The sequence below is a fragment of the Bos taurus genome, chromosome 8 (assembly GCF_002263795.3).
Source record: "Bos taurus isolate L1 Dominette 01449 registration number 42190680 breed Hereford chromosome 8, ARS-UCD2.0, whole genome shotgun sequence".
NCBI lineage: Eukaryota > Metazoa > Chordata > Mammalia > Artiodactyla > Bovidae > Bos > Bos taurus.
This window is the reverse complement of record NC_037335.1, coordinates 29,252,593-29,488,091: the sequence shown is the minus strand read 5'-3', so window position 1 is coordinate 29,488,091 and position 235,499 is coordinate 29,252,593. Positions and strand designations below refer to the sequence as shown.

At 39.5% G+C, this 235,499-nt stretch overlaps 2 protein-coding genes across 6 annotated transcripts; both read right to left on the bottom strand.

Moving 5' to 3' along the window:
• Positions 1-12,255: 12,255 nt before the first annotated feature.
• CER1 (cerberus 1, DAN family BMP antagonist) lies at positions 12,256-17,295 on the bottom strand. The gene is made up of 2 exons (XM_002689577.5): positions 16,222-17,295; positions 12,256-14,299 (listed from the first exon to the last, which is right to left on the bottom strand). The coding sequence occupies exons 1-2, from the start codon at positions 16,726-16,728 to the stop codon at positions 13,985-13,987; spliced, it is 822 nt and encodes a 273-aa protein (XP_002689623.1). The 5' UTR covers positions 16,729-17,295; the 3' UTR covers positions 12,256-13,984.
• A 15,197-nt stretch (positions 17,296-32,492) lies between these two features.
• Positions 32,493-213,147, bottom strand: FREM1 (FRAS1 related extracellular matrix 1). Of its 5 annotated transcripts, XM_005209921.5 has the most exons (37): positions 212,301-213,132; positions 184,517-185,022; positions 176,933-177,027; positions 172,914-173,215; positions 171,342-171,538; positions 164,971-165,294; positions 162,208-162,316; positions 153,230-153,361; positions 149,640-149,984; positions 142,657-142,799; positions 132,412-132,608; positions 131,603-131,693; positions 129,938-130,105; positions 125,367-125,575; positions 122,916-123,009; positions 117,474-117,726; positions 110,784-110,978; positions 109,533-109,718; positions 104,545-104,741; positions 99,889-100,111; positions 98,587-98,731; positions 92,994-93,135; positions 90,004-90,199; positions 84,207-84,471; positions 76,040-76,454; positions 67,279-67,480; positions 66,454-66,598; positions 56,733-56,862; positions 53,769-53,841; positions 47,938-48,087; positions 46,228-46,466; positions 45,499-45,546; positions 44,980-45,144; positions 44,667-44,795; positions 44,110-44,225; positions 38,500-38,585; positions 32,493-35,378 (listed from the first exon to the last, which is right to left on the bottom strand). In XM_005209921.5, exons 2-37 carry the CDS (start codon positions 184,751-184,753, stop codon positions 35,179-35,181), a joined length of 6,543 nt encoding a protein of 2,180 aa, XP_005209978.1. In that variant the 5' UTR covers positions 184,754-185,022; positions 212,301-213,132; the 3' UTR covers positions 32,493-35,178. The 5 variants fall into 5 exon arrangements, with proteins under 5 accessions (XP_005209978.1, XP_059744981.1, NP_001179924.1 ...); NM_001192995.2 differs by lacking the exon at positions 212,301-213,132 and having other exon boundaries at positions 35,179-35,378; positions 184,517-184,753; XM_059888996.1 differs by lacking the exons at positions 32,493-35,378; positions 38,500-38,585; positions 44,110-44,225; ... (7 more) ...; positions 66,454-66,598; positions 67,279-67,480 and having other exon boundaries at positions 76,415-76,504; positions 212,301-213,145.
• Between the last annotated feature and the right edge of the window lie 22,352 nt (positions 213,148-235,499).

The window sequence follows — 235,499 nt, the reverse complement described above, 5'->3', positions numbered from 1 at the left end:
ACCCTTATGGCAGAAAGTGAAGAGGAACTCAAAAGCCTCTTGATGAAAGTGAAAGTGGAGAGTGAAAAAGTTGGCTTAAAGCTCAACATTCAGAAAACGAAGATCATGGCATCTGGTCCCATCACTTCATGGCAAATAGATGGGGAAACAGTGGAAACAGTGTCAGACTTTATTTTTTGGGGCTCCAAAATCACTGCAGATGGTGACTGCAGCCATGAAATTAAAAGACGCTTATTCCTTGGAAGGAAAGTTATGACCAACCTAGAAAGCATATTCAAAAGCAGAGACATTACTTTGCCCACAAAGGTCCGTCTAGTCAAGGCTATGGTTTTTCCTGTGGTCATGTATGGATGTGAGAGTTGGACTGTGAAGAAGGCTGAGCGCTGAAGAATTGATGCTTTTGAACTGTGATGTTGGAGAAGACTCTTGAGAGTCCCTTGGACTGCAAGGAGATCCAACCAGTCCATTCTGAAGGAGATCAGCCCTGGGATTTCTTTGGAAGGAATGATGCTAAAGCTGAAACTCCAGTACTTTGGCCACCTCATGCGAAGAGTTGACTCATTGGAAAAGACTCTGATGCTGGGAGGGATTGGGGGCAGGAGGAGAAGGGGACGACAGAAGATGAGATGGCTGGATGGCATCACTGACTCGAAGGACGTGAGTCTGAGTGAATTCCGGGAGCTGGTGATGGACAGGGAGGCCTGGCGTGCTGCGATTCATGGGGTCGCAAAGGGTCGGACACGACTGAGCAACTGAACTGAACTGAACACCTGCTTCTGGAAGAATTATCATTGTTTATCATAATGCTTTTGATGTAGTAAGATTTTTATAACTGGATTTGTTTGAAAAAAAAAGAAGTCATAGTGATAGTCACTTTGAGGAAGAGGAAACATGTGAAGTTTTACCCCCCTTAAACCCTGGTACTGAAGTGCATATTATTTGGCTGTCTCTTAGTATACCCTTGTGAAAGAGAATAATTTGTGGCAAATGATCTCAACAGGTGCCAAAATGTTGAGACTTAGTTGATGAGCGTGTGAATGCCCATGACTATGGAAGTGTACATGCTCTTCATGCATCTTTAAAATATTATTAGGCAAATCAGTTCCACAGAGAATTTTCTAAGGAAGGCAAGGAAGGAGATAAGTGGCAGGAAAAACATTCTCAAAATCATGAGCTTTTTTTTTTTTTTGGCATGGGCAGTTAAGAAGTATCATCAAGGACCTATCCCTTACACTGAAGGTCACGTCATAATTTTATCATTCATGCTAAACATTGACTATATTGTGCTGCAACATATACACTTAGAAACCATGTATAGAGACAGAATAGGAAGATATGACATCCTGTAATCTTTTTGAGGAGCTTTTCTACTTACTGTTAGAGAAGACATATGCCATGCACTATTTTTTCCCCCTCCGGAATTCTAGTTTTCATGGTGCCTGTGACTGACTGAACCGTGATTATTAATCAAACTAATATTTATCTGGGAATAGAAAAAAGTAGAAAGGACAAGTAGCACTTCTGCCACTGCCAATTTGGCTTCTCAACAAAGGCACAGTCGGGGCATTTATGTGGATAAACTCAGCCAACGACTGTGCTTCTGTGCCTTGACTGGGGAGGACAGAATTTTACTGCAATTTCCCAAAGTCAGAACAAGTGCAGTCCAGAGTTTAATCAGTACTGGCTAATAGCCCTTGGCAGCTTGGGATGGATAGCGTTCTCCACCTGCCCAGCTGGGTACCATGCCCTAAGCACCCACATTTGATGCACATTCATGATTTCTTGGTTGCTTATAGTCATCTCCCCCATCTGTTTGAGTGGCAGAGTGCCCATTCCACAACAGTCTAATATTTGAATAGTTGTTCTTAACCTCTTTGGGGTTATGCATCTCTTTGAGCATCTGCAGAAAGTATTAGACTCTCCTCCTAACAAAATACACAAGTATATAAACATGTACATACATGTTTTATACCCTTAGATTTATACCTAGAGTTTCACAAAATGCTCTACCTTCCCATGTTCCCAGAGAACCACAATGAATTAATAAGTTTCACATTAAGAACTTTCCCTAGGAAATAGAGAGTAGGTAAAATAACTCTTTTCCCCCCAAAAATATTAATGATAACTCTAAAAAACACTGCATTCTTAGGAGAAATGCAATGCCAACCAGAGGTATGGACAAGTTACTATGGGAAGTGCTAAAGAAGCAGCTAACAGTGTCAACAAGATGATTCAGGGTGGGTTCACAGAGAAAGTTCTTGCATCAGATAAGTAGAGTAAGATTTTGATTAGACAGAGGATCCCTCCAGGATGTGGGAAAGTGTAAGCAAAGGCATGGAGGTGTGGAATTGTAAGGGTCCCTCTGGTGTGGCTCAAAGGTAAAACACAGAGAAAGACAGAGAAGAGAATGGAAAGGTAGAAAAAAGCCCAATTATGGTGAGCTTCAAAGACAATGAGATTTCCAGTGAGGAGTCATTAAGCTTTCAGAGTAGAGTAATAGACCTGCCAACAAGGGTCCGTATAATCAAAGCTATGATTTTTCCATGATTTTCTACTGGAAAATCATGTATGGATGTGAGAGTTGAACCATAAAGAAGGCTGGGCACCAAAGAATTGATATTTTTGAACTGTGGTGTTGGAGAACACTCTTGAGAGTCCCTTGGACTTCCAAGAGATCAAACTAGTCAATCCTAAAGGAAATCAACCCTGAATATTCATTGGAAGGACTGATGCTGAAGCTGAAGCTCTAATCCTTTAGCCACCTGATGCAAAGAGCCGACTCATTGGAAAAGACCCTGATGCCGGGGAAGATAGAAGGCAGGAAGAGAAGGGAACGACAGAGGGCAAGATGGTTGGATGGCATCACCAACTCAATGGACATGAGTTTGGGCAAGCTCCAGGAGATGGCGAAGGGCAGGGAAGCCTGACATGCTGCAGTCCATGGGGTTACAAAGAGTTGGACACAATTGAGCAACGGAACAACAACAATAGACCTGCTGTACTCTGGAAAGACTTTTTTCGAGGGCAGTAGCATTATCAAAAGTTGTGGGGAGGTCTGGGGCATATGGAAAACTCTAAATATCCTAAAATGGAACCTAGGAGTGAAGCCACATGACTTTGCTTCAAGCTCTTAAGTTGCTTGATGTTTGCTCTAGAAGTTCCTACTAATTTAAACCAAGATGAAGTAAAATGCTTACAACTGTTTAGGTGGGGAAATGTATCCCAGTGAATGATCAGGTGAGTTTAGAGTCTACGAAGCTGAAAGAGTTAAAATCTATTTGGAATTGAAAGAGCGAAAATTAACTTGGACTGAAAAGAGGAAAAAAAAAAAAAAAAAAGCCCTGCCACTAATCAGGCTGGGAGGACAGACACAGATGAAGGCAGCTGCAACGTTAATAGAAAACACTATTTCTGCCAAGGTCATGCAGCAGTTAGAAATTACAATAATGCCCCAGACCACGTGCTCTTTTCATTTCTTACTACGGAGAAGGCAATGGCACCCCACTCCAGTACTCTTGCCTGGAAAATCCCATGGACGGAGGAGCCTGGTAGGCTGCAGTCCATGGGGTCACTATGAGTAGGACATGACTGAGCGACTTCACTTTCACTTTTCACTTTCATGCATTGGAGAAGGAAATGGCAACCCACTCCAGTGTTCTTGCCTGGAGAATCCCAGGGACAGAGGAGCCTGTTGGGCTGCCATCTGTGGGGTCGCACAGAGTCGGACATGACTGAAACAACTTAGCAGCAGCAGCAGGGATACCCAATTGCTCAGTCTTCTTGACACTTTCACTTGGCTGACAACACCCAATTCCTAGTAAATTCCCTCTTTTTCAAATCGCACCTCAGAACAACAACCAGTGGGAAACTGATCCCTGCTTCCCTCAGACCATCTTCAGAGTCCTTCAGTAAAAGCCCAGTTCACAAAGATGCTTTCTTCCACCCACCAGCCTAGTGGCAGGCACTCCTCTGATGTGTCCTCCCTTTTTCCAAGGCAATAAATCTGCTTTTGTTATGCTACAGACTTGTTCCTGGTAGTCCTGGACTGAGTAAGTTTTAAGAGCCCGTTTGATAATGAAAGCCACATGTTGTCAGGACTCAACAGTCAAGATTCTTCAGGAAAGAGGTCTCTCTTTTTGTGTCAAAGGCACAGCAAAGTAGCTGCCACCCTCAGCAGTTTCCCACGTGGATTCTTCCAACATGGGAGGAAGCGATGCTTTGGGCAGAGCCTGCCCCGAGCCTTTGGAGAAACGTGGATTGAAGTAGAAGGCTTTTTATTCCTTTGGAAAGCTATTTTTGTGAGTGGTATTTCAGAAAACAGCTTATTCTAAGTAAACAGGATTAACAGAGTTCCAAGACAGAAATAAAATGGGCCTAGAAAGACAACGGCAAGTTCTGCCCTGATTCAATGCAAAGAACATATTAAAAATAGGGCAGTTTTGATGATGCTGACCTCTTTGCATCATGGGAGAAAGACGGAGTGAGATGTTCTTTGAGAGATGTTATTATGAAGAAAATAGCAAAAAGAGATGGAGAAAACTGACAAGACCATAAAAACAGAGAAGCAGAATATACAAGTCAGAATTGGAAACTTGAACAAAGTGAAGGGCAAAAGCACCAGGAAAATCAAGGGTCCAAAGAGGAGGGCTATCTCTGCTAGAAAAGAAACAGTTGCTTAATTCTCAGTCAGAAGCAAAGAAGAGCCAAAGGATGACCAAGCAGGAAATTTTGATGGGGACAGGAGGAAAACTAAGGGTTAAAACTGAATGTCTCCCATCTTTGTATAAAAACAAGAACAGGAGGTGCTGAAAGTGAAGTCGCTCAGTCGTGTCTGACTCTTTGCAACCCCATGGACTACACAGTCCATGGAATTCTCCAGGCCAGAATACTGGAGTGGGTAGCCTTTCCCTTCTCCACGGGATCTTCCCAACCCAGGGATCAAACCCAGGTCTCCTGCATTGCAGGCGATTCTTTACCAACTGAGCCACAAGGGAAGCCCAGGAGATGCTGGGCTCTCTGAAAGGGAGAGAAAACATGAGCCTGTTTAGCACCAGGAATGGTGATGAGGAGACCGAAAGGGACAGCCCATGTGATTCATGTGGAGAGACTGCTGACTAGGAGAAGAACATCGTTTCTGAGTCCTTCAAAGAAAACCTAGGTGCCAGAGGTAATGAAAATAGTACTTCCGGCTGTTGTGCATAATCGTATTTATGGCTGTAAAACACTTTAGAGACTTAACTTTTGTTGGTTTCCAAGCCTACTAACTCAATGGACCTGATCTGGGTTCATGGAATCTACATCTAATAGATTAAAAAAAAAAAAAAGAGGACACCTGATATCTCACCTTTTGACACCTGCAGTGCCACAGCAGGGAGCCACGGTCTTCAGTGGTAAAAATATAGTTGACATGGGTGGAATAGCAGAGATGCCAGGGAAAATTCCATAGGCAATGAGTGTTACATTCATTGAATGTATGAAGAGCATGAAGCAAGCAAATGCATAATTGAGGAATTCAGTGCAAGAGATGGTGAAAGATTAATGAACAGCTAGAATACACTGACCACATCTTCAGTTTCTTAAATACCTGTGCTGCTTTGGATAGCAACGCCTGCCAAACTGATAGACATGCATACCATAGGCACACATGTCTTTGTTCTTTGCTCTCTTAATCAAGCAGTTAGTTAACTTTCACTGTGGGCTTCCCTGGTGGCTCAGCCGTAAAGGATCTGCCCATCAATGTAGATGAGAATTTGATCCCTGGGTCAGGAAGATCCCCTGGAGAAGGAAATGGCAGCCCACTCCGGTATTCTTGCCTGGAAAATTCCATGGGCACAGGAGCCTGGCAGGCTACAGTCCACAGGGTCACAAAAGAGTCAAACACAACTTAGCAACTAAACAATAACAAGAAAAAAAAAACACTTTCACTGTAACTGCATCACAAAAACAAAAAGTCTGTCCTAAGTTCATACCTATTCTAGCAAGCAACCCCCTTATTCCCTTCACCTTTTCCCAGTCCACTTCTGCTGTTTGGGGAAAACCTAGAGATTTGACCCTATAGAACCATATAGGCAACAAAGAAATGGGTCAGCCTTAGGTTTAGAAAGTCCTGCACCCAGGATTCATCCTGTGGTCTGGTTCTGTGAATACCAGCATTCTGAGAGACTCCTTCCTGAAGCAATCTGATCACCGTGTGCTGTCATTCATTAACTGCACAGAAATCGCCAACTGTCATCATCAAAGTCTTTTACGGGCATGCTGTAGATATTAAAGGAGCATGTTAATATTATATCATGTGCAGCAACAGCTGATGCTATTTTTATGGAGGCAATATTAGAGAGTGTGCAGAAGTATCAAACTCCAACTCCCACCATCTCTGTTTCTTACAGCTCTCCTGAAGCCTGACGCGGGGCCACAATGTCAAGCAGCTTTAATCACAGCAAAGAATCATTCAACTGATCATTTCCACGGAAGCTGATCTTATGCCTTAAACTAGGTGTGTAGTTAATGATTGTAGATGCCTTTCTCTACACTCATCACCGGACTTCTACTGTAAACATGAAGGCAGGAGGATTTTCTTTGAAGTTTCCCAGGGCCAGAGAGAACATTTCTCCTTCCTTCTAGCTCAGGCCAGCATGTGGGAGTGTACCCTAGGCGTCATATGACTGGCTTCTCTTAGGCCTTGTGTCAAGTGGAATGGGCCTTCTGGCCAGACATTACGTTTATATGTGCTCAGTTGTATCTGACCTTTTGCAACCCCATGGACTGTAGCTCACCAGGCTCCTCTGACCTTGGAATTTTCCAGGCAAGAACACTGAAGTGGGTTGCCATTTACTGCTCCAGAGGATCTCTGTCCTGATTTGTGAAATCTACTCAGAGCAAACTCAAGACTTATTGGGGCTGTCTCATAAGTCCCGCTTGCTCCCCTGAGATCTCCTCCCTGAGCCTATCATAAAGTCTGAAATTTCCAGCTCTGTACTTGAGAGAGAGAGAGAGCAAGATCCAGACGGTGACTGTTAAACTGCAAATAACTCGATGACATTTTGGAAATATTGTTAATTTTCTTAGGTGTGATAATGATATTATTGTCCTTAATTGTGTAGGAAAATAACCTCATTCTTGGGCGATGCATATTGGAGAATTAGGGTGAAATGTCATGATATCTGCAATTTATCTTTCTAATGGGCCTACAGTATAAAAATATGTAGTGAACACACATCTACACACATTCACACAAATGGAAAGGAAAAATAAAGTCAATATGGCAAACATAACAGTCGCTTCAACTGAAGTGGAGGCTGTGGACATGTTCTGGGATCTTATTTTTTTCAACTATTTTGTATGTTTGAAAAATCTTCATGATAAAGAAGTGGAAAAAATTTAGATGCCAGAACATATTCCAAACCCAGTGAATCAGATGCCTTGGGTGTAAAACCAAAAAAAAAAAAGCCTTGCTTGTGAGCACCTGATGTAGTTTGAGGCATGATAAAACATGAGAGTTAATGAACTATAGCGTTAAATGCTGATAGAGGAGTACGTGTAATAGGTATATTAGAAAAAGAGGCAATGATTTGGGGGCGAAAGAAAATTCAATTGAACACCTCTATTTCCTCTGGGCAAAAACTGCAGTTTAGCTAACTGAGCAAGGGTACTGCTATTCATAAGCTGCCTGAAAATGAAATTTGAGGAACTTAGAGTTTTGGAGAACAACAAAACTGGAGGATCAAGAAGGACTTAGGGAACAGCATGATGTTCTAATTCAAGAAGGACTGAGAGAACAGCATGATGTTCTAATTCAAGAAGAGACCTGAGCAAGTGTTCAGAATTCCTGTGACCAGAATTCTGCAGTAGCTCCCACCTACTCATTATCTGCCCTGGTGGAAAGATCACCAGCAGAGCTTTAAAAATATATTGACAATTGCCTGATATCCCCAACGCCTACCTCTAATTATTGGAACAGAATTTCTGTATTTTAAATGCTCATGGACCATTCTAACACACAGCCAAGGTGAAGGAGTAGTTACCTGTACATGAAATCTGAACTCTCTAGTTGGTAAATTCGGTATCCTCAAGGGCAGGAAGCTGTCATAGCCATCTTGGTACCACAGTGGGTCAGCTCAGTGCCTGATGTTTAATTCATTCTGAATAGATGTTAACTGGATGAGCTACACAGATGAATGCACATGAATTAGGAGCCCTGGGCAACTGTAGACAATTTGAATATCCTAGAATCAAGGTGAGAGAGGGAAGGGAGCTCAAGGGTGAAGCAGAAAGGAGGAAAAGTAGACACCAAAGAAAATTCCACCTGCTTTGAACTATTTTCCTTAGAGCTATGCCTGGACTCATAGTCACCTTTGCAAATGGCCAGGGGAATTAGGAGGCTTCCCAGGTGGCACTAGTGGTAAAGGCCTCGCCTGCCAATGTAGGACACATAAGAGAAATGGGTTCAATCCCTGGGTCAGGAAGATCCCCTTGTGGAGAGCATGGTAACCCACTCCAGTATTCTTGCCTGGAGAATCCCATGGACAGAGGAGCCTGGAGGGCTACAGTCCATAGGGTTGCACAGAGTTGGACATGACTGAAGTGACTTAGCATAGCCACGGCCATAGCGCAGGGGAATGAAGAGCATAAAACCTCTTTTTTCAATCTCTGCACATGGAGGAGGCCCTTCAGTGATAGTTTCACCCTGTATTCTCATGGTCCTGAGACGCTCCAGGACATTATTTTTTTTAATGTTCAAAGATTACTAAATCCAATGGATCCCAGGGCCGTTGATGGAGGCATCCTTTTAGTGTTTTATTTGAACAGCTGTAAGAGGTAAAATCTGTGCATCCATTTAAATTTTTACCTATTTCTTGTCTAGGGTTTAGGCAGGATGCAGGTTCCCTTGATTACTGGAACTGTGACATAAAGAGTCATGTACTGGAAACTCTTATTCCTGGGATATTGAACATAAATAGGCGTGTTTCCCTTAGCTGGTAGACAAGAGGAAATTGTGACCATTTCCTTGAGAAACATTAACCCAAGTCCACACCCAGAGATGGGTCACTGGTTGTTTCTTTTGGAGGAAAGGACGAGGAATGAAACGAAAACGGAGGGAGCAGGGCAATAAAATGAATATCTGAGCTCTCTCCCGGAAACGTGGGTGGATAAACTAGGGCCTGGCTTTGGAAAACTCGTATTACAGGAAAGTCCATTCCTTTGCTTAAGGTGTGATTACTCACCCATTTCACCATTGCCAGCTCCTGAAAGTGAACATTAAACAAGGTGAAGAGGACCCACTGATGTATATTTAAAACCCCTCCTCTGTTCTTGAAATGGAAACTTGACTTTCTTGAGATTCACTCGGAAGAGGTTTGTGAACATGATTTCTAAGTTTTCTTCCAGCTCTTCTGGCCTCCATGCTTTCTCTCCATTCCAACTGACCGGCTCCAACTGTTAAAATTTTTGGCTCATGGAAATCTTGTAGAAGCTCAGGAAAATTCTAGATGATCTCCCTTTAAGTGTGTCCATAACCACAACAATTATGCACATTTTGGGGGGTCATGAGGCCCTCTGAATCTACTTTGTAAATTGATATCATCTAATCTGCTCAGAAATATTCAAAAACTCCCCACAGTCTATCAAATACATTTTTAAGACTTGTTGGCTGCCATTCCAAGTTCCCCACCCTATGTACCCCACAGACCTTTTTTCAAGAGTAGTTCCCAAAATTCGTTCACTTATCTTTACAAGTATTGAGTTTTTATTCCTTACAAAATATTAAAATTATACATTGTAGGCGTATGTGTATGTTCCTGAATATATACAAATATATAAAAATCTCAAAATATGTAAATATATAATACTATTATATAAGAAATAAAAAGAAATATATCTAATAATATTTTAAAATAATGTAATATATAAAACTTTAGAAATGGGAGACTAACAAAGATGTATAATATACAGGACTTGCTCACTATTATTGCTTTATAATTTGCATATATTATCTCTGCTACTATATTATAAGCTACAAGGTGGGAGGAAATGTGTTTTATCTATGTTTGCTTATCTGAGGGTCCTCAGAATAGTGTCATGTACAGCATAAATTATCAGTGAAAATTCAGAGAACACATAACATTCTTAATTAAGAATCAAACTGACAGGTTAAGGAGACTATACACACCAAAAAAATAAATTTTCAAAGCTAAGTTAACCACTCCCTGTAGGGAATACTTAATGTCCTACTTCCTAACAGAGATAAAATAGTATAGAAAAACGCCTCTAAAAACTGTTGTAAAAACAAGCTGGAATCCTGTATGGAGAAAGGAGTAACCATGGAGCAATTTATATACAATATCATGTTTGTAGTAATTAAAAACTCAGCTTTATTGTCACACTTTCACAGGTTATTCAGTCTAACATAATTAACCTCTGGCACACTTGCCTATTTTATTTTTTATCACTTATAACCATCTGATATTTTTCCATTTCAGTTGATTAATGAATTGATTGATTTTCAAGTTGCTTGTCCCCTGCAGTAGAATATGAACTCTATAGGACCAGGGACCTTGTCTGACTTCTTTCCTTGCTGTGGACACAGCTATAGACTTACAGCTCTATCGTGCACAGAACTGGTGGACAAATACATACTTGCTGAGTAAAGGAACATATACACAAAAATAGTATGCATTATTTATGGATGTGTATGTACCTTTACAAAAATCTAAAAGGTATTGGAAGTGTAAACAAGACTGGGGGTGGGGTAAGTATTGAGTGCTCAGGGACTTGGGGGATACATCAGCAGGGTAGTTAGAGAAGATGTATATGTGAAGTGGTTCATACTTTTAAGAAAATAGACAAGAAGCACAAGACGACAAAATGTTAACTATTCTGGTAGTGGGAAATTGCGGGTCTGTTGTATTGCTTTTTGCACTTTTCTATGTCCTTTAAATGTCTCAAAACAATTTTTTTTTAAGTCTGAATATGAAAATAAATAAATAAATAAAAGTCTGAATAGAAAAGAGTGAATTTATCCTAGCTTTATAGGATCCAAAGCTCTCTGATGTGCTGTTACCTAAACCTGATCATCACGGTAATTCTGAAGTAATTATTACCAGCCTTATTTTATACAGGAGGAAAACGAGACCAAAATTGAGGAAGGGGGCTTGCCATGACCACCTCTTAAGTCAAGGCAATGCTTGGCTGAAAACCTGACCTAGGGATGACTTCTCTTTCAAGAGATAACATCACTGTCCTTCAAACATGAGGGCTAGACCAGAGGTAAAAAGAAATTAGCTTTGAGAGCTATAGGGAAGAGACCTAGAGGAGTTAAGTCTAAATTGACAAACAGCAAATAGGCAAACATTTCAATATAAATAGAAAATATGCCTCACATTATCTTAGTCAAGTTGCTTAAAATTTTTAGGCTTAATTTCCTCTCCTACAAAATAGGGTATTTACATACCTCATCTGATTCTTATTAGCATTGTACTATTTATGTATTTACACATGACTTAAATTATACAATTTATGTAAAAGACTCAGGACAGTATCTGGCACTTAATAGATTGTTCAATATTTGTGTGTTTCCTCTGTTTCTTGTGCTGCCGTGTATTATGTCAAACAGTTAGACTGCCTTTTTTGTAAATAAAAATCATTGAATGTGGGCAATTTCGTGAGTTTCATACTGCTACTCTTTGAATGTGACCTCTGCTACAACCATCAACTAGCTCATCTTGAATTCACACATGAAGAAAGGGCAGAGCAGAATTTGAATAAAGCTGATGATTGTTTGGGGCTTGGGCTGGAGAGTCTATTTGCAAGGGTAGATAAAAGGGATTTGCAAGTGTGTGAGGAGGAGAAAGATAGTCAATTGGCAGAGATGGGTTTACATAATCAGGGTGAGGCAATGGCAAACTAGACAGCTGCTCAATAGCTTTTGGCACCAAAATATATTGACCAGCTGGGATATCGTTAATGCTTAACAGTTTTATCCTTATGACCATATCTTGGCCAATTAGGTTGTCTTTGACCACAGAAGGGTATAATATATTCTAATATAAATGTTGCATGTATATCTCTGTAGCATGTATTCTATTGTGTTGATGTGTTGTAGAGTATACACTAAATATAAATGCATTTGTTTCTTCAGAACACCAGGTTAGATGGTGTGACTAAAGAGGAATAGAATTAAAATAGACATTAATTTCTTTTTTAGAAAAATAATTATTATTCCAAGATATACATTCTTGGGTACACTGAAAGTAAAAGGATTCAAATAATATCATTTTTAAGATTAATTTTTAAAGTATGATTTTAGAAAAAGAAATATGGTTAAGGAAAGTCAGTTCTGCATGCTTTTCATACAAATAAATACACACAGGAGAAATGACTGACAGGCAGTGATTGAAGGACCTTAACAGAAAGCGGTTTGCAGTGTTAAAAGAAACACTTGGACCAGTGTCATTAACCTATGAAGCCATTTCAGAAATACTCTTACTAGATAATTTCCCAATAGTGCCTTTAAATTATGGGAGAGGTAAAACAAATAAGGGCAAAATATAAGACAAATGAATGCTATAATATTTCCCAGAATGCATCATACATGAAAATTTAATACATTAAAATATTTGGAATCTTTTCAGAATTTGCAACTGTGGCATTTACAAAATAAAATTTGTAACAGAGTTTTTTTATGCAGTAGCACAAACACAGTCATATGAACACAGAACCATTACTAAACTACCTAAACCAAAATGCATGAGGAAAAGGATTTCACCTGTAAATTGTTTTTTAAATTTAAATCATTTGTGGTTTATTTGACATCTACAGAAATTCCTTGGTTATTTGCATCAACATCTCTGGATTAACCTTTAAACCTGATACTGATCATATATTTTCCTTCCCCATAATTTAGGCACTAGTTTGTTTACTGATAATTGATTGTTCCTTATCCGTATGTAAACCGCTAAAAGTAATATCTGTGTTCCTTCTTCAAAGCTAGAGACCTGACATTACGAATTTTATATGGGAAGTATAAAAAGTAATGAGGCAACCAAACTCCAAACTCCTTCTACCTATGGACCTACTTAATCATCTGATAAAAGTCAAATAAAACGTGGCCTGAGAGCAAAGACAGCTACAAGGATCAGGAATCTTCTCTACAAATACCACATAGATATGTATGCATACATGCATACATATGTTGCTCAGTTGCCCAGTTGTGCCCAACTCTTTGCAACCCCATGGACTGCAGCCTCCCTGTCCCTGACCATCTGCTGGAGTTTGCCCAAGTTCATGCCTGTTGCATTGGTGATACCATCCAGCCATCTCATCCTCTGATGCCCTTTTTCCCTTCTGCCCTCAATCTTCTCCAGCTTTCCCAAGGCTAACTGAATTCTGCCAAGAGAAAGCACTGGTCATAGCAAATACCCCTTTTCAACAACACAAGAGACGACTTTGCACATGGACATTACCAAATGGTCAATACCAAAATCAAATTGATTACATTCTTTGTTGCTGAAGATGAAGAAACTGTAAACAATCAGCAAAAACAAGACCTGGAGCTGACTGTGGCTCAGATGCATATATATATTTGCTGATGCTTTGACAAGCTATTAAAGAAACCCATTTTATGGTCTAGTTTATTTCTTTTCCATCTTCAGATGGAGGGCTCTTACCAAAACTTGTAGACAATAGATCATGTAATAATAGTAGCAGAAAGGACCTTAGCAATCGTCTGGTTCAAGTCCCTTCTTTATAGATGAAAAACTTGGGGAAAAAGCTTCTGCAGCTCATTAACATGCTATACCCAATTAGTGGCAGAGTCGAGACTAGATCCCAAATGTGCACTGATGAATGGATAAATAAATATGACCTCTAACTCATTTTCACAACTATTTTGTAAACCATCTTTCTCTTAAAATATTATATACCCACTTAACATTTCAGACTGAGTAATCAGTAATTTTCCTGATAATAGTAAAATAGCTTTTCTTTTTTTTTATGTTGAAAATCCTGGGATAAAGGGATCTTGGACATGAAATTCTGCCCGAAAGCCAGCCTGTGCGGGGTAGCCATGCTGATGCTCTGTCTTCACCATGCACTGACATTCCTCCACCAGCATCACCACCTTGATCACCATGGCCAGGTTGGTGCAATTGAGCTGTAAGTGCCTCGTGGTGAACTTGGCAGGCAGGCAGTGGGAGCAGAATGTGTGGGGGTGCTGCGCAGCTTCAGGAAAAGGAAGAGACCCACATTTTCCAAAGCAGAGGTTGTTCTGTACAACCACTTTCTCACAGTCTTCATGGGTGATAGTCTAAAAGGCAAACACATCTCCATTAAATTATCTTGAGTCATTTCTTTAACATACATGATACAGAAGCTCTAGACTATTAAGTCTGAGGATGTTAGTTGCTGAGTCATGTCCGACTCTGTAACCCCACAGACTGTATGTAGCCCACCAGTCTCCTCTGTCCATGGAATTCTCCAGGCAAAATTCTGGAGTGAGTTGGTATTCCTTTCTCCAGGAGATCTTCCCGATCCAGGGAGTGAACTTGGTTCTCCTCTATTACAGGCAGATTCTTTATCATCTGAGCCACCATGGAGGCCCTCCCAAGCCTGAGGATAACTTAGACTAAAATTTAAAAATCTTTCCAATGTTGGATACATTTTAAATATCCAAGTGATGGTATCTTAAGAGCATAGAGCTACCTCAACTAAATTTCTTTTATTGGGTAAATTAATAAATTAACCTGTAGGAAATACCTAAGGTAATATGGAAAATGTTTACACTTGAATGCCAAACTCTAAGTTTGATGTTACTGGTCTGAAAAATTCTAATGGCTCGCTTCTTGTCAATAATGTGTCTTACCCTTCTACTCTTCACAGTGCATTGTGCATAATAAATTCTCAATACATATTTGTTCAAAAGCTCACAGATCAGAACATCAAGAGTTTAATCTGTCCTATTTTGCAGTGTTTATAGTACATTCAAATTTATTAAAGTTGCATGGAGTAAAGTTGCAGCACCTACACCTCTAAATCATGTTGCGTGACATCATCTCTGCCTCTCCCGTAACCCCAGACACCTAGCTTTATGTGCCCTTCAAAATATATGAGCCAAACACCTTACTCTTAATTTGATTAGCAATAGAATTCAAAATAAGGGTTCAAAGGAAATTTGATTGCCCGGTTCTTAGGAGCAATTTTCTAATTATACATGGGCCAACAAAGCAGTCATTATTATTTGATCATTGACTTGTCATTGCTACGTATCCTTGCCTTTTCAGAATATTTAACTGCCTTGCACAGTCAATTACCTTATAATACTGCCTGCTTAATTGGGTAGCTTTACTGGACTGTAAAATTTTACTCTGCCCTGCATTGCTTTTGGTTCAGTATCTCTGTGTTTAAGGACCTGATGCAATTTCTCAATTTTAATCTAACATTTGGAGTGTGGGCTTTGCCAGACCAACTGGAGGAAGCAGATAGTAGAATGCTCCCTGGTCTTAATAGTGTGGAATCAATCATCCTAACCACAAATCAGCCAACACAACATGAACTGGAAGACAGGCATTTCTAAGGGGAGGAAATGTGATTTCACATCAAGATTACTTTTTGAAAGCTTATGAGAAAATCTGTTGTATTAAATCATTTTTGCTATGGTAATGCTAGAAATAATCTGGCAACTTCTGTCTAACAACCTGGACATAGTTGATAGACCTATGAAGTATCTGGGTGTGAAATACAGGGATTAAGACCATCATACATGCAAGTATGGGGAGGAGTCCAATGTATCCCACTTATCTGCAGATGGAACCCACTTGCTCATCCATGTCTAATAGAGTGTAGAGATGCAGCTAGGGAGAAGTTCTGGTGATCACTCTAAGTTCCCAATTTCGTAACTGGAGGGACAGTCAATTAATTCTCCAGATAGACCACACCAGTTTAAAAACAAATAAATAAAACAAACAAAAAAAAAGGCTCTGTGTGATCAATATGAATGATTACTAACATTAGCAGTACCATCATACCATCTTTGCAGCATTTCCAAGGTTAGAAAGAAATTTAGGGAATATGAGCATACTTTGCCAAATCCCATGATGAAGGTCCAGGGACCAAATCTGGAAATTAGGTGAGACTCAGACTCCTGGCACACTCGTCCCCTGCTTTTCACCCATCCCAGCTGTCCACTCCCTCCTGAAAATCTGGATCCCCGCCCCCACCCAGAACAAATACCTGGCTGAAGGGCACTGTCCTACAGGTCTCCTGATGCACTTCATGGCTTTTGATAGGCAGGATGATCCCCTGAGAAGCTGGACTCATTCTGAACATGAAGTGGTGCCAGAATTTCTTGGCTTCTTCCCGGAGAGGAGATTTCTCCGTCGGCATCCTACCCTTGGGCTGAGTGAGGCCCCAAGTCCCAGGGAAGATCTGCTCACTGCCCAAGCCCTGGGATGGGTGCAGCTCTCTCTCAGGCTTCTTCCAGAATCTCCCAAACCTGGACAGCATCTTTTCTCTCTGCCTCTGGCCCTCCTCTGCAGGGCTGGCACCTATCAGGTGTGGCACGGCCACAAACAGATCTGGCTTCTCCTCTGCTTCCTCCTGAGTGCCCATGGAGAGCTCTCTGCGATTCCTTTCTAGGAGCATGAGAGAGATAGAACTCTGCCTCTGGCGACCACCCCCGTGCTGTACAGCCTCCCCTAGAGGCAGGAGCACCAGCAGCTGAAGGAAGAGAACATGCATGCTGTCGGGGCCCGCTTCTTGAAGATTCACAGACTGTGAGGCCCAGAAAGAGGTTCACTCCCTGCAGGACTGTGACCGGGGAGATGCTATATATGGATACCTGCCTTGTGGGATGGGAAGGCAGGTGGTCAGTAGCCAGGCAGAGTAAACACATCTCTTGTTTGCTTGAATTATGGAGTGCTAATAGTGTTCTGTCTTCATTTTGGTTTTGTGTATTTTAGAAGGCTCCACTGAAAGCCAGGGACCCAGGGGGTAATTAGCTGACACTTTATCGTCTGAGATTTAAGGAGCAGTAGTAGTGAAAACAACACGTCTTTGCCTGGATTTCCCATCACTGTTATTAGGGCGAGAGTAAGCTAACATCTGTGGTGCATCTGCTTTGTGCTGAGATAGAACTGACATGTTTTTAAGAGAGAGTTCAGTTGCTCAGTCGTGTCCAACTCTTTGTGACCCCATGGACTGCAGCATGCCAGGCTTCCCTTTCCATCACCAAAACTCCCGAAGCTTGCTCAAACTCATGTCCATCAAGTCAGTGATACCATCCAGCCAACTCATCCTCTGTCGTCCCCTTCTCCTCCTTCTCCTCTTTAAGAGAGAAGTGTATCAGGTAAAAATTAATATATACGTTTAACCAAAGTTCAGGCTATTAGGCTACACACACACACACACACACACACACACACACACACACACACAGGAGCAGCCAAAGAAATACATAAAAGTTGTAAGAAAGAGAAAGGAAGAAATAGAGGAATGTTACGTTCATTGAGAAAAGGACGCTCCTATTACTGAGATATAGTTGGGGTTGTTGATTTTTGCATGGTAACAGTAAAGGGAGTATAGTCTCCTTTTCCACACATGGAAACTCACAATTCCCAAGTAATCCCCTCACCTTAAGAATCAAATACTTGGTGCTAAATTTCACAACTGGTTAATCATCAGATAAACTTTTTCAATTGTTCACACAAATCTCTCAACAGGATTCTAAGTAATAGACTGACAGCTCATTAGCCCTCGGTTAGGAGGGGGAAATGTCTTTCCCTCTAGCCACCCTACTGACATTTTTTTTTTTTTTCTGAAAACAAAGAGCCAGACTTGAAAACGTGGATTCTATGAACCAGGTTTGATAGCTCTGGGGCGTGAAGCTGGCTGGCCCACATCATTTTCTTTATTCTGCAATAATTGATGACCAGGTTAAATAAAGATGGAGGCAAACATGAGTATTCAGGGATCAAAGGAAAATTTGTTAGATGACTATCATTTTAAAACATTATAAATCGACAAAGGTGTAAGAAAGAAACATTTCCACAAAAAAGAACCTCAGAATTTAGTTCCATCAGCCCTCTACAATATTTGAACAGTATTTCCATTGGGAATCAACCTAACACCTGTTTGTCTTTCTCCCCTTTTAATTCAATCATCATATTTCTTGCTTTCAGTAACATACATAATCCTGGAACATAACCTCTTTTTTTTCAGTAATGATTAATCATTTTTTTCTAAGAAGTGACCCATTGGAATATTTTTTCCAGAACTACTGTTCTTCTTAATAGTTATCCCTGATTTCTAAGAGTTCAGTTCAGTTCAGTCGCTCAGTCGTATCCAACTCTTTGCAAGCCCATGAAACGCAGCATGCCAGGCCTCCCTATCCATCACCAACTGCCGGAGTCTACCCAAACCCATGTCCACTGAGTCCATGATGTCATCCAACCATCTCATCCTCTGTCATCCCCTTCTCCTCCTGCCCTCAATCTTTCCCAGCATCAGGGTCCTTTCAAATGAGTCAGCTCTTCACATCAGGTGGCCAAAGGATTGGAGTTTCAGCTTCAACGTCAGTCTTTCCAATGAACACCCAGGACTGATTTCCTTTAGGATAGACTGGTTGGATCTCCTTGCAGTCCAAGGGACTTTCAAGAGTCTTCTCTAACACCACAGTTCAAAAGCATCAATTCTTCGGCACTCAGCTTTCTTTATAGTCCAACTCTCACATCCATACATGACTACTGGAAAAACCACAGCCTCGACTAGATGGACCTTTGTTGACAAAGTAATGTCTCTGCTTTTGAATATGCTATCTAGGTTGGTCATAACATTCCTTCCAAGGAGTAAGCATCTTTTAATTTCATGGCTACAATCACCCTGCAGTGATTTTGGAGCCCCCCAAAATAAAGTCAGCCACTGTTTCCACTGTTTCCCCGTCTATTTGCCATGAAATGATGGGACCAGATGCCATGATCTTCGTTTTCTGAATGTTGAGCTTTAAGCCAACTTTTTCACTCTTCTCTTTTACTTTCATCAAGAGGCTCTTTAGTTCTTCTTCACTCTCTGCCATAAGGGTGGTGTCATCTGCATATCTGAGGTTATTGATATTTCTCCTGGCAATCTTCATTCCAGCTTGTGCTTCCTCCAGCCCAGCGTTTCTCATGATGTACTCTGCATATAAGTTAAATAAGCAGAGTGACAATATCCAGCCTTGACGTACTCCTTTTCCTATTTGGAACCAGTCTGTTGTTCCATGTCCAGTTCTAACTGGTGCTTCCTGACCTGCATATAGGTTTCTCAAGAGGCAGGTCAGGTGGTCTGGTATTCCCATCTCCTTCAGAATTTTCCACAGTTTTCTAACAGACAAAGCTTCAAATAAATCCTTTTACCTACAATAATGAATTTTTTTAAATGAACCATCATTTTTCCAGAAATCTAATCAGAAGAGATGTATTTTACTTGTACCAAATACCCAGAGAACCTATGCTAGTATTAATTAAGGTACAGTTGATCCCTACTAAATAAACATTAGTATTTGTCATTTTTAAGAGTATTTTTAAAAAATTGCCTGCTGCTTGAATTTCTTAATTTCCCTCAGCCATCCAGTGCAATAGACCTCTCAGAACTGGCCACTCTAATTGTATAATTTATATTAGCTGGCCATTTAATTATAAATATGTTGTGGGAGCTATCTATGATATGTTCCTGGTTCCTTTTTTTTTATTTTCAGTTTTTAAAAAAATCTTATTAAACTATAATTGCTTTACAATGGTGCATTAGTTTCTGCTGTACAACAAAGTGAATCAGCCACATGTATACATATATTCCCTCCCTTGCCCTTAAGCATCCTTCCCACTCCTCTAGGCTCCTAATTCCTTTTAGACTTTACTCTTCAGTGCCTGAAGTTCCACTGCCATCAATCACAGTATCCAGCATTTTCCCAGACTAAAGTCTATTCCAGAAATTCTCCTTGGAGTCTCAGGTTGCCTGTCTCTGAACATAGGATACAGTTAAAATAATTTCTTTTGAGTTTAAATTTATAGAAGGGTCACTTGGTGGGCCAGGCATCATATTAGACACTCTGCTAAGTCGCTTCAGTCGTGTCCGACTCTGTGTGACCCCATAGACGGCAACCCACCAGGCTCCCCCGTCCCTGGGATTCTCCAGGCAAAAACACTGGAGTGGGTTGCCATCTCCTTCTCCAGTGCATGAAAGTGAAAAGTGAAAGTGAAGTCGCTCGGTTGTGTCCGACTCTTAGCGACCCCATGGACTGCAGCCTACAGGCTCCTCCATCCATGGGATTTTCCAGGCAAGAGTACTGGAGTAGGGTGCCATTGCCTTAAAAAATGATGAAAACTTAGTTTCTGCCCTCAAGTAGTCTAGTGGTTTCACTCATTTGATAACTTTATTTTTTAGCTGTAGGAATGTCAGTTATCCATATTTAACCTTTATTTAGTCCTAAACTCCTCTTCTTCTGATATTAATTTTGGCGTTTATAAATGCCACTTAAGGACTGCTCAGGGAGCATTTGCTTTTGCTGTTGTTATTCCTGTTGAGAAATGTGTAAGTATCCTGAAAGCAAACCTAGTGAAGTAAAGCCTTCTGTGATGAGTACAATAGTGTGGAAGTTTGTCTTCAACCCTGGCTTTTGCAGCTAAGGGCAGGAGACATTCACCACTGTGTCCTTTCCTCTGTGCTAAAGCTGTGTATGTGATATATTACAGCTTATTCTCCAAAACAGAAACACTGTGGAGTTTTTCAGCAAAAAATATGCTGCCTCTGTGGATCTTTGGTGATATAAGCATGTAGTGATCTCCCAATTTGGATGAAACCAAATGGAGGTAGGTGTGGAGGGGGTCTCCAGACACAGCAGGGAGCTGTGGTGTGGAGACAGCCCCGCAAATTGTTGATGTCCTTAGGAGCAAATGCCAAAGCAGAAGGCAGGCCTGAGATCTCATGAGCCCAAGCCTGCCTAGGTCTGCTTCCTGAGACCACCCTCACGCCTGTGTGTGAGCCAGAGAGTGAAATTGTACTATTTTCCACTGACAACTTGTACTAGGCATGACCTGAACTCTGAGTTCCACTTGGCCTGTTGGTGTGGGCACTAGGCTGTCTTCAGGAGCTCCCCAGCGTGTCTGTGAGAGAACGGTAACAGACATGTTTTCTGTCCCTCTTTCAGACTCTCAGAAAGAAGCTAAAAGCAGTATAATGCTCTCCAAGGGAAAACAGTTCTTTTCTAAAAATCCCACACCTAAATCAACAAAAGGTGAGAGGCAGTATTCGGGCAGGAGGTAGGCATTAGAGCTAAACAGAGCGACAGAAAGGGGAATCTGGGTGGATGGATTTGTGGAGGAAATCTGTTTAGAGCGCATGCCATTGCTTCACAACTATCTGTCTTTTCAAAATATAGAGTAGCAACAGGACCATCGGAATTTAGATTATTTCAAAAGAACTCAGAAGAAGGCAGAATCTTTCCTTTACCAAAGAACAAGGAAGGCAGCAAATTTAAGGTTTAAGAGTGAGTGATTTCGCCTTAAACCCTTTATCATCATGATTTACTTTAGTAATTTATTTAAAACATAAAATTCTCCCCCTGCACTCTCCTCCTTGCCACTTTCTGCAGGAAGAAAACATTAGGAAGTCCTTTATCTCCAAAGGAGGGGCTTTCATTTATCGGACTCATGAATACACTCATTCACACAGAATATATCTGAGTGTCAACTCTGTGCTAGGTCCTGGGGATAAATTAGCAAGAGTGTCCTTGTCCAAGCCTAGTGAAGTTTGCAATCTAGAGGGAGTTTATCCAAAATGAGTTACACAAGGAAAACCAAGGCAGACACCAATACTATACTGATGGGGGACTTTCAGGTCCCAAAGCACAGTGGACTGTGTTTCTGCTCATTTTACTTGATAAATATTTGCAAATAAAGATTGCACAATGTAGTACAGTACATGTCATGCAAATATTTTATTTTATTTTTGATTAGGTAATACATAGGTATAGTAACAAGATTGAGATCATAAAAAAAGTTGTATGATAAAAGGTAAGCCTTCCTTTGACCTCCCAGGCCCGCTGTCCTGCCATGCGGCCATCACTGTTGTCAACTATTTATAGTCAATCTTTTAAAATAAAACAAATAAGTAAAATTTTAAATTAAAATACTTTAATGTGCAAGAGCCACTGATGGACATCAGGGAAAGTGGAAATTTAAGCCAAATTTTAATTAAAAACCTTTGCATAAGTGAACAAAGATTAAATTATAAAAAAAAGTTACTTGTGTCCCCCCTGCCCATATTCATATGTTGAAGTCATAACCCCCAGTACCTCAGATGTGACTGTTTTTGAAAATAGGGCCTTTAAAGAGGTAATTAAATTAAAGTGAAGCCACTATGGTGGGTCCTAAACCAGTAAGATCGATGTCTTCATTAAAAAAAAAAAGAGAGATTGGGACAAAGACACACACAGAAGAAAGACCACGTGAAGACATAAGAAGATGGCTGTCTACATGCCAAGGAAAGAAGGAAGCAATCTTACAAACACGATGACTTCGACTTGCCGCCTCTAAAACTGAAAAAACAAATCTGCACCATTTAAGCCACCAGGCCTGTGGTACTTTGTGATGGCAGCGATGGCAAACTAATACACCACTTGAAGAAAAAAAAATGTAGCCAATAGAAAAGGACAAATACCAAATGGTGTACCATATTATAAAACTTCTCTATTTCCACATTGAGGCACTGATTCCAGCATTGCCTTTTACGGTCAGATTATTGAGTTTCAGCGAACTTACTGCTCTGTGTCCAAATCACTCCCATACCATGAGGAAGCATTTTATTTTTTGCTACTGGGACTGTATCTATTACCGTGCACAAGTCATGGACAATACCTAAATATGACAAATAAGTTGTATCTATTACCGTGCACAAGTCATGGACAATACCTAAATTTGACAAATAAGTTGTATCTATTACCATGCACAAGTCATGGACAATACCTAAATTTGACAAATAAGCTACCTACCAAGATGGCAGAGAGGGTTCCTATAAATCTGAAAAGTAGGCCGAGGCGGCCGAGGCCCCCCTGCGCCCCACCCTCCACCATCCATCCATCCCTCACCACCCACAGCCTCTAGTTATAGTCAGTCCAGGATGTCTTCACTGATCCTAAACCTCTGTCATCACCTTCTTGCCATTTCTTAAAATTTACCCTCATCAACTTCCACTGCAGAAAGCTGAGAGAGAGTAACATAAGTGGAAGTGGCTTCAGATTTGAAGCCAGAAAAACTTTATCTGATTCCTGGCTCTGCCCTTACAGTTTATAAGCAACATGATCTCAGGGACTTGACTTCATGTCCCTAAACCTTGCCAGAAACAATCCTGCCTGTCCTGCCTTCCTCATCTGGCTCATTGCCTTTCTCTTCACCCCAAATCCTATTGTCAGCCTGGGTGACTTCAGGATGCACTTCAGCATCCTGGGTAAATTCAGGACGGGTCTGAACAAATAACCTGCCGTCAGTGTTACATGATGTCCTATTCAACACCCTGACTGCAGCCTGGTAACTTCCACTCAACAGGCCTCTCCACCCCCTTTACATTCTGACCCCTCTTATCCCCAGGAATTGCTCCACCTCTAGACTGAATGTCAGATTCCACTTTCTCAGGCCAACTTTCTGTGGCTTCTATTCTCTCAATTGTTTCCACAGCATTTGTTTTCTGCTTCATCCTTATAATGGTGCCAGCAGAACTGCAGTTGAATAATTACTTGTGTGAACATTTAATATTTGTCTCCAGTTTGGATTTTGAAGTCCACGAAAGCAGGGGTTCTGCCTTTATTAGTCACCATCTCAGGTCTTTCTTGTAGTAGATGTTCAAAAATACTTGTTTAAAATAAATGAATGAATATCTATAATTCTCTAGTCTTCATTGTGTGCTTGTTTTGAAGCTTTTAAAAATGCCTCTTTGATTTCACAGCAATTTCCAGGTTCTATTCTTCGGTGGTGTCTTCTGCCTTCCCAGGCAAATATTGGGAAAAAATTGTCCAAGCCCAAACCCCACTTCCTCACTTCCGCGGACATATCAACCCACTGAAGTCTAGCTTTTTGCTCCAGCACTCCTTTAAATCTTTCTTCCCAGGATCACCCATGACTCCGTGCAGCTACTGGAATGCTCTGCAACATTAAACTCATTTCTTAGGAACTTGGTCCTAAATAAAATGGTGAAAGAATGGGAGGTCAGAGTGGGCAAAAGAGCTACGAGAAACCTGAAATCTTAACCTCCAGGAGCTGACCTGTCATTGAACCAGCTTTCTGGTGAATAGAAGTTTTACTAAGAGTCACCTCACCCATAGGGTTTCCCTGGTACCTCAGATGGAGAAGAATCTGCCTGCAGTGCAGGAGACCCAGGTTTGAGCCTTGGGTTGGAAAGATTCCCTGGAAAGGGGAATGGCAATCCACTCCGTATTTTCACCTAGAGAATCCCATGGACAGAGGAGCCTAGTGGACCACAGTCCATGGGATAGCAAAGAGTGGGACATGACAGCAACTAACACTTTCACTTCACTTTCACCTCACCCAGAACACCAGGATTTATTTGCAGCTCCTTCTTTACCCTGCCATTTAGTGATTCCTCGGCGTTGGCTCCATTTGAACGCATGTGTGTCTTCCTCAGAGGCTCCTCAGAGGCGAGGTCGATGTTTGCTGGAGACTGCACAGTCAGCAACTTGGAGAACAGGAATTTTGCTGGATGCGTTTTTCTGCTTCTTTCCCCTTCCTGGCGCCTCACTCTACACTTAGGTTAATGAATGTTGGCTTCAACACATCAAATCCAGGAAAAATTTTGGACAGCAATTTCTGCCATGGGTCCTTGTCATGCTTTACTTTCTAAGAGGTATCACTTTGTCCTAGAGAGCTTATCTTTAATTCTCTGTGTTTAGACTTTATTTTAAAATCAAATTTCCACTAGATCTGGGAAGACTCAAAGTAAAACTTTATTTTCCAACCTGGCCACAGTCTCAGAATAGGTCTTTGAACATTGTCATACCAGCCACAGGTCCCAGGCAAATCTCTTCTGAAAGATGATTATACTCCCAGAAAAGGCAACTTCAGGCCAGCAAACTCTTGTGTTAGGGAACTTTACACAGCTCATAAATTGCTTTCCTCTAGTTGGAAGATGGGGATGGTGTATCACCAACAGAAATGAGTGTAGGGGGCATCTGTCTGAAAACTGTTCCCCCACTGGCCACCTTGCCAGTTTCTGCTTTTACAATGCAGGCAGATTGAGGGAACCATATTGTCCCTATAAGCTCATAACACATGGACAAATGATTAAAAACACATGGAAAACAGTTCCACGGCTAAGCTAAAATTCAGATGGGAACGGAAAATCAACTTGCAAAGCTTTCAACTGTCTCGAGGCCAAATGTAGGACAGAATGTAAAGAGAAGTTGCCAAAAGAGAGGGAAGTTTTGGGGAAAAGAAAGGCAAGCCATGGATAGGAAAGCTAAAACAATGGCACCTTGTGCTGACAAGGCTTCTCTAAACCTCTCCAAGAGTAGGCACCAAAACCAACCTTGGAAATATTAAGACCTTCCTTTCATGAAAGACTTTAGACAGATTTATATTTTCTACCCTCTATAAATAAAGGTTGGCTTTGCCATCTTGGCAACACCTATGCAGAACCATAATGTTAAGTATCTGTAACATAAATATTAAAATATTACACATTTTTCCCTCCGAGGTGTGGGAATTAAGTAATAAGGTGGCATGAGACAAACTGAAAAATCATGAGAATAAAGTGCTAAAGCAAAGCAGAACTTTCCAGTAAGGCTTGCCTTCTGTTGTGTACCTGACCCTGGGCCTGAGTTTGCTATAAAGTTGGGCAGGCCTTCGTCACGTTTGCAAAAGTTCAACTCTTGACTCAAATCTGAAACTCTTAGAGGCCTGCTATCCATGGCTAGTCACCCACATGACCTAAGGATTCTGCTCAGTGGGAAATCTTAGGCAAGAAGGTGACTTCCCGGATGTCAGTCTCAGCTGAACTTCTCTGTCCTTCAGCTTCTAGGCGAATCTTTCTTGACTCCCATACACTTCAAACGACCATTGTCTCCATTTAGTGGGACATTCCCTCGTGGCTCAGACAGTAAAGAATCTGTCTGCCAATGCAGGAGACACGGGGTTGAGAAGATCTCCTGGAGGAGGGCATAGAAACACACTCCAGTGTTCTTGCCTAAAGAATCCCCATGGACAGAGGAGCCTGGTGGGCTACTGTCCATGGGGTCACAAAGAGTCAGACACGACTGAGTGACTAAGCACGCATGCACAAACAACCAACACACGTGTTCTTTCGGGCCCTGATGAATCCTCAATATATGTAGCAAGTGTGTCACCTACTGAATATAAAAGGGAATTTTGAGAATACGGCCTCACTGGGGAACCATTCCTAGAAAATAACTATCACCCAAGTCCTTTCCAGTAAACAATCTTTTAGCAAAACAATCGTTTCTGTCAGTGGAAAAGCTATTTCCTAACTTTTCTTTCTTTATAATTAGATTTGGGTATAATAGATCTGCATTTGTAGAGATGTGGGTGGACAAGGAGGCTGGACACAGTCAGGGAAAGTGAAGGGTGGGATGAATTGGGAGATCAGATGTGACCTCAATACACTGCCACGTGTACAATAAGTAGCTAGTAGGAAGCTGCCCTATAGCACAGGGAGCTCAGCTCAGTGCTCCGTGATGACTTAGAGGGGTGGGATTGCGGGGTAGAAGGGAGGTCCTGGAGGGTGGGGGTATATGTATACATATGGGTACTTCATTGTACAGCAGAAACTAGCACAACACTGCAAAGTAATTATATTCCAATTTTTAAAAAAAGATCATGCATGAAAGCAAGGCACACCGGAGTTTTAAAAAGAAAGAAATCAGTCTTCTAGGTTCTTCCAACAGCTGGAAACACCTCTATGTTCAACAAAGTGTCCTAAAACATGGGAATGTTCTCACTGGTAACATGGAACTTCAAAACCCCAGCTGTCCCACCCCTGCTTCTCTTCCCCTGTTTACTGTTTGAAATTGTCACCCTCTTCCAAGTACTGTGCATCACACACACACACACACACACACACACATACTTACAGCTCTTCAACTTTTACAAAGATGTGTTTTATTGAATGCCTAGTATGATCCAGGCATATTCTTCATAGTTTCACACTTAATTCACTCAACAATTTCTTTAGAAAGTTATTATTACCTCCACTTTCTAGATAAGAAACCTGTTAGAATACATAGCTAGGCAGTGGTGGGATTGAGATGTAAAACTATATAAAGCTTTTCGCCCTTGTCAGCTTGCCTATTGTAATATGGCTATTAAACTTGTACACACAGTATTTTAAACTCTGCTATTTAAAATTAACTTTGTACAATAGAATTATTTTAATGGAGCAACAGAATATTCCATTAAGCATTCTTCTGTTGTTGGACATTTAAATCATATAAATTTGTTCCAATTTGTATTGCCCTGAAATAGATATCTTTGGGAGATAGTGAAGGACAGGGAAGCCTGGCATGCTGCAGTTCATGGGGTCACAAAGAGTTGGACACAACTTTGCTACTGAACAACAACAGTTCATATAGCTTTCCTTTTCTTTTGAAACTTTTCCATGATGTTGCAGACATTATTTCATTGTTTTATTTCTCTAAACAGTTTTATTGAAGGATAAATGAGATACAATAAACAACATGCATTTAAAATATATGGCTGGACAGATTTTGACACATACATACATATATGTGTGGGTGCATATCTGCTAAGTCACTTCAGTTGTGTCTGACTCTGTGCAATGCTATGTCACACAGAGTCTACCAGACTCCTCTGTCCATGGGATTCTCCAGGCAAGAATACTGGACTGGGTTGCCATGCCCTCTTCCAAGGGATCTTCCTGACCTAGGGATCAAACTCGTGTCTCTTACATCTCCCAAACTGGCAGGCTGGATATGTATATATGTGTGCATCTGTGAAACTATCACTACAATCAAAATACTGAACACATCCATCCCCTGCTAAACTTTCTATGGGTCCCTTGGCAATCCCTTCCTCTGTCTTTTCCTGTCTTCCTCGGTCATTTCCAGATAACACCTCACTTCCTTTTTGTCAACATAGATTATGTTGCATGTTCCAGAATTTTCTGTTAGTGGAGTACATATACACTATGTATTCTCTTATTGTCAGGCTTCTTTCACTCAGCATAAATATTTGAACAATTATCCATGTTGTAGAAAGTTCTCATTTGCTTTACTCCTGCATAGTATTTCATTATAGGGATATGCTATAATTTATTTATCCATTCGTATGATAATAGATGGTTGTTGACAATTCTGGCTGTTACAAATAAAGCTACTTTGAATGTTTATGTACAAGTCTTTCAGTGGAGATATGCATTTTTCTCTCTTGGATAAATACCTAAGAGTGGATTGGTTGGATCATATACACGTTTAACTTTTGAAGAAACCACCAAATTTCTTTCCAATGTTGTTGGGCTATTTTATATTTCCACCAGCAATGTATGAGAGCTCTAGTTCCTTCAACACATAGTACAGTCAGCCTCTTTAATTTTAGCTATTCTAGTAGAGAGTAGTACTATCTTATTGCAACTGTAGTTTATAATTCCTTCAGTTCAGTTCAGTCGCTCAGTCATGTCTGACTCTTTGCTACCCCATGAATCGCAGCACGCCAGGCCTCCCTGTCCATCACCAACTCCCGGAGTTCACCCAAACTCACGTCCATCGAGTCGGTGATGCCATCCAGCCATCTCATCCTCTGTCATCCCCTTCTCCTCCTGCCCCCAATCCCTCCCAGCATCAGAGTCTTTTCCAATGAGTCAACTTTTCGCATGAGGTGGCCAAAGTATTGGAGTTTTAGCTTCAGCATCAGTCCTTCCAATGAACACCCAGGACTGATCTCCTTTAGGATGGACTGGTTGGATCTCCTTGCAGTCCAAGGGACTCTCAAGAGTCTTCTTCAATACCACAGTTCAAAAGCACCAATTCTTCTGTGCTCATGACTAATTAATAGGAAAACATATTTTCATGTAATTTTTCATCTATATATTCTCTTTGGTAAAGTATCTGTTCAAATATTCTACCTCTTTATTCTTATATTTTATATATTGGAATTTTAAAAAATAAAGTTTGCACACAAGTCTTTATCAGATTTATGCATAGTAAATATTTTCTCCAAGTCCATAGCCTATCATTTTTTTTTAAACAGTGTTTTGGGTAGGATGTATTATCCTTTTATATGCATTGTTGGATTTTAATTGGCAAAAAAACTTTTTTGGAATTTTTCCATCTATATTCATGAGGGATATTGATCTGTAGTTTTCTTTTCTTATAATATTGTTGTCATTTGCTTGTCAGAGTAGCACTGGCCTTAGAGAAGGAGTCAGAAAATATTCTTTACTCTGTGAATTTCTGACTTTTGTAGGTTTGGAACTATTTCTTTCTTAAATATTTGTAGAATTCAATAGTAAAACTATCTGAGCCTGGAATTTTCTTTGTAAGAAACTACAACTTCTGCAATAGTTTTAGAGTTTTTTCAGGTTACCTATTTTTTCTTGATTGAGATTTCAGAGTTTCTCTCTTTCATGGAATTTGACCATGTAAGTTGTCTGTTGATACAAGTTGTTCATGACAGTCCCTTATTTTTCTTTTAGTAGCTATAGAATACACAGTGCTGTCACCTGGTGTTACTTTTCATTCCTGAAATTAGCCATCTGTGTCCTCTTCTCATCTTTTCCTCATCAGTCTGGTTAGAGATTCACCAACTTCATCAATATTCTCAGAAAAGCAGCTATTGGTTTCACTGATTTTCCCCTACTGATTTTTGTTTTCTATTCACTGGCTTCTGTTCTGATATTTTTCATTTCCTTACTCATGTCTTCTCTCTTCTTGAAGTGGAAGCTGAGGCTAATACTTTCTTCCTTTCTAATATAGGCATTTAGTGCTATAAAATTCCCCATAAGTACTGCTTTAATAGTAGCCTACAAACTTTGATGTGTTTCCATTTTCATTCAGTTTACCATATTTTTTAATTTCCTCTTTGATTTCTTCTTTACTTCCTGCATTAAAGAAGTCTATAATTTAGTTTCCAAACACTTAAGGGTCTTCCAGAGATATTTCTGTTATTGATTTCTCATTTAATTCCATTGTCGCCAGTGAACATACTTTGTATGACTTGAATTTTTTTAATTAATTTATTTATTATTGAAGGATAATTGCGTTACAGAATTTTGCTGTTGACTTGAATTTTTAAAAATTTATTGAGACTCATTTTATGTCCCAGAATATGGCCTGCCCTGGTATATGTTCCCTGAGAACTTGAAAAGAACGTATATTCTGCTGTTTTGGGGTGGAGTGTTCGATAAATGTCTATGAGGTTAATTTGGTTAACAGTGTCCATACTTTTATAACCTTACTGATTTCCTGCCTACTTGTTCTATTGATCCTTGAGAAAGGGGTATTAACATTACTGACTATAATTAGAGATTTTGTCTATTCCTCCTTACATTTCTCTCAGTTTTTGCTTCATGTATTTTTAAACTTAGTTATTAGATACATAAATATGTCTTCTTGATTTATTGACTCCTTCAAATGGTAAGTTTTTATCCTTGATAATATACTTTGCTCTAAAATTTACTCTGATAACATAGCCACTCCAGCTTTCCTTTGACTAGTTTTAGGACAATGTATCTTTTTTTTTCCATTTTTCTTCTGTAGGGTAAGTTGGGATTGATCGCCTTTGGGAAGCAAAAATACAGATGGGAATAGAAGCAAAAGGTGAACTCATATACTTCATTGCTCGGAAAAAGTATTGCAGGTTACCATAAGGCCTTTAATGGAAGTGTCAGTTGATTTTTGTTCCTTTCTGTCTTAAGATAAACTAAATTTTATTGCCTAGCAGAATATATAAGACCCATAAAAACTGCTCAAAACGAACAGTGTAAGTTATGAGGACAGTATATTCATTTCCTGCACAATCCTGTTCTAAAGACTTATAAAATTACTTTTAAGAAAATCAAGGCATTCTGGATATTACAGGCGTCCAGACACATGCCGCCATCAATAACTGTTCTCCCATGATTAATGGGGGGAAAGAGGAGGAAGATCAATAAAGCAGCACTGTAAATTTAAAACTCTGTCAAATCAGCATTTTCTTTCCCTTAACCAACTGTATTAACAAATAAACAAAAACCTGAGAGAGACCTGGGGCAAAGACTGGAAAAAGTATCTTGGATGAATTGCATAAACATACAGCTAATACCTCAACCCATTTATAGTTTTCTAAAATACATTTTTATGTGGTGATTTTTAATAGAATTTTTTATTGAGATATACTTCCTATAACATACAATGCACCATTTTAAAGTGTGCACTTCGGTGGTTTTTAGCGTATTCACTGTGTTGTGCAACCATCACCATCGTCTAATTCCAGAGCACTTCCATTCCCTCGGAAAGGAACCCTGTTCCCATAAGCAGTTAGTTCCAATTTCCCCTTCCACCAATCCTCTGCCTAAGCTGGATGTTTCATATAAAGGGAATCACTCAATACGTGGCCTTTTGTGTCCATCTTCTTTTACTTAGAATAATGTTTTCAGGTATATGGTGAACTCACCATTGAAAGGTATTTTACTGGAATATAATAAACCATTTGCTCAGAGTGATAACAAACACATGGAATAATTAGAAGAGACCCAGCCTACAATCTGGAAGACTGTAGCTCTCTGGTGCTGATTTCTTCTCACTTTAACTTCTGAGGACTTCGGTCCTTTCTGCCGTATAATATTAGAGGAGATGGCATCAAAGATCTCTCTTCCTTATTCCTGTTACTCCAGAAATCTCAAAGACACAGAGACACACATTGCTTGTCTATTTGGAAAAAATAATTGTAACAAAATTAATTAGCTAGATTTGAAATCTTTCACTCCTAACCTGATCTGGAGATAGGAAATTTGAAACAGTTGTTATCAATAACACCTTGACCTGATTATAAATTCAGGAAGTTCACACCAATTTCTTAATCAGTTGAGAAATAAAACAAAAGATGGTCTGAGCTCTTTGTATCAGTGTGGCTTTCCCTCCGATTCTGAAAAGGGATAATGCAATCAATGACTTCCACTGTGACTTTCTCCTTGATATATATATATATATTTTTAAAAAGCTCCATGCTTAAAAACAACTATTAGAAATTTATATATACATACCATGATTTTATACTTTCTATCTCATCCACTACATATATCCAGTATCTACAACAGTATCAGGCACTTCACAGTCAATATTTGTTGAATGGATGGTGGATGGATGACTGGATGGATGGATAAATGGATGGAAGCTATAAAATGAAAGGCTGATCCAAATAGTAAGGATGAAAAATACATGTTCAGTTTTTTTCTCCATTTCTTCTTCAATGGGTAAAATAAATATAAAATGTTAAACACTAAAGGAGTAGTAATTCAGAACTAGAAATAGCTTATTTTATTAATTTTGGTATAACAGTAGGTACAGTACAATTAATATGCTGCTTTGTCACAGAAATTAATCAGCACTAGTATATGGTTTAAATTATACAGAACCATACTGTTAAATATGTGCATATTCTTTTTGGCTGTCTTAAAAATAAACCCCAAAAATGTAAATAAATACCACCTGGTTCATTTTTACCACCCCTTGGAAGAAGATGGAATAATTGTCATATGTTTTTGAGTTTATGTTTAGCAGATTTATACTACATATATGTATGTTTTGTTAAAGACCAACAGTCACAAGATTCTGAAGAGCTATACATTATTGAGCTAGGTTAATGCCCTTGGATTATATGGGACTTTTCCTGAGTCAGTATTCAAATCTGGAGAGAAGAACTGGGTGACATTCAAGTCTTTCTTTCTGATTCTGTCTTTCTTAGCTACCTATCAACTCCCATCTCTTCCTACTCAATCCTTCTCTCCACTCTGCCCTTATCTATCATCTCCCTTTCCCATTCTATCATTACCATTACTCCATTTCCTTCCTTCCCACTCCCACCGTAACCTAAAGGATGACAATAATCAATCAAGGTGGAGAGAACCATGATGATCATTTACTACTACTCCCCCACCAGTCAAAGCCCAGTCATGAGAAGGAGATGAAGGTCATGCACCCACATATTGCTTAGCACCCACACTTGCTTGAATTTTTATTTGTACCTTCTTCCAGTTAGTTGGATTTTACCACTTGATTAATGTTTTCATGACCAGGAATGATTTAAACATTCTTCTAGTATTTCTTTCAGTTGCTATAAAAATCAAAGCATTCTCTCTTTGTGCTAACATTTGCAATTACATTTTAATATCACTGACACGGCAGAAATGTATAATAAAACCTACCACGCTGACTAGGTTTACACAGTTGCCATGGTTCTGGATTTCCAGTCAATACAGATCTAGGAATTCCTCATTCCTTGACCATTTACTTTGCGTCCTAGGACACAATCCTTCAGGTAAACAACTCCTTATTTCTTTATTCAGCATCCCATCTTTCAACATTGCAGAGGCCCATGGATCAGAAGGGCCATCAACTAATACAGAAAATGGGTTTACACCTTCTGATTCAACACCAGAAACTGCTTGTGTCATATGGAAGACCTCTATATCAGAGCAATTCAGATTCTACTTGTGATACCTAAGGTAAGGAGCCTCCTGACTCCACACTGATGTTGGAATTTTATAAGAAGTAGAATGTCTAAATCTCATTCCAATCTGTCTTTGTAAATGTTTATTTTAACCAAAATCTTGATAAACAAGTACAAATAAAACACGCTTGTTTTTTATATCCAAAAAATGAGACTGAATTTCTTTAGTCACTTTTAGTTTCTCTCAAGGTATTATTATAATAAAATACACACCAAAACTTCGATCTGCTTGGTAGCTCTGTTTTGATTCTGAAGTGACTCTGGTACTCATAATAGCAAGTTACATGGGACACAACCATATTTTTCAGGGATTATGAAAAGAGGAAAATTGTGAGTAAATGTTTCAGAAATAAATTTCTAATTTCCTGTAATTAAGTTTTGATTTCAGAAGGGAGTTCTTGTAAGGCTGCAACATGCTTTACTGCTACAAAAATGTTTCATTCAGCTGCCATTATAAATTAATAAGGTACCTTTTCATTAGAGGATCAGGTTAACATGGCAATTCTACACATATTAAATATTTAAGGACTCAAAATTATATCAAAATCCTTTCTGAGAATATAGGCTTTCAAGGACTCTGTTTTTAGTACTATTTTTCTTTATTCATCTGCAAAGTTCATTGGGACACTTTTGAGGAAGCCATATTTTTCTTCCATATGTTAACCATCATCCATATATGCTTTTTATTCCAAATGTCCTTGAGAAATGCTACTCAGTGCTACAAGCACGGATGAACAGAGGCTCATGTTGCTTCAAATGTCTCCTGAATCTGTAAAGCTGGGGAAACCCAATTATTCGCTTTAGAATGGCACAACCATCTTACTGGAAAAGGAGCTCTGTCTCGTGGGAAGTGATGGATAGACTTCTGAAGGACAGGTAACCCCTGAATTCTTACCTGAACTACAGCTTTGCAGATGAACTTCCATCTGCCAGATTCTTCCATCTAAAGCCTTCCTTTTTCACCACAGAGAATTCTCCTTTTTATCCACAGCCTCTCAGCTTTCACATTTGAAAGGACTCCAAAGGGACAAAGCAACCCTTTGCAGTTCAACCTTGATTTAATGAACTGGCAGGGTAAGCCTCACTCAGATGGAAGTGGTGGAAGCACCTGCAATATAGATTTCAGAATGTGTTCATTTGAAGTATTGGGGAAAAAAAATCCAAGGACCATGAAATTACTGTTGACTGAAATATGAAGTCTCCAGAATAACCAAATTTATACCACATAATACCTTGAGGATTTATTTCAAAATGTACTGAGATGCAAAAAATTTAACTTTTCCTCTAAGAAACATTCATTTATCAATCTTCCTGGAACTATTGTTTTTCTTTACTAGATAGAATCCTTCAAACACTTTGATAGAAGAAATGTACTTCATCAGTCGTGACACTCTGTTTTCTATTGAGTACTATGCACAAATCCTGGAAATAAATAGATAAAAACATCCCAAGTGGATACTTGTAGGGCCAGTTAGAGTTTCCTGGAGCACACATAACTGTGAGATTTTCCCTTCCTACAGTCCTTTGTGTGCCATTTTCCTGGCCTTTGAACCAAAACACAGTCCTTGCCATGCCTTGAACGTTGCGGGGGCCCTCTCCTCCAGTTGGTGAAGGTCACAGGTTCACCGCCAATCCACTCCCAGTGGCCAGCACGCACTTGGTCATTCAAACCTGACATGAACCAAAGAAGGGTGCCAAATGATTTTTATTACTTTTACAACTGGATGTCATATCAACCCACTGTTCTAAGCTCAGTAATCACATGCAATTGTGAGCCTACATTCTAAAGCGTGGACTGGGACCTGGGAATCCTCTAAGACACCCTGAGACTATGAGGCTTTGGTGTAAGGCCAGGTAGGAATCCAAATCCTAGCTTCACCACTTGCTAGGTGAACATATCTGGGCAGGTTATTTAACCTCTCTGAGTTCTCCAAGTATTAGTTTTCTCATCTCAGAAATGTATATCTAAGTAGAACTAGCTCTATGTTGAGGATTAAATAAGATAATGCACATAAAGCTCATGACATAGAAGTGTTAATAAATGGCACTTATTATTCATACTTCCTACAGGCAGAATACGTGTCACAGGGAAACAGATATACTCCTGTCTATTTATCTTCCTTGTGATTCTTGGGTATCATATTTGAAAGTAGCTTATTAAGTATTATTTTTAGTCTGGAGCTTAAGATTTTTTTAATCTGCTACAGTTCTAATAAAAAGCAGCTTTTCTCAATTTGCCTCTCTACTCCCACTGGCAATTTTTTTTTTTTTAATTACACTTCAATGTTACAAAGCTCTTAAAATTTTTCTTAAGGAAGTATTCCTGGGATGAATTGAGAGAGTAGCATTTGATGTATATATACTGTGCTGTGTTCTGTGCTATGCTTAGCTGCTCAGTCGTGTCCAGCTCTTTGTGATCCTATGGGACTGTAGCCTGCCAGGCTCCTCTGGCCATAGAATTCTCCAGGCAAGAGTACTGGAGTGGGCTGCCATGCCCTCCTGCAGGGGATCGTCCCAACCCAGGGATCAAACCTGGGTCTCCTATATTACAGGTAAATTCTTTACCACTGAGCTATTAGGGAAGCCCCCATATATATACTGCTGCTGCTAAGTCACTTCAGTCGTGTCTTTATTTATCTTGGACTCTGTGCGACCCCATAGACGGCAGCCCACCAGGCTCCCCCGTCCCTGGGATTCTCCAGGCAAGAACACTGGAGTGGGTTGCCATTTCCTTCTCCAATGCAGAAAAGTGAAAAGTAAAAGTGAAGTCGCTCAGTCGCGTCTGACTCTTAGTGACCCCATGGACTGCAGCCCACCAGGCTCGTCCGTCCATGGGATTTTCCAGGCAAGAGTACTGGAGTGGGGTGCCAATACTACCATGTTTAAAATAGCTAGCTAGTGGGGAGCTGCTATAATACAGGGAGCTCAGCCCAATGCTCTGTGATGATCTAGATGGGTAAAATGGGGGTCCCTCAAGAGGGAGGGGATGTATACACACAGCTGATTCATGCTGTTGTACAATAGAAACTAACACAACATTGTAAAGCAATTACACTCCAATTTAAAAATAATAAAAAAAATTTTCCCCTCGTCACTCTCTTTTAGAATAGAGATTAAAATAATAGAATAAGAATAAAAAAAAAGAATCCTGTGCAATAGGATTACCTGGCAGCTCACAAACCAAATTTGACTGTGAAAATGGTCTTTGTTATGCAACATGTAACCTTCTCCCCACTGGTTCTCATTTGATATTTTGGGGTAGAATAAAATGAAGTACTCTTGATTGGGAATGACTTGTCTCCTTCTGGATTGTTTCTGTGAATTACTGATCAGGTGATGCTACGCCCCAAAACTTTGTGGGATTAGAAAGTTGACATCAGTCATTGTGGACATAGAGAAGATTTATCTTCCAGCCTTCACATAATACTCTCAGATGACTTCAGAATTACACACTCACTGAGTATCACAGAGAATTTAAGAAGCCGAGTGGGTTTATTATTATTTCCTTAAATACAGTATCTTGAAGAGATGGTGAGAATATTTACTTGAGTACATCCTGAGAATTCTGTTTCTAAAGTGGCTTGAAAAGATTTGTGACTACTGTTAAAATTGTAGAAAATATTAAAACTTTAGAAAAAAAGGATAAAATTAGGATTAGCTATAATTCTTAACCAGAGATAAAAAAATATTTCTAACTCTTTGGCTTATTTCTTTTTATGTCAATAAAAGAATGCCACTTCATGGCAGATAGATGGGGAAACAGTGGAAACAGTGGCTGATTTATTTTTCTGGGCTCCAAAATCACTGCAGATGGCGATTGCAGCCATGAAATTAAAAGACGATTATTCCTTGGAAGGAATGTTATGACCAATCTAGACAGCATATTAAAAAGCAGAGACATTACTTTGTCAACAAGGTCCGTCTAGTCAAGGCTATGATTTTTCCAGTGGTCATGTATGGATGTGAGAGTTGGACTATAAAGAAAGCTGAGCACCAAAGTATTGATGCTTTTGAACTGTGGTGTTGGAGAAGACTCCTGAGAGTCCCTTGGACTGCAAGGAAATCCAACCAGTCCATCCTAAAGGAGATCAGTCCTGGGTGTTCATTGGAAGGACTGATGTTGAGGCTGAAACTCCAATACTTTGGCCACCGGATGCGAAGAGCTGACTCATTGGAAAAGACCCTGATGCTGGGAAAGATTGAGGCAGGAGGAGAAGGGGATGACAGAGGATGAGATGGTTGAATGGCACCATCGACTCAATGGACATGGGTTTGGGTGGACTCCGGGAGTTGGTGATGGACAGGGAGGCCTGGTGTATTGCGGTTCATGGGGTTGCAAAGAGTCAGACACGACTTAGCAACTGAACTGAACTGATAAGTATATATTATGTGTATATATATCACTTGTTTATATACTTTTTTATTCTAAATTATTTCATGCTTCATATGACTGTAGACTGTGTTTTTCACTTAGCACCTTGCCACAAATGCAGTACATTACATATTTTATATATAATATGCATCCATTGTTGAATGAATCTATAAATATAAGGCATTGTTATATATTTAATATTCTTTCATATGGCTATATTATAATTTATTAAACCATTCCCTACTTACAACTATTTTAAATTTTTTGCCTTTAGAAATAACATTTATGAGTTTCAAAAGATAGACTGTCTAACCATCTAACCATTGCTTATTATCGTAGACAACAATTATTTGACCCATGGAAGGGAGACCTTCTCTTTGTGGTCTTGCCTCCCTCCTCAGGGTAACACAGATTACTTGCCTATCCAAAACGGCTTTCTTCCACTGATGTCCCAAAGCCATCTCATGTGCTGCCTGGAGATGACAGTTACAAGGCTGCCTTGGTAACTACATGCAAACAGAAAAATCAGAGCGTCAGTGACACGGAGTTCAGCATTTCAGCTGATGTGAGATGCATAATGGAAATCAAAGCTAGTTCATCTAGAAAACTGGTATATATGTAGAAAGAACTTTCCAAGATTTTAATACTCATTTTTTTATATTAATGAATATCTGTGGGGGAGGGGGTGCTTGCATCCATGCTAAGTCACAGGGTGGGGTAGATAACAGTAAAGAAGTGATACTGTATTATAATATCTGGGCTTTAAAGCACAAATCCTTTTCAGAAGATCAGCAGCTGTTTACTTATATAGATTAATTACTTAATGTCAAAAAATGACCCCTCTCATGGGAAGTTTATCTCTAAATTGCATAAATTTGGCAATTACCTGGTTAATTTGATTAGTAAAGTAACCCAAGCTACCAGATAAACTTACTGGAGGCCAACATTTTGAGCTTGATGTGTTTAGTCAAATCCCCAAATATATGTGACTCTTTTTCATCCTGCTCAGGGAAAGGAGGTCAGCCTCACTGGCAAACCTTTGTATGTTATGAAGAAATTAAAGCACCTGTTCTTACAAATACATATAAATGTTTTCTCCAAAATATAGTTGTATTTTTTATGTTTAAAGTTTACAGCGTAGCGCCTTGACTTACATAAACTGTGAAATTTGATTACCACAGTAAGTTTAGTTAGTACCCATTTCATATAGTTACCAAAAAAAAAACAAAAAACAAAAAATGTTTTTTCCTTATGATGAGAATTCTTAGAATTTACTCTTAACACCTTTCACATCTATCACACAATAATCCTGTTACACATCACAGCCATATTCTTTATCTTATAACTGGCAGTTTATATCTTTTGATTACCTTCATCCAACTCTCCCACCCCAAATTCCTCACTTCTTAAAACCACAAACTTGATTCATCTGTTGATGGACACTTACATTGCTTCCATGTCTTCACTTTGTAAAAAAAAAATACTGTTATAAACATGGGTGCAGATACCTTTTCACCTTTTCAACAGAGTACTGTCGTTTCCTTTAGACATATTCCCAGAAGCGGAATTGCTGGATCATACTGTAATTCTATTTTTAACTTTTGAGGGGCCTCAATATTCTTCCATGGTGGCTGTACCATTTTACAATCCTACCAACAATAAGGGATTCCTTCTCTCCACATCCTTGCCAGCAATTGTTATATCTTGTCTTTTTCGTGACAGACACTAACAGGCGTAAGAATTCTTTATGAGTTATTTTTGCAGCTAGCTAAGTCATTCCTATAAGCAATATTTGATCCCAATTCTCCAACAGTGTTCATTTAAAACTCTAAAATACTCTAAGCAAAAAGCCAATAGATATATTCTTTTTCTTTTCTTTTTTGATACAAAAAGTTTCAACAACAAAAAAGGGGAAAAAATCACCACACGCTTCTTGCCTAGTTAATATCTATTGATGTTTTAAAAGTCAAGAACCATGATTAGTAATACATACTTGTCACAAGTTTATGTTGCTGAACTGAATTTTTTTTTCATTTTACCTACAACTATCCAAGCTTTAGATTCATTTCTGAATGCTTTTCCAGATCATGTATGGTGAACATAATTTAATCTATCTCTTAATGATATTTTTCCTACTAATACCGTCCTTTCGTATGGTATAATGCAGTGATGACTCCTAGGCCTTCTGAGATATGTAGGCACTTTTCTACTTCTCTGAATGTCCTCATGGTGCTGGATTCAGGTCATGTGACTTGGTTCCGACGTTTCTATTTACTGTGGCTTCTGTCTGACAGTTACAACAGACATGATAGCCAGTTCTCTTCCCTCTCCCTCAGATCCAATATGGCAATTCTGATGTGCTGAGGGTTTAAAACACAGAATATAAAATGTGTATTAAAAATAGCCCAAGGGAGGGTTCGAGGGGCTGTTTCAATTAATGTGACATATTAGAGTGTGGGAGACCTGGGTTCTACTTCCTGCTCTGTCCCCAATTTCCTTATGGATGTAACTTCAGCCTCAGAGTCTTTATCAGGAAGGAATAGATTTTATTCAAGGACATTTAACACCTACTTCTGCTTTAAGATCCTTGAAACTATCTTTAAAATAAGACTTGGCAAAATCCATTTTAGCTGCTCAAGTGTAAGTTTGATTTCTTTATTGATGCTCTGAGAAGAGCAAGAGCAAGAGGAGAAGAGAGCTATGTTTAGAATAGGTAAAATGTTAGGCCACAGTTATTTACAAAAATAAATATTTAGGCATTTTCATTTTATAAAAATGCCTATCATTTCCTTTTGTTCCCATATATATACAAATAAAAGAGAGAAAATTAACCATATAGATACAGATATACTATAGAGATATAAAAGTAAAATATAGAGAAACATACAAATAAAAATCTTTTGACATCTTTGAAATCTGAAGACATTCAAAGTGTAGAATTAAAAACATAACCCTGAATTTTTCCAGTTTTAGAAGTAAACATCTACTTCATTAGAACTTTTTGATTAAATATAGATATATTTTAGACCAACTCTTTAAGGACAGGTCAGCAGGGGTTCCAGACACTCCTGTGGGAAACCAAAATGGTTTCAGAGATAATGATCTATAATAATAGAATTACCAAATGTACAGTGACTGCCTAAGGAAGTGAGCAGATGAGATTATGATATGCAAATTCAAGAAATACCTAATCTCGGAGTCTGGTTCCTCTGGGCTAAAAAAATAATAAAACACCAATGGGGAGTAAAGGAGAAAGGAGATAAAGATTGAGTTGAGTTAGCAATCTGATTAGGGGCAAAGGATAAAGTAAAATTTGCTGTGCTTCTTGAAACATGCATGCTGTGAATGACCATCTGTAAAGGACCATCAGGTAGCAAGAGAGCCTGAGGAAATATAAATCAGAATTGAAAAATGGTCCCTGAGATCTAAAAAACACACTAGATATGTATTAATTCTAATTATAGACTCTAAAACCATCTCCTAAACAGTATTCATGAGAAAGTAAACAGCCAAGTTATAACATGTTGCAACTATTAATTTTATATCATAGAAAGAATTGATAATTCCCAGGGGAATATTCATTGTTCAGGGCAAAGAGGTTAGAGAAGAAGAGGATCAAATGAACCTGAAAAGTAATGGGTGAAGGGAAGCAGAGGCCCATAGAATGAATGAAAACATGTTGAATGATAGAGGAGGTCTTGGGGTTCAGAGGAAAATTATACTAAGGAGGTAGGCTTGCCATTCAAAAATGTTCCTTTTAAAGTGACTGATCCAAATCTTTTAGTTTGTTTTTAACCTACTGCTAGATATTTTCTGAAATGCCTCTATTTTTAACTGTTCTTAGGATAATCATTTTTCTTGTCCTTTTGAAATAAAATGCATATTGAAGCATCATACAAAAGTCATCAGGTCAAATATTTATACCTATTCTTCACTTAAAATTAGAAAATTTGAAGCATTTTTATGATATTTTAAAAATCTCATAGCAAATATTTTTTCTTTACCTCTTATACACCTTGGAATACCATCAGAAGTGGTATTTGATAGATACCTTAATTTCTGGAGCAATATGGTACATACATAACATACACTTCAAAATAGTTTATATTACTGATAGATAATGAGTCACTTTCTAAAATATGATGGAAAATCTCCAGTTGCCCCCTAAAAACTTTCTCTTGTTCTGAAAATTTTTTCAGTTGTACATCTTAAAAAAGGTCTCAGTACAATAGTCTAAAGCAATTCCCTGAAACCAGTTTACAAAATTAATTTCACAAAGATATGAAAAAATTAATTCTGAAACTGCTTATTACATAATGTTTGATTTGCTAAATATGGTCGCCAATCCCCCTAAATTAATAGGGGAGATAGAAAATTTCCATCACTCTTATACTAGATTTTATAATAGTTTACTGCAGAACAAAATACCTATGTATGTATTTCTTAATATCATTATTCTGTGATTATGATCTTCCAGATTTTTGGTGTCAAAAAACATTTGTTATGAAACCATGGCAATTTAAGGTAATCTTATTGATGTCATCATTTTGCTAACCCTGCATTAGTCTCCTGATATATTTTTTATTTTATTGATCCATCTAATTGCCCAAATCTGTTATATTTCTGTACACTAACAACAAAATATCAGAAAGAGAATTTGAGGCAATAATCTCATTTACTAGTGCATCAGAAAGAATGAAATACCTAGGGATACCTAATGAAGCAAAAGACCTGTACTTAGAAAACTATAAGGTGTTGAAAGAAACTGAAGATGACAAACAGGTAGAAAGATATACTGTGTTCTTAGGTCGGAAGAATCAATATTGTTAAAATGACCATACTACCCAAGGCAATCTACAGATTCAGTGCAACCTCTATCAAATTACCAGTGGCATCTTTCATAGAACTGGAACCAAAAAAAATTAAATATGTATGGAGACACAAAAACTCCAAGTACCCAAAACAATCCTGAGAAAGAAGACTGGAGTTTGAGGAATGATACACCCTAACTTCAGACTATAATATAAAGCTACAGAAATCAAGAGTATGGTACTGGCACAAAAACAGATACATAGATCAATGCAACAGGATAGAATACCCAGAAATAAACCCACACACTTATGGTCAATTAAATCTATGACAAATGAGACAACAATATACAATGGAGAAAAGATAGTCTCTTCAATAAAGAAAACATACACACAATAGAATATTACTCAGCCATACAGAGGAATGAAATAATGCCAATTGTCACAACATGGATGGACCTAGAGATTATCATACTGAGTGAAGTAAGCCAAGGAAAGACACTTATATATGGAATTTAAAAAATAATACAAATGAACTTATTTATAAAACAGAAATAGAGTCACAGACACAGAAAACAAACTCATGGTTATCAAAGCATCAAAGGGAGAGGGATAAATCAGCAATTTTGGAGTAGCATTAGTATCTATTAAAACCATAATAAAACATCCACTTACACCCACTAGAATGGCTAAAATCACAGAGACTGACGATGTTGCAGAGTAAATGGATAAATTTTGTCAATATTTGACCACAAGTTATCTTTCATTGAGTGTTCTGTTATCTAATTGCACTTTGTCCAACCTGTCTGGCTTCATAACCATCAGTGCCTCTTATATTGTTATAGGCTTGGTGCTATGAGATCTTTCATTGTTATATATTTCCAAATCAGTGGGCTGGGATTCCTATTTAATTAATAAATGATAGACTCTGCCATGCTGCTGACTGAGACAATCTCCTGACTTTCTTCAAAAGTTTGAGATGGAGAGGCTAAAAAATAAAACTGTGACATAGACACAGTTTATCATAAAAGAGCTATGAAACATCATTAAGGTCAGCCCAAATCTGTTCTGAACTACAGAACTCCCTCCAAGCTCCTAAAACAAAGCCAGGTAGATGTTAGACACTCAACACTTGAATGAATGAAGAAACACTAGAGTTCCATGAGGAAAACAGAAACATTAACAAAGAAGCATCAGCCAAATGAGAAATGGGGCTTCTTACTGTTCCCTGCAAGCTTGGGCAGCTGTAGTCCACGTGCCTTTCTGCTCTGTGATCAAGGAGTGGCAGTAGCCTGAATGATGGTGCCACCCAGCTGGGCAGGATTTATCTTCCACCTCCTGAAAAATAGTTGTCCATGCTCACATCATAATGGTCTTTACAACCTAGAGTCTATTCTCAACATAGAGAATCCTGTGAGTCCTCTAACGAAAATAATTTTGTCACTAGAAAGGAGGTCAGCCCTAATCCCCATTCTCCACTTTGAGAAACACAATGGCTTCTTATGGGACACGGTAAAGTCAGCCATGTTTTAGTTTTACACCTTTTAACATTATAATAATTGAATAAAATAAGTAAGCCTCTTTTTAAATTGTAGTGCTTAACTACTGTGTTTTGTGATTTTTAAAGCATCAACTGGCCATCTTTTCCTCTTCCCCCCTCAAAGCATAACACAGTAGGCAGAGGAAACAGCAGTGGACAGGGCGCCTCCTCTCCCTCTCCTGGCTTATGATGGGACTTGCTACAAGTAAAGGGATGTGGCTGCTCGGCCTGTGTCCCACCTTGGTGTGGGGGCTCCAGGATCTCCAGGCAATTCCATCGCACTTGTACAGTTTTTGGAGGCTTTCTTCAAAGTGGAAGAGTCCCTTTAATTCCGGTGTGCAGTTCTTTGGGAATGAGGGCAACGGGTCCTATGGGAAGGAAAGGTAATTTAGATCTGACACCCTGTAAACCGATCACACTGTTACCTCTTTTAGGTCATCATTTGCTGAATAGTGTTTTAACTGAGAAAACTATCCCCAAACTTGAAGGCTGTTTTTCAGCTCAGGAAACAGCTTATTGTAAGGAGAGTAGGAAGTGAAGAGATTTTCATACCTGTCTGGGGAAGTGTGAGCCGGTTGTGGATTCCTCCTTATCGGCTTGAGGCGGTTCTGCCACTTTGGTTGTCTTTTGGGGCTCACTAATAAAGGATACATTGGCCTTCCTTCTGCGAGCTGGGGAGCCGTCATCTTCCAGTTTCAGGGAAATCACCCCATGATACTTGAGGAAATCAGCAAACAACAGTGAAGACAAAACAAACAACAAGACAGAAAACAAAAACATTTGTTGTAAAAACAGGCAATCCAAACACTGGATCAAGATAAAGAGATAAAAGGATGTTTTCCTGACCACCCAAGCCTCTAAACAAAATTCAAACAGGATTGTAAGGAAAATATATAAATATAATAGTTATGAAAGGTAGTTTCACTAGATATTTTGCATCCATAAAATACAAAAAATTTAGCAATCCTCTCAGACTCAGACAGAGGAGCCTGGCAGGCCTGGGGGTTGCAAAGAATTGGACATGACTGAGGGACTGATCACATGCATTGCTTACACAGTATATACGCTTACGTTATAGATGATGTCTGTTCTATTTTTATAAACAGAGGATGGAGGAACCTGAAATCAACAGAGGAAATAAACAGGAACAAAATTGGCTTGAATAATAATTCATAATAGGGCAAAACCCTTCCAATAAGATTTTTTAGTAACTAAAAATTTCTAAACATATTTTTAAAAGAGTTTCCAAGCCCAAATAATGGGAATTTTTAAAAAGTCACTGGACTAATCACAACTTATCAGTGTTGACTCATCTATTCTTCGTCCCAGTTAGAAAAGACATCCTTGTTTTTTTGGTACATCTATAGTGCACAGAGGTCCAAGAAACACCACACACACACACACACACACACACACACACACTTACTCATGAGTGTATGCCTGGTGAGAATGCTATGCTAGTAAATTCAAAGCCATGGTTTCTACACCCAAATAATCTCATTCTTTTTCAGGACCACGAGTCATTCCCTATCTGTCTTGATCACAAAAGGAACCAAAGCAGAAATCATAGCGATGAGTCAGAATATCTATCACTTCAGCCAGTACAATTAATGAACTATGCTGATGTTTGTATGTAAAAGCCACTTCACGATGGTCCAAGGAACCATGAGAATGTCTATGGCCCCCATTCACTGTAAGAAGCAAAACAGCTTCCTCAGCATTCCAGATTACTTACTAAGATCCTTTGATCCCTTTCATATGCACTCCACACATCAAAACCCAGGAGGTCCCCATCCTTACTGTTTTGCCATCCCCTCGGGTCCTAAGCTTCACTGGAGAAAGATCTTCAGAACCAAAGTCCCGCAGGGCGTCACCCCTGGTGACCGCTAGCTGCTTGGAAGTTGGAAGGGGTCTTCTTTCCAGATGAAAGGAATCAGAAGTGGTGGGTGAGGAAGCCCCTGGGGAGAGCAGGTGCCAAATGCCCTTCTCCCATGCACTGGGCATGTTTGAATTGAAGGCATTTGAAGGATGGCACTGCCCTGGTGGCACACAAAACGGCAGGTCAGTCCATTTTACACAAACAGATAAGTGATCACATCGACGAAGCTTGTCATTAAATTCAGATGGATGATTTTCCCACCAGATGTTGTCTTGCTGCCATTTGCCAGAAACCCCTTTTCTCTTCATCAGTTTCCATACAGGAAAGCTATGCCCTTCTGCACATCTACAGCGTGATTATGAGTCATGAAATTCATTCATAAGCCACAGATGAAAATCACTGTGGTGACTTTATAATCATCCCATCTACTTGGGAAATAGACTGCCTTCATTTCATATCAACAGAACTCCTCCGTGTCATTGGGTTTATTCCCTGATCAAGTATCATTCCACAAACACTTTTACTTGTTCACCCTCTCCCCAGTCTCCATAGGTAGAAACTGGAATTGTTGGAAGATGTTAGTGAAATCAGATAACAGTTATTCAGATGAGACTTCAACTGTTAGAGCAAAGACTCAGTCAATCTTAATGGCTCTCCTTTGATTAAAAATATTGCCAGTTAGTATGAAAAAAGTCTAAACCCAGAAGCACGTTTGGATACCTTATACTTCATCTGTCAAGTGTGTACTTCATCTATGTATGTACTTACTGTGACCAGAAAAGTCTACTGGAAAAAAAAAAAAGACTTTGGTGAGGCAAGGTGGTGTGAAGAGATGTGGAAATATGAGTATGGTAAAGGAAAGAGGAAAGTGTCTATATTTATTATAGAATGAGAAAGAGAAGTGGAGATAACTAAGCAAAGAAAAATATATGGCCCATAGGGCATGACCGGTGTAAAAACTGGAGTGTAAGACTAAGCATTGTAACTGGACACTTGTCAAATGCTAAAAAGACGAATAAGTAGAGGGTATTTGGCAGGAAAAAGTCAGCATACCAAGGACTTTGGCTGATCTTTATTTAGTTCACAGGTTGTTCTTTCGCATATACCATCCAGGACCTGTTTGGCTCTGCAACCCAAGGTTATTCATTAATATTCTCCAGCTGCTCCTGAATCCCCACGCCAGCTGCACCTTTCACATCTATTTTCCTCCCATTCCTTCCTCCCTCAGAATTTTCGTGGTCACACTACAGCGAGGGCTCAGATTTTAGGCATTAAGAGCTCTCTTCCACAGAGGAAGGTAATTACAGCCCTACAAACTCGGGGCAGGGAAATAATTGTCGATAGATTCTCACCAACATTGTTTCCCCCTTGGTGAGAACAACAAACGGGTAGGGGAAAAAAAACAATGAGGCACTGACTTGTTGCTTTTCTCAAACGATCGTTCTTAGCAGGAGGAAAGCCACATGAAGCAGAAAGCAGAATAAAGGGCCTACATCATGACTGAGGTTGCTTTCTTGACAAGAAATGAAGCATTTTGATTTGAAAGCGTTATCCAGCACGCTGGCTGTTGAAAGTAAGCAGCTACAGTGCCAAGACTCCTCGTGATTTCAAGATGAGGATCAAAAGAATACCTCCTTTTGAGTCCAAAATTTTCACTGCAGTTTTTGTCTTTGTGCCAAGAACCGCATTCACGGGGGAGTTCAGAATTACTTCAAAGACCTCATCATCTTCCTCTAATCCGTCATAGGTAATTGCTATATTCCACATCTTAGTTGACATTCCTACAAGAAGTAAACATTTTAATTACTCTTTAATTGCTATTTCAATCAACTAGGTGTCAGCGAAATATATTAATTAACATGTCTGCAGCCAGACTGCAGTAGCCTGAGTGAGCCATTGTACAGCAACCAACTTGCTGAAGTCGTGCTGTTCTCCCAAATAATATTAAAAGACCACATTAGTTCCTGGACAATGATGATTCCGTTTAAATGCAAACACTGTAACAAAAAAAAGCAAGCTGCATTAGGGAAGGGATGAACAAAAAATGGTGAGCTGTTGAGACCCCAAGACTTTTTTTTTCTTTGAGAATTTTTTCCTGACCTGCCCCTTCTCATCTTAAGAATAAACAAGTACTGCAATCTTAAAATCTTAATAGTTTGAAAAATCTTAAGATGTTGATGCAGTCAGAAGTGATTATTGGATGGTACTCCACGCTATTCATGGAACCCTTGAAATGATTGATTTCTAACGACAGCTGCTTCCATCGGCTGCCCTACTTCCTGAGATACTTGTAGCCCACAAACGCTTTTTCTGATGATGTAATACTCCAGAGTTTGATATCCTCCTGTGGAGAATTTATAGGCTGAGGGGTTCTAGAAATAGATGGAGCCAAATTTTTTTCTCTCTCTCTTTCTGTCTGCCTCTGTTCATGGAGTTACAGTCAAGCTTGGATCACAGTAACTTTGCGAACTTAATACAAAACAGTTTTGATGTTACAAATGTATCTCCAGCCATCCTGTCACCACTCAGATGGGATGCAAAGCAACCCCGGAAACACATAATTAATGTTGGAAGAAACTTCAGAGATTGTCGAATCTTGACCATTTTCCATGACATGAATAGCCGGACATCCACCCCAAGGATTTATTTAGAAGAAAAAGAGTTGGCAGGAAGAAAAGAAAGTATTGTTTAGTGGAAAAAGATGGCTCAATTTTAAGGGGGAAAAATAAACTTATGGTGTAAGATTCAAGAGCTAAGTTTTGAAACTTTATTCTGGATCATTTACTCATCAGCTATTCAAGTGCTTGTATTTCTATGTGCTATGTCTTTCAGTTGTGTCCGACTCTTTGCGAACCCCTGGACTGTAGCCTGCCAGGCTCCTCTGTCCATGGGATTCTCCAGGCAAGAATACTGGAGTGGATTGTCATGCCCTCCTCCAGGGGATCTTCCTGACCCAAGGATCAAACCAGCATCTCCTGCATTGGCACACCCATGAACTCATCTACATAAATAGTTAAACATGTTTTTTCTAGCATTCTCATCTAAAAATCTGAATTCTTTTCTCATTGTTTTCATCTGCCAACAGATACAGAACAGACAATAAATACTACACGTATGTGGGCTCCAGAGTTGGAAAGACCAGGAGGGTGGAATGGGAAAACAACATGAGCAAAGTCAGAGAGCAAAGCAGAGGCCTTAATCAGGAGGGCTGAGCAGAATAGCTGGCTGGAGTAGAGGAGTCTTGCCAGGGAAGAGAGGTGAAAAGGCAGCACTGACATCTTGTAGCCAGACTGCAGACAGCCCTGGACCCGAGGTGGTCAGATTCAGACTTTAAACCACAGGCAACAAGGAAGGCTCTTGAAAATGGGTGTCTTAGAAAACTGAAACTGAAAAGTGTTACGTGGGAAGATTTAGGGGCCCAGGCAGGCGAGCAAAGAAGCTAGAAGTTGGGAGTCCACATAGGTCGCTGTTGTAATAAACTGGCATGAAGAGAAAAGACTTGACGATGAAGAAAGCATATGAATACTAGGACTTTTAATAATTAGAGAGCTGTTTTGACTCTCAAAGCCCATAAAGTTAAGCAGTGGTCAAATAAAAATCCAATACAAAAAAGTTTTTTTCCAAGTCTCAACCATTTGCCCTCTTATTTTAAGAATTTTTTTTAAAATTATAGTAGCCCCATCCTCCCACCTTTAAAGAAAACCCCTTAAAGTTTTTTTTTTAAACCTTTATGGAGTAGAAGCATATAATTAGAGAAAAGCTATTCAAAGTTTCATTGAAGTGCTTTTGATTTGTTTGCCTGCATTTCAACTCTGTTTCTATGTCTACCAGGTGTGCACATAGGAACTACTTTTTTTTGGTTAATGAGGTTAGAAATAAGAATTTTCTTAGTCTTTCTTTTTCCTTCCTCTCCCACCTTCAAGGTGCAAAGTATTTGTGAAAGCACAGTGATTATAAACAATTTCAGAAGGCTTGAACTGGCCCCCTGTTCCCATAAACAAAAGGTGCTGAAGAGGAAAGAGAAGTGTCAGGTTATGCAGACAGAGCCCACTTTACAGAGTGAGTTAATTCCTGGATATTTTCCTGTAAAACAGATTTCACTATTGAAAGACATTTTCTCAATGTTTTTTTTTTGCAAATGCCACATGAGAGAGCTGTTCCTTTGGAAAACATTTTGACTCTTAGGCACAGTGAAGTCTCAATTAAGAATGCAGCAAAGCCTTCAAGAACACCTATTTTAAAGGAAAACAATCATTTTCTTAAGAATATTTGCACTTTGACTCAAGATTAGACGCAATCACAGGATGCCAAGTAGTCAGGGTTTGTTTTCGATATGGCGCAAAACCGCAAGGTGAGTATAGATCACTAGGGCTTTAAAAAGTCCCTCATTTTCTCTTCAGCTTCCTCCAAGAGCTCGCCACCCTTAAAATATTCACTCTGATTTCTCAATCTCTGTTTCTTCCCCAATCATAGAAACTGCTGCTTTTAAAGAAATGAACAGATTACTTTGGGTAAAAGGGGTGGGAATGGGGATGAAGACATCAGATCTGAAAGAGGTAAGGATTAACAACATGGGAGTAAGTAAGTATTTGCAGGATCAGTGGACAGGGGGAAATGTAACATTTTCTAAAGGAAGATATCAGTTTATGAAAGTTTCTGGCTAATGAGCTCCAAAACAATGAGCAGCCAAGTGCTGTTTCATTTATAAACTGTATTTACTTATTTTCTTCAAATGTTTAAATAATCTCTAAACTTCTAACTATTTAGAGCCTCCAGAGGTCTTTAGTATCTACTCAAAACAGCATGCAAACTCTTCCAGAAAAATGGGTATTTCTCTTACCCGGAGGAACCTGCAAGGGGACTGCTCAAAATCCACCCAAAGCCCAAATCACTCCTGATCTTGTCACAAACAGACCTCGAGTAATAAAGATGACAAACAACAAAGACTCTTGCCTCTCAAAAAGTGGAAAGACCGAACCTGCCTTAATCTGAGTACATACAAGTCACAATGCAAATGTATCACGTCCTTTCGCCTTGAGGTTTATCAGAACCAGTGCCTGTGGCAACTCAAGGGTAAACTTCAATACGTAATAGGAATAGTTCTTCTCACCAAGGGTGGTCAGGCTGAGGAACACACTGAGGCAAATCAGAAACTTAAGCATCATAGGAAGGAGGTCAATAGCAATATTGGGGTTGTTGTTGTTCAGTCGCCCAGTCGTGTCTGACCCTTTGCGACCTCATGGACTGCAGCATGCCAGGCCTCCCTGTCCCCCACCTTCTCCCAGAGTTTGCCCAAGTTCATGTCCATTGTATCAGTGATGCCAACCAGCCATCTCATCCTCTGACACCTTTTTCTCCTGCCCTCAATCCTTTCCAGCATCAGAGATTGCTGCATGTGAAATGTGAGGCTCTTTTTTAATAGGTTGTGTCACTCAGAAATTGCTACATTGGAGTCCTAAACTTATTTGGAAATAAAGGCATTACAGATGCAATTCACATGTAGTCATACTAGAGTGGAGTGGACTCCTAATCTATTATGACTAGTGTTGTTATGAAAAGTGGGAATCTGGACACAGACACACACAAGAACACCCGATTGAGACAAAGGCAGAGATCGGGTGATACAGCAGAAGCCAAGAAAGCCCAGGGATTCCAGCAGAGCATCAGATCATGGAAATGAGGATAGAGCAGACTCCCTCTCAGCCCTCAGAAGGAATCAACCCTGCCCACATCATGATCTTGAATTTCTAGCCTCCAGAACTGTAAGAAAACAAATTCCTGTTTTTAAGCTACCAGGTTTGTGATACTTTGTTAAGACAGCCCCAGCAAGCAAATATAGTCACCTAACATCATACAACTTGCAGCCATGTCCGACTCTTTGTGATCCCATGGATTGTAGCCCGCCAGGCTCCTCTGTCAGTGGAATTCTCCAGGCAAGAATACTGGAGGGGGCGGCCATAACCCTTCTCCAGGGAATCTTTCCAACATCAGAATTAAACCCGGTTCTTCCACACTGCAGGCAGATTCTTTACTGACTGAGCCACCAGGGAAGCCTGAACTGCAGAAAGGCATTCTTTTCTATGTTTAATAGTAAGTTATCAGTTTTGGAGTGGCGGTGGTATTCAGGCAATTTTGTTTTGCCTTTGCCAAAACGTCATGGGTCAGTGGCAGACAATGGCAAAAGTTTTGATCAGGTGGCCGACTCTCAGAGTACAGAACACATCCTCTGCAGAAGAGCGCAAAGGTTCAAGCCCTGGCTGCCTCTCACAGCCTTTCCATTCACCCCCGGGCAGGTGATCGAGGTCTATCCCACACAGACGGTAAGAGAGAGAACCATGCAGTACAGTGAGGGAGAGCTACCAGCCCCCATCTTTAGCAGCCAGGGAAAGGGGGCATGGCTTCTACCTTGGTGCTCCCGCCAGGCACAGTTGCCAAAAGTATGTCTTTTGGGCTAAATCCCCTTCTTCTGCTGCTATCTCCTCTAAGAAGTCTTCCAGGATTTTCCTCAGCCAGAACAGTGGCTCATCCTTGGGGTCTCAATGCAGTCTATCAATGAGTTGTTCTCATGTCTGTATTTCCCAAAGGTTAGAACATCTGTGGGGGCTTCCCTGGTAGCTCAGCTGGTAAAGAATCCATCTGCTATGCAGGAGACCCCAGTTCAATTTCTGGGTAGGGAAGTTCCCCTGCTACCCACTCCAGTATTCTCAGGCTTCCCTGAGGAGGCTCAGATGGTAAAGAATCCACCTGCAATGCAGGAGACATGGGTTTAATCCTTGGGTTAGGAAGATCCCCTGAAGAGGGGAATGGCTACCCACTCCAGAATTCTTGCCTGGACAATCTCCATGGACAGAGGAGCCTGGCGGGTTACAGTCCACGGGATCACAAACAGTCAGACATGACTGAGCAACAAAACACAGCACAGCATAGAACATCTACAAGAGTAGGCTCCATGCTTTTATACTCACTTTGCACCAAGCAAAATTCTTCCAAAGGCCTAAAGCAAAATAGGTGCTATCTAATTAAATAATAGTTTTCCCTGAAAGCTGCTCGTATCAAGCTATTCCAAGGCAGATAATTTAGAAATGCCCTTTAGGAATCCACATGACTATAACATTCTGAAATTTTCCATCAAAATATGAGGCAATTACATTATTTCGGCTTTGTGTCAGACCTTTAAATCATGTTTTTAAATGGCCTTTCTTCTGGATTTTTGGATGTTTGCTTTAATATTTTAAACATTTTATTTGTTATGATCTTTCATCTCATTTAAAATAAATATCCACTAGTAATAAAATAAAATACAAAGCACAAAACCTCAAAGCCAAACTGATCTCTCTGGAAGCGAGGTAATACTGTTCCTTGAGGAGTTCTAGTTGGCTGAAGTTGCATAATAGTCTGTCTTTTCCACAGTCTCTAGACTGTCTTACAAAAACATGAAACAAACTGTAGACACACAGCGTACCTGGGTCAAACTGCACCAGCTTAGATGGAGTCATGGTGAAATCCTTTCCAACTGTAGCTGACACTTGGTTGACCTCAAGAGGGAAAAAAGAGAAGACATTCTTTTAACAAAAATATGCTGTGATAGAGAAATGCTGAGTCTAATCTCATACTAGACTAACTCATGTTCTTAAATCTGTTCCTAACATAAACTATCTTTTATTATAATACATCATTTTGGATCCATCTTCCTTAAAGTTACCTTTTTCCCTAGACTAATATCAATGGAAGGACACATAAAACTTTTTATTTTTTGGCTTCTCCTTTATAAATAATTCAGTTGTTGGAGAAAGTAATGTGAATTTTAAACAATATTTTTCTCTTTGCTACAGATACCATTTTATTCCATAGCCTTCCCTCTACCCCAACATGGTCCTAAAATCACGCCTTGGAGGAAAGGAAGGGGACAGAGGAGAGAAGAAAAAGTGGGCTCTCCTGACAAATAGAAGGCTGCTCTGTCAATCAGTTGGAGGGATCCCGCAAGCTCAGAGCGCAGCCTTCGGACCAAATGAATGAAAACAAGTCCGGTCCATTCTCCTGTCTGGAGGAAGCCATTCCCCTTCACAGACAGGAATGAGCGCTCTGTGGGGATGACGGACCTGGGGAACAGCCACACAGAGGCCACCAAACCCTGAACTCAGGGCTTTAGGAGTTCCTTCAAGTAAGTTGTTAAAAAAAAATTGCTCTAATCTAAAGAGACTACTGGCTGCTCCCCTGTTCCCCTTTCCTGGGGCTGAAGGACAGAGACGATTTAAGGACTCTGACATCGTGCCCTTAACTTCCCCCAAGGAGCCTAAATACATGTGAAGAACACATATTTAGTTTGAAACATGGTTGAAAAGAGTTCGAAAAAGAGGCTTCAGCTGGTTTGAAAAAGAGGTCATTGAATGAGATGTTTGGGAAAGTGGGTTACTCATTCCTTCACTTTCTTACAAGGGACGAAGGGCACAATTCAAAATGCACAAATTGCTATTTCTTTGGTCTCAGATGTGATCTCCATTTCTACCAAAGCCCCTAACATCTGCCAGTGGTCTGCAGTGGAAATGCTTTGCTCAAGAAGAGTACTGCCGGGTGAATAAAGATGCACATGTAGAGACCCAACATGTGGACACAGTGCGGGGAGGAGAGGGTGGGACGAACTGGGAGAGTAGCTTTGACATATATACACTACCACTGTAAACCAGCTAGATATAGTGATACATGGACATATATACACTAACGTGTGTAAAATAGATAGCTACCACGTGTGAAACAGACAGCTGCTATATAGCATACAATGCTCAACTTGCTGCTGCTATGACCTAGATGAGTGGGCTGCAGGTGGGAGGGAGGAAGGCTTATGAGGGAGGGGATATATGTATACATAGAGTTTATTCACTTTGTTATACAGCAGAAACTAATGCAACATTGTAAAACAATTATACTCCAATAAAAAAAAAAAAAAGAAGAGCACTGCCTCCTAAGCCCCTATTTGCCCTTTCTCTATGATGCCAAGGCTCCTCCCGAACAACCTTTCCCTGTGGAAAGGCAGCCCATTGTACACCTGTACCCACCATATGCTGGGAGTTACACTTCCCCGTGTGGTTCTTGCACGTGCAATTACCTAGTATTTACCACCACTGAGTTCACAGAATCCTACGTGGGAAAAGAAATGGGCTAAGGTGAAGTGGTTGCAGCAGCCAGTCAGGTGCAGGTTGGTGATTCAAACCAAGGCAACAACAGAGGGTAGAAGCACTTTCTTAAGCAGCCAATCAGCTCTGGTCTAAAGTGGCAGGCTGTGCTGTGGGCAGAGTGGTCCCTGAAAGACTCAGGCTGTTTGAGAAAGGCCTGCAGACACAGCTGGCAGCTTTACTGTGCGTGCTCAGCTTCAGCAGACAAAAGATTCCCTGTCACACCAGGTCTTTTCTTCCTGCCTGGCAAGGTGAACAGTTCTGTGGCCCAAAACTCCAGCCTAGAGCATATGGTGCTTTCTCTGGAGGCCCAGAGTATTAGGAAACCACCACGCAGTCTTTCTTTTTCCATAACCAATGTACTGGGAAGTTATAGGGGACATCAAGTTATCTGATCCTTTAACAATCATAAAGCACCCATAGGTCAGGAAAACAGAACCTATGCCCACTGGAAAGATAAATGCTGAGTCTGGTATATAGTATAATCTACGTGCACAAGGTTCTGAAGCTGATTTGAACTTACTGTAACTGAGACTTCACTGAGATGGCATTTCCCCCCAGAACCTAATATCACTGCTTTTTTTTCCCCCTTTAGATTGAGGAGGAAGTCTTTACCAGCATTAGTATGTACAGGCTTTTCATGCTCTCATTCTCCCAATGTGCAGTTTTTCTAGAGACTTCTTAAAAACCTTTCCATTCTAGAAGCCATGGTTGTGCTCCATGTTCCATGTCAGTGGAAAGAAATAGCAGGTGACTAGTCCAAAATTAATTATTGAAAATTTCTTATATTTCAGGCTGCCTCTATTGCTACATAGCCTCTTAATTTTGCATGACTTGGGTGATGCTTAAGATAGGTGTAATCCCTGATTTTTCTCATCCACTGAGACCATAGGTGATCTTGGTGCATGCTAAGAGAAAGCCATACAGGGACTGAAGTTTGCAGACAACTTTCCTTTCCAAAGCAGAGTTTGGCCCAAGTTCACTAAGTTGGGTAGATCTTATGAAATCAAACTTCAAGAGTTAAAGACCAGATTTTAAAACTAAAGATGGGTTAGAAATAGAATATGTAGGAGCTAATGTATCTTGATAAATGATGGAGGGACAAAGAGGTTTTGTACTTAGACTTTCTGGAACAGAGCAACACTCCTGCAATTTGAAGTTTCCTCAGTTACTCTGAGTTTCTTTAAGGAAATAGTCAAAGGCACCAACCAGCAACCTAGGCTTTAGCTTGAAAGATGATAGTTTAGAGTTGTTACCTGTACAGTCACAAAGGCTGAATCCATGGAATATCCCCTTCTGGTAATCTCCAAGGGTAGCATGCCCATATTCTCACAGACCTCATATTCAGTCCGCGACCACTCAATATAAGACCAATTCAGTTCCAAACTAGGCATGTAAGAAAAGAAAAAAGAAAATCATGAGAAATGCAAAGTGGAAGCCTGTGGGGCTCCTCTGCTGGGTATAAAGCAACCACTGGTCCAAACTGGGAGAAAAAAGTGGTTCATCAACCTACACCAGTGCTGCAAACTCCTTGCATATGTTTGGTACCTTTTAGTTCACAAAGAACATCTACTAGCATTATCTCATTCGTTACTCTCAGTGCTGCTGTGAGGTAGACAGAGCATGTATTAGAATTCTATTTTATGAATGTAGAAATAAGATTAAAAGTCTATCCAAGGTGTGCAGTTATCCATGATAAAGGAAGGGACTCAAATTTGAGAGTGTTTGGAAGGGAAAGGAGCAGGTGGTTAAGTTCAAGGAGACGTTCATTTTTGGAAAGGACATTGATATGAAACTTCTCTCCTATATTTTGACCTCCTTCAATGGTACAACAAGATCATTTCCAGGCACAGATCTTCTCTAAACTCAGGTTCAGTTTAATAACAAGACGTCTTTGAGGAATGTTTAGGAATTAGAATGTGCATGTATTTTACAGGTTTACCCATCCCTCCTCTGTGTATGTGCAAGGACTATACTAACATATAGCTTGATTGCAGCGATACAACTGAATAAACCTGATGAAGACAGAATGGTCTTTTTTTCCACACTATGTCTAGTGAGTCCGAAATTTGATAGAAACTGACTTCTTTAATCCTCATAATACAAAGAGGTATTTTTTTGTCTTTTTCCTTTTCTTCAGAAAAGAACATTGAGCTTGCTGCTGCTGCTGCTGCTAAGTCGCTTCAGTCGTGTTCGACTCTGTGCGACCCCACAGACGGCAGCCCACTAGGCTCCTCCGTCCCTGGGATTCTCCAGGCAAGAATACTGGAGTGGGTTGCCATTTCCTTCTCCAATGCATGAAAGTGAAAAGTGAAAGTGAAGTCGCTTAGTTGTGCCTGACTCTTAGTGACCCCATGGACTGCAGCCTACCAGGCTCCTCCGTCCATGGGATTTTCCAGGTAAGAGTACTGGAGTGGGTTGCCATTGCCTTCTCCAACACTGAGCTTAGAGAGGTTAAATAACTAGCTTGAAGGCAAAATGCTATGACAAAGCTAACAGACAGCAGAGATAGAGTCCTTAGCATAAATCTGAAACCAAATGTTTTGTTCCTTCTCTACCATTCTTCTTCCCAACTAAAGTTCTCCATGACTCTTGTGATCTGAGCTCAAGCAGTGGGCTACAATTTTATCTTTATCCTGAAATATTTCCCTTTTTGAGGTGAGAAAACTTGAAATGGTTCACCTGAACAGTTCTCTTCAAAGATTTCCTTACATTTTTTTACCCGCTGTAACTGGCAGCAACATAAAAGACATGAATGGTCTTCACTATGATCATTTAAGTCGCTTCCATTTTTTTTGGTTTTATTCATTTTCCTTTCACTCTCCATTCATAAAACCCTCAGAGTTTGCCTTACTGTATTCCCAAACTTCCACTTAGATTCAGGTCTTTCCTCTAGACTTTTAAATTTACTTCTTACAGTGTTTTTCTTTGCAGAGCTAGAAATTCTGGGTGCTACCGAGTAGACCGTGGAGTTCACAAATTTCAAAGAACACGCCACACATTCCTGGAGATTATTCCTAACAGAGAGTAATAAGTTTGTCCTCTAATCAACCCTTTATGTCCTTGCACCAATCATGTGTCACAGCCACATCCTATATATTAAGTTCACTAGCAAAACAAACTCAACAGCACTGTGTTCTACTCTACCGACCAGCAGCCAGTGAGACAATGGTAGTGTGGAAGCATGGACTTATTCTAGAGCTTCAAGAATTTGTATTCATATATGTTTATTCAATCAATAGACGTGACATTTATTGTTATTGGCATGCTGGGCTTCACAAAATTTTGACATGAAAATAGGATACTTATATTAAATAATATTGGGAACCTCATGGGCCTTGATGAAATCGATTTCAAATCTGACAGGAGACAGATCAAGAAAGAAAGAAATGGCAATGCTTAAAGAATCACAAGATAACAAGCAACACGGATGTTATAAATGCCAATAGAAATAACATGTTGCAAAGAATTCCTCAAGGATCCAGCCAGATAAGAAAGGGGAACAAAATCAACAAGAATGATTGGAAGAGAAAACAGAAAGATAAAACAGGAAGGAAAAGGGAGCAGTGGGAACCAGTGAAATAAATACACAGAGATGGATTTCAACTAAGTCTGTGTAAGGTTCAAATGAGTTTCAAGGTTCAATCTTCTAAGAATCTATGTATTGCTAATGCTAACCACGACCAGCAAAAATTCATCAGTGTCACTCTGCAGGTCCAGATGACCTTGAGGCCTAAAATGAAGTGTGATTTGATTGCTGATCTAGATCTATAAGGGGATCATGCAGAGTGACATTCAGTTTCAAAGCATTAAGGGTTTTGGTGTTTGGGAACCTGCACACATCACCCTGATACATCATTGGAATGCTGCATGATGCTTAGAGGTTAAGGTTATAATTACACAATGTTCTATTTTACTTTCTTATAACTATTCCCTACAAACAATAAATGCCTATTTGAAAGCTATGAAATTTAAGCCAGGCTATATATTTTTCAGAAAAATATTTAAATCATGAGGCACTTGCATACCCAGAGGATATGTGTGACACATGCTTTGAAAGTGTTTTTTTGTTTTCTACAGTATTGTATTTAAGAAGGCCTTTCTACACTGAGCCTACAGTTGCTTAAACTCAACACAAACACTTGAAAGAAAAGTTAGAGATGTAGTCAGTCGCCTGGGAATTCTCCCTACAAGAAGCCATACAGATAGATGTTTGCTATCATGCAGATAACCAGATGCAGAAGCCCATTAGAGAACTGTGGAAAGCTCTGGATTGGGAGGTGTCAAGCAGATGGGGGTCGGTTCACATCTTCACATTTTAATGACCCCCCTCTTCTGAAGTTTACAGACACACTTTCTGTGAAACCCACATGGCAATCATTGTGAGTCAGCAGGATGCAAAAACTCCTCAAGCCCTGAGGTCAGGATTTCTTGGCCTGGGAACTACTGACATTTGGGACCAGGTTTCTTTGTGGTGGGAGGCTGTCCTGTGCACCGTAGGATGTCTCCCAGTGGGGACTTCCTCACTGATCTAGTGGTCAAGATTCTGCCTTCTGATGCAGGGGTACAGGTTCTATCTCTGGTCAGGGAATTAAGATTCCACATGCTATGGGGTGCAGGCGAAAAAAAAAAAAAAAAGTTTAGTAACATCCCTGGCTTCTACTCACTAGATCCATTAGAGGCAGCCATGCCATTCCATTCCAGTTACAACAATCAAACTGTTTCCAGACATTTCCAAATGTCCGTCACGGGGAAAGTCATCCCCAGGCGGGAAACCTTCCTGAAGTGATTTCACAGACTCATCACAATGGAAAAGTCTATTTAATCTATAAGCCAAGTTTTGGTTCTCAACAACTGTCATGAATGAAAGACATAGTCTGCGGGGTATGCCCAGACTATTTAATTTCTATTCCTCCATCCTATGTCTTTCATGATGTAGGGCTGAAACCATCACAATACTGTAATTATCCTCTAATTAAAATAAAAATTAAAAAATAAAGGCAACAGTACCCAGCATATATAATAAAAAGATATAACATCTCACATGAAAAAGAAATTAAATGGGATGAGACTTCCAGTTCTTCTTTCAGTCAAAGACAAGACAAACTGTTTAATTACCCAATTTAGCGATCCACCTCCAAAGTCCAGCATGTGTGATCCACTTTAATCTGATTAACTCTCATTTCCAAAGTACATATAACATACTATTTAATTCACTTAGGTACTAAAGGTCTGCAGTTCATTGAGGTATCACCAAGTGCCTTGTAGGGTGACTGGGACATAGTAAGTGCTCAATAAATATTTGCTCAAGGAAATAATGAACTTCGTTTAACCTACTATTTGAAAAGCTAAATTGACCACTGAAACGTTTTTTCTTCCCAGCCTATTCACATATTTCACACAATTTGAAAAGAAAATCTCTAGGCCAGATGTTTTCACATGTTTTTTTCTAGCCCTGACTTATTCTGGATTCTTTAGGTCATATTGGATTGTATTAGCTTGAGAGAAAGATGGCATTGGTAAACGACCATTCTATCATAAAGCATGATGTCTTATTTTCTAAGGCACATTCATGCTTCTCAACATTTGACAGTATCTAGAAACAGCTTTATTTTTCACAATGGGAGGAAGGGGATACTGGTGTTTAGTAGGTGTCGTCCAGGGGTGTTGCTAAATACCCTTCAATGTACAGGACGCCCAACTCACCCTCCACCCAAGCCCCACGACAAAGAATTGTCTGGACCAAATAGTCAAGAGTGTTGAAGCAGAGTCAAAAATATACACTTTCTGATATTCTATTTTGTGGCTGTTGTTGCTCAGTCACTAAGTCGTGTCTGACTCTTTGCAACCCCAATGACTGCAGCATGCCAGGCTCTCCTGTCCTTCACCATCTTCCAGAGTTTGCTCAGATTCATGTCTATTGAGTCGGTGATGCTATCTAACCATTTTGTGTCTACTTGGTTCATTTATATGAAGGAACAATGAACCAAAAGAATCATTTGGAATCAAACTTTATTTTGGGATTTGGGACATTAATCCAGGTTAACAAGCAAATGTAAAAAAGGTACTTGGCTGCTCTCTGCCTCAGTTTCCTCACTTCCCCAAGTACAATAATAATAAGTCTGTACTTCAAAGAGGTTGAATGAACCTTAATGAACACTCATTAAGTACTCTGAGCTTCTCAGTGAAAGATTTTATAGTAGCTAAAATGGTGATTAAATTATTCTTATAACTAGATCTTCACTTATAATCAAGTAGCATATGACTTAAGAAAATCAAAATGTTAAAAAATATTTTCTAAGTATTCAATCCAAGACTTATCAATTCAAAGAGGATGCTATTAAGCTCCATAAAAATGCTATGAACACCTGTGTTTGCCTTTCTATCTTTCTCTCATGATAATGGGGAAACGGTGCTTAGTCAGGAAGCAGCATAGTGAGTACCCCAAACAAGTGCTTTGGAGTCAGACACATCTCATAACCACTTATTAGTGTGTGATTATGGTCAGTTACTCAGTCTCTCTGGACCACAATTTTCATCATCTGTAAAATGAGGGAAATTACATTCATGTCAAATTAAAATTTGTTAATACGTATAAAGCACCTGTACACAGTGGGTACTTAATAAGGCCTATTTCCCTTTCCTTCCTCTGTGGTTTCTTAGATCTAATCTAGAGACAAATACTTTAACTTCTGGCTTGCAAGTAACGTGAAAGCTTTACCTAACCAAGAGTTTCAACCTCTTTCCCTATAACGTGTTTCATAAAAGTTGTTAAAGCATTTCTAAGTTCGCCTGCTAGGGAGGAGAAGGGTCAAGGTGCTTGGAATCATGGAGCAGCTGGGGAAGCAGCCACTGAATTATGAAGAACTTCAGCAGGGGTCAGCTTTCGTTTTGAAGCTCACCTTTTCTGCAGTGGGTGCAAGAAAGAGGTCAACACTGAATGCATGTTAAGAGACTGCCTTGGTCAGACGTCAGCTACATTCTGTGGTCTACAAAGGTGTTTTTGATGAATGATGTGGTCCTATGTGACAGAGTTTGGGTGGGAGGCAGACCATCTTGAGATTCACACTGGATATGAGAACGGCATGCTAAGGCATGGGCCGAGAAGATGAGCACTCACACTGAGGTCAGGAGGTCATGGTGCACTGTGGGCTCTGCCATTTATTCACTTAGTGGCTGCTGGCCAATTACTTAAATGCTTTGAACCTGATTTCCTTATCACCCTCAGAGAACTGCTTTGCAGATTAAAACGGAAAACATATGTGAAAGCACCTAGCACAGTGCCTGAAATTTAGGCACTTAACCAAATCTAAATTTTGATGCAAATTCCCATGGATTTCAACATTTTATAGTAACTTCTATTTACAAATGTCTCCTAAACGTATTGCATGAAAAGCTTGTGCCATGAGCTATTCTGGAGCAGGGTGGTCTTGGTTTTATAATCAAATCATATTGAGATATGTTGCATATTATATCCCTCTCTTGAAGATTCCCAATGCACACACGCATCTTTGTGACTTTGGCAATGTGATGCATTAGTGAGTCATAATAACTTGATCACATCAAGATTTCCCAACACCATTTCTAATGGAAAGTCTATTGACCCTTTAGGACTGATGCACTACAGAAATGCTGCCATAGCAAAAACGTATGAGCAATCAAGACTCCGGGACAATTCTCACTGAACATGAGTCCTCCTTATTCTATAAAGAGCCTCCTTTCTGCTCCTGATTGCATCCACCAGTCCCTTTAGCTTCATTGCAGAATGTTTTCACCCCTTGAAATATACAGACTATTAACCTATTAATCCTAAACCAAACCAGAACACAAAGTTCACTGCATTCAGATTATTAACAAGAATATGGATTGTTCACTTTGTGAACATCTCAGAGTCCATTTCTAACTTATGGGCTTTAGCTGGCTACCAAAGGCCTCTGGAATACTATTCAGTCAATCATTGTCCCCCACATGAATGCACAACAGTAGTAATCACCACCGCAGGTCATGTTTGTCAAGGACTTTAAATAGATGCTCCCACGTGTTTTACCTCATTTGTTCCTCTAAATAAATTGTAATACTGCCCCTAATTTACAGATGAGATAACTAAGATAACTAAACACTTGACCTAGGTCAGTGGCAAAGTCAAAGCCCAAACCTGTTCTTTGGCTCTGAGTCCAGTGGTTTACCGTATATTATCTATCCCATTATCCCCAGTTCATTAGCCATGGAGTACACACTCATATTGAGACCTGTAATTTACATTTAAGCTCCTTGAGGAGTAAGTATTCTTCCTTTCTTGTTGCTTTGATGGCCAAAGATTGGAGAAAAATATGGAGCTGAGTCTGTTGCTTCTTTCCCCTTAGGCCAGTTGAGCACACTCATTAAGAGTGGGCAAGAAGTCCTTTAATGCAGTGAGGAAAACCACGGATTTGAGAGTCATAACTTCTGTACCAAAATCTTAGCTCCTTCTCTGATGAGCTATATGAGCTTGGAAAAGTCACTTCCTATCTCCTTGCCTCAGTCTCCTCACCTGTAAATTCTGGATTATGATGGTACCTAACTTAAAGGTTGTTGTGATGATTAAATGAAGAGCAATGAAGTAGAGCAGAAAGCTATAGTGTAAATGCCTGTGATTTATTCTATACAGGCAGCTAGGTTCCTGCTAGCCCTGGGAAGACAGATCATTATTCATAACATTGTTTCCTACTGGAAAAAAATAGTTCTTCTTGTTCCACAAAGTAACTACTTACAAATGAGGTTAGAGACAACTATATCCTTCAAAACCTATAAAGATAAGTGCTTAGTAACTTCTACCTGCTTTTCCCTCTACCCACTCTAGAGAAAACAACTTAACATATGTTGGATCAAATCAAAGTTATTTGGGGATTAACTCTCAGTGGACATATTTTGCATTATATTCCACTGACTCCAATCATTACAAGCTGAATTAGAAACATCTTCAGCATAGGTACCTGAAAATAGGTATCTAGTAGAAGTAGGAGTCTATTTTAAAAGTCTCAAGTAAAGTTATAAATTCTGAGGTTCTGAAATAAACTTGAAAATTATTCAAAATCATAAATTATCTTCAAAAGCAGTGTCCTTGGTTACAATGAGGAACTGGTGGCAGGAGGGGGGGGGGGTGGTATATGTAGAAACTTCCCTGGTGATACAGTGGTTAAATGCTGTGCTCCCAAAGCAGGGGGCATAGGTTTGACCCCTGGTTGGAGAACTAAGATTCTACATACTGCAAGATGTGGCCAATGAAAAAAGGAAGTTTGCGGGTGAAGCAATATCTATCTAGTTCTATTTCTGTGTTCCCATGTGGTCAGCATTAGTTCAGTAGCAAGTCTGATCAATATTTTTATGTTTATACGTTGAACTATTAAAAAGCAGTGAAATCAAGTTATTAATATTTTTGAGTAGGATTTTTTTTTTAAATTCTTGAGAATTGAATACATTTGTCTGAAATTGCAAGTAGGTAACTTATTTTCCATAAAGATTATAATCCCAAGAGCCATTTTTCTGAGGCAAGAGCATTTTAATGGCAAGTGGGCATCTGTTTTAATTTTAAAGTGTCATGATTGAATTTTCATGTCAGGGTCCAGTTCTTCCTTGCTCACACCTATTTCCCAGATGCTTATACTGTGCACCTGGCCTATAGTAGCCACTCAATAAAAATCTGGACCAGATTTTTTTTTATATTACAGGCAATAGAGGTGCAATTCTGAGAACAGGTTTTGGTAAAGATGCATTTTTCTAGCAATGACCACAGAGACCTCTGCTGGCAGATACTGGGACTACAATCCAGGATCAGAAAGAAAAAGCAAAAATGAAGAGATCAGAGGTGAATTTCTCAATTTTCTTGTCTTTCTTTGTCCATACTCTGTCACAAAAGCCCCATAAGAAGCTGTGCTCATTATGGTGTGTGGTTTGATAGAGTCAATACTAAAACTAGAATAAATGAACAACTTTTCTCTGAGGTGAGTGGGAAGGGCATCAAACTTGGGGAAAAAAAAAAAAACATGGAGAACTGGATTGTGATTTCTGCAATCATTTAATAGCTGTTATTCAAGGTGTACCTTAAAAAAATCTAGAATAGTGACCTGGTAAGTGAAATTATGGTCTGTTAATATGGTTAATTTTGAGGATTTGATACTCTGGTTTTTCTGAGGGTCCTATATTTGACACAAGTTCAAAGTATTACTTAATACCTCCCCCAAGTCTTTTTTCCTCTTTTACACTACACTGTCTTCACCTTACCCATGTTAGGTTTATAACTTACAAAAGGAGTCGCTAGTAATTGCTTGGGTTTGGGGGGAAGAGAAGATATTTTGCTAAACTTTCCTAACTCCCTCATTCTCTAGATATTTTAGAAATGTAGATTTAGGAAATGGTGGGTCGTAACACAGTCCTAGAGTGACCTCTTGCTGCATAATTTGTACATAAGCCTACAAGCCCAGTCCTGGATACCAGTGAATTGTCAAGACAGAAACCTCTGTGGGTGTGAAAGGATGTGCATTTGTAAACGCATGCATAAAATGAATGACCCAGCCCCAAAGAACTAAACTTTTTAACACTCCCATATTCTGTGATTATCAACAACAGAAGTTTAAACTTCCCCAGTGGCTCAGTGGTAGTGAATCTGCCTGCCAATGCAGGAGACACAGGTTTGATCCCTGATCCAGGAAGATCCCCTGGAGAAGAAAATGGAAATCCACTCCAGTATGCTAGCCTGGAAATTCCACAGACAAAGGAGCCTGGAGGGCTGCAGTCCATGGGGAAGCAGGAGTTGGACACGACTTAGTGACTAAACAGCGACAATAGAAGTTTCTCTTTCCAAAATTAATTCTATGAGCGTGGGAAATCATCTATCAATTTGTCCTCTTAGATTCTGTTTAAAAAAGAACATTTTACTTTCCTCATCAGATACATTCTGGACATTATATGCAGGAGTATTAAATAAGCAAAAGAATTTACCTTTGAGGAGTGGCAGAGTTCCCTGTGGGATCCATGACTTGAAATTCCATGGTATCTGAATTTACTTCCAAAGATGGGTTTATGATGTAAAGAACGGTCTTACTGTTTAAATCCTTCTGGCTAAATTTCTCATGGATAAATTCACCTACAAAAAAGAAGTAAATGATTTTCATCAGTAATCAAACAAAATATTAGATAAGAGCTGATACAATATTTATGGCTGTTTTATTTTTAAACTCTTCTTTTAAAATATTTAAAGTAAATCTTTTAAAGAAATTAATAAAATGTAACCATCTTAAAACTCAAAGTCAATTAACTTAAATTACTTTGTTTCAAACATTGTACCTTAAATATGAAAACAGAGAGTGAATAGGAAAATCTAGCAATAAAATCTAAAATTCTGTACCATCCTGTGATCATTATCTTCATAAAGTAGAAATAACATATAATTCAGAGAAAACTTACATCAAAAAATTGTTTTTAATGAACTTACATAGCTCAGAAATTCATGATATAAGAAAATGGGTCACAAATTCGGATTTGGTCCTGACAATGTATTCCTGTGAATACTTTACAATCTAGCTATTGAAAAAAAGTTATACATAATAAACAGTTGTGTATCAGTATCCAGTTCTCCCACTCAAGATGAATTTAGGAAAATTCAGCTTTAAATCCTCTTTAGCATGGATACTGATTTATAAACTGCATCTGTCAGTAAGCCTTGGGGAGTATTTACCAAATGGGCCTGAACTTAATTACAAATTACCTTCTAGATTGCCAACCACTGAGTATTTTAAAATGAGCAAGGATTAAGGAAGGCAGTACCTGTCGTTGAGTTCTCCAGATGCCCATGTTGGGGGCCTCGTAAAATCTTAAAGATGATCTGATTATCATCAGTGTCGGGGTCTGATGCCTTCAACACACGGGAGGTGATGTAAATCCCATAACAACCATTTTTCAAGAGCCCTACTTGAGAAGGGGAATGCAAGTGTGTGACACGGGGGGCCGCTTTGTCCAACTGGTCCACCTGAATGATCAATAATCACACACAATGTTAAGCAAAGCCTTCTCATTCCCAAGCAACACGGGGGCTTAAATGGTTCAACAATGACAAACTCTCCTGAATTTCAGATTCCTTATCCTCCTCACTGGTTAACTTCTGTTAAAAGCTACCTCGTTCACAATATCTTCAGCAAATACCATAGAGCCCAGAAGAGAGGTTAACTTTCTGTTGGAAGCTTTGACTCAGCTTTATTTATTTGCCCACTGCCTGGCTCCCCCATTAGACCTAAGCTTCCTGAGGGCAGACACCGTGTCTTTTTTTCCCCTCAACTAGTCCCTGCACCTGGCAAAATGCCCAACCATTACAGGAGCTCAAGAAATACTTGTTGGATGAATACATTAAAACTGACCCAGGAACTGTATTGCAAACTTAATATTAGTTCTACAAAAGCATTTCCCCCTTCTCCCAGTGTTTGATAATTTACAGAAACAATGCTATAAAGGTCTACAAATACACTGAAACTTTCTTTGTCGTGTCTTGGTTTAAATAGCAAAAATATTGAATAGCAGTACAAATACTTCAGTTAAAAAAAAGTGGAAGGTGCTTAGCTATAGGTATTGAGTATTTGTTTTATTGATAGACAGAACCAGGTAACCAAACAGGTAGACTCAATTTGTAAAGGCTGTGATGGGCAATTACTCATGCGTGAAAGAGGGACAGAAGTTCAGACACTACAAAGGACCTCATTCGCATATGGTATGGCGTCATTAGAAATGACTCATCGGTTACGGAGGGAACATTTTTGGCAGAATTAGCATAATTCATCACTGGTACCACAAAACAGGTACAAGAACACAGTCTTTGTTCCCTTCATTTCTAATCACGCAAATCTTAACTTTATCCCCAAATGAAACTATTGTAATTCTAGCAAAGTAAAAAATGAGTGTTCACAATAAGACCATATATTTTGTGTGTGTTTATATAATAAACTACCAGTCATCTGTTGATAAGAAAAAGAGATAGGATAAACTAGTAACAAAATAAAGCCCCACAATTCAGTGTTAACCAATAAAAAATAAAAATCAGAAAGTTTCAGAATAGGAGACAACTACCATTTTTGTTCAAAACAAATACATATATATGTTCACACAGACACAGACAAAATTTTGGGAGCATGTGTACAAACATGTTCATTTATCTTCAGATGGGGAAAAATAACTTTGAGTATTTCTATATATGGACTTTTTTAACAATGAAATACTTTTCTGTTAAGTTGGCAATCTGCTTTTTTAAATAAAAAAGCAATCACACCTCACATTGGTAAATGTTTGAAGAAATAGACATTTTTATATTTTGTTGGAAGGAATGCCAATTAGTGAAAATCTTTTGGAGATAAACTTGATATATATATATATATTAATAATGTGCATATACTGTGATTCAAAATTTCTACTTTTCGAGTATACCCTACAGAAATAGATGTATAGACAAAGAATATATATATTACTATTAATTAAAATATAATTTGTAATAGCAAATACTAAAAATTTCCATAAAACTTGGAAGTCCTACAGGGGAATTATAAATTATCTCTGCCTGAGATTGAGTGCCATACAGCCTTTATCAATTATGTTATCAAGGAAGATTTAATGACATGTGGAAATTTTTATGATTGGAAACAGGTAATATGCTTAATAGTACATATAATATTATCTCTTTTTTATTTCAATAAAAGACTGCAAGCAAGCCACTGATCACAGTGGGATAACGAATTATTGTCTAGACCTTTTCTGTAGTTTATGAATTTTTTAACAACAATTATTTTGTAAGCTGAAGTAGCAACACACAGTTTCAAAGGTTATAGTCATTCTCCTTTCCTAAAAAAGTGAGGATGGTGCCCTCAGAGCTGTGAGATGGGGAGGCAGTTATCACGGCCTTTTGGGGAAGAAGCTCCAGGGTGACTAGTAGGAAGTACAGTCAGTGGCAAGAGAAGAAAAATAAAGATATTTTAAGACATGTGAGTAATCCTCAAAGTTGGTAAATACACTGAGTGTACGGGGTTTTTAAGTTATATTTTCCTTAAATATAGAAGTATTATAAAAGGAATAAAGGCCTGCCGTAATTATTTGCTTTTAAAAATGTTAATATCTACACTTTGGTCTTTGGGGCCCCTGCTGGGTCTTTGGTCCTACTCTGTTAAAATCCATCCTAAATTTCTAGTTTCTTCTTCAACAGCAGGTCTTTTGGCTCAGGATACCAGAAGCATTTTAAAATATTAGAGTACAGACTTTTTTTTAAAAAAAAGGCTATATCCTTACAACCATTTGTGTTGGATTTACTAAAACTTATGTCACGCTTACTTGCATAGGAAGCAGTGACACTGGTCCTCTGTCCCTCACCACCCCCCATCTTCTTCTAAGAAAGACTTCAGAAATCATTGCACCGAGATTGCAGAATTTTGGTCAGCAACACAAAAAAAACCATAACTCAAAAAGATACACGTGCCCCATGTTCATAGCAGCACTGTTCACAATAGCCAAGACCTAAACGTCCACCAATAGATGAATGGATAAAGAAGATGCGGCACACAATGGAATACTACTCAGTCATAAAAATTAATGAAATAATGCCATTTGCAGCAACATGGACGGACCTGGAAATCATACTGAGTGAAGTAAGTCAGAATGAGAAAGACAAATATCATGTAGTATCACTTATATGTGGTATCTAAAGACCACACAAATGAACCTATCTATGGAACAGAATCACAGACATAGAGAACAGACTGGTGGAAGGGGTTGAGGGAGGGATGGAGTGGGAGGTTAGGATTAGCAGATGTAAGCTTTAATATATATTAATAGAATGGATAAACAACAAAGACCTACTATATAGTATAGAGAACTATATTCAATATCCTACAATAAATCGTAATGGAAAACAATACCTTAAGAAAGAAGGAATGTAAATATATGTATAGCTGAATCATTTTGCTGTACAACAGTGACTAATACATTGTAAATCTTCAATTTAAAAAAAGATGCAGAGTCTGAGACAGACAGACATGATTTCCTACAAAATAAATGTCAGATCAGTGCCTGTTGGTGTCAATAAAATACAACTGTGTTTTGTGTTTAAGTCTTGTAGCCTTGCCCTCAGTTACTCAGTTTGGGAACATAAGTGGTACACCTATGTTTAGGAGATTCAGTTTACTTCAGTTCAGTTCAGTTGCTCAGTTGTGTCTGACTCTTTGCGACCCCATGGAATGCAGCATGCAAGGCCTCCCTGCCCATCACCAACTCCCGGAGTTCACTCAAACTCATGTCCATTGAGTCAGTGATGCCATCATACCATCTCATCCTCTGTTGTCCCCTTCTCTTCCCACCTTCAATCTTTCCCAGAATCAGGGTCTTTTTCAATGGGTCAGTTTTTCCCATCAGGTGGCCAAAATATCAGAGTTTCAGCTTCAGTATCAGTCCTTCCCATGAATATTCAGGACTAATTTCCTTTAGGATGGACTGGTTGGATCTCCTTACAATCCAAGGGAATCTCAAGAGTATTCTCCAACACAACAGTTCAAAAGCATCAATTCTTCGGTACTCAGCTTTCTTTATAGTCCAACTCTCACATACATACATGACTACTGGAAAAACCAGTTTTAATTAGACAGACATTTGTTGGCAAAGTAATGTCTCTCCATTTTAATATGCTGTCTAGGTTAGTAGCTCTTCTTCCAAGGAGCAACCGTCTTCTAATTTCATGGCTACAGTCACCATCTGCAGTGATTTTGGAGCCTCCCCAACCCAAGAAAGTCTCTCACTGCTTCCATTGTTTCCCCATCTATTTGCCATGAAGCGATGGGACCAGATGCCATGATCTTAGTTTTCTAAATGTTGAGCTTTAAGCCAACTTTTTCACTCTCCTCTTTCACTTTCATCATCTTCTTTTTCACTCTCCTCTTTCACTTTCATCATCTTCTTCACTTTTTGCCATAAGGGTGGTGTCATCTGCATATCTGAGGTTATTGATTGATATTTCTCCCAACAATCTCGATTCCAGCTTGTGCTTCATCCAGCCCAGCGTTTCTCATGATGTACTCTGCATATAAGTTAAATAAGCAGGGTGACAATATACAGCCTTGATGTACTCCTTTCTCAATTTGGAACCAGTTTGTTTTTCCATGTCCAGCTATAACTGTTGCTTCCTGACCTACATAAAGGAGGCAGGATTTCTCAGGAGGCAGGTAATGTGGTCTGGTATTCCCATCTCTTTCAGAAGTTTCCACAGTTTGTTGTGATCCACACAGTCAAAGGCTTTGGTATAGTCAATAAAGCAGAAGTAGATGTTTTTCTGGAACTCTCTTGCTTTTTTGATGATCCAGAGGATGTTGGCAATTTGATCTCCAGTTCCTCTGCCTTTTCTAAATCCAGCTTGAACATCTGGAAGTTCACAGTTCATGTACTGTTGAAGCCTGGCTTGGAGAATTTTGAGCATCACTTTGCTAGTGTGTGAGATGAGTGCAATTGTGCAGTTGTTTGAGCATTCTTTGGCATTGCCTTTCTTTGGGATTGGAATGAAAACTGACCTTTTCCAGTCTTGTGGCCACTGCTGAGTTTTCCAAATTTGCTGGCATATTGAGTGCAGCACTTTCACAGCATCAGCTTTCAGGATTTGGAATAGCTCAACTGGAATTCCATCACCTCCACTAGCTTTGTTTGTAGTGATGCCCACTAAGGCCCACTTGACTTCACATTCCAGGATGTCTGGCTCCAGGTGAGTGATCACACCACCCTGATTATCTGGGTCATGAAGATATTTTTGTACAGTTCTTCTGTGTATTCTTGCCACCTCTTCTTAACATCTTTTGCTTCTGTTAGGTCCATACCCTTTCTGTCCTTTATTGCACTCATCTTTGCATGAAATGTTCCCTTGGTATCTCTAATTTTCCTGAATAGATCTCTAGTTTTTCCCATTCTATTGTTTTCCTTTATTTCTTTGCATTGATCACTGAGGAAGGCTTTCTTATCTCTCCTTGCTATTCTTTGAAACTCTGCATTCAAATAGGTATATCTTTCCTTTTCTACTTTGCCTTTTGTGTCTTTTCTTTTCTCAGCTATTTATAAGGCCTCCTCAGACAGCAATTTTGCCTTTTTGCATTTGTTTTTGTTGGGGATAGTCTTGATCACTGCCTCATATACAGTGTCACAAACTTCTGTCCATAGTTCTTCAGGCATTCTGTCTATCAGATCTAGTCTTTTGAATCTATTTGTCACTTCTACTGTATAATCATAAGGGATTTGATTTAGGTCATACCTAAATCAAACGATCTAGTGGTTTTCCCTGCTGCTGCTACTGCTGCTAAGTCGCTTCAGTCGTGTCCGACTCTGTGCGACCCTATAGACGGCAGCCCACCAGGCTCTCCCGTCCCTGGGATTCTCCAGGCAAGAACACTGGAGTGGGTTGCCATTTCTTTCTCCAATGCATGAAAATGAAAAGTGAAAATGAAGTCGCTCAGTCGTGTCCAACTCCCAGCAACCCCATGGACTGTAGCCCAGCAGGCTCCTCCATCCATGGGATTTTCCAGGCAAGAGTACTGGAGTGAGGTGCCATTGCCTTCTCCAGTGGTTTTCCCTACTTTCTTCAATTTAAGTCTGAATTTGGCAATAAGGAGTTCATGATCTGAGCCACAGTCAGCTCCCAGTCTTGTTTTTACTGACTCTATAGAGTTTCTCCATCTTTGGCTGCAAAGAATATAATCAATCTGATTTTGGTATTGACCATTTGGCCTAATTCATCACTCAGTGGTGGCAAATGTCATATTTTCTTGCCAGAAAGAGCTCTTAAAAGCAAGAGACTGAGGAGGTCACCTCTTCTGCATTACAGATGGTAATGACTACATTACAGTCAGTTCCTGAGTTATTTTACTTCTCAGCTCAGAGACATCAGGAAGTTCAGGGAAATTATGGGAGAAAGTTTGAGGCTTTCCTTCTGAGGTTTTTTTATTTGTTTTGTTTACACAAAAGGCAAGAAAAACCTTGTACTTTGATGAAAAACTTTTGCAACATGTATTCAATAATTCCCTATCAGTTAAGTCTACAACTTCAAGAGATAAGGCTCTTGCAATAACCACACTCTATAAGATACTTTTGCTGTTGGGAGACACTTGATTGAAGTTCTGGTACTCTCTTCAAACTCTAACCCCTTTTCCCTCCCTGTTCTGGAGTGTAGATGGGAACTCTTACACTGGCATTCAGAATTGACAATTCCTACATATTTGTAACCAAATAGAAGTGAAGTGAAGAGAAGTCGTTCAGTCGTGTCTGAATCTTTGCGACCCCATGGACTGTAGCCCACCAGGCTCCTCCATCCATGGGATTTTCCAGGCAAGAGTACTCGAGTGGGTTGCTATTTCCTTCTCCAGATAGACCAGAACATTATTCCAGGTTGGGTAGTACTATGACATTTCTCTACATAGCACGGGGTTGGGGGTAGTCAGGAGTCAAGAAAAATATGAACTGACTGAAAAGTGGGAGAGAACTAACAACAATTAAAACATGTAATAAAAAAAGAAATTAACTTTACTATGCACAAGGTATTTCTTACATACTCTACCAATAATATCAACACCTTCTCTCTTCTCCCAGTGTATCATAATCTCATTCCACTTTCTAGACTTCCTTTTAGTCAAAGATTCATCTTGTATCCACTCCGTGTTATCATAACTCCCCACTTTCATCCTCAGATCTCACTTTACATAAAGACTGTGATGGTTAATTCTACATGCCAATTTAGCCAGGATGTTTGGTCAAGCTAGATGTTCCTGTGAAGGCATTTGTTTTTAGATTGATGAGTATTTCAAAGAATAGACTTTGAGTAAAGCAGATTACCCTCCATAATATGGGTGGGCCTCATCCAATCATTTAAAGGCCTTAAAAAAAAAAAAAAAAAAAAAAGACTGAAGTCTCTTGAAGAGGAAGGAATTCTGCCTCCAAACTGCCTTTGGACTCAAGACTGTAACATCAACTCCTTCTGTAATCTTCAGGCTGCTGGCCTGCCTCGTAGATTTTGGAATGTGTCAGACTCCACAATTGCATGAGCCAATTCCTAAACAGAAATCAGTCTTTCTCTCTTCCTCTCTCTTTTATCATTTATATGTGTATAAATTATATAATCCTATTGATTGTTTCCCTGGAGATCCCTGACTAAGACAGAGATGAAAGAGCAAGGGAAAATTATTATTATTTTGCATAATCAGAATGTATTCTGCATTAAGACAGATTTACATCTTTTATGTTATTGGTGGAAGTATGTAGAAAAGGGTGAACTGTATCCAAGGAGAGTGGATTCAAGGCTTTGAGAGCCAGAATATACTTGATGTGTTTTGACTAAAAAAAGAAAAACACGTTATGCCCTCCAAGAATCATCTTAACAGTCAACATAACTGTGACAGCACAGTACCACAGAAAGGACACAGCATGGGGATCAGGAAGACTGGAGCTCTTTATGTGCGTTTGACCAAATTGTTTAATTTTTGAACTTCTGAACATCTATAAAATGGAGACAATAAAACTCAGTTCATTGGATTTTTATGAATATTAAATGAGATTTATATACAGTGGGTCTGACCTACAGTTAACACTTTAAAATTGTAGATTCTATAATTATTTTTCTCATCAATACATGGGTAATACTGATGTAGCTTCATAAGTTTTCGGGTGTTTAATTGAAAACCATTAAAATTATAGTTAACCATTAAAATGCTCTTGGACTGCAAGGAGATCAAACCACTCAACCCTAAAGGAAATCAACCCTGACTATTCAGTGGAAAGACAGATGCTGAAGCTGAAGTTCTATACTTTGGCAGCCTGATGTGAAGAACCAACTCACTGGAAAAGACCCTAACGCAGCGAAAGACTGAGGGCAAGAGGAGAAGGGGATGGCAGAGGATGAGATGGTTAGATAACATCACTGACTCAATGGACATGAATTTGAGCAAACTTCGGGAGATAGTGGAGGACAGAAGAGCCTGGCATGCTGCAGTCCATGGGGTCACAAAAAGTCGGACAAGACTTAGCAACTGAACGACAACAACGCCAGTAGATAACATAGGCCAATAAGCATCATTATAAAAGTATAGTTAGATATTATAAAAGCAATTATAAGAGACTGAATACCTAATATACTTCAGGCAACATGCTAGTACCTTAGATACCTTATCTTGTGTAAGTCTTACCACAATGCTGTAAGGCATGTTTTTTTGTAGAATCAGAAGAGTCAAAAAACTCTTTTTAGTTCACACAGCTTTGAAAACACTGAAAGCAGAAATTCCAACCTAGGTGTCTGTCTCCAAATGTATTTTGGTCCTTTGTGTATTACCACTGACTCCAAAGGTCAATCATTATCTTGCACACAGGCAGCACATCTGTTTTGTGTTCATATTAACATGCTTGGTGCTTTGCTTAGTGCCTGGCATGCTGTGGACACACTTTATACATTTGAATGAAAGAAGGAAGGAAAGGAAACAGTTCTCCCGGAAGTCGTGTTCTCCTTATCTCTGGCCATGAAATGCGTATTTGTTATACTTGCCTGGATGGTGAATGATACAGGTTCTTGCCACACTCTCCCATCCACAAGAAAGCCATGGTTCGTCCCATCCGTGGCCACAAAAGTGAAGTGGTCAGTCCAAGAATCCCCTCCCAAGTGCCGATAGGCCACATGCCCACTGTCCACGTCCAGCTGAGTGAAATTGTGTGGGATCAGCGCCATCCCCCGCAGGTAGAGCTGGCCATGCCGTGGGAGCTGGGCCAGAAGAAAGGTGAGCTTCTCGGCTGGAGTGTCAGGGTCAGTCAACTGCAGGAGGTCAGGGGAGAGCAGGCCCGTGGCCCCTTCAACCAGTCTCAACCCCTTGTTCCTGGTCACCACGGGTAAGGCTGTGTCCACAGTCTCCAGTGTGATCTCAAAAACCCCAGGCTTGGTCTGAAGTCCATTGCTGACGATGAATCTGGCAAAGAGAGGCAAGGCAGCCTTCAACATGGATTCTTGTGTCACCATCTATTGGAATGAAATGATAACAATACACACCTTTACTCAAGGACATATTGTGTTGGGATGTGAAGGAAAGCTCAAGAGCGGATCTTTCAGGAAGACACCATCCTGTCCATTAAACCAGTCACTAGACAATGCGTACATGGACCATTCTAACCCCCCAAGTATTACTCAGCAGCATGGATGGTAGATTCCCGGGATGGGGCAGGTTAGCTGTGCCAATGATATTTCTCAGGCTTGTCAATACTTAGTGTCATTTCTTGCCCCAAATAGGAATTTCATAGCCCAGACTCTTTTGCAGTTGTATTTTCTTTGTGAGATTTTAATAGGCTAAGTTCTTAAGGCTGATCATTGGAAGCCCATCCAATAAAGTACTGAGTAGGCTGAATTTGGCTAATTCACTCAATTCACATATTTTTTTGTTTGTTTCCTCATTTGCCCATGACAAGATATGGGGGAGTTGTGTTGGACAAAGATTATTGCCCTGCTTTAAAGAAAAGAAAATTAGAGTGGAAAGATTCAGAAACATGGCAGATCATAAGGCAGTTCGGAGACAGAACTGGGACCAACACCCAGGTCCTCTGACTCCACACCTTCTGTTCTTGCCATTTTAGTGACTGCTGGTTTAACAATCCACTAAGAAAGAGTCATGGTGCCTAAGTATCACTGCAGACCTAGAAGAGAAAACTGAAATGACACAAATCCAAGCTGAGCAAGATGTTTCTTACACTTGAAGCTCTGTGACACCACGGCATGCTTCTGATTACATTGATCACTAAATCACATTCCACCCACACTGACAATCTCAAAATTAAACTAACAAAAATCACCCTTAGAACATTTCAGTGTGTAATTTCTATACAAAGGACAATTGAGACTATGATGAAATTAAGCCAACAAAATCTGCTATTGAAACTCCAAAAAGTTAGGAAATCACTAATCTCAAATGGAATTGACACATTCACCACTGGCCAAAGAAACGCACTTCAAAACAATCATGGAATTGTGTCTATTTGTTTTTTTCCCACGTACCAGTTCTGAAACAGTCATGGGGGATAGAAACACTCTTATGTTCCACAGATGTAAAAATCTCCTAAAACACTGTAGTGTGTATAACACTGAATGATAAAAGAATTTTCTTTGGAGGTTCTTTTTTAAAATTAGAGAAGATATGGGGTTTATATTTATTTTATAAATTTGACAAATGTGACTACCAAGTTTTTTATTCTCTACAAAAGATATCTTATCTCTCAGGGATAGAAGGTTGATGCTTTCCTGTTGAACATGAAGGAATATGAAACCAGGTTGTGTGAGCGTGATGAGTCTGCCAGCCTGCCTGAGGCAAAGGACTCAGGGACAAGAGCAGCTGGACCAGAAGTTACAGGGAGATGAGTTTGGCAGATACAGATTTTGCTTTGAAGGCTAGGCTAACATTTTTGAGCTTTCTAATTATCAAGCTGGTAAGACTGCCTACTAGGAAAATAGGATGCGATGCATGGAAAAGGAATCCTTGCCAAAAAGTTAAAACTGCTAAGTGAAATACTCAAAATAAAACACATTTTTGGACATGTCACATACCTTGATTTGTAAAGAACACAACCTGTTTGGTTTCTTTTTCCCCCATAGCTCAAACAAGAATATGGAATCAACTTTAGAAATGTAGATGGAACAAAATCATAGTTTCCTTAAAACAAAACAATATGTTTGGATAAATATATCCTAAGCAAATAGGTAATTTCATTGCTGGATCATGGAGTGTTTGCAAAATCTATTATTTTTTAAGAAGAAAAAAAAATCACACCTGAGAAAAAAATATTTGTGTATGCTCTTCACCTTTTAAGTTATTAGTCACCTTGACAATATCAAAGATCAGGTGATACACATTTTTAGGTACAAAAATCATAGTCTGTTTCTCAGGGGATGCTTTTCATGGAATTATGCCCTTACTCTATTGTTTTCTGGTTAACTCTGTCATGTTTCCTCCCTGGAGTCTATCTGAGCAGAGGTAAAAATTGGAGAGTAGGCATCCTCTCAGGCCTCCATTTTCATGCAACCTCTCCAGAAACACACTTCATGCCTTCAACTTTGCCCTCTTTCACAATATAAAATGGCTATCTATATAAAAACATGCTCTTTGGAGAGTTTTAAATTAGCAATTTATAGTTGAGTACAGACTTAAGCCAGAGAACATGTAGGCATGTCAAATACCGGTGGAGAAGGAAGAAAAAGAAAATAGGAGAGAAGGGGAGGGACAGCCATCAGGAGCAAGGAGGTGAAGCTGCCAGGGGCGCATCAGAGGTGGCCATGTTGAATATCTGATTCTGACTTTCTCCTCTGGAGACTAAATTCCAAAAATGCCCAACTGGGTGCCCCAAGCTCAGTCTCAAAGTGGCTGCATTATCCACATACATGTGACCTGTCCGAGGCCACTGAAGTTTTCTCATGATCTAGGCAGTCCATCTTAGACTCCTCTCTGCCTCTGACGGGCATCTGACCACAATGAAAATCAGCAGTCTGCCCTCAGTCAGAGGGGAATGAGGGTGAGTGGGTTAGGGACCATTTAAGATAAGAAACATGTTTCCTGAGTCCGGTGTTCCCAGCTGGGACGCTCAGGCAGCTGTCTGCATGGACAGAAAGCTAACAAGCCAGTGGCCAAAAGGATGCAATGTCCCAACATGACTGGATCAAGTACATCTTTCCACATTCACAAGTAACAGTGCAAACTATTCACAAGCAGAGAATATTATCAGAGAGAGTGAGAGACGGGGTGAATTGGCCCTGGTTGGATTCCCAGTCAAAAGAAAAAAAAGCCTAGCAGAACCAGTGCGACAAGGTCAACGCTTTGTGCCTGTAAACGTTGACCAGATGATCTTGCAAATGGCCCACACCATCCCCCTCAGAAGAAACCTTCCAAATAGATTTCCAAGATTTATAACAATAGTGCCACTGCTATTATGGCATCCAGCCAAGCTTAAGAAGCCAGTGGTGTTGAGGTGGCAGGTCCTTCTGTGGGTCCATTTTGTTTAATTCCCTTTATTATGCCCCCCCTGAGAGGAAATGCAGCCAAGATGACCACTGTCTCATGAAATTTGGGGAATGACTCTCAGATCTGTGTGGGGTGCCTGCCCGGCCTGATTTCACCATTACCATGGTGCTTTCAAGCTTTCTGCATTTCCTGGCAATAGAGTTGGCTGAAGAATCTGCCATCTGTCATGGCATTTAAAAGATAAAAATGGAATCATAAATAGAGCCAGTTCTTCAGGAAAAAAAAAAAAAAGTCCAACCGGCATGTCAAAATGGAGGACATTAGCATGTTCTTTTAGAACCCGGCTGCCAGCAGCTGAAGTCAGCTTGCTAATCACTTGGTGTCAGCTGTCCCAGAATGTGCTGCCAAATCCTTCTTTCAGGCCAGCAGCACCAAACAATACAGGAGAAATTTATGATTCACAAAATATTTTTGCAGAAGGTAAAATCTGACCATTAAACTCCCCCGTTTAATTAATGCTGCCAGAGCTTACATTAAAAAGTGAAGGGAGGAGGGAAGCTCTCTGCCACAGAATTTATCTCTTCTCCACAGCCAAATTCCTTGCCAGATTTAACAGCAAGCAACATAAATTTAGGTGATTAGATTGGTTGCATATATTTAATTTTTAAAAAGCACCATGATCACACTTTCATTAAAAAAACAGCCTTTCAGCTTTGGTTGAACGCCACCTGACAAACAACACAATGGTTGGGTTAGTGAAATGACAAGATTAAAACAAGGGTCTTCAGCAGATGTGAGGCTCTTCCATTATAAATATGCAAAACTGCTGGCCAAACATCAGAATGACGCACATGGAGAAGGGTCCTTCCCACAAGAAAAGATTCTCCACAAGGTTTTTAGTGCAGTCAGATCTCTCCACAATGAGATCTCAGCCCAAATTTAGCTCTGATACTCAGCTATGTCAATTTAGGTGACTTCTTGCCTCTTCGAGACTCACTTTTCTCACCCATAAAATGGGAACAAGACATCTTTCTCAAGGTGGTGGTGTAAGGCTTCAGAGTAAAAAGGGTCTAGGACACTGCTTGATGGGGCTTCTCAGGTGGCACTAGTGGTAAAAAACCCACCTGCCAAGGCAGGAGACATAAGAGACGAGGGTTCGATCCCTGAGTCGGGAAGATCCCCTGGAGGAAGGCACGGCAACCCACTCCAGTATTCTTGCCTGGAGAATCCCATGGACAGAGGAGCCTGGCAGGCTACAGTCCACAGGGTCGTAGAGAGTCAGACATGACTGAAGCGACTTAGCATGCACGCACACACTGCTTGATCCATTACAGGTGTATCAAGAGTAGCTTTCTTACACATAAATGAAGGGGCTGGATTAAATCAGTGTTTTCCTACCCTTGCTGTTTATTGTCTCAATGAACCTGTTTCCTAATCTTGAGTCATTCAAACACCACCTTCACAATTTTTGCCATTTTCTGGTACTACTTGTACTCTTATTATGCTTTATATCAACTCATTGTTCTTCTTAAATAAATGTACTTGAAAAGAAACCTTTTAACGACTAAAAGACCAAAGTTTTCACTCATAAAAACGAAATCACCATAAACACCACAAAAATAAATACAAGAAACCAACTGTTTTTCATTCACGCTAGATGTTGTTGGCCAATGGCTTGGAGCCTGAGGCCTGTACGCTCTTTGCTAAAAAGGGAAAAACAGTCCATACTGAAGAGCTGTTAAGGACATATGAGCACAGGCCGCCTGAGACTTCCTTCTACAAACAGAAGGATTGAGAGTATTAAAAAGGAGTTTTTCACTCTCAAATCTCTATTACTTAATGTCTCCTTTCTGTACCAGCCGACATCATTTTGCATCTTTGTAGCATTGGTGGTACTAATCACTCATTTTACAAAATTGAGTCACAGAGTTTCTGCTAAATGAAAACCTTGCCCAGAAGCTCTCTATGCAAAACAAACTAAAAGTCAAACCACCAACAAACAAAACAAAGTTATCTTAGTAACTGGAGATGTGAGCTGCAGAACACCATCAATTCAGCCCCTTCATGTGCTGTCTGGGAGAGGACCTCAGAGGCTCCTGTAAACCCTCAGATGCCTCAGAACACACTGGGAACAATGCACTGGACTGGACTGGACATGGCTAGTCCCAGCGGCATCGGAAGCACCTGGAGAGCTTTGAAAATACAGATTCCTAGGCCTGAAACTGAACTTACTAAGGCTGTCCCTCTGCAGTGAGGCCCAAGAATTTAAATTTTGTAAATCTCTCAGGTAACTCTCCTGAGAATCTAGAGACTTAGAAACTCCTGGGATGAATGATCTTATAAACACCCTCAAGTATGATTCTCTATGGATGTGAATTAGAGAGAGATACCATTTTTTATTCTCAGCTCATCACTACCATCTAATTAAGGCCTAATCATTATTTCTCAACATCTTTATGTGTTCATTCTTTGGCTTCACCAGCAGAATCTCTGGTTTCTCCAATACAGTCATGAATGTCTTCAGCAGACTCTCCCATAGGCATGGATGGAAGCAAATAGGAACGGACAGGAAAAAGAAGTTCCAGAAATGGGTGTCAAATGAAAAACCCTGAATCTGATATACCTGCGCTAAGCTAATAAGCATCCACCCTCCATTAATAAGCAGGAAAAAAGGAATCATATTGCTCTTTATAACTTCTTCCTTCCTTCAAGATTAATCTTGGTATTGTAAAGATTGGAGAACAAAAAAAGGGGGCCAAGTCAAGAATATGGTAAACAATAACTACAAGAATAACAAAAACAATAGAAACATTATTATTAACATTAAAATAAACATTGAAATCTAATATTCATAATAGAAACCAATACTTATCTTGTTCTTCCTATGTGCCGTGTTTTGGGTTTTTTATTGGAATATAATAGCTTTACAACGTTGTGTTAGTCTCCTCCGTACAACACCATGAATTGGCCATATATATATATATACATGTACCTGCTCCCTCTTGAGCCTCCCTCCCACCCCTTCTCCCGTCCGACCTCTCTAGGTTGTCGCAGAGTATCCAGCTGAGCTCCCTGTGCTATACAGCAGCGTCCTGCCAGCTATCTATTTTCTGTACGGTAGTGTATGTCTGACAATGCTACTCTCTCAGTCCGTCCCCCATCCCCTTCCCCACTGTGTCCACAAAATCATTCTCTATGTCTGCTCATCTATTCCTACCCTGCAGATAGGTTCATCAGTATCATTTTTCTAGATTCCATATTAAGAACATTACACATAAGCTCATTTAAAGCTCTCAACAACTCTGACATAGCCACTATGAGCTTCATTCCTTTTACAGAAGGGTTTATAGGAGCACAGGAGAAGGAATGACTTGAGGAAAACCAGAGATGTGGGTCATGAAAGACAGAACTGACCCCAATTTCGTGCTTTCATGACTGTACCGTATCCCAAGCCAAGGAATCGGTGTGAAAAGTAATCCTCACTTCTGATGTTTTAGTTGACACCTAGCAACACTCAAGCACTGAATTGGTATTAAGATAGTGAGCCACCAAATGATCATCTGCTTGTTAAGAACATTTGTCTAAAGAAAAAAAGGAGGTATTAGTCTACACTTCCCTGGATTTTTTTTACCTAACTATACAACTCATCTTTTCAAATCATCATTCCAAATACCAAAAAGGCAAGCAAAATAATCTTTATTGACATTTAAACATTGTTTATCATGGCAGACATACTGAATTAGATAAGATATACGATAGAGGAGAGTGGCATTTGGACACGGGTTATCCGTGTACTTGATAGTTTATGGGAGCCTGTCAAATAACATAGGAGTCTGCTACAGTTGTGTTATTTTATAGCATTCTTTTGAAGGTTGCATTCTGACATGACAAAAATCATAGTGGAGGACAGAAGCCCTGTGTGTATGGAAGATAAATCAACGCTCTCAGAGCCTCTTTCTTAATTGGAGAATTCAGGGTTAGATGTGTACCAAGGTCCCCCAAAGGCTGGTCCAGGATTTCTGGGTTCTCAACCCAGCCCTGGGAATCTGTATTTCTATCAAGAACCCCAAGTTCAGCCAGTTTTGATAACTGCTAAAGGATAGACCCTCTAGAGTTTTTCTTGCTTTATGTGACTGGAAACAGATTTCAGTATTTTAAATGAATGTAGACTTTCATTAATGTTGTATCTTTGCCTTTTCAACAGATTGTTATTCCTCCCAGTGATTTATTTGATACAGAATCCTTGAACAGGTGCACAGCCCCCAATTATAACACTGTTTCTATGGGGAAATATGATCCACTTTATGACAACATGATTTATGATATAGTTACCCAAACACATTGTATCAAAAGGCACTGTTTGCTTATGCCAAATGTTTACTAGCAAATTTCTTTTCCTTGGATAGAAAAACAGACTCAAATGAAGAGGTAAATTACTTTGCCACATCTCTCATTACTGGAGATCCTCAGGTCTTCACATGTCTCTTCACTGAACAGCTTGCATGGAGATTTGCTTAGGTGTTTATTTTTAAAAAACAAGCCCTGATTTCTTGCCTGGCTACTACTGTTAATTTAATTATGCACCCTTCTCTCTCATCCATCGAGGCAATGGATGAAGAGCAGATTTATACCCGAGCTGGAAAAGGACATATTTTTCCCTGCCTTTGTCTTTCTAAGCATTCGTTCAAAGAAGGTGTTCTGAAAAGTTTCCTCAGGGCTCACCTGAACGTGTCTCTGTGGACAGCTGTCGTGCTCTTATCTACATAGCAGACTGTCTGTCCTGCTATATCCATTTGGCTGAAGCTTGTAATGGGGACCCCAGGATAGCGGACGTACTCAACCTGGCCAAATTGCGGCGGGGAGGTGATGACGTAGAGAAGTTCCTCGGGCTTGTCTGTTCCATCCACAGCAAGGAGAGTGGTGGTCGTCAGGAAACCTCTGTCACCTTTAGACACCACAAGTGGTTTTGCCAGGATGACAATATCACCTGTGTGGCAGAAGAGATGGTGGTCAAAATTTGAAAAATAAAACATCCATAGTGAAGCTAAAAAGCAAAGGCCAAACTGCAGAAATCAAAATCTCAATTCTAGGATAAGTAAGAATAGAGACAGAGATGTAGAGAAGGGATGTGCTGACATGAGGGGCAGCGGAGAGAGAGATGAACTGGGAGATTAGGTTTGACATACAAACATGCATAGGCAGGTGTGCTTAGGTGCTCAGCAGTGTCTGACTTTGTGCAACGCTATGGACTGTAGCCTGCCAGGCTCCACTGTCTATGGGATTCTCCAGGCAAGAATACTGGAGTGGGTTGCCATTTCCTCCTTCAGGGGTCTTCCCAACCCAAGGACTGAACCTGCATCTCCTGTGTCTCCTGCACTGGCAGGTGGATTCTTTACCACTGAGCTACCTGGAAAGCCCATACACTACCATGTGTAAAACATAGCTAGTGGGGAAGCTGTTGAATGGCACAGGGAACTTAGCTCGGTGCTCTGTGGTGACCTAGATGGGTGGGATGGAGGGGTTGTTGCTGGGAAGGAGGTCCAAGAGGGACAGGATATATGTACACATGTACACATAGAGGGGGTTCACACTGTTGTACAGCAGAAACTAACACAACATTGTAAAGCAATTATACTCCAATAAGAAAATACTTAAGAAGTGAAAAAAAAAAAAAACAACCTAATATGATATAGTAAGGTTTCTATGACTGGGACTAATCAAAGAATTTGGCCAAAGACATGAGCAGATATCACAGAGAAGGGGCAAGACATAAGGCCAATAAATATGCAAGATATGCTCATTCTCATGAATAGTCAGGGAACTACAGATCAAGATCACAATAAATTGCCATCTCATATCACTCTGATAGGGCAAGATGTGGACAGCTGAAGACGGCAAGTGTTGAAGAGGATGTAGAATCTTGCATACAGTTCTAGTTAGAGCGTAAACTGGTACACAGCCTAGAATTATTCTGTAAAGAGTTGGATACTCACATATGCCTAGACCCAGTGATGCCACTCCAGTGGTGTGCTGGAGAGAAACATGTGCACTTGTACCCAGGAGGTCTGTGCTAGAAAGGTCACAGCAGCTCTGTTTGGAACTGAAAACACTGGAGACAACCCAGATGCCTTTTCAGAAGGTGAATGGATAAACAAGCTGTGGCCTATTCACACAGCTGAATTTTGCAAAGTAGCAAAATGAATGCACTACAGCTACACGCAGTCACACAGATGTAGCTTATTAACATGTATCAGTTGAGTGAGCAAGTCCCAGAGAACTACAAACCAAAGTAATAAACTTAACGCAAAATTCAGGATGGTGGTTTTCTCTGGAGGATGGAACAGGTAGATAGGTAGATTCTGATACTGTTAATATTCCAGTTCTTGTATGTATGGTGGCTGCACAGGTGCTGTTATGTGTATTTAAAAGACTGTATGAGTGAGTGTCTGAATGAGCAAAGAAGTTGATCACACACAAAGGATACAGAGCTTCATAAACTAAAGGTTATATCAAATTTTGTTCACCTGAGGTTCATAAAAAAATTATCATAATTAAAATACCCTTGAGTTTCAACTTTGTGCTAAGTAAGGGAGAAAGACTCTTAAAACTTTACACCAACACTGTGATTAGCCATTGCCATGCGTCTAGGCTATAAATGAGGAAACTAAGGTGTACAAATGTTACCAACTTGGAAATGATTATACAATGAGGAAAGATAGAGCTAGAATTTATACCCAAGCCATCTGACCCAAGAGCACACACTCAAACATTTCACTATTTTTGTTTACTCTCTTTAATACTGGAAAAGACCCTGATGCTGGGAAAGACTGAAGGCAGGAGAAGGAGATGGCAGAGGATGAAATGGTTCAGTGGCATTACCGACTCAAAGGACATAAGTTTGAGCAAGCTCTGGGAGTTCTTGATGGACAGAGAAGCCTGGCATGCTGTAGTCCATGGGGTCGCAAAGAGTTGGACACAATTTGGCAACTGAACAATGACTAACTTCTAATAGGTAAAGACCAGTTCAGCTCAGTTCAGTTTCTCAGTTGTGTCCAACTCTTTGCGACCCCATGGGCCGCAGCATGCCAGGCTTCCCTGTCCATCACCAACTCCTGGAGCTTACTCAAACTCATGTCCATTGAATCAGGATGCCATCGAACCATCTCATCCTCTGTTGTCCCCTTCTCCTCCCGCCTTCAGTCTTTCCCAGAATCAGGGTCTTTTTCAATGAGTCAGTTCTTCATGTCAGTTGGCCAAAGTATTGGAGTTTCAGCTTCAGCATCAGTCCTTCCAATGAATATTCAAGACTGATTTCTTTAGGATGGACTGGTTGGATCTCCTTGCAGTCCAAGGGAGTCTCAAGAGTCTTCAGCAACATCACAGTTCAAAAGCATCAATTCTGTGGTGCTCAGCTTTCTTTATAGTCCAACTCTCATATCTATACATGACTACTGGAAAAACCACAGCTTTGATTAGACAGACATTTGTTGACAAAGTAATGTCTCTCTTTTTTAATATGCTGTCTAGGTTAGTAGCTCTTCTTCCAAGAAGCAACCGTCTTCTAATTTCATGGCTACAGTCACCATCTGCAGTGATTTTGGAGCCCAGCCCCTCAAAAAAGTCTCTCACTGTTTCCATTGTTTCCCCATCTATTTGCCATGAAGCGATGGGACCAGATGCCATGATCTTAGTTTTCTAAATGTTGAGTTTTAAGCCAACTTTTTCACTCTCCTCTTTTACTTCCATCAAGAGACTCTTTAGTTCTTCTTTGTTTTCTGCTGCTAAAAATTCTATAGTGCACAACAAAGACTTACATATCCCAAAATATTGATATTGCCATGACTGGGAAATGCTGTTTTAGATGATCAAATTCGTCTTTTCTATATATTATGCTTTTTAACTCAAAATGCAACTTAAGTTCAATGTAGAATCAACAGTCAACCTAATTCTACATCAAAACCTGAGCCGCAGATACTTCTGAGGGAGTTAAGATGAATACATCAAAGAAGAAAGAGGAATGAACAAAGCCAGGAAACAAAATTCACCCACAGGATGAAGAGCAGAAGATAGAGCTGAGAGGAGGAAAAATATCTAGGTTTGGCCTGAACCCAGTTTTTCAGCACTGTTTTTCACATTAGTCAGAGTATGGATGAGGGTCAACTATAGGCAATGTCCTTCTAAATGTCTCTCATTTAGAGAGTCATTTCTGCCACCGTGCAAATCAGAAGTCACGGCACAACGGGAAAGCATAACGTTATTTATAATGGCTCCCAAAAAGTGTTCAAATATGCTAATGTTAGGGTCTGATTTAGTCTAACAATTCAGTATAATTTCATTTAGAGATGAACAATTCTGATTATAAAGTTATATTGCAACCTAAGAAAATTTCCTCCAAAAGAAGGAAGGAAGGGAAAAAACCAAAGCAGTGAAGAAGGAGGAGGAAAGAAGGAAGGATAGGATTCTGTACAGAGATAAAAAATATCACCAAATTTTAAAAAAAGCTTCTGAACCACTGAAAGTTTAAACAGGTTACTGTATCTACTTGATTAAGTTTTCACAAATCCTTTTAGAAAATAATCACATGCCACTTGTAGCAGAGACTAGGGAGGACCTCACCAGCCTCAGTACTTTTTCTTCTGGAGGTACTGTTCCAGTTTCCACTGCCCAGACTCCTTAAGGTGATTCAGCCACCAGGATGTACAAAGGGCAAGTACCCTACCTCCAAGCCTAGCCCGTGAAATTCTCCCATTTTCCTTCACATACCCATGTGTGCATGCACAGCCATGTCCAACTCTTTGAAACCCCATGGACTGTAGCCCACTAGGCTCCACTGTCCATGGGATTCTCCTGGCAAGAATACTGGAGTGCGTTGCCATTTCTTCCTCCAAGGGATCTTCCTGATCCAGGGGCCAAACCCATGTCTCTTGCATCTCCTGCACTGGCAGCAGGATTCTTTACAACTGCACCGTGTGGGAAGTCCATTGTCATCCACATCTCATTCTCAAAGTGACTCCGAGCCTTTCAGAGACAAAGAAGCCCCTGGGTAGAATGAATCCCCAGGTGGGTGCATGGAACAGAATACTTCTGTGCTCCCCAGGGAATGCACCATGCTAAGAATGACAGGACAGTCTGCTGCCCAAATACATATGTTGTCTGCCCAGATACTTCACTTGCATTACATTTTGCCTGGACAAGTATTTATGAAGAATGTAGTCTTACTTTTGCAAAGAGAAATAAATGTGTACAGTACATGAACTTATTATGTATCATCAATAAAATAAGTAAATAAAATATATAGTCTTCTCCTTCAAAAAAAATAACCAAATAAGTCAATCTGGATTAAAATTTGTTTTAAAAAATTCAGGACAGCTGTAATTTTACCACATACATGAAGTAAAACTTACTGTACCTAAGCATCCAATTTAATTTAGCTCTGAGCTTTCTGGCAGCCAAGGCAAAAAAAAAAAAGCATTCTGTTAATCTATCAATCAAGCATGTACTAAGGATCTAAGACTTCGCTTGGTCCTGAGAATGTATAGATCTTGGACTATACAGATGAATGAGATAGGATCTTTACTCTCCTCACACAAGCTCTAAGCGAAAGTGTGCAGTAGTAACAGTTGAGAATCAAAGACCTACTCGCTCCCTTGCTGAGCTTTCAGTACTTTTTTTGCTCTCCTCTTTCTGCCATTTATGTGCTGTTGAGTCCCATCATGCAAATGGTCTGCTTAATTAATTCAAGAGAAGCTTACTATCAGGACTTCCCTGCTGGCCCAGTGGCTAAGACTCTGTACTCCCAATTCAGGGGACCTGGATTCAATCCTTGATCAAGGAACTAGATCCCACATGCTGCATCTGAGAGTTCTCTCCACAACTAAAGATCCTGCCTGTGTGTTCCAACAAAGACCTGGTGCAGCCAAATAAATACAAAATACATTTTTTTTTAAAACAGAAAAGCTTATTATCTTACAGCATTTTCCCTCATCCCTAAAGAGTATGTGTTAGCACTTCCAAAGTGAAAAGAGTAACAACTTTCAACCTTTTCAACAACAAAATTTCTTTGTATTATTTTAAATTTTTAAAAAATACATTCATTTATATTTCCTTTATCATTACTGTATTGGAAATCTTTTCCCTTTCAAATTCTGTTTTTAAGTAATCATTCAATTCCTGAAGATAAAACTAGGGTTGGCACATTGATTTGTAAAATTTTCCTTAAAGCATAAAACCTTGACAATTAAAGTAACCTGTGCAGCCATATTGCAGACAAGGCTGGATTTTTAATGGGCTTTTTGAAATATTGAAACTAACACATGAATTGGCTACTCTTGTAAACCAGGGAAAACAAGTGAGGAGCCCACGGATAAAATCATAACTGATGGAATTTCAAGTCTGAAGATGGAAGGGAGAAAGGAAAGGAGGGAAGGAGGAAGAGAGGGAGAGAAGATGGGAGAGGTTTACAGCAGCGCACGTCAGCCGTACGAGTTCGTCCCGATAAAGCCTGACAGAAATGCTCTACCTTTCCCCATGTTCTTGATGGTGATGTGACAGTCAAATGCCGGTGACCTGTTGTCACCGTCCCAGAGGCGGAAGGTGAAGCTGTCTTGGTTCTTGGAGTCCATGGCCCCGGTGTGTGTATATCTCAGCAAGTTCAAATCCACTTCTTCCTGAGTGCATTTCATGCCAGGGTACAGAGGGACCCAGTCCCTCCCTATCTGAAAGATGCCAGAATTAGTCAGCGGCCCAGGTTTCCCCCGCCTCCCAAGATGTGTTAGTGGACATCTTCCGTATCCTCTGAAAACTTCCAATATAAACGATTTTTCAGGGAAACCCCATATTCCATTATTTTGCCATTCTACCTCATATTTTCCATTGAAATAAATGTATTAAAATAATTTCAGACCTTGGGGAAAAAACTAGCTCTAAGCAAAGAATTTTTGGCAAAGTCATGTGGTAATTCAACTGCAGTGCTACTAAGGTATTTATCATAAGCCATCATAGCTGATTAAATATTTCAATTGATGAGAGCAGGTGGGTAATTGAGCTGTTGGAATTAATTCTTTAAAAATTAAATGTGTTTCACTTGGGATTTCCTTTTTTCTTTTTAGATCATTTAGATCATACCATTGTTCAATTAATAAAACCTGTATTTCAAACCAGTTTGTCACTGGAGTTATCTGAAGTAGATAAAACAAAATAGAATGGGTGTATTTAATGTCCCTATGTTTTTCAGGTTTCCTAAAGACCAAAGAAAATGATCAAAACTTCTATTATTCCCTACATTTATATCCTGAGTCAGCACAAAAATAACTACAAATATCATATATTTACTGTTAATTATACTCTTCTAAAAATAACCCAGCATTAGTTAAGCATATATTCTATACAGAACTCAGTGCAGAAATTGTGGCATTTTCAATGAAAAGAGGTCTTTATGCTGAGGGAGAACAACTGAGAGTATTAGAAAATACAGTAATAATAAATCTGTCTCTGATTAATAATTCTGTTGTTATTCTCTTAAGATGTATAGCTTTCCCTAAGAGTGGCTTATAAAAGTCATCTGACATAATTCAAGAAAACCGTCATCTTAGAAATTTACTGTATGATATTATCAAGTGCTTTTCCTATGTTTTAAGAGACAATAACAGAAATTTAAACATTTGTTTTTTTATTTCCTTTGACACATTATTTCACATGCCCTCCTCTCCCCATCACCATGTTACCACTTCCTTTTGTCACTCTATTTGATAAAGTTCCCTCCTCTTTAATGGTTATGCCCAGCTGATGTTTACACATAGGTATGCTCTGCCCCAGTTCTCACTGGGTGAAAGTTAATTATATTCTAATAATTAGGTTCATTGTTTGTCTGTATTATAAGGTTTATTTGAAAATTTAATTTTTAAAGCAGACACTCTTTCAGGTTTTAAACCAGACAGCCTGTAATCTATGTAACTTTTTTCTTTATGGTCTTTTCCCAGAAAGTAAATACAGAAGAAGATACCTTTTGCTTTCCCTCATCTCCATCTAATTCCCTACTTGCATTCCCAAGTGTGAGCTCTGACTTGACAAAATCCATCTGCAAGCCCCCAAAGAGGAAGAAAATAAGAGTTGGACTCAAGGGGGGTAAAACGCAAGAAAGTCAACAAGAAAACAAAGATGCACGAGAAAGTCCAGGAGGCCGGGTCCCTGGTCTTGGAGAGACTTGGAGAACCCCTAGGGAGCTGGGAGAGCACTCTATGGTGCCATATTGGGAACCTGGACCCATCTGGATTTTTACATAACCAAAAACACTTTCGCTCCCATGCCACCCAAATGTGTGAGCTCTTACTGCATTTCTGCTTCATTACTCTCTGAAATGAAATAAGGCCACAGCTGCACCTCAGTTTAAATCAGTGATTTCTCTTCACTTCGATTCTCTATGGTGCCCACAATCTAAGACAATCAAGCTGTTACCCACAGAATAAATCCTTGCTGCTATTCTCAGGCTGTGTCTACATTTTATTAAAAATTAAGCATTCAAATAATCACATAGACATTTTGATGAGTTACTTGAGTGACCTTCTCAAGTGACAGATCTGTAATTTGTATTGAGTTGATCCTTGGGCATCACATACAAAGTCTGAACTAGTCTGGTGAGCACCATTTGTTAAAAGACTATCTTTTCTCCACTGCTTGGTCAAAATTGGTTTGCCATACTTGTGTGGGTCTATTTCTGAACTCTCAGAAATAGAGATTTTTGATGCCTTGGTGGCTCAGATGGTAAAGAGTCTGCCTGCAGTGTGGCAGACCGAGTTCGATCCCTGGGTCGCAAAGATCCCCTGGAGAAGGAAATGACAACCCACTCCAGTATTCTTGCCTGGAGAATTCCATTGGATGGAGGGGCCTGGCAGGCTACATGTAGTTCATAGGGTCAGAACAGTTGGACATAACTGAGCGACTTCACTTTTACTTTCATTCTGTTCCATTGATCTATTTGTTTATTCCTGTACCAAACATACGCTGTCTGGATTACTGTAGTTATAAAGTCAGTCTTGAAATCAGGTAGTGTCAGTCCTTCAATTTCATTTTTCTATATTGTGTCAGCTATCCTGGGTATTTTGCCTCTGCAGATAAGCTTTAGAATCAGTTTGTTGATATTCACAACTGCTCTAAAAAATAAAGCCTATTTTTTAAAATAAAAATCTGATGGAAATAAAGATATCTCAAAGTATGCCTGATTCTCATCAGAAACTAGACAACTTGCTTTCCCCAGTAAGTTCCTATCCTCCAATTTAGGTACAATCCTAAGGAGAAATGAGCAGTGAAAAACCTTGATTTTGGTAGAATTTACCCTGAAATGAGTAAGTAAATTTAGAATAGTGTGAGTTCACTCCAAAATAGGAAAATTAAAATTTCTACTTTTGGGCAAAATATGATTATGACAGAATAAATTAAGTTATGCAAATCTGTGCATTGAAAAAATTTAAACCTGTTAACAGTCAATCTGAAAAATAAAAAAAGGCGACCAACCTTAAGTTGAAGTTGCCCATTTTGGGGAATTCTTTCAAATATATAGTAAATCTTCTCCCTGGGTGAGTCTTCATCTATGGCTGAGAGAACAGCACTAGAAATAATACGAGTTTCGCCCATATTTATTGTAATTTCAGCCTTCCTGTAAAAAAGAAGATATCTGGGTTGATACCGAAACAGCAGACATTGCTTTAACAGGGGACACTCATAATGACTATTACAGTGTTCAACCTTCAAAAATTAGGGAATGGTTTTCAGTCTCCAAAGTACTAAAAATGGTGAGTCAGTCTTGTGAAACAAGCTCTCATTTCACCTTACCTGTGAAAGTCCTGAAAATATTTAGCCAGGATTGATGAATATGGCACGAGGTAATTACCTACTCCTCTTTACATGTATAGAACTTTATAATTTTATATTAAAACTTATTTTATAAACTGTTATTTTTCCAAAATTTTATTTGATATGAATATAACAACAGCTCCATGAAGTTAGTGGGCTAGGTATTCTCCTTCTAATTTTATAGATAGAAACTTAAAAAGATGAAATGACTTACTCACAGGTATTCTAGTACCCTTTACGATAGACCATTATGAATTTGGTGATATTTAGGCAATCTGTAGCCCTCTACATTACTCTTTCTCCTTGACAATCTTCTGGGTAACTAGCATTGTTTTCACAGCAATTCATCTTTTCCAAGTGCCACAGCTGCCTGGTCAACTCCTGGCATCTTGAAGAGAAGGCCGGGGCAGGGAGCAGCTGTTACTTCTACCATAGAAACCGCTACCGTGGTTTCATGTGTCCTGTAAAGGGTGACCACCTTCACAGCCAATATTGCCATTTTCCCTGGTCTCACCAAAGTAAAGAAGGGATTTCTTTCCACCTGTTGCTTTTTGTTCTTGGTTTTGGTCATCACACAAGAACTAACTGTGACACTTTGTTTCTGAGAAAAACTGGGAAGTTTCCTTGGGATTAAGACCAAGGACATTTTTGTAGCAAACTGACCATTCTCAACAGCTTTCCAGTCCTCTGCTGAGAAGTCAAAGCCCAAACACCATAGTTCTAACCTTACTAGGTTTCTCTTGCCTCCTCGGAACTGACATCTTCCCTGGTAGTAGGAGGCAACTTTTGCTTTCCTCTTTATAAGAGACTATAATACCATTGAGTTAGGAGATAGATAGGCCCCTGGGCTGAACAGCTGCTGTTTGTCAACTGGAGTAAAATTGCAGCTTTGTTCTCACCCAGACACTCCAAGGACAAAGCTAGTGGCAGAAGCTGAGCTCTGCTGAAGTAAAGAGACAAGAGGACCAATCCCGAGGTCAAGGAAAACTTCTCTGCACAAATGCAGGAAGACTCCTTGGTGGTCAAAAGGCAGGGGGCACCAACTGTGTGAACATGTACCCACAAGCATCTGCAGTGAATCCATCTTAGTAAAAAGGTGCGCACACATGTTGGGGAGAATCCTTGAACAGGTCACATATGGGAAAAGAAACAAGATAATTAGCCAAAGGTAAACAAAGATCTGGAAGTACTGTCCTATATTAGTGATTTAAAATCACCCCCTTACTGCACTCCTCCTCATTAGGGTGGACACACACTCTTTCTCTACAGGTGTGTATTTCTGCCTTGCTTCACTCTTAAACACACAAAACGATTCTCTATGTGCTCTCCCACATGCTATACTGTGTCTCTGATAATAAACTTTGTACCTGTTTTTACAGTTTTGGCCTCCTTGAGAAATGCATTTTTCACTGAGGATAAGAGCCAGAGTCACTTTGCTTCTAGCCTCTAGACCCTTGTCTAGTGGTGAGGATTCCTCATTTTCATCCAGGCTACCCAGGTTCAATTCTGGGGCAAGAGACTAAGATCTTTCTTCAGGAACACTCATTGCTGTCTCTCCAAGATCAACATCATTCTAGGAGATTAGAATGGTGGTTTGGGACTCATGGAGATTAGTGGTGATTTTATTTATTTATTTATTTTTGACCTCACGTCTTGTGGGTCTTAGTTCTCTGACCAGGTATTGAATTCCAGCCTCTGGCAGTGAGTGCATGGAGTCCTAACCGTTGGACCACCAGGGAATTCCCAGTGGTGTTTTTAATAGAAATAGATAAACTGAAACAGGAACCCAATACAATGAAGATGATAAAAAGTCTGGTAGAAAGAAATGGCAAGAAAATGAGCATTCAAGAGAGAAGAAAGTGTGTCACAGTGTGTTACCCTGAAAGGGACAAAGGCTCAGTGTAGGTAATTTATTTGGGAAGTGACCTCAGAACAAGTGAGAGGGAGGGGAGGAGGAAAGGGCAACAACACAGCAGTTAAGATTGCTATGGGACTCAGTCCTACTGGGGATCTGTTGAAGAGCCATGTCGAAAATGCCACAAATTTTACCTCTGAAGGATGGGAGGCTGGGACCCTTACATTATCTACTACCTCTCATAGGTGGAGAATGTCCTCAGAGTGTTTTCCCCTGTGCCAGGACAGGGGCTGAATAAGCCACTGCTGCCCAGAGGCTGAAAAGCAGAGCACTACAGGTACTTTCAGAGAAGGCAATGGCACCCCACTCCAGTACTCTTGCCTGGAGAACCCCATGGATGGAGGAGCCTGGTGGGCTGCAGTCCACGGGGTCGCTAAGAGTCAGACACGACTGAGCGACTTCACTTTCACTTCTCACTTTCATGCACTGGAGAAGGAAATGGCAACCCACTCCAGTGTTCTTGCCTGGAGAATCCCAGGGACGGGGGAGCCTGGTGGGCTGCCGTCTATGGGGGCGCACAGTCGGACACGACTGAAGCGACTTAGCAGCAGCAGCAACAGGTACTTCAGGAGGGTATGGACAGGTGTAGGGCATATTCTATCACTAGAATCAAATGTAGGCTAAGGGGGTTCAACCCCACGAGTCAAAACCACCGACTATAGCATCTAAAAAGAATACCAAAGAAATGGTGTCAAATGCACTAACAAGGTCCAGCCAGATGAGAAAAGCCATTAGATTTGGTGGGAAAGCCATTAGATTTGGAGACAGTGGGCAGAAATGGAAAAAGCAAGCACAAGCTATTTCTTCAAACAGTTTGGCACTGAAATGAATGAGGGACTGGGTCATCAATGCAGTCTAAAACGAAGATACCTGCTAGCAATAATGATAATAACTGACATTTATGAGAACTTACTAGGTTCTAACCAGCCTTTCAAATACTTTTACATATTTTAATTCATTGAACCCCTTCAACAACCACATGAAAAGGATACTGTTATTACCCTCATTTACAAAGAGGTTGACAAAGAGGTAGCAAGAGGTTAAATAATACATTCAATATCAAATCAGGGCTTCCCTGGTGGCTTAAATGGTAAAGAATCTGCCTGTAGTATGGGAGACCTGAGCTTGATCACTGGGTCAGGAAGATCCCCTGGAGAGGAGAATGGTTACCCACTCCAGTATTCTTGCCTGGAGAATTCCATGAACAGAGGATCCTGGCGGGCTGCAGTCCATAGAGTTGAACATGACTGAAGGACCAGAACTTTCACATTCTTTTTCCCCCAAGATCACACTACCCATAAGTGGCTGAATCAAGACAATTTGGCTCCAGAATTTGCTCCCTTCACTATTAACTATATCCCCATGTCTTGTTAGCAGAAGGAATGAAAAGGGAAGAGATGGAAGATGCAGTTGAGAAAAAATAATGGAGCATGTTCTGAGAGAAGGCAAGAGGCGATATGCTCAAGGACACATATGGAAGGGAAAAGAACAGAAGGGAAAAAAGGAGAAACTTCAAAGCAGGGCTGAAGGAACTTTGGTGATTCTGTAGATGAAGCTATGCCAGGAGGTTTAACAGCAAGAATCTAGCAAGAAATAGTAAATCAGATAAGACTGAATGAGTGCCTTAAGTCATTTACTTTTCTGGGCTCAGTTATCTTAGTGAAGAAAACAATAGCTACTTGACACAATTTTGGTGGGGATTTAAATAAATATATGTGAACAAATCCAGCACACTGTTGTATAGAAAGCATTTAATAAACATCATTTTTCATCTCTCTCCCTCTTTCTTAGATGAAGTGAGGTCATCAGAAAGGAGGCTCTTTACTACCAAAATATCTTTCAAATATTCAATTTTATAAATCAAGATTATACCAATCCAAAATTCCAGCTAGAAAATATGGAAATAGTATGTGTATCACTGATTCATTTTGCTGTACAGTAGAAAGTAGTTTTAGTCACTCAGTCATATTTGACGCTTTGTGACCCCATGGACTGTAGACTGCCAGGCTCATCTGTCCATGGTATTCTCCAGTTAAGAATATTGGAGTGGGTAGTCATTCCCTTCTCCAGGGGATCTTCCCAACCCAGGAAGCAAACCTGGGTCTCCTGTAGGCAAATTCTTTACCATCTGGGCCACGAGGGAACACAACAGTGTAAAGGAACTATAATCCAATGAAAATAAATTTAAACAAATAATTATTCCTTAAAAAAGGAAAACATTTCAAAAGGAAGATGAGTTATAAGCCCAGAAATCAACACGATTTGAAAAAAATTTTTAATTTTTATAAATACACAAATCCTAAGGACATACACACAAAAATTTCTTATTGAATACTCTTAGTCAATCTGATGTCTGAGACGAAACTCTCAAAAAATTATCTCCAGCATTTCCCATAATGCTTTCCAAGGACCTCAGTGGCCATAAGGAAACAGCAAGATAAGGAAAGGATTTGTTTCTTTTCTGTAAAGTGAGGAGACTTTGGGAGTTTACACACTATCAAGAAGTTGTTCACTTCCTAATAAAAACTTAGACTATCTACTCAATGCCCATCATGCTACACCATTGACATGGTCAAAGAGGTACCAAGACGCACACAACTCCCTCGATCCAGGACCTTAGAAAGTTGAACTTCCTAAAGTTTTGACCTTGGACAGTTCTCTACAGTTGCCAATGATAAGAGAAATGGCTGGAACTAAAGACATATAACAGATGAAGATTCTGTAGCTATGATCAAATTGATCAGCTCCTGAGAAAGTTTGCAATGAATAATATCAGTACAGAATTTTTAAAAGGTGATCATCTTGACCTCAGGTGGCAACAGGGTATTGATCCCTACGGAACACAGAAGAGGACTGGAGGACAATGAAATATGAAGGTGAAAAAAATCACGGCAATATATTTCCCTCAGCCACTCTTAGCTCAAAGCTTAACCAAACCCACAGTAAGGACTGTCTTCAGTTGTATGATCACACTTTAGTTGAATTTATTTATTAATTACTCTCTTGTTTGTATGTACGTGTACACGTGCATGTGCTTAAATATTTAGTACACTGTTCATTCTGTATTGTATGTATAGTCATTGTGAATTACTGACAACTAAATAGAACTTTTAGAGGAAAACCCAATAATTAAAGGCTAATTTGAGAAATTTTAAGGAGGAGTTATGTTAACTAACATTTGCACGGAAGGTTTTAGGTGCTTAAGTCCGTGGGAAAGTTGCAACAGGCAGGAGTTATTAAAGACTTCTCTCTGGAGGAAATACATTACACTTGCATCTAGTATTCTAGACCTTAGAACTTCCTATAGAATCTCAAATGGACTCTTTTCAGGTAACTTACTTGCTCAGCATTGGTTTCTCATCATTAACTGGGGTGACCTCTACAAAAATGGTTTTAAGTATCTTATGTTTCCCATCTGACACCTGGATTGTAAAGTCATCAGCAAGACTCTCTGAATCATCATGCACATACACCAACCTCATTCCTGGACAAAGCGAAAAAAGAGAAAGTAAATCTTTCTTATGATTAAACCATTTCAAAATCTGTCGCAATAATTTGTTTTAATTTCCAAGGCATTGCTATTATCATGAGCTCATTAATCAGCACAATAAGGTAAAATCAAACTATTTTATAAAGTAAGAGTACCCTCCTAGTTCATTAAAAGTTCCTATTTAAATAAGTTAGTATTTGATAAAGGTCTTACTTAAAGTCATTGAGAAAAAATATATTATTCAATACACTGAAGAGAACAATGGTGACAGGGTATTTAAATGAAACAAAAAGTTAGTTCATTACTTAGGGGAATTTGTATTTAGATCCCTACCTCAAGCCAACAATCAAATAAATTTTAGGTGAATCAAAACTTAAATAAAAAACTATTTTTAAAGCCTATATAACATTCACATGGAAAAAATGGAACTTTCATATGTAGCTGGTAGAAAAGTAAAATGATGCAGCTACTTTTGGAAAACAGTTTGACAGAGTTTTAGGTTTGTTCCCTGGGTCAGGAAGATCCCCTGGAGAAGAAAACAGCAATACACTCCAGTATTCTTGCCTGAAAAATCACATGGACAGAGGAGCCTGGCAGGCTACACTTCATAGGGTCACAAAGAGTTGGATACATTTGAGCACGTGAGCAAATGGGATAAGATCAATTTTTCAAAAAGAGTAATGAAAAAATCCTTTAGGCTGCTATTTCAATTTGTCATTTCCTTAAAGAGCACAGTATCACCTCAGAGAATAATGAGTTATTATAGTGTGTTCTATATTTGTTTCAAATGTGGAGGTTTTGACAGACAAATCTCTTCAAATTTAGTTCCATAATCTCGATTGTTTTAAAAGGGAGTTTTTTTATTATGTGATTAAAACCTTGGGGTAAAACACCAAAATTCACAAATATTATTTTTACTGATGCTCTTAAGGTGAAAGAAAAGATATTATTTCTTTTTCAATTACCCACTCTGTCTAGCTGCGACTTCAGGTTCTGCATTAATCCAGAGCCCAGAGAAAACCCTTGAGGGATAAATGAATACAGGCGAAGGCCATTTCTTCAATTCCTCTTTCTGTGACTTATTACTATCTTTTCTGGGTTAAATTATTAAATCAACAACAACAAACACATTGAAATGAAACATGATATACCATTCTTGAGAAGTTCCATGGAAAAGTTGTAGACAAGTTCATGCTTCTGGCCAGGGTTGGCTAGTTGCTTATATTGAAAAAAGTTTCTGCTAAATGCCCTGTTGATGAGGAGGCCATGACGCGGTTTGTGGGTGATACTGAACAGCAAGGGGTTCTTGGGAATGTCCCGGTCAGTAGCACTGATGATGGAAGAATCCAGCTCTCTCATCTGACCCTCACACACCTAAACAAAGACAAGAGAAGTCAGCGGCATGTGAAATGAGACCTGTCTTTCTTTTGGCAAAAAGCTCAAAAAATAATTTTAAAATATCCTATAATAATGTTAAGAGATCGTCACAAATTTTCCATGAGGTTTGTCTGTAATGAGTCCTAAAAAGAAATTGCTAGTTTAACATGACCTTAGAAGACAATAAGAAATCTACTCATCTTTCTCAAGTGTTTTTCTGAAGATTTCAAAGTACTTTATCCATTTCCATGAAGGACTAAGGATATATATATAAACACATATATATATTATATATAATCTCATATATATGATTCATAATTCAAAGATCAAGGACTAAAGCAACCAAAAGGATGCTTGCTTTCTGGAAGTCAAAGAGTTCAGTTGTAAAACTGGGTGTAGACCCTGGCTGTCCTCACCTGCCATTTTAACCTCTGAACCTTGTTGCTCTCACAGTTCTTTTTTTCTGCTTTACAAATGGCATAAATATCTGCTATACACACTGGAGGATGATAGGTGTTTTTAATTTTTGTCATTGCAGCAAATACTGCTGTATCTCGATTACAGTCAACCACAGTTGAGAGGATGCTCCTGGATACACAACAGTATGTAGTTTAATGCTGGGTCCCTGATCTCTTCTCTGTCCTCACACCACTAATTTGCCTGAACAACCCCCCTTCCCACTTCAAGTTTCAGAATCCTTTAAGCATAAAGAGAACTGAATGTTTTTTATTTCCTGTAGGATCTAGTTATTTAGAAACATTTGTACCATTAACATGGTACTTAGTCATCTTCATCTTCATCTTCTTTTTCTCATAGCAAGGGAACAAAAAAGTATTTCTGCTTCCTACTGTGAAATACAGCAAGATCTAAATAATATTAGTATATAAGTTTAGCATTTGCTTATTGGGCACGTACAGAATCACTGTAAGAATATGAATATTCTAAAGAATCAAAGTCCAAATGAGACGGTGATGGCCTGTTCATCATCAATTAGAAGACAAGGAAAAAATATATAGCACTACTAAATACAGATAAACAAGAAGTAGGAAAGGGTGGAGGAATCCAAGAACGCCTTTGTGGCTAAGTGGACATTTTACGTTTGAAGAAGACATGGGCTTTAGACTTGTGAAAATACTCTCTCTTCAGCCTCTCTTCAGGACTTTGAAAAGAGCCTTCCTACAACTACTTGGATGTACATAACAAGAATCATAATATCTGACATTTGGGCTAAAATTATGCGGGTTCCCTTTTATCTGGCCTACATTTTAAAAACTGAGATGGCATAATAATTTAATGCACGGTGATAGAAGTAGGGAATCATCTTTGATAGTAACTTGCATTTTTCTCCAAAAACTTTAATAAAGCAACCTAAAAAAGATGTTCTAATCATCTTTCTTTATAAAGCTCGGGACTCCTGGACTCGTGGTACAGCAGCCTTTCCCATTTACAAAATGGTAAATTCATTCACAAGATGACTTGGAAATTTTATCCAAAAGATGTGAGATTCTTCTTTGCACATTCAATAATGTATTGAGATTATAAATAAAAAGGTTTAGATAAATAGACATAAAACACAGTAACTCACTAGTAGACAGCTTTGAAATAGATTATAATAACTTTAAAATCTCAATTTTTTGTGCTACAAGTTGCAGCACAACGTGATGGAAGCCCAGCTAGCTATAAAATAAATACACTTTTCCACAAGAAAGCAAAATACATATGACTATTTTAAAAAATCACTTGAAGCTTAAAGCCAGCTCTGCCAATAACACATGGGGCTCCATATTTGTTACTCTTCAACAGCCTCTGTAAGCAATTCACAGGAGAGAAAAAAGGCATGATTACTTTCAGAGAAGAGCAGGAGACAAATTCCCAGTGGCCTAATTATTTCAGAAACTCCAACCCGAGATAGATACAAGACAATAGAGGTAGGTATAGAAGGAGTCATTTGTAATTTCTTCTCTCTCTCATAATTACTGAAGTGCTCTCTGGAGAAATCCATGTGCCAACAGAAGAGGAATGGCAGGAGCTGGCTTTTAAGTCTCATCCTTTTAAGTCTTATATACCATTAAGACTTGGCAGAAAATTAAAATCAAATAAAGATTTTTGCATTTAGAAGTTGATGATTTTTAGTGAAAAATAAGGCAAAATAATGGTTTCAAAGCAACTTTGATCAATGTCTGGAAAAAGATGACAGACGTAACAAGACTAACATGAATGACACCTATTTAATAAGAATTTTCTAAGGAGATGGTTAGATAGCTTCACCAACTCAATGGACATGAATTTAAGCAAACTCCAGGAGAAGGTGATGGCACCCCACTCCAGTACTCTTGCCTGGAAAATCCCATAGACGGAGGAGCCTGGTGGGCTGCAGTCCATGGGGTTGCTAGAGTCGGACACAACTGAGTGACTTCACTTTCACTTTTCACTTTCATGCATTGGGGAAGGAAATGGCAACCCACTCCAGTGTTCTTGCCTGGAGAATCCCAGGGATAGCGGAACCTGGTGGGCTGCCGTCTATGGGGTTGCACAGAGTTGGACATGACTGAAGTGACTTAGCAGCAGTAGGAGACAGTGGAGGACAAAGGAGCCTGGGGTGCTACAGTCCATGGGGTTGCAAAGAGTAAGACATGACTTAGCAACTGAACAACAGCAAAATGTGCCTGATCATCATGATAGTCATGGCCACCCTAAAGGAAGATCTGATACACATTTTGCAGATGAGGAAACAAAAACACAGAGAGAAATAACTTACCCAGAACCCTATGACTACTAAACAGCAACACCAAGTCCCTCATATTCCAAAACCAGTACTCATTCATTTAATCAGAATGTTATGAGTAAATCTGGATTAAGTAATTGTATAAAAATTAGGATTGTTTAAAAAGAATGATATGCTTATATGAAAATATGAAAATATAGTAATCAAAGGTTTTTTTAAGTAGAAAGTAGGGTATCCATGAAATTAAAAGACGCTTACTCCTTGGAAGGAAAGTTATGACCAACCTAGACAGCATATTCAAAAGCAGAGACATTACTTTGCCAACAAAGTTTCATCTAGTCAAGGCTATGGTTCTTCCTGTGGTCATGTATGGATGTGAGAGTTGGACTGTGAAGAAGGCTGAGCGCCGAGGAATTGATGCTTTTGAACTGTGGTGTTGGAGAAGACTCTTGAGATTCCCTTGGACTGCAAGGAGATCCAACCAGTCCATTCTAAAGGAGATCAGTGCTGGGTGTTCTTTGGAAGGAATGATGCTAAAGCTGAAACTCCAGTACTTTGGCCACCTCATTTAAAGAGTTGACTCATTGGAAAAGACTCTGATGCTGGGAGGGATTGGGGGCGGGAGGAGAAGGGGACGACAGAGGATGAGATGGCTGGATGGCATCATGACTCGATGGACGTGAGTTTGAGTAAACTCCAGGAGTTGGTGATGGACAGGGAGGGCCTGGTGTGCTGCAATTCATGGGGTTGCAAAGAGTCAGACACGACTGAGCAACTGAACTGAACTGAGGTTATATTAATGATCTCTGATTTGTAGGTGAAAACATACAGAAAAGTCATATGCATACATACATACATATCATTGGCATGGACACAAATTACTTCGGTGGAAATTACTGAAAACTCAACTGATGGGGAGTGACCATGCATAGGGACTGTTAAAGAGGGAGAATTTCATAGTTCACTGTGTAAGTTTCACAACATTCTAACTTGTTTAACCACATATATTATTTTTTTAAGACAACAGTTGTCTCAGCAGTGATATGCTAGGCTATTTTAGCTATGTCTAAATTTTTAAATAAAACTAACAAATATACAATATAATGACATTTTTTAACTGCACAAAAATAATGGTTGAAATTGTATTTTTTTCCTGTCATATATCTTTATAAACAGCTGTATAAAAAAGGTGCCTGTAGTTTGTGAATTAAGAGTCCTTGCTATTGTAGCACTGGTTAAGGTAGCATGCTATGGAATCAGAGCACCAGGGTGCAAATCCCCTACTTTTTACTTACTGCCAAGCTCTGTGATCTGGGGACACTAACTTAACCTTTTTAGTCTCATTTATTGCAGTTATAACATGGCAATAATAATGCCATCACTTTAAAAGCCTATTATGAGGATTCAGTATGAACACATGTAAAGGGTTTGGAACAGGACCTACTCAAGTACTGCTTTCTGTATACAGACAACTATAATTTAAACTATGCAATTACTATCTGTTAGCCATTATTATTATCATGACCATCATCATTACTATTAGAAAAATATTTATCAAGTGATTGCATTACATAACATAGGTTACTGCCCTCTTTACTCATTAACTTGATGTGTTAAGTGCACAAAGATCAATGTAAATAGATTAGGTGAAAATAAAAATTAGAAAATGATAAAGAGAGACTAAAAATTCAAATTTCTTTCTTACAGTAATATTCTGCACTATAAAATCAGGAGCTTCATCATTTGTAGCGTTGATTATAATGTAAAATGGTATCTCCATGGAGCGTCGCTTCCCATCAGTGACATACAACACAAACTTGTCAGCCGTTGGTTCCATCCCCAGATGCCTGGACTGCACATAGTTAATATGTAAAGCCTTCATGTCTTTCCACTGAAACGAAGCTAGAGCACACCAAAATGGAGCAGGTAAATAAGAAAAACATATTTTCCCATTCTACTGGTCCTTAATCCTTAACCCAATAGCCTATTTCTCAGCAGAGCAAATAAGAGATCATAGCAGTTGACCTAAGGATCAGTCATCAGGGACTTCTATAATGACTATACCCATCAACATAAAAACATATCCATCAATTACAAGGAAGAATTAAAATTTGCATGGAGAACAGAAGGGCTGTAACTGCTAACTAGGATGTAGGGACTTTAGACCTTCCCTTGATTAAAATCAGTGCTCCAGACTGAGCAGTTCTTGTCATATTTGAACAAGAAAGGAACTATCTCTTTCATATAAAGGCAAATCAAGAGTTCATCAATCGTCTGCCTGTTAATCGCTAAGTTGTCTCCAGCTCTTTGCAACCCCATGGGCTGTAGCCCACCAGGCTCCTCTGTCCGTGGAATTCTTCAGGCAAGAATACTGGAGTGGGTTGTCATTTTTCTCCAGGGGATCTCCCCCATCTAGGGATCGAACCCCAGTCTCCTGCATGGCAGGCAGATTCTTTACCATCTGAGCCACCAGGATGGTAGTCTATTGTCAGCCTACTTGACTGCATAGCAAGCAACTGGAAGGAATGAGTGAAATTAACTGACCTGCTATTACGGTATTCTGATATTGACTTAAATCAAAAGATAAAAACGCTCTGTGTTGTGTATTAAGTCACAGGTGGTGGTTTAGTCGCTAAGTCATGTCCGACTCTTGCAACCCCATGGGCTGTAGTCTGCCAGGCTCCTCTGTCCATGGGATTTTCCAGGCAAGAATACTGGAGTGGGTTGCCATGACCTCCTCCAGGAGATCTTTTTTACCCAGGGACTGAATCCTGGTCTCCTGCATTGCAGGCGGATTCTTTACCAACTGAGCTAACTAAGGCCCCCACCCTAAGTCTCCCCACAGGAGAAACTGCAATTAATGCAATAAATCTTTAATACATTAATCTTTCTTCCAACTCCATTGAGACATAATTCACATGTCACGGTGTGAGTTTAAAGTGTAAGACACGTTCATTTGATACAAGCATGTATGTCTTCTCTGAAAAAAAGGTCTATTCAAGTCCTCTGCTCATTTTTTAATCAGTTTGTTTAGCTTTTTGTTTTGAGTTGTATGAGTAACTTATATATTTTAGATTTTATCTCCTAACAGATATGTGGTTTGTAGATACTTTCTCCCATTCTAAAGATACTCTTTTCGTTTTACTGATTGTTTCTCTTCCTCTGCAGAAGTATCTTAATGTAGTCCCACTTATTGGTATTTTGCTTTTTCACCTTTGCTTTTGGTGTCAAATTAAAAAAGTCGTCACCAGACCCACGTTAGGGAACTTACTGCCTATGCTTTCTTCTAGGAGCTTTATGGTTTCATGTCTCATATGCAAGACCTTAATCCATTTTGAGTTATTAATTTTTGTGTTGTAAGATAATGGTCCAGTTTCATTCTTTTGAATGTGTCTGTCCATTTCCCCCAAAACCACTTCTTAAAGAATGCTTTGCCCATTGTATTTTCTTGGTTCCCTCATTAAAAATTAGTTGACCATATATGTATGGCTTTATTTCTGGGCTCACTACTTGGTTATGTTGATCTATGTGCTTGTTATTTTTTTTCTGCTTTGATTATGATAGCTTTGCAATAATAGTTTGAAATTAGCAGGTAGGATGCTTCCAACTGTGCTCTTTTTTCTCAAGATTTCTTTGGTTATCTGAGGTCTTTTGTGGTTCCATACAAACGTTAGGATAATCTGTTCTATTTCTGTTTAAAAAAAAAAAGAGTCATTGGAATTTTGATAGGTATTGCACTGAATCTACAGATAGCCTTGGGCAATAAGGACATTTTAACTATATTAACACTTTCAACCCATGAACATGGATGTCTTTCCATTTGTTTGTGTCCTCTTCAATTTCTTTCATCAAGACACCAATTCTATGTCTTATACTTGGTATATAAATTTTTCACTACCTTGGTTAAAATTACTCCTATATATTTTACTGTTTTTTATGCTGTTATAAATGAGATTGCTTTCTCTGCTTCTTCTTCAGAAAGTTTATTGTCCATGTATAGGAATACAACTGAGTTTTGTGTGTTGATTTTGTACCCTGAAACTACTGAATCTGTTCATTAGTTCTAATGGTTTTTGGTGAAGTCATTGGGAATTTCTATATATAATATCCCATTATCAGCAAATAGAAACACTTTACTTCTTCCTTTCTGGTTTGGATACCCTTTATTTCCTTCTCTGGCTATGATGTTTCAGTACTATATTGAATAGGAGTGATGCAGGTGGGAACTTTTGTCTTGTTCCTGTTCTTAGAGGGAAATTTTTCAAACTGTCACTGTTAGGTCTAGCTAAAAGTTTGCCACTTTCCTTTATCTTTTAAAAATTATCAACTCAGTTTCATTAACATTCCCCATTGTTTATCTGTTCTTTATTTGTTTCTGCTCTGGTCTTTATTATATCCTTCCTTCTGCTAAATATGGGCCTAATTTGTTCTTGCTTTTCTAGTTATAGGTTATTTACTTTTTTAATGCAGCACTTATCATTATAAAACTTTCCTCTTGGCACTGCTTTTGCTGCATTCCATATATTTTGCTATGTTGTGTTTCTATTTTTATTTAAGATTTTAAAATTTCTTTCTTATACTTAATCTTTGATCCATTGGTTATTCAAGAATGTGTTAATTTTCACATATTTGGCAATTTTTTAGTTATCTCTAGTTATTGACTTTAACTTCATGGCATTGTGGTTAAAAAAAAAAAAAAGATACTTGGTACAATTTCGATCTTTTTAAATTGTTAAGACTTCCTTAGTGACTCATCATATGGTCTATCCCAGAGACTGTTTCCTATGCATTTGAGAAGAATGTGCATTCTACTTTTGTTGAATGGAATATATGTATGTCTGTTGGGTTCATTTGGTTTAATATATAGTTCAAGTCTAATGTTTTCTTACTGATTTTCCATCCAAATGATTCATCCACTGTTGAAAATGGGACACTGAAGTCCCTACTATTATTGTATTGTTGAGTATTACCCTCTTCAGTTCTATTAGTATTTGCTTAATATATTTAAGTGTTTCAATATTGTATGCATATACATTTACCACCATTATATCCTCTCAATGAATTAACACTTTATCATTATATAATGACCTTCTTTGTGTCCTGTTATACTTTTGACTTAAGAGACTATTTTGTCTAGTTTATGTATATCTACCCTTGCTCTCTTTCGGTTTCCATTTGCAAGGAATATCTTTTACCATCCCTTCATTTTAAGCCTGTGTCTGTCCTTGAAGCTGAAGTGAGTTTCTTGTAGGCAGCATTGAGTGGTGTCTTATTTTTCCTATTCATTCTACTAACACAACTAATTGTAAACCCAGTTTCTCTCGTATTGAAAATGGATATGCCCATAAGACTGTTCTATACATCAGTGTCTCTTTTGCTGTCTCGTACACAGGGTTATTGTTACCATCTTTCTAAATTCCATATATATGCGTTAGAATACTGTATTTATGTTTTTCCTTCTGGCTTACTTCACTCTGTATAATAGGCTCCAGTTTCATCCACCTCATTAGAACTGATTCAAATGTCTTCTTTTTAATGGCTGAGTAATACTCCATTCTGTATATGTACCACAGCTTTCTTATCCATTCATCTGCTGATGGACATCTAGGTTGCTTCCATGTCTTGGCTATTATAAACAGTGCTGCGATGAACATTGGGGTACACGTGTCTCTTTCGAGTCTGGTTTCCTCAGTGTGTATGCCCAGCAGTGGGATTACTGGGTCATATGGCAGTTCTATTTCCAGTTTTTTAAGGAATCTCCACACTGTTCTCCATAGTGGCTGTACTAGTTTGCATTCCCACCAACAGTGTAAGAGGGTTCCCTTTTCTCCACACCCTCTCCAGCATTTATTGCTTGTAGACTTTTGGATAGCAGCTATTCTGACTGGCGTGAAATGGTACCTCATTGTGGTTTTGATTTGCATTTCTCTGATAATGAGTGACGTTGAGCCACTTTTCATGTGTTTTTTAGTCATCTGTATGTCTTCTTTGGAGAAATGTCTGTTTAGTTGTTTGGCCCACTTTTTGATTGGGTTTTTTATTTTTCTGGAATTGAGCTGCAGGAGTTGCTTGTATATTTTTGATATTAATTCTTTGTCCATTGCTTTGTTTGCTGTCATTTTCTCTATGGGGGCCTTTTAAAACATTATTTCTTCAATATTTATCCTTAAATTTTCCACAAGTGTAATTTCCATTTATTTTGAAGTAAACTCCTAGGTGTTCTTTGGAAGAACTGATGCTAAAGCTGAAACTCCAATACTTTGGCCACCTCACGCGAAGAGTTGACTTATTGGAAAAGACTCTGATGCTGGGAGGGATTGGGGGCAGGAGGAAAAGGGGACGACAGAGGATGAGATGGCTGGATGGCATCACCGACTTGATGGACACGAGTTTGAGTGAACTCCAGGAGTTGGTGATGGACAAAGAGGCCTGGTGTGCTGCAATTCATGGGGTAGTAAAGAGTCAGACATGACTGAGTAACTGAACTGAACTGAAACTCCCATACATGGTAAATTTTAAATGAAAAATTAGAATGAAAAACAACAGTATTTGAAAGTATCAGTGATAATAATAATTCCTCAAGTGTAGTACTTTGAACATTTTTTAAGTCCTAACCCAGTTATTAAACACAACCTAATCAATGAGAGTCTCAAACAAAGGCTGATTATTGCTGGACATAAAACCATGACTTACCTATGCTGATGCCCATATTGCTCTTTTCAAAACCTGCAGAAGGGAGTGTGTTTTCAAGGTAGCCAAACTGGGGAGGAGAAACCAAAACAAATTCCAAGTCATCTGCTGCAGTGTCAGGATCAGTGGCAGACAGATGGTTAACAGTAAGGGCTGCTGAGAAGCCCTCATCTACAACGAATGTGGTACCTGCATACAAACAATAACACAATTATGACTTACTGTGAAATCCTCTAATCAGAATAGTGAGGACAAAAGGGAGTGATTGAAACTCCAATTCAGAGATGCCTCCTATACACAAATGTACTTCCATGGGAGATGTTCATTTCCTTTAGTATAATTCTCCTTATGGTGAAAATATTCAGAGGTAATCGGTGGAATTTAATTTGACTTATGGAATTATATTTTTTTCTTGTCTAAGAAAGCCAGACTATTACAGAAAGATAGAAGAAATACTAAATGCTCCAGCACAGCCCTTTAGTCATTCTCAAGGAACTCTGATTTCCCCTGTGTCTCTATAGAAGTGACAAATGAAAATAAGAATTGCCAAAATGTTTTAATGATAAGCCACTGAATGTGGTTTATATACTCTTCAAGATCAGTTGTTACCTCTGTTTGTCAGAGCGTTAATTGCCTGAGAACTATTATGAATTGCTCATAACGAGCTTTTTTTTTATGCTGTAGTGCTTAATTATTCTGTGGGGATAATGCTTCCTTTCCAGAACACTGCTTGGGAGACAGTTTGCAAATTACAATAACATTCATACATATGCTTGCATTTCTTTTCTGAGAGTCAGAACATGTACATTGTGCCTACGAAGAGATGACTTCCTAAAAAGCAAATAAGGTTACGTATATATAAATAGTCCCACTGGTATCCTCATTCTATTCCAATAGAAATTATTATGGATAAAATAAATTACTGTCTCTACCAGGTAAATGATACTTTCCCATGTGAAATAAAAACAGAGTATCTGAGGATTACAATGTTGTCTTCACTTTAAAACACACACACACACACACACTTGCATTCTCTCTCCATATGGATTTATCTAAATTTTTAAACAAGTTCTTTCTTTTTCCCTATAATCTTTCACAGATCTGAGGTTTCCACAAGTTTGTTTTGAGACAATTATTAGAGACAATTTTGTATGGTGGTTTTCTATTTTGACTATAATAAAGGGCATTATTTCACTGGACCACGGGTATGACTAGGTGAGATAATAGAAACGTAAGAGAAAAAAATATGGCCACCTATGGCAACTGAAGGTGGTTGGTTATCCACTGGATACACTGTGATGTTGAGATCATACATTGGAAAAGACTCATGAAGAGGAACAGATGGATGAGGTCCATTGTAACAGCAGCCATTCACAAAAGGACCAGCTTCTCTGTCCGAAACCACCAATGTAATGGTGTCGAAACAAGGCATCAGGCCAATCTCACCACCTGGAAGACACAACTACAGCTGAAAGATGACTTATAAAAAATGCAGAATACCAAGATGAAATCGCCTTAGACTTCCTATACACGCATAGAATGGCAAGGAAAGGAACTTACGTGGTTAAAATGTGAAACTCAATTTTATTACTATGAAATTAAATAGAGTCATGAAAATAATGCAGAAATGCTTGCCCATCTGTTGCCTCTGGTGAAAACCCTGCCAGCCATCTATCACCATATGGAGGGGCAAAACAGGGCTAACAAGGGTCTGACAGTTCACAAATGAACAAGGGAGACACAAAGCTGGACTCAGGATGGCTTCACTCTTCTCCCATATTATTAGTGTTAGGACCAACCACAGGGAAAACAGAAGGCACCCTGTCCCTCCGGTCATTGTCTTCACATTTGCATTAACCACCTTAATTGAACAACCACTCACTGCAGAAGAAGCTGAATAGGTGAAATACAAAGATAACCCACATCTTTGTCACTTGCTTCAGCATTTTCTTCATTACATATAGTCAAGATGTTAGCAAAATAGCAACAGCACCTGGATAAGAAGAGACCCTAATTTTCATCTTCTTTTTACTCTTGAGAGCTTCCATCTATAGGATTCAAAATGGTCCCAACTTAAGTTGTGAGAGGAAGAAGGAAGAAAATATGAGGACTAGATACTTTATCAGTAAATAGGACAATCTATTCTTGGATTACTAATGAACAGCACAGAAGTAAGAATGCTTACTATCCAGGGAGGCAGAAAAGTTATGTAGACATGCTTTTGATAATTTTCATACATTTCTCTAAAAGTGTCAAGAGGGAAGCAATTATGTTTGAAGTTTCCATGAGACTAGGGCACACGAGATCAGGAATAACTTCACTTTTCACAAGACACATTGGTCAAATCTATAGAGCACTGTACTTGGAATTATTGCACCTGTTTAAAAAAATGACACAGAACATAAAAAGGAACAAAACTGGGTCATCTGTAGAGATGTAGATGAACCTAGAGTCTGTCATACAGAGTATAGTAAATCAGAAAGAAAAAAACAAATATTAATGCATGTATCTCCATGTTAGTAAGGTCATGCTTAAAATGTCACATGCCAGGCTTCAGCACTACATGAACCAAGAACTTCCAGACATCCAAACTGGGTTTAGAAAAGGAAGAGGAACCAGAGATCAAATTGTCAACATTCACTGGATCATAGAGAAAGCAAGGGAATTCCAGAAAAACATCTACTTCTGTTTCATTGACTACGCCAAAGCCTTTGACTGTGTGGATCATAACAAACTGTGGAAAGCTCTTAAAGAGATGGGAATACCAGACCATCTTACCTGTCTCCTGAGAAACCTGTATGCGTGTCAAGAAGCAACAGTTAGAACCCTGAATGAACAACTGAGTGGTTCGGGATTGAGAAAGCAGTACAACAGGGCTGTCTGCTGTCACTCTGTGTAACTATATGCTGAGCACATCATAAGAAATTCCAGGCTGGATGAGTTATATGCTGGAATCAAGATAGATAGGAGAAACATCAACAACCTCAGATATACAACTGATACCACTCTAATGGCAGAAAGCAAAGAGGAAGTAAAGAGCCTTTTGATGAGGGTAAAGAGGGAGAGTGATGAGCCTACTTAAAACTAAATATTAAAAAAATTAAGATCATGGCATCTGGCCCCATTACTTCATGGCAAAGAGAAGGAGGGAAAGGTGGAAGTAGTGCCAGATTTCATCTTCTTGGGCTCTAAAATCACTGGAGATGGTGACTGCAGCCATGAAATAAGAAGACAATCGCTTCTTGGCAGGAAAGCTATGGCAAACCTAGACAGTGTGTTGAAAAGCAGACATTACTCTGCCAACAAAGATCCATACAGTCAAGACTATGATCTTCCCAGTGGTCATGCGCAGTTGTGAGAGCAGGACTGTAAAGAAGGCAGATCATCAAAGAATTATTGCCTTCGAACTGTGGTGCTGAAGAAGACTCTTAACTGTCCCTTGGACAGCAAGGAGATCAAACCAGTCAATCTTAAGGGACATCATCCCTGAATACTCATTGAAAGGACTTTTGCTGAAGCGCCAATATTTTGGTCACCTGACATGAACAGCTGACTCATTGGAAAAGTCCCTGATGCTGGGGAAGACTGAGGGCAGAAGAAGAGGGAGTCAGAGGATAAGATGGCTGGATGACATCACCGATGCAATGGACATGAACTTGGGCAAACTTCGGGAGATGGTGAGGGACAGGGAGGCCTGGCGTGCTGCAGTCCATGGAGATGCAAAGAGTCAGACACGACTGGGCAATTGAACACCACCACCAATGCATATATAGGGAATCTAGAAAAGTGGTACTTATGAAAGTATTTGCAGGGCAGGAATAGAAATGCAGATGTACAGAACAGACTTGTGGACACAGAAGCGGAAAGAGAAGGTGGGGCCTATTGAGAAAGCAGCATTGACATTCATACACTACATGTGTAAAACAGATAGCTAGTAGGAAGCTTCTGTATAGCATAGAGAGCCCAGCTTGGTGCTCTGCGATGAGCTAGAGAGGTGGGATCGGGGGCTGCAGTGGGAGGGAAGCTCAAGAGGGAGGGGATGATTCACTTCACTGTACAGCAGAGATTAACAAACATTATAAACCAATTATTCCAATAAAAAAATGGCAGACAAGGAAATATTCAAAATGATATTACTGAGTAACCAAAGGATTAAAGAATGAGAAGACTGGGCTTATTTTTTAAAAAAGAATAAAGTTGAGACATTAAAATCAAACAATCAGCCTTCTACTTTAGGAAAAGTGGGGGGAAGACACCACTCATCTATTCATATTTATAAAAAAGTTAATTGGCATAAAGCTTTTTTATGTAATACTCACTTGATAAATACTTATTTAATGCTTGTTGTATGAAAATTAGTGTTCTGTGTGCTCCAGCGGAGGGAAAGACAGACATGATGAAGATGTCGAGACAGTTCAAAAAAATACCAAATGTTCAAAGACCTACTACATGTCAGGAGGGGACACAGTCTAATGGGAGGGAAAGAAATGCAGTCTGGTTAGATTATCACAGATGTGTGTATATATTAAGTGGAACCATATGAAATTGCTACTCAAAGCCATTTTTAACCTATTAAATGGAACATTCATCTATCTCAGCCTGCTTATTATGCATTAGGTGCTGAGGGTGAAGAAGGATGAGCGCATAGGCTGATGATGGCATGGGGGGCAGAATGTTCATGGCAGGGAAAGTCAGAGAAATCTTTCCAGATGGCCTTGCTCACTTTGTACTGAGCATTAAATAATGAATGGTTTATAAGGCAAATAAGGCAGAGAACTGGGAGATGGGAGAGAAGATGTGTAGGAAGAGGGAGTGGGGAAGAGAAATGGAAAAATAATTCTAGGAAATGAAAACAGCTTAACCAAAAACCCGAACAGAGTACATTCAGTAACTGTAATTTCAATATAAGGAAAACATGTGAAACATTCATAGAAAGAGCTGGAAAAGTTGGCTGAGTGTTAAGTCACAAAAAAAAACAGCTACAAAATGGGTCGAAGAATTCTTTACCTTGAAATGAGATACAGTCTAAAGATACAATTTATACTGAAAATAGTTAACTGGACTGGTATTTATTAAATAATTTTTGAATGGCCTCATATTTAATGATTGGAGAATAGCAAATTAGTAATAATTTTATATCATAAAATATTATTCAATGATTAAAACACCGTTAGAATAACTTTGTAACATTTAATAATATTTTAATAAACATTTTTAGATGAGAATCCAAATGAAAAAAGGAACTGCACATACAACATGATTGCAACTATGTTAAAAATTACAATTAGAAAAAGGAAAAGAAAACATTGTAATACTGAAATGTTAACAGTGATTATCTTTCTGAGGTAAATAAGGTGATTTTTCAAAATTTTATCATAATTTTCTAAGCTTTCTGTAATGAGTATATATTATTTTCATAATCACAAAAATAAATAAGCAAATAAAATAATGGTGATACAATTGCTATCAGGCTTCCCTGGTGACTCAGCAGTAGGGAATTCACCTACAATGCAGGAGATGCAGGTTCAATCCCTAGCCAGGAAGATCTCCTAGAGAAGGAAAAGGCAACCCACTCCAGTGTTCTTGAGTGGACAATCCCATGGACAAGAGGAGCATGGCAGGCTACAGTCCATGGGGTTGCAAAAGAGTTGGACACAACTAAGCGACTAAAACTACAATAACAACAATTGTTCTTTGGTCATCTTGATAACCAATGTATGGAGGTAAGCACAGGGCCACTGAAATTTTAGCTCCTATTCTGAGTTTCTCTTTATTCATTCTAGAACAGTGCTAATCACTACCGAGTAACCGAGTGAACATTACAAGCAAAAGTATCATTCAAATAAAATATTTTTTGAATACAGTATTTCTGTTAATTTATTAACAAAAATGTCTATCTGAAAGAATTTGTACCAGAGTCCTACTAGGTCTTTGAAGAAAAAAAAATGTGTTCACACTCCCTTATATGGCCATCACATTAAACGAGAGTTATACGTATGTCTACTTGTTGTTTACTTGTTGGAACAAGTATGTCTACTTGTTGGAACAAGGCACAGGCTTGAAGAGAAGATGGCTTCATCTCACCCATAATGTATCTATGGCAAATGAGCCTTTCAAAGATGTTAAAGTTATGTAACAAACCATAATATTGGTCTCTAGATCACTTTTCTGATAGTCTGTTTGGGTAAATCAAAAAGAAGCACCTATTTGTGAACTCTGACATTGAGAGACATTGAGTAAGTGGACTATACTTCTCAGGAAAAGGAAAGAGCCAGCAAAACTTTTTCTAAGTCATGTACAGATGTGAGAGTTGGACCACAAAAAAGGCTGAGCATGGAAGAATTGATGCTTTCCAACTATGGTGCTGGAGAAGACTCTTCAGAGTGCCTTGGACAGCAAGGAGATCAACTAGTCAATCCTAAAGGAAATCAACCCTGAATATTCATTGGAAGGACTGATGCTAAAGCTCCAATACTTGGGCCACCTGATGAAAAGAGCCGACTTACTGGAAAAGACCCTGATGCTGGGAAAGATTGAAGGCAGGAGAAGAAGAGGGTGACAGAGGATGAGATGGTTGGATGGCATCACCAACTCAAGGGACAGGAATTGGCACAAACTCTGGGAGGAAGTGAAGGACACAGAAGCCTGGCATGCTGCCGTTCATGGGGTCGCAAAGATTAAGACATGACTTACCAATTGAAGACTTAACAGAGTGAGGATAAAGAGATATTATTTCAAGAAAAAAGATGTCTAGTGGAGTGATCAAAGTATGTCATACTAATTGGCCTTGAGGCAACTGGTATCCTAATAAGTTGTTTTTTTCCAAAGTGCATTTAAAAATATTATTTCAAAATGTTTTCCCCATGTCCAAATTAAACTTGAGCTATCTCAGTTCCCCTCCTTGAATTCCCTCCCACATCACTGCTTGTATTCTCTTTCTCTGTTTTTTCAAATAAAAAGATTTGAATTCTGACACCTCTTATTTCCTGTACCACTCACCTGGCCTGACACACTCAGTCATACTTCCCCCTGGAATCTAGGTTAGAGAGGCATATGGATGAGTAATCATGAAACAGTAATGGAGTATGATAAAAGTTAGTTAGAGGAAGTCCATGGCATTATTACTGAGGAAGTGCCTCCAACCCAGAAATCAAATTTGGCAGGGCTAGTGATGTCATGAAGGACAGAGGTGTTACTATCATTATTCCATGGGAATGGGGTTCATCTTAGGGTCTGGATTATACTCCTTTGAGTCTACTATGCCTACTATTGTGATCTGTAGATTACAGATGTTGACAACATTTTTTATGTGAATATTTTACATAAGGAACAAATGCCACCTAGATAGCAATATAATGCAATGCCATAAATGTAACTACAATGCTAACAAACAAGCATTTACTGTATTTTCAATCTGTGTTCATGACTGTCAGGTGCTATGGGCAAGTTACACAAAGCATAAAACATCATCTTTGCTCTTCAAGAAACCAAAGGGGCAGACCAGTTACTTCTTAGGAACTAGCTGATAATCAGAAAACTTCTCAAGTTAATAATATAATTACCTTAGGGAGCCTACTTCAGGCATTTTTGGTATGATATATGGAACCAGAGTGGGATGGCCAAACAGCCTTCTTCAAATTGACCAAAATAGGGATGGGGACAAGCCAGAGTGAATCGAAAGTCTATGGAAGCATCAGGAACATAGCAGCAATAACATTTGTTCTTTCTGTGAAATTCACTGTATTACTGAGAGATCTAGAAATACTGCTGAATATCGTGATAATATTTGAAAAATAGGATATGGGCTCCCACTGCAGCTTCTCTGGTTTTAATGGAAACAAACATTAAGACTGAGATTATCAGAGCCCACAGCAAGAAGTGAGCTAAGACTCTGTAATGTTGTTGCATCCCCACGCCCAGACTCGCCACGATGCTGTCACTTACCTGTGTGCTTGTACGTCACAGCCCCTGCGACAACATCTTCCTGAGAGAACTGATGTACTGTGACCCCAGCTCTCCTTACGGTCCCATGCTGAGGTTCTCCAACAATCATGAATATCAGCTTTAAATCATCACTGTCCACATCAGTAGCAAAAATGTATTCAGAAGTGATGACAACCTCTTCCCCCTCGGAGCAATGCATCATGGGAATGAGGTCCGCCTTTAGCACTGGTGGCTCGTCATTTACAGGGAACACCTAAGCAGAGGGGGCGAAAAATGCATGTTTTTGAGAAAAGAAAGCAATGACAAATTGTCCAACTGGTAACTCATTGCTCATAATTGGAATAACAGACTTTTTTAGTCTTCCAGACACGCAAAACAATAGCTATGGAATTTGGCCAAGCTGTTTGTATCTTTTAACTTTCCCCATATGAACCATCTTGGAAGAAATGACCCATATGAGAGACATTTAAGGTAGGAATGGGGCAGTATGGTTATGGTTTGGGACCCAAAGCTCTCGTTTGTTTCTAGACAGACAAAAAATAAATGTAATATAAAGCGTCTGTCACCCAAGCCCCTATCCTCCTTCGTCCAATCTATGCATATTCTGGAGGAAACCTAGTCCTTGTGGTCTGAGCATTTACATTTACTACATCAAAGTTATTTATATTTAAAATTACTTGGTGATCACAAAACTCTCCTTCCTTTCAACTTCCTGCCACCCAGGAAGTTTCTCTGGACATATAATAGGTAGCAGCTGCATTTCAAACATTTTGAGTTAATTCTGAAACTCCATAACTGTTAAATCAGTACCAGTTTTCAACGTGGTAGTACATTTTTCTCTCACTGTCATTAAAATAAAACCCTTAAGTAGAAAGGAAAGACAAGCAACATGAGATTGCAGTGACTGTCCAAAATTTTAAAAGATTTTGTATAATTTGAAAAAGTATGTTTTCTAAATAGGAATAAAGGACAGTCCGCCTCTGAGTTCACAACCGCAACTTGGTGTATGCTGCACATTTATTTATCAAGTTTGGCCTGTGAATACCCTCAACCCTGTATTTCCTTCCCTCATACTTCAACCAATATGATCTTTTTAAAAAATTATTATTTTTTATTTTGGCTATGCTGGGTTTTTGTTGCAGCACATGGGCTTCAGTGGTTGCAGTGTGTGAGCCTAGTTGCCCCACTGCACGTGGGATCTTTTCCCTTTCCTCTTTTACTTTCCTCAAGAGGCTCTTTAGTTCCTCACTTTCTGTCATAAGGGTGGTGTCATTTGCATATCTGCGGTTATTGATATTTCTCCCAGCAATCTTCATTCCAGCTTGTGCTTCATCCAGCCCAGCATTTCACATGATGTACTCTGCATTAAAGTTAAATAAGCAAGGTGACAATATACAGCCTTGATATACTCTTTTCCCAGTTTGGAACTAGTCCATTTTTCCAGGTCCGGTTCTAACTATTGCTTCCTGACCTGCATACAGACTTCTCAGGAGGCAGGAAAGGTGGTCTATTATTCCCATCTCTTTAAGAATTTCCCACAGTTTGTTGTGATCCACACAAAGACTTTGGCATAGTCAGTAAAGCCAAAAGGAACAGACCAAGTAAATGGCTATCCAAAGATGGCATACAGGTATTATATTATGAGAAGCTGGCAGATCATGGAGGACTTCTCTGAGAGCCATTAGGCCCCAACTTTTTTGGAGTAGAGATATTATGTTATTCATTTCTATATTCCCAGGCTGAGCACAGTGCCTACAATATTCAGCTTATTCAATGAATTTCTTCTGCTGACACACAGTAAGGAAGTAAGACAGGAAAAGGAGCATAGTCCAAGTTCAAAGTGAGAAAATCTGAGTTGATAGGTGAATGACAAGACAAAGCTAGAGTGAAAACATCTTTAATTTCAGATGTATACTGGAACATTTAGAGGCTAAAGTCATGATACCTGGGGCTTACATTAAAATAATTCAGCAAAGAGAAAATAAATGAAGGAAATATGGTAAAATGATAGCAATTATTAAGAACAGGTGATTGATATATGGGACTTTATTATGATATTCTCTCTACTTTGACACCACCCTTTTGGCAAAAAGTGAAGAAGAACTAAAGAGCCTCTTGATGAAAGTGAAAGAGGAGAGTGAAAAACTTGGCTTTAAACTCAACATTCAGAAAACTAAGATCATGGCATCTGGTCCCATCCCTTCATGGCAAATAGATGGGCAAACAATGTAAACAGTGAAAGACTTTATTTTTAGGGGCTCCAAAGTCACTGAAGATGGTGACTTGCAGCCATGAAATTAAAAGACGCTTGCTCCTTGGAAGAAAAGCAATGACCAAACTAGACAGCATATCAAAAAGCAGAGACATTAATTTGCTGACAAAGGTCCATCTAGTCAAAGCTATGATTTTTCCAGTAGTTATGTATGGATGTGAGAGTTGCACCATAAAGAAAGCTGAGTGCTGAAGAATAGATGCTTTTGAACTGTGGTGTTGGAGAAGACTCTTGAGAGTCCCTTGGACAGCAAGGAGATCCAACCAGTCAATCCTAAAAGAAATCAGTCCTGAATATTCATTGGAAGGACTGATGCTGAAGCTGAAACTCCAAAATACTATGGCCACTTGATGCGAAGAACTGACTCATTTGAAAAGACTCTGATGCTGGGAAAGATTGAAGGCTGGAGGAGAAGGGGACAACAGAGGATGAGATGGTTGGATAGCATCACCAACTCGATGGACACGAGTTTGAGTAAGCTCTGGGAGTTGGTGATGGACAGGGAAACCTGGTGTGCTGCAGTCCATGGGGTCACAAAGAGTTGGACAGGGCTGAGCAACTGAACTGAACTGAACTGATGTGGGATCTTAGCTCCCTAACCATGTCCCCTGCATTGCAAGGAAGATTCTTAACCACTGGACTACCACAGAAGTCCCCAATGTGATCTTTTTAAAATGTGGCTTTCATCAAGTCACCATTCTGTGCATGGGTGCCTGTGCATGGTTAGTCATGTCTGACTCTTTGTAACCCCGTGGACTGTTGCCCACCAGGCTCCTCTGTCCATGGAATTTTCCAGGCAAAAATACTAGAATGGATTGACATTCCCTCTCCAGGGTATCTTCCTGATCCAGGGATGGTATCTGAGTCTCCTGCATTGCAGGTAGATTTTCTCTCTCTTTTCTTAAGTCTGTATTTAATTTGTTACAATATTGCTTATGTTTCATGTTTTGTTTTTTTGGACAGGAGGCATATGGGATCTTAGCACCCTGACCAGGGATTGAACTCATGCCCCCTGCATTGGAAGGGGGCACTAGACCACCAGAGATGTCCCCAGGCAGATTCTTTATCACTGAAGCTTCACTGGCTTCCTAGGGACTTTCCTGGGGTATCTGACCTTATCTCATACAATGGGGTGCCTTTGTCAGTCCATTCCACTCCACTGTTATCCCCAAGACACTGTGTTCCACACACATCAGGTCTTTGTACCATCTTTGCATCCTCATCCTGTCCCTTGCCTGGTATGTTCTCCCCTAGCTTTTTTTTTTTTTTTTAAATTTTATTTTATTTTTAAACTTTACATAATTGTATTAGTTTTGCCAAATATCAAAATGAATCCGCCACAGGTATACATGCGCTCCCCATCCGGCTTCCTCTATGTTTAGGTTACATATGGACTCCTCCAGGAAAACTTCTTGACAACTGAGACTCACTTAGAAACTTTCTTCATTTACCCCCTTTTAGTACCCTGTTTGGAGAAGGCAATGGCACCCCACTCCAGTACTCTTGCCTGGAAAATCCCATGGATGGGGGAGCCTGGTGGGCTGCCATCTATGGGGTCGCACAGAGTCGGACACTACTGAAGCGACTTAGCAGCATTCTATCCCATTTACTATTGGCTTATTAAGGGACAATATCTCTGTTCAAGTCCTCAAAGTAGATTGAGTGAAGACCCTCTTTATTATCGTTCTTGACCCTATCTGATTAATCTCACTAACACATTCATGATAATCACCTTGCAGCAGTTCACAAAATAGCCTCCGCTTTCAAATGCATAAAAGTCCAAAGGTGATAGAATTAAAAACATTGCTCCTGGATAAAAAAAAAAAAAATCATGCATAATTGTCCCCAAATTGCCCAAACTTCTGATTGGCTTTCAAAGGACATGCTCTTTTCTCTAAAAAGTAACACAAACAGATTCTTTTCCTCAAAGGCACAGCTTATTGTCATTGATAAAAGATAGTCACAGACAGAAGATAGAATTGGGATTTTCACCAGAAATTTTCTTTTCAGGAAAAAAATGTAAGCTTTCTTGATATGTAAAAGTCCACCAATAAAGAAAACTCACCTTTATGAAGCTTAAATGACATACTTCTTTTCATCTAGGTTTAAGACCATCATGAGAACTAAGTGGGAAAATGAAAGGAAGGGACTATGCATTGAACCTGGCATGCGTAAGTGCTCCTGAATTACAATCACCTGTGAACTGAGCTCTGTGGCAGTCGTGAAGAAGAAAGAATGCTGGCCTGATGACCAGAGTGCAGAGGTCAGCCCAGGTCTACATGGTCAAGTTAATGGCTTTCGACAAGTCATTGAACTTTTTCAGACCTTTGCTATAAAATAAAGATAATTCCTTTCCTGTGTACTTTTAAAAACACTAGATGGGTGTCATCATTCTAAATTAATTATTAACTGTAAAATATCTTGCAAACACATTATTATGACCTTTAACAATAATTTCATAGCATGAAGATCTGACCAACTGTAACAGAAATAGAATTTGGTACATTAAGAATAATTAGAGGGTCTTTAAGAAGCATGGTAAGTCTTCTGCAGACTTTCCTTTGTCACTAACTATAAGTATCTGCAAATCCTGTGAGTTATGCTTGTGGACATGGATAGTCACTCAACAAAGAAACTTGGGGGTTCCCATCAGGCCTTTGAGCATGTACTCAACCTTTATGTGCAGATTTTCCTTCATTTGTCAAAAGGGGGAAATTAATCATCTCAAACAGGCCAGGGGAATGTACAGTACAGGAATTCACAAAAACTCACATTGTGCATACAGATATGGCTCCTTGCACACAACAGGAAAAACCCCCATGATGCTAGCCTAACCCATCCAACTGCTAAACAAATAGTTTTGAATGTTACAGCTCAGAAATATTGGAAATAATTTATACAAGGAACCAATTAAGTCTCTTCTTCAATTAAGTCTCTGAGTTTGAGGGAAGAGCATTCCTATCTTTAAATGGACTGGAGTGAGAAAATAGTATGCCCATTTCACCAAGATATTTTTGCTTTCTATTGCCTGTCCTGACACATTCCAAGACGTAAACAGGCACTTTCTTGCTTTGGTGACCATGTATCTTCATTTCTATCAGAGACCCCAAGAAGATTCCACACCCAAAACTTTGTTTCTATAGGAACCAAGGAGGAAACTTACTACATACCTCAACGTGTAGGACATATTCAGCTGTGTTTGTGCCATCTGTGACCTGCAGTACTATGTCATCCTGAAGTTCCTCGGATCCATCATGCTGATATCTGTGGGGATGATAGTTGTCACTAATCTCTCAAGGCCACAGTGAGTGCACTGAGATTCCTGTCACAAGAGCTTTCCCATGGTTTTGGCCCTATGTTCAATCAAATAAATATATAACCAAAATGCCAGTATAATCTTGAAGTCACTTACATAAATATTCAAGCATCCTTGATGGTAAAATTGCTCCACCCAAGAAAAATGTGTTCTGTGCATTCATAACTTGTCCCCAAATCAAAAAGCAGCCCTTTAAGTTGTCACTGTAAAAACGGGAAGCAGTGGATGCAGCTCTGCCTACATACAGAAAACACTGCCTGGGGGACCCTGACACTGAGCAGTGACAGACAGAAGTGGGACGATGAGAGGACTCTGGTGATTCTCCCTCCTCCCCGGCTTTTAGGGCTAATCCTTCCCTTTAGTTACACTGTTACACAAATCAGTTTAGCTCTGCCCTGAAGCCTCATCTATGGATTACTCACTACCTCTCTCCTGCCATTTCCCTCTTGCCAATGACTAGGTCTTTCCCTCTCAACCTAAGAAGATTCTTGAATCTCTTCAGACTTAAAAATATTTTTTTCTTGATCTATTCTTGGCACTATTTTCTTTTCATTCTCCAGTCAAGTTTCTTAAAGGAACTGTCTAATTGTAGACTTTCACTTCACTCTCCAGTCTACTGTAGTGATACACTGTAAGTTTTAAATAATTGTTGAACTGAGCCAAATGTTTGATACTGACTCATTCATGCACCAGTTAGGGATTCAGTTCCAGTGGTGGAGAAAGCCCACCTCCAACCTCCAGTTTCCCTCCCAACACTGCCTCCTATGCTTTATTTTGTCACACTCCCTGATCAGAAGTAGACTGACATGTGATAATGTGCTAATTCAAATAAATTTAACCATGCTATTATCCTTAAAAGGGCCAAATAGGTCTAGGAGTACACATTCCAAAGTACGGCAATGGAATCAAACAGAACTTCTTTTAAAACCAGACTCTTCCACAAACTTGCTAAGTGACCTTAGTTAACCTCTTTATGCCTTAGTTAACTCAACTCTAATATGAGAACAGAACCATCTACCTTATCAGGTTTGGTTGCTGTGAAGTTTAATGAACAAGACATAATTGCAAGCCATGGAGAAGGCAATGGCAACCCACTCCAGTGTTCTTGCCTGGAGAATCCCAGGGACGGGGAGCCTGGTGGGCTGCCGTCTATGGGGTCGCACAGAGTTGGACACGACTGAAGCGACTTAGCAGCAGCAGCAGAAGAATGCTTGAACTATAGCTCAAGAATGCTTGAACTATGTGCTGGCAAAATTGGTACCTTTTTTCTATCCATCATTCATTCCCTAGAAAGAATTACCTAAACAGAGCTCTCTTTCTAATGGGTAGGAAAGAGCTGAGATCTTGGGGTGGCGGGGAGAGAAAATTTTAATGAAAATAAGAGTAGTGAAAAGAGCTTAAGATATTGGAAGCTGTAAATAAAACAGTGTTACTAAACTTCTGGATGAAAATGCTCTTCCTGTACACAAATCCCCCTTCTTTGTCAATTTCCAAATGCAAAACTAAGCATTTGAGGCCTATACTTTATCAAAAAGACCAAAATTCTAGTTTGCAACTTGAATTTGTACAAGTAAGAAATTAACCAGTATGTCTGTCTACCTGACAACTGCGTTTGAGTATCTTGCATTATTTTGCAGAGAAAGAGTTTTACTAGATTTTTTTCTTTTTTAAGTGTCTTACATAATGACATTAGGCAGAGGAAAGGAACATCCTCAAGGTGACGGGAACTATTAATACTATAGGCCCACTACAGAACTATGAAGCAGGGATTACTCCATCCCTGACAATAAGAGGCCCAAGCACTAGTCTGTGTCCTGCCTAATCTACCCTACTTATTTGCCTGCAAATCACCTCCCCAGTAGAATGGATTAAAAAGTCACACTAAAGACATCAATCAACAGAATTCTATCCCAGAATTTCCAGGGTTATGAAGTTGGGTTTTCTGAAAGCCAAATTCAATTATGTAGATTAGCCTTATAGATTAGCTCAGACTCAATTCATCTAGTTTGACTGCTACCCTTTGTGATATGTGCTGTTGCAGCAAAATTAATATTCATGGAAACTCAATTTTTGCTGTTCAAATATTCATAATATCATTCCCATCAGTACAGCAAGCCGGAGGGGAAGAAAATGTCTGGAAGGAAAACTATAGGGTTGTTATTTCTAATGTTCAACTGCCCCTTGAGTGTATTAGGTGGCGTGTTGCTACTCCTGCAAGAATTGAATAAACTTCTTACACTGCCTCACAATTGATTCAAATGGGAGCCAAAGCATATAAAACAAAGAATCCAGGAAATGTTCTAACCTAAGTTTTAAGGCCTGGAGGACTCCCCAAGGAAACGTGGTCCCTTTGTTTAGAGGGAATCCATTTAGCTCCACCATTCCATGCTGAGGTGGACTCTGCAAGGAGAGGTAGATGTTGTCCAGTTTGGTGTCCTCATCAGAAACCAGGACATGCTGTGTGCTGATGACACATTGACCTCCCTCAGCCACTCTCAGAGGTTTGGTAAACACCTAGAAAGAAGGAGGAAACATTTAAAGCCTTGTTCACGAGGTGTACCTGAAAACAGAACTCATGAAAGCAACAGACAATTTCCAGCATTGTCTTTACACGTCAATCCAACTTTCAAGAATGTTCTAAAGGAGACAGACTCATAGATGAACATCTTGGCTAAAAAATATTTTTTGCTAAATGCTTTCAGTTCTAAACATTGATGGACACAAAGAAACAAGGCGGATCTAGAAACCTGAAAGCATCTACATTTCATTGATCTCAGATCCTGAATAGATCTGAGCAATCAGATCTATCAGCAGCAATCAGATTTATCATCAGTGTATGATATCTAAACTATGTATCTAAACTAAGAAAATAACATCTCTCATCATGTCCATATCTATCATTGCTTGGCACATATGTACCTTAATTTACAAAATGAACAAAACCTATATTAAATTTCCTGAGGGAAAGAATCCATGTTTTCTTACACCCTAAAAATTCTTAAAGACTTAAGTAACTGATTGGAGCATTTAAGCATTAGGGTAGTGAGCATTTTAGAGATGGGAGTCGAACAGGGAAACTGAAGACTGGAAACTGAAGAATTCACAGGAAATAGATTCATTCAAACATTAGACTTAAATATTAAAGCCATAAAGATAATTTTCTATAATAGAAAAAACCCACTGCTCAATAAAAATTCATTTGAAAGTAAAAAGCAAATTTGAACAACTGGGGATATTTATCATTACTTTGGGAATTGGCAAGAAGTGTTCCATGGTCAAACACAACCTGAAAAGAGTCACATATTAATATAATATCTTCACCTTGGAGGTTTATAAGACTCATAATCATATTCATGCTCTGAGATCCTAGAGTAGGAAAATCTGTTAAATTTATTTAACCTACTATTTTCTCAAATTTGTATTACTACACAGAATCAAAAACAAGTTGATACAGCTGGGCTACAAGTCATGGGCTTTGAAGGCTCCTCACGAACAGTCTGGGATGACTGCTCTGCTAATGTGAGGACACAATGTTCTCCAGGGAAGCAGCACTCTCTTCAGAGCAGCTGCCACTCCTAGAAAGGAGAGGTTTCCCCAAGGAGAGATCTCGAAAAGGGGGTTGGGAGTGAGGGGGCAAGAAATGGGCAGAGGAAAGGGAAGTGAGCAGGAAATCACAGCGTCCATGTACAACCCTGCTCCATCCTCCCAGCCACCCACAGCTACCCCAAGGGCAGCCCTTGGGTCATAGAAATGATGACACCAAGCTCCCTGGGACGGCTGCCTTGTATTCTTTAACAGACGAACTTCTTTCAGCAAAGCAAAACATAAAGTAAGTGCCTTTTCTCCCTACAACCACGCACTCCCACCTTTCCCAAGAGTCTTATTCTCATTTGCCACACCTATATTTTCACTGATTGTAGGAGAAAGAAATCAGAGAAGGCAATGGCACCCCACTCCAGTACTCTTGCCTGGAAAATCCCATGGATGGAGGAGCCTGGTAGGCTCCAGTCCATGGGGTCGCTAAGAGTCAGGCACAATCACTTTTCACTTTCATGCACTGGAGAAGGAAATGGCAACCCACTCCAGTGTTCTTGCCTGGAGAATCCCAGGGATGGGGGAGCCTGGTGGGCTGCTGTCTATGGGGTCGCACAGAGTCAGACACGACTGAAGCGACAGAAGCAGCAGCAGCAGCAGGAGAAAGAAATAAAGGGAGCTCACATTTAAAGAGGATTATTATCACTGAAACATGGTTCATGTGTGCCAGCCTAGTTTTGTCCTGAGTTACACCAATTAAGATCCCAAGATGCTAAATTTCAAGGAATATACTTTGCCTCATTCAGTGATTTTTAAATACATATGGTTTTAGAACAACTTTAGAAGACTAAAAGCATAAGGCTAACTTACTCTCACTTTTTCATCATTCACCTTCCAGTCCCTTCCTTAACCCAGTGTTTAGGTTTTTGGAACTTCAGGTCAGTATGGCACCAAGATTCTCTCATGGTTTCACTCAACCTAGCGGTCTGTGGATTTTTAACATCAGGGAACAGCTCCCACGACTATTTTCAAGGAGGAGACTCATTTAATTTGACTTTTATTTTATTATTCTCAGTTACTATGGTACTATTTCATTTGTCTCATACACTGTAGAAAAAATACAGAAGCCCCTATGCCTCTTGAGTCCCAAGTCCTCATAACAATTCCATTTACCTTCAAATGACAGAGGTAACTATTCACTTCACTCTTTCTGTTGGTTTCCCCCCTCCTCCCAACGGATCATCTTTCTCTAGCAAGAGGTTTGGATATTTTACATAAAAAAACAACTTCTCTGTGATTGTTCTGGAAAACACAGTAGCTTCTTTGGATGCTGTGCTATTTCAGTGCATGCGTTTCATACACAGAAAAGGATGATCTGAATAATGTCTAATCAAATTCACAGACATTCAAAACTGTATTTTCAACATGGAACATGATCTGGTCCCCAGCAGGGAAGGAGACAAAGAATCCAGTTTAGATTATTTCGTGTGACCTCTTGGGGGGCCATCTTCTACCAAAACTTGCAAGCTCAGAGGCCTGAGGGGTCAGGCCGGTGAGGTAAATGAGTGTCCTGAGCTGGATGGATACTTTGGTGACTGGGGAACATGCCCTGTCCAGCTGCTGCAGAGTAGGGGTGGGGTAAGCTACAGAAGTCAGAAATCCAGAAACAAACACAGAATGATTTTATCGAGATAATTCACACACAATACAATTTACCCCTTGAAGGTGTAAAAGACAATGTCTTTTAGTATTTTCACATATTCAAAGTTATGTAACCATTATTATCAAGTTTAGAATATTTTTCACACACAAAAACAAATACCCTGTCTTTATTAGCAATTACTCCCTATTTCCCCACAATCCTTCCCGCTCCCACCCTCCTATTTCCCCACCTTCTCCTATGCTGTGCTGTGTCTCTGCCCATGGGATTCTCCAGGCAAGAATGGTAGAGTGGGTTGCCATGCCCTCCTCCAGGGAATCTTCCCAACCCAGGGATCAAACACAGGTCTCCCAAATTATAGGCAGATTTTTCACCATCTGAGCCACCAGGAAAACCCAAGAATACTGGAGTGGGTAGCCTATTCCTTCTCCAGGGGAACTTACCAACCCAGGAATCGAGCCAGGGTCTCTTGCGTTACAGGTGGATTCTTTACCAGCTGAGCTACCTGGAAAGCCCCCATGCAGTCCTAAGCAACCACTAATCTACTTTCTTTTCCTATAGACTTGCCTATCCTGGATCTTTCATATAAATGGATTTGTACAATATGTGGTCTTCTGTGACTGGGTACTTATCTTTGAAATAATGTTTTCCAAGTTCAACCAATTGGTAGCACATATTAGTACTTTATTCCTTTACGTTGAGGATTGATATTCCAGTGTATGGATTGCTACATTTCATCTATCCATTCAGCAGCTAACAGAAATTTGGGCAATTCATTATTTTCAAGTATCATTTAGACTCATCAGAACAGTTGTGCAGGTTGGATAAGTGCCTCAGTCCCTCAGCATGAGACTTCTGCCCCACAACTTCGGGCAGGTGCAGAGATGATGGGGAGAGCACAGGAAAGGGAGCATCCAGGCTTTCCTGGTTTCATTTCAGGTGGGGGCCTGAGAAGGTGGCCTCTCTCCTTAGGGATGTGACATGGGTGGGTTCTAGTCCCTGGTGGTTCCTAACGAATGGGTAATCACACTTTGTCTTTCCACTTATGAGGGAAGAAAAACAATCCTAGGAATAGCCACACTCATTAACCCTAGCACTCTGATGGGGCGGGGGCAGGTGGGGAACAAACTCTCATGATGAATCCTAGCCCTGAAAATAGAATGTGCAAGGTAGCATCGCCTTTGTGGTCTGGTTTTAATGAGAGACCCAACAAACATGAGGGAGTGGAACAGGATAGGATGCAAGGGTCCATCTTAATTCATTTTGGAAAATTAAAGCGCTTATTTAGATGACAGAGCAGCATAGCTAGTCTGTGGGGAGAGCAAATAAGCCTCTCTGGTTGCTAAGAGACTCCTAATTTAATCTCCTTCCCCTGATCAACACGTGAAACTCAGTAAAAAGGAAAGGGGATGAAAGAGATTTTAATAAAACTTTGAAAATCATGCCAAATGATTTTCATGCCAAATAAAGCAACTGGAAAATCTCACCTTTTAGATAGAAAGTCCCATAGGAGGTGAACAACTCCCCTCCCCACGCTTGTATTCCCTACACTGTAGTTGGAAAATAGAAAAGTCCTTGGAAACAGCCTAAAGAGAAGTGAGCATTTCGAGTAAGTCTTTAAAAATCTTTTTCTCCTTAGGTCCTCCCTCCTCTTCATCCTTCATATCAACCACGATACCTACCTTTGGGGCCTGATTGTCCACCGGAAGAATCGTGATGTTAAAGCAGATCCCATACAGCGTCCCACCGTGCTGGTTACTGACGGAAAAGGCAAACTGGACGTGTCTTGGATGCGGACCTACATCTTGCATGGGTGGCATGTAGGCCACTTTCATATGGTTCACAGCGTGCTGCAAAGCAAATCAAGACAGACATGTGGGTACTAACTGCCAGGATCAGAGACATTTAAAGACCTGGGGCTAAGAGACCCATTGGGTTAACTTAATATGGAACATTGCAAACACTCCCATCATCAATACAAAGCTCTATCTTATAAATCACGTTTTCTAAAAATGGGAGGAAAAAGAACAAAGAAATTAAGAAACTATGGCAAGGGCTTAAAGTCAGCCAACTCTATAAAAGACAGGAACCTTGAATTCCAGTCCTATTCCACCATGAAGGAGCTGTGTGATATTGATCAAGCTACTTAAACTTCTGAGGCCCACGCACCCTGGAGCCCGAGCTCCACAAGAGAAGCCACTGCAATGAGAACCTATGCACCCCAAGTAGAGAGCAGCCCCTGCTCACCACAAATAGAGAAAAGCCTGTGCAGCCATGAAGTTCCAGCACAGCCAAGAGTAAATAATTAAATAAATAAAGTTATGAGGCCCCTGTTTCCTTATCTATAAAATAAATTAGGTAATAAAATAATAGAACTCATCATGAGGGTTGGCATATTCATTTCCCACTTCTAACTACCATGGGGTCACAAAGAGTTAGACATGATTTAGAGACTGAACAAAAACTGCAGTGAGATTCAACATATTGAACCTTAAACCTTAAACATATTGAATCTTGAACCTGAGGCGTAGCTGCTGCCTAAGCACTCATTATTACTGTCACCCCACTGAGGTCTTCAGAATATAGAATCATAGGAGTAGGGAGAAGGTTAAGGAAGGATTTTGGAAAGCAGTATGTTATGGGCTGAATTATGTCCCCCATACAATTAGTTAAGATAAGGCTGTACTGGAATAAAGTGGCCCTTAATCCTACATAACTTGTGTCCTCATAAGAAGAGACAAGGGAGAACACAGCCACGGGGTGACAGAAGCAGAGAGTGGAGTGATCATCTACAAGCCAAGGAATGTAAGATTCCCAGCAAACCACTAGTTGCTGGGAAGAGAAAAGGGAAGACACTCCCACCCCACCCATGAACAAGGTTTTGGAGGATGGTATCCCTGCTGACACCCTGACTTCAGACTTCTCGCCTCCAGAACTATAAGACTATACATCTCAGTCCTTTAAAGCCACCTAGTTTGTGGTCTTTGCCATAGCAGCCCTAGGAAACTAACATGTAGGTTATTAGATGAACTGAAATTGATAGACTGAAAACATATGCATCAGGTCCCTATATCAGAGCCCTAAACCAGGAACCTAAGTTGATGCAAAAGGCTGTATTGAATTATAATGAGATTTTATTATACAAACATATTCAACTGGATCAAGCATTTTCAAATACATGTCACTTGCTTAATGGGAATGTGCAAGCAGAAAGAATATAGACATCAGGTATTTGTTGCTTGTGGCGGATGTCAAAGGCCAAAATCCTCAAGAAAAATGCTAGGAGCACCAGACCTTCTCAGAGGACACTTTCCTGTGTTTGTCAACATTTGAGCATAGCATCATACCTGCGTGAAATACTTTAACCCTGGAGCTGCAGGAGTCTTGGTTAGCCTTGGTATGCTGTCCACCATGAACAATTTCCCAGCATCTAAGTGTCTAAAGAAAAATACAAGAGAACACATCAGCTAATTTTCCAGGTAAAAATTAAGTCACACATTAGCCTGCAGCCACATTTTCTAAAGCTAAAAGTGCTCATTGTCAGAAGAAATCAAATGTTCCATCTTTATATTCTCTCTTTATGTCAGGGGCAGGGACTTAAGACTTACTAGCCTTAAGTCTAGTATCATGAATGCCATTCTCATCCTAACTATAAAAAGTATGTACAAAATTTCTGCTCTGACATGATGAAAGGGAATCTAACTACAATGAAATGCTGTTAGATACTCATCCTAAAAACATTTACTCACTATCATTTAGTACATAATTAAAGCCTAAGGTATATTCATGGCACTTTCTGGATTGGAATCATAGAATATGACCATTTTTGTAGCCTGAGATATCTAAAAATAAAGCTATGAAGACTCAGTAAATTGTACCTAAAAGAAAAAAGCATTCTCTTTAGAAAAAGGGATTAAAGACTGTTTTCAGCCTACTTAAGCTAAAGACACTACAAGTTGCAGGCCATTTACCTATTAACACAGCCTTTGAAGAAGGCAGAGACAAGTTTGAGATTAGAATTAATGCTGAACTGAATATAAGTTCATGTCTGACTAACAAAGCAAGTGAACTAAAGACTACACAGTGACACTTTCAACTCAATCCTAGAACACAACTTTCAACTAATAACCCAAGTGATGACTTTTCATAGAGATACCTGCGGCTGGAGGAGAAAAATGGAGGAGTGGTTATTGTATAGAGCAGCTCCCTGTCTTGTGATTCTGTATCTATAAAATGTAGATGTTTCTTAGTGATGTAGGCCACCTCCGTTTCCTTGACAACTAAATGCCGAGAAACTCCAGGAGCCTCTTTTGGAAGCTGGTCATTTACTGGAGTGACATGGATTGTCACCACCTGGAGAGAAATTATCTGTATCATTAATTTGAAATACCAAAAGGACACCAGAAAAAAGACACTCCACTATCATCCGATCAACTATGATTTTCAAAAATTTTATAATACACTTCCAGTGAAAAAGTTCAGGAGCTATTAAGAGCATGAGCTAAAAATGGATCATTCTCCATCCATGTTTCACTGTATCTTAAGAATACAATTATCACAATTACATTTAATGCAGTCCTGAGTACTATCAAATGGGCATACAATGCACAAAATACATTCCTGGTTTTATTTTTTGTTGTTGCTGTTCAGCCACTGTCTTTTCTAACTCTTTGTGACCCCAATGACTATAGCATGCCAGGCTCCTCTATCCTCCACTGTCTCCAGGAATTTGCTCAGATTCATGTCCACTGAGTCTGTGATGCCATCTAACCATCTCATCCTATGCCACCCTCTTTTCCTTTTGCCTTCAGTCTTTCCCAGAATCAGGGTCTTTTCCAATGAGTCAGTTCTTATCAGGTGGCCAAAGTAGTGGGCCTTCAACTTCAGTAACAGACCTTCCAATAAATATTCAGGGTTGATGTCCTTTAGGATTCACTGGTTTGATCTCCTTGCAGACCAAGGGACTCTCAAGAGTCTCCTCCAGCACCACAGTTTGAAAGCATCAGGTTTTACTTTTACATCTCTCTTTACCAACAGCCTGGTCTTTCTCTTCCTCCTTCCACTCTGTCATAATTCCTTGAAACCTTGACATAACTTTTGGTTCCTCTTTTTCTACCCACACAGAACACATCACTAAGTCCTAGAGTTTGTATTTAGAAATTTCTCGAAACAGTAACCACATCCTCCTCCCCAGCTGTCAGCCGCACTATTCCTGATCTCGCTCCAGCTTGCATAATTTCTTCCTTGTATCATCGTAACAGCTTTCCATCAGCCCTAATTTCAATAACGAATCTTGACTTTCCATACCTCTAGTCTTATCTTTAAAAAAACACAAGCAAAATCAGGTTATTCACGTCCTTAAAGATCTAAAAAAAGATACAAATGAAGTTATCTACAAAACAGAAATAGACCCACAGACATATAAAACAAATATATGGTTACCAAAGGGGAAAGGCGAGGGAGGGATAAATTAGGAGGCTGGGATGAACATATATACACTACTATATGTAAAATAGATAACCACCAAGAACCTACTGTATAGCATCGGGAACTATTCTCAATAGTTTTTAATTTATCCAGGAAAAGAATCTGAAAAAGAATACATGTTGTGCTCAGTCATGTCTGACTGTGTGTGACCCTATGGACTATAGCCTGCCAGACTCCCCTGTCCACAGGTTTCTCCCAGCAAGGATACTGGAGTGGTTTGCCATTTCCTCCACGAAGGGGTCTTCCCAACCCAGGGACTGAACCCACGTCTCCTGTATCTTATGCATTGGCAGGTGGATTCTTTACCCCTGAGCCACCTGGGAAGCCCCTGAAAAAGAATATATATACATAAATATGTGTAACTGAATCACTTGCTGTATACCTGAAATTAAAACAACACTTTAACTATACTTCAGTAAAAAAATTTTAAAACAAGAAAGTAAAAAGGAAATCTTAAACAACCACCCAGGAAGGATAGAATTACTCAAACTCCCTAGCATGGTATTCAAGACCCTTCACAGTTTGGACACACTTTTTAACTTTGTCTTCTGCTACCTTTTAACATTAATCTAGCACCCTGCTTGCACAAAGCAGACCCAGTCCTGGTTCCCAGACACACCTCTATGCTCTGGACCATGCTGTTTCTTCACCCTGGAATGCTCTTCTCCTGTTTTCTCTAGCAACTCGATTCTTTCGTACTCTTGAAGGTTCTTCTTGAAATGTTTTCCAGTTTCTCAGTTGGATTTCATTTTCTCAAATTTTCATTATCCCTTGACAAACACTATAATTTCATTGTCTTGCATTATTAGTTTGTAGTTTACAAGTGGTCTCTCCTAGACTGTAAGTTCCACAAGAGGAGGATCACAGTATAGTCCACATGGAATGTGCCAGTGAATGGACAGTCCTGAGTATTCCACTTGGTAATTACTATCTTGAACAAGTCATTCAACTTTTTTGATTGTCCATTTTCTTATCTATAAATTAGGCATAATATCAGCTCCACCACATCTAGCATGGTATTTTGTAGGTAGGAGGCACTTTATCACGTTTTCTCACTGAATGAGTCTACATGTCCTGTTTGTGATGTTACGAGTTTTATCAAACATTCACAGCTTTAGATCTTGCAAGGAGGACAAGGAGATTTTGCCAAACAGTTTTTATCATCACTTTTTTTCTTTTGTTAGAATAATCCATGCCTGGTTGGAAGAAAGCAATTACTCTCCCTCGAAACGGAACATTTGCTTGGCATCATGAAAGCCTTACGCATGAAAGCATTAATATTCGTCTCCTGGTTTTGATTATTTAATATTGTCACTGAAACACAGATCAGCAATGCCAATTTTTTCTAAGAAAGTGGTGTTCACAAGAACCAATTTGAAAATGAAGAGAATTCCTTTTTAAAATTAACATACAAAGCAAAAATTAAAACATAGTTTAAGCTTTTGCTATAATATAAAAAAGACTGGAACATCAGCTCAGCCACCTACAAGCTTTTGCTGCCTGGGGCAAATCATTTAACCCCTTTGAGGCTCAGTTTTTCTGTCTGCCCATTGGGAATAATAAGAATGGCTACTACAATGAAGTGTTGTTAGGATCAAACAAGATATCTGACATCACAGAAAGTACCTGATGATAGGTGCTCAATAAATCAATTCCCTATCTCCATTCTTCATCACTTTTAGAAAAGCATATAGCATATTTCTTTGAGCCCCTTTTTTTTGGGGTGGGGGGGAAGGCAAGAATACTGGAGTGAGTTGCCATCCCCTTCTCCAGGAGATCTTCTCAACCCAGGGATTGCATCCAGGTCTCCTGCAAACACTTTACCGTCTGAGCCACCAGGGAAGTCAGAGAAGTCAGCTTCCCTGGTGGCTCAGATGGTAAAGCGTCTGCCTGCAATGAGGGAGACCTGGGTTCAATCCCCGGGTTGGGAAGATCTCCTGGAGAAGGAAATGGCAACCCACTCCAGTATTCTTGCCTGGAGAATCCCAGGGATGGAGGAGCCTGGTAGGCTACAGTCCATGGGGTCGCAAAGAGTCAGACACGACTGAGCCACTTCACTTCACTTCATAGCATATTTACTACTCCATTATGAAGTACTTCAATAATTAAAAACTAAACCCAGTTATCAAAATAATGGCACACAATGACAGTCATTTCTCTAGTTTCCTGGAATCTACGTCATAATTTTTTTTTTTCCAATTACAGTTTTTTGCTAATCTACAAAGTTCAGAAATTCTCTATGGGACCTCCCAGTCATGGTGTGGATCAGTGAGGCTCCACATAATTGAAAAACTGGATTTAATAAGGAAACAATACTTATTGTGCATTCAAAGAGACCATTTTCTATGCAAATTTATTCTCTAGTGTGCTCTTTGTACAAAAAGAATGTACAAGCAATGCTTTTTTATACCCCGGTAGTAATTCTTGGTGGGCCCATTTTTCAACATGCTTTATGATTGCCTAAGTTGATGTATCTTTACATATTTATGCATGTCCAAATAATTACTGTCTGTGTGTATTCTGTGGGTGAGAAAAAATCCAATTTTAACAAACTCCATAGAGAAATAAACTGTTCTCATTCTTACTGAAATCTGGTTGTAAAAAAGACCTAATTAAATAGCCATTCCCACACAGTGGAAAACTAGAGTCCATACCGGTCACTGGGCTCTTGCCTGCTGCCTTCCTCACATGCCTCCAGTCTACTTAAGGCCACAAGCACCCACAGACAGACTGGTGGGAAATCAGAACATAAAGAAATAAATCAGTATATAAAATGACAGTGACTAACCTTGACCCTCAGAATACACGTCACAATATGACACTCCACCAGCTAGTATCTACCTTTCTTGTGGACCTGGATTTTTGATCCCTTCTCTGCTCTGAGGTTTGATTCCTATCTGATTCCTTCTTCTTCATCTTCCTTTGAGATTGTGTGTGTGCAAGCTAAGTTACCTCAGTCGTGTCTGACTCCTTGCGAACCTATGGACTATAGCCCTCCAGGCTCCTCTGTCCATGGGATTCTCTAGGCAAGAATACTGGAGGAGGATGCCACACCCTCCCCTCCAGGGGATGTTCCTGACCCAGGAATCAAATCTGCATCTCTATGTCTCCTGTATTGGTAGGTAAGTCTTTACCACTAGCACCACCTGGGAAGCCGATCCTTTGAGATTTTCAATGCAATTTTTCATCCACAATAATTATCACTTCGGTTCAATTCAATTCACTCACTCAGTTGTGTCTGACTCTTTGTGACCGCATGGACTGTAGAAGGCCAGGCTTCACTATACATCACCAACCCCCAGAGCTTGCTCAAACTCATGTCCATTGTGTCAGTGATGCCATCCAACCATCTAATCCTCTGTTGTCCCCTTCTTCTCCTGCCTTCAATCTTTCCCAGCATCAGGGTCTTTCCAAATGAGTTATTTCTTTGCATCAGAAGGCCATGGTATTGGAGTTTCAGCATCAGTCCTTCCAATGAATATTCAGGACTGATTTCCTTTAGGATTGACTGGTTAGATCTCATTGCTGTCCAAGGGACTCTCAAGAGTCTTCTCCAACACCAGTTCAAAAGCATCAATTCTTGGGCACTCAGTTTCTTTATAGTCCAACTCTCACATCTATACATAACTACTGGAAAAATCATAGCTTTGTCAGCAAAGTAATACCTGTGCTTTTTGATATGCTCTCTAGGTTGGTGATAGCTTTTCTTCCAAGGACAAAGTATCTTCTAATGTCATGGCTGCAGTCACCATCTGCAGTGATTTTGGAGCCCCATAAAATAAAGTCTGTCCCTGTTTCCATTGTTTCCCCATCTATTTGCCGTGGAGTGATGAGACCAGATGCCCCGATCTTAGTTTTTTGAATGTTGAGTTTTAAGCCAACTTTTTCACCTTCCTCTTTCACTTTCGTTAAGAGGCTCTTTAGTTCTTCTTCGTTTTCTGCCATAAGGGCAGTGTCATCTGTGTATCTGAGGTTATTGATATTCCTCCCAGCAATCTTGATTCCAGCAGACCTGGGTCACAGAGCGTGTGGCATAAGCCTCTTGGAGGAGGTCACCATTAACCCCACCGTAGAACCACCGAGCAGACGACCCACAACAGCAGAACAATTATACCAAATAAATTCTGGCACTGGAATTATATCCAATGCTAGTTTTGTGCACTCCACTCTCCAATCTGACTTCTGATAAATGCCCATCCCAGCTGCCTGTTCTCTCCACTGGTCACATTACGTTTCCTTCCTCCCACTTCACACACAGGCCTTTGTGGCATCTGCTTCCTTTCTTTCAGTTTCTTAGTTCTCTTTCTTCTATTCTTATGTTCGGCTCTCTATTTTACTGCTAACATTATGCTCTCCTAGACTAAGACCTCAAGTGTAAGCTTTATAAAGCTCTCTACTGAGAAGAATAAAGAAGAAAATATTTTCCTTTTATGGTCTGCTTTATTGAGGACTACTCTACATACAATGAACTGCATTCAATTTAAGTCTATAATCTGATGAGTTTTGACAATCACATATACCTGTGAAGACACCACCGCAATTAAGATACATAATAACTCCTATGGATTTGCTCTTTTTCTTGGTTGGTTGGTTGGTTTGATGGTATTTCATTGTATAGATATACCATAGTCTTTTAAACCAGTCTTCTGCTGATGAGTATTTTGGATACTGATACAAGCAACTCTACACTTAATAATCTAAGAAAATATTTTTCACAAGCAAATTGAGTAAGTGAGGCTTTATTTGGCAACAGTCATTATAACCAAGATGGAAAGAGAGAGGGGCTCCCGGCTAACACTTTGTTGATGGGTAGGTAGATTGCTCAGTAGGACTATCCACATGGGAAGGATGAGAGGAGGTAAGGGGCATCTCCGCTTACGCAACTTCCTCCCTGCTTTGACCAGAAATTTACATGAGAAAATCTTTGGTCCCTGCCCCTTTGAAAGGAAGAATTCTAACAGTATGGCTGAAAAAATCCAGGGCTTGAGTTTAATCTTCAGTGACCCAGGAACCTTCTGATCACAAAAGTTCCAATCAAGTAACCATTTCATCTGGTCTTGTAGTTGAACAGCTGAAAGTTACATTTTGTTGAATATTGGAAATACATTTTTATCTATTGGACATGACTAGATACTTGTACAAATTGGAAGATGCAATCATCAAACAGACCAGGTAATTATTTGCATTCCTTAAGAATCAGAGTTTCAGTGATGATATAATTATAACATAGAAACTCTTACCAGCACACACATATACAAAATAATTGTTTTGTTTTTATACACCACACTAATTCCTGAAAACATTGAAAACTAAAGCTTTACACTTATTACCTCCCTATCTCACTTCTTCCCCAGTCCCTGCCAAATGGTTGGGTCTTCTTATTTCCTCCCAGTTTCATTACAAGTTGAAAGAATCAGTTAGTTTTAAAATCAACATACAATTCTTGGGGTTCTACTCTGAGGCAGGTACCAAGATCTTAAGACACAGAGATAAATATATCAGAATCCCTGTCATTAATGAGCTCACCATTGATCCAATAAAATAAGTAATGGCCTCACGTTATAGTAACTTGGTATCAGATCATGTAAAAGGACCAGATAGCCAAACCTGGGAAAATGGGAATAAGAGGATCAGAGAAGGATTCCTGGAGCAGATGATGTTATAGCTGAGAGCTGGTCCATATCTAGAGAAGCTAAAACTGCTAAAGACCAGAAGAGGGAGAGTTGGGGAAAACAAACCAACAAGCAAACAACTAGATGAATCCTACTCAACATATTGCTTCTGTATCAATGAATTTGTTTTTGTTGTTTAGCCACTTAGCTATGTTCCACTCTTTGTGACCCCATGGACTGCAGCCCACTAGACTCCTCTGTCCATGGGATTTCCCAAACAAGAACACTGGGGTGGGTTGTCATTTCCTTCTCCAGGGGATCTTCCTGACCCAGGGATCAAACCCATGTCTCCTGCATTGGCAGGCAGATTCTTTACTACCGGCTACCAGGGAAATCCATCCAAATTTTATTTGTCCTCAAATAATTTTCCTCAAAGGATGTGGTTAATTGCTTCTATTCTTAAGAGACCATGTGAGAGATTCAGAGAATAATTTTGAATTCTAGTTCAAAAAAGATGAAGGTTGAAACAAAAGCAATGACAGTGGGGTGGGGTAAGTAGAGATCATTCAGTTCGATTCAGTTCAGTTGCTCAGTCATGTCCGACTCTTTGCGACCCCATGAATCGCAGCACGCCAGGCCTCCCTGTCCATCACCAACTCCCTGAGTTCACTCAAACTCATGTCCATTGAGTCGGTGATGCCATCCAGCCATCTCATCCTCTGTCATCCCCTTCTCCTCCTGCCCGCAATCCCTCCCAGCATCAGAGTCTTTTCCAATGAGTCAACTCTTCGCATGAGGTGGCCAAAGTACTGGAGTTTCAGCTTCAGCATCAGTCCTTCCAATGAACACCCAGGACTGATCTCCTTCAGAATGGACTGGTTGGATCTCCTTGCAGTCCAAGGGACTCTCAAGAGTCTTCTCCAACACCACAGTTCAAAAGCATCAATTCTTCAGTGCTCAGCTTTCTTCACAGACCAACTCTCAAAACCATACAAGTAGAGATAGATGAGAGAAATTTCTCAAGTAAATTTAGTAATACTAGCTGACTGATTAGTTATACAGATAACTCAACAGAAAGAGGGTAGGGGTGACCACAGAAATTCCAGTTACAGTGGCTTTGCACAGCTTTAGTGAAATAGGCTAAAGGTCTTGTGAACATGTTGAGTTTAAAATAAATGTAGAGATGTCAGGTAGAGATGTAGGTACACAAGTCTAAGCTGGAGGATATTTAGGAGTCAGAAAGTTGGTGGTACATGAAAACAGCAAAATTCTTTTTCTCCCCATTTCTCTCTTTCTCCCTCCCTCCCTCCTCATGCCTTATTTTTCTTTCTCTCTTTTTCCAACCCTTCCCTTCTTTCTTTTCTCCCTCCCCACTCAACATACATTAAGAAGATAAATAAAAGCAGAGAAAAATATGATATGATTTTCTTAGAAGCACAACCATAATGGGGAATAAACATGACTGGATCTATAGAATTTAATCTGACTCATTTGTCAAGATTTACAAATAATTTTATTTCAGTACAATTTTCATGACTGTGGTCTTTACTAGAGAAAACTGACATCTATATTTGTGAGTATGAAAAATATGATCTGTAAAATATACAATAGCCAAAAAGTAAAAAGTAGTCCTGAATTTCCTATTTTCAAAAAGGCCTATAGTTTGCTAAAAGTGATATGGTGTTCTAGTCAGAAACATAGCACAGTGGAATGGATATAACAGAAGATGCAGAAATAAATCCTACCAATAGTTTTCATTTTGGACTATCAGATCAAGTAAGATTTCAAGAAAAAAGGAATCAATAAGTGGCACAGTTATATACATTGATGAAAAGAGGAGTCTGTTCTATGAAAAGGAATTTTTTTTTAGTCAATAAGCAGATGAATTGAGAATTTCCTCATTCATTTTTCCATTACTTCTTTTAGCAAGAAGCATCTACCTTCTTCAGTTTCTGAGCCATCCATATCATTCCTCCTGATCATCCCCTTTTGTTACCTTTATCCTGGCAGACAGATAAATAACGCAATCATCTACGTATTGGCTAATGTCAATGACGGTGACACTATGAGATGATATTATATAACCAATAGGGATCGGGTTCAAAATTTGCTTAGACCCCTACATATGCTAACTTCTAAAATAAGAGGTATAAAAGGCCTGCAAAAAGAACTGTATACAGTGTGTGTCAGTTATTTTCAGAAGACATTTGTCCATCCCTACCACCAACTGCCCTCTCCTCACAAGAAATCTACCCCTTTATAGCTGTCCAGACCCTTCTTTTTCTGTAATTTCTGTAGGATGATGGCTCCTTAAGCCTATTTTTATATTCTGTATATTTAAATAAAATCCTTGAGTGTTAATAAAACTCTTAGTACTTCAAAAGCAACAATAAATAAAAGCAAATATATTCACTGAGTACTTACTAGGTGCCAGAAGGTTTGCATACTCATATGTATTACATCATAAGTAAGTTGTTTTATCTGTTTTACAGATAAGGAAACTGAGGCACAGGTCAGTTAATGCCAAGAACAGGAGAAAAAGACAGTCTAACTACAAAGCCTATATTTTAACCACTACACATAAAATAAAGCAGTGGTTTTTCTTTCTTTTTTTTTTTTTGAGTGTTATGAAGCAAGCAAATCTCATAAGATACTCTTCATATGGGAGGGGGGTTCAGGATGGGGAACATGTGTACACCCGTGGCAGATTCATGTCAATGTATGGCAAAACCAATACAATATTATAAAGCAATTAGCCTCCAGTTGAAATAAATAAATTTATATTAAAAAAAAAATTTTTTAAAGATACTCTTCATAAAAGGGTCCCATAGCTAACTAACTTTGGAAACACAGCATACATGGAAATTTACATAATCCACTTCAGTATTTTTGGGCTTCCCTTGTGGCTCAGCTGGTAAAGAATCCACCTGTAATGAGGTAGACATGGGTTTGATGCCTGGGTTGGGAAGATCCCATGGAGAAGAGAACAGCTACCCACTCCAGTATTCTGGCCTGAAGAATTCCATGGACTGTATAGTCCATGGGGTTGCAAAGAGTAGGACATGACTGAGTGACTTTCACTTTCTCACAAGTTTGAACAATGTGAACATAAGCTGTTCACGTAAGTTTGGGGGAAAGTAAATATTAAAAAGCAGTTATGTTGCAAGGAAATTGACTTAATTTTGCTTCTTCCATTGCTCCTCAAACTTTGGAATCTGTTTTCACAGAGTTCCTAATAACATCTTCCAGAACTGATATCTGTGGACAAGATTTTGAGAAAGTGTCCAGAGATGGACTCTTACCTGTGGCACTGAGAGATTTGGAGGTTCGTGGCTGTCCCACAGGACAAATTCAAATGAATCTTCAAAGATTTCTCCACCAAAGTGACGATAGTAAATAATACCATTGAATAGATCCCTCTGAATGAAGCCAGGGACTGGATAGCCTATGGAGTCCACAAAATACCACATAATTTTGTAACCATCTGCCAGGTGTTGGGGTAAAATAATTTTGGATTTATCTACAAGTTTTTTCTGCCTAGTATGTTGCATGTACCCAAGGAATATTTTTTTAAGTATAGCTGATTTACAATATTGTGTTAGCTTCAGGTATATAGCAAAGTAATTCATTTTTTTCCAGATTCTTTTCTGTTATAGATTATTAGAAGATACTGAATATAGTTCCCTGTGCTATACAGTAAATCCTTTTTGCTTATCAATTTTGTGTATAGTAGTTTGTTTGAGGAATCATTATTAAATGCTCTTATCAAAGCAGGAGGAGAAGGAGGTGACAGCTTAGACAATTAGATGGCATCACTGACTCAATGGACTTTAGTTTGAACGAATTCTGGGAGATAGTGAAAGAAGGGAAGCCTGATGTGCTGCAGGTCATGGGGTCAGTCTCAAAGAGTCAGACACAACTTAGTGACTGAACAACAAAAATCAAAGCTTATAAGTAATAAAGCATAAAAATTAAAGTTACTACTTCTGCCTTAGTATATAGAAAAATTAGCATCAGAAAAATATTTTCAAGAAACAGTCTTAAAGTCAGCCAAGATGGCAGAGGAGAGAAAGACCCTGAGCTCACTTCCTCTCATGGGCATACCAAAATTACAACTATCTTCAGAACACCCGTCAGTAAAAAAGTCCAGAACATAAACAGAGGAGATCTTCTACAATTAAAGTTATAAAGAAGAAACCACAATAAGGTTGGTAGAAGGAGTAAAATCACAATATGGTCAAGTTTCATACCCCAGGGTGGACAATACACACACAGGAGAATAATTACAAGTGCAGAGTTTCTCTCAAAGGACTAAGAGCTCTAAGTCTAAGCCCAGGGATCTTGCACTTGGGAAGATGAGTCTCCAGGGCATTTGACTTTGAGGACCTATAGGGTTATTTTTGATAGTCCCAGACAGCTGGGAGAAAAGAGTGTGTGCCTGCGTGCTCAGTCATGACTGACTCTTTGTAAACCCCTGGACTGTAGCCTGCCAGGCTCCTCTGTCCATGGGATTCTCCAGGCAAAACTACTGGAGTGGGTTGCCGTTTCCTCTTCCAGGGGATCTTCCTGACCCATGATCTGTGGGTCTCCTACATCTCCTGCATTGGCAGGCAGATTCTTTACCATTGCACCATCTGGGACATGGAGGAAATACAGATGTAACTCTTAAAAGGCACACCAAGAATCTCACATGCCTCAGGACACAGGGAAGAAGCAGTAATTTGACAGAAGTCTAGGCCAGAAATTAAGACACTTGCTCCTTGGAAGAAAAGCTATGAAAAATCTAGACAGCATATTAAAAAGCAGAGACATGACTTTGCTGACAAAGGTCCATCTAGTCAAAGCTATGGTTTTTCCAGTAGTCATGTATGGATGTTGAGAGTTGGACCATGAAGAAAGCTGAGTGCCAAAGAACCGATGCTTTTGAACTGTGGTGCTAGAGAAGACTCTTGAGAGTCCCTTGGACTGCAAGGAGATCAAACCACTCCATCCTAAAGGAAATCAGTCCTGCATATTCACTGGAAGGACTGATGTTGAAGCTGAAACTCCAATACTTTGGCCATGTGATGCAAAGAGCAAACTCACTGGAAAAGACCCTGATCCTGGGAAAGAATAAAGGCAGAAGGAGAAGAGGATGGCAGAGGATGAGATGGGTGGATGGCATCACTGGCTTGATGAACAAGTTTGAGCAAGCTCTGGGAGTTGGTGATAGATAGGGAACCCTGGCGTGCTACAGTCCATGGGGTCACGAAGAGTTGGACACGACTGAGAGATTGAACTGAACTGGACTGAACTTGACTATGCTGGACTGGACTGAACTGGACTGGACTGAACTGAAGTGGACTGAACTGGGTCAGAACCACTTGCTTGTCTAGGAGAACCTTCTGGAGAGACAGGAGGTAACCACTGTGGGGACACAGATACTGGCAGCAGTCATTTTTGGGAACCTGTTCTACCACACAGACACTGGCTCTAGCAAGCACCATTGTAGAATCCTCCCTCTAGCTTATTAGGGCTAAAACCAAGCCCCAATCCGGCCCACAGGCCTGGGGGCTCCAGTGCTGGGATGCCTCAGGCCAAGCAACTAACTGGGTAGGGACACAACCTCACTCAGGCTGTCTTAAGACCTCCTGAGCCAACAGTTGCCTCTGGACACAGCTCTTCCCACCAGAGAGTGCAGGACCCAGCACCAGCCATCTCTGGGTAGACACCAACTCCAGAATAGCCTGGACCCCAGACCCACTCTCCAGGGAGCCTACTCTAGCCTCTGAACTAGCTGTATCCACCAGTAGACAGGTAATAACTGCATAAAACCACAGATATGCAGCCTGCAAACACATCCTGACCAACTGGACCATGGTCCTGTCCACTAGCAAACCAACACAAGCTTCAGGATTCCCCAGACCCTGCATTCAATAGCATCAGGAAGTAGTCCCATGCACCAGGGATGCAAAACCAGCTCTAGGACCCCTAGGTCCTGTAACTAGACTCGAGTATTGGACTCTGCCTGCCAGTGGGCCACACTAGCCCTAGGACCTGGTTCTACCCACCATTGGGTGGTAACAGCCCCAGAGTCTCCTGGATCTTGACCCAACCCAACAATAAGCCAGCACTCATGCCACCTTGTGACCCGGTCCCACCAACCAGTAGCCAGCAACCTCCACACAACGCAGGGCCTGGCAACCAACTGGACAGGGGATAAACCAAGCATATAAGACTGTCTACATAGTCAGCCCAGCACAGTAGGAAGACACACACATCCCCTAGAGCATATCACTCGGGTGATGAGATGGGGATGTGTTGCTAGGACACATATGATGTCTCCTACAAAGGGCTGCTTCTCCAAAGTCAGAAAGCATAACTAACCTACCAGACACATAAAAATAAAGACAGCAATCTAGGTAAAAGGATGCAACAAAGGAACGTGTTTCAAACAAATAAGATAAAACCCCATAAGAATAACTAACCAAAGTAGAGATAGGCAATCTACCTGAGAAAGAGTTCAAGGTAGTGATTATAAAGATGATCAAAGAACCCAAGAGAAAAATGGATGCACAAAGTGAGAAATTTTTTTTAATGAAAAGTTAAAAAATATGAAGGACATCCAGACAGAGATGAAGAATACAATAACTGAAGTGAAAAATATCCTAGAAGGAATCAAGAGTAGACTAAATGATACAGAGGAACTGATCAGCATGCTGGAAGACAGAGTAGTAGAAATCACTGCTGCTAAATAGACAAAAGAAAGAAGAATGAAAAGAAATGAGGACGGTTTGAGAGACCTCTGGGACAACATCAACCACCCTAACATTCACATTATAGGAGTTGCAGAAGGAGAAGAGAGAGAGAACCTATCAACATATTTGAAGACATAAGTCAAAAACTTCCCTAACCTGGTAAAGAAAACAGCTGTCTAAGTTTAGGGAGTACAGGGAGTCCTATACAGGATTCACTCAAAGAGGAACACACCAAGACACATTATAATTATAATGGCAAAATTAAATATAAAGACAATATTAAAAGCAGCAAGGGAAAAGCAACAAATAATTTATAAAGGAACCCCACATAAAGCTATCAGGTGAATTTCAACAAAAATTCTGCAGGCAAAAAGAGAGTAGCACAATATATTTAAAGTGATGAAAAAGAAAAACCTACAACCAAGAATATTCTACCCAGCAAGACTCTTGTTCAGATTTGATGGAGAACAAAGTTAATAAGTCATTCACACACAAAGATATGAGGAAGATTAAAAACCAAAAGTGGTAAAATCATCTATATCCACAATAAGCAGTTAAGGGATTCATAAAACAATTAGATGTAATATATGACATCAAAAGGGCTCCCCTGGTGGCTTAGCAGTAAAGAATCTGCTTGCCAACACAAGAGACACAGGTCCAATCCCTGGGTCTCCTCTGGAGAAGGAAATGGAAACCCACTCCATTATTCTTGCCTTGGAAATCCTATGGACAGAGGAGTCCATGGGGTTGCAAGGGCTGGACACAACTTAGCAACTAAACCCACCACCACCATGACATCGAAAGCAGTGAGGAGAGAAGAGTACAGAGTTATTAAAATGTATCTGAAATTAAGACACCGATGAAAGAAACTGAAGACAACACAAACAGAGGAAAAGATATACCTTGTTCATGTACTGGAAGAATTAAAATTGTTAAAGTGACCATATTACTCAAGGCAATCTACAGATTCAATGTAATCCCTATCAATATATCAAGGGCATTTTTCACATAACTAGAACAAATAATTGTATAATTTGTATGGAAACACCAAACCCCAGATTGTCAAAGCAATCTTGAGAAAGAAGAACAGAGCTGGAGGAGACACACAATGACTTCAGACTGTACTACAAAGCTACAGTAATCAAAACAGTATGACACTGGCACACAGCAGACACACAGATCAATGGAACAAAATAGAGAGCCCAGAGATAAACCCACGCACTTATACGCAATTAATCTACAACAAAGGAGGCAACACTATACAGTAGAGAAAAGACAGTCTCTTCAATAAGTGGTGCTGGGAAAACTGGACAGTTACATGTAAAACAATGAAATTAGGCCATTCTCTAACACCGTATGGCTTTCCTGGTGGCTCAGATGGTAAAGAGTCTTCCTGCAGTGCAGGAGAACCAGGTTTGATCCCTGGGTCAGGAAGATCTCCCAGAGAATTCTTGCCTGGAAAATCCCATGGACAGAGGAGTCTGGCAGGCTACAGTTCATGGGGTCACAAAGAATTGGACACATCTGTGCTTTGAACTAATACCATAGACAAAAATAAGCTCAAAATGGACTATAGATCTAAATGTAAGACCTGAAACCATAAAACCCCTGGAAGTAAAATAAGGCAGAACACTCTTTGACATAAACTATACTGAGGTTTTTTTTTTTTTGGATCTGTCTCCTAAAGCAAAAATAAACAAATGGGACCTAGTTCAACTTAAAAGTACAGTGAAAGAAACTATCACCACAACAAAAAAACAAGATTTGGGATAATGGCATTGAAACATGTAAAATATCATGTATGACACGAGATGCCAGTCCAGGTTCAATGCACGATACTGGATGCTTGGGGCTAGTGCACTGGGACGACCCAGAGGGATGGTATGGGGAGGGAGGAGGGAGGAGGGTTCAGGATGGGGAACACATGTATACCTGTGGTGGATTCATTTTGATATTTGGCAAAACTAATACAATTATGTAAAGTTTAAAAATAAAATAAAATTGAATTGCAAAAAAAAAACAAAAACAAAAAACCAACAATCTCCTGAATGGGAGAAAATATTTGCAAATAATATGACAAATAAGGGATTAAAATCCAAAATACACAAACAGCTCATATAACTCAACTGCAAAGTAACAAAAACCCAATTAAAAATGGCAGAAGACTGGAATAGACATTTTCCCACAAAAGACTTACAGATTGCCAACAAGCATATGAAAAGATGCTCAATACCACTAATCATCAAAGAAATGCAAATGAGATATCATTTCACACCTGTCAGAATGGCCATCACAACTAAGAAATGGCTAACACAAATAAGAAATGCTGGCAAGAATGTGGAGAAAAGGAAATCTTGTACACCATTGGTAGGATATAAATTGATATAGCTACTGTGGTAAGCAGTATGAAAGTTTCTTAAAAAACTAGACATAGAATTTACCATATATCCCAGCAACTCCACTCCTAGATATATACTTGAAAAAAATGAAAACACTAATTTGAAAAGATATGTGCACTCCAATGTATACTGCAGCACTATTTACAATTGCCTCGATATGGAAGCAACCCAAGTGGACATTAATAAATGAATGGACAAAGAAGATGCGCCATTCACACACACAAACACACATAGTGGAATACGACTCAGCTGTTAAAAAGAATGAAATTATGCCACTTAAAACAACATAGATGAACGTGAAAGGTATTATGATAAATGAAATGTCAACCAGAGAAAGACATGACAAATGAAATGTCAACCAGAGAAAGACAAATACTATATGATATCACTTACATGTGGAATCTAAAAAGTAAAACAAACTAGTGAATGTAACAAAAAAAGAAAGAGACCCACAGATATAGAGAACAAATGAGTGACTACCTGTGCAGAGAGTGAAGGGAGAGGGGCAATATAGGGTATGGGATTAAGAGGGACTAACTGCTATGTCAACTACTATGCATAAAATAAATCAGCTTCAAAATACATTATACAACACAGGGAATAGAACCATATCTTATAATAACAATAAATGGAGTATAACATTCAAAAATTGTAGATCACTATGCTGTACACTTAAAACTTATATAATATTGTACATCAGCTATACCAATCTTTAAATAATCTATTAAAAATAAAATCAAATAAGCTTAAAAGACAAATAGTCTTAGGTAAAACTGCTTGACGCCTATTTTGTCAAGCTCCTTACCTATCTACTTCAAAAAGTAGTTGTGAAATTATTCTAACAAAATGTAAATAAAAGTTATTCATGAAAGTTTTTATGAATAATCTAGAATAGGTCAAAATATCTCTTCAACCTTATTTGTCCTATCACCTTGCATTTCAGACTTAATATTTCATAGTGTAACGGTTACCTTGAGGCCCAGTTCTGGAACTTTCTAGATTCCAGATGGATAGATCAACTTAACCTAAGTCTCAGTCTTCCCATCTGTGAAATGGGAATAATAATAATAATAGAATCTTACCCCATAAACTTGATGTCTCTCTTAGCACAAATTCTGACACAAATGATTTTAACTGCCCAACACTCACCTATCAGTCCTGGTGCTGGTTTCTTCATGATCTCTCCAGCTTGTGGGGGTTTCGTGATATTAAAGAAGATGTAGTCATCACTGGAGTCCATGTCTGAAGCTCTCAGCATGGAACCCTGGATTAGTATGGTCTGCCCCTCCTCCAGTTCAATCACAACATTTGTTATGAGAAATGGCGGACTGTCATCTTTGGGCAAGATGTTGATGGGAAACTTATGTTGGATGCTGTGCTGGCTGTCAAATATCCTGAAGACCACAAAGTCTTTGGTGGAGTCACTGTCATCATGATGATATCGAACGACTCCAGCCTGAAGGTCAGCCACGGTGAAGAGAAACCCCTTCCCCCCTGATGGAAAGAACAGAGATGAGGCAGAATGAGAAATATATGGAGGCAGCAGTTTAGTAAAAGCAGCACTACAGGAGCGGGTGTGAAATGGAAAGTAGGGCAGCCAATACTTTCCTCACCTGGAAAAAACCATAGATTGCTTAGTGGGCTCTGGGGCTCCAAAGACCCAGTTTTGAATACTAGCTAGTTGTAACACTTATTAGCAGGGTGGGCTTAGGCAAGGTATTTAATTTATTTGAGACCCATATATAAAACAGAGATAATAATACCTACCTAACATTCCCCCTTAAGAATGAGAGAGCTCAAACATTGTGTATCTACAATAAGTATTAATTGTTCTTCAATTCATTGTTATCAGCCGACAGCACTTCTTAGAGTAGTGGCTTCAATCTAGCAACATCAGCACCATTTGGGATGTCATTATAAATGCAAGTTCTCAGGCCCTACCCCAGACCTACTGAATCAGAAATTCTGCTACTGGAACTCAGCAATTCATGTTTTATCAAGCCCTCCAGGAGTCTAATGTGTGCTGATGTTTGTGAATCACTGGCTTAATGACCAAGAGCTTGAGTTGTGGTGGCAAATGGCTTGAGTTCACATGCCAGCTCAGCCACTTTCTAGACCTTAGACAAGTCAATTTCTCTTAGTCTCAAGTTCTAATTTGCAAAGTAAGAATAATAGTACCTTGCTTCATAAAGTGGATGTGCGATAAAGTATGTAGAATGCTTTGCACAATTGGGCACAAAGTAAATGCTTAACAAATCTTTGTACTATTTTCTGCCTCCTCTGAGCCAGAATATCATTATGGGGTATGACTCTCCGCTTCATTTCTATAATATTGATAAACATTGCTTCACTCTGCACAAACTACTAATATTTCAATTCTTTCTGCAGATGGCCCATAGCTTTTCCCACTCCAGATGGTTTTGTAGATTAAACATGAGTATAGTGAACACTACAGGTTACTTGCCCATCAGCCACTTTCTCCTCCTTCTCAGTACCAGAATCCTAGTCTCATTTGGAATGGCGACATAACCATTTAAAAATACTCAGGTTCCCAGACTCTGTTGCACCTAGGGGATAGTATGTAACTAGGTAAGAGATATAACTAGACTTCATTTCTTCAGGCTCCTGGGAAAAGTTGTTAAACAGAGCAAGCTTGGGTGGCATAGCTTTTTTTTATTCTTCTTTTTCTTTGCTCCTTCCCCTAATGCTCATTAGAAACCTAGATGTGTAGGTACCATTCTGTGACCACTGACAGGGCAGAAAAGAGCTGCTGGCATCATAAATACAGAATATCCACCTCTATGTAACTTGTCACAAGAAGAAAGCAACTCTTGAGGTTAAAGTTGCTATAGTTGGAGTTTTCTTACATGCAACTGAATACCCATCCTAATTTATACATCCAGCTTGAGCTAAGATCCCATTGTCCTAGGATTAGGCAAAAGAATTTATCATTTTTATTTCTATTTCATTTTTTTCAGAATTCCTAATCACATATAGTGGTAAACAAGAGTTCTCTTTCTGCTTTACAAATAGGTAAACTAAGATGATAACAATTAATTCCTCTGAGCTCATTACAAGGAATAGACTATATTACTATTAACTATGGATATTTTTATTAGGGCCATTACTTTGTTAACTACCACCCTTATAATTATAAAACCATTTCTTTTAAACTAAGGTAGCTGCTACTAATAACATAAGAGCATAATTACTACTAAAGTATTAACAACATGTTTTTCTGTTTTTCACTGCATTTCTCTGAACCAGAGAATTGAAAAGGACATATTTTGTCTTTCAGTTCAGTTCAGTTCAGTTGCTCAGTCGTGTCCGACTCTTTGCGACCCCATGAACTGCAGCACGCCAGACCTCCCTGTCTATCACCAAATCCGGGAGTTCACTCAGACTCAGGTCCATCGAGTCAGTGATGCCATCCAGCCATCTCATCCTCTGTCATCCCCTTCTCCTCCCGCCCCCAATCCCTCCCAGCATCAGACTCTTTTCCAATGAGTCAACTCTTCGCATGAGGTGGCCAAAGTACTGGAGTTTCAGCTTTAGCATCATTCCTTCCAAAGAAATCCCAGGGCTGATCTCCTTCAGAATGGACTGGTTGGATCTCCTTGCAGTCCAAGGGACTCTCAAGAGTTTTCTCCAACACCACAGTTCAAAAGCATCAATTCTTCAGCACTCAGCCTTCTTCACAGTCCAACTCTCACATCCATACATGACCACAGGAGAAACCATAGCCTTGACTAGACGGACCTTTGTTGGCAGAGTAATGTCTCTGCTTTTGAATATGCTATCTAGGTTGGACATAACTTTCCTTCCAAGGAGTAAGCGTCTTTTAATTTCATGGCTGCAGTCACCATCTGCAGTGATTTTGGAGCCCAGAAAAATAAAGTCTGACACTGTTTCCACTGTTTCCCCATCCATTTCCCATGAAGTGATGGGACCAGATGCCATGATCTTCGTTTTCTGAATGTTGAGCTTTAAGCCAACTTTTTCACTCTCCACTTTCACTTTCATCAAGAGGCTTTTGAGTTCCTCTTCACTTTCTTCCATAAGGGTGGTGTCATCTGCATATCTGAGGTTATTGATATTTCTCCCAGCAATCTTGATTCCAGCTTGTGTTTCTTCCAGTCCAGCATTTCTCATGATGTACTCTGCATATAAGTTACATAAGCAGGGTGACAATATCCAGCCTTGACGTACTCCTTTTCCTATTTGGAACCAGTCTGTTGTTCCATGTCCAGTTTGAGCTGTTGCTTCCTGACCTGCATACAGATTTCTCAAGAGGCAGGTCACGTGGTCTGGTATTCCCATCTCTTGAAGAATTTTCCACAGTTTATTGTGATCCACACAGTCAAAGGCTTTGGCATAGTCAATAAAGCAGAAATAGATGTTTTTCTGGAACTCTCTTGCTTTTTCCATGATCCAGCGGGTGTTGGCATTTAAACTGGGCTAAAATCATCAGTTAAGGAGTATATTTAGAAGGGTTCAAAAAGCAAATCTGAGATTTAAATAATGGCTCAAACATAAAATATCATTCGTAAATGGTTACCCATTGATTTGAGCATCTACTACAAAAGTCAATGGTTTCAAAATCTCTGGACCTAGGGAATATGATAATTCATTGAGAAATGGAGCCCAAGAAATACCATATATATCCTGTTAAATATGATTTGCTTTTGGAGAAAATAATTGTTGGGTTTGATTCTAAGTTACAAAGTTTGTTCCTTCACCTCTCACAGTAAGCCGTCCATGCTGCAGGCCATCCACAGTGACTACCTGGACAGCATGAATGTCATCATTGTCCACAATCTGAAACTGTTCCCATGTGATGGCCCTAGACTGTCCCTCCAGGAGATTCAGACCTACAAGAGAAAACAAACAAACAGACAAAAATGTCCTGGAAAGTTCTACAGCATGCCAAGATGACTACTTTAAGACAAGAGTAATAAATTACCACTCACAAAACTAGGTAAAAATTGTATCTTCAAAAGCTTCTCAAGAAAACTGTAATTTAGCTTTTAAATAACATTTTTCCTATTAGTAATATTAACTCTAACCTGATGACTGGTTCCTTATGATCTATCCTTTAGAAGCACAATGGTGCCAAAAATAAATACTAGAAAGAAATAACAGATGTTACGGTCACAGCGGTCTCTAGTTCAAAAATGTACACCAAGAATTTTTCAAAGGCTGTGTTCACATATTTTAAGTGGGCAAGAGTTAGAAGCGCTTTCACACATGAATTCTAAGAGCATAAGTAGCCCACAGGATAGAGTATTAAAGTGGTTAAATATTCATTAAATGTACAAATACAGAGCTACTGTGCTAGGGGAGTGTTTAATGGTGTTAGACAGGAAAAGTCTAACACTTTGTAATGAAGATTGCGTTTTAGTCTAGACGCTAATAAGGAAGGGACTTTTGTAACTAAAGGAATTTAACAATAAAAGCTTCTCCTTGGACCCAGCATGCTGAAGGGAATCTGGGGAGAAAGGGAAGTGCTGCTCAGAGCCAAGAAGACAGAATCCAGACTAACACTGTGGTTAGAGACAGGGAGCTGTAGTACCATCACCCAATCCCATTACCCAGTAGAGCTGGAGGGTCAACAGACTGAAGAGAATCTTGAAAGGGGGCAAAGCCTTTCAAAGAAATAAGTGTCTTTATGAATTATGGATTTCTCATGGTGTAAGCCCAGTAGTGGGATTGCTGGGTCATATGGTAGTTTTATTTCTAGTTTTTTAAGGAATCTCCATACTATTCTCCATAGTGGCTATATCCATTTTCGTTAAAGTTTACTGCAGCACAATTTACAATAGCTAGGACATGGAAGCAACCAAAATGCTCATCAACCAGTAAATGGATAAAGAAGTTGTGGTGCATATAGTCAATGGAATATTACTCAGCCGTAAAAACGAACGAATTAGAGTCAGTTGAACTGAGGAAGGTGAACCTAGAGCCTGTTATACAGAGTGAAGTAAGTCAGAAAGAGAAAAACAAATATCATATACTAACACACATATTAAGATAATCACGATGGTGTGACCAATCACCTAGAGCCAGACATCCTGGAATGTGAAGTCAAGTGGGCCTTAGAAAGCATCACTACAAACAAAGCTAGAGGAGGTGATGGAATTCCAGTTGAGCTATTTCAAATTCTGAAAGATGATGCTGTGAAAGTGCTGCACTCAACATGCCAGCAAATTTGGAAAACTCAGCAGTGGCCACAGGACTGGAAAAGGTCAGTTTTCATTCCAATCCCAAAGAAAGACAATGCCAAAGAATGCTCAAACTACCACACCATTGCACTCATGTTACACGCTAGTAAAGTAATACTCAAAATTCTCCAAGCCAGGCTTCAGCAATACGTGAACCAAGAACTTCCAGATGTTCAAGCTGGTTTTAGAAAAGGAACCAGAGATCAAATTGCCAACATCCGCTGGATCATCGAAAAAGTAAGAGAGTTCCAGAAAAACATCTATTTCTGCTTTACTGACTATGCCAAAGCCTTTGACTGTGTGGATCACAATAAACTGTGGAAAATTCTGAAAGAGATGGGAATACCAGACCAACTGACCTGACTCTTGAGAAACCTATATGCAGGTCAGGAAGCAACAGTTAGAACTGGACATGGAACAACACTCTGGTTCCAAATAGGAAAAGGAGTACGTCAAGGCTGGATATTGTCACCCTGATTATGTAACTTATATGCAGAGTACATCATGAGAAATGCTGGGATGGAAGAAGCACAGGCTGGAATCAAGATTGCTGGGAGAAATATCAATAACCTCAGATATGCAGATGACACCACCCTTATGGAAGAAAGTGAAGAGGAACTCAAAAGCCTCTTGATGAAAGTGAAAGTGGAGAGTGAAAAAGTTGGCTTAAAGCTCAACATTCAGAAAACGAAGATCATGGCATCTGGTCCCATCATTTCATGGGAAATAGATGGGGAAACAGTGGAAACAGTGTCAGACTTTATTTTTCTGGGCTCCAAAATCACTGCAGATGGTGACTGCAGCCATGAAATTAAAAGATGCTTACTCCTTGGAAGGAAAGTTATGTCCAACCTAGATAGCATATTCAAAAGCAGAGACATTACTCTGCCAACAAAGGTCCGTCTAGTCAAGGCTATGGTTTTTCCTGTGGTCATGTATGGATGTGAGAGTTGGACTGTGAAGAAGGCTGAGTGCCGAAGAATTGATGCTTTTGAGCTGTGGTGTTGGAGAAGACTCTTGAGAGTCCCTTGGACTGCAAGGAGATCCAACCAGTCCATTCTAAAGGAGATCAGCCCTGAGATTTCTTTGGAAGGAATGATGCTAAAGCTGAAACTCCAGGACTTTGGCCACCTTATGCAAAGAGTTGACTCATTGGAAAAGAGTCTGATGCTGGGAGGGACTGGGGGCAGGAGGAGAAGGGGATGACAGAGGATGAGATGGCTGGATGGCATCACTGACTCGATGGACGTGAGTCTGAGTGAAGTCTGGGAGTTGGTGATGGATAGGGAGGCCTGGCGTGGTGCGATTCATGGGGTCGCAAAGAGTCGGACACGACTGAGAGACTGAACTGAACTGAACTGAGTGGGAAGTTGCTGTGTAACACTGGGAGCTCAGCCTGGGGCTCTGTCATAACCTAGGGGGTCGGATGTGGCGGGTGGGATGGGAGGGATTAAGAAGAAGGGTATATATATATACTTAAGGCTGATTCACATTGTTATACAGCAGAAACCACCACAACCTTGAAAAGTTTTCCTCCAATTACAAAAAAAAAAAAAGAAACGAGTGGATGAAATTTAAAGACTGTGTACTGGTAGACACAGTTAATGCGTTAATGCTTCCCCTCAAATCTGCCTGGCTTCCCGTTCCCCCAGTGTTGATCAATTGCCCGCTTTCTAGCCTGGCAGCTCCAACAAATTTCCCACAATCCCCACACACTAAAGCCTTGGCCGCCATCATTGCTTCATCTTCTGATGTCACTGCCCTCAACTGCCCACCAGACCAAGTTTTGGCATGACCTTCCTTATGACCATGGCCAGGTCTCACACCATGGGACTCAAGGAATTTGTACAGTGACTGCTAAGAAGAGCCAAGTGACACAACCCCAGGCATGTGGGAAGTTAACCCCAGTGAGGCAAACTGTCTGAGATGAAAGAAGAGATGGAAGATGCTGACATGTGGTTCTTCACCCCTTCCCAACCCCCTCCCTGACTCTTCCCACACAGAATGTTTCCATCTCCTCCGGGAGACATCAGCACTATTGAGCTATAAGCTTTATTTTCTTGTAAAGCTACAACCAGCTCAGTCAAACCATCTTTTTATTTGCTACCCTCCAAACTCCCAACTTCCCTTCCCCTTACCCCAGATTTCAGTACAGGGTTAGTGCATATAATCTGCCTCAGGGGCTCTTTGCTAGGGAACCTGAGTTAAGACATACAGGAATACTGAAAGAGAGAGAGAGAAGAAGGAAAGCGAGAGAAGTGAGGGAGAAGAAGAGAGTAGAAGGAAAGAAGGCAGGGAAGGAGGGATGAAGGGAGGACAATGGCTGGTAATAAGGATTTTGAAGTCAAAAGTGCAAAATAAAGCACAGAACAAGGCATCATGGGATGCAGCAGAGGAGCAAGCAAGAACACTAGAAATTTATGTAGCAAGATATTGATGGTGATTATGTTTTGTGGTGGAGTAATGAATAATTTTATCCAACTACTATTATTTCATTCACTTATTCATTAACTCATTGTGCTTTCCAAGTTTTCAATGATCTTATGTTAAGTTCATAATAAATAAAATTTTATTCTAAAAAGAATCTGATATCCAAAGTAGTGAAAACCAGATCCGGAGCTCTTAACAAGCCTAGGTTTCTCAAATCACACATATACATGCAGACCATTAAGTCTCCATGCTATATACTAAACTTTGCTGTTATTCAGTTGCTAAGTCACGTCCAGCTCTTTGCAACCCCATGAACTATAGCACACCAAGTTTCCTTCATTATCTCTTGGAGTCTGCTCAAACTCATATTTATTGAGTATTGAGTCGGTGACACCATCCAACCGTCTAATCCTCTGTCGTCCCCTTCCCCTCCTGCCCTCAATCTTTCCCCCCATTAGGGTCTTTTCCAGTGAGTTGGCTTTTCACATCAGGTGGCCAAAGTATTGGAGTTTCAGCATCAGTCCTTCCAATGAATAGTCAGGGTTGATTTCCTTTAGGATTGACTGGTATGATCTCCTTGCAGTCCAAGGGACTCTCAAGAGTCTTCTCCAACACCACAATTCGAAAGCATCAAACTTTAGATCACCAAGTCCTTCTTTTCTCTCTTTATCCCCCAAATATAGGTAGAGCAGGACAGAAAACCAGATTGTAAATCAAGGATGCCCAACTGATATTGTTCATCCCTACTGAAACTCACATATATATAAACACACACATGGTGTGTTATCCATGTGCAAGCACACACATACACATACACACACACACACAAAAGATAATCCATATAAGCTGCCACCTGAGGACTTAAATCAGACAGAGATATTTTCTGTGTTAAATGAACCTACCAACACTGCTTGAATGCCATTGATGGTAACAGTGGAAAGGAAAAAATCTTCACTTACATTTCACATTTACATCTGATCTAAATATATACACTGCATTGGTAAAGCAAGAGGAAATTGACATGGCAGAGTAGGAGGATGCAGAATTTACCTCCCCTCTCCCTCCCACCTTATGAACACATCAATAATACATCTACACATGGAGCAATTCTCACTGGAAATGGACTGAAGACTGACAGAAAGATCCTTATGCAACCAAGGCTAAAAGAATTTGTGCAGGAAGGGAATAGAAGTAATCACGTGGGGGCCTGCACCCTAGGAGGGGCCACAGGACAGGAGGGGCATTACAAGGATGAAGATATCCCTGGGGAGTGAGTGGCTTGACCCATACACTGGGTGCACCAGCCCTGGGGTCAAACGGTGGGAAGACCTTCGGCTGGTTTGAAAACCAGTAGGACTGACAACGGGGCTGTAAGAGAGCTAGACTCTACTCATGAAGAACCCACACATTCTTGTTTACTCCCAATACAAGATAGAGAAAGATTGAAATTCCTCAGGACACTGGCTGGCTTCTCACAACTGTCTCAGTGCATGCCCTGGCCCGTGCTGAGTACCCTTCCCAGCCCCACTTGCTCAGAGGCACAGGTCCCCACTAGAATGAGCTGAGGAGAGCTGCCATAGCTGAGGAGAGTGCCCAGTTGTGGGGGATAGAGCTGGCTTGGGCCCCACCCTCACGGCCATTGCTCCAGTACCTTGGGACATGGCCCTACCCCAGTAGGGTGGTGGTGTTGGCAACTGAGCAGAGAAGCCCTGGCTCACACCTGGCTCTTGCTCTAGCTCCTCGGTCTCTGGCCACAACACCTACCAAGTTGATAGAGGCCACTACAGTCTGAGGAAAGACATGAGTTATGTTCATATCAGATCCAGCACTCCCATGAAATCCATGGGGAACATGCGCAGACTGTGCAGGGATGTTCACACACAAGGACATACATTTAAGACCACGATGGGTAACTCTTACCTCATTTTATAGAGACAGAAAAAGTTAACCAAAGTGGGAAGATGGAGAATTTTATTTGAAATGAAAGAAATAAAAAAAGAAACCTATAAAACCATCCAGTGAAACAGAGATAAATGAGTTACTAGATAAAGAATTTAAAGATTAGTAATAAGAATGGTAACTGAGAGGAAAGAATACATGAACTAGAAAATTTGAAAAAGTCAAAACTGAAGTATACAATAACTGAAATGAAAAATGCACTAGAAATAATTAACAGACTAAGTGACACAAAGGACATAGTGTTCTGGAAGATAGAATAATGGAAAATATCCAGTCAGAGCAACAAAAAGAGAAACAAATTTTAAAAACTGAAAACAGTTTAAGGGACCTCTGAAACAACATCAAGCATAATAACATTTACATTACAGAGGTCCTAGAAGGAGAAGCGGAAAAGGCAATGGCACCCAACTCCAGTACTGTTGCCTGGAAAATCCCATGGACGGAGGAGCCTGGTGGGCTGCAGTTCATGGGGTCACTAGAGTCAGACCCAACTGAGCGACTTCACTTTCACTTTTCACTTTCATGCATTGGAGAAGGAAATGGCAACCCACTCCAGTGTTCTTGCCTGGAGAATCCCAGGGACAGGAGAGCCTGGTGGGCTGCCATCTATGGGGTCGCACAGAGTCGGACACGACTGAAGCGACGCAGCAGCAGCAGCAGAAGAAGAGAGAACAAAAGAGGTCAAAGGATATTTGATGAAATTATGGCTAAAAACTTCCTGAACCTGAAGAAGGAAACAGATTTCCGGGTAAAGGAAGCATAGAGGGTCCGAAACAAGATGAAACCAAAGAGAACCACACCAAAACATGTCATAATTAAAATGGCAAAAGTTAAAGAGAGAATTCTAAAGGCAGCAGGAGAAAAACAAAGAATCACATACAAGGGAACCCTCCTCCCCCAAGGCTATTAATGGATTTTTCTGCAGAAACTTTGCAGGTCAAAAGGGAATGGCATGATATATTTAAAGTGCTAAAGGGGAAAAACCTACAACCAAGGATATTCTATCCAGAAAGATTATCCTTCAGAATGAAAGGAGAGATAAAAAACTTATAAGCAAAAACTGAAAGAGTGCATCAACATTAAACCAATTCTTAAAGAAATGTTAAAGGCTCTTCTCTAAGTGGAAAAGGAATGAATGGGCTACAACAAGAAGTAAGAATCTATAGGAAAAGAAAAATCCACTAGTAAAGGCAAATATATAGTAAAGGAAACTTGCACAGTAAAAGACACCATAAACAAAATGAAAAGACAACTTAGTGACTATACAAGCACATAAACAACTCACACAACTCAACAGCAAATAATAATAATCCAATTTAAAAATGGTCAGAAGATTTGAATAGACATTTTCACAAAGGGATACATAGATGGCAAACAGGCACAGGAAAAGATGCTCAACATCGCTAGTCGTCAGAAAAATGCAAATCAAGAGCAGAGTGAGATATTACTTCACACCTCTCAGAATGACTGTCATCAAAAGAACACAAATAACAAACGCTGGCAAAGATATAGAGAAAAGGGAACCTCATACACTGACCCTAATGCTGGGAAAGATTAAGAACAGGAGAAGAGGGCGACAGAGGATGAGATGGTTGGATGGCAGCATCAAATCAATGCACTCAAGTTTGAGCAAACTCCAGGAGATGGTGAAGCCTGGCATGCTGCAGTCCATGGGGTCACAAAGAGACAGACACAACTGAGCGACTGAACAACAAAAACAAAACGTGTGTAGCCACTGTGGAAAAGAGCAGAGAGCTTTCTCAAAAAACTAGAAATAAAACTGCCATATGACCCAGCAATTACACTGCCGAGTATACTGGAATAAAACAAAAACACTAATTGGAAAAGATAGTTACACTCCAATGTTCGTATCAGTATTATTTACCATAGCCACCATACGAAAACAACCCAAGTGTCCGTTAACAGATGAAAGGATAAAGAAGATATGGTTTATACATACAATGGACTATTACTAAGCCATAATAAAGAATGAAAGTTTGCCATTTGCAACCATCTGGATGCACATAGAGCATATTGTACTTAGCGAAATAAATCAGAGGGACAAACACTCTATTTTATCACTTAAGTGTGGAGTCTGAAAAATAAAACGAATGACTATGAGAAAACGGAAACAGGCTCACAGATACAGAGAACTAGTGATTACCAGTGGGAAAAAGGAAGGGGGGAGGTGCAATATAGGGAGAAGGAATTAAGAGGTACAAACTACTAAGTATAAAATAAATAATCCACAAGGATATATTGTACAATACTGGGAATATAGCCAATATTTTATAACTTTAAATGGAGTATAATATATAAAAATATTGAATCAGTATATTGTATACCTACAACTAATGTAACATTGTAAGTCAGTTATATATTAAAAATAAGAAGACAAAGCAGTTTAAACTCTTAATTATGTATTTTCATGTCCATGCAACCCAACTTAAAAATAAGATAATGGATTATAGTCTATGTCTTTCTTTGATTCCTTTGAACAATTTTGAGTTAGAGACCTTTTCTCTCTCAGTCCAACTATGCTCAGTATCACAGTCACTTTTTTGCCTCAATCAGCTGAAAGGGACCATTTGGCTTATCTCCTATAGAGGAAAGAACTTAATTTCAGGACACGAGAATCCTCAATTTAAATTTCTCACCCTGACAGTAGGAAAAAAACCCCAGAAAACCAACTAGATACCCATAGCCTGTCTGGTTTCGGTTGCTTTGTGTGTAAAATGGGAATGCTGCTGCTGCTAAGTCGCTTCAGTCGTGTCCGACTCTGTGCGACCCCATAGATGGCAGCCCACCAGGCTCCCCCATCCCTAGGATTCTCCAGGCAAGAATACTGGAGTGGGTTGCCATTTCCTTCTCCAATGCATGATACAGAAACATGAAAGTGAAGTCGCTCAGTCATGTCCGACTCTTAGCGACCCCATGGACTGCAGCCCACCAGGCTCCTCCGTCCATGGGATTTTCCAGGCAAGAATACTGAAGTGGGGTGCCATTGCCTTCTCCAAAATGGGAATAAAGCTACCTTTTTTTTACTGACCAGAATACCTTCCTGTCTTCCCTTCCCTATTTTGTTTGACTCCTATATTGCACTTCACCTGTGTTCCAGGACACTCGCGGGGCATTTGTATCTGTTGTTCTGATGGAAATGTGGACTGTAATAGGTGCACTCTTCTCAAAGAAGAAGTCATAGACCTCCAACTCCACCTGTAAACAAACAGTTGAATATGAATATATCGACAATTTATAATATAAAATACCATTAATTCTTGGATATATACCGCAGATGGAGGCAAACTAATTCAGGTTTCTGTTGTTGCCTGACCTCATTTTTGACAACGTAATGTCACTTTTTCCAGCTGTATGTCTTATTCCTTAATTTATCAGTGTTTTAAAATTTTTTTTTCTATGAATGAAGTTCTTAACCTGAAATAAGCAAATGTGCTAGCAATGAGTCCCTGCATTTGTTCAGGAGACTACATCAGTCCAGCATCAGACCACTTCAGCTTCTCGCAAAGATATGGGATCTAGAGCAGTGTTTCTCCCCTGTGATTTCACCCCCCAGGGGACATTCAGGAATATCTGAAAACAGTTTTGGTCTCACAGATAGGTATGCCCATGGAGGTGCTGCAGGCATCTAGTGGATAGAAGTCAGGGAGGCTACTATTAATAACATCCCACCATGACCAGGTCAGTCCTTACAACAAAGAAATTAGCCAATTCAAAATGCCAACAATGTTGCAGAGATCCCGATCTACAGGCAGCTATCCCACTAGATGTATTATTAAATATATATTTATTTGCTCCCTTGAATTCCATAGCTCATAAGTAGGCTTATACATTTTGAGCTTTATTACATGCTGTGTGTGAATTACACCAGGTGCTGAAGAGAAGGATGAGGTATAATACTGTAAAGGAAGGCAGGCTACCTACTTTTGAAGAATGTTTGGTCTATTTGAGAGGATAAAAGAGACAATCAGATAGTACCGTATCAGCAAATACTACATAAAAAAAGAGATTCAAGAGTGACAAATACACACATTGACAATGAAACTATACCGATATGGGGGACATCATTTTGGAGGTCTAATATAAACATATTTTAGGTTGAGCCCTATCACTAAGGAGCTTTCCTCTAAGATAAATGTAGTACCTACCGGAGTGAAGTTGGATTTTCATGCCTGTAAGAACAGACTACCTGGTGTAACAGCTGAGGGGAGGATCAGCTAGCTTAAAGCGCACCGGCCATTGCTCTGCTCTCAGAAATCCCACCCCAGGGGGCTTCCGGCCAAAATAATTGAAAAGTGCAAAATCTCCACTGAGAAAATTGAAAGTCACCTTCTAACAAAACAAACCAAAAAAAGCACACATCTGGACACGTTCTGCTTCAGTATTACATTGTACAATGCTGGACGTAACACATACAAAGCAGACTGAGTAGCAGTGCTTTATTTGTGAACGCGAGATAAAACTGGACATCTAAAGAGAAATTACCTCATGCTATGGAAGAAATGAGAAGTGAAGACAGGAAAGAAAAAACCAGTTGCCACTTACTATTATGAAGTGAAGAAAATAAAAGTAAAGGGCAAAGTATGGCATTTATAGTCTGCCCTTGAGACTAAATGCTAAAAATGCCTAAACTAGACAGAGGGCAATTTGGTAACCCCAGGGACACAAATTTTCCTTAATAGACCTGAACTCAAGTCTGTGTTAACCTGTTTATTTAAATTTTCCATCATTTTTGAATCAACTTGCTGGTAGGTCTACAAGTTTGTGAAGGGTTGTAATGCACAAGTCTGTAACCAGCTGTTCTCTACTCTCATTGAATATAAAACAAGAGGAGAGAGGCAGAAATAGCAGAAATGATTTAGATTAGATAGAGAACATTCCTGATGAAAAGTGATAGTGAAATGAGTCATTCTAATGAGAATATAGAATCTCCTACCCTGAGTAAGCATTATTACTTAAAATTAAGGACTCCAGTAAAAAACCTTGATGGAAAATAATATAAAATAATTTATTAATGAAAGAATTATAAACAAATAGAAGTTAGACCATCTCTAACTTCAATGGTCTATGTAATGCAAGAAGGCTGTTGGAGGCCCTGGAGTTCTCAAATTGGTGAACCTAGGGGCCAAATGTGGCCTCAGAAATGTTTTGCAGCTGGTATTTTATGTTTTAAATTTACAATGTCTTCTATGTTTAAAAGTTGAAAATTTTAACTGAAGTATAGTTGATTAACAATGTTATATTAGTTTCAGGTATATAGCATGGTGATTCAGTATTTTGGCAGGTAATACTTCATTATAAATTATTACAAGGAAAGGGCTACAATTCCCTATACTATCCAGTATATCTTTGTTGCTTATCTACTTTATACACAGTAGTTTTTATCAGTTAATCCCATACCCCTACTTTGTCCCTCCCCCTCCCCTATCCCCTTTAGTAACTACAAGTTTGTTTTCTAGGTCTGAGTCTGTTTCAGTTTTGCATAAACATTCACTTGTATTATGAAACTTGAAATATTTTTACCAAAAAAAAGTAGAGCTTTCCAACTTTTCTTGAAAAAGGAAAGCTACAGCAACACTGGGTCCATCCATATTCTCACATGCAGCAGTCAGCTGTAGCTGAGTTGCATCTGCTTCCTAAATTGCCAGCTCCTTCCTCACTTCCCCGCAGTCTCCCTCCAGATGGGTTTGTTCATTTGCATCACCTGCCTGGTTTGCATCCTGATTTGCAGTGATTGATTCTCTTCTGAGGCAGTGACCATACAAGGAAACTACAGGCTAAAGAGAAGTGGCCTCTTTAATGACTCTCTGAATACCAAAGAGTCTAGCAGCTTTGTCTCTCCTCCCTCTCACCTCATAAAGTCTCCTCTCAGAATGGCTGCTGTTTGGTGGCTGATAGGCAATCTGCATATCCCTTAGATCCTTCCAGGTGAAGGAGGACACTGGTCTGGTGTGATCCCACAGGTGAGTCACATAGCCCTGGAGTGGGGCTTTAGTAATGTTGAACACCAGCAAGGGTTTGGGGGTCTCATCCTCTTCACAGTCCAGAACCGATGTGGTCAATGAGGTCAGGATGAACTGATCCACTTCCAGAATAAACATGGCCATAAATGCAGCTCTTGGAATCTGATTGGGAATTCCAGGTCTGATATAGACAGGCAACCACGCACTCTCTGACTTTGGAAGAAGAAAGAAAAGATAAAGGGGAAAACTATAAATGAAGCTATTGATACAATAGCAGGGTAAATCACACGATATTTAACACAAAGCCACAGCCTAGACGGTGCATCCAGCAGTGATCTGAATCATTTAGAGAGATTTTAATCACATACTGATGCCCAAATTCCATTTCCAGATGTTCTAATTTAACTTTCCTAAGGAGGAAACAAAAAAAAAACAACAACTTGGTATTCTTAAAGTTCTCTGGTGACTCCAATATTTAGCCAGGGTTGAGGTAGAGCACCAATTTTGTCATTAGAAGGAACTATTCTTTTGATTCCATGTCCAACACATATGGTTTATATGACTTTGGACAAGTTTCTTAACTTCTAAATCTTGATTTCCCCCACCTATAACGTGGACTGCCTAGAGGTCCTAAGTACTGCGTGAGGATTACAAGAGATAGCCAAAGTAAAGCACAAGGACTTGCCTAGCAGTCCAGTGGCTAAGACACTGCATTCTCAATGCAAAAGGCCAAGGTTCGATCCCTGGTTGGGGAACTAGATCCCACAAGCCACAATTAAGAGCTTGCATGCCACAACTAAGATCTGGCAGAGCCAAATAAATAAATAATTGTTTTTTAATCTTAAGAAAAAACAATGTAAAGCACTAGCAGTGTCTGGCACACACAACCAACCTCCCCTGGCCACCCCATCCACCTCTTGTAGGTTTCAAAGGTGACAATGGCAGGATGAAGGAACCTGTCCTTATAATAGCTGCTCGTGAAACTGAAGGACGTTTGCTTGGTCATGTATTCGTTAGGACCCTGAGTCTCCAAGTGAGGAGTAAGTCATCAAAATTGCAAGTAACTCTTCAGGCTAGAAATACACCTTCCCCAAGTAAGAGAGCTATGAGGAAGAGCCTATCATTGTGGGGCTCTCCAGAGAAATCATGAACTTGCATCCTGGGATCTGAGGTCCCAACAAGTGCTATGGGCAGAAAGGATCCTCAGCAGAAGATAACTGGTCATCACAGAATTTTATGTCCGCCGTTATTGGGAGACCAGGCTTAATGATCAGAGCCACATGAGTGCAATACTGCTGAACACTGGATACTTACATAACGGAATGTCTATTTTTTTTTAATTTATTTATTTTTATTTATTTTTTAAAATGTATTTTATTTTTTAACTTTACAACATTGTATTGGTTTTGCCATATATCAAAATGAATCCGCCACAGGTATACATGTGTTCAGGATGGGGAATGTAACGGAATGTTTAAAATGAAGTTCTTATGGGCTTAGTCTCAACTGAAGTTCCAAGAGAGAGCATTTCAAAGACAATGTGAGACAGGTACTACAGGCAGAATTTACAAAACAAATTGTCTGGAACCAGTTCCAGACTCTAGAACCTTCCACCCACTCTAAAAATATAAAAAGGTTGAGAGAAGTAAGAGATAGAGATTTATTTACAGACAGAAGTTGCCTTGTGTTGTGCTGAGTCACTGCCTGGATGCCTCTCACTGTATGCCCTCTGTGAAGAGAGGAGGGCGGGCGGGGGTGGGCAATGCTGCATTCCTTGTCCCAAGTGTCAGGAGGGAAGCTTCTATCACACCAGCCTTACATGTGCCTTTTACCAGTGGAGCACACAGGGGATTGATGTTGGGCTCATCCCTAAGGAAGCTAAGTGGCCAGAGGCAGAAGAAACATGGTATCTGTGCTGGGATCAGTCTCTAGTCCTTGTTTGCAGCAGGAGGGAACATGTGAGTGCTCTCAGACATGGAGCAAGTGGGACAGAGGGTTGATCTAGGGTCACCTGGGTCCCTGATGTTTAGGTGCATCTGTGAGAAGCCAAAAATCTCCACAGAAAGAAGCTGGAGGTGGAGGTCATATCTTAGGAGCCCTGGGAGGAACTGCAAATGACTAATCAGGCTAGGAAAGACGAGAGGCCTTTGCAGAGGGGAATCTCCAGGAGAACAATGAAATGGCCCCGAGACTAAGAAGCAGCTTGAAACATCCACCCAACTCAGAGAGCACAAAGCCATATTCCATTGATGCCTGGTCAAATAAGACCTCACTTTCCAATATTCCTCCAAAACCACCCACTCCTCAGCCTGGAATTTCAGAAACTAGCCAGCAAGGCTCAGAGAAAGAGAGAAAAGCAAGAGAAAACAGAAGGTGACAACTCCTCTCTCTCCCACATGGTGGTTTATAAAAACAAGAGTGATGACGCTGAGAGTTTAGACTATGTAGTCCTAATGTGCCATTGAAAAGCATTTGAAGATTTATAATTTAATGAAGAATGAGGATATCATAGTATAAAAGGATTGGTGCTAAACAATAAGAAATATTAAACCTAGAGGTTAAGCCTGAACAAATATTACTTGAAACACTAATAAAATGGATACAAATGTCAAAAGAGTACACTTGAAATACAAGATGAAGTTAAGTATCATAAGGTATAAAGATGATATGCTAGAATTAAAGTGGCAGATTATGTTAACCAAGCCTGGTGGTGGGTAATTGCAGTGAGAAAGGATAAATAGGATCAGACTTTATAATACATATGAAGGAGCCAAAAGACTTCACTGTATTTTTTACTTAATATGTTAAAAACAAAGGTTAAAGAATTTTTTCAATTTAGAACTAAATTTTAAAATGGGATATTAAATAAGTAAAGACAAAGACAAATATAACCTAGAGTGCAAGATGATTTTATTAATTAGCAAGAAAGCATAAAACAAGATAGGAAAAAATATATCCATTATTATAGAAATATTGTCTATATTCTCTTGTTTAAGACAAATATTCTGAAATTAAATATCCAATTATATCTGCCTTACTGGAGAGGCATTTAAAATTATATACAAAGATTAAATGTAAAATGATGATCCAAAAGAGTTTGCAGATGTGACTATAAGAATTTCAAAGAGTTAAATTTAAATTAAAAAAAAAAAAAGAATTTCAAAGAGAGATGAATTCAAGGCAAGAAGAATTAAAAAGGACAGTGTGTGCAGTTAATAGTGATAAAATGAACAAGACAATGATTCTGATAAGCAGCACTGTATTTAATACTATTCTGGACAAGCCAGTGGGGAATACAGCAGAAAATAAGAGGAATAATTACTGAAAAAGAAAGGAAAAATTATCATCATCAGTGGAAGATGTAATTAGTATAGTCTTTAAAAGCCTATAGAATTGAAAAAATTTTAGAATAATTGAATTCAAGAAAGAAGCCAGACAAAAGAAAACTAGACCAAGAAATAGCTTTCCTATTTATCATCACTAACCAACAAGAAGAAATAGTGGAGGAAAAGAAGACTAGTCAGAATAATTTCACAAAAACAAACTGCCTAGTATTGGACTTAATAGTGTGCGCAAATGACATGAAGAAAACTGCAAACTTAACAGAAACATATCAAAGGTCATTTGCCTCAATGAAGTGAGATAACCTCTGCCTGGAAAAGATGACTCAATATGGTAAATGTTCCAATATTCCAATTTTTCTGAAAATAATTTATAATTTTAATCCAACCCTGATAAAAAATAATTAGGGGCTTAAAAAATAACATAAATATTAATTACTTGTCTAGAACTAAAAATAGATAAGAAAATTTTGAAGAGGACAATGAGGAGAAACTTGCCTATAAAATATTAAAGTCCATTTTAGACCTTTTATTTTGGACTAATAAGGTACTAGCACAAGAATAAGTGGGCAAATCTAAAGAATAAGAGAACTAGCCTTGAAACAGACATATAATATCTTTCTATACAACAGAGCAATCAAAAGATCAATGGGAAACAGGTTCATTATTCATCAAATAGTGTTGAAAATTTTGGCTACTTGGAAAAAAACTGTTCTGTTGTTTTACAATAAGATAAAATTTATTTCAGGCAGAATAAAAAATTAAACATAAACAAGAAACTATTTTTAAATCTATAAGAAATTATGGGTGAATAGTCAGTCTCTTGATGAGGATGGATTATACCAGCATAAAAATAATAAAATAACAAGATACAAAACTTCAAATATAATATAAATTCAATTCCATAAACTGACTCTGGTATGCATGTCTCCCCCTCTGTGTATGTGTGTGTGTGTGAGTATGCATATATATACACATACATTTATAGATATACAAATATTAGAAATACCCTAGTTCCATTTTCTTACTTTTTTCTTTCTGTATTTTTTTAAAAAAATAGCTTCTGCCATTGAGCATATTACTATAATCATAAAGAATCTGTTTATGACATGCCAAACTGATTATGGTACAAGTTAATTCTAAATAATACAGAAAGGTCATTTTAGAGAGGAAACTTCTAATAAAACTAATCTGAAAATATCAGCAAAGAAAGCTGTATATCAATACATGAGGAAAAAGAAGAAAAATCAATTAGGAAGAAAAATGGCTCTAAACTTTGTTCTTTACAGAGATAAGGAAGCATTAAATGTCAAAGAAGTTTCATGTCAAAACAAACAGAAAACATATACTAAACATTAGGAGACTGAGAGTTTAGTCTTGATTCATCCATGCATGTATGGTCAAGATATGCAATTTTTGTGGCCCCAGTATAAAATAAGGGGCTTGGGCTAAACCAATTGTTTCCAAAAACATGAGTTTTTTCACTAGTAAAAAAAACGTGTAGAACTTACTATGTGTTCAGTTTTGTGCCAAGCTTTGTAGGCATCACCTCATTAAATCCTCTCAATAAGAAGTACTACTATGCCCATTGCAAGATCTTAAAAATGAGGCATAAAGTACAAAATCACACAGCTAGTTAAGTAAACATTTGAATCCAGGCAACCCAGGCCCAAGGGCAGGCTAACTATTAATGTCAGACTTAAATCTCTTCTCAAATCTCACTTCCCCAAGTGATTTACCTGATCAATTTGACCAGACCACCTCACAATTTTTCCAGTTCTCAATTATAAAATACTACAACCCTGTTTAATCATTTATTTATCATTCTTTGTTTTATTAATTCCTGTGATAATAATGCAGAGAAGGCAATGGCACCCCACTCCAGTACTTTTGCCTGGAAAATCCCACAGACGGAGGAGCCTGGTAGGCTGCAGTCCATGGGGTCGCTAGATTCGCACACAACTGAGCAACTTCACTTTCACTTTTCACTTTCATGCATTGAAGAAGGAAATGGCAACCCACTCCAGTGTTCTTGTCTGGAGAATCCCAGAGACGGGGGAGCCTGGTGGGCTGCCATCTATGGGGTCGCATAGAGTTGGACATGACTGAAGCAACTTAGCAGCAGCAGCAGCAGCAGTGGTAATAATGTTCAACATTCAACTGGGTCTCTTAGGAGAAATCATAGCAAGAAGTGAGACTGAAAGATGGAGGTCTTTCACAAATGTCATCTCAGATCGTCTTAAATCAGCACAAGATCTGAACTGTTTTAGCAGGTTCATAGTCATTCCAGCTTCCCAAATAAACACGTTACAGAGTACCTGAGTTAGTAGAGAAGCATGCCAATCTTTCATTTAGATTGACTTCACTTTCTGTCATCATTTCAATAAGAAGAGATCAAGAGGAAGAAAGGGAAGGAGAATTTAAGAGCCTGGAAGATGAAGATGGCCCTGCTACAGCCCTAACAGTGGGACGAGGACTCCCTATCTCCCAGTTTCCTATGGCCTTGCTGAATGGGTGTGTGGACCCTTTGATTTCCTCCAACAGATGAAAAGAGGGTCTAATAAAGGAGTAAATGAAGAATCAAAGAGTAGGAGTTACAAAAGCAAAAATGAGAAACTGAAGAATATTGAAGGGCAAGGGAGAGAAAGGTTAGCATGTAACCTGATTCTGGTTCTTTCTAAGTTGCAATGGTAGAGCTACAAGATTGCCAGAAAAGGGAAATTACACATGGATATTATGTGCAAAATCAATCCTGTTTTAAGCACTTACTAGCAGAACAAGCCTGCAGTTCCAGTGAGTCATTAGGCTGTTCCACCCACAACCATACAGGAACCCTCGCTGACACGGGAGCCAGCACAAGTGTCCCCAGGGAACCAGCTCTTAGTTGGGGACTCAGACACATAAGGCCATAGACTCTACCTTGTATGAGATTTTACTCCTGCTATCTGTGAGGTCCAGTTGGATGGAGAAGTAATCAATGTTGGGAGAAGGGGAACCCAGGTGCTGGTATCGAAGCCCCATCAGCAGGAACTCCTCACAGCTCACTTTGAGACTTCCGACTTTCTTCAGTCCCAGGGTACACCTGCCGCCTGGACACTTCAGCTCTGTTCCCAATTCTAGAATGTATAGCAGGGAATTAAGAGAGGCACTTGTACCTTAGTGATTATCTTTAAAAACCTGTCCTCCCTTCCACAGACACTTATTTCCTCTCACTGACCAAAGAACACTCATGTGTACCCGCCAATCATTCACTGACTGGGTTGTCATTATTCTGAAAACCTGCCACTTCCTTACTGTAAAAACAATCAACTGATTATCTAACAAGGTCCTTACCCACAAAAAGTGCTTGAGAGAAAAAATATAAAATGCATTTTCTGGTGGTGGACCATCTCTGACAAATAGGCTCACTGTAGGCCTTCTACAATCCTGCTCTTGTCTGTGTTTACAGCATCCACTTCCATAGCACCACCATGCAATCTCTGCTAGAATATTCTATTCACTGAAATTCACTCCCCACTTAAACACATCTGAATTCTGCCTATTTTCCAGGTCCATTTAGTCTTTTCACTAAACCTTTCTTCAAATATTCATTGACCACCTGAACCAACTTAATCTCCTCCACTAAAAACTGCAGTCATCTCTCCAGTACATAGTCTTTTTGTCTCTGCCAACTGTATTTTTCACTCTTGCAGTCTATGATATGCACAGGCCACTTATGTGAGTGGCCTTTTGCACACTTCCCTGATGTAAAAACTGGGTATTCTATACTTACCCAGAAGGCTGTGAAGACTAAATGAGATGACATATGTGTAAACATGTCTTTAGCTATAATTTACTGTCCAAATTCCAGGTATGACTATGACCATGACTTTCCCTTATATTTCTTGGTCTTTCCACAGTGCCTGGAACACTATTATGCATCTAGGAGGTGCCCATGATGTGATAATTAAATTAATAACAAGAGGAACATTATCCATCAACTCTTTCTGATTTAAACCATATCCCCTGCCTACCAGCTCTACCCCAAACCTGCTTCAAGTCTAATAACACCTAATAAATTCCCCAGCTACTCTGGCTATCACTGCTATTGCTACTTACTATTAATAATAACAGCTGACAGTTACTGAGCACTTGCTGTGAGCCAGACACTGTGTGAACTGCTTTGTGTGTGTGTGTGTGTGTGTGTGTGTGTGTGTGTGTGATCTCATTCACTCTCACCTTTATACAACCCTATGGAACAGCCACTATTCTTGTCCATTTTTCAGAGACTTAGGTTAAGAAACTGACCTAACATCACACAGGAAATAAATAGCAGAGGCAGTTTTCAAGCCCAAGTTTTTCTGTTTCCAAAATCTGCACTCTTAGCCACTAATCTACGTTTTCAACCAGCTACAAATTCTATTAAGTAAAACTCTTTGTCACGATGGAAGATGACCATTTAAGATCTGGCAAATTTGGTAACATCCAGATAAGTATTAAAACATGTCATACGAGACTCAGGGAAGAAACTATGTGGCTGATCTCCGCGAGGTTCTTCCAGCTGGGGCTCCACCAGAACCAACTGGCCGTGGGCTGGCAGGTGAGTTCCCACAGGGTCCAGTCTGACTGTGCATTCCAGGCTGGCCATCCTCTCATAATCAAATCTAAGCAGGTTCTTATCAATGACTCGGGACAGGCCATAGAACTCAGACACCTCCAGTGCATTATCACTCATGCGGATGATGTTACAGTCTGGTTCCAGGAGGTAGACCCGCAGGATAAAGGTTTCCGTGAAGGTGTCTGTCTCAGTAAACCTGAGGGCAGAACAGAGCAAAGGCAACATTATTGGTGCACAGGTTCTTCTTTATACTTGGGCACTAAGTTGGCTTGAAGCTTAAAGATTGTCTTTCACACAATCTGTGTATCAGGTAGAGTTTGGATTTTACTTTATACTCTACACCCCACCTCCCTGTTCTTTTCCCTTCTCCTTAAATCAGTGTCAACTCCGTTTTCTGTTACTTCCCTTTCCAATGCCCTCCTTTTAACACCTTCTCTGAAATCTATCATCAATACGGGTATTTAATGACTGCTCTGAGCTCAGTCTTTATCTCTAGCATGTGTGCAATTTAAGAGTATCCTGCATATTTAGTTTATGCACTGACTATTAATTTAGGAGTGAAGGGGTGAGGGGTTTCTGAAGCATCAAGCCCTTTTTGCTTTTCACAAATGCACTACAAGAATAGTTATTTGCAGTCTAGCTGTGGAAGCTCAGCTCAGTGGGTGGCATGTAAAGGGTGATCAGTGACTGTAACCTCCATTCCCTTCATTCCCTTAGGAATTACGTTCTCTGGATATTTGCAGAACCTAATAGGGATGGATTGTCATTCTTTTTCTGATTAAATTTATTTATTTTTAATTGAAGGATAATCACTTTACAGTACTGTGTTAGTTTCTGCCAAACATCAACATGAACCAACCACAGGTGTACCTAGATGCCTTCCCCCTTAAACCTCCCTCCCACCTCCATCCCCATCCCACCCTTCTATGTTGTTACAGAGTCCTGCTTTGAGTTCCCTGAGTTATACAGCAAATTGATGGGCTGCCATTCTTTATTGAAGGGAGAAAATTAAAGTGATGGTCGTGCATCAATGATAGATTCTCCACTGATGTGCTTTCATAATGGCCCAGGCACATGCTAGACTCCTTACAAAGTTTATCATTCAGTCTTCACAGGAATCTATGGTAGTGTTGTTGACTCCATTTTACAGAGGAGGAAACTGAGGCTTAAAGAAGTCAAGTAGCTTACCAAAAGGGCTAGAGATGAGGTAAGAGGGCAATAAACATGCTCTCTGCTTTTCTGCCACCAATTCCTCTGAATGGTTCTACTTTAAATCCTCAAGACCAAGAACATTGACAGGTCCTCTAACTCTGCACTTCATCTGTGCTGCTCCACCCACCTCATCCTTTAGAAACTCAAAGAAATGGGAACAGCCAGAATTCATCAACAAGCTCTCTGAAGCTAATTAGTTTGTTAACTTTATTTTTTTTTTTTTTTTCCCTTTTCACTTTCTTTTATTTTATTTTTTTTTTATTTATTTTTTTTCCTCTAATTTTATTTTATTTTTAAACTTTACATAATTGTATTAGTTTTGCCAAATATCAAAATGAATCCGCCACAGGTATACATGTGTTCCCCATCCCGAACCCTCCTCCCTCCTCCCTCCCCATACCATCCCTCTGGGCCGTCCCAGTGCACCAGCCCCAAGCATCCAGCATCATGCATCGAATCTGGACTGGCAACTCGTTTCCTACATGATATTTTACATGTTTCATTGCCATTCTCCCAAATCTTCCCACCCTCTCCCTCTCCCACAGAGTCCATAAGACTGTTCTATACATCAGTGTCTCTTTTGCTGTCTCGTACACCGGGTTATTGTTACCATCTTTCTAAATTCCATATATATGCGTTAGTATACTGTATTTATGTTTTTCCTTCTGGCTTACTTCACTCTGTATAATAGGCTCCAGTTTCATCCACCTCATTAGAACTGATTCAAATGTATTCTTTTTAATGGCTGAGTAATACTCCATTGTGTATATGTACCACAGCTTTCTTATCCATTCATCTGCTGATGGACATCTAGGTTGCTTCCATGTCTTGGCTATTATAAACAGTGCTGCGATGAACATTGGGGTACACGTGTCTCTTTCCCTTCTGGTTTTCTCAGTGTGTATGCCCAGCAGTGGGATTGCTGGATCATAAGGCAGTTCTATTTCCAGTTTTTTAAGGAATCTCCACACTGTTCTCCATAGTGGCTGTACTAGTTCAGCCCTATATGCTGATTGCCTAGTTCCCAAGGAATCCTTGGGAGCCATTTCATTTTCTGAGCACAGCATTTGCTTCATGCCTCTCTTCTGGCTTGTCATTCTGCATCACAATTATCTAGCCATCTTTTGTATCAGGCCCTGAAACCCAGCCCATTTATCCTCATTCTTTTGTTTCCTAAGCCTACCTAGCATGAGCCTGACCTATGGTGGGTGATCAGGATAATTCACTTTCTGCTACAAAACTCTAGACTAGTATTCCTCTAGTACTTAAGGCAAATTCATGCTGCTGTATTTTAGTCAAATACTCTTAAAGTGACAAAAGCCAAGTAAAAAACTATATAAGGCCTACTCCACCTACACTGAATTTTCAGCTGCTTCTATGAAGTAAGTAATAACATAACCATGAGCTTAAGTTTTAAATTAACTTTTTATTTAGATATAATTCACATAATCCTAAAATTTACCTTTTTAAAGTTTACAATTCAGTGTTTCTAGTATTTTCAGAAAGCTATGCAACCATCCTGCTCTCTAATTCCAGAACACTTTATCACCTCCCCCCATAAAAATCTACACCTATAAGCAGTCACTCCCCATTCACTCCACCTCCAAAAGCTGGCAACTGCAATCTACTTTCTGCCTTTCTGAATTTGCCTTTTCTGGACATATCATATAACTGAAATTATACAATGTGTAACCTTGACTTCTTTCACTTAGCATAATATTTTCAAGGCTCATCTGTGTTATAGCATATAACAGTACTTCATCCCTTTTGTGGCTAAATAATATTTCACTGTATAAATATACCACATCTTGTTTACTCATTTATCAGACTGATTATTTCAACTTTTTGACATGTACAAAAAGTGCTGTAGTGAACATTTGTGTAAATTTTTTGTGAACATATGTTTTAATTTCTCTTGTACATATATGTATTTAGGAGTAGAACTGCTGGGTCATATGGTCACTTTGTCCAACACCAGAATTGATTGTTTTAAACCTTTTAAAAATATAATATGTTTAAAAATAGAAGAAGATATTGCACTTCTTAAAACTAAGCAGTTGATAATCAAAACGAAGAATTTCATTCACTTTTGGAATATATTTTCTTCCTAATTCTCATTAAAAATTTGTAGGTTGTAATCTCCATTTTTCTGAGAAGGCAATGACACCCCACTCCAGTACTCTTGCCTGGAAAATCCCATGGATGGAGGAGCCTGGAAGGCTGCAGTCCATGGGGTCGCTGAGGGTCAGACACGACTAAGCGACTTCACTTTCACTTTTCACTTTCATGCATTGGAGAAGGAAATGTCAACCCACTCCAGTGTTCTTGCCTGGAGAATCCCAGGGACGGGGGAGCCTGGTGGGCTGCCGTCTATGGGGTCACACAGAGTCGGACACTACTGAAGCGACTAAGCAGCAGCAATCTCCATTTTTAATCATAAATGGAGAGTTGAATGACCAGAGATACCTGTACAAGAACTCTAAAGGGAAACAGGAGAAGGCTAATAATTTGCCATAGAAAAGCCCCAAGGAAGAGGATATAAATAAAAGTAACTGAAAGGTTGCTACAATTCTTGCCTCATCCATTCAGGTCTCCAGTTCCTACTACTAATTACTTACTTGTCTGAAATCTTATCCAAAGAAACAGAAGCACACAAAATGGTTATCTGACAAAGAATGAAGAACACTCCTGTGCCACTTACCTGTAAAGTCTAAGTTTCACTGTGTCTTCATCAAGAATTGGGCAACCGTTATGAGTATATTTTACTTCATTGGGAAGGAAATGGCAGTCAAAGACCTAGTTCATGAGAAGAAAGGGATATATATGTGAAAATCATTGGTACACTTTTTAGTTTTTCCAGCAGTATAGTATGGCCTGGAGAAATTATGTTCTCTTAGCATTATGTATGTGTATGTATGTTCTGTTGTGTAGGATCTTAATTCCCTGAACAGGGAGAGAACCTATACCCCTAGCAGTGGAAGCAGAGTCCTAACCACTAGACCACCAGAGAATTCCCTATATGTGTGTGTTTTAACCACCAACACCTCTACCCAGCCCCATGTTCATGACCATCCTGCTTATATAGCTGTTGTCTGTTTTGAGAATATCTAAATTATGAAAGTCTGGTTCTTTGGAAGGAATGATGCTAAAACTGAAACTCCAGTACTTTGGCCACCTCATGCAAAGAGTTGACTCATTGGAAAAGACTCTAATGCTGGGAGGGATTGGGGGCAGGAGGAGAAGGGGACGACAGAGGATGAGATGGATGGAATCACTGACTCCTCGGTTCACCACCGAGGGTCAAACGAGGCATGCTCACACACCCACATGGGGTGCACAGCACAGCACCCACTGCGGGGAGGGCCACTCGTGGGGCACACGCCGAGAAGGCGAAGCGAGAGCATCTGCTGTGTCAGAAGACCAACAGCCCCACTGAAGCCCCGAGGCGTCACTGGAGTTGGGTGAACTCCGAGAGTTGGTTATGGACTGGGAGGCCTGGCGTGCTGCAATTCATGGGGTTGCAAAGAGTCGGACACGACTGAGCAACTGAACTCAACTGAACTGAAGCAGATAAATTAAGCAATGATGATTTCTAAATAATTATCTTTTTATAGTATATTTAAAATATGGTTCCATTTTTCAAAACATTATTTTCCAACACCTTTCAGGGGGTTATAGCATTAAGGAGGTATACCTGTATGTACACAGGAAAAGACATGTCTTAACCCACATACCAACATACTATATTAGCTCTGTGTGTATTTTTCCTTCTCCTTTTATTGCTTTCCTTTCCAAACAGTGTTTTTATATTTAAAGATGAAGCTGCTTACTATGGACACTGTTGTGTTTGATCAAAGCCAAACAAGACCCACAGTGGTTTCTCATTTACTTGCAAAAGACTGTGGTTACTAGTTACGTAATAACAGAAATGATTCATGAGACAAACAGCAACGTCAAGGACATTTTCTCTCTTCATGCAGAATTATAATTAACTGTACCACTAACTCAGAACTATGAAGGAAATTGCTAATTGTTATATGCTGGGGTCATAATTTTTAAAAGAATTTTCTCTTCCAATCACACCATAACACTCATGCTGTACAGTCTGACTTGGTAGAGTACTAAGAAATACTCTCGAGGTATTTACATGTCATCACTGCTGAGTTCATGCTACTTAGCCTGTACAGGCTCACACATTTACAGAAAACATAATCCTTTCTGACTCTAATCAGAAGACCTCTTCTTTATCTCCTTCCTTACTGTCAGAAAAAGGAAGCAAAGAGTCTGTAGAAGAGGAGATCATTTATTTGCATTCCTGTTCTACACACATCTTCGCTTCTTCTTTTTAACTGACAACAAGGAAGGAGATAAAGGAAAGACCTTCCCCATATCATTGACAAATAGTCATAGTAATAAAGAGACAATCTGCTTTGTTAAAAGAAACATCTGTTTTATGTTTCATAATATGTTTTCCTTTTATAAAAGGCGACAACCATAATTGTCCATAAATTTACTAACCAAAACAAAGGAGAGCTAAATCCTTTTCTAATTACTGTCTAGCTTTGTTTTTTTCCACTCCAACTGCTTTTCAATTACAATTTATAATTAAATTGTCACACATTCCTAACTCATTACTCACTTTAATGACAGTAAACTGGTTCAAACGAGAGATATTTTCTTACCGCTATATTTCCTATTTGAAAGAGCAAGCTCAGCACTAAACTGTGGTGCTTTTCCACCCAGGAAATTTCTTGCTTTGGGACAGGTGTGAGAATGCTGTGTGGGGGTAAGTTTTGTCCTAAAACATGAGGAAAATATATCGCCATCGACCTTCTCTAATTGACTATATCAAGAGGGTTATCTAGACAGAAGGTACTGGTATGCGCCAAGTGAATCCCTTTCCAAATATCCAATAGGAAAATGAACCTGTTGGTCCTAAGACAAACTTCAGTAATGAAATGAAAACACTAATTGAACAGATGTTAAACAAAACATTTTCTGTGCAAATCACATGAAACTGCTCATTACACAGCAGGGTGTTGTTAATACAGTCATCTGACTAGGAATGGGCCCACATAAGCTTGCTTTCACCTTACTAGTAAGCTCTACTGAAGAGTAATGCTTACATTGTGTGTTTGTGTGTGCGTGCACTTGCACGCATGCATGCACATGGTTATGCTTAATTTCAAAAACTCCATAAGACATAAATCCCTAGGGAGAACTGCATCTGCCAGGATTAAAAACAGGCACATATTCCTCAAAAAAGCACTTTTTACTTACGAATCTTGGTTTTGTTCAAATTATCACAATAAGAAAATAGGAAGATCACCTGGTGATCTGAGAAAGTTTTTCCAGATAGACAAATTTCTTGACAGTACAAAGCTCTAATATTTGTCCAGAAGGTAATGAAACTCCACATTTTAAGAAAATAAATATATTTACTTCATGTATGCATGTTCAATAGTGCCTGAGTCTTTGTGATCCCATGGACTATAGCCCACCAGGCTCCTCTGTCCATGGAATTTTCCAGGTTAAGAATACTGAAGTGGGTTGCCATTTCCTACTCCAGGGAATCTTCCTGATCCAAGGATCGAACCTACATCTCTTGAGTCTTCAGTCCTGCCTTGGCAGGTGGATTGTTAGATGAGAAAAATTCGTTTGAGATGTCAGAGGTACCTCTGGGTATGCATACACTGAAGCATGATCCTTTAATGAGCCACGGCACACTAGGGGACCCTTTGGGGATGTATGGAGCCCTGTTCCTTTGCCTTGCAACGCTGACTTTCCTAAACCAGACAGGTATGTTGTTTTTGTTCCACATCGTCTTTCTAGTAATGGATTTTTGCCCTAAAATCAGAGAAAGTTTGAAAAGGAGATGACTTAGAGATCTCCTACAATCCTTGATTCTTGTGACCAAATAAATGTTTGCTTACTTCTGGTCACATGGATCCCTTTTTGCTCTCCAGGGCCTCAGAACTGGCCAAGTGATGAGGACCATTAAAATATCACTAAAAATTATGACTTTTTCATTATTCTCATAGAGAGTGCTATATGTGTTTAGAAGTCATAGGCTATTTGGAATGGAGAGGACAGGATATCCACAAAGGTTTAAGTCACAGTAGATTCTCCCCAAAATGCTTTCTAAGGAGGGAGAATCTGGGGAATAATAGGGTGTTGTTTTTGCATGCTTGAGGCCAGAGCTTAATATCTCTGCACTACAGGGGGAATTTTTCCTCTCTTCTTCCCTCACAAAATAGTCAGCTTTACTTCTAAATAAATGTTGAACAATTTTTTAAAAAATATATTGATTGGAAGCATTATCAAATTATCAGTCTTTATGAGGCATCCACTTTTTTCCATACAGCTCTGAGTCCCTGCTCTATCAGGGACCCCAGTCATGTAGGATTAGGGTTATATTTTGCTGCCCCCCAGAACCCCAAGGTTTTGCTTTTGATCCCAGTGCCTGTAGTGAGGGCTCCACTGCCTGCTATTGAGCCTATTCATGTTCACCAACTTATCACATTTAGTGCATCAGGGCTCCAGGCACAAGCCATCCCAGGCCTCTACCTTTCCCCTAATTTAAGACGTCAATCAAACACACCTTCCAGCAGAAGTTATATGTTGGGAGAAAGTGGGGAGATGTTGCAATTACTACACCCTTGGGAATACAAGTGTGACCTGGGGCCATTAGCACAAACTGACACTGTTTAGATGCCCATCTGAAGATCACTGACTGATAAAAGAAAAAGCTCATGGGAAACTGGAAGGAGACACTTAGTTACAATATCATAAGCAATAGTCCCAACATGAGAGCTCTCCATAGAATTCTGATGTGTTTCAGAATCAGATATAACCATAGGAGGTAAGTGGAATATCTAGAGATGTCAATTTGAGCTAGTATGTATCAGTCTTTTTTTAAAAGATTTTTTTGGGGTGAATGTGGACCATTTTTAAAGCCTTTATTGAATTTGTTGCAATATTGCTTCTGCTTTTTATGTTCTAGTTTTTTGGGCATGAGGCATGTGGGATGCGGGCTCTTAGCTCGCTGACTGGGAATCAAACCCACACTCCTTTTTTGGTTTTCTTTTTTTTAATTTATTTATTTATTTTAATTGGCTAATTACTTTACAATATTGTAGTGGTTTTTGCCATACATTGACATGAATCAGCCATGGGTGTACATGTGTTCCCCATCCAGAAGCCCCCTCCCACCTTCCTCCTGATCCCATCCCTCAGGGTCATCCCAGTGCACCAGCTCTGAGCGCCCTGTCTCATGGATCGAACCTGGACTGGTGACCTATGTCACATATGATAATATACATGTTTCAATGCTATTATTTCATTGCTATTATTTCAATGCTATTCATTCAAATCATCTCACCCTTGCCTTCTCCCACAGAGTCCAGAAGACTATTCTTTGTATCTGTGTCTCTTTGGCTGTCTCGCATATAGAGTCATCATTACCATCTTTCTAAATTCCATACATATGCGTTAATATACTGTACTGGTGTTTTTCTTTCTGACTTACTTCACTCTGTATAATAGGCTCCAGTTTCATCCACCTCATTAGAACTGATGCAAATGCATTCCTTTTAATGGCTGAGTAATATTCCATTGTGTATATGTGCCACAGCTTTCCTATCCATTCGTTTGCTGATGGACATCTAGGTTGCTTCCATGTCTTAGCTATTGTAAACAGTGCTGCAATGAACATTGGTGTACACGTGTCTCTTTCAGTTCTGGTTTCCTTGGTGTCTTTGCCCAACAGTGGGATTGCTGTGTCATATGGCAGTTCTATTTCCAGTCTTTTAAGGAATCTCCACACTGTTCTCCATAGTGGCTGTACTAGTTTGCATTCCCAGCAACAGTGTAAGAGGGTTCCCTTTTCTCCACACCCTCTCAGGCATTTATTGTTTGTAGACTTTTTGATAGCAGCCATTCTGACCAGCATGAGATGGTATCTCATCGTGGTTTTGATTTGCATTTCTCTGATAATGAGTGATGTTGAGCATCTTTTTATGTGTTTGTTAGCCATCTGTATGTCTTCTTTGGAGAAATGTCTGTTTAGTTCTTTGGCCATTTTTTGATTGGGTCATTTATTTTTCTGGAATTGAGTTGCAGGAGCTGCTTGTATATTTTTGAGATTAATTCTTTGTCAGTTGCTTTGTTTGCTATTATTTTCTCCCACCCTGAAGGCTGTCTTTTCACCTTGCTTATACTTTCCTTCATTGTGAAAAACCTTTTAATTTTAATTAGGTCTCATTTGTTTATTTTTGCTTTTAATTCCATTACTCTGAGAGGTGGGTCATAGAGGATCCTGCTGTGATTTATGTCAGACAGTGTTTTGCCTATTTTTCCTCTAGGAGTTTTATAGTTTCTGGTCTTACATTTAGATCTTTAATCCATTTTGAGTTTATTTTTGTGTATGGTGTTAGAAAGTGTTCTAGTTTCATTCTTTTACAAGGGGTTGGCCAGTTTTCCCAGCACCACTTGTTAAAGAGATCATCTTTTCTCCATTGTATATTCTTGCCTCCTTTGTCAAAGATAAGGTGTCCATAGATGTGTGGATTTATCTCTGGGCTTTCTATTTTGTTCCATTGATCTATATTTCTGTCTTTGTGCCAGTACCATACTGTCTTGATGACTGTGGCTTTGTAGTAGAGGCTGAAGCCAGGCAGATTGATTCCTCCAGTTCCATTCTTCTTTCTCAAGATTGCTTTGACTATTCAAGGTTTTTTGTATTTCCATACAAATTGTGAAATTATTTGTTCTAGTTCTCTGAAAAATACCATTGGTAGCTTGATAGGGATTGTATTGAATCTATAGATTGCTTTGGGTAGTATACTCATTTTCACTATAGTGATTCTTCTGATCTATGAACATGGTATATTTCTCCATCTATTTGTGTCATCTTTGATTTCTTTCATCAGTCAAACCCACACTCTTTGCACTGGAAGCAAATCTTTAACACTGAGCCACCAAGGAAGTCCCCTATCTCTGTCTCTTTAGTTCTTCTTTACAACATCTATTATCACTTTTGAATAGATGGATTTTTTGTTTTTAGCTAAATAGAAAGAACATTAATGCTCACAGTTCAGCAAATAGAAATGATGTATTTTGCCAGAAGAAGTAGTCACATCCAGTGTTAAATATTCTCAAAACTGTTTACATTGAGAGGAAAGTTAAACCACAGTAAGAACAAGTAATAAAACTGGAAGTGATATTCTACTGTGTATAGAGAAAAACTTTTACTTTAAACAAATATTTGATAATTCGGGCTTTCCTAAATCCAGTGAATTAGAGGATAACTCTTTACCCTACAAAAAGATTCAGCACAGAATACCCTTAAATGACAAGGTCTCCAAGGCCATGATTAAACAGAAAAAAAAATGTATGCGGACATTTTTGAAGAACAGTGACTATTTAAAGTATCTTCATATCTCTTTTTCAGATCTCTTCCATTACTCAAGGGAATGTTTGAGTGATGGTGATAGATAAAAAATGTCTTCATGTTTTATTTTTGCTATTCTGCAGTACAAGTGTGTCCTAAAATTGTCCTGGAACCCTGACATCTTATCCAAAAGCACCTTGACTGGCCAGGGTGAGATAATCTGGGGCAGTAATAGTCCCATAGAGATTGACCATATCACACTACACAGGAGACTGCCCACTCCAACCCTTGGAAGGCTGGCCCTGTTTTCATTTTCTCTCTCTATCCCCATTTTCCTCTGTTTCCCCCCTAAGTTTCTCAGAGAGTGCTGATGTACCTAAAATGAGTGGTATTTGATTCCCTCACCTTAGTAAGATTTACATGCATTATCTTCAATAGAGAGGATAAATTGGAAAGACTTGTCAATTTGTGCATTTTTCATTTAAAAATCCATCCATCCATTAGTTTGAACCAGCCTTCCACCACAGGTATTAACATAAACAGGAGTAACTCCTGTTGGTTTTGTAATTCACAGTCAGCCAAGAACATTCAAAAATAGTTTTGACCAATATCAAACCATTACCTGGTACACCTGAAACTAATGTTGAATGTCAGTTATACCTCAAAAAAATTTTAACAGGTTTCACCTTGCATAGAAAAAACAATGCAGTATTATGCCCACCAGTTGCAACTCCACCATTTCAAATCTGAACTTCTTAACAGCATTCACCTCTGGTAGCTTGAAGGAAGACCTTTTATTTTTCTCTCTCTCTCCTCTCCGCCCTCCCTCCCTAACATTCTCACACACTCAGATTCATACACACTGCTAGATAGCAAATCTCAGATATGACCTACCTGTGGAGTGAGTTTCCCAACCCTCTGGGTTATTGGCTCATTCATCACGACTTCCACTTTGCAGGCATCTTTCTCTTTGGGGATGGTGAACTTCAGGTCATCTTGAGACAGGAAGGCGGAACTGCCCTTCATCACCCTGACCCCTTGGTTAACACGGACAAAGGTGGGGCTGGCCCAGCCTGGGAGCAGCAGCAGCAGGAGCAGGGCACCAAGCCCACCCCAGCTTGGAGAGCTCATGCCAACAGGGGCCAAGTCGTTTCCGTTCACCAGGGAAATCCCTTCAACAAAGGAGGGCTTCTCAGCTTCCTCCAGGGGTGTCAGCTCATAGTCCAAGGGGCAGGGAGAAGGGTCCTGACAACGTGCCCCAAGATCTTAACATGTCCCTTTCATTTCAAACTCAGACAAGGAGGTCTTTCAGGCAGTCCCAGAGCTTTTAATAAAACTCGCTGATCACTTCTGACAACGCCAGCAAGATTAATGTATACCTCCCAAGTGCTTTTTTAATCCTGCAAAGGGGACAAGGGGTTGGAGGAAAGTGAGAAAGAAACCAAAAGTTTATGTGACTCGTTCAAAAGACCCCCACCATCAAAGGAATCTTTCAACCAGCCTATAATTTCAGCTAAATTAAAAACAAATAAACTAAGTTGACCTCCAGGCCCATGTAAAAAGCAATGCAGCCATTTCATTCCCCAGCGGTAACTCCTGCTTCCGGACTCCGCGGGTCCCCACCAGGATGTCAGCTGTGTGGTCTTACAGGAGGCAGCCTGCCTCACTGCCAAGGGCAGCGTTTGCTCCCCCTGCTTTCAGAGAAAGCTGTCAAACTCTGCTTCTGTTTCCTCACTTGATAGATGAGGACTGTAACCAAATTTGTGCAAGAGAGCTGATAGAATTATTTGCCCACTGTTTGAAAAGATGATTATTTCTGAATCAGTGCTACCCACTGTTTTTAAAAAGGCTTAATAACTTGTCACCTGTGCACACTTTGCCAGGCAATGAAGACACCTAAGAAATGCTTGAGTGGAAATTGGTGAAAAGATATATTTTTCTAAGTGAACATTTAGGGTTTTGTTCTAGGTGTAACAAGCACTAGGAATTGAGTAACGTAGCTTCAACAAACACAGCTAATGACACGGCAGATGTACATGCATTTATACATCATCTACAATGCTAATTACAAAGAAAGTCCTGAATTTGCACAAGTGGAATCCTCTTTTCTATTTTAACCACTTAGAATTTCATGATTTTTTTTCTCTGTGTCCTGTAAGAACAGAAATGATTTTAACCCAAAGTAAATGGTATTGAAACGTATCTTTAACTCCAATATATGATTAGGTGAACAAAGGGTAGTTCATTATGCCCATAGAAAGGTCTTATGCTTTAATACTTCTAATGATTTCTGTACACGGAAATAAATGTCGGAAGGTATAGACAGAAAGGCCTGTCCTGTCCACTGCTAGGACATTAATGGAAGGCTCATTCTCTTGTCATTGTTTTAAGCCTTTGCTTTTGAGGTAGAGCCTGATCTGTGTCACCTGACACCAGGGGTTACATGCTTCCCAGAGCAGCCTGCTTTCTATTTGGTTGGTCCCAAAATAAAATAGTACCACCCTCCCACTGACCATCTTGTACACTCTCAGGCGGAATTAGGTTGGCTTGTTTGGCAAGAATGCAAACTGTTTGTTGAACTTTCACAACTTGTTTCCATTAACCTCTGACATCTAAGGGCATTCAAAAAAGCAGTGCATTCAGAGAGAAAGAGCTAGTGGGGTGGGTAGGTGTCTCCCCAGACTGAGAGACAAAAGAAAAAAAACTTGGCTTTCTGAGATTGAAATGAATCAAATTAACCTATAAAGATACTACAAGGACTCTATACTCTCAGACACTCTTCTCCCTTCTCATCTCCCTTCCTTCCTGCTTCTCTGCTCTTCTCCCTTCTCATCTCCCTTCCTTCCTGCTTCTCCGTAGACTCTCTGGCTTTTTCATGTTGGGGACCTTCAGGTCTAGTCCTGTTTTCTGTCTATTCTCAATTCCCTAGCAACCTCATTCCTTGGCTTTAAATACCACTTATTTTAAATGTGGCTAATGAGTCCTATATTTATATCTCTCACCTTTTCTCTTAATTCTATATCATACATGCAACTATTTGATATCTCCCTGTGGGTGAATGTGAACACACCCCAAGGGGTGCTAATGGTAAAGAACCTGCCTGCCAATGCAGGAGACCTAAGAGACACAGGTTTGATCTCTGGGTCATGAAGATCCCCTGGAGAAGGACACAGCAACCTGTGGATGTGTAACAGGCAGCTCAGTATTTTGTTTTTGTTGCTGTAGCCAAAATTGAGCTCTTGATCTCCCCTCCCTGGGTCTTCTTTATCTCAGTAAATGCAACTTCAGGTTTTCATTTGTTCTCTTCTTTGCCTCACACATCTAAGTAAACAAACAAAACTGTTTGTTCATTGTGGTGGACAGACCTTAGGGTGACCTCCAATAATTCCAGCCTCCTAGTACACAGAAGTTCCCTCCCTCCCCAGAACTAATGATATGTCCAATCAACCGAATAAAACAAAGGTGATGGGATGTCATTCTCATGACTAAGACTCTCTTAGCCAGTGGGCTAGAGACTGAACTTAAAGAAGCATGCCCCTAGGAGTTCTGCTGTCACAAAGCAATGAACTCTGCCAACAACCTAAATGAGCTTGGGAGAAGGTTCTTCCTGACTCAAGCCTCCGAATAAGAAGGGACCCCCGTGGACACCTTGATTTCAGTGTGATGACAACCTGAAGCAGAGAACCAGGATTTATGCCTGGACTCTGACCAGTGAAAACTGTGAGATAATCAATTGTGTTGTTTTCAACCACTGTTTGTAGTAATGCGTTAGTACAGCATTATAAATTTAATGTTCACTTTTTTCCAAAACATATCAAGAATCCAAATACTTCTCACTGTTTCCATTGCTACCACACTGGTCCAAGCCACCACCAATTCCGCTGGACTGCAGGAGCATCCTACTGGACCTCCCTGCTTCTCCTCTTGCCTCCCCTTTAGGCATGTCTCAGCATGGAGCCAAGGTTCCTATTAGGTGTTACTTATATCACATCCCCTCTCTGCCCTAGGCCTCCAACGTCTTCTCATCTTAGTGTGAACGCTGAAGGCCTTGTGATGGCCAGTAAGGTATTTTACCACGTAATCTGTTTTCCCCCTTACCTCTCTCATCTCCTGTTTGTCTTCCCTTTGCTCACCCTTCTCCAGCCACACTAGCATCTTTTCTTTTTTTTTCAAACAAACCAAAATCAACCTTGCCATTTGCAGTTCCCTCTGGCACAAACATTCTTCCCCTAGACATCCCTCTTTCTACCTCACCCCTTTCAAATTTTCCATCAAATGTGACCTTGACACTGTGGCCACACCTATCTCATTAAAATTATGATGCTTCCATCCCCAGATCCTTTCCCTGAGCAGTGATAACCAACTAACATAATACATTTGCTTATTTACATTGTTCATTTCTACTTCCCTCATGAAGGTAAAAGCTTCCTTTTTATTCATGGGTTTATCTTTATGCTTCTCTCCCTTTTGTTGCCCAGATTGAGAAGGCTGCCTTGCACATAAGAAACAGAACCACACCTCAGGCTACCAGAGCAGAGAGCCAGAAGGAGTGTGGGTGTTCGGGGTATTTGCAAGGCAAAGTCTCCATACCAGCCTATTCTTCCAGAATTTTACTTGACAGGGAATGTGAACTGCTTTCCGGTTTAAGCCACTGTTGGGTGAGTGAGTGAGTGAAAGTTGCTCAGTCATGTCCAACTCTCTGCGAACCCATGAATAGTCCATGGACTTCTCCAGGCCAGAGTATTGGAGTGGGAAGCCGTTCCCTTCTCGGGGGATCTTCCCAATCCAGGGATCGAAGCCAGGTCTCCTGCACTGCACGCAGATTTTCTACCAGCTAAGCCACCAGGGAAGCCCAGCTCAGCTGGTAAAGAATCCACATGCAATCCAGGAGACCCTGGTTCAATTCCTGGGTCTGGAAGATCCGTTAGAGTGGGTAACATATCCCTTCTCTAATGGATCTTCCAGACCCAGGAATTGAACCAGGGTCTCCTGGATTGCATGTGGATTCTTTACCAGCTGAGCAACCCACTTTTATTTGGGGTTTATTTCATTATTTGTGACTGAACTTTTACAGTTAATAACCACCTTATTCTTCAAGTTTTTCTATTATAATAATTTCATTTAGTCACTAATCAGCTAAGTATTATAACTTCTTAGCTAACAGCATATGGGGCAATAACTCATTCTCTAACTATATCATCAGTTCAGTTCAGTTCAGTTGCTCAGTCGTGTCCGACTCTTTGCGACCCCATGAATCACAGCACACTAGGTCTCCCTGTCCATCACCAACTCCCAGACTTCACTCAGACTCACATCCATGGAGTCAGTGATGCCATCCAGCCATCTCATCCTCTGTCATCCCCTTCTCCTCCTGCCCCCAATCCCTCCCAGCATCAGAGTCTTTTCCAATGAGTCAACTCTTCGCATGAGGTGGCCAAAGTACTGGACTTTCAGCTTTAGCATCATTCCTTCCAAAGAAATCCCAGGGCTGATCTCCTTCAGAATGGCCTGGTTGGATCTCCTTGCAGTCCAAGGGACTCTCAAGAGTCTTCTCCAACACCACAGTTCAAAAGCATCAATTCTTCGGTGCTCAGCTTTCTTCACAGTCCAACTCTCACATCCATACATGACCACTGGAAAAACCATAGCCTTGACTAGACGGACCTTTGTTGGCAAAGTAATGTCTCTGCTTTTCAATATGCTATCTGCTGCTACTGCTGCTGCTAAGTTGCTTCAGTCATGTCCAATTCTGTGCGACCCCATAGACGGCAGCCCACCAGGCTCCCCCATCCCTGGGATTCTCCAGGCAAGAACACTGGAGTGGGTTGCCATTTCCTTCTCCAATGCATGAAAGTGAAGTTGTTCAGTTGTGTCTGACTCTTAGCGATCCCATGGACTGCAGCCTACCAGGCTCCTCCATCTGTGGGATTTTCCAGGCAAGAGTACTGGAGTGGGGTGCCATTGCCTTCTCCAAATATGCTATCTAGTAAGTCCTTAATCAGAAAATAATGTCAAAAACCAAGATTCTAATGTTCATCTACCAGGAAGAGAAAAGGGAGAAAGAAAAGTAAATCTATTTCTGTGGCTCCTTGTGCCACAGTGATGTAGGAAGGGTAGACATGAATCCGAAGATCTGGATTCTAACCTTGGTTTTTATGAACATGTGTTTCCTCTTTCAAAAATGGGGCCATCCATCTTGCCTCTTCCAGTGTCCCAGAAAAGGCCAAATGAAATAGTCCATTTAGAAATGTTAGGTAGGTAGAATAGGGAAAAGGAGTCCAAAATGGCTGTGGCTAAAAGACAAGGAAGGTCCAAGGAAGGTCCGAGGACCAGAGTGAAGACTTCAGGCAGAACAAACAGCACTCCTGGCTAAGCCCAATTTGCATAGGGCAGGCCCAGGGGGAGGAAAAAACATGTAAAAGGAGGAGCCAAAGCACTTTCTGACGGACTCTCTCTCTCCCGCGTATGTGTGCGCTCTCTCTCTCTCACTCTCTCTCCCTCCCCGTGCACTCCTCCACTCTCTTCTCTTCGAGTCTTTGGGTTGGCATGCCCTCACACTCTGAGGATGGATTCTCCTGCTATCTTCTAAATAAAACAGAGCTGTAACACTGATTTGCCTAAGAACTATAACACGGTTTGTCCAAGACCCAAGAGCTGTGACGCGTCGAGGGCTTTAATGTCCGTCACTCCAATTTTTGTTGTGACGAGACAAAGAACCGAGGAACTACACTCATGTGACAGAAATATTTTCTTAATTACAAAGCCCCATGTAAATGTAACACTATTATTATAAAATATGTCAAAGGAATAAGAGAGCAAATCTTATCTCAAGAAAAACAGAATGGCAGAACTTGGTCCTGGATGAAGGCAACAGAATAAAGTTCAGTATATGTCAAATAAAATATATTCTATTTACATTCAGATTTTCTCTTTTTCTTCCTCAGAATTCTAAGACAGAGATAGTCGTAAAACACTGAATCCTAATATTTCAGAAACAACCCGAAGTAACACCATTAGGGGATAACAAAGAGTGCAAGAGTAATAATTTTCAAGTTCAAAAATCAAACAAAATGCATCCTTCAGTCAACTGGACTACCAAATTAGGTGCAATACAGATCAGAAAGAGTATGCTATATTTGTATATTATTCATATTCCAATTCTGCTCTTATATTTTTCTCTTGGTGTTGACAAAACCACGTATGTAGGTATTACATGGAAAATATTGCTCTGATTTTTTACTTGAAGAATGTGGCAGGGGAGGGGAAAGAAAGAAAGATTTGGATGAACAGAGAAGAAAAGGGCCAAAAAAAAAAAGTAAATAACAACAACAAAAAAACCCCCATAGAACAATAGTAAAGGGAATTAGGATTCTGAATCAAGCAAGATTTCAGAGATGATAATTTGTTTTATCTCCACCAAATAAAATGATAGTATTGTTTTATCTCTGGTACAAAACTGCAATGTCCAGAGGCAGCCAAGATTTACAGGACAACACCCCAGTAGGAAACCTAACGGCACATCTTGAGAACTCCATTTCTTGACCCCCAATATAGGGCCAAGTCAGAGCCTCAGAATCCATCTGTCCCCAGCTTGCTCTGATCACTGATGTGGGCAACCTCAGGGTCAGCAGAATGACTGGGAGCATTTTTGTAAGAGGAAGCAGAAAGGTGGCCAGATTCCATAAGGACTCTTATAAACTAACTGGCTTTTCGCCAGAGGGACTTAATTTGATGCTGCAATAGAAACAAATTCTGTTTGCTTGCCTGTACAGTTCAGCTGCTTCTCAGTATTTCACAACCCTATGTTACCCTGTAAATCAATGATGCTCCTACAAGCCGTTTCCCACTCTTGCCTTTTTTCATTCATGTGGAAATCATGTGTTCTAAAGATACCTATACAAGCCAACAAAAATGTGCAAAGATGTTTGCAAAGTGGAAAAACCACCCTGCTCTGAGTTCTTCCTTATAAAAATTCAGAAAGGTTTCTTTACCCAAACTTTCTTAGTAAATTTCCTGAACTGAAGAAAATGATTTAGTAACACTTAATTTTGTAGAGAGAAATTGGAAAGACTGATGCTGGGAAATATTGCAGGCAAAATGAGAAAGGGGCATAGAGGATGAGCTGGTTAGATAGTGTCACCAACTCAATGGATGTGAATTTGAACAAACTCTGAGAGATAGTGGAGGACAGAGGAGCCTATCATGCTATAGTCCATGGGGTCACAAAGAATCAGACACAATTTACCAACTGAACAACAACAGTTTATTTCATAATTACACATTCAGTTTAATCAGAGGAGAATGTATGCTCCATGTTGACATAAATATGCTGATATCATATGTTGGCATCATATGTATATGAGATATCATCATATGTATCTGAGATAATCTGTGCATAGCAAGGAAAAAACCTGGATCCCAGCTATCCTTTCAGGCTCTCTCTGGAATGGAAATTCTTGATGGGCAATGTTAATGATGTGCCTTGAAGAGATTCATATTTACTATTGCTCTTCTGAATAATTTTACGACGATACCTACACAATACAAGCGCCTTCCTATATCTGCCCAACACAGAAACATCATCAATAATCTATCATAGCTTTTGCTGGCTTGCTGTGCTATTTGCAGAGCTCCTACAAGCCTGATATCCTTCTCAGCACTCTGGATAGTTATTACCAACCAACTAAAGATGCTATAAACAACCGAACCTTTTATCTTCCCTGTACTTGAAGTTATTACCTTATGACTCACAGCTTCAGATCCTGCAAGTACCCTAAAGTGTTTAAGAAAGAAAATAAACTAATTTTCTAATAGAGAAGAAGCATTTTGAGTAAAACATGGCCAACTCATGATCAATCCATTCCCACTCACTAAAACATAGAGAGATTTTGAGATCTTTGACTAGAATGCTAAGAAAACCAATGAAGATTTTCTGACTTGTACTTTACATTAAAATCTGTAAGACGTCAGTGAGAAGGAACATAGAAGCCATCATGGAATCACTTACAAAGAATTTTTGAAACCATGATTTTACTCATATTAATTTTCAAAGTAATTTATATGAATCAAGGATAAAAGTTTAAAACACAAACTCATAGCTGAATATAATTATCCATAGAACAATTGAAATGATTCCAAATCATATGTGACAAAAATTGATTCACCCAGGAACAATGAACTAGAAATCAGGAGAACTGCCTCCAGGGAAAAACAACTGTCTAACCTCAGAGAAAGTGGTTCTCTTCTTTTGCATTATAGTTGAGAAAATTAAGAATTAGACAAACTTTACCAAGGACTTCTGATCCACCACCTGCTTTGACCTTCCTTCCCTGAGAGAGATAAAGAAGTCTAATTGCTCCTTGTTACAAGCAACTAGGAGTCAATCTAAAGCTGGCCTGAGGTCACAGCCAGAGACAGCAGAGCCTGGGAGAATCAGGGCTCCTGCAACCTGGGAAAGTGCTCCGTACTCTATCCTCACGATCTTGTTCCACTTCCTCCATCAGAGAGCTGCTTTTGAGCCACTACAAAATCAGCCCTGTGCTCAGTGGTGTCCAGCTGTTTTCGACCCCCTGGACAGTAGCCCACCAGGCTCTTCTGCCCATGGAGTTTTCCAGGAAAGAATACTGGAGTGGGGTGCCATTTCCTCTTCCAGGGGATCTTCCCGACCCCAGGGATCAGACCTGAGTCCCTGTGTCTCCTGCATTGGCAGGTGGGTTCTTTACCAAAAGCACAACCTGGGAAGCCCAAAAAAACAGTCCTGAGAATACACAAAACCAAAGCTGGTTTCTTCTCTTTCAAGAAGCTCGTCACCTCTGATGGAGTTTTAATTGTTCAGTGATCCCACAAGGATCCTTAGCAGATCTTACCTCTTACAAGAGGATCCTTAGCGATCTTACCCTTCATGGATTTTCCAGAGAGAATTCTCTCAGAAAGGGAGAATAGAATACTGGAGAAGAAAGAAATAGATTGCGACTTCTAACATTTTTTCTCAACAATTTTTAGTACAGTTGTCCCTCTGTGTCCATGGAGATTGGTTCCAGGTCCCACCCCAACTCCCCCAGACACCAAACTTCAGGATGATGATCAAGTCCTGTGTGATACTGTTGTATTGAAAAGGAAAAAAGAGGAACAAGTTTTTCTTTCTTTTCTCTCCTGAGAACAAAGAAGATAAAGAGAATGGTGAGCAGGACTGATCACTCTTTTTACTTTAAGTGTTCCTAATCTGTAGTCTACAACAAAGTTTGCTTTTCTCAAAACTAAGCTGACCCTGAAGCTGAAGCTCCAATACTTTGGCCACCTGATGCGAAGAGCTGACTCACTGGAAAAGACCTTGAGGCTGGAGACTGAAGACAGCAGGAGAAGGGGATGACAGAGGATGAGATGGTTGGACGGCATGGCTGACTCAATGGACATAAGTTTGAATAAACTCTGGGAGATAACAAAGGACAAGGAAACCTGGCCTGCTGCAGTCCATGGGGTCTCAAATAGTCAAACATAACTGAACAACTGAACAACAAATCTGACCCCATGTAAACTACATCCTGCACCTATTGGCCCCCTCACTCCTCAGGAGCTACAATCTGCACCTATTAGTCTTTTATTCTATGCTAATTACATCCATCACCTGGTGCTTACCTACACCTCAGACCACCCCTTGTAGTTTTCTTTCTTTTTGCATTTCAGAAATAAGGCCACACCACAATAAACCAGAGACAAAGGGACCCAATCACCTGGCTACCTGCTGCCAGCTATGAAGGTTTTGAAACAAAGCAAGAAGAATAATGCAGGACTATCCCTGGGTTGGGAAGATCCCCTGGAGAAGGGAAAGGCTACCCACTCCAGAATTCTGGCCTGGAGAATTCCATGGACTGTATAGTCCATGGGGTCAAAAAGAGTTGGACAGGACTGAGCGACTTTCACTTTAATTTTATTAGTCTGAGTCTTATCATTTACCTTAAAACCAGGAGACCCAGGCTAAATGAAGTCTCTCAGTTCCCCATGGAAGAGAGGCACAGTCCTGAGGAACTAGCCTACTGTGTTCTCAGTTGGCAGAGGATTTATTCAGGTTCAGTGGGCAGAGAAAATCAATATTTTGGTAGTAAAAGCATAGCATTTGCATATAACCCATGCAACATCCTCCCATATATTTTAAATCATCTTTAGATTACTTATCATACCTTAATACAATGTAAATGCTGTATAAATAGTTGCTAATGCTGCTAAGTCGCTTCAGTCGTGTCCGACTCTGTGCGACCCCATAGACGGAAGCCCACTAGGCTCCCCTGTCTCTGGGATTCTCCAGGCAAGAACACTGCAGTGGGTTGCCATTTCCTTCTCCAATGCATGAAAGTGAAAAGTGAAAATGAAGTCGCTCAGTCCTGCCCGACTCTTAGTGACCCCATGGACTGCAGCCTACCAGGCTCCTCTGTCCATGGGATTTTCCAGGCAAGAGTACTGGAGTGGGTGCCATTGCCTTCTCCGGTAAATAGTTGCTGCTGCTGCTAAGTCGCTTCAGTCGTGTCCAACTCTGTGCGACCCCATAGACGCCAGCCCACCAGGCTCCCCTGTCCCTGGGATTCTCCAGGCAAGAACACTGGAGTGGGTTGCCATTTCCTTCTCCAATGCATGAAAGTGAAAAGTGAAAGTAAAGTCGCTCAGTTTGTCTGACTCTTAGCAACCCCATGGACTGCAGCCTACCAGGATCCTCCGTCCACGGGATTCTCCAGGCAAGAATACTGGAGTGGGTTGCTAGTGCACAGCAAATTCAAAGTTTGCTTTTTGGAAACTTCTGGAATTTTTTTTTTTTTAATTTTTCAGTCATTGGCTAAATTCATACATATGAAATGTACAGATATGGAAGGCTGAATGTCTTTTCTCATTTTTTAACAACTAGTACTTTTTGCTTACTGTGTGTGTGTGTGTGTGTATATATATATATATATATATATATAGCACTGAGACATATTCTTTATATGTTTATTTTCATTTATTTCTCACAACAAACCTACAAACAGTTACTATTATCATGCTGATTTTATAGATAAATAAACCATGAGTTAAGGACATGACTTCATAATCACATAAAAAAGCAATATTTACATTAAGTGCTTACTATGGATTAGGCATTGTTCAAAGGACTTTGTATACATTATCTTAACTCCGACAGTGGTTTTAGAAAGCAGTGATTTTACAGATTTGGAAAATGAAGTAAAAGAGGTTAAGTTACTCGCCCAAGGTCATGAGCTTGACTCAAGTCTGTGTCCTTACAATTATAACCCATATTTACTGACTCCAGGACCTGTGCACTTAACTGCTATATTATACCACTTTGCTTTACAACAAAAGTCTTAAACTCTGCTATTGCTTCACCATCCCTGGGGTCTTTTTCCTACAGTATGCAAACCCTAAACAATTTCCTTTATGGTCCCAGACAGCAACAGTTGGCTATTGCAGGAGTTAAAGTTTCACTGGAGGCAATGTTCTCTCAAGGAAGTAGCTGTTACTTTAAGAGCATTTAATTAACACAGATATCCTGCCTACCCACATCTGAGTGTTCCAACTCCTAACACTACAAGCACAGTTTAAAGGCTTCAAGGCAAGCAGGCCACTTCCAAATTCCACTCTATTAAATCAATAAAATATGTATTGATTTTGTTTATAACGTTTTGCTTCCTTCATTCTGCCAATTTTTTTCTAAAATGTAATCTAAATCACAGATGTGTGGTTTACAAGAACACTCAGAAATCAACCAGTTTATATCCTTCATTTTATTTATCAATTTAGCTTTTTCTGAAAATAACTTCCTTTTGTGTGTATAAAAGAAATGCACGCTCATTAACTAAAAGATAAAAATATAAAAACATAATGAAAAAGAAAAAATACACTTTCCCAACACCCAAAGAAAACGCCCTTAGGTTTTCTAAGTATGTATATGTACACAGTTTTTAAATTTAATTAGAACCACACTATAAAAAGAGCTGCATGTAATTCTTTTTCAGTAATATAACATTCCTTTCTAAGCATTTTCCATATTATTAAACATTCCTTGTGATCTTACTTTCCATGTGTGCACTGCATCCTCTACATGGACATCTATAGTCATTTCATTGTTACGTTGAGCTAGTTACTAGATTAATAGATTGTGTTGAAAAATTCCTAATTAAATTAGCTTGCTTTTCTAGGTCTTTCCTTTTGATGGTTCTTTGGAAGTGGGATTATAAGATCAAAGGATGTACAACTTATTTTGAGGTTCTTCAGTTCAGTCGCTCAGTTGTGTCCGACTCTTTGCAACCCCATGGACTGCAGCACGCCAGGTTCTTGATATGATGCTATATGGAAAGATGGCACTAATCTACCCCTTTACCAGCCTTGCTCCTGCTGATATTCAACATCATCCCCTTTAATTGTTCCTCACTTTCCAAGTGAAATGTTGAAGCCTGTCACTATTTTAACTTGCATTCCTTTATTTACCTGAGATTTGGCTTATTTTTTTTTATGTCCACGAACACTGGATTTTCTCATGTAGAAGCCCATTTATTTTACAGAAGAAAGGAAGCCCTATGGAAGTTAAGTGGCTTTACCCAATGTTGAAGTAACTGTTAAGGCCCAAGATGGAGCCACTCCCTCCCAGCATGCCACGTCGGCCAACCAAACCTTCATGTCCCTGTAAATGTTCCGCTTGACCAGTAACTCAGTGTATTTAGTCAGCCAATCCCTAAACACCAGTTCTGGGCCTTCTTACCCTAAAGAAGGTTGACTTTGTCAACCCAGTCCCAGATAATCAGATGTTTTCTATTTGTTTTTATTCATTATCTTATAAAAGCTTCTCACCCCATTTTGCAGTTCTCTGAAAGGAGACTATTCACTCCATGAAGTGTTAAGTTTGTGTGTATCACCTAAATTGTCATCTTTAATCACCTTTTAACACCAAGATTATCCATAATCTGGAAATGAGCCTGCATTGGAACCTAAGGTCTCCTGACATCCAGACCCATGCAATGTCTCCTAAGCCATGCAGCTCACTTAAATCACAGGTGCTTAGTCCAACAATATTCCTTTCAGTTAGAACTGGACATGAAACAACAGAATGATTCCAAATAGGGAAAGTACTACGTCAAGGCTGTATATTGTCACCCTGCTTATTTAACATATATGCAGAGCACATCATGAGAAATGCTGGGCTGGATGAAGCACAAGCTGGAATCAAGATTGCAGGGAGAAATACCAATAACCTCAGGTATGCAGATGATACCACCCTTATGGCAGAAAGTGAAGAAGAACTAAAAAGCCTCTTGATGAAAGTGAAAAAGGAGAATGAAAAAGTTGGCTTAAAGCTCAACATTCAGAAAACTTAGATCATGGCATCTGGTGCCATCACTTCATGGCAAATAGATGGGGAAACAGTGGAAACAGTAACATGCTTTATTTTAGGGGCTCCAAAATCACTGCAGATGGGGACTACAGCCATGAAATTAGAAGATACTTGCTCCTTGGAAGAAGAGCTATGACCAACCTAGACAGCATATTAAAATGCGGTGACATTACTTTGCCAACAAAGGTCTGTCTAGTCAGGCTATAGTTTTTCCAGTAGTCATGTATGGATGTGAGAATCGGACTATAAAGAAAGCTGAGCGACGGAGATTGATGCTTTTGAACTGTGGTGTTAGAGAATACTCTTGAGAGTCCCTTGGACTGAAAAGAGATCAAACCAGTCAATCCTAGGAGAAATCAATCCTGAATATTCATTGGAAGGACTGATGTTGAAGCTGAAACTCCAATACTTTGGTCACCTGATACGAAGAACTGACTCATTTCAAAAGACCCTGATGCTAGGAAAGATTGAAGGCAGGAGAAGAAGAGGATGAAAGAGGATGAGATGGTTGGATGGCATCACCGACTCAATGGACAAGAGTGTGAGTAAACTCCAGGAGTGGGTGATGGACAAGGAGGCCTGGCATGCCACAGTCCATGGGGTTGCAAAGAGTCGGACATGACTGAGCAACTGAACTGAACTGACTCCAGATCATGAAATTGAGCAGGACCTTGTGGGGCCACTGAACATAAAAATCTTTCTTTGTCCCCATTTCTTGATTACAGGAAATAGGCTTCATTCAGCCACCGTGACCTTCCCTGAGTTTCCACCGGCAGGTTCAAATAGTCGCTGATTAGGGAAGGGAGAGGATGCAGAGACAAGGGAAGAACAGTTAAGAAATAATAGTGCAGCTTTGGGGCAGGGTCCTGGTTCCCCTTCAAGGGACATTCATGACAATATCTTTGAGCTGTTTTGCAGATACTGAAACTCTTACCAGTGGGAGAAGTTAACCATAAACTGCCCACAGCACTTAGACCCAAGATCGGTTGGACCCAGAAGGTTGAGGATGCGGAGTCCCACTACCTCACCACTAACCAAGGAGAAGAATGCCCTGAGCTGTCACGCTGTCTTTGAATCATTACTATAAAACTCCTCACTGCCTATTCCAGGTTGGGACACTTAGTTTCGAGGGCATTAGTCCACTGTGGCCCCTTTGCCTGGGAAAGCATTAAGCTATTCTTTTCTACTTCACCCAAAAGTCTACCTCTGAGATTTAATTTGATGTCGGGGTACAGAGGCCAGATTCAGCCTCAGTCAAAGGAAGCACAGACTCAGAGAACTATGGAGAGAAAGACCCTTTGGGCTGTACCATCAAGCACAGGATTGCAAATATGGATCTTTGACTATCACACAAACTCATTAGATGGTTCCCTTTCTTAAATTTTTCAACACTTCAGTGTCCATCTCGCTGAAAAAGGCCATAGTTTGCAAGTTGTGTTTTTTTAAATGCACATGTTGGAGATGTTAAAAAGTTTTCCACAAAAGTCTTCAATATCCAAATATACATGAAGCACAGAATACCAAAAACTCCTTTTAGAGATTTACAGTATAATATGAGCTTATTAAAGGCTCTAAGAATTCCTGCAAAAAGAAATCATTAAGTCCAAAGTTTGCAAACTTATAGAAAACCATTTTTAATTAAAAATCCAGGTTATTTGAAAAATCATTCAAGAGACATTAGCCATAGAATTAAAATGATTGGAATATAGGATGGTTACATGGTATCTACAAAGTTTCTGGTCGCACTTGATAAATCCATACTTAATGAATCTACATCAGAAATCCGAATTCCAGGGCACTCTGGAAACCAGACATTCAACCTTTCTTTACAAAGACTTTCTACTAAAACTACCTTCAAAGGTAGAGAAAACTGATCACAGAGGGAAAAGACTTTGTGCCTCGATTTATAGTTTTGTTCTTAATGACTATTAAAGTTTCTTAAGTTATCAGAGGTATTTCCCTGAACATTAGGAAATGGCCATAATTTATTTTCATTTTGCTTTTAGTCAGAGGGTTGCATCATACAAATTTTCACAATAGCTTGTTTTAATTGAATAACTTAGAATGGAAAACACTCACATTCACTATACCTGACTATACCTATTTACAGAATTATAGAACTGGAAGGAGCTTCTCCTCCAAATTGTACATGTCATCATCTTCAGCAACAGCAGCATCATGTGTTATGTATTTACTTTGCCTCTGGTACTGTTTTAACTCATTAATCTTCACAACAAGTTATGGAATAGATCCTATTCCAAGGATTCTAAGAAAACATATTTTGTTCAAGGCAAATGCTAATAAACCATGGAGGTGGAATTCAACCCCAGCAGACAAGCTGGAGAGCCCAGATTCATGCTGTTCGCTCTAGCACCGAAGGTCAAAGTGAGCAAATAGGGGCCTAAGAGGCTGTGATTTGCCAAAGGTTGAAAAAAATTGCTTGGGCATGCTGCTTTATTCATTAACATAAGCAGAGTGTGGTAAGTAAACCACAGTATTATATACTGAGATTCAGAAAACTATTGTGATACTTAAACTTAACAGTTCACTTTATTTTTTTTAACAAATACTTGGTTTTTACAAATAACTTTGTAAACAACTTTCTGATTTATCAGTACTGAAAAAAGAAGAAGGATAGAGGACTTAATTTTCTGATGCAGGATTGGAGCTGAAGTGAAAGAAAATATAATGGTGATCAGCACAAATTCTGAATCAACTCTACCAGACTGGTATACCTCTCCTGGTTCCATCATTTCCCTGAACAAGGTTCTCACTCTTCCTTGGGCTCTGTTTCCTCATCTATGCAATAACTGATACATTTCAGGGTTGCTAAACAGTTAAATTTACTATTATACATAAATATATCATGGCTCAACTGAGGTCCCCAGGACACACACACACATACACACAAAGCTCAACCAAAGCCAGTTTCCTCTCTTCCCCTTTCTACCCCAGGCCAATCAAAGAAAAGTTGTGGGTTTTTTTTTTCCCTAAAACACACTGAAAATGTTACCACTGTGATAGTGGATGCATGTCAGTATACATTTGTCAAAACACACAGAAGAAACAACACTAATACTGAACCCTAATATAAACTATGAGCTTTAGATAATCGTTATTGGCTCATCAGTTGTAGCAAACATACCAGACTAAACCAAGATGTTAATAACTGGGGAAACTGGAGACAGGGAACGTGAGAACTCTCTGTACTTTCTGCTCAATCTTCCTATAAAACTAAATCTGCTCAAAAACTAAAGTTTATTAACTTTCTAAAAGTTATTAGTTGAGCCATCCTTGGACATGCTCCATAATTTAGGTTGAACTGACCCTCCAGTAACATTCAGACAGAGGTAGGAAATTTTACATAGAGCTGTGTAGAGCTATCAACAGCCAAAAGGAAACAAGACAAACCACAGCAACTTCTCACTTGGCGCCTGTTCTGAAGTCTGGAAATGAGTGTCATTTTCTCCAGGCAGCCTAGCTCTGTCCTTTCTGAGGATCTGTGTGTCCCCAGCTTCTCAAGGGCCACTCAGATACCATCAAGTCTCTCTGGCTCCTAAGACACTCTCCCACATTGAGACTCCACGTGTGGACACACAACCCAGCTTCTGCACATGCAGGAGTCCCTGATACCTCTGTGGCCCACGGAGCTTAATTGCTTTAAGATTCTTAACTGCATGAACAAAAGCAAACCTTGATCTGCTTCCTTTGGCAGAACTTGGGGTGGGCTATGGAAAGTGTGAAGATGCGCTCAGCCAGCGAGACTAAAAATGCTTCAAGTACTGATTCAAAAACAAAATCTCCATAAACATCACAGGCTGCAAATAAAGTATCTGAAAGTCTGATTAGATGACTTACTGTTGAACAAATCTGTGGTGGGGAATAAAGCAACGCACAATATAAGAACAGCAGTATAAAACAATACCGAACACCAATACGTTAGAGAAGTATTTTAAAGGAGAAAAACACAGAGCACAAAAGTATTCTTGGCTAAAATACTTCCTTAGAGTCTCCAAGATACAAATAAGCTATTTTTTAAAGTTGGTTTTCAAATAATTTGTCTAGAATTAAAACGGCAACCCACTCCAATATTCTTGCCTGGAGAATCCCATGGACAGAAGAGCCTGGCGGGCTACAGTCCATAGGGTCACAGAGAGTCAGAGATGACTGAAGCAACTCAGCATGCATGCACACACAAGAACACATTTATCATAGGCATGGGTGTCCAGACTAACTGGCAAGTGCAATTCAAACTGTGATGCCACTCAGCACTGCATAAACTCATCATGGTGAAAGAGATTTTCATGGGAAACGAAATGAATGTTTAAAGTGTTGAGCAGAGGTGTTGGAGTGAAAGAGATTTTCATGGGAAACCAAATGAATGTTTAAAGTGTTGAGCAGAGGCGTTGGGAGTCCTTCCCTTAGTTTCACTCAGTTCAGTATACCAAATTCCAGGGCAACGTCTGTGTTGTAACTGTGCCCCAAGAGTGCCAAATGTGCTGTTTTCACAGCCTTCCCCAAAGTGAATGGCGCCCCCTAGAGGTATGCAATGTGGCGGTTGACTCCAGGTCTCTCAGGACCTGAGGAAAAGAACTGGCTGCAGGGGAGACTTCACCCTCCTGGTTTTAGCCCCACTCCACTGGCCCAGAGGAAGCAGCAATCCTCGTGAAGGTTTAAGGTGGTCTGCCTTAGTGTTGACAATGGAAAACACCAAGTGAAAGAGCTGCCTCTGGCATCACCCCTAAACTAGTGAGGCCCATCGCTGACTTCCCCTCCCTGTCATTCAAGCACCTCTCCCAGAGTTTGAGATTCAATTTATCTTGGTGGGGTCCAGGCACCTGAACTCAAAACTTCTTTAATGAGCAACCAGGATTGAGAATGGCTGCTGGAAACAACTGCACTTTTCTTTCCTTCTCCTGTAAGTATAAGAAGAGGTCTAAGGAACTTTTGTGGCCAGACTGAAGCTAGGTTCTTTGACTTGTCTGAAAACCACCTCAGTAGAGTGAAGCAGTAAGACTAGGGTTGGGGAGCCACCTCCAAGGCCAGCAACAGGAAGAACTGGAAAGCAGGACCCAGTTCGGAGGTGATGGGAGGGATGGAGAAGAGGAGAGGGAGATAAGATATCCCAGACATCCAGAGAGGAAAGGAAGGTACCATTTCTGACAGCCTGGCTGGGAGGGTCATTACCAGGAAGCCAGTATGTATAAGGTGTACAGAGACAAGAGAGTGACTTCCTGAATTAGCAAAATTGTTAGAAAGGAAGCAAAGTCAAAAATGAAAGAAATTAAAATTTAACTAGTAAGTTTTGTGCTACCACTAGTTTTCATTGCATTCTAATGTATCTCTTGCTGTGAATCTCTAAAGACAAAGTTAAATACAGATGCTGTAGCAATAAATTTTATTGCTCACAAGGCTAATATTTTTCCATGCTTTTTTTTCCATAGTGTGTTATTTTAAGATGTAATAGAAAAGAACATTTGAGTGTAGGCAAGAAGTAATAGATCTTCCCCAAATCATTACTTGCAAAGTCATTACTGATTAGAAGGAATTGGAGGCTATCTGCTTAATCATATGAGGCAAAGCAGAAACACTCAAACATTCTGGTCTGTAAATTAAAAACCTCTCACATCACTCCAAAGTCTAATTCCCTTTTGTGTTCCTAAAGTACCAATTATTTCTAGTCAATTCTTCAATAAAACAAGAGCCATTATCTCACCCCTAATACACTTTTTTTTGCTTTTTTTAAATTAAACTTTTTATTTTGTTGGAGTACAGTCGATTAACAATGTTATGATAGTTTCAGGTGGACAGCACAGGGACTCAGTCATACATATACACGTATCCATTCTTCCCAAACTCCCATCCCCTTCACATGGTCATGAAACTTCTTGATCTTGTCCAGTGGAACCCATCCCACTTTCTCCAGCCTTCCACTTGGCCTGTTTCACTCAATAACAAAAAACAAAGATCTACGTTTTGAGGGGAAAAGGGAGTCGATTCCTTTTTTTAAGTAGATCCGCTTTCTTATATAAAGAGGAAGACAGATAAAATTGCATGACATTTGTGTCATACTCTTCAGCTCACCCATCTCTTTGTAGTCAGACCTCAATTAAGCCTTTGAAGTAAGGATAAACATTTTGACTAAACTGTTCACTTTTTGAATACTTTAGTGTGTAGAAAGAACCTCAGTCTGTGATATAAATAGGTTACTTAAACTTTCTCAACCTTGCTCTCACCATCTGTACAGTAGGGATTCATTATACTGATTTCACAAGATTGCTGTAAAGATAGTTTGTTGCTGTTTTTAATGAATAGAGAAATTCAACCACCCTCACATCAAAGGTGCTTCCCTGGTGGCTCAGTGGTAAAGAATTGTCCTGCCAGTGTAGGAGATGTAGGTTCAATCTCTGGGTCAGGAAGATCCCCTGGAAGAGGAAATGGCAACCCACTCCAGTATTCTTTCCTGCAGAATTCCACGGACAGAGGAGCCTGGTGGGGTCGCAAAGAATTGGAATGACTGAGCATGCACATCAAAGGTACATGTGCTCCTTACCATGTTATTATGTTAAAGTCTTGAGTCTAAGTCTTAAAAATTCTGAAAAGTCTTAATCTTGAAAAGCTGAAGTCTTAAGTTTTAGGTTTTAAAGTCCTCATTTCAGAATTCTCTGGCCACAGAGCTAGCAATTCAGATGTGGCACCTGTAAGCATGGAGCTGTCCTTGACAGCTAGGCTGCTATGCAGTGCCATACGATCTCTGGCCATGTCTCCATCAGCTCACAGTTACCATCAATTGGTATTCTTAATGTAGGCAAACTGTGGTGCAGGAAGGGATACTTGAGGACCTCCAGAGTCACTCTACCCTTGTATTCCGTAGCGTGTGATGTACATGCACCATAAGGGCCTAGCATCAAAGCAACTTATAAAGCCACAGACCAGGGAATTTCACTACATGAGAAGTAAATAAAGACCTGCAGTTCCCAATACAGCGATTCAGCAACAATCAATGACTGAAGTGACATAGCCTCTGTAATATAAAATGGTACACAGGGCAGCCTGCTCATTCCTAACACAAACAGATCAGCACCATGTGGCTTTATGGCCAAATAAGAAAAGGCAGAATGGGTGCCATCGGGATTTTTGAAAATGCAAAGGTAGTCCTGCTTGAGGAATTTTCCCAGTCACCTCATCCTGAAGCCAAACTCGAAATCCAGAGTGCATTATAAACTGATTTTTAAATGTGGGTTTATGAGACTACAGGTTTTATTCTATTTTCTTTGGCTGCAGTAATATCTGAAGAATTTGGAAGACCAGCTAACTACTGCAAGGAGGACACCTTGATATGGTGGTATGGTGTTATGGGCTGAATTTCATTCACCCAAAATTCATATACTGAAATCCTAATGCCCGGGACCTCAGAATGTGACTGTATTTAGAGAAAGGGTCTATAAGGAGGTAATAAAATGAGGTCATTACGATGGGCACACCTAAGCACATAGTGGGTGTTCAATAAATGTTAGTGTTTTTTACTACCACTATTATTATGACTATTGCTATAATAGTCACCAAACATTTACTTTTCCCCTTTCCTGTTATATACCTCATCATGACCAACGATACTATCTCCTTGAAACATTGTCTCAGGACTTCCATGGTGGTCCAGTGGCTAAGTCTCTGCACTCCCAACGCAGGGGGCCAAGGTTCGATCCCTGGTCAAGGAACTAGATTCCACATGCTGCAACTGAAAAAGCCTGTGTGCTGCAACAAAGACTGAAGATCCCACATGCCGTAACTAAGACCTGGCACAACCAAATAAACATATCTCTACCCACTCCTTCACCAGCCTTGTATTTCCTAAAAGGAAATTACTACCAGTCCACTGAAATAACTGTCTCAAAGGCTGCCAGTGACTGCCTAATGGAGACAGCAAACTGAACTTTTCTCTGAACAGTCGATCTCCAGACAGTCCATTCTGATCTCTATAGTGCCCAACAATGCCCTCCACCCACACGGTCTGCATAATTGCTTCTGTGACTCAATACACTTCCCATTTCCCTTTCTACCTCACAAATGCTTCTTTCTCCTTTATCTTCTCTTCCTTTTCTTTCCATCCTCTGATTTGTTCTCTCTTGGTCATATAGTATCATTGAAAATACACTATTCTTTAAAATCTGACCTCATCTGGCTTCCCACTACATCGCTGCTTCTATGGTCTTTGGCCATCACCTCTAGGTTTCTGTATCCCCAAACCACAGGCCTCCCCCTCCTGCAACCTCAGTTATACATCACTGGGTCTTGCTGGACATTCTCACCTGTATGCCCTTCCTGGTGTCTGCCCTACCTGGAATGTCTTTGCTTCCATTCTTATTAAAATCCTTCTCACATGTTAATGCCTTGTGAACTGCCTCCTTCAAGATGTTCCAAGACCTCATCATTCCATTTGGAAAGATTTTCTTTCTGCTATTGCAGAAAAGTCACACTTTACTTAAACCCATCATGGGGCATGTATCACATCCTACACAATTGTATGACTATGTTTTTCAAAGCAGGAGGACCAAACTCTCTGCTGTGTGTGATATGCACTCAACACATGTATTGACAAATGAAATCAGTGATTATAGTTGAACTGTGCATTTAGCATTCTTGTCAAATCAAGAATATTAGCCCACATTGACACTGTTGAGTTCTTCTCATTTATACTTGGACATTTCTGTGAGAAACATCTTGGGTGGTGCCCATAGCTCCACTTTTGGCACCCTGTGGTTCAACAATTTTCCAAATTTCTAAACAAAGATAAAGAGATTAGCTTATCCAATTCACAAAAATCCAGAAAGGTTAACCGTTATCACTGAGGACATAGTCAAGAAGTATATCCTAGGCAGGAATGATGAACTGAAGCCACCAAGTTCACTTTCAACAAACACAAACATATAAATTTACATTCCAAAACATCAACTGCATATGTATGGGACAGAGGTTTACTTGAGCAATAATTTATGAAAAAAAATTGTCTTCAAATACCTGCCAGAGGAATGACTTTATTCTGTGGTTCCCATACACAGAACCAGGAGGATGGGTTCCTCTTAGAACTTTCTTTCAAAGCCATCCAATAACAGCAAGGGCTGAGGTACAGACATCAGAAGGGTTCTTTCTCTCAGTGGAGAGTGTCGGTTAGGTACTTTCTGGGGTCCCTTTAACTGTGAGACTGGATTTCCCTGTGTAGTTGTCCCCTGCCATCTCTCGTCTCTTCTCACACAACTCCTCCTCCTTGCCATTGACAAGCTAGTCACTCAGGTTTTCATTTCTTTCCTAAACTTGTGGCATGCCCCATTCCAGGCCTTTCCATGGTTTGTTCATGCTGTACCCTCTGCTTAGAATGCCCTTTCCCCTCTCCTGCCTACCATTACATTTGGCTAAATTCTACCCCTCCTCCAAGGTCTCAACTTCCCAGACTAGGTTAACTGCTTGCGTGCTGCTGCTGGTGCTGCTGCTAAGTCGCTTCAGTCGTGTCCGACTCTGTGAGACCCCATAGACGCCAGCCCACCAGGCTCCCCCGTCCCTGGGATTCTCCAGGCAAAAACACTGGAGTGGGTTGCCATTTCCTTCTCCAATGCATGAAAGTGAAAAGTGAAAGTGAAGTCGCTCAGTCGTGTCCGACTCTTTGCGACCCCATGGACTGCAGCCTACCAGGCTCCTCCATCCATGGGATTTTCCAGGCAAGAGTACTGGAGTGGGGTACCATCGCCTTCTCCGAACTGCTTGCATAGAATCTCGCAATACCCTTACCACACAATGCACATCTACGGGCATTTGTTTATTTGCAGTCACTGAAAACATGTCTGCCTTTGACCTTAGTCTGAAAGCTTTTTGAAGATGACAACCATGATTGTTCTGCTCATTCAGATTATCTCGTTTTGGTCACTGGACTTGGCGCAGAGGAGGTCCATAGATATAAGTTGAGAGACTGACTTATTCCAGTTTAAACTTTGAACTTGAAAGAAAAACTGGTTAGAAGAGCAAGAAAGACAGAGAGGGATAGAGAGTACTCACACCACATGTTTGAATGGCCGTGACTTTCCATTTGGTGACAGCTCATAGGCTGACCACAGGGCAACTGGAGAGTTTCAAAATGTCAAACAAATACTCCCCCTTGAGATTGGGCTGCCTGCTACAGTAGAGCAAAATCCCAGAGAAACAAAGTGATTCCTCTCCTTATATATGGATCTGAAATGGCTATACAAGTCTCTAACTCTGAAGGGTCTGGTAGAAAAGGACAGAATGATTTTCACATTGCCTTTGTTCTCTCCCTATGAATCCCTTTGGCGATCTCTGAGCTCATGAATCTGTTTCATGCTTCTTCTTACCCTGGAAGAAGGAATCAAGGGAGAACAAGGCTGCTGCCCAGAGGTAAAGGCTGAGGAAGTGGTGGACAGATATCTGTCGTGCCCAGTCTATGAGGCCTGGAAGAAAGCTCTATTTCCCATTTCCCCTTTGACCTATAAATTGAGTGGCTTGTCACACATTCAATGCTTTCCAGCCTTCATACCTGTTAGTCCTCTTCTAAAGAAGAAATATTTACTGAGAACCAATCGTATGTCATACACCATGATGGGTGCTTTCCAAATGTCATTTAGCCCTTCTAAATACCTGGGAAGGTAAGCATCAGCACATTTATTTTACTCCCAAGGAAACTGGTAAGTAACTTGGCCAACATCATAAAACCAAAGAACATTACAGCCTAGGATTGGAACCCAATTGAAATTTATTCAAAGGCCATTCTTTTTTTTCTACTATACCACTCTGATTTAATATTCAAAAGGGCTCTCTACAAACACTACGTTTTGGTTTCCCAACAGCCACTAATGCCTACTGACAAAATATTTCATCCTACCACATGATAGCAAAAAAGAAGATTTATATAAAACAGAACTAAAGCACTGCTCTTGGATGTTACTGTGTTGTTTTTCAAGGAGAATCACTTTTACGGAAGCAAATAAAATCAAATCTAGGCAATAAACAGGATTTGATAAGAAACACTCAAAAACATTTGAACATTTGGATGAATCATCTGGGAATCCTGATCTCCTCTGGAATTCTCATAACTACTCATTGATTTGGGCTTATAATTTACAAAATGAAAAAAAAAATTGTGCTAACAAGAAATTTAGACCTTGGAAAGAAAATACTGTGGTATTGAGTGCAACCTCATAAGATAAAGTCCTGGTTTGTTTATTGTAAGAGAAGAATTCAAGGAGCATCTGTAAATACTGAGCAGCTGGTAATACTTGACAGGATGCAGAGATAGGATCCCAGGGAGGTGGGCCATGTCAATGGAAGGACTTGGAGCTCAGCAAGTCCTGGAGCATTATCTGCTTCTATCTCTAAGGAAGTCAGATATGAAGGTTTCAGGAACAAAGTTGAGAGCAAAGAATGACAAACTATCTTAGCAGCCTTTGAGGATGCACTAAAGGAGTCTTCTGACATCCTATCAACAACTCAGAAAAAGAGAGGGATGAAAGTGAAACCAAAGCCTATTTTGCCCTCCCCATTAAACTTACCAACAAGAGGCCAAGAACGATTTGTCAAAAATATCTTAACTTTGCAAGATCCCTATACTCTGTCCTCCAGTGAGCACTTTCCCATCCAAATGCAGTATCTTCAGACAGCTGGAGGCTACATTTGTCAGAAAAACACATAGATCACGCCTATATTTTGATATTCTTATCTTGATGGGCAAGTTTTAGAACCCTTTGAAATGTTGCCCCATTCGCTGCAGTAAAAGAAACTGCAGTATACAAAAAATGTTAGATTTAATTAAAGACTTGTTTTTTTTTTCCTCCAGCCCCTCAAAGGTCTCTGTTTGAGTCTCTCACCTAGCAGCACAAAAGCTATCAAACCACTTGAATGAAAGGGTCAGGGAGCAAGCTGTGCAAGTATGGAAGCCAGCAAGTCCTGTTCAGACCACCCAGCTCTCCAAAGGCAGAGCAACACCAGATTCAGACAAGATAAGAGGCTGCTGGCCCATGTAACCCAGCCCAGGGAACAGCCTTTCCAGAGAGTTACAGGCTTCCATTGTGAGAATGACTGTGTGCTCTGAAAAGGTAGCATTTGTCTGTAACTCACTAGATCAACAGTCTTGACTCTTCGTGAAAGAAAACTTAAATGGTATTTTTGAAAATTTTAAGAAAAGCAGTAAGCTAAATCTTTGGGCCTGTGGTCAAAGCAAACACTGAAAAGCTCTCATCCCTCTATATCTATGTTTAGAAGACTGAGGCATATCCATCAATGTCAGAATATCAGAGTTAGAAAGATATCGGAAGCGCATTGTATGCAACACTTTTGTTTTATTGATGGCAGAAGTGAAGGTTAGCAAGAATAGGTGACTCATATAAGATTGGTCAGCAACATCTAAGACACGAAACACCATGAAGACCAAGTGTCTATCCATATTATATACACTGATTTTCTGAATCCTTGGCACCAGCCCAGAGCCTGGCATGTAGCAGGCACCTACAAATATCTGGAATGAGGAGAGGAAAAAAAGAAAAGGGCACTGATGACCATATCCTATTTTCTTTTTACTGTAAATATACTATGTCATTCATTGTCACTGGTGACAGGGATGGAAGCTGAGATCTTCCTTTCATATGCTGTCTAATGAGGACCTCAACATGATGGAGGAATCATTTCCTATTTCTCCCAATCCTGGTGGGTTTGTCCAATCAAAACAGATTTCTAGGAATTATACTTCTACTGAACAGGTCCCAAGAAATAATCCAACTCAGTTCAGCCCACTCAGCCTAATCTGTCCCCACGAGCAGAGGATTCCCAGCAGGTTGATAAAGAACTAAGAATAGCCTTGGGCTTAAAGTTTCCAAGACAAACATAGCTTGGCCATGCAGAGCAGGTCAGACCACACAGTCCAACACAAGGAATCGGGGTACCTTCCCCTGACTGCTTTTCTTACTCATGGGAAATGTAATGGCCGGAGAGCTGGTTAAAAGTTCTGGTTTGGCAGTCAAGCATGCAAAACCATGCTTCATGTAACTGTGTTCAACAGCAGCTCACACTCAAGCTTATTATTTAGGTGTGAGGTTTAACATTAACTGAGGACGTGACAAGAATTTAATTTGCCAAGGACAATGTAAAGCACCACTCATCCAAGTGTGATCTTGCCTGCATGAGGCCCCCCCACCCCCTATCTCCCCTAACCCCCCAATCCCGGCCCACCAAGTCTAAACTCCTCTGGGGGTGTGGCCTTGGTGCCTGCCTTACCCCAAGTGATTCTTAGGGACACTGGGTTTTGAGGATCTCTGATGAAGAGAAAGAGGGAAAGTAGTTAACATTTTCCTAGTGTTATTTCTGAAGGCAATTTTATCAAAGGAAAGCAGAGGACTAAGAAGCAAAGTTTCAAGCTTTAAGCAGCGCTGAATATGGTGACATCACTTTTCCAGATCAGAAACCTGTAAAGCATTTGGATCTCCTGCTCAGGTCTGTAAAATAGTCCTGAAGAGGTTAATATCTCCAGCAAGATTCCCAGGCCATAAACTCCAACCAGCCCCCGGAAATGCTCTTTTTAAGCTTCGTAATTCAAACCACACAACAAGACTGCACACAACCATTGAAAAAAAGGAGAAACAAAACTTAAATGCCTTGAAAATTATTTCTGGGATCCAGATGACAACTAAAAGAAATCATTTACTACAGCACAAAAGTCTCTAGGCCAAATCCAGATAAAGAGAAGAAAGAGATTAAAAATCAGTAAGAAACTTCAGAACAATATGATTTCTTTGCCTCTCCAACACTGGCTTTCAACTCCATAAAAAAAGAAACCATACTTTAAATATATATATATATATATAACTAAACTAAAGCAAAGCTATCCAAAAATCATCTCATCCAAACTTTTGTATCTTTATACCATGAAGATATTATCTGTTTTGTTAATTTTTGCATTTTTTCTCTTTGCCATTTTGTTTAGCTGAAAAGAAATATTCTGATTTGGGGGGCGGAGGAAGGGGACAATTCAGAATGTAAAAATGTTTTTTCACTGGTGAATGCTATTGGGGATGGATTGAGAAGAGTTATAAATTTGTATTATGTAATAAAGAGCCTCCCATTGGGGACATAGGGCTCTTTAACACTGCAATTTGCCACCTTGTGAGCTTATATGATAACTTTTGCAAGCAGACTTGATCTACTTCTTGTATCATTACTCGGAGTTAATGCTACCACACAAATAACCTCTGGGGCATTCTAGCAGAACGTTTACAGTCAAGAGGAGAGGAAATACATAAAGCAGATACTTACAGGTAGTGGTTTTCCTTGCCAAGTCAAAAGCTAGAAACCCTTGGCGCAGGCAGGCAGGATAAGAGTCACTGACCCGGTAATCTCTGATTTAAAGGGCTTTGAGAGGAAGGGGGAGGAAAAATAGCCCAGCGAGGGGAAGAGCTGAAATTCCAGTCTTTCAGGTCAGCTGAGTTTTAGCTCTCTTTGTAGTAAAAATCCATTAACCCACCCCATAAGAAAATATAGAATTGAAGTTCACATACACACTCCACAGTCTTTGCTGGTCTTCTCCGAGGCTGCAGTCGCTGCTGAAGCTTTGAAAACTTCCCGATTGCCAAGCCCAGGACTCCCAGGGAAAAGGGCATAATGAGGGATGCCTGCAACTGTTTGCAGGGAGCCCGACCTCCCTGGCAGAGAGCCACAGCTCTCCAGTCCCTTCTGCCGGCTGGATCCGCAGGGACAAAACTGAGCTTTTGTTAAAGGTCGGTGGCGTCTCTTCCTAGTCTCTCCTCAGCTCCCTTTCTCACTATTAGTTCTCTACTAACTGCTCCGCCACTGGCTGAGCCCAAGCTGCCTCTCCCGCTGCAGCAAAGAGGCACACACACTCAGAGACACACACATGGCACACACCCACACCCCATCCACACAATCACCCAACACACTACACACAGGCACCCACACATGTGCATGTACCCACACCTACACACAGACAAAGGCATTCACAGGCAAGCACACACATCTACACACCCTCATACCCATGGGTGTGCAAACACATATGTGTAGGCACACACATATGCATAGGTACACACACAGACATCCTCATACCCACCCACACTCATACTCACACAAGTTTTTTCCTAAACGTTCAAACTCTTCAAACATTTTTTTTCCTAAACCTTCAAACTCTTCAAACATTTTTTTCCTGAATCTCTCCTGAAATAAATTTTCATCCTGAAAGGGTTTTTTTTTTTTTTCAAATTCAGACAAGATGTCCTGCATTCAGAAGGGAGGAGGGAGAGGGAGAGGACCTGGCCTCTTTGAACTTTAGTCACAGCCTTTAAAGGAAAAGAGGAGATTCTAGGGGTTGTTTTTAAGTACCACCTTAGTTCTTCAGTTTATAAGGCTTTTCATGTGTCTGGCTCTTTTTTAAAAACCCAGAAAAATTCTGTAAATCTCATCTCATTAGCATATAGTTTATGACCCCACTGATTCCACCCTATTACAGGTCAAGAAATGTCCTCTCAACAGAGATGCATTCAGTTAAACTGGGCGGGATTCAGTGGGTGGGTGAAAGCTTTGTTCCTTAACAACTGCAAGATAAAATGCTTTCCTGTGTTTCATCTCCACCAGAAAAAAATAAAATAGTAGCATTAGTATCTGGGCTAACTTTTAAATTGACCATAAATAGAGAAGTTAGAGTGTTATCTTGCTTTGGGGAAAATGTTTACATTGAGATATGTCTGGTTATTCTAAACCTTTGCCTAAAGAACAAGGCACTGAAAATCCAGTTCAGACAAGACTGGTTTTCCTGAACAAGGTCACCACATAAGACCCTCTCTCTGGGAAGCAATGAGAGGGAGAAAGAAGAAAATGGAGAAGAAAGAGAAGAAAAGTATGTGAAGAAGGAATAAAGCAAAGAAAAAATGAAAAAGAATACAAAGAAAGAGAGACAAAAACAATTATTTCATTTTAAAACATGCTTTATGGATACTTTAGCAATGAAAGGTACATGTACACTTACTCAGAGTCACCAAAAATTTAAAATCTTCAAGCATCTCTTGATTCCTCCCTCTTGCTCTGAGAATAAAAGGATGAAAATGTCTCCAAGAACCACTAAGCTCTCTATAAGTAAACAGTGTTCACTACCCACAAGTATTAGTAAACAAAATCTAGTGACAATGTATGATTCATGTACTAATCTTTAAAAAACCAAGAAATAAAGCCTTAATGATGACAGGAAACACAGTGTGATAGACAATCCTGTTCTCAGACTAAATTTAAAACTTTTCCAGCTTATGAAAATCTCACCTGCAAAGAAATGAAGATGATTTTAGATGCTATTAGTTGAGAAAGGAATGAGTGTAGGTAGTTGCATCGATGTGCTTCTCCTAATATCTGGGCTAAATAAAACTTGTGGATCCATATGGAAACAGAAATAAATGTTTTATACCACTTCTGTAGGGAAAAAAATACCTGCAGCATTCTAAGCAAAAAACAACAAAAACAGATTGCAACATATTTCAGGAAATGTAATTTTCATTAAATTAATTATACAAATGATGATTGGCCTAACTTTGTGCTGAACATATATTAGAATAAACAGAACTATAGTTTAGCCAAAATATCTTGAAATCTGAGGTACCCACTTATACAAATAAGTGAGTCTTCTTTCTCATATCTTCCACCAGTGGATAGCAGCTGTTGAAATAATATAGTTATCAACTTTAATAAAGTATCCTTTGAATGAGTTGAAATGCAAAGCCAGAATGTTTTAAAAGAACTTAGCCAAAGGAACAATGAAGAATTCTTCCCTTAAAAGCATGTGTGGTTGAACTTTGTACTGAATCAAAATGCATTTTAAAGAAGTCATTCTATTTCTAACCCTAGGATTAGATGTGATATGAAAAATACAGAATGCCATGTGTTGGAAATGACCATACCTTTTTGGATTGTAAACATGTACAATTTTGTTAAACTGCCGTAGAATATAGCATTCTCAACACTTTCACCAAAAGCCTATATTAAAAAAAAATAGTGTGCCTTTTAAGTTTTGCTGACGACACCAAGCACAGAAGTATTATCCATCGTACTGTGAAGATGGTTTTCCACTGAATTCTTTTTTTTCATATTTATTTTATTTATCTGTCTGCATCGGGTCTTAGTTTCAACACGAGGGATCTCTGATCTTCATTGCAGCATGCAGGATCTTTAGTTGCAGCAGGCAGGATCTAGTTCCCTGACCAGGGATTGAACCCTGGCCCCCTGCATTGGGAGCATGGAGTCTTAGCCACTGAACCACCAGGGAAGTCCCTCCACTGAATTTATAAAACCCAGTGGCTATGGGAGACAATGCTGCAACACAAAAGACTATTGGCTAGGAGTGGAAGGGTCCACTTTACATAGATCGAATTAAAGCAAATAAGTAAATAAAATGAAAGCAAGATTAACACCCTTATGTATGAGAAAAGAACAGAAACACAACGTAGTGGGAGTTTGTAGAGGCAGAGACTTGCTGACCTCGGAGTTTGGGATGGCTATAGAATAAGAGGGAATGAAATAAACCCAGCAAGGCAGAAAAAAGAGCTGTGTGCTCTGCTTGAAATTCTAAAAGTGTAGACCAAGATCACTTTTTTACACAGAAGTGCAAAATTCTAAATAACACACCTTCAAATCTAATCTTCCTATGTATTTTTAAAGATATTATACCCAAATAGGGTTTATTTCAGGATTGTAATGACAGTTCAAAAAAAAACATCTAGCAATTTAATATATTGAAGGCAGAAAAAAGCCATATGATCATCTTAATAAATGCCAAAACGTGGTATTCAGTAAAATTCAACACTCGTTCACTAAATAAACAAACATAAAAGACTCTTAGCCAGCTAAGACCATAATGGAAATCTTTTTACCCAATCAAAGACCTCTATGAGAAATCTTATCCTTAACAGCAAAATTTTAGTAACCACTAAAGAAAGAAAAGAAAATGCCTGCTACAATCACCACAATTCAACATTGTAGAAGACCCTACCCAATACAGTAAAAAAAATAATAATGATGATGAGGCATGAGGATTGGAAAGGAAGAAAATAAAACTTTTACCTCGAAAAGATTTTATTTAAGATTTTGTTTTAAAAAATCTAAAAAATATTCAATATTTCTAAAAGATATCTAAAAATCTCCCTGTAAAATATCTTAAAGAGATCTTCCAAATAAGGGTGCCAGAAGAGGGTGTCCTGACAGGAGAGACATTGAAAGGGCAGCCTTTTCTAAATAGACACACATACACACCCAGCAAGACAGCTGTTAATAACAAAAGAAATCCTTTTCCCAGCACTTTGTTTTACGTTTGGAGCCAATGGTCCAGCTGGAGAACTGAAAGAATGAAAGATTCAAGTTCTTTCATTTTATGAGGACTGATGCTCAAATCACATGTGCTTCACAGAATCTATTTGCGAACATGGTTCCCCTCCTCCACACTCCAAGCTATTGGTTGTGGAAGTGGAAACTCCTAGCATTATCATTTCCATATTTGTCCACCACACTGAGGCAGGAAATCAGAATAAACACTCATTTCATTCCACTGCATGAATGAATGCACTTTTCTCATTAATAATTAACACAGCTTCAAACACTAGCATTAAAGTAAACAGACATTAGGATTTCCATGTACCTAATTAAAAACATGAAAAAAATCAAGAATACTTTTTATCTCCTTCTTTTACAGGAAAAGGGGGAAATATACCAAAGGCAACATAAACAATTTAGTTTTGAGTTGTTTTACATTTCAACTATCTTTGTGAGAGATTTGGTCTTTCAAAGCTTAGCACCAGGACAGTTTTATCTTTCCAAGCCTAACACAAGGAGTTGGGAGTCTTGGCTTACTGATTAAAAAAAAAAAAATCCAACTCTCTCAAAAGATAATGTATTTTGCATCAAAAAAAAAAGTAAAAATAGTTGCTACATTAAAAAAAAATCATGGTAGGTTAGTCCAAGAAGTGAACACTGAAAGTAACAGAACACACCCATAGGCAAAAGATGTTTTTCTCAGGAGTAAATGGCACAAATCTATTAAAAAATCCCCCCCAGACTTGTTTAGAAAGCTGAGGCTGAAGTCACACATGAGTGTGTCTGACAGAAATCAGAACATGCTGATCTATTAAATTATCTTCAACGGGGTTATTGAACCTTAGTATATGCCAGGCACTGTGCTGATCCTGGAGGGGCAGAGATGACTAAGACCTAGGGCCTGCTCTCAAAATCCTTACAATGCACTTGGAGAAGACAAGACAACAGAAATAACCTGTACACTGAGATGTGATTAAGGATCACTAACAATTATTGAACATGTACCACCTAATGTACATTTTTACTTACATGTATTTATTAGCTCATTGGACCTAGACAACTCTAATACCTTGAATGGATCTTGGGGCTCAAATCCAGCATTAGCTCTCTGTTTCTCTATTGATAAACTTCGTCTCTGCTTTAATTTGCGTATTAACCTTATTTTCTCCTGGTACATAGAGGCTTTTTTGTGATAAAGAAAACCACTAGCAGCCCAGGCCTAGTTCCTATGGCTTACAATCCAGAAGGAAGACAGTCATCTTCTGTACTAGTTTTAGCAGAAGATAGAACCCTGGGGCAACTAAGGAAGAAGAGGGAGCCATGAATGTTGACGCAACTGGACAACGTCGAGCGGGGAAAGGTTTTCTGAATGGGAACAGGGAAGAAGGATGGGAAAGCAGTGGGCAGGACAGTTAGGCACCATGAGAGATGTCAGTTTCAATCTTTAAAGCAATGGGAACCCTTTCTTGAAATATATTTGACACAAAATGCAGTGTCAATTCAAGGTGTACAACATGTTAATTTGATAGATTTATATACTGTAATTTAATTGCCATTGTAGTGATAATTAGCACTGCTATCACATCACATAATCATCTTTACCTGTTTGTGGTTGGAATAATTAAGTTTGAGTCTCTTAGCAAGTTATAATACAAAATTATTTTCTATTTTGATTACATGGTGCACTTAAAAGAGAAGGGAGCAATCAAGCCATGAAAAGAGATGGAGGAAATTTAAGTGCATACTTCTGAATGAAAGAAGCCATTCTGAAAGGTTACATGCTGGGTTATTCTGACTATATGACTTCTGGGAAAGGCCAAACTATGGAGACAATAAAAAAGAATAAGGGAATAAGGGATAGGAAGGATAAATAGAGCACAGAAAAGCTTTAAGGCAATGAAACTATTCTGTATAGTAGACAGATGTCTCACAATTTGTCCAAACCCAAAGCACATACAACACCAAGAGTGAACCTTAATATAGACTATATAATCTAGATGGTACTGATACCCCTCTGGTGGGAGATATGAGAATGGGGGAGGCTGTGCATGTATTGGGGTAGTGAGTATAAGAAAAATTTCTGTATGTTTCACTTGGAGTGATACATTCCATTGAATATTTCTGTGAACTTAAAATTTCTCTGAAAAATTATATCTAATAAGTATATTTTTAACATTCAAAAGTGTAAAAAATGGTACTTCTGGTCACAATTCCCAGAGAGTTTCTCAAAGAGGAAAGATGGTCTTTAAGAATTCCACATGGAGGAATTGGACCCCTTGTGCACTGTTGATGTGATTATAAAATGGTGGAACCACTATAGAAAACAGTATGGAAGTTCTTTTAAAAAAAAAATAGACTTACATAATCCCACAATCCTTTTTCTAGATCTACACCCCTCCCAGAAATGAAAGCAGGATCTCAAAGAGATATTTGCACAGACACATTTAGACCAGCATTACTCACAGTTGCCAAGAAATGGAAAGAACCAGAATGCCCAGCCATATATAGTAAAGTATATATAAGTACATTCATCTTAAGTATAGAGCATGAATGTGCATGCTCACATCCACTCATGTAACTACAACCCAGATCAAGTCAGAGAATATTTTCAGCACCTTCAATGATTCCCTCATTTCCCCGCCCAGTCAACACCCTCTTCCTCACTCAGTGAAACTCAAAGGTGACCACTATTCTGGTCTCAATAACTATAGATGGGTTTTGCCAGTTCTTGAACTTAATATACATAGAGTTGTACAGTATATATTATCTTGTGTCTTTCACTCAACATAAGTTTTGTGAGATATATCCATGCTTTTCACCAATAGTTTCTCTCTTTTTTATTATAGTGTAATATACCATTTGTATGAATACTCAATAATTTATTTATGCATTTACCTTTTGGGGGGTTTTCTGGGTTGGGACCAATCTGAATAAAGTTGCTGTGAACATTCTTGAATTTGCCTTTGGGTGGACCTATGTACTATTTTCTCTTGGGTATATTTCAGGTCTGAAATTTCTATGTTATAAAGTATATTTTAGCTATAAGATTTTAAAGCAGGATTTTAAATAATTACATTAACTTCCAAGTCTAGTCAAACCTAGCCTAACTCTAATTCTACAACATTATTCACTGCAGATTCATTGCAACACTATTCACTCCATAAAAATCTGTCCAGACTCTGCTATGTATCAGGAACATACCAGCGAACGAGGCAGGTGTGAGTTCTGCCTGCATTAAGCTTACCATCTGGTGGCTGATGAACAGTGAGCTAGAAATTAGAATGTGATGGGTACTAAGAGGGGAAAGTGCAGGCATTTACAATAAGCAATCTGAGTGGTCTGAAAGTGGAGGCATTTCCTGGCTTCTACTAAAAGTAAAGAGTTCCAATAAAGTAAAGAACTAGTTATGATATAAGCACTAAATAAGGAGTCGGAAGATCAGATTCTATTTGCTGTTTTCCCAGCAGGCAGCTGTGTGACTTGAGGCAAATCTCTTACTTTCCTGGGTCTCACTCACAATAATAATACCATTTAACATTTGTGTCAAAGTAAAGTGTTCCTCTTAAATTGGTTGAATAAATAAGTCTGTGATCTTATTTTACCAATATACAAAAAACCATTGTCAGAGAAGTACTGATAGGTCTCTGACAATAAAAAAAGTTATTTTTAGTCCCTTTATACACAAGTGAAGTACAGAAAACTCAGTTCCCTGAAAACAAATTAGTATATTTAGCCATAAGAATAACTGTTAAGGATTTGGCTAACACTACCGTGGTAATCTTTTCACAAAATACAAATATATCAAGTCAACACATTATATACAAACTTACATAGTGTTATATCTCAACTACCTCTCAATTTTAAAAAAGAATAATTATTAAATTCATAGGAGATTATCAGTAACAGGTTTTTAAAAGGTAGCCTAGAAAAAAACACTTTTGGTTACTAAATCAGATTAAGGTATCATTCTAATAGGCTTTACCCTCAGCACAATGCAGGATGAATGTATGTTTTAAGTACCTTCTAAGCCAACACTTCTCAAAAGTAGCCAAGAATACCTGGGGGTTCCCAAGATTGTTTCAGGACTTCCATGAGATCACAATTATTTTTACAATATTAAAGATATTCTCTTCCTTATTCTCTCATGGATATAAAATTTAGTTTTCTAGAGGCTATGTGATGTTACAAGAGATTGAATGCAGAAGCAGCTGTGAAAATCCAGCTGTTTTGTATTGCTAGACATTAAAGTGATTTGCAGAAAAATATAAAACACCACTTTCTCAGGGGGTTTTCTTGCTTTCAAAATTATAGATATTTTCCACCAGAATATTTATGGTAATGTAATAAATTTACTTTTGTTCCTTTAAATAGTTAAATATTCTCAGTTTGAATTTCTAATATACTAAATATAGGTGTAACTCAAATAAATGAAAGCTCTGTAGGATGTTCAATAAAATTTTGAGAGTACAAAGCAACCCTGAGACCAAAAGTTTGAGAACTACTGATCTTGCAAACATTCGCAATATCCTTATGTAACAATTCCTGGATCAATAGTCTGGCTTTAGCTGTGGTTATATTAGCCAAGATTGAATCAAAGGAAACAGGGCTTCTGGAAAGCAAGGGATAAATTAAAGATGACAGAGCATATACTTTCTCCTATCTCCACAAATAGTGTTATGGTTCATGACTCCATATTTGCATTCATGATTTTATTAAATCCTCAAAACTTTGAGGTGAATAGAGAAAGCATTATCCTTCCGATTTTACCAAAGAGCAAACAGACCTAGAGAAATTCGTGTCCAACTGGCTGGACTAGGATTGGAATAGAGATGTTTATGGTACCCTATCTAATGCGCTTTCCATGAAGCAGAAGGTAGGAATCGTATCTAAATACTCTAAATAACCAAGATCATCTTCTCTCTAAAACATACTTTCACCGAACCTGAACGGCTCTTAAGGGAAGCTAATTCTCTGGAAGTATCTTTATCCTTTAAGGGTATAAAGAAAAGTCAGACATCTATTTTGTCTTTGCATTCACTAAAAGTAAGCATGGTCTAATTTGGATTAGAAGCAAACATATATCCTCTGAGGCAGAACTATATGTTAAGCTTATATATTGGGTAAAAAGAATAGAAGCCATCTCTTTAACACAACAAACTGGTAGCAGTTAAATACTTTATGAGACCCAAGTGAGTTTTTAAATTCTAAAAGTCAGATTTTACAATCATTTTCTGAGATCAACCATTGGTTGTTTTGTGGTATTCTGATAATTTTACTTTTTTCTCTAATGCTCTGCACAGTTTGATGAATTTTCCCCTATAATATTATTAATTTCTTAAATGGATGATTAGGTAATGACTGACACTTCTATTTCTACTTGAGATTAATGGCATGCCATGATTTAAAATGGCATATAAATACAAAATTGAATCCTCTTTGCTGACTAAGGTGATCTGACTTTAAGCAGACAAGGATCTTAGCTTCAGTTTGGGGGTAGTTGGAATAAGAGATACAAACAATAAAGACAAATTCTATTATTTCTATACTCACAGAAATACCAATAAATTGAAAAAACTGGACTAGGTGGATCAAGGAGAATCTTTAACATAGGTAAACAATAAGGTTGCTAGAAAGACTTCAAATATTCCTAAATATAAAATAATTTTTAACACTTATTAATTAATTATCCATCACTTTTAAGATATGTCAATGCCTTGAACTAACATGGAGCATTTTAGACTTCTCCCAATAAATGTCAAATGTGAAGTGTACATTTCCAACTTTTAATTTGAAAATATTCAGATATACTAGTCATTTTGGTAGTATAATTAAAATTGGAATTAGGGAGAAGTAGTGAAGTTTGGAGAAGGAAATGGCAACCCACTCCAATATTCTTGCCTAGAGAATCCTGTGGACGGAGGAGCCTAGTGGACTGCTGTCCATGGGGTCTCACAGAGTCGGACACGACTGAAGTGACTTAGCATGCATGCATGCATTGGAGAAGGAAATAGCAACCCACTCCAGTGTTCTTGCCTGGAGAATCCCAGGGATGGGGGAGCCTCGTGGGCTGCCGTCTATGGAGTCCACAGAGTTGGACACGACTGAAGCGACTTAGCAGCAGGAAAGTTTGAAGGCTGCAATGGAGATTGATTTAAGAATTTTTGTTTTAAAACGATCTTCTTATATTCAATTAGAGTAATCCCAAACCATCCCCATATTGATTACAATGGAAGGTGACAAATTTGCCAAATTTTGGTGCTTTGGAGCTGTTTCTATGACAGAATGCTGCAACACTCTACTTGCCAAGAACAAAACAAAAGAGTAGAAAGGGAGAAATCCCTCAATCTCCTAATGAAGTGCCCTTAGATTGCATGGGAATGATCAGTCAACAGCAAGTGGTACTCTGTTCCATGCAAGTCACAACATTTCAGCAGTAATTCGGTTTTCACAAAAATAATCATAAATTCCCTTCTTGAAAGGCCAATCACCAGTCACAGGTTGAGCCATGTGATCATTGGAGAATCTGAAGATAAAGCAAGATTTGCAAATGTGACCTGCACCACTTTGGTGTATTCCCTGAACCACCACCACATGGAGCACTTCTGGACCACAAGTTAGGGAGGCCATTTACCAGCGTAGCTAAGAAATTTCCCATCTCTTTCCATAAGTTCCCAGAAAGAAAGACCCTTCACCTTGGTATCTTCAGGTATAGCTGAATTTATCTCGACATTTACAAGGAGTTATCATCCATGTAGATTAATGGAACCCTATTCCACAGATTGAAAAGGGAATTCAGAAAGAAAACCACCATCCAAAGAGGAATGGAATTTCTTTTTCAAAACAAGCTCCATTTCTATGCCTATGCATCAATGCATATTTTTGGCACATTGTCTCACCACTCTACCCTAGAAATTCGTAGCATATGTTTTCAAATTATTCACGAGTATGCATAAATATTAATCAAATAGATTATTTCCTTTAAGATGAGACTTGATTTCAATGTGTAACATAAATCTTGGCCAAGTAAATATCCTCAGACATTTGTGGCAGATCCTACTTCATAGGCTAAGGCTCTGGGGGCATATTTTGTGGGGGTGTAGAAGCATCTGCTAACTATCAAGAGGCAAGGGAATGCATTTTATGATGACTGCTTCCTGGAAAGATAAATAGAAACTTAATTTTTCAACATCCATTCCCTTTAAACCTTAAATTAAGAGCATTTTTACAACTGATAATCCAGTTTCACAATGATAACCTAGCGGTGGAGGACATATATTTTCTTTCCAGTCAGTTAAAAACAGACAATTGCCCTGTGAAAAGGTCTTTTGGTGGTAGAATATATTGCACATTTTTTCATTCTAATGTCAAGTCAAAATTGATTTAAAGAAACTGGAAGTGGCCATATCTTTTCCAACATGTCTGATTCCTAAATAATCTAAGTACTGTTTGACAGCATTTTTAAATACAAATAGAACTGTTAGTTTTGTTACTTTCAGAATCAAACCAAATAAAGGTTCTCCTTTCTAAAAGTCTTAGGTCAGCATCAAATTAGCAAAAGTTGTTCTTTGGTGGTCTCTCTCTTGGGCAAGTGCATGAACATAATCAAGCATTTAGGATGTGGTCATCTGACCTGCAGACCTTTGGTTCAATGTATTATTAAACTAAGATCACTGGAGTCATGGATCCAAATCCTAGGACAACTTTTAACCTCACAGAAAATGCCCTTTCTTAGGTACACCTTGGTAATAGTCTCCTGACTTAGATTAAGAGAAACTACCTATAAGCTTGCAGCACTCACTGCTTCACTTCCTGTAAGATTATAACTGAAAACACTGTCAATTGCATGAGAATTTTTAAAACTAATATTTATAAAGCATTTAGTAAGTTACAGGCACGGTTCCTGTATTACCTTTCTTAACCCTCCCAAAAACGCCATAAAGAAGGTGGTTTAGTTTTTACTTTGCCAGTAGAAAACAAAATCTTAGAAAAGTCCAATAAACTGCCCAAAGCCAGGAGCTAGTAGATGAAAGAACCAAGATTTGAATCCATGTCTGTCTGTCCTCCTGGGAAATCTGAGGTCCAAGCGCTTGTGAAACTAATTTTCCTGGTGATTTTCCTAGTGAATATAGAAACCATACAGTCGACACTGGTTGCACTATTACTTTGACCAACTACGCTCATCTTTTTTTTAAAGAATTATTTCATTGGGATGTTTTTGATAATTCTTCTTAGGGAAACCCCAAACCATAAACAAAGTATAAAGTGGAAAGTTTTAAAAACTAACAAAATTCTACCACTCAGAACCAGTTTAATTCCTAAGAATCAGCTCCTCCTAAAAAGTAAAATAACTGATAACATGCAATATTGAAGAGGACAGATAAAACAGATACATTTATAGCCTGCCAGTACAAGAGAGAAAGGGGAAGATCATTCTGGAAAACTACTAGCCGCTAACCAAAGTTTTTTAAATGTTTGTCCCTTTGACTTTGCAATATTACTCCTTGTCCTATACAATCAGGAAAAAGGACAGAAATTTATAGTTTTTATAAGTTATTTTATAAACTTATCAGTAAAAGGTTACTTATAAAAGAATTAAAAAATAAAAGTAGAAATAACAAACACTCAAAGTTAGAAAAGATTTTCATTGTGAAATGTACAAACAATATCACATATCATTAAAAGTCACTCATGATATAATTTAAGTGAAAAAGTATAATTATTGTATATTATTTTACTAAAATCATTTATTGTAACAATAAATATTTATATATTGATAGTAGTAGTAATTAATATTAAAGTATAAATGCTATTATCAATAAATGATATGTAGATCAAATATTAATATAATATTGATAACAAGTGTTTTGATGCATGTGCTGATGTTAATATATTGATAGTGACTTAATTTCTATAGTAATAAAATATTACTATAGTGATTTATTCATTTTGGTTCAATAATATCTAGCAATTAATTGAGTTTTCCCCTCTATGCCAGGCCCTGTGTTAAAATATTTTTTAGATTATTCAATTTAGTCCTTATACCAATACCCTAAGTACTCTTATTGTGTCTTTATTTTAACTTTAATAACTCTTTTGAAATAACTTCTCACACAAAGAAAATTTGCAGGAATACTACAAAGAACACCTCTGTACCCTTCACTTGTATTTACCAATTAATATTTTGCCATGTTTCTCTCTCTCTTTTTGTGTATCTCTCTCCACACACACACACATGTACATACATTTTCTGAACAAGCTGAGTAACTTGTATAAATCATGTCCCCTTACTCCCAAGCACTTCATTGTGTATTTTCTTAGAAGAGGCATTTTGTTTCACACCCACAGGAGAGTGCTCACGTCAGGAAATTACACACTCACGCAATACAAGATCTTCTCCCCATAATGTCCAATACATCAATTTTTTTCAAATCCAGGATCCAATCCAGGATCACTCACTGCTTTCAGATGTTGTGTCTCTTCAGTCGTCTCTAATCTGAAGCATTTCCTCAACTTTTGTTTTTCATGGCACAGACATGTTTTAAGCGCATGGGCCATATGCTTTGGAAATTTCCCCACAGATTTTCTTTCATATTTGACAGAAGCACCATATATGTGATACTGCTTCCTCAGTGCATCGTATCAAGAGGTACATGATGTCAGCTTACCACATAACTGGAGATGTTAAATAAGGCTGAAGCCGTCAGGTAGTATCAACCAGATTTGTCCCCTATAGTTACCTTTTTATGATTCTTTGAGAGTATGTATAAATGCATCATTCATCAAACTTCCACTTACTATTGTAACATCTATAGATAATTGTCTATATCCCTTTCCCCTAACTGTGAGAATTCTGGCTACCAGCAAAATCAGTATATTAATATTTACTCACCTGTTCAGTGCTACCATATACAGAGAGTAATTTCATAATTGCTAAATTCATATAATGCAAAAAAACTAACCTAATACCTATAACTCAAATTTATCTTTTGACTGATGATAGCAAAATTACCATGTTCAAAGATGATTAATTTAGCTCCTTTTTACCATTCTGAGTTAATTTATTTGAACGTTGGGTTCATCTACTTCTATTTATATTCTAAGGGTTTTTTCCACTATATTCTCACTGATGCAAATTTTTTGAAAGTGAAATAACATTAGCATGATGCCCAAAATCAAAAAACTACATGAGAGAATATACTCACTTTCCTATATTTTCTACCTTGTTCCTACCCATCCCTTGTAGGTAATCAATCTATTCACTTCTGATTGATCTTTCTTACAATGTATATTTTATTATTATCTATGTTTCTTATACAAAGGTGTTATACTGTATATACAGTTTTCCTTTGCTTTTTCTTCTGTTTATGAAGCTATTTATCCTCGCTCTCTTAAAGTTGCATGGTCTTCTTAATATAAATATTTCATAGTTTTGTTCAATAAAAATCTCCTATATTCGAGGATTTAGGTTACTTACAATATTTTGCAATTGTGAATAATGTTGCAATGAGTAATATTGGGCATATATATATCATATTGTGAAAATACATCTTCAGGGTAAATTCTCTGCAGCAGGATTATTGGAACAAAATGTAAACAAAATGCAGTCTGTGTAAGAAGTGTCAAATTCCCCTCTATAAGGCTGTGTAATATTGAAGAACACCTACTTGTCCCCTGCCTCACTGACAAAGTGTGCTGTCAAGCCTTACATTTTTGCCATTAATTAGCATTTATCTTGGAGAAGGCAATGGCACCCCACTCTAGTACTCTTGCCTGGAAAATCCCATGGACGGAGGAGCCTGGTGGGCTGCAGTCCATGGGGTCGCAGAGTCGGACACGACTGAACGACTTCACTTTTCACTTGCATGCATTGGAGAAGGAAATGGCAACCCACTCCAGTGTTCTTGCCTGGAGAATCCCAGGGACGGAGGAGCCTGGTGGGCTGCGGTCTATGGGGTTGCACAGAGTCGGACACGACTGAAGCCATGCAGCAGCAGCAGCATTTATCTTATGAGTGAAATTGAATATTTTTTCATATGTTTAACAGGCATTTTATATTTTTTGTGTGAGTTATCCTTCATGTCTTTTCCCATTTTTTCTATCAGGCTTTTGTTATCATCCATCTTTAACATATAAGGCTACAGACTCAGGGAAAAGAAGTAACCCAGGGCCATACAAGTAGGAATTGCTGGAGCTGAAATTGGTTGTTGACTATAAAGGAGAAAGTTGCACAAATCATTTCAGTTGTTTTTTGGATCTTTAGACTTAATTCTCCAAATTTTCTACCATAGGAAACATACATTAATTTGATAAATAAAAGAGAAAGTAAACTAATGTTTAAATTTTTTAAAAGAGAGAGAGAAGAAAAACCAGCTGCTCCTTAAGCCGCAACAGCTTTCAGCAGTCTGCCAGGATAATCTGTACCTCCAAGGTGGGAGCAGCCAGGCACGCAGACTGCCAGCTGCCAGAGGCTGCAGGAGTTGCCATGTTTGTGTTTGTTTTAAATGGAAAAGTAAAAACACTGGGAGAAATAGGAAGAAAATATTGAGAAGGTGACATTTAAGAAGACTGAGCCGGCATACTGAAGCCAAGCAACAAATGCGGAACAAAAGCACATCTTGTGCAATCAACAGCCAGAGATTCATAAGAGAAACAAGAGAAAAGGAGGCGAGGAAGCGCACCAATAAGACACACATCTCAAAGATGGTTTCAGGGTCTCAGATGCAACTAGGGTGACAGTCAGCAGAGAGAAGAACATAAAAGTAATGCAGCCAGTCTGTTACCTCGAAGAACTAAAGAATGGCAAAGTCTCACACAGGGAGCTATGAATTAATTCTTCTGCTAAGCAGCGGATCTGAGCGCTGACAGTGAATTCACGTCACCAGAGGAACATTTAATACAGACAGGAGCCAGGGCCCCGTCTTCAGAGGAATAAATTAGAATCTCAGGGATGGGATGTGGGCTTCCTGTTAAAAACCATAGATCCAGTCATAGGTCAAAAGGGACCTTCTTTAAAGTTTTCAGACTTCTTTCGAGGATTAGAGAAAGAGGTCAGCTCTATATTTTAACTCAACAACTCTACCCATCAGCGCATATACAGGGACTGTATTACCATCATCTTCTTCTTCATCATCACCACCATCAGTACCTCTCCCATTCAGTGAATCCCTACTATACCCCACATTCTATGCCAGGTACTTTATACCCTTATAAAGGGTATATATCTTCGCAACTCTTCAGGCAAGGTAGGATATTTTTATTTTAAAGTTGATGAAACTAAAGTTCAGAGAGATTAAAAGATTTACTCGTCAGGTCTTGGCGTGTTTTGCATCCTGCTCAGTATCGTGATTGCAGCATGCTGTTCATGCTTGTGAACTTCGCCAGCTCTGCTTACTTTATAATACAGCAGTTCCATTCCTAGATAGGCTCAAGAGAACTGAGTGCCTGTCTCTAAAAGACAACACTTCTACAAGAATATTCATAGCAACCAGAACAATTCTATCCATAATTGCCCCAAAGTAGAAACAACACAAATGTCCATTACCAGAAGAAAGAATAAACAAATTGTGGGCTATCTACTCTGCAAAACTACTCAGCTATTAAAAAGAACAAACTTCTAAACTGATATACACAATAACACGGACAAATTTCAAAGACATTTCAATGAACAGAAGAAGACATACGAAGAAAAACAAACAACCCACATGCTGTGCGATTCCACTTATATGAATTTTTAAAGATAAAATTAATTCATAGTGCCAGAAATCAGAATAGTGGTTATACTCAGGGGAAGGGGATATAGTGTATGTGGTCACATAGGTGTAAACATATCTAAAAACTCATTGCTATGCATTTGATATTTGTGCATTTTACTGTGTATAAAAGAGATCTCAATTGAGTACTGTACTTAAAAAATAAATAAAAGCTAGTGACTGAACCAAAATAACAGAACCCAGGCTCGTCTGAGACAAAGCCTAAGATCTATAAGTAGAACCACTTTCCTTCTAATTGTGTATTAACTGCCTCCATTCAAGTCTCACAGTTATTCTACAAAACTAATAGCAGCCCAAATACCTAATCTTAGGAGAATGAATAAGTACATTATGGTATGCCAATATAATGAAATACAATTCAGCCACTAAGTGATGATTATGAAGATTTTTAAAGCAATAAAAACAAATGCTTATGATATATATATGAAATAAAACAGAATATTGAGTTGTAATTTACCTAAATGATTATAACTAAGCAAGTATTAGGGATGTCAATAACTAAGAACTAGATGGGAGCACTGGGCCTCCCAGATGGCACAGTGGTAAAGAATCCATCTATCAATGCAGGAAGAACAAAAGACACGAGTTTGATCCCTAAGTCAGGAATATCTCTTGGCGTAGGAAATGGCAACCCACTCCAGTATTCTTGCCTGGAAAATTCCATGGGCAGAGGAGCCTGGTGGGCTACAGTCCATGGGGGTAACAAAGAGTCGGACACGACTGAGTGAGTGAACACACACATCCACAAATGAGAGCACTAAAAACTCCTAATTTGTTGTAATTGAGAGACTGTGGCTGATTTATGATTATTTGATTTTCATTATTGTTATCATATTGTTTTGACAATGAATTATAAAAGACTCAATATATATAAAATCTTTTAAGTCATTGTCATATTTCCAATTAAACAAATCTAACAGTTTCTATCGAGAATCCATTATGACCCAGAATTATGCTAGTCTCTCATTCCTCCAGTTAGTGAAGTTTCTTGAACCAGTTTTAGAGCCAATCCTCTAATTTAAGAATTAATGATGACATAATGTATAACTACATGTAACTGAAAAGTAAAAACAAAGAAATGAGAATAAAATATTTTTAAGAGGCTATTTGAAAAGCCAACTCAAGTATGTTAAAGAATATGAATATAAATTTTTGATAAGGAATAACATTACCAGACCACCTGACCTGCCTCTTGAGAAACCTATATGCAGGTCAGGAAGCAACAGTTAGAACTGGACATGGAACAACAGACTGGTTCCAAACAGGAAAAGGAGTACGTCAAGGCTGTATATTGTCACCCTGCTTATTTAACTTATATGCAGAGCACATCATGAGAAACACTGGGCTGGAAGAAGCACAAGCTGGAATCAAGATTGCTGGGAGAAATATGAATAACCTCAGATATGCAGATGCACCACCCTTATGGCAGAAAGTGAAGAGGAACTAAAGAGCCTCTTGATGAAGGTGAAAGAGGAGAGTGAAAAAGTTGGCTTAAAGCTCAACATTCAGAAAACCAAGATCATGGCATCCGGTCCCATCACTTCATGGGAAATAGATGGGGAAACGGTGGAAACAGTGTCAGACTTTATTTTTTTGGGCTCCAAAATCACTGCAGATGGTGACTGCAGCCATGAAATTAAAAGACGCTTACTCCTTGGAAGGAAAGTTATGACCAACCTAGATAGCATATTCAAAAGCAGAGACATTACTTTGCCAACAAAGGTTCGTCTAGTCAAGGCTATGGTTTTTCCTGTGGTCATGTATGGATGTGAGAGTTGGACTGTGAAGAAGGCTGAGCACCGAAGAATTGATGCTTTAGAACTGTGGTGCTGGAGAAGACTCTTGAGAGTCCCTTGGACTGCAAGGAGATCCAACCAGTCCATTCTAAAGGAGATCAGTCCTGGGTGTTCTTTAGAAGGACTGATGCTAAAGCTGAAACTCCAGTACTTTGGCCACCTCATGCAAAGAGTTGACTCATTGGAAAAGACTCTGATGCTGGGAGGGATTGGGGGCAGGAGAAGAAGGAGACGACAGAGGATGGGATGGCTGGATGGCATCACCGACTCGATGGACGTGAGTTTGAGTGGACTCTGGGAGTTGGTGATGGACAGGGAGGCCTGGCGTGCTGCGATTCATGCGGTCGCAAAGAGTCAGACACAACTGAGCAACTGAACTGAACTGAACTGAACTGAACATTATTCTGATTATGGTCTGTTAGTGAACAATGCCCATTCCAATTTGTTTTGTACAAGCCCAATTTTTTATGTATGTATTAGTCAAGAGAAGCACAATATATCTGCGTGGTTAGTTTAAAACAATGGCATAACTTTCAGTTAAATATGGCAGATTGTAAACATATATTTTTCTCTGCTTCTTTTCCAAATCCTAAAAAAATTGTCAGTAAAAGTATAAAGTGGCACAAGTCCACTCAGCCAAACAGAATAGTAAGATGACAGAAGATGAGCCTCTCAGCTCATGAGGAATGGATAAACAAAACGGGTCAGATCCATGCAATTGAATATTATTCAGCAATAAAAAATAATGAAATGCTACAAAGTGGGTGACCCTTGAGAACTTAAATATAAGTGAAAGGAGGCAGTCACAGAAGTCATATATTTTATGATTCCATGTATATGAAATACTCAGAAAAGGTAACTCCATAGTGACCAGAAGCAGATTGGTGGTTGCCAAGGGCTGGGGTGGGTGGGGCGGAATGAGGAGTGACTGTTGAACTGGTATGGAGTTTCTTTGAGGGATCATAAAAGTATTTTGGAACCAGATGGATATGGTGATTGCACGACACTGTTAGTGTACAAAATGCACTGAATTATCCACATTTAAATGTTTACTTTGATGTTATGTGAATTTTATCTCATTCTTTTAAAGATGACAATACCAGATGAGAGATGAATACAAAATCTGGAAATTGGCAAACAAATGGACAAATAACAACTGACTTAAAAAGTAGACGAAAACTTGTATGTGTGATAAAGGTCTCTTCTCTAGGAAAAATTAACAGCTGAGTAAAAAGTAACTACCCACAAAGTCTTAGCACATTCTTGCCTGTCAACAAACTTTAGACAGAAATGATCTTGAGATGCCTCATTCTTAAATATGAATGAAACTGATAGCTAAGATCCACAACACATTTGAGGAAATATTATATCCATGAAATAAGAACACAATGCTATATTTTAAACAGTATTAAGAAAGAAAGAAGTTATGTTTGGAAATTAAATACTTGACCAGAGAAGCTAAAATTTCAAAAGAAGTTTCAGAAAATATAATTGAGAAGACAGAAGATAGAACACAAAGACATCTGAGGAAAATAGGAGAGAGAAGGTAAGTCAAGAGTCAGTCCAACTACTTAGTGTTCAAGAAAGAGAACAAAGATAGAGTGGTGGGGTCGGCTGAATAAAGACCCACAAAAATATCCACATCATCATTCCTGGAGTCTGTGAATGTTCCCTTATATGGGAACAGAGACTTTGCAAATGTGGGTCAATTCAAAATTTTGAAATGGATTATTTAGATTATCCAGATGAATCCTAAATGCAACCATGAATGTTCTTACTAGAGAGAGGCAAAAGAAGAGACACCCAAGAGGGACAGGTGACATGACCACAGAGGCAGAGACTGAAAACATGTGGCCAGAACCCAACAGATGGCTTATCCCCCTTTGCAGCTGGGGATATATGGGGTGATTTTTGTTTTTTTCTTTGGAGGAATTCTTTTGGTTTGTTTTGCTTACAGGTCTCCCCCTCTTTTTTTTTCTTTTAATGCCATCAGTAGAAGAATTCCTGGAAAAGTTTAATACAATTTTTGTGCTGACTCTCTGAGCTTTTTACTACCCTTTAGGTTATTCTATCACACAATTGTGTACAAACTCTTTTCTACACCACAAATCTATTATGACACCTACGATGCGCTAGATAGCTTCTGGTATTACAGAAGGTAAGGGTATAGCAGAGCAGCCTCCAAAATTGCTCAATACACTTAGAGATCCTAGCTTAAGGATAATCCTAAATATTTTCTAACTTATTGAATTACCACTGGCAAGCATTATCTACATGTTTTAATAATTTTTATTGGGAAACATGCTATAATAAAACTAGAAACATGTATTTTTCATACAATACAAATGAAATTATTCTTCTTATAGTTAAATTAGGAACAATTGCCTATTTCAACAAATATAAAGAAATTGAAAAAAAATCTGTTTAGTCAGAGCCATTTCTGCACACAAACAAATGGAAAGAATATTTGGCAAAACTAATACAATTATGTAAAGTTTAAAAATAAAATAAAATTAGAAAAAAAAAAAAAGAATCACTAGTAGCACTTATTAAATCTGTAGTTCATGAGCCACAGGCTCTAAAAATTTCTTTCTGATAGAGACAACAAAAACTCTTAAGCATGTATCCAAGGATTGTAATTCAATCTCTGCTGCTGCTGCTGCTGCTGCTGCTAAGTCGCTTCAGTCGTGTCCGACTCTGTGCGACCCCATAGACAGCAGCCCACCAGGCTCTGCCGTCCCTGGGATTCTCCAGGCAAGAACACTGGAATGGGCTGCCATTTCCTTCTCCAATGCAGGAAAGTGAAAAGTGAAAGTGAAGGTGCTCAGTCGTGTCCGACTCTTAGCGACCCCATGGACTGCAGCCTACCAGGCTCCTCCATCCATGGGATTTTCCAGGCAAGAGTACTGGAGTGGGGTGCCATTGCCTTCTCCAAATTCAATCTCTATATGCCATAAACCCGAGTTGTGTGTGTAATTACACAGAAGGAATTACAGAGAGTATCAAAGACCTTTTACTCATGATGAAGGATGTGATCTTAGCTCATAGTCCTTTTCATGATATACAAGGTTTCATTGCTTCCAGGAGCTTGTACTCTCCTGTTTTATCATTCAGGAAGAAATTCTTTAAAAAAGAAAGAAAGAAAAACAAAACGAAGATACGCCAATTGAACTCCTGAATGAACGATATCCAGAGTCTCTCCCATCCCATACAATTTCCTATATTAACTGGAGTTTGCAGGCACTCGGAACGGCTAGCATTTGATGGAATTTGGGTGGATACTCTTCATTGCAAAACAGAGTCTGCAAGCTAACAGAGTTAGAAAACATATGGAAAAGGAAATGTAGACTCACCAGAAGTCCCCATTTTACTCAATATGTATTTCTATTTGTACATATGCATTCCACCTTCTTCTAGAAAGAACTGAATGAATCCTTGACATTTCTCCATCTGTACCAAGCAAGCCATTCTTAGTTCTTTGCACAACCTGCAAATATTTACTTTTATCCTCAACCCAGAGAGAGAAATGCAACAAGATCTAAATCCTTGAGAAGTTCAATATTTTGGAAGAAAGTATTTTGTCTTTCTAAATTAAAAAAAAAAAATGCAGAGAATGGAAAAGTTTGGAGAGGTAGGGAGAATTGGAGATGGTGGCTGCTATAGTGAGAAGAGACTTTGATCAGGAAATCAGTAACAGTTATTATTAAGGTGGATACAAGATCCTTATAAATCTAATGTGTAGGACCTATTTCCGAATAAAATATATGGTAGATTCTACATATGATTATACCATAACTACATTATATTTTCCCAAAAAAAAAGTGTTTTTTAAAAAAAGTTTCCTGAGAATTAGTAAAAATTTCTAAGACCTTAGACTTCCAAAGACTGTGGAAATGGTGGTGTTCAAGTCTGTATCTCTAAGGAGTAAAGGGAAATCAGATAATATATGGATTACAGATGGAGTAAAGAGAAAAATGCACTAAGATGGGATGAAATAAAATCATTTTAAGGCAGGACAAGGAAAACCTTTACACATGAAATCCTCTCTCTGTTTGTTGGGGCATCCCTTTATTGTGCCATGTGTATCTGTGTTACACATTAACTAGATCCCCTTAGGAGACACAGGAAAGTCTACTCAACAAAAACAAAAGCAATTTCCTCCTGACACCAGCAGGGTAACTCCCTTGGAGATAATGTTCCTTTCTCAATCCTGTAAGGGGTCACAGTAACCCACTACTCACCTTGTAGGACTGTGCAGACTGTCAATACGTTACTTTGATATGTACCCCTTTGTCTCAAAAACTCACGTAACTGTCCTTTGATTTCTAACAGGTGAAATGGTCCTCAGAGCTTTCTGAAAGACTGTCTCCGGATTATAAGTCTCAGGTTAGCACAAATAAAAGTTGCCATTTCTTTCTTAGATTGACTATGATTAATTTTTTTGTTGATGGGTGTATATGTATATATAATATACTGAGGAAAACTGGAAGGACCGGAGAAGGGTGCAGATATCTAGCAGCCACGAGCTGATGGTAGGATGTGCTAGGCTAGATGGGGGCAGAGGGGCTGTCCTCTCATCTGCTCTCAGG

Bases quoted from the DNA above. Each gene is read 5' to 3' on its own strand.
- CER1 (XM_002689577.5), bottom strand. From the start codon at position 16,728: ATGCATGTTCTCTTCCTTCAGCTGCTGGTGCTCCTGCCTCTAGGGGAG. The intron at 14,300-16,221 runs GTATTTGTTCTG...TTTGCCTTTTAG, and splicing joins GGACAGTGCCCTTCAGCCAG to ACTATCACCCATGAAGACTG.
- FREM1 (XM_005209921.5), bottom strand. From the start codon at position 184,753: ATGAGCTCTCCAAGCTGGGGTGGGCTTGGTGCCCTGCTCCTGCTGCTG. The intron at 171,539-172,913 runs GTATGACATGTT...TATACATTCTAG, and splicing joins TAGTTTCTTCCCTGAGTCTC to AATTGGGAACAGAGCTGAAG. The intron at 53,842-56,732 runs GTAACAACTCTA...TTCCCTCTTGAG, and splicing joins CAGCCTTTGTGACTGTACAG to GTCAACCAAGTGTCAGCTAC.